The sequence below is a fragment of the Gopherus evgoodei genome, chromosome 2 (genome assembly GCF_007399415.2).
Source record: "Gopherus evgoodei ecotype Sinaloan lineage chromosome 2, rGopEvg1_v1.p, whole genome shotgun sequence".
Classification (NCBI taxonomy): Eukaryota; Metazoa; Chordata; order Testudines; family Testudinidae; genus Gopherus; species Gopherus evgoodei.
The window spans coordinates 210,358,381-210,621,938 of NC_044323.1; the positions used below are offsets into that span (position 1 = coordinate 210,358,381).

General features: G+C 43.4%; 1 protein-coding gene and 1 long non-coding RNA gene across 4 annotated transcripts; one reads left to right on the forward strand and one right to left on the reverse strand.

Moving 5' to 3' along the window:
• The first annotated feature begins 16,662 nt into the window (after positions 1-16,662).
• On the forward strand, positions 16,663-21,099 carry LOC115646699. The gene is made up of 3 exons (XR_003999105.1): positions 16,663-16,675; positions 18,623-18,629; positions 19,918-21,099. It is a non-coding gene; the product is annotated as an uncharacterized LOC115646699 (long non-coding RNA).
• Positions 21,100-21,980: 881 nt separating this feature from the next.
• Positions 21,981-218,426, reverse strand: SMCHD1 (structural maintenance of chromosomes flexible hinge domain containing 1). Of its 3 annotated transcripts, none has more exons than XM_030552849.1 (48): positions 217,075-218,422; positions 205,041-205,116; positions 197,750-197,911; positions 195,392-195,474; positions 195,167-195,297; positions 194,109-194,223; positions 193,831-193,950; positions 185,230-185,396; positions 173,366-173,459; positions 172,922-173,132; positions 171,532-171,652; positions 171,262-171,445; positions 168,297-168,494; positions 166,944-167,057; positions 154,290-154,396; positions 153,854-153,936; positions 153,555-153,668; positions 137,687-137,764; positions 137,479-137,598; positions 129,912-130,056; positions 129,604-129,700; positions 119,510-119,582; positions 113,968-114,107; positions 110,375-110,509; positions 102,822-103,049; positions 101,316-101,464; positions 97,505-97,593; positions 95,400-95,518; positions 93,293-93,460; positions 92,497-92,622; positions 87,326-87,405; positions 84,300-84,457; positions 71,771-71,886; positions 69,696-69,757; positions 65,008-65,095; positions 64,395-64,526; positions 59,344-59,493; positions 55,205-55,331; positions 54,906-55,025; positions 53,507-53,592; positions 52,343-52,465; positions 51,905-52,095; positions 50,948-51,057; positions 32,643-32,713; positions 31,685-31,856; positions 25,346-25,504; positions 23,566-23,684; positions 21,981-22,326 (listed from the first exon to the last, which is right to left on the reverse strand). In XM_030552849.1, exons 1-47 carry the CDS (start codon positions 217,252-217,254, stop codon positions 23,587-23,589), a joined length of 5,970 nt encoding a protein of 1,989 aa, XP_030408709.1. In that variant the 5' UTR covers positions 217,255-218,422; the 3' UTR covers positions 21,981-22,326; positions 23,566-23,586. The 3 variants fall into 3 exon arrangements, with proteins under 3 accessions (XP_030408709.1, XP_030408708.1, XP_030408710.1); XM_030552848.1 differs by having other exon boundaries at positions 59,341-59,493; positions 217,075-218,420; XM_030552850.1 differs by lacking the exons at positions 21,981-22,326; positions 23,566-23,684; positions 25,346-25,504; positions 31,685-31,856; positions 32,643-32,713 and adding an exon at positions 33,213-33,397 and having other exon boundaries at positions 59,341-59,493; positions 217,075-218,426.
• Between the last annotated feature and the right edge of the window lie 45,132 nt (positions 218,427-263,558).

Consider the following 263,558-nt stretch of genomic DNA (forward strand, 5'->3'; position numbering starts at 1 on the left):
ATTTAAATCAGACTCATTTTAGTCTAACTTATAATAGGAATCAACTTAAGCGAAACTGCAATAACCCCTCTTAAACTGAAATAAGAGTGTCAACAAAGAAGTTTGCTCCAGTTTAACCAAGTAGATTTAAAATTAAACTGATGCAACTTTCTTATGTAGACAACTCCCAAGACTGTAATGCTCAACAGCTTATTTGGTTCCTGAAAAAATAGTGTCAGCACATTAGTGGCTTTCCATTTATGTGTTTGTAAGGGTGTTTTTAATATTTTTGACAGTTTCTCGGCATTTTACACTCCAGATCAGTCTGGAACCTCTATTCAAAGGTAAATTTTCTCTTTGGTTCACTGGTGCATATTTTAAAAAGCTTGTAATGTTCTTACAGAAATGTGTGTTTAAAAGAAAACATAACAAAATACAATATTGAGAAAAACATGGTATTATGTAAAAACTCATTAGCAAAAACCTCTGATCTTGTACCTAACCACACTCAAAAATGGCAATGTTTATAATAGGGTTTATGGAAGGCAACTTATTTCTTTCTGACATAGCCAGCAGGATATAAAGCAATATATATTTGGAGTCCACAGTTCTTCTCTGGTTTCCACACCATAGTATCCTGTAGAACATACTGCTACTTTTTTCCTGTAAATGTATAATTTAAGTTATACTAGTTGTCACATTCAGAAATGAACATTTAAAAAAAAAAAAAGAACAGGAACAAACCAAGGAAAAAACTCCCGTCTCTAGTCTGCACTTTTAAATTGCTTCTTACAAATGTTATGTGCCTTTCTAGGAGTTACACTCAAAACTACAACTCATACCATACACTGCAGCTTTCTGCTGAACATAGCAGAATGACAGCTCAAGGGCATTCACCCACCTCAATCAGTGACACTCATGAGGCAGAAGATTAAGACAAACTGGGGGCTAAAAATATGTAATCCTCTAAAATCCATTGCGGTCCCCCAAACAGACGACTAATTCCAGACAGGCACACGCACCATTGGACAGAGTCTTCCGAGTAACCACTCTACCCTTCCTGTCCCAAAGAGGTTCTTATTACTTTATTATTCATTATCAACAATGAACAAGTATAGGGTCAGATTGCGATATGCTTACTTGTGTGTGAATCGTCCTTCTAAATTCAATGGGACTACCTATGTGAGAGTAAAACCATCATAATCTGACCCATGCAGAGGATTGCGCAATCCCTACCCCAAGGAGCTTACAGTCAAAATGAGACACAGTCAGCAAAATACACACAGATGCATACGTGTACTACATGAAATTCCAGCATTCAGGCTAGTGATCTAAGTTTGCTGTAAGCTGCACGGCCACGCAGCAGCCTATTAAGCACCACGCAGGCGCTCAGGGCTGCAGTAGGGAGAGATGCCTTACCATGAGCCCTGGACCTGTTGCAGCTGGAGGAAAAGCAACCCTCCCCAGCCCCAACCCAGCTGCAGCTGTGGGAGGGGCACCTGTCCCCCAAACCCAAGTGCTGTTGCAGGGAGAGAGAACTGGGGGGAGTCTTCTCTCCTTGCTGTAGCCACAGGGCAGCCTGCACCCCAAACCTCTCATCCCTGTCCCCACCCCAAAGCCCACACCCCTAGCTGGAGCCCTCACCCCCCTGCTCCAGCCCTGAGCCCCCCCTCCCACATTCCAAATCCCTCAACCCCATCCCACCCAGGGGCAGCTCCAGGCACAAGCATGCCAAGCACATGCTTGGGGAGGCAAGCCACAGGGGTTCTCTGCCAGTATCTGAGCCTCTAGCTATCATCTTTGGGAAATCATGGGAGACGGGGGAGATTCCAGAAGACTGGAAGGGGGCAAATATAGTGCCTATCTATAAAAAGGGAAATAAAAACAACCCAGGAAACTACAGACCAGTTAGTTTAACTTCTGTGCCAGGGAAGATAATGGAGCAGGTAATCAAAGAAATCATCTGCAAACACTTCGAAGGTGGTAAGGTGATAGGGAATAGCCAGCATGGATTTGTAAAGAACAAATCGTGTCAAACTAATCTGATAGCATTCTTTGATAGGATAACGAGCCTTGTGGATAAGGGAGAAGCGGTGGATGTGATATACCTAGACTTTAGTAAGGCATTTGATACAGTCTCGCATGATATTCTTATAGATAAGCTAGGAAAGTACAATTTAGATGGGGCTACTATAAGGTGAGTGCATAACTGGCTGGATAACCGTACTCAGAGAGTAGTTGTTAATGGCTCCCAATCCTGCTGGAAAGGTATAACAAGTGGGGTTCCGCAGGGGTCTGTTTTGGGACCGGTTCTGTTCAATATCTTCATCAACGATTTAGATGTTGGCATAGAAAGTACGCTTATTAAGTTTGCGGATGATACCAAACTGGGAGGGATTGCAACTGCTCTGGAGGACAGGGTCAAAATTCAAAATGATCTGGACAAATTGGAGAAATGGTCTGAGGTAAACAGGATGAAGTTCAATAAAGATAAATGCAAAGTGCTCCACTTAGGAAGGAACAATCAGTTTCACACATACAGAATGGGAAGAGACTGTCTAGGAAGGAGTATGGCAGAAAGAGATCTAGGGGTCATAGTGGATCACAAGCTTAATATGAGTCAACAGTGTGATACTGTTGCAAAAAAAGCAAACGTGATTCTGGGATGCATTAACAGGTGTGTTGTAAACAAGACACGAGAAGTCATTCTTCCGCTTTACTCTGCGCTGGTTAGGCCTCAACTGGAGTATTGTGTCCAGTTCTGGGCACCGCATTTCAAGAAAGATGTGGAGAAATTGGAGAGGGTCCAGAGAAGAGCAACAAGAATGATTAAAGGTCTTGAGAACATGACCTATGAAGGAAGGCTGAAGGAACTGGGTTTGTTTAGTTTGGAAAAGAGAAGACTCAGAGGGGACATGATAGCAGTTTTCAGGTATCTAAAAGGGTGTCATCAGGAGGAGGGAGAAAACTTGTTCATCTTAGCCTCCAGTGATAGAACAAGAAGCAATGGGCTTAAACTGCAGCAAGGGAGATTTAGGTTGGACATTAGGAAAAAGTTCCTAACTGTCAGGGTAGTTAAACACTGGAATAGATTGCCTAGGGAAGTTGTGGAATCTCCATCGCTGGAGATATTTAAGAGTAGGTTAGATAAATGTCTATCAGGGATGGTCTAGACAGTATTTGGTCCTGCCATGAGGGCAGGGGACTGGACTCGATGACCTCTCGAGGTCCCTTCCAGTCCTAGAGTCTATGAGTCTATGAGTTGCCGTGAGGGCGGCAGGCAGGTTGCCTTCGGTGGCATGCCTGCAGAGGGTCCATTGGTTCCGAGGCTTTGGCAGACCTCCCACAAGCGTGCTGCCGAATCCACAGGACCAGGGACCTCCCGCAGGCAAGCCGCCGAAGGCAGCCTGCCTGCTGTGCTTGGGGCAGCAGAATACCTAGAGCCACCCCTGACCCCGCCACATCACCTCCATACTGGTGCACATAACAAAATTCATTCTGCACATGGATGTAAAAAATTAGAGGGGACACTGCCAGTGATACTGATCTTTGATGATGCCTTACATTCAACTTTTGTCAGCTGATCATCACTGAAAAGCTTCATGGAGGTGGTAATTTTAAGAGTGGTTTGGATAAAGCTCAGGTGGAAGAGGAGGGTGTTCCAAATGTAAGGGGCATCATGAAAGTAGACCCAAAAATGAGAGTGGGAGAAAAATACAAAAGGGGAGTCATGGGATTGGGAACAAGGTATGGGGAAAAAATAGGTAATGAGAAGGGGAGCAGACAAAAGTGAGCAAAGCAATGTAGGAAGGGGCAGACTTGTGCATGGCCTTGAAACAAAGGATGAGAGGCTTGGAAATTGAATAGGAAAGCACAAGAAAGCCAATGAAGGGACTGAAATAGGAGAATGGCAAATTAGAAAGGTAGCAGGAGCAGAGGGTATAGATTTTAGCTGCAACAGTTTCATACAGACTTGAGGACCAGGAGGCAAGATGCAGGTGTCAGAAGCAAGAAGCTATAATAGTCGAGGACAGGAAGCAGGGTCTTCATCATGTGCAGGTACTTTGGAAAACTCTTACCCTTTATATATGCCAAAATACAACTATGAGAGAGGACAAAGGCTTTTATGTCACCATTTAGTTATCTGAATAACTGCATTGTAGCTGGGGCCTTGAAAATACTGGTTTCTGATGCGATTTTCCACTTATTCTTATTCCCTGGGCCCCCTCTAGGGGGCCCCTCTATTTAGAGGCTAACTGTTCAAAGACTGAAGGTTAAATACACATTACAATGGAAGAGTATATACAAAGAAATATTTCATAAGAGAAACTGAAACTAATAGAAAACCTGGAAAACCGAAGGTTTATATATATGTTTTGCACCTCTGCAATAAATTATGGTGCACATAGAAAATTTTCTCTAATCTCGTATTATTTTGTACTTGTACATGTTTACACTGGGCTGTATACAGATTCATATACAGAAGGGTCAATGGTGGCAAGAATTTATTTTAAAAGAGATGAATGCAAAGGCTGATATTTTTCAAAATAATATAAAAGGAGATAAGGCCAATATCCTCAAAGTTATTTAGGATTTCAATGAGAATGAGGTGCTTAAATACGTTTGAGGATCTGGACCTAAGTGCCCAAAATGAGCTGATATTCATTCCCTCTCATTTTTCTACTTTTAATAGGAAATATAGGGGGATTGGGGTGTCTACGTCTTTTAGGCTCATTTGAAAATGTCAAAGAAAATAAAAAAAGATATTCAACTGAATGAAATTGATTACAAGAGTGGTCCCCAACCTTTTCCATGTGGCAGACAATGAGCCACCAGTAACTGTGGCTGGCAGACAAACATCCGCCAAAATGCCTCTGAGAAGTGGCAACGTCAAGAGATGTTGCTGACGAAATGCCGCCGAAAATCAGCGGCATTTCAGCGGCGACGCCTCTTGGTGACGCCGCTTTTTGGTGGCATTTCAGCGGCGACACCTCTTGATGACGCTTCTTTTTGGCGGCATTTTGGTGGATGCTTGTCTGCCGGCCAGTATGTAGGTGCTATGGCACCCGTGGGCACCGCGTTGGGGACCCCTGTCTAAAAGTTGTTAAAAAAAGCCTCACGCCTAAAAAAGGGGGTTGGTTAGTTTGTTTTATATCATTTTGCTTTGCTTGTAACTGCTTCTAATAGCACTTTCCATTTTTAATCATACTAAGAAAAAACTAAAATTAGCACCTACTATACATATAAGGAAGAATTGTTTTTTGATTCAGTCAGGTACTTTATCTGGGAACTTATAGATGGATGTTCATGTGTTTTTGTGCAATACAGACTGTGTATGAAAGTTAAGAGCTGAAGAACTAGGCTGTGAATTGATCAAATGAATTTCCAAGATGAAAGTACAAACAACAATAGCTCCAATCCTGCATTGTGCAGAGTCCCACTGATATTAATGAGAATCTGCAGTAGCAGAACCCGATGCAGGATTGGGGTCTTTGTGTTTTACATTACATTAAGACATGAATTGATTTGGTACAACACAGCACATATTTAGGGAAAAGATGATGTACTGAGAACTGTTTTCCACATACAGTGGCCCTGTCTATCCTTTCTTTCCAACACTGAGAGAGAATGATGGGTTTTAGAGAGAGATATCTCCTAACCAGTCATCCCAAGACACTAAACTATCACCAGTAAATTGTCAGTCCTTTCTGGCAAGAAAGAACAGCCCAGGCTGCCACACTGCATATTAACGTTTCCTAGTGAAGTAAGCATCTATTTGTCAGTATTTATGTCAACAAGGTTTAGAACACTCAGCAGATTTCAGTACTGTCTATAAATTACCTACAATAGAACAACTTTTCAAACCCAGCCCAGTGATGAACTTCCTCGCTCCCACCTGAGACAGAGTTATTTCCTGATGCTATTTCCTTTCATTCTTCAGACACCTCTTGTTTTTCAAACATACTTCCTGGTGCCGATTGTACTGATGGTCATTTCAATCATGCACTAACCTCTGTCATCCTTATTTTGTCTTTTTATTGTGTAAAGGAAATATCCGTAGCCTATAAAAGATAGGTCATCTTATTGCTTTGGAATAGCAACAGCTGCAGGAATGATGAAAGAGGTCACTGTGTTAGAAGAGAACTTTCAAACAGCATAAACCACTGATACATATTTTGTACAGTGGACTGAAAATCATTTGATCAAATACCTTAACTAAGTTAACAGCATTATAGGATAGCATGTAGTAGTGCTGGAATGAATTCATTATTTTAGAGTTTATTCAAGAGTGTGAAGAGTTTATGGATGACTGCACCTATTCAGGAATGAACTCAGTCATGGATTCAGTTATTACTTTTTGGAATGTTGTATTTTCAATGTTTAAAATGTCTTATTTACACTACTATACTACTATGAATCACCTTTATAGCAGCATAATGGCATCTAGAAGATGTACCAGTATTAGAACTAGTTGGGAATTTTCCATTGGAATGAGTTTCCAATGGAAAATGCAGTTTCCGCAAAAATCAAAAATTTCCATGGGAAAATTTTGATTTGCAAAAAATAAAGACTTCCCATTAAGAAAATTGAAATGAAGTATAAAGACAATGAAGACTAAGTCTCTAATAAATTAATAAAGTCAGCATTCTCCATCCTGCTCCCATGTTAACTATGGCCCACTGCCTGTATGTATTATTCTTTAACTCCTTGTATGTTTTCTCAAGTTATTAGCCATTTGTTATTGTCTGCAATGTGTTAGAGAGAAAGGAGAGAGAGGTGTTTCCGACTCTAAGTTCAAATAATATAGCAACTCTGCCCTGGCCTTCAGCTCTTCCCAAAACCCATGGACATCTCTATGGGTAAGCCACAACTGGTCACTTTTAAGTGACTTGAAACTCTTCCTTCTCTCTGGCAGACAAAAGTGTGTAGTCTTGATAATTGCTTCCAAGGTCCTAAAAGCATTTTGGTACATTCAGAGTTGTACAAAAGAAAAAAATACATATATATTGTGGCCAAGACACTGAACGACCTTGAGAATGAACTAGAGAGCACACCAGGGGGAAGAATCCTACCTCAGACTATTCCTCAGCTATTACTAGAGCCTCAGGTCTTGCTCTATCATTTAGCAGTAAAAATGTTGAAAGGAATATTATCGTTTTAAAAGCTCAAGTTTGAGTGCAGGTTACTGAGACAGCTAAGTGACTCCAAATGACTCAGTTCTGCTTCCACTGAAATCAGTGGCAATCAGATCAAGTTCTAGGGTGACCAGATGTCCCGATTTTATAGGGACAGTCATGGTATTTGGGGCTTTTTCTTATATAGGCCCCTATTGCCCATTAACCCCCTGTTCCAATTTTTTACCTTTGCTATCTGGTCACTCTCTCCAGTCTATAGCTGTGCCCAAGATTTTCAGAAGTAGATGTCAAAAGTTAGGCCCCTAATTCCATATTTAGGAACCTAAATAAGTGGCCTGATTTTCAAAAGTGCAGGGCAACCAGCAACTCCCATTGAAGTCAAAGTGTGCACTTTGGCCCATGTGTATCACTTACTTTACAAAAACAAACAAATAAAACCCCCAACCTTTCATTCCCAGAGGACCATTCAAAATCTGATCCTCACATTACGTTATCTTCACTTTATGGATGAAGAGAGATTATTTCTGTAAAATGGAGAAAAGTTTACTGATAAGTTTTGTTCCTGAGGGTGGGATTCCCATGTATTAATACTAGCTCCTTCTGTTTCAGTGAGTTAATTTAGACAACATATACAAATCCAGTTGCTTTTAATAAAAATGTGGCTCTTGCTTGATGTTTATATTAGGGTGAGTAATGTCTCATGGTGCAGACAAGGTTTAAAATATTTTCCAAGTTTTGTAAGATGTGGATCTTGTCTTTAGGGACCTAATTTTTCCTAAGTGTGAGCCTGTTGCCTCTCAGTTCCTTCTCAATTGTGAAGCCGAATTCCACAGCAGAGAGGATGGAGGGTGGGAGGTGAAGCACCCATAGGGACAGAACATCTCAAAGAACTCAAATTACTGTACAACTCATTCATTTAAATAATTGCGCAGATTAACTAAGGGCAGAATATAACCTTTTGTGACAACTGTATGATAGAGTGCTTTAGACAGAAGACAAAATAGACAGACACGTTGACTATTTCTATTACAAGCACAAAAATTTACATTGTGTCCTAAAGGACATTTAAAGGGTATAAAAATAATTCAAATGCTTGAAGGATTATGGGAATTACATATCTATAGTACAATTTGTTGAAATTATTATTAAGGGGAATATGATAAAATGTACACATACTGTATTTACATATACTCACGTCTGAAGAGTGAAACACAAAATAGAAAGGAATAATTTTAGATGGTAAAAAAGGATAGGATTAAGAATAATGGGATGAAACTGAGTAAAACAAAAACACAGAAACAATATTAGGAAACTGTCCTAACAAATGTGAAATACTTCCCACTCTCAAAATGGTGAAAGCCCAGTTATTTGAGTTGTAAAACTAGACTGGACTTTTCCACAGAAAAGGACATGGGGATTTCTGCAGAAAAGGACCTGGGGATTACAGTGGATGAGAAGCTGGATATGAGTCAGCACTGTGCCCTCGTTGTCAAGAAGGCTAATGGCATATTTGGCTGTATTAGTAGTAGCATTGCCAGCAGATTGCGGGAAGAGATTATTCCCCTCTATTCGGCATTCATGAGACCACACCTGGAGTACTGCATCCAGTTTTGGTCTCCCCACTATAGAAGGGATGTGGTCAAATTGGAGAGCATCCAGCAGAGGGCAACGAAAATGATTAGAGGGCTGGAGACCATGATTTATGAGGAGAGACTGAGGGAACTGGGGTTATTTAGTCTGCAGAAGATAACAGTAAAGGGGGATTTGATAGCAGCCTTCAACTATTTGAAGGGGAGTTCCAAAGAGGATGGAGCTAGGCTGTTCTCATTGGTGGCAGATGACAGAACAAGTAGTAAGGTCTAGGTTGGATATTAGGAAACACTACTTCATTAGGAGGGTAGTGAAGCACTGGAATGGGTCACCTAGGGAGGTGGTGGAATATCCATCCTTACAGGTTTTTAAGGTCCAGATTGACTAAGCCCTGGCATGAGGTTTTAGGTAGAAAACTGGCAAATTTCCTGGTTAACATTATTTTCTGAGGAGATCTTTGTAAGGAAATGAGGATGGGGACTTCATATAATCATGTTCTTGTAAAAAGTGGTATTTGGTGGCTAGTAGTCACACAACAGGTAATACAGTTGAATATATTGCTTGATGCCCTCAATGAAACTGTCAGAAATGACTCATAGAGAGAGGGGCTGGTTGGATAGAAGTAGGGGCGGGAGGCCCCTATTTCTGTTGTCTGGCCTTTCTCCTGAAGAGCTATGGAGGCTTACAGAAACTGTGCTAATGGTACTGGAATAGTCTCTATGTTTGAGTGGTTTGAGATCTACTAAACCATCTTCTCGTTGCAGGCACAAAAATCCCCTATGGCAGCTCAGGAGTCCTTGAGCATGTGGAGAGAGGAGTTTAATGTTCACTGAAGAATATAGGTTCCTACAAAAACAAGAGGTCTTTCATCATGTTTTCAACTTCTCTTGGAAGGACCAGTGTAAAATTCTCTTCTCAGGACCACCACCATGGCCAGGTACCTGGAAGCTGTATCAATGACATCTAGAGGCACTTGCAGGGAGCTTTCGCAACCAACTTCTCCTTCAGTGATGACAGACTGAAACTGATCTGTCTGGTCTAATGGCAAGTGCTCGATAAAGTATGTAAAATTTGGAGTATGTGCTGAAATAATGTTTTGCCATCCAGACCTGGTAGTTGGCAATGTGCAACTGGAGAGCGGCTGATAAGTAGCCCTTCCTTCCCAGCAGGTCCAGCCATTCAGATTCCTTGTCAGATGGAGATGGCCTGGTGTCCAGATCCAGTTCCTCTCATTGGCCACATCAAGGGAATTAGGTAGGGTGGGTGAAAAACTCATAGACTCATAGACTCATAGACTCTAGGACTGGAAGGGACCTCGAGAGGTCATCGAGTCCAGTCCCCTGCCCTCATGGCAGGACCAAATACTGTCTAGACCATCCCTGATAGACATTTATCTAACCTACTCTTAAATATCTCCAGCGATGGAGATTCCACAACTTCCCTAGGCAATCTATTCCAGTGTTTAACTACCCTGACAGTTAGGAACTTTTTCCTAATTTCCAACCTAAATCTCCCTTGCTGCAGTTTAAGCCCATTGTTTCTTGTTCTATCATTAGAGGCTAAGGTGAACAAGTTTTCTCCCTCCTCCTGATGACACCCTTTTAGATACCTGAAAACTGCTATCAGGTCCCCTCTCAGTCTTCTCTTTTCCAAACTAAACAAACCCAATTCCTTCAGCCTTCCTTCATAGGTCATGTTCTCAAGACCTTTAATCATTCTTGTTGCTCTTCTCTGGACCCTCTCCAATTTCTCCACATCTTTCTTGAAATGCGGTGCCCAGAACTGGACACAATACTCCAGTTGAGGCCTAACCAGCGCAGAGTAAAGCGGAAGAATGACTTCTCGTGTCTTGTTTACAACACACCTGTTTATGCATCCCAGAATCACGTTTGCTTTTTTTGCAACAGTATCACACTGTTGACTCATATTAAGCTTGTGGTCCACTATGACCCCTAGATCTCTTTCTGCCATACTTCTTCCTAGACAGTCTCTTCCCATTCTGTATGTGTGAAACTGATTGTTCCTTCCTAAGTGGAGCACTTTGCATTTATCTTTATTGAACTTCATCCTGTTTACCTCAGACCATTTCTCCAACTTGTCCAGATCATTTTGAATTTTGACCCTGTCCTCCAAAGCAGTTGCAATCCCTCCCAGTTTGGTATCATCCGCAAACTTAATAAGCGTACTTTCTATGCCAACATCTAAATCGTTGATGAAGATATTGAACAGAACTGGCCCCAAAACAGACCTCTGCGGAACCCCACTTGTTATACCTTTCCAGCAGGATTGGGAGCCATTAACAACTACTCTCTGAGTACGGTTATCCAGCCAGTTATGCACCCACCTTATAGTAGCCCCATCTAAATTGTACTTTCCTAGCTTATCTATAAGAATATCATGCGAGACCGTATCAAATGCCTTACTAAAGTCTAGGTATATCACATCCACCGCTTCTCCCTTATCCACAAGGCTCGTTATCCTATCAAAGAACGCTATCAGATTGGTTTGACACGATTTGTTCTTTACAAATCCATGCTGGCTATTCCCTATTACCTTACCACCTTCCAAGTGTTTGCAGATGATGCCTTTGATTACCTGCTCCATTATCTTCCCTGGCACAGAAGTTAAACTAACAGGTCTGTAGTTACCTGGGTTGTTTTTATTTCCCTTTTTATAGATGGGCACTATATTTGCCCCCTTCCAGTCTTCTGGAATCTCCCCCGTCTCCCATGATTTCCCAAAGATAATAGCTAGAGGCTCAGATACCTCTTCTATTAACTCCTTGAGTATTCTAGGATGCATTCTCCATTCCTTTAGGTGAGATGTAATATTTCTTATCTGCTCACTTATACATTAGTGGAATTGTAGCAGGTGTTTGCCACAGGGTATGTGTGGGAGATAATAAAGCCTCACTGATGGGTAGGGGAACCTTTTCCTGGGACTTGATGTCCAGGATGTCCATCAAGGAATGTTCTGACTCTTGGACTTCCTCTAGTGAGATCTGAAGGCAGTCCAATAGCCCTTTCATGGGATCCTGGAAGATCTTAAAATCACCAATATAGAAGGGCTGTGGTGGCATTACTGCCTTGTCCAGAGATGAAGAGGACATCCCAGATGTAGGGTGAGAGCTCCTGGCCCTCAGACTCTTGCCCCTCCTGTGTAACATCCAGTACCAGAGAAGTGTATGGTACTGAAGTGTGCAGTACCATAGAACACTCTTTATGTGCCAGTGGTTGGCATGGTACCGAGTGCTACTGCTGTCTCTTAGCCACCTGATGGAGTTGGTCGCCATTTGGGCCTCCTGGGTCCCAGTAACCCCACCTGGGGGGAGGGGAGAGGAAGATAAGGGAAGTGATTCCAGTGATAATCAATGTATGGTAGGCTCCCTAGGATCCTCTTCATGACTGGGACTCACTGGGCTAGGGTAGTATAGTACTGGGATGGATCCCTGTCCTGAGATCTCTGAGTCTGAGGAACCTTAGCCTGAACTAAGGGCAGAGGTGAGATGGAGCTCTGATGTCCTAACTGTGATTCTCAAACTTTTGTACTGGTGACCCCTTTCACATAGCAAGCCTGAGTGCGACCCCCACCCCCATATAAATGAAAAGCACTTTTTAATATATTTAACATTGTTATAAATGCTGGAGGGAAAGCGGGGTTTGGGGTGGAGGCTTGTGACCCCCATGTAATAACCACCCACCCACACACACACACGAACAAGCAGCAGAAGGCGGCATCAGACGTGAGTGGAGCTAATTCCCAGAGAAGCCCAGAGGAGGTGTCCACTCCATGCAGACAGCAGAACTCTTTGTCTTCAGGTACAGGCAGTTAAGGAGGAACTGAGTGGTGGCAGGCTTGTGCCTCCCTATATGTCCTCATTCAAAGCATGAGGCACTGCTCTGTGTCGGTACAGGCCCGCAGACCTACTTTGTGCTCTTTCATCAAGAGTGCATGGCATGTGCAAAGCCTGCAGTGGAGCACCCAGAGGGACATATACTCAAAGAAGAACTTACCCTTTTGTTTCTAAAGCTGTAATTGTACTTGCATGTTTTGCAGAAAGTATTTATAATCCAGAACGCTGAACAGCTTTTTGCTTTGGCAGCTCAGAAAAAAAAAAGTATCCAAGATTTCTTTTCGGTTTTTACTTCCCATGAAGATGGCATGTTTTTAATTAGTGCTTTACATATTCAAAACACTTTACAGATTGCCATGTTTTTAAGCCTAGAAGTATTATCCTGGAAAGTATTCCATATACTCAACCATCTGACACCCTAAAAGGATGTACTGGCATGCCTTTCATAATTCTCTGGAACAATCGTCCTCGCAGACAAAGTTAGTCATGAAAGTCCCTGTTCTGTTAATGAACAAATCTTACCACACATGCGACACAAGGTCACTGCTATCTGTCTGCATGGAGGAAACTCCTCAAAAGAGAAGAAAACAGAGGACACTTGTTCCTGACAAATTCAGTTTGACTTTAATCATGTATATACCTGACCAAAAACATGTATTACAAAGTCCCTTTGTTTCCAGGCTATGCTAATTTTTCTAATCTGTTGTGATTAAAAGGTTCCAAAATTTTCAACATTCCCAACTGTTGCCTCTTATCAACTAAATTACAAGTGTGTCACCAATACAGAAAATATCAGCAAACTGGAAAAGCAGGGACTTAAACTGTAAAAAACCAAAGATTTTAATCACAGTTTGAGGCTCTAAATTTCATTTTTTGCCTCCCTGGGATGGATGGTGCGAGTTCTTCATGTACAAAATTCTAAAAAAGAATTAAAAATATAGTATAAGATAATTCCATTGCCAAAAATGTAACAAACCATTCAAGTTCTGTTCTTCCTCCAAGTTTTGCACAGACCATCTCAGGCATGCCCATAGTCGAGCCAAAAGTACAGCCCTTGGGAATATTTCTATATGGAACCCAGGAAAGTCCTCAGCCATTAGTATAAGAACTTCTTCTTAGTGGTTACTTGCAAATACGGTCAAAATACAGTACTCCTAACTTTGTTTTGCAGCACTTATGACATATATTAACATTCCAAGATAAAAAAAAGTAGTGCACAAGAATAGAAATTACTCCACTAACACTGGTGCTGCATGGACAAATAGCTGGTTACATGGTGCTGGCTCAGAGAGGCACAAAATAAACCTAAGAGGGATATGAAATGAAGATCAGAAGACAACAACATGACTGATTTTTTTCCAAAAAGGACAAAATATTTAGTATGCTCCTGAGAGTTAAAAATCAGGTCTTTCTTTATTATGTCTCCATATAAAGCAATTGCTGAAATTACAAGGATGTTATATGACCAAGAATGGGAGGGAAAGTGGTTCACAAAACAATCTCCAAGATGTGGTTTACTTTATTATTAAGTTTAAGAGTCCTGAGTATAGAGGATTTGCAACTTGCAATCATAAAGAATCTTGAACTAATGTATGTTTATGAATATAACAGCAGTTCTGTTGAGTTAGGATCCATACAGGAACCAATTGGAGGCAGCTTCAAACAAACTTGTAAGCATGCAAGGCTCTCTATATGAAATTCATGATTGCTTTACAATAATTCTGCCTTTGTATTGGTGAATGTGGACACCTTTCAGCTCAGTTTTCACTTAATTTCACATAAGGATGACAAACGGGGTATTACTTTAAGGGACTTGGCCAGCTTCTCTTTTTCTGCTAGTCTTTTCTATGTATCCTTGACTATCTAAAGTAGAGTGCCTACAGGGGTTCTCAAACTTCATTACATTGCAAACCCCTTTAGACAAGAAAAATTACTACATGACCCCAGGATGGGAGACCGAAGCCTGAGCCAGCCTGAGCCCCAGGTGTGTGGGGGCAAACATTTTGGCCTGAGGGCCACATCTAGGTATCGAAATTATAAGCCATGAATGCTTACGAAATTAACAATTCAGAGATATTCAAATAAATTCTATTTAATAAAGATACATTTTAGTGGAAATAAACATAAAACCTTACTTATTATTATAACTATACCATCATAACATATTACAATAATTAAACCAAGCTTACTCCTTTCCACGCCCTCACTGATTAATGTGAACAATGCAGCCTGTCACCCTTTTCTACAAAGGCATCAAAGTCTGGTGTCACTCTCATTATGGAAATTGCATGCATCATGAAAAAACTGGGCCCTTTCTCTAGCCTGGATTTGTTGGGCATCAATGCCCCTGACAATTTTGAGCCATGGCACTCTATCCCAGAACCTATGTGGACAGGCAGAAGTAAGGTGTAGTCACCTGTCGCTTTACGTTCCATCTTCCCCCCAAAAATGGTGTATTTGAAATGTTTTGACTGTTGTACTTTGAGTTCTGTTTGCACTATTGCATTCATGAAAAGTTTGTATATTGTAAGAAATGTTACCGAGGTGGGGTAGGGGGGCTTTATGGGGTATAGCATGGAGGGACTCTATAAGGGATGTTATTGAGGTGGGGGAGGTGAGCTCTACAGGGGTGGTACTGGGGACTTCTAGGGGCCCTGCTGGCAGTGACACTAAAGCTATAACCAGGTACCATCACAGGCAGAGGCATCCTAGCTGGGACGGGTGTGGGCTTATGAGAGGAGGCTGGCGTTTTGGGGATTGGGCACACTACTGAGTAAGGGGTGGGGTTCCGATCCTGAAAACAGCCTGGTAAAGTCTGAGGTGTTGGTCGTGCCTGTGCAGTGTGGCTCGGCATGTGAGAGTTGGGGGCTGGGGACTGCCAGGCGGAGCAGGGCAAGCCCACGACCCTGCTCCCTAGCTGGAGTTCGAGGGCCAGATTAAAGTCTGACGGGCCAGACGTAGGCCGTAGTCTGCCCGCCCCGCTGTACAGGGATTCCTGTTTTACAGGCTCATCGAATGACTTCCAGACTCTTAATTTAAGTACCAGGCCTTTCTTATCTTAATCACTCTACCTGTTTGAAAACTAAATACTGACTCCTTGTCCCAGGGGCACAAGCTGGGAACAGCATCTCTCCTCTGCAGAACTCTCATTCCACACTCAGGCTGTGTTGCAGTTAAAAGCTTTACCTTAGGCTAGGATGTGCATCACAAGCAGATCTACAACTCCACCCCCGCAAAAGGCATCCCGATAAGTGGCCTAACCTATCCCCATCGTTACCATGCTGCTACAACAGTTCCACTCCTTCAGCCTTTCTGTGTGCCCCCAGGACAGTTAACGAGTGAGTGAAGATAAGAATATTTCCATAAGCTTAAGGAAGTTCTTTCATAGCTGGTCTTCCTGTCACAACTACTGTACCATTAGCAGCTTGGCAGGCTCAGCTTCAGCATGGGAGGGTTCTTGCATATTCACAACACTCCTGCATGCTTTGTATTTGATGGCTTTGCCTCTAGTTCCTAGGCACTGTCTTCCATTGCACTTCCTCAAACTGTTCCATCTCATATGAATCTTTATGACAGAAGTCTGTTATTAGTGACCTTCACTGGGCTTCTGCCTCTCCATTCTCACCTCTTCCAAAAAACCTACTATCACATGGGCAGCAAGGGACTTCTCCAAGGAAGAGATGATCTTAAACACCTACTTACCAAACTATTGCATTCTTTCACATGGATTGCAGCAATAATTCCTACATTTTACTATATTCTTATAATGAAACTTCCTCCACAACCAGCCTTACTAGCTAAAAAGCTGCACCTCCCTGTAATTATTGATCAAGATAGTTATAAATATTACACAAAAAATATATTAAAAGAAAATCAGAGGTTGCAATGTTAAGCTCTCAAGTTAGAAAATGCCCTAATTAAGGTTGCCTGTGCAACCTTAATTTGTTCTCGTTGTGCATATGCAGAATGATATGGTCTTTAATTACATGATCACATACTTTTTCCCCACAGAACCCATCTCAAATGGACTGTATGTGAAATCAAATGTTATAAAACCAGGAGGTAATATGAAATTTAAAGGTTTCATTTCAATAATACAACTTTTTTTTAAAAGGAAGTTAAATCTAATTTAAAAAAAGATTTATACCTGAGAAAAGCAGCAGCTTTTAAAAATAAAAAATAAACCAGCCAATATTTTATTCTGCAACTTTTTGAACTAATAATCTCTTTCCAAAAGGGTTGGACCAGACCACTCATATAGTTAATGAACCACTCTTAAAAATTACAGAAGCAACAGACAACTGCTAGAGAGTGTCTTGGACTTTGCAGATGGAACAATATGAAAAAGAAAATGTTTTATAGCTGCTACATGAAAAAATAAAGGTGACTTCCACAGTCTGCAGCCAGGGAATATCGGGATAGAGTGCCAATGGACCCAAAGGTTCAGCAGCCTGTGCAGGCGGCGAGGCTGTGGATGCCATAGCCCTGGTGAAGTCTTGGACCAATGGAGAGCTTGGGATGAAAAGGCAGAGATCTTCCATTGGCATGGAACCAGTTTGTGCTGGCATCACCTTTATCAGTTCTGGAGTTAACGGTATGTGCTCTCTCAAACTCCTACGTAGTACTCGGGAGCAGTCAGAAAGGCCTACTCCACCCTGCATACTGGCAACAACTGAACTCTTTCTGGAGGAGGAAGAACAGTCTCCAGGGGACCTGGAGTGGTTTTGATTGGCCTTATGAGACCTTTCCTTCAGTGCACCTGATGGACAGCAGCTTCTTTACGTCTTAGGAGAGGTTCCTGTGCCAGAGCGTGAGCTGATACCACTGAGAACAACGGCAACCTCCAATCCTATGTCGGCCTTGGTGCTGACACAGGCCCCATGACCTGCTTGAGAAGTTGCTGTTCTAGGCAAAGGTCTCAAGCCACTTGAACCCATTTTGTGAACCATTTACAGATATAACACCACTCCTTGATGTGAGCCAACAACCGGGGTCTGTCAGCATTACACAAGCACATTTTGAGTGTGTTATTGTTGGGGATCACTCCCTCCCCCTACATGATGGACTATGTTTGAGCCCTGGTGATGGCATTACAGGAAAACACTTAACTCAGCTAACTAAAATGAATACTAAGGGTACTAACTATATACAACTAAAACAATGAAGTCAAAGGATGAGGAACTGTGAGGTTGAGAACCTCACAGAGCTCAGAGTCCAGCCACAGGGGGAAAGAAGGAACTGCAGGGAGGTTGATATGGCACTGCCTCATATAGCCAAGAGATTAGCTATGACCGCAAGGTGCAAGCGCTGCCTCCTACAGGTACTGCTAGGCAAAACTGTCCAGCTACAGAGTTAGGGTAAGGGTGGGTGCACAAAAATACTGCCCCCTTTGTGGGCACAAAGTAACATTTCTCAGCCCTTTTAGGAACAGATGCACCCATTGCTGGTGTATGCTACAACATGCTTGGGGGTTGCATAATGGCCTCATTCACTGGAAGAGCTACCTGACTGGGTCCAGTCAGCAGCAGGACATCCAAGAGCTTGTACTGTTCTGCTGTCATCCAGTGCAATAGTTCTTGATACTGCCTCTGGTAGTCAGGTAGGGTTGAAAAAGATAAGGAAATTGCCTCTTTGGATGAGAAAGATACATCTGTCCATACCACTGGATTGGCTCACTCTCTTCCTCCTCCATGTACTCCTGTAAAGCTGCCAGTCGCTGTTGTCTTGGAGGAGGAGGAGGAGATGACTCTCCTAGACTGCACAATTCCAGGGTGTCATAAGGATCCCATGGACCCCAATAGGGTCTATATGAATAGTTGAAGGCTGGTTGGTGGGAACCCCAAAGCACTGTTGACCAGAAATCTCTTGGAGGGTAACCCTACTTGGGCAGAGGAGAGGCAGTCAGTTTGCACCTCCCCTTATGCCCTCTGTCCTGAGCATAAGGAGCTACAGGGTGCAGGTATGGACCAACCAATGGACACTACTTGCAGGATTTTATGGTCTCAGCTGCATGGTGCACAAGGGCACATGTGTGTGGAATACACACAAGGACCACCACTTGAAGAAATAATGTAGGCTGCATTTATAAACTAGGAGACTTGTTTCCTAGAAAGCAGTGACTCTGAAAAGCAATTCTGTAGCTAAAAGGGCGAATGCAATGCTTGGATGGATAAACAAGGGAACATCATGTAGGAGTAGGGATGTTTTACTACTTCTGTTTATGGTATTAATAAGATCATTACTGGAATACTGCATCCAGTTCTGACATCTACACTTCAGAAAGGATCTTGAAAAACTGGAAAGGATTCAGAAAACATAAGAATGACTTGAGATTGGGAACACAAGCTTTATAGTGAGAAACTAAGGAAGTTCAATTTATTTGGTTTACCACAGAGAGGTTTATGAGGTATCTTGATCATGGTGTAACAAGTACTTACACGGGTAAAAAAATTTCTGATAGACAGCTTTTTAATTTAGCAGAAAAAGACATAAAATCAAATAGTTGGAGGCTGAAGCTAGACAAATTCAGACTACAAACATGGGACAAATTTTTAATAGGGAGAGTAACTAACCATTGGAACAACTTACCCACGGACATGGTAGATTCTCCATCACTTGGAGTCTAAGTCAAGACTGGATATATTTCTAAAAGATATGCTAAACATCAACAGAAGTTGTGGGCTTGATGTAGAAATTACTGGGTAACATTCTTTAGCCTAAATTACACAGGAGTTCACACTAGTTTATATTGTTTTCTTCTTGCCTCAAATAAAATAATCAGTATAGTGATTATCATTGCCATCTGGTGCCCCATTTCACACATATACTAAAAAGAAGCTAATGATATGTCCAAACTACAAGACTTGTCCAATTTTCTCTTTGGAATCTGGCTGCTCTTCTCCTCTCATAGGATATGCTTCTCTTAAGGGACTCAAACTATATAATTAGAAATGGTCCTGAACAAACCAAATATTTTACAGTTATATTGTTTCAGTTCAGTCTGTTTATTATCTACATGTGTAATTACATGAAAATTCAAACCTTTTTTATTAAATAGCTATTTAACTTCATAAGAAAACAATGTACAGTGCAATTTTTCCTAGTTCTAATAAATTATACATACTGTGTAAACACACAAAAAAGCAGTGTGAGAGCCCAAATGGACTGGTGTGCTTCAAGGTATGTATTTTAGGGGCTAGAATGAAATTTATATGGAAGCAGACATGCATTTTACCTTTAGCTCCTATTTTTCTGATAGCCATTAAATGTGAGGTGGCTCGTACTCTAACCATATCGAAGTACTTCTTATTATTACACTTGTAGTTAATTTTACAGTGCTGCAGTTACAGCACTGTAAAGCAGTGGAACAAACTGATGCCTGCAATAACTCCACAGATCAATGCGGATCATTAAGTTCTGTACTTAAGTCTTTTTTTTTTTTAAATTAGAAATGTCACTCACAAAATGTCCACCACTGACCAGCATTCTCCAAGGGTGCTGTTCCTGAAGTTGCTCATTTTGTTACCAACTTACCCCAGTTCAGCTAAGACAGAGAGCAAATGTTACTTTCCCGGATAGCGTTGCACAGTATGCTTCAGCCTAAAAAGCTATCTAACTTCCTTGTTGCTGAGTGAGAATAAACAAATGTCTCCAATGTTACAGTCTGAAGACTGCCACGGGTAATGAAGAAACCTGGGTTCTCAATATCAAGTTTGACTTCAGAAAGGGATTTGTTGAGGCTTGTGTAACCCACAGGACCCCATTCTTGATCCTTTCACTCCCTTCAACATCCTTTCTTTAGGTGATCTCAGTTGCTCACATAGCTTCACCTAAATCTTCATTATACAGTTACACTGACTCACAAATCTACCTTTCCACTCTTGACCTGTATCCTTCAGCCTGTCTCCAATTATTTAAACTCAGTTTGGCCAAAACTGAACTCCTGCCCCCTGCCTCCTGCCCAGTACTCCTCATTTTGTCATATATTGACCACATGACCGCCATCCATGTGACTCAACTGACGAACTTGGAGGTCATCTTTAACTCCTCCCCTTCCTACGCCTCACACATCCAAGGCATGGCCAAATCTTAATTCATTCTCCAAAACATTTTTAAGTTCTAGAGTTTTCAGTATAAAATTTTCAAGAGCAGCTAAGTGATATAGTGAAAGTCAGTAAGGCTTACACACTTTCAAAATGTTAACTTCTGTCTTCATATGTACAATTTTTCTCCAGGCATTCACCACATCCTATTTTGATTACTGTAACCTGTTCCTCTTGAGCCTCTGATACTCATTGTCCCCCACCAGTCCATAGGAAATTCAGCTGCTATGGTCTTCTTCCTGGCCTCTATGTTTTCCCTCATTCAATTACCTCTACTGGCTACTTTCCAACTATTCCAAATTCAAGCTCCTGGTTCTCATTTTCAAGCTCCTTCATATCTCTGGCTTGTCCTATTCAGTGGCTCGCTCAGTGGTTTGAGCATTGGCCTGCTAAACCCAGGGTTGTGAGTTCAATCCTTGAGGGGGCCATTTAGGGATCTAGGGCAAAATCAGTACTTGGTCCTGCTAGTGATGACCTTTCAAGGTCCCTTCCAGTTCTATGAAATAGGTATATCTCCATGTATCCTCACTCCTCAGCTGAAGCTACTAGACTCCATGCCCTGTTTGTGTGCTTCTCTTACAACTGTCTTTGTGCTTTCTTCCATGTCGTTTCTCATGCACTGGATCTCAACTCAGAATTTGTAAGGACACTACCTTATACAGCCTCCCATCTCTCTATCATCATGATGCGGAAAAGAAACTGGCTAACTAACAATGGCTACATAGACAGATAACTGGGAATAGCGGACAACCTGAAAAAATTCTTTGATTGTATATTTTATTTCTCTTCACCACCCACTGTCTATTGCTTATCATGTACTGTTTGCTTTCTGGAGCAGGAACTCTATTCCTATTTGCACAGAAAGCAAATAGAACATTATAGGGGCTGCAGTAAAGCAAATAATAATAGTTTATATCACTAAAATATCACAACAAAAAAAATGCCTGGCAATCACAAACAGCAATGTAATTTCCAGCTTTATGTATAGAAGATTCTTACAGGTACCGATGAAATCTCTCACTTTGTCAAGCCATATTATGGAAATACAGCCTTCTATCAATGTAAGTTCTAGGTCTAGTGGCTAAAGACAAACCTTGCCTCCTCTGTTGATATCATCTGAGGTACACAAATGCTTAATATCCACTCCTTAGACAGAACCTTAGACTTTGTTTGAAGTCAACTGCCTGAGGACTGCTTTGGTTGAATCTCAATGTACTGTTGCTCTATCCATATAATTTTTGCCTTAGAATTACGACTTCCTTCAACTACTTGACCAGGGCAATCTAGAATTACCTCTTATCCAAGACATATTAAGACACTTTCAAAATTAAAATCATATTTAATTACATTTACTGCAGCCTTAAATCACCACAATATATTGTATTTGCAGTGCTCTTTGTATTGCAGCAATTTTATTGCACAAATAAACAAGGGTATACTTTAAAGCTTTTCCACATTCAAGAAACTAAAAACTCTGGAAGCTTTTATAGAAATAAAAATTAACTTTACAAAAAATTAGAGCTTATTTACATTTTTCAATACACAATTACTTTCCACCAAATCTGATTGGTCTATGCCTTTCCCTTCCGTAAGGTCCCACTCAATTCTGCTATGGATGTTTGCACTGGCTGGTGCTTCTTCAAAGGACAGGCAATATTCTTCTGAACTAAAGAGAAAGTATGGTATTAGTGTCTATAAACCAATTATATAGTAGATGTAAAGGAGCTGATCCTCAGCTAATGTAAATTGTCCATCAATTTCAATGGAGCTATGGTAATTTACATTAGCTGGAGGTATGTCTCAAAATTTGTGGAGAAGAAATCACCCCCATTGTTTTGATGTATTGACTGTGACATCATGACTGAATAACATGCTGAGATGATCATAAGAGTAAAATATAATTACTAATATTGTAAATGGATTACTTTTATACTTATCACTGGGGTCTTGTAGTTATTTTGATAAGAATGGGGGTGGTAGCAGGGTGACATATTGTTTAGATCTCTCTATTAGCTAGCTGCTTAAATTTTGCATTTAGGTGATAATTAAGATGAGGAAAACAATAACCAACCAATGAAAACAGTAAAAACAGCAATGTGGCACAGTAATACAGTAAGATCATACTGTTACAGAATACAGCTATCAAAAATTTAAATGGTCTCAAAAATGTAACCATAATCTAGTATAAAATGAACATAACTTAATTCTAAGGAATATAATGGGAAATGGAAATGAACAAAAAGTAACTCTCTCTACCATCTTAAAACTGTACACTTACATCATTCTTGGAATGTTTTTGGCTTACAAAATATTCAGCACCCAATCTAAAAGAGATATATTCACTGGTAGAAAATTGAAAAGCAGGAAGCTTGATTCTTCTTTAGAAAAGAAGAAAGCACTGATCTTGATTTATGGGACAGATCTAGGTCCTCTCACAGGTTAACACTAATTCCACAGGAGAGGGAGATAAGTAAATCCCTCAGAGTCTGGAACTTGTTGATCTCAAAACTCAATGCAAAACATAAAAGGGGGCTCTTCTAACAGAACTGCAGAATTCTCTGGCAGTTGTGCTGGACATCTTTCAATGAGCAGTAAACTCAGTTGAAAAATTCAGCTTTTGCTTCAGTGGGTCAAAGAGGAGAAACTGGGTTGTGAGAAAGCAAAACACACATTTAATCAATAAGGAGTAACTCTTGCCATTTTCTTCATGGGTGCAGAGGCTCCCTTGGCAGTGGAAGTGGCATGGCTTCACTACAAAAAGGGAGTAGTAGGAGGAATATGGGGACCACTCAATGGTTATGCATATGTTTATCAATGTGGAGCTCTATGGGGGACCCTTGCATTGTAGTGCACAGGGACATGTGGAAGCAGGGTATTGACAAGACTGAACTCAGGATAGACATACCTATATATTTTTTTTTACTGTTTATCTTCTCATTCTTTTGGGAGGAGTGGGACTGTCAGACATATCAAGTGCTTCTAGCGGAAGTAATGATTCAGTGCCTTTTCCTGATGGGGTCATGCCTTTGAGAAGTACAAATAAAAATACATCAAAAACAGAAAGTTTTTTCATCCTGTTTATACAATAGTTCATAAAACAGTGGTGCAAATCATAAAAAATAAAGTTCAAAATGGTAAGTTTTGCCATTTAACACAAATAAGGTTGCTTCCTTAATGTTAAAATCTGGTTAAAGTAAAGGAAAAGAGACCAAAAATAATCACTTATAAACTTTACTTGTAGGTCTCAGAGAATAAATGCTTAGCTTCCATATTATTCATATATGTTATAGGAATGTTTGACATCAACTCGACATTTCTTACATTTGGAAAGTTTGTCTTTAGGGAATTATGGTTTGAAAAACAAACAAACAAAAGAGTCAAAAAATGTTTTGCCCTTGTGAGATGGGGTGCACTTGCCCCGCACTGGTACTGCAAGGGTTAACTCCACCCTTTGGGCTGAGGAAGCCATGCCCTCTAAGTCCTGCTGGCCATGCTCTGGCTGGAGACCAGGTATAAAAGGGAGCAGCTCAGCTCATTGAGGGCTGACCACTGAGGAGGGAGGAAGCACGCTGCGGGCTCCAGCCTGGGAACTGGTGAGGTCCCAGGCAGTAGAAGCCAGAGACACTGACACCCAGAAAAACAACCAAGCTCCTGTGGACACCCAAGGAGCGACACAGCTGCTCAGAGCCACATAGGCCAAGGAGCCCAAAGATCTTGGAGATGTCAGCACCGCTGCATGAGGGACAGAATAGCTCAGGGGGAATTAATCATTATGCCAGGTGGTGCCAGCATCTTTTGGACAGACCCCCCACTAACCCAATGGTGAGCACACGTGCCACTGCCAAAGCCCTGAGCTGGGAATCAGTGGAGCAGGGAGGGCCCGGGTCCCCTATCTGGTTGCCACCCACTCTTAGGTGGTGACCCACTCTCCTGACTGGCCACAAGGCCACACAGCCCTGCTGAAGAGGGCAGCCATACTGATTCCGTCCACTAGGCCATGCAGTCATATTGACTCCGGCCCTGCTGAAGAGGGCAGCCCTACTGACTCTGGCCATTGGGCCACACAGCCCGGAAGGAGAGGGTAGTTATATTGACTTTCGCCATTGGCCATGCTATCCCGAGACAAAGGAGAATTGCACATACTCAGCTGCGAGGAAATAACAACCCTCACCCTGCCCCAAAAAGGGGACAAAGCACGCTTTCCTGGTGACACCTTGCTAAGGAAACACCCTCAGTCCAACTATTTGCTGTGCAGTCATTTCAACAACCTGCTTTTCCTAACATTGGCAAACAAAAATAATAATAAAGTTATGTAATTCTTATTATTGAGATCATAATCTCCTGTTCGCAAGCCATTTTAGATCATAAAAATAAGATTTTCTTTCAAGGTGTCAGTTAAAGACACCTTGAAAGAAAATGTACTTCTGGAGCATGATGCATAACACTGCACTGTAAGTAGTTTTTATATTATTCTCCTTGAAAAACAATTAGAAACCATTATCAAAAACCTAAATCTCAATTTAAAGTAAAAACTCAGTTTCTGAAAGGACTTCATAACCTTGCCTTTGTTGTTTGGTTTCTCTAGTTTTCTGAAAATTAATACATGTGGAAGTATGCTGGTCCATTGCCTGTTCTCCCGCCTCTGAGACACAAATGAGTGTTAATAAAAAGTTAACATAACATACCCAGTTTCTCCTCTATTAGCTTGAGACTTTTCTCTTGTTCAGCAAGCTCCTGTTTTCTCTTTTGCATCTCTGGAGTATTAAGGGACTGTAATTGTAAATGAAGATCCTGATTAACACTATGCAGTTTGACCACAGCTGTACGGTATTGCTGAAGAAGATCTAACAGAAGAAAAAGAACAAAAGGGTAATAAATAATTAAACTCTCATTATGGGTATTATTTTAAACGGCCACTAATAAAAAAGACTGACAGACATAAACTCAATCAAGCTTTTAAAACAAAGTACACAACCTTTAACAGAATGAGTCAAACAATAAAAAGCCAAGAGAACAAGATTTAGGCCCAGGAACTTAAACAGAACAGGCAAGATAAACTTTCCTACAGACATACCAATTGAAATTTATTAAAAATTTTGGGATGTTTTTCTACATTTTCAAATATATTGATTTCAATTACAACACAGTATACAAAGTTGAAAGTGCTCACTTTATATTATTTTTATTAGAAATATTTGCACTGTAAAATGGCAAATTAAAAAATAGTATTTTTCAATTCATTTCATACAAATACTCTAGTGCACTCTCTTTATTGTGTATGTGCAACTTACACATGTAAATTTTTTGTTACACAACTGCATTCAAAAACAAAACAATGCAAAACTTCAGAGTCTGCAAGTCCACTCAGTCCTATTTCTTGTTCAGCCAATTGCTAAGACAAACAAATTTGCTTACATTTACGGGAGATAATGCTGCCCACGTCTTATTTACGTCACCTGAAAGTGAGAACAGGCATTTGCATGGCACTTTTGTAGCCGGCATTGGAACGTATTTACGTGTCAGTTATGTTAAACATTTGTATGCCCCTTCATGCTTCAGCCACCATTCCAGAGGACATGCTTCCATGCTGATGATGCTCGTTAAAAAAAAAGATGCATTAATCAAATTTGTGACTGAATTCCTTGGAGGAGAATTGTATGTTTCCCGCTCTGTTTTACCTGAATTCTGCCATACATTTCATGTTACAGCAGTCTCAAGATGATGACCCAGCACATGTTCGTTTTAAGAACGCTTTCACTGCAGATTTGACAAAAAGCAAAGAAGGTACCAATGTGAGATTTCTAAAGACAGCTGCAGCACTTGACTCAAGGTTTAAGAATCTGAAGTGTATTCCAAAATCTGAGAGGGATGAGGTGTGCAGCATGCTTTCAGAAGTTTTAAAAACAACAACACTCCAATGCAGAAACTACAGAACCCGAACCACCAAAAAGAAAATCAACCTTCCGCTGGTGGCAATTGACTCAGATGATGAAAATGAACATGCTTTGGTCCACACTGCTCTGGATAAATTACTGAGCAGAACCCATTATCAGCATGGATGAATATCCTCTGGATTGGTGGTTGAAGCATGAAGGGACATATGAATCTTTAGTGCATCTGGCCCATAAATATCGTGCGCCCGCTGGCTATAACAGTGTCATATGAATGCCCGTTCTCACTTTCAGGTGAAATTGTAAACAGGAAACGGGAAGCATAATCTCTTGAAAATATAAACTTGTTTGTCTTAATGATTGACTGAACAAGAAGTAGGATTAAGGGGACTTGTAGGCTCTAAAGATTTAGATTGTTTTATTTTTGAATGCAGTTATTTTTTGTACATAACTCTACATTTGTAAGCTCAACTTTCATGATAAAGAGATTGCACTACAGTACTTGTATTAAGTGAATTGAAAAATATTATTTCTTTTATTTTTACAGTGCAACTATTTACAATAAAAAATAAAAAGTGAGCACGGTACACCTTGTATTCTGTGTTGTAATTGAAAGCAATATATCTGAAAATGTAGAAAACATACAAAAGTATTTAAATAAATGGTATTCTATTATTATTTAACAATGCAATTAATCACAATAAATTTTTATAATTGCTTGACAGCCGTAGTTTAAAGCATCAGTCTACTCTGAAAAATGACTTGGAAAGATGGCACTTCTTTATCTAATAGATCCATTACTCTTGTGTATTCTGAGTCATATTTTACTGAAAATCAGTGTATCTACTCCATTATTATTTACTCCTTTAGAACTATGAAGCTGAAACTATTGAGGCTTGCTCTACATTTAAAAGTTGGCTGACACAGCTATGGCACTCAATGGTGTGAAAAAGTCACATCTCAGAACTGCAGCTATGCTGATTTAACCTTCGGCATAGACACAGCATCTGATCTAGAGGCATGAAGCAGAGCAAAGTGGTTGGAAAAAGTATGTACAAAGGTCCAGGTTGCAGCTCGGCAGATTTCAGTAACTGGAACATCTTTGAGTAATGCACAGAAGTAGATAGTGACGTTGTAGAATGAGCTATCAGTTTAGAAGGAAGAAGAATGTCAGCAAAATCATAACATGCAATAATATTCTGGCTGAGATCCATCTTGAAAGTCTCTGGGTAGAGACAGCAGATCTGTCTGCAACTGAAAAAAAAGTCTAGGATACTGTCTGAATGGTTTGGTTCTGTCCAGAGAGAAGGCTAATGTCCTTCTTACATCCAGGGTATGGAAAGCATCTTCTTGTCTAGCCTGATGTGATTTTGGGGGAAAAAACTGGAAGATGAATGGTCTGATTAACATGGAATTCAGAAGACACTTTAGGTAGAAACTTTGGATGAGGTTGTGATGATAGCTTTTATTTGAAAAACACTGTAAAAGTCGGGTTGGAGAACTGGGCACTCATATGCAAGATTTCTTGCACCTTGTTAGCAGCAGTTGCAAAGAGAACTATCTATGGAAATCCCCAAGGTAAGAATATGTTGCTGAGGACTCATGAGTCTAGCTCCCATTCATAATTTTGGGAAAAGTGCCTGCTGAGATCATCATTGGTCGTAGTATTTTGAAGACCTGGAAGAAGCTAACTATCTGGTTGGCTATGCATCAGTTCCAGACTTTTATCTTTGGCAGAGTGAATGGGAATGTGCCCTTCCCTGATGATTGATATAAAATATGCAGGACATGTGGTCTGTCATGATCTTGACTGATCTGGCTCTGAAGTAACTAAAAGCAAGCATTTTTGACTGCTCTCAACTCCAGAAGATTGATGTCGAAAAGCTGCTGTTGGGATAACAGTTTGCCCTGGATTGAGTGAGGCACTAGATGTGCCCTAACATCCCAAAAAGGAAGTATCCTCACAGTGGTAGGGGAATCATGAATAAACAGGACTCATGCACAGACCTCTGAAGGGTCTTTCCAATGATTGCAGAACCCAGCTGAGTACAGACACTTGTTTGTCCAGACTGTGCTTCTTCGGCATACAGATTGTCCTGTGCCATCCCTGAAGTAATCAAAGATATAACCTGGTGTTTTGGGTTACACAGATGCAAACTGCCATGTGCCCTGTGATGGGGTGGACTCCCCACACTAACTCTGTAAGAGCTGAATTAGGCCAGGTGGGCCCAATCAGCTTAATTAGGCTGCAGGCAGGGGAGATAAAAGCTGGAGGCAGATAATTAAGGACAGGCTCACATTTGCAGGAACAGGCAGGGCCTGTGTAAAGCCAGGTAGCTAGCTGCAGAGAGGGGGGCACTGCTTCTTCTGGGAAAGGCTGCAGGGAAGTAGGCCACAAAAAGGAAGCTGCAGACCCGGGAGTGAGCAGGGAAGCAGAGTCAGACAAGATGAGGGAAGCCAACACCGGAGAGAGAAAGAGAGCGCAAGCTGGCAGAGCTAATCCCCAGAACGGCCAGCATGAGGCACTGCTCACATTGAGCGGACCCCCGTGATGTGCCCCAATAGTTGAAGACAATGCCTTACTGAGGTTTGAAGGCTGAGCTGAATCTTTGAGATGAGATTCTTTAGGGCAGCGGTAGTCAATAGGCGGACCACAGGCCAATTTTAGATCGCCAGATGCTTTTGAATGGACAATGAAATCTTTTTATTTATTTATTATTGTTATTTTTATTAATATCTTCTCTGGAGTCTGGACCCTGACTATACCTCAACTAAGAAATTTGGACCTTGACAAAAAATAATGGACTACTCCTGCTTCAGGGTGAGAAACCTGTCTGTAGGTAGGTTAATTACTGCATGCAGAGAAGTAACTGCATGCCTGTTACTGCATGCAGAGAAGACCCTATGAAATCTATCTTTTGTACTAAAGGTTGTTGTTGAGTTTGGGTGAGTTTCTTGTGAGAGGGGTGAATTGCAACATGAAAACAGGTGTTTTGAAGGCCAAGGATTGCAAACCAATCCCTGGAATATAGGGAGGGAATCATAGTAACAAGGGTCACCATCATGAATATATGCCGTTTAACAGTTTTTCAGACATCTGAGATCTAATACTGGTCTCCATCCTTCATTTTGGAAAGGCGAGGGGGCAGAAAGTACTTGGAATAAAACCCCTTTCCCCTGTGCTGAGCTGGGACAGGTTCTATTGCTCCTAAATGTAGAGGAGACTACATCTCTTGTCTCAGCAACTGATTGTGAAAAGGGTCACTGAAGGGACAGGGAAGAGGGACAGGAGAGAGGGATGGATGGGAAATGGATGAGCCAACCGGATATGAAGACCTCCAAAATCCATTTGTTGGATGTTATGCTTTCCACCATGCAGTTCAAAAACATTTTACTCCCAATGGCATCTAGTCTTTAAATAACCACTCATCATTAAGTTTAGTGCTTTTGGTGGTTACAAGAACTGGGATACCTTGGGAGACTGCTTTTCTGACTACTGGTTAGCCAGTGTGGTGAGACAGAAATTTACTTTTGTTGCTGGTTGGGTATTTCTTACCTCAAAACTCGAGGTTATGTATATGTCTGCCCTATTTCCCAGCAGTTTGTCCTGAATTTGGTATTCTCAGCTGTAACCCACTGAGGCACAGTGACAGTGGCATAGTCGAGCAGAGTGAACTGCACTGCTTGTTGTTCTGAGTAAGATTTGCACTTCATACACTGGTGGAGATTTTAAGTGAAAGTTAAGCGTAGTGGGTCAAAGAGTCAAGAGATGAGATGGGTAAAGGACGTTACCTGCTTGTTATTTTCTGTTTGCATATTTCGGGCAAGGGAAGTAGGGTCAGAAAAGAAGGAAAATGAGTGTGCGTGAAACTTTCATGAAATTGGAGCTGTGCAGATTGCAGGCAGAAGAAAAAGAAAAGAAACATAAAAGATTTATGGAATTAAAATGGATGGAAATTGAGGCGCAGAGGCAAGCAGCTGCACACCAGAGAATTTTGGAACTTAAACAGATAAGAGTCTGACAAAGAAACTGAGACCCACAAATGGGGCTGGGAACTTAGCTTAAAACGAAGGGTTCCTGCCATATGGAGAGCCTATATAAGGTGGGGAGTGACATCATGATTTGTCTTCACTCCCCCATAACGCAACACCTGAAAGAAGCTCTGAAAGACAAAGGGCTTGGAATGGGGGAGGTGAACCCATGCTGCACAGCAATTACAGTCTGTGCCTTAAGAATCTGCAATCCTGCTTGTATCAATCAGGGTGAGAAACTGCTAATTCACATTCTATCTATCTAGTACATTAGGCTTCGTTTGCATTTTTATTTATTTGGTAATCTGGTAGCCTGCTTTGATCTGTTTGCTATCACTTATAATCACTTAAATCTATCTTTCTGTAGCTAATAAACTTGTTTTATGTTTTATTTTAATCAGTGCCTCTAAGTGACGTGTCTGGGAAAATCTCAGCTTGGTTAACTCAGGCTTGTTGTGCATATCTTTCCCACATTGACAGCAAAGTGAACTATACTAATGAGCTTGCATTGTACAGATCCTTGTGCAGTGCAAGATAGTATAATATTGGGTTTATACTCCAGCAAAGGTGAAAGGCTGGGGAGCTGGAAAATTGACTGTTGTCTTCTGTCTGTTCTTGAGTGGCTTAGGTAAAGCACTCAGGTAACTTGGTTGGGTGGGTGGTACCACTTGCTGTCATGTTAGATAACAACAGGGCCTGGAGAGGCTGGCTGAATCACCAGCAGAGCAGTGAGAGATAGACCAGCCCAGCTGAATGGTTAGGAGGCAAAGTGGTTCCCACAGCTCCCACACTGTACCCAGGCGCGGGAGTGATAACCCATCACAATGCTCTCTTATTAGCAACACCTATGAAACAAGAAACATTTCAAAAAAAATTTTTTTTTTGTTATTTCTCTTTTTCTTGAAGAAGCGCTATGACAGAGTTTAGAGGCCAAATTTTCAATTTGTAGTCATAAAAAAGTGACTGTACAGTAATACTTAAGAGACAACCTTACACCTAACAAAGTATCACTTCTTACCTTAGACAGATGTAACAAAAAAATATACAAGTAATATCACAGTAAATAATGTTTGGGGCATTATCTCTACTTTGTGAACTTACCGATCTGTCCAGAAAGAACACTGTAAAGTTTTGGCATTGGTGCTCCAAATACCATTCCTCTGAGTTTGTCCATTGGAGGAGCTTTATTTTGAAGGCCTCCAAACTTTCCATTGCTGCGAATTCTATCTCCTTCCCTCGTCAGTAATGTTGGGCAATGTGTGATTTTTACAACCTACATAGGTATAAAAATAAATCTCATAGGTAAAAAGTATGTAGGTATAGTAAATCCGTTAAAAGGAAAAGCTTAATCATCAATAGTGGTGGGCCAGTCGTGGTGGACCCCCCAGTTTTATAGCGACCTTTATTACATTATAATGCAGGTGGTTCTACACTGAAAAGTGATTCTGTAAAAATGGCATCATGTCTATTGCATCTCAAAATTACAGAGCAAACTTGCTCTATTTAAATGTATAGTTACATTTCCTTTAAAGTGCCAACCCTGCATACTCTGTCACTCGGAGAAACTTTGGAAGGTGAATTATGATCTGCCTGCTCACAGCCAGCTGACCCTTGAAAGGCCAGAGCACAGAGCTCACAGTCAGACTGGCATGTTCAGCATGCTCCCTCCACTGAGGAACCCCCACTCCAAGAGATTCTGAGCATTTCAGGGAGAGTCTAAGGACAGAAAGGACACCATCTGGCTAGCTCCATGGTATACAACAACACTCATATGGTAGTATTTTTTTTTTTATTAAAACAAAAACCCCAGACAATTTTGTCAACATTGATACTATAAACTGCATCCGTTGTAAAGTGCATTGGGATTTCTGAATGAAAAGCATTTTGGGACAGATCATTAGCTAATATATATTGTCATAGCTCCAGTTAAGCTGATGAAGCTATGAAAATTTACACAAGTTTAGGATCTGTCCCTGTACATTTATAAGTATACAAAATCTGTAACCCAACAGGATTTTCTTTAAGCAAATACACAAACACCTGAAGGTACAGTACATACCTCCTTTCTGTAATGATTGGCGGCATCCAAATTGTCAATAATGATGGTGTCACCTAAGAGCATCCCAAACACTGTAAACATAATGAATTTTCAAACGGTGAAACTTCTCAGCAATAAAATACTTTAAACATGTATTAGCCTACAGTAAATTAAATGTCCAAAATGATATTGACAACTCAAAACAGCTTAAAAGAAGCAGTACCAGTTCTTAATAGAAGCTTGCATAACTATTAACTGAGTTTTTAAAATGTATTTGCTATATTATAGCTAAGATGCTAAATCTATTGTAATTTAAATATAAAAGAGCTTTTTACAACGTAATTCTCTAGCAAAAAAGACAAAAAATTAACAATGATGAAACTCAGGGTGACATTTATGATGTAAGAAAACTCTGAATGTAAGTTGCAAGTTGTAGGTAGGAGGCATTTCAGCCCATCAGAATTTATTGTATTTTTATTTAATTGCAGTTTTTATTACACAAGATTTACTAAGATTTTAGGACTGCCTCTGTGTCTGGGACACAGATGGAGGTTACTCACCTTGTGCAGTAGCTGGAGTTCTTTGAGACATGTATCTCTATAAATGCACCAATATCCAACTCCTTCCCCTCTGCTTCAGGAGTTTCTTCTGTGTGAATTTGTAGTGGAAAGAACTCAGGCTGGTTTGCCTGTGTAGTCCTATACAGCCTTAATGTGGGGCATGAGGATGTACAGGGCACATGCGCGAGCCAAATGGGCAACTGCTACTGAAAATCTCTGATCAAAGACACATGTCTCAATTAGTCCAAGCTGTAGTCTTGAAAATTTCCACAATAGGAACATGTTTGAGTAACCCCACAGATGCAGAGAGAGGTCTTATGGAATGGACTAATACACTAGAACAGTGGTTCTCAACCTGCTGTCCAATGAGAACAGAGCTGCGGCCCATGAGACATCCTCAGGGCCATACAAGTATTATTGGATGTGTCCACATAACACATTGTGGGCTGCATCAATGGTAAACAGGTTGAGAACCACTGCCCTAGAAGGAGATGGTATATTGGCAGATTCATAGCTAGATATTATGCAACCAGAAATCCACCTGGAGAGTCTCTGGGTTGAAGTCATGGACCCTTCGGACCTATCACCAATTGCTACAAACAAACAGTCTGAAAGACTTCCTGAATGACTTGGTTTTATCCAGATAAAAGCGAACACCCTCTGATGTACAAGGTAGCCTCCAACCTGGACTGATATGGTTTCAGGAAAGACTGAAAGATGGATGAGGTGGTTTATGTGAAACTCAGATGGCACCTAATGTAAGAGCATAAGATGTAGCCATAACAAAATCTTGTCTGTGGGCGAAATAACAGTAAATGGGGGGGTCTGCCACTAAAGACACACCTTCTGGCAGAGGTGATAGCCACCAAAAAGGCCATCTTCATGAATAGGTTAAAGAAAGAACAGATAACAATTGGCTCAAAGGGAGGCCTCATAGGACATTTACGTACTAAGTTCAGATCCCAAACAGGAGCAGGTTCTTTAATCTGAGGGTCAAGATTCCTCGACCCCTTGATAAATTACTTTGTTGTGGGATGAGGAAACACCAAGAAATGCTCAACTGAGAAAGGAAAGGCCATTATAGCATTCAAGCAGACTCTGATGGAACACCGATATACACACATGTTCTCTGTATGTATATCTCCTGTCTGTGTGTTCCATTCTATGCATCCGAAGAAGTAAACTTTAGCCCATGAAAACTTATGTTGAAATAAATTTGTTAGTCTCTAAAGTGCCACAAGTACTCCTGTTCTTTTTGCGGATACAGACTAACACGGCTGCTACTCTGAAATCTGATAATGTCTTTTTCAATTTCAGGAGGTAGTCCAGAACAGCTGAGAGGGAAGAATGAGTGGATGAAAGATGCTGCTGGTCATACCAATGGTTTAATCTCTTCAATTTTTTATCATGTGGATTTTTTCCTACTATTCATCAACAGCACCTGTTGTACCTCTGCAGAACAGTAAGTCTTGAGGAAAAGAATTCCCAGGTTAGGGTGAAGAGTCTGACTGGCATCTTGAGAGAAGAGATAAGAAATGGAGAGAAGGCTGATTGCCCGCAAACAGCCAGGTGAATCAGGTAAGTATACCAGGTTGTGCTGGCCACGTTAGAACTATTAATATTAGAGGTATTGGGGGAAATGCATAAAGAAGTTTCCTCATCTATGGGATGAGGAAGGCATCTCCTAGTGAGTGGAGGCCCCACAATCCTCTTGAACAAAGCTATCTGAATTTCTTGTTGGCAAAAAGTTCCATCTCTGGAAACCTCCAGGTCAGAAAGACATGATTGAGAGCGCCACTCAATCACAGGAGAAGCATCTGATGCAAAGGAATAAAATGTTCTAACAGAGTGAAAACTAATGTAGAAAAGGCGGGTTGGGGAGCCATAGGCAAACTTCTCTAGTGTCTAGTGGCCTGAACCTTTATGATCCTACTACTTTGATTAAAAAGTCTGCTTTTTTTTTTCCAGTATAGTAACAACTGTGCTAATAGTGAACATTGTAATCAAGGTTGCAAAACTGTTGCCACTATAACCCCACTTGTTACTTTTTATTGAATTCACTGTTTGGGCTCAAATCTTAAATGCGTGGTGTCAACTTATGAGAATATGAGAATTTGAGGTCGGGGGGGAAGAGTTTGAGCAAAATCTTTTAAGCCATTTTTGAGTGTGTGTGTGGGGGAGATAATGAGCAGGACTTTCCATTGTTTAAAATGAAATGTGGCTGAATAACTCAGATGTTTGCATTTCCTAGCTTCAAGAGAATAGGCCCCTAATTAAAGCCTCTCTGCTCAGTCCGGGGGAAAAAAATTAAGAGCAAACACATTATTTGAAAATGTGGTGTTGTGTATGTTAGCAAATCTGTTAAACATAGTGTCAGTGCTTTGCCTGGGAGTTAACTGGACAGCTGAACTGCACAGACCCAATTACTTTGAATCAAGAAGTTGAGCCGAGGCGGTGAAGAGTGACGCAAAGAAAAGACGGTTACTCACCTTTGTAACTGTTGTTCTTCGAGATGTGTTGCTCACATCCATTCCAGTTAGGTGTGCGCGCCGCGCGTGCACGTTCGTCGGAAACTTTTTTACCCTAGCAACTCCAGTGGGCCGGCAGGTCGCCCCCTAGAGTGGCGCCGCCATGGCGCTCTATATATACCCCTGCCGGCCCGCCCGCTCCTCAGTTCCTTCTTGCCGGCTACTCCGACAGTGGGGAAGGAGGGCAGGTGTGGAATGGATGTGAGCAACACATCTCGAAGAACAACAGTTACAAAGGTGAGTAACCGTCTTTTCTTCTTCGAGTGATTGCTCACATCCATTCCAGTTAGGTGACTCCCAAGCCATACCTAGGCGGTGGGGTCGGAGTGAGAAGTCGCGGCCCGGAGCACTGCAGTTCCGAAGGCCGCATCCTCCCTCGACTGCTGGACCAGGGCGTAGTGGGAAGCAAAGGTGTGGACCGATGACCAGGTCGCTGCCCGACAGATTTCCTGGATGGGCACACGGGCTAGGAAAGCCAGCGACGACGCCTGCGCCCTGGTAGAATGCGCAGTCACACGGCCCGTAGGGACATGGGCCAAGTCATAACAAGTCCTGATACAGGACGTAACCCAAGAGGATATCCTCTGGGAGGAGATAGGAAGACCTTTCATACGATCTGCTACCGCCACGAAAAGTTGGGGGGATTTTCGGAAGGGCTTAGTCCTCTCTATGTAGAACGCGAGAGCCCTACGGACATCCAGCGAGTGGAGCTGCTGCTCCCTGCCTGAGGAGTGAGGTTTTGGGGAAAAAACCGGAAGGAAAATCTCTTGGTTGATATGAAAGGCTGAGACCACCTTGGGCAGAAAAGCAGGGTGTGGCCTCAGCTGCACCTTATCCTTGTGGAAGACCGTATATGGGGGGTCTACCACCAGAGCTCGGAGCTCCGACACCCGTCTAGCTGAGGTGATAGCCACTAGAAAGGCAGTTTTCCAAGAGAGGTAGAGCAGGGAGCAAGTAGCTAACGGCTCAAAGGGGGGTCCCATGAGCCGGGACAACACCAGGTTAAGATCCCAGGTTGGAGCAGGGGGACGGACGTTAGGGAATAAACGTTCCAGCCCTTTAAGGAATCTCGACACCGTCGGGTGAGAAAAAACGGAGCGACCGTCCGCACCCGGGTGAAAGGTGGAGATAGCTGCTAGGTGGACTCGCAACGACGATAAGGCCAGACCTTGCCCTTTGAGGGACAAAACGTAGTCTAAGATTTCGGAAACCGAAACCTCCATAGGGCGGAGATTTCTCTCTACGCACCAACAGGAGAAGCGCTTCCATTTCGCTGAATATGTGGCTCTCGTGGACGGTTTCCTGCTGCTCAAGAGCACCTCTCTCACAGGCGTAGAGCAGCGCAGCTCTGAACCAGTTAGCCACGCAGGAGCCACGCCGCTAGGTGCAGCGACTGCAGGTCTGGGTGACAGAGGGTCCCGTGGTCCTGGGTAATCAGGTCCGGATGAAGGGGCAGGGGAACTGGGTCGGCTATGGCCAAGTCCAGCAGCATGGTGTACCAGTGCTGCCTGGGCCACGCCGGGGCCACCATGATCACGAGAGCCCTGTCCCTGCGCACCTTCAGGAGGACCTTGTGGACCAGAGGGAACGGGGGAAATGCATAGTACAGGTGGGTCGACCACTGGATGAGGAAGGCATCCGCTATCGACCCCGGCTCCCTGCCCTGAAAGGAGCAGAATGCTTGGCACTTCCTGTTCCCCTTGGACGCGAAGAGGTCCACCCGGGGATAACCCCACCTCCGGAAAATGGAGAGAGCGACGTCCGGGCGAAGGGACCACTCGTGTGACAGGAAGGATCTGCTCAATCGATCTGCCAGAGTGCTCCGTACTCCAGGGAGGAAGGAAGCCTTGAGGTGAATGGAGTGGGCTACGCAAAAGTCCCAGAGACGTATTGCCTTGTGGCACAGGGAGGAGGACCTGGTGCCGCCCTGCTTGTTGATATAGTACATGGTCGTCGTGTTGTCCGTGAACACGGCGACACAACGACCCTGAAGCTGATGACAAAACGCTTGACAAGCAAGGCGGACCGCTCTCAACTCCCGTATGTTGATGTGGAGCCCCACCTCCTCCTGGGACCACAGGCCCTGTGTCCGCAGGGTCCCTAGGTGGGCCCCCTAGCCTAGATCTGAGGCATCCGTTGTCAGGGATACCGATGGCTGAGAGGGGTGAAAGGGAAGACCCGCACATAGTACGGACTGGTCCAACCACCAGCCGAGAGAATCTAAGACCTTCTGGGGGATTGTGACTAACATGTCTAAAGGTTGCCTTTGCGGCCTGTAACGACTGATAAGCCACAGCTGGAGAGGCCTCATGTGGAGCCGAGCGTAGCCGGTCACAAAAGTGCACGCCGCCATGTGGCCTAACAGGGTTAGACATGTCCTCACTGACGTCAATGGGGCTGACCGCAAACGTTGAACGATCGCCGCCATGGTCTGGAACCGTTGCAGAGGCAGCGAGGCCCTGCCCACAGTGGCATCCAAGACGGCCCCGATAAATTCCACCTTCTGCGTGGGCCTCAGAGTGGACTTGTCTGTGTTTATCAAGAGGCCCAGACTTGCAAATATGGCGGTGATCATGCGGACATGGCTGTTGACCTGCTGTTCCGACGTGCCCCGAATCAACCAGTCGTCCAGATAAGGGAACACGTGGACACGGTTGCGCCGAAGATGCGCCACGACAACTGCCATGCATTTTGTAAACACCCTCGGGGCCGTGGACAGGCCGAATGGGAGGACTGCAAACTGATAATGAAGAGCCCCCACAACGAAGCGGAGAAAGCGTCTGTGGCGCGGCCAAATGGCAATGTGGAAATACGTGTCCTGCATGTCGAGGGCGGCGTACCAGTCTCCCGGATCCAGGGATGGAATAATGGTCCCCAGGGATACCATGCGGAACTTCAGCTTCACGAGGTATTTGTTGAGTTCTCGCAGGTCGAGGATAGGCCTGAGGCCCCCCTTGGCCTTGGGGATCAGAAAGTAGCGGGAATAAAACCCCTTGCCTTTCTCGTTTTCCGGAACCGCCTCTATAGCTCCTTTGCTGAGGAGCGTCTGCACCTCCTGTCGAAGGAATTGCTCGTGAGAGGGGTCCCTGAAGAGGGACGAGGAAGGAGGGCGGGAAGGAGGAAACGAAACAAACTGCAGGCGGTATCCCGTCTGCACCAGGCTTAAGACCCAGCGGTCCGATGTTATTTGGGACCACGCCGGGAGGAAAAACGAAAGGCGGTTTGAAAACGGGGGGAAAGGATCCATAGGGGAAACTGTTACCGCGCCCTCGGGCGCACCTTCAAAATGAAGGCTTAGGACCAGGCGGGGGTTTTGAGGAGCCTTGGTTCTGCCCCCCTTGGTTCCCAGACTGCCTGCGCCTGCCGTTCCTGCCGCGGCGCCTGTAAAGGTCCTGCCGCTGGCGGAACTGGGAAAACGGCCTACGTTGTTGCTGTTGTTGCGACCTAAAGGGTCTACGCTGCGTCACGGGGGTGTGCATCCCGAGGGACCGCATGATGACCCTGTTGTCTTTTAGACTCTTGAGTCTGGGGTCTGTCTTATCGGAAAACAGGCCCTGGCCTTCGAAAGGAAGGTCCTGTATAGTGTGCTGGAGCTCCGGCGGAAGGCCGGAAACCTGCAGCCAGGAGATGCGACGCCTCGTAACTCCTGACGCGAGGGTGCGGGCAGCCGAGTCCGCAGCGTCCAAGGAGGCTTGTAAGGCCGTGCGTGCGACCTTCTTGCCTTCGTCCAAGATGGCCGTAAACTCTTGGCGAGCATCCTGTGGCAGCAGCTCCTTAAATTTGTCCACTGCCACCCAGGAGTTAAAGGCGTATCTGCTCAGCAGGGCCTGCTGGTTAGAGACCCTGAGCTGCAGCGCCCCAGCCGAATACACCTTACGGCCAAGGAGGTCCATCCGCCTGGCCTCTCTGGACTTGGGGGCCGGAGCCTCCTGGCCGTGACGCTCCCTATCGTTCACCGATTGCACTACCAGTGAACCGGGAGTCGGGTGAACATGTAGATATTCATAGCCCCTAGAAGGGGCCATGTACTTTCTCTCAACTCCTTTCGCTGTCGGAGGGATGGAGGCCGGGGACTGCCAGATAGTATTGGCATTGGCCTGGATGGTCCGTATGAAGGGCAGGGCGACCCTGGTGGGAGCATCAGAAGAGAGGATGGTGACGATTGGGTCCTCTATCTCCGAAACCTCCTCTGCCTGCAGACTCAGGTTTTGAGCCAGTCGCCTGAGGAGGTCCTGGTGCGCCCTGAGATCCAGCGGGGGGGGACTGTTGGAGGAGGTACCCGCCACCGCCTCATCCGGGGAGGAGGATGATGAGACCCCAGGCACGATAGTGTCCAACTGAGGGTCTTCCTCAGCCCTCGCCTCTGCCTCCGGAGCCACAGCGGAGTCCTGCTGTTTGGACCCTTCGTCCCCTTCCGGGGAGGGAGGGGGGCGAGACAAGGAGGCTTCAGGGGCCCTACGCTCCGCAGTCGCCGGTCTAGCAGTCTCCGGTGTGGATGGGACCACTATCTCAACCCCAGATCTCATGGGGGAGCTCGGCGGCACCGGACTCAACGGACCCGCCGGGCCCGGAGTCAACGGTGCTGACGGTGCCGGCGGCGCCGCGGCCGATGTCGAGGCCGGGCGCTCAAGCCGGGTCTGCCTGGCCGGAGTATCAGACTTCGACGGCCTAGGCTCTGATTCCGGTGCCGGAGAAGGTCGGTGCCGGGGAGTCTTCTCGGTGCCGGAGCGATCCAGTGCCGGTGCCGATACCACGGCCTGCGAAGTCGACGGGTCAAGTGCCGCCTCCATTAGGAGAGTTCGGAGCCTCTGATCCCTCTCCTTTTTTGTCCTCGGCTTAAAAGCCTTACAGATGCGGCACTTGTCAGATCTGTGCGATTCCCCGAGGCACTTCAGGCACGCTTCGTGGGGATCGCTGGTAGGCATGGGCTTCTTGCAGGCCGCACACTGCTTGAAGCCCGGCGAAACAGGCATGAGCCTGGCGCCGGGTGCCGGGAAGGGCTAAGCCCCCGGCAAAGAACTACTTAACAAGTATTTAACTAAACTATCTACTTAACAAACTAATTAACAACTATATGGAACTAGAGATAAACGATAGACAAGCGATAGAGAACTAGGAGAGCTAGGGACGTGGAGGACAGCTAAGCCGCGCTCCACAGTTCCAACGACCGACACGGCGGTAAGAAGGAACTGAGGAGCGGGCGGGCCGGCAGGGGTATATATAGAGCGCCATGGCGGCGCCACTCTAGGGGGCGACCTGCCGGCCCACTGGAGTTGCTAGGGTAAAAAAGTTTCCGACGAACGTGCACGCGCGGCGCGCACACCTAACTGGAATGGATGTGAGCAATCACTCGAAGAAGAACTGGTATTAGCTTTTCTCAGTTGCTTATAATTTTGCTAAACTTTTAACTATTTGGGTTGAAATTTCCATGCCATGTGTCCTCCCCCATGTTCTGAATATTTTTGGAAAATTTCAGCCAAGAATTTCAGTTATTTCTGAGAACTAGGGTAGGGAAAAAATGTTGTTTTGCCTGTGTTTAAAAAAAACCAATTGTCAGTTTCTTCTTTGACAAACTCTAGAGCCTCCACACTTTGCAGCAGGAATTTGAACTTTGGTAGTGGGATGTCCTTTGTCTCAAGGATGTGCTTTCTACAATCTCTGTGGGAATCTGTCCAATTTTGGCCAAGTTATAAAGCCTTTGAAAGATATAGTAATTTCTACATGTCGCTAAATTCCCCAAAGATCCCATCTGCTGTGGACATGCTGCAGCCTGAGGTTGAGCAGGACTTTCCCGGCAGCTGCAACTCAGACTGTTGTGGGCCCTGCATGGTCCAAGTTCAAGCACCTGAACTGAGACAGGCAGCCTTTTTTTCTCCCCTGTGTTGCTGGGCCCGGGCAGCATGGAGGAAGAAACCATCTGATTTACATGCAGAGTGGATAAGAGCCCAACCTTTAGTGGAGCATTGGATTGAGACAAGGAGACTGGGGGTGGTGGGGAGACTGGTGTGACAGAACTGGTAATTTGCTGCAATATTCTGGACAAACTTTACTGAATTAAGTTTATTGTGGGCCAGGGATTGTAAGTAATTACATGGGGGAAGGGGACCACATCCCTCCAGGAGCTAAGAACGGGGCGGATGACTAGGCAAATTCATTCAGATTGTAATACTCCAGAGAGCAACCAGCACCTGGAGAGGCTTGGATGTACTCATTCAAACTGGACTCTCCAGAGAACCAATAGACACGTCAAGAAATCCTCTCCTTAATAGCCTGAGTTTAAATGGGCCAAGGGACTATTTATCCAGCAAATGGATGGGACATTCTATCCGAGAGAAATGCCACTCCTTCGGGGGAAGGGTTGGAAGAACGTGAAGAAGAATGGATGCATGTTCTAAGCTAGCAGCTGTTATGAACTTGTGACTACAAAAAAAACCTCTTGATGGAGTTTGAAGAACAGATCACGTGTCAGAGATTTGTTGGAGTTGGGGTGATCTCAGATAAGCTTATTAGCATGTGTGTAGTGTTTTTAAATTGTTTTAATGTTTTTTCTGTAATGATTTCACTTGAAGATTAAATGTGCTTGCTTAGAAAGGGCTGTATGGTAATTTACAACTATGGGCAATTACACTGTTTATAGCCTCTGAGGAGAAAGCAAAGCAAGCCTGCTTAGACAGGGAATTCTCAGTGTAGGCAAGACAGTGCAGCCTGGAAAAAAAATAAACAATCAAGGGGGAGAGACGTGTCTCCACTCGAGGTGATGGCCAGGGAGCTGGAAGCATGAGTGGGTGCCCTTGGTGGACCATAGAGGGGGAATAAAGGTACAGCTACTCTGATCTGTCACAACTGAGTGCAATTGGGCAAATAGATTGGGACAAGAAACCATGGGGTAGTGGGAACTGAAGTTTGAGGAGCTTGAGGGAGATAGATTGGGACTGGGAGCCAATGGGGACTGCAAACATGGGTGGGATTGGGCAACTGGAGGCCAGGATTGGTGGGGAGAGACTGGAATGGTATGGGAAAAGGAGACTGGGACCAGAGAAGCTTGAGCAGTGGAGACTGGGAATGGAACTAGGACAAGAAGCCACAGAGGGGATGAGACAAGTCTGGGACAACAAAGTAGGAGGGAAGGAGGCAAGAGGGGTCACACTTGAGGGGAATGGGTAGAAGACTGTGCCCTCTAGAGAACACTCTCCTCAAGAGCCTGGAATGGAACACAATATTCCTGAGTCTCACCATTCCTCTATTAGTCTACTGTTAGAAAATTCCTGTGAAACTCACAAGCAAAGTGTCCCATTCCTCTCTCATGCTGATTCACGCAGAGGATAGCCTATAACTTCTATCAGTTACTCCAGGAATTCAGATGATAGAGGTATGTTTGATAGATCCAAAGGTTCCAGTCCTGCTGATGACCCATGTCGGTATCTGCATGATGCCACAAGATAACATGTATGTCTTCACCGAGAAGTCTGAAGGAATGCTTAACATAGTGAATGCTAATGGAAAGGGGCTAGGTTTAGAAGATAAAATAAAAAAAGAACTTAGAAAAGTTAGATGCCTGCAAGTCACCGGTGCCTGATGAAATGCATCCTAGAATACTCAAGGAGCTTATAGAGGAAGTATCTGAGCCTCCAGCTATTATCTTTGGAAAATCTTGGGAGCCAGGAGAGATTCCAGAAGACTGGAAAAGAGAAAATATAGTGCCTATCTATAAAAAAGGGAAATAAAAACAACACAGGAAACTATAGACCAGTTAGTTTAGCTTCTGTGTCAGGGAAGATAATGGAGCAAGTAATTAAGGAAATCATCTGCAAACACTTGGAAGGTGGTAAGGTAACAGGGAATAGCCAGCATGGATTTGTAAAGAACAAATCGTGTCAAACAAATATGATAGCTTTCTTTGATAGGATAATGAGTCTTGTGGATAAGAGAGAAGTGGTGGATGTGATATACCTAAAAGCAGCAAAGAGTCCTGTGGCACCTTATAGACTAACAGACGTTTTGGAGCATGAGCTTTCATGGGTGAATACCCACTTCGTCAGATGATGCATGCATCTGACGAAGTGGGTATTCACCCACGAAAGCTCATGCTCCAAAACGTCTGTTAGTTTATAAGGTGCCACAGGACTCTTTGCTGCTTTTACAGATCCAGACAAACACGGCTACCCCTCTGATACGTGATATACCTAGACTTTAGTAAGGCATTTGATACGGTCTCTCATGATATTCTTATCAATAAACTAGGTAAATACAACTTAAATGGGGCTACTATAAGGTGGGTGCATAACTGGCTGGATAACCATATTCAGAGTAGTTACTGATGGTTCCCAATCCTGCTGGAAAGGTATAACAAGTGGTGCTCTGCAGGGGTCTGCTTTGGGACTGGCTCTGTTCAATATCTTCATCAACGACTTAGATATTGGCATAGAAAGTATGCTTATTAAGTTTGCAGATGATACCAAACTGGGAGGGATTGCAGCTGCTTTGGAGGATAGGGTCATAATTCAAAATGATCTGGATAAATTGGAGAAATGGTCTGGTAAACAAGATGAAGTTTAACAAAGACCACTGTTAAATGCAAAGTGCTCCACTTAGGAAGGAATAATCAATTTCATACATGCAGAATGGGAAGAGACTGTCTAGGAAGGAGTACAGCAGAAAGGGATATAGGGGTTACAGTGGACCACAAGCTAAATATGAGTGTGATGCTGTTGCAAGAAAAGCAAACATGATTCTGGGATGTGTTGTGAGAAAGACACGAGGAGTCATTCTTCCGCTCTACTCTGCGCTGGTTAGGCCTCAGATGGAGTATTGTGCTCAGTTCTGGGCACCACATTTCAAGAAAGATGTGGAGAAGTTGGAGAGGGTCCAGAGAAAAGCAACAAGAATGATTAAAGGTCTTGAGAACATGACCTATGAAGGAAGGCTGAAAGAATTGAGTTTGTTTAGTTTGGAAAAGAGAAGACTGAGAGGGGACATGATAGCAGTATCTAAAAGGGTGTCTAAAAGGGTGTCATAAGGAGGAGGGAGAAAACTTGTTCAACTTAGCCTCTAAGGATAGAGCAAGAAGCAATGGGCTTAAACTGCAGCAAGGGTGATTTAGGTTGGACATTAGGAAAAAGTTCCTAACTGTCAGGGTGGTTAAACACTGGAATAAATTACCTAGGGAGGTTGTGGAATCGCCATCTTTGGAGATGTTTAAGAGTAGGTTAGATAAATGTCTATCCGAGATGGTCTAGACAGTATTTGGTCCTGCCATGAAGGCAGGGGACTGGACTCGATGACCTCTCGAGGTCCCTTCCAGTCCTAGAATCTATGAATCACGATATGGAAATATGCATGTTAATGGTTGAGGGTTGAAAACCAATCCCCAAGATTCAACTATAGAATTACAGCTGCGAGAGTCATCTTCTTGAACTTCTGTGCTTTCACAAAGCTGTTTAAGAGTCTAGAAAAGGTCTTCAACATACATTCTTTTTTGAGACCACAAAGTACTGGGAGTAAAACCCCTTCCCCCTACCCCCATTCCCATTCCGTGCAGGAATCCATTATATGGCTCCTGAATGTAGAAGGAAGTCAATCTCCTGTCTCAGCAAGTGCTCATAAAGAGGTCCCTGCAAAGGGACAGGGAAGAGGCTGGGAAGGGGAAAGATGCAAAATGGATGGAGTAAGCTGATCTAATGACCACCAGCACCCAACTGTCCGATGTAATCTTACTCTTGGGGGAATTCTGCACCAAAAATATAAAAATTCTGTGCATATTTTAAAATTCTGCAATATTCTGTTTGTCAAAATAGCACAATTTAATCACTCCAATTTCAATTATTCTGGTAATTTATTTCAAAATACCTGTCAGCAAGTATGTCTGTAACAATACAGACCAAAAAAACCCAAAAAACAACAAAACAAAAAAAAAGATTTAGGAAATTTTTTTTGACAAATAGATTCCATACTTGGCATATTAATACAGAACTTTGAGTAATAGTTAATTTAAACTATAATACCGAAATGTTTTTAGCACACTCCTCAGAAGCAGTGGAAAGGCTTGGTGGAATCAGGGGTAAGAGATGATCTGAATTGCTGGGCAGGAGCCTGGGAGTGAACTTGGAGGTTTGCTGTGTGTGGGGGAGGGAACAGGTTTTTATTTTGAGGGGGTGGAGGGGATTGTTAGAGAGCCCCCCCCATGCAGACCTCGGCAGACCCCTAGCCTCTCCCATTCAGTCAGGCACATCTGCCTCAGACCCATGTGCCCCTGCAGCCACACATCTGTCCCCATGTGGCCCTGAAGTCCTCCTCCTATTCAGTTCCTGGATCAATGCTGTCACTCCATTAGCTCCTGAGCCCTTGCCCCAGTCTGTCCCCTCCATTAGCCCTTCTGAACCCCAGTCTATGATTCCCCAGTAGCCCCGTGTGTCCTGCTCTGTCCATCCTGTGCCTCCTCACCTAGCCCTGCAGTGAGGAAAGCTGCCTCTTTGCCAGCTGGCTGCCTTATTTTTTGGCACCACAGCAATCCCTGGTGGGTGAAAAGTGTAACTGCAGCACCTCTCCAGCAGAAAATAGATTCTGCTGAGGAAAAAAAAAAATCTGTGAGGGATATGACTTCTCTGTGTGCACAGTGGTGCAGAATCCCCCACCCCCCGAGTATAATTTGCTCCCATGCCAGCTGGAAGTGGGAGAGGAGGTTCCTAAATGGAAGAAGATGGGTAAATGCAGCAGAAAGATCATAAATGGGGGTTGATTGGGACCCTTAACCAGTCTGTCAAAACTGATGCTTTGAAGATGAGGGTGGCTGTACAGTCGAAACAGATGTAGTGTGGCTCAGTGGGTGTTTGGAAACCAAGGAATTGTGTGGGATAGAATCTGATGCTATCTGAGATCTACTAAATCTATGTTTGTTTGCAGACCTGTAGATTCCAAGTGACTGAAACGTGGCCCTGGAATCCTTCAAGGTCTGTAATTATTCGTCAATTGTCTGCAAAGAGTTTGATTCCACCAAAAAGAAGGTCCTGAACAGTGTTCTGAAACTCCCAAGGGAATCTCGAGAGCTGCAGTCAAGATACCTGCTACATAATAGTAGCCATGGAGATGGAGTGTGCTGCCGCATCAGCCATATCTAAGGAGGCTAACAGCGAAGTCTGAGCTAATAGCGAAGTCTGAGCCAACAGCTGACCTTCGGCTATGATGTTCAATAAACGAAGTAAATTTTGAAAAATTGGTGTGATTGTACTTTGCCATGAGCACTTGGTAATTCACAATCCTAAATTGCAAGGGCACAGATTAATAGGTTTTACAGTGAAAAAGGTCCCTGTCATAGCTGTCTGCAGTATTCATTTACAGCTTCAACTGCCAAAAACTGGGTGCAGGATCTGAAAATAAAAATTTTGAGTCTTTTGCTGGGACAAAGTACTTTTTACCAAGTCTTTGGTGTGTGTGTGGGGCACCATTGCTGGGATCTGCCAGATGGTTTAGGCACAATATAGGAGGGCTTCATTTATAGGTAGAGCCACTTGTGCCCAGAAGGTGACATTTGCAGAATGTCCAAGATTTTATGTTGAGATTCCTCCTCTAGTTGGATCTGCAATGAGCCTGCAATCTGTTTCACCTGGTCCCGCAATTCTTTGAACTCATGGCCAGGGAAGGAGGAAGAGCCATCACAGCCTCATCTGGGGAAGATGAGGTCATGGTTGTGGGTGGAAAATGTTTCCTCTTGCAACTGAGAAGGCTAAAGTAGGGGGCTGCCTGTTCCAATAGTTCCTTTGAGAGAGACCAACACTGTTGATGGTAAGTGTCCCAAGGGTCCTCGGGGGGGCGATAAGGCACTGTAGGTGGCACCCATTGATGTTCACACTATGGAGGAGGAGTGGGAGTGTGCCATTCACATTAATAGTTCTTTTCCCTGTAAGTATCAGGGAGGGAGCCCTGTAGTGATAGGTAGGGGAATATTGGATACAGACATGGGAATCAGAAGAAAAATCCTGTACAATGTCCAGAGAGGAGCCCTACCTTGCTCCAAAACTGGTGGAAAATCCAGTGGCAGCAGACAGATTTGTAATTCTGGTGACCATGACAATCCTGGTACTGATAGGTGCTTGGGTACCCATTAAGAGGGGAGATACTGGCTCATCAGAGACATGCAGATCTTTGGAATACCTAAAGTCCTGTGGTACCAAGTGAGATAATGAAGACAGAAGAGGAACCTACTTTGATGAGTCCTTTGTAGAAGTGTGAGTACCAATGATACTAGATGCCTCAAAGAGTGTGAAGCCTGAGGCAATTTAACCTTCTGTGGTACTGAGGTCATGTGGTTAGGCACCAAAGGTTGCAAAAGAGGGTCCACTGGTACTGCTAGTAGCGGGCCTGTTTCTCCCTCCTGCTCTGATCATGCTTAGGTGGTACAAAAGACTGTTTAGGCCTCAAAGTACGTTTGGAACTGTAGTTCTCAGATGAACTCAGTGTCTTGGAGACCTATCAATACTGAAGGAGTCTGAAGTCTCAACAGTACCCAACAAAGGATGGAGGATTCAGAAAAAGCTAGTTTCAGCGGAGACAGATATTTTTGAAATAGACTGTCTATGAGGAGACCTGGAACTCCTTTTCTTAGAGGCATTTCCAGCATCTTTTGACGATTTCTCCTTCAAAGGTCTGGGTGAATGTGGTGCTGATACAGACAGGGCAATAAGCTCATCTGGGGGCTGATGGACACGATGGGCCCTCTGACCTGAATCAGAGGCATGATGAAGAGACCACTCCATCTTGAAAAGTTTTAGTCTGATCTGTCAACCTTTTTCTAGCCCTGCTCTTTAGGGCTACATAGAAGTTACACTTTTGAGGGATGTGCATGTCCCCCAGAGACTAATATAACAGGAATATCTGTCACTGAGCAGGATAGCGTTTGGGAAAGTGAGACAATGCTAGAAACCTGGTGATCCCAGCATACCCATGTAAAAGAGGAAAAGGGTCTCACTCCCTCCCCCCAAGAGGGTGGAGGTAGTAAGGGGAAAAATGAGGGAATAAAATAAAGACCCTCCAAATGAAAGAAATAAACTAAACAAAACACTAATAAGGGCTAAACTAAATTAGAAGGCAAGCTTAACAAACAACCAAGTGGGAAGGCTAAACCACTCCATCTCTGGCCCAGGTGCTTGAGAAAGACTGAGGACAATTGGCCCATGCAGCCCTATAAAACCTCTGTGTAGGCATGAGGATGCTTAGGGAGCATGCATGGGCTGAACAGGCATTGCTACTGAAAGTCTCCAATGGAAGAAAAATGCTGCATCTGAAGTGGAGCATCCATAAGGACGCTACTCAAAGATTACTTAGCTGGAAGTATACTTCTCCCACAACATTATCTCTTGAAATCTTCAGAAGAGAAGTAAGGTTACTGTATTTGCATTTAATTTAAGCATATCAACTGATTACAACGGCTGTGAAGACTCATACAAAGAACTCTTATTCCAGAAGTGTTCTCTCTATTCCTTCCATAATGTGTCCTTGTTTGGTTAATCCTCTGGATAGCAGGAAACATACATTACCACTAAAATCAAAGATCCATGGTGTCATAAACAGATAGTCAAGGGTTAATGTCCCTTTTACCTGTAAAGGGTTAAGAAGCTCCGTAAACCTGGCTGACACCCGACCAGAGGACCAATAGGGGGACAAGATACTTTCAAAACTTGGTGGAGGGAAGTCTTCGTTTGTGCTCTTTGTTTTGGGTGTTGTTCACTCTTGGGACTAAGAGGGACCAGACGTACATCCAGGTTCCCCAAATCTTTCTGAATCAGTCTTTCATGTGTCAAAATTGTAAGTAATAGCCAGGCAAGGCGGATTAGTCTTGTTTGTTTTCTCAACTTGTGAGTGTTCCTTTTTGCTGGAAGTATTTTTACCTCTGTTTGCTGTACCTTTGAATCTAAGGCTAGAGGGGGTTTCCTCTGGGCTATATGAATCTAAGTACCCTGTAAAGTATTTTCCATTCTGATTTTACAGAGATGATTTTTATCTTTTCTTTCTTTAATTAAAAGCTTTCTTTTTTAAGAACCTGATTGATTTTTCCTTAAGATCCAAGGGGATTGGGTCGGAACTCACCAGGGGTTGGCGGAGGAGGAAAGGAGGGAGGGATGGTTAATTCCTCCTTGTTTTAAGATCCAAGGAGTTTAAATCTGTGTTCACCAGGGAATTGGTGAAGCCTATCAAGGCAACCCAGGGAGGGGAAAGTCTATGGGGGGGACAGGGAGTACGCCAGACACTGAATTTCTGGCTGGTGGCAGTGTTACCAGATCTTAGCTAGCAACTAAACTTAGAAGTGTTCATGCAGGTCCCCACTTTTGTACTCTAAAGTCCAAAGTGGAGGGAAAAAACCTTGACACATGGACTTTTTTTCCAAGTCCATTCTCCTGAGAGGAAAGGACTATGCCACACAAGGTATTTTCTAAGTGTCAAACTTTGTTCAGTCTTCTGTTATATGTTTCAAGCATTGTGGTTTCTACTACTTCCCTTGGAAGACTGTTGGAAAATGTTTATTGTAATATTGAAACATCAGAAAATTATTGCCAAACCCTAAGCAATAGTCTATCATTTGAATGTTCATGAAAAGTAGAATCTGAGTGAAATGAAGGCAGATGCATAACTTTGGGAAAAGATTTGGAGGAAAACTGGTTTATGATTAATATTGGAGAGGAATGCTTCAACTCTGGTAATGTGAAAAAAAAATCAGATTATATTTAGTTTTGGATAGATCTTTAAAAGCTTAAGAAAGCCAGGGTTTGAAATAGTATATTGCTAGAAAAGGTATGATTATACATAATCCAGCTAGGATGTATCTTGGTCTGAGGTGATATGATACCCTACATAGTTTTGAAAAGACAAGGAACAGCAAACAGTGTACCACAGTACTTTGGAAAATATTTTTAAAAAACTTATATCAAGATTGACTCCAATTATTTTGAAACAAACTGGAGGTTATGAGATAATGCTAAAGTTTTTGTTTTAAAATTAAATATATGGAAGAGAAAGTAGGAGAATGGCAATCAAGAATGAAGAAAGGTAATAGTTGTCATTGTTAAAATCTTCTTGTCATTTGCAAATTAACATTACTGTCATTCTCTCTAACACAAGTTATGTGATTGCTTTGGTAAAAGGCAAATTTGTAAAGATTTTAATGGCGATCACTCACTATATGATTTGGTATGGTTTCTGTGTCTCCTCCATTTATAAGTTAAGATAATACTTCTTTAGTGACATTTACCTATCTGACAATGCTCTACATTCTCTGGAAATGTTAACAAATCTCTGGCAAATACAGGGTTTCCAATAGGTCTGAAGTGATTTCTTCCATTTCGTAAGTGAGGTAAAGTCCTGGTTTTAAAAAAAGAAAACAAATTACATTTCATTTTATTCTACCATGGTTTTTGACACATTAATCAGAAACATGAAACTATATTTGATCTACATATTAACACTTCAATACCAGGACTTGGAAGTTCCCAACGTTAATACATATCACCTGAGGAAAACCAAATTCCTAGTGATATATAATTGAACTGATCTGACTTCAAGAGTTACTTTTGAAAGTAACACTCCTATGTAGGCCAGATTTGATACACAGTTTAACTAACAGCTGAAAAACCATTTTTTTTGTTTTATCTGCCACCCACCCAAGATACTTAAGTACTAGTGTACTGAAATAGCAAATGCATATAATGTTATTTATTTAAATTGATTAGTTTAGATTACTTTTGGGGCATAGCTGAAACCTGAAATTCTACATTGCATCTTCTCCTTCCAGGAAATGGATCAGTATAGTAATTTGAATGACTACAGATGATTTCCGGGAACATGCTCATGATTTGAACGGAAAAAGCTAGGGTTTCAAAGTACGAAGTGATAGGTCCAAATATCTAAATCTATGTACCATAACATTATCCAATAATATTTTGTTAATTGTAAAGGAGTTATATACGGTCTCCTGTACTATAAAAGAAAAGCTTCTTCTAGAATATAGAAAGTAACAATACGAAGTTAAATTTATAAAACTGGGATATTACTTAAGATTTTAAGCTACATTCCTGCTAGTTAACATGATTGTGAAGACATTTTCTAATTAGAATTCTTTGCTAATATAAAGGTTAAACAAAATTAGAAAAAAAAATATAGTGAAGGAAAAGTTTTCCAGGAAAACAAAAGTACAATTTTTTTCCTTTACCTGTTCCAATCCGGGAGAGTCTTCTTGTAAACAGAATCAAGAGGCAAGACTTGCTGTCGACCCTGGGTTTCATCAAAGATACGACGAGCAGCAGCAGTAGTTAGGGTGACTACACAGTCCATATCACTAGCCATATGCCAAGAGATGACCTTCGCTGCTCTGTCATCCTCAATCTGTGCTAAATGTGCAATCTGTACAACAGAAGTAAAGAATACTTGTTGGAAACAAGATCACTTATGTTTTTCCTGCTAACCACAATCCCTCTTCAATTGAAGGCTCATTACAATAACCGTGCAATTTTGATGCGATGCTATTGGCATCCCTTTCTGGAGGCTGCTTTTCCAGAGGTTACCTAGAAACTTGTGTAGGAGCTTACCGACTGAACAGCTTGAAGTTCTTCACCATGGAATTGTTGTGAAAAGGACTAACAAAACTCACCTTCCCTAAAATATCCTGATTGTCTTTGGGATAGTTTGAAAGGGTACATGCTCTTCTTGGAGATTTCTTTACTCCTTCCTGCTCCAACATCTTTTGTTTTATGAGAGAATCAACACATTGCAACTGTAAATTAAAACTGAAAGTTAACAATTGTACATCATCTCATCTTGTAGAGAAAGATTTTACCTAGCTGGAAATCAAGTTTCTGCTGTGAAGCATACAACAATCTGGATCAGATTTAGTATGGCTCTGTTCTAATTGGTGTTAGAGGAAAACAAGAGGTGGCATCACAACTATAATCCTTTTGCTGAAAGAATTCAGGTGCCTATTTCATTTTCCATCTGTCAGACTGGTTAATTGCTTCATGAGGAAATGAAGGTGCCTGCCTTAAGCCAAGACAGAAGAGGAACTGAAGAAAGTGCAAGAGTCAGAGGGAAGGATTGTAGCTGGGCGGTGAGAACAAAAGGAAGGCTGCAATTAGGCTCTCCACCTAAAGGTTAAGATAACAGAGGGAAACCAACTGGCCAGACTGTTGAATGCATAGAAGAACAACTGATTTTACTGGTTCATGACAAAATAATATATATTATTTATAACCTTCATTTCTGTATTCAATTATTTCAATAATGAAATAAAAACTTTACCAATGCAAGATGTCTCAGATTCTTTAAAGAGTAACTCATCTTTCAGGGAAATTGATAATGGGAGATATTGCACTGAACCTCTAAATTACTAATTTTAATTTGGTGTTGGTCAGTAATGTGTGAAATGTATAATCATCTGTATAATATTATAAATAGCAATCCTCAAAACTGGCACTTCTACTGGTAGTCTTTGCCAAGAAGCAAGGACTACATATGGACAGATACGGCTAACTACTCACCTTCAGAAATGGTCCCTTCAAATAAGTATTCTGGCATACTGACAGAACAGTAAATGAAAGCGTGCTTTACATAAGGAATTAAGCACAGTTTTTGGCACTACTTCATATAAGGGACCCATTAAGTTTACACCTTAGAGTTTTGGTAGATAAGTACGTATGGATTACACATTTCATTTGATTCTTTGATATAACACAAGCTGAGATTTGGCTTTACTTGTACAGTGTTAAATATGCTGCTTGTTGTGAAATAAACAATTAAAAAGGAAATTAAAAAGCCATACTATGCTTGTCTGTGGAATATCAATTTGATGCTTTTTCAGTTCATTCTTCAGGTGAGATTGTTTTGTTTCAGCTTCCTGGACCTGACCTGAAACAATTTAATAATCAACACTTAGCATGGTAGGTAATGTTGGAATGGAAAATTTATTAGCCAATGAATTCTCTTCTAGGAGTATTCCTTCCCATTGTTAGAGAGATTTCCATTACAATTGCTTTCCAGTGTATACTGGATGCACCTCAGATTTAATCACAAGAGTCCTGGGCTTGGCCAGACTGCAAACAATTTCTCTTCAAATAAGTGCTTCCCAATTATATTGAAAACAAAGAAGTAAACCTAATAATTTTGTCTTATTTTCCATTCAATCTAACAAATCAAAACAAAAATGTTTTAAAAAACAGTGCATAGTGCACAGCTCGTGTCCAGATCTCCTATCTTAGACAGAAATGTCTGAAATCTGAGAATGCTCCTAAAAGTTCCTCTACCACAAGTATTAGAACCCAGCTTTGCATCAAGAGCCCATATTAGAACTATACCTATGGAATCTAACCCTGATCTTAGTACTGCAACGAGCAAATGTTTCTTATAATTTATCAATATTCTTCATTTATCTTATATTAGCAATTAACAATAAGAGAAAGAGTTCAAAATATGTGGCATATAAAACAAATGAAATATTTGAGTCAATAAGAAGGCTGATCCAAACAAAGTAAGTTTAAGAATAACCAAAATGTACAAGTATATTTTTGTTACTTTTATTTATCTCGCTCTTTCATATAAGTCTTCCCTACATATCTAACTGACGGCTTCTTAACTTAACCTCTTTTTATAAACAACTATGACTGCTGTAGGGACACACAAACATATACAACCAACAGAGATTCATACTTTTGGGTGTTATGGTCTCTAGGGTTAGCGGAGAAAAATTACATTATGAAACTTCAGATATCCACTTTTGAAGTGTTGTCTTTAAGTTAGGTCCCTAAATTTATATTTAGGGAACTAAAAGGCAGTCTGATTTCCAGCAAGCTGAGCACCCACAACTCTCATTGAAGAAATGAAAGTGCTCAGAAGCTGTGAGAATTAGGGCACTGACCTAAGTGCCCACCTTTAGGCACTCATGTTAGAAAACTCTGGCCTAAGGATTTTGCCTCACGTCAAGATAACTGCTAGACTTTTTATATGTACACAGAGTCAAATAACCAGATGCTTTTCTCCCAATGCAACAAACACTACGTTTTTCCAAAATAAACTGTCAAATTTGTTTCCTCATTTTTCAGTTTGAATTTATAATTTCTTTAATATCAAAATCATAATAGGAAAAAGCTAGTTTCCTTCCTGAGAAAACAGTTAAAACATTTTTTTTTTATTTTAAAGGTATATATGTAAATGACATGACTTACATTTCATTTCAGTAATAAGCTGCTCAGTGGTATCAAACATATTTCTGTATACAGCTATTGACTTAGATAGTTCATCTCTCTCTCTTGTAAGCGTTGCCATTCGCTGCTGTTTCTTAAAATCTAAATTATTTAAACACATCAACATTCCGTTAACAATACTAACAGAAGTATATATTAAAAATGTCACATAGCTTGATGTAGAGAAAAGATGCTCAAAACCAACATGGATATTTTTTGGGTCGAAATAAGAGTCAAACTTTAGGAATGAGAAGTATTTTGAAGCTACTTTTGAAACTCACCATTGTAAAACATAAATGATAGACGGTATGGTTCCAGAGGTTTTGCCAAAGTTGGTAAGTCTGCCTCAAATTCAAGAATATATTCAGTGCTATCTCTTCCAGGGCTATTTTCTGCCAGCACTAGATTCTGTAGAAACAAATATACACACGTAATATAAGATGCACAAATATAACACAACAAATACAATTTGACTTACGAATTTTTCCTAGTCAAATATCACATCGCTGACTAAGTACTATTTATAAAATATAGATAAAGTTTTAAATAGTTCTCAATAAATTTCAAAGTCAGTATCTGTTATCCTTAAGTAACAATATTTATAATTTCTTTTCTTAATAAAAATTTGAAAATTGAATATTCTATACCTTAAGTTTAAGGACTAAAATATCAGATTTACTTTATGAAAGAACTGTAGCTTTAACTACATGTTTTATCAGTAAGATCAAACAAACATTTAAAAAAATTATACCTTATACTCTCTCCCATAAATAAAATTTTCCTGGAAGCATTAGAGTGCATTTATATGATGTGAACACAATGCAAACACAATGGGAAACTAGGCCAAATATAGAAACCCAGGTAAGAAAAGTGCCTAACTCCCAATTAGGGTGACCAGATGTCCCGATTTTATAGGGACAGTCCTGATATTCGGGGATTTTTCTTATGTAGGTGCCTATTATCCCTCACCCCATCCCGATTTTTCACACTTTCTATCTGGTCACTCAGCCAATGCTGAGTTAAAGTTGCTGCTGTTACTATGGAAACAGACAGTAGGTCCCAAGTGAATGAACAAAGTTATGACAGATAGAGAAGTCATTTTATTATTAAAGGGCACTTTCTCTAAGATGAAAATTTACCCGCTTCCAAACACTATATTTTTAGACCTATTTCTCAATAATTTATTATTAAAACCTCATCTTTCCCTACAGTTTAATATAGCAAATACCACAACCATCAAAAATGATATAAAAGTAAAACTAGTATGGTAAACTTTAATAATGGCACATACATAGCATCTTTCCCAAGCTTTATACAAGTGATGATCACAATAAATCTAACGTTGAACTTCATTGTTAATGCTGAGAGATTTCTACATAACCAGACAAGAGATCCACTTTTTAAAGGTCACCAATACAAGAAGAAATAAAACAATACAACCTTTAGAGAAATTCAATGACTTTCAAAAAGATATTGCAACTACATATTTGGTCAGCAACTACTAAAAAATGAAAATTCTAGAAAGTCATAATTTAAGTTCTGTTACAGATGTTATGTCCAAATTGTTTCCCCATTCCCCTCATTTCTCCATGTTCACAAAACTCACAATACTGGTGAAAACCTATGTGGTTATCATTTTCACGATGCTAACTGGTACTTCCCCATACTTCTAGGCAAGATGGAATGCTGCCATAATTTAAGAATACTCCTGAATTTCTGATGCAAAACTATAGTTGAATAAAAAGTTAAAAGCTGTTTCACAACTAACAAACACCTCAATCCTGCAAACACTTAACGCGCATGAATAGACCCATTGAGTTCAATAGGTCTACTCCTGTATATTAAGTTATATGAAATCAAAAGGTTCTCAGCTACTGTAAATGGAAGCACTGGTGGTTATTAAGGCTATGTCTACATTGCCAACTAAAGGTATGATTATAGCATGGATAGGCATACCTGTGTTAGCTTTAATGGGTAACAACAATAGGACAGATGTGGCGGCATTGACTTCAACACAGGCTAGCAATTAGTGTACTAGCCCTCAAAAGTATGTCTACATTGCATTTCAGACCATGCCTACGGCTCAGGTAGACAGACTTGCTAGCAAACTAAAAACTGTAGTGTGGATGCTGCAGCACTTGCAGCAGCTTGGGCTAGCCACCCGAGCTTGGTCCCAGGAGTCAGATTGCTTAGCCTGAGTTGCCGCCAGTTCCACAACATCCATACTGTTATTTTTAGCCAAGCTAGCACAAGTCTGTGTATGGGCTGACAGGTAATCTCCCAGCTGTGGTGTAGACATGCCCTCAAGGGCTATTATTCTGATTGTAGCCTGTGCTGAAGTCCAATACAACACAAACTACTTTTTTGTAGTGTACACCATCCTGTTGTTATTACCTGTGCTAGCTACAACAACACTAACACAGGGTATGCCAGACCATGCTACAATCACATCTTCACCTGGCAATGCAGATATACCTTTAAACAACTCGACCTGCTACTGGAAGGAGAAGGAATACACGAGTCACTGAAGATGGTTACTACCAATGTACATTCTCACTCACTCAAGGGAGAGAGAGAGGGACAACAGGAGTTCCTGTCCAAAGCAGTAGGATCTTACCATGCCAGAATGAAAGAACAAGCAGGATAGCTGAAAACCAGGAAAAGATAACAGGGAAAGAAAGAAGGTTCACAGCATAAGCAGAGGGAGACTGTAACACTGTCAGCTACTGTTGAGGCAGAGGCAAGAAGAATGGACTTTGGCTGCCAAACTGGCTCCTTGAGGGCAGGTGGTAGTGGCTGGAGAGAGACATTTTATTATTTCTGCTTCCAGAAGCTAGTGTGAAGCACTATCCAGCACTTTCCTCGAGACTGGCTGTCATAAACAGATGGTTAATGTCTCTTTTACCTGTAAAGAGTTAAGAAGCTCAGTGAACCTGGCTGACACCTGACCAGAGGACCAATCGGGGGACAAGACACTTTCAAATCTTGGTGGAGGGAAGTCTTTGTTTGTGCTGTTTGTTTTGGTTCGTTGTTCGCTCTTGGGGCTAAGAGGGACCAGATGTACACCCAGGCTTTCCCAATCTTTCTGAATCAGTCTTGCATGTTTCAAAATTGTAAGTAATAGCCAGGCAAGGCGGATTAGTCTTATGTTTGTTTTCTTAACTTGTAAATGTGTCTTTTTGCTGGAAGTATTTTTACCTCTGTTTGCTGTAACTTTGAATCTAAGGCTAAGGGGAGGGGGGCCCCTCTAGTCTATATGAATCTGAGTACCCTGTAAAGCATTTTCCATCCTGATTTTACAGGGATAATTTTTACCTTTTCTTTCTTTAATTAAAAACTTTTTTTTTAAGAAAGTGATTGATTTTTCCTTGTTTTAAAATCCAAGGAATTGAGTCTGAACTCACTAGGGACTGGTGGGGGGAAAGGAGGGGGAATGGTTAATTCCTCCTTGTTTTAAGATCCAAGGAGTTTGGATTGGTGTGAAGCCTCTCAAGGCAACAAAGGGAGCGGAAAGTCTGGGGGGAGGGGGAAGAAGGGGGATGGTTAATTTCTCCTTGTTTTAAAGACCCAAGGGGTTTGGATTTTTGTTCCCCAGGGAAGGTTTTGGGGAAACAGAAAGTGTGCCAGACACTATAGTCTGGCTGGTGGCAGTGTTAACAGATCTAAGCTAGGAATTAAGCTTAGAAGGGTGCATGCAGGTCCCCCACATTTGTACTCTAAAGTTCAAAGTGGGGGAAAAAAACCTTAACACTAGCACTCCATGATATTAAATAATTTACCCCCTTCCCACTGAAAAGTTTTAAATAAACTGCTCAATATAAAAGAAAAACTATTATAGGACTAAGAGGATAATATACTTTTTGAGATGTCACGCACACATTCCATTTCCATGTTTCAAGAAGATCTCAATATGTTTAGCTTATCAAAAGAAGTCTGAGAGGTGAATTGATTAGAGTGTATTAGTAATCTTCATGAGGGGAAAATACCAGGTATAAAAGAGCTCTTATCTAGTGGAGAAAGACGTAACAAGAACTAACGGCTAGAAACTGAAACCAGACAAATTCAGATCAGAAATAAAGCACAAATTTTGAATAATGAGGATAACTGACCATTGGAACAAACTGCCAAGGCAAGTGGTGGATTCTTGATGTCTTCAAAAATCAAGAATGGATGCTTTACTAGACAACCTGCTTTAGCAAAGCAACTTACTGGGCTCAATACACAGATAACAGTGATATTTGATGGCTTCTGATATACAGGAAATCAGATTAGATAGTTTCATGGTCCCTTTTAGCCTTAAAAATCTATGATTCTATGAAAAAAACAAGGAATTCCATTAAAAAATTATTTAAAAATTATTGAAATGTCACCTACAAATAAAAATACATTTTTCATTGTGATTAAAACAAACACTTACAACGATTTCAGCAGATCCTCTGTTAAATGGAAACTCAATTGTTTTAACTTTCCCCTGAAAGACTGGGATCTCTGTATCTTCTTCACTGGAACTCTTAATTGCAGCTATTATCTTGCCAACCAAATCATATCCAGTACGGTTGTTGTATTCATCCTTAATAAAAAAGAACAAACAAAAATGAGTTTGTGTAGGTCATGAATAAGAATTGCACTGAATATTTAGGACAGAAAACTTCCCCCACCAAACTATTTGCTAACATGACCCCATTTGAATGAATTATTTCCTCCTGAGACCCCAGGCAGCATCTGAAGATACCATTTTGTAGAGCAAAATGGTATCCTCCATATAGCTTGACCACACGAGCAAGCATGAGTGAGATCACACTGAATGGAACAAAGTGGTGTCCTCCACACACTAGGGACTGCTACAACTCCATCCAATGATGGCGCAATCCAGTTTTGGAACCCTTGATTTAGGGTAAATGTTGTTATTCAAGGAGTCACCAGGTGGCGCGGTTACAGAACCTTTCAAACTCTTTCTTAGCATGTGAGGAAACATTCAGGCTTGGGAAGATAGAGTGTGGTGCTAATTTTTGTTATGTAAAGTTCTAGGTAAAAGCAGTGGCCCTTGGAGAGTAGAGCTGCAGCTCACAGGAGCACTAGCCAGAAGTTTCTATTCAGGCTTGACAGGATTTATCACCCCTAGTTCTGAAGACACCTTCATTGAACATTCCAGTAGAAAGCTTTCTGGGTCCACTTGGAGAAGGATCAACAGAGTATTTGTCAGGAATGTATCCCTCACCAAGGAAAAACAGGCACCCAGAATGCCCATCAAGTGAAACAGTAGCATCACAAAAGGGGCAAGTTTTAAATCCCAGGGAATTGTTTCAGCCATATTGTCGAGGGTTCTGGAATTGGGAGTATTCCCTAATGCATTATAAAGGTTTCCGGGTTTTTTTTGGCCAAGGAATGTAAACAAACTAGTAAATACACTATCTACACTTACTAGCTAACAAGAGATTGCATGGTGTGCAGAGTAAACAGATCCTGTGGGGGTTCTGTCTTGTTGCAATGGGCAGTAAGAAGGAACTGAGGGATGGTTGTTCTTCTCAGCCCTTTATGTCCTTGGGTTGGAGCCACTAGCACATCTACGGTGCAGAGGCAGCACCAGCAGATACTACTAGCTTAAAAGAATCTGATCACACATTTATGGTATACATGTGCACCAGAAGTGAAATATGTGGATAATCACTTGAAATAGTAGTAATGGTACTCAAATTTGTTTTGTAGAAGTTATCTACTGTCCAGAACGTAAAGCCAAAGTTAGCATCTGGCCACTAGACTGGTTGACACTGGTCTCACAACAAGGATCATGGAATCGCTGGGACACTTAAGCACTAATGTTATAGTTAGGAATATCTTCTTTAGTATGGATTGAATTTGCCATGGATGTGGGGATTGAATATTTTTAGGACATTACATCAGTTACTGGCACTCTAGCAAAGCATCTGGTTGATACTAGGGCCTTGAAAAGGCTTTGAAGTCCCTTCTAAGGATGGCTTCTATCTTCCTGTCTCTGGAAAAGACATCCCTCTTAACAGGAATTATCCATTATCCTCTGGTAAGGATGTCATCACTGAATCAACTCTGGAGATCACGAAGACAAATTTCTTCCATTCTAGGGCCTGCATAATCTCAAGATTTGCTAACTAAGTCACTTTCTATTTTCAGGAGTTCCCCACTCCTCCCTAATTACTTCTGAAGATTTTAGTTTTGGATGGGAGATATTTATTATTGGCTTTAGTCTGTGCATATGCTTTCTCTGACAGGATCTATAAGGTGGGTGCACAACTGGTTGAAAGACCATACTCAGAGTAGTAGGAGGACATATCTAGTGGGATGCCACATCTGATACCATTCAATATTTTTTATTAATGACTTGGATAATGGAGTGGAGAGCATGGTCACAAAATTTGTGGATGACACCAAGGCGGAAGGGATTGCGAGTACTTTGGATGATAGCATTAGAATTCAAAATGAGCTGAACATATTGGAAAATTGGTCTGAACTCAACAAGATGAAACTCAAAAAGACATGATAAAGTTTAGTGTGAAGGGTGCGGGGCAGGAGCTCCTAAGCCAGCCCTCTGTCATGTCAGTTCCATGGGAGGCAAATTGGAGCTGGTTAGAGAAACCAGCACCTGATTGGTGAATGGGAAACAGCTGACAGCCCAGGGCTACAAACAGGCCCAGAGGAAGGAACCCGGGGGAAGCCAGAGAGTGGAAGGAGAGTGGTAGCTCTGCCCTCCTGGGTGCAGAGGCTGAGAACCTTAAGGTTGAAATCCTCAAGCTGTATATGGTGAGGTGGTGGGATTGCAAGCTGTAAATAAACTGGACTGGTGATTGCTGAGCCCCAGGGTCTCTAAGAGGCTTTTGGAACAGAGCAGAGGCAGGAGCAAATGGGGCCCTGCTACACCCTGCTACATCTAGAAAACCTGACTTAGGTTAAAAACAAAACAAAAAACAACCTTGGCAGTTTTAGTCTTGAGAAAAGAATACTGAGAGGGAACCTGAAAAGGATCTTCTAATTTATGAAAGGCCTGTTATAAAGAGGTCAGTGATCAATTGTTTTTCATGTCCACTGAAGGTAGGACAAAAAGTAATGGGCTTAATCTGCAGAACAGGAGATTTAGGTTAGATATTAGGAAAAACTTTGTAACTATAACGATAGTTAAGCACCGGAATAGGCTTCCAAGGGAGGTTATGGATTGCCTGATATTGAAGGTTTTTAAGAACTGGTTAGGCAAAACACCTGTCAGGGATGGTCTGGGTTGCTTGGTCCTGCCTCAGTGCAGGGGGCTGGAATGGATGACCTATTGAGGTACCTTCCAGCCCTACTTTCTAATATTCTATCTTAACACAGTAGTCACCACTCTCAGAGTTTCATGAAAGTCTGAGTAAAGAACATCTGATTTTTCAGCTCAGTGTTGAAGTTCTTTTTGGATTTATGATCATCTTGATCCAGAGCTGAGAATTCCCCCTTTCTGAAAGAGGAACTAGAACTTATTGAAGGAGATGAAAATCTGTGGTGATTTCTGGCTTTTTTTCCTGATTTTATTTTTCAGTCTTATCGGTTCTCTTGTCCTTTTGCGGGGATGGAAGACATTTGGAGGGGTGGAGATGGTGGGGGAAGACAGGGAAGAGGACAATAGGGTGGTGACTGGTAATTCCCATAGGATTGACTTTTCTAGTCTGTTATTCCCTTTTGGATTTTTCCTGCAAGAGAGGAGGGAAGGAGGAGGAGGATGATACACTTATCACAATGTGACTTAATTGGAAAGGAAATGAAAGGGAACATCTTTAAAGGAGCTCTTTAGATTTTTCTTCAGAAGGAGTCAGAGTTGCCAAGTAACATGATTAACCCTCTTAAGAAGCTGGGATGGGACTCATGTTCTTCTTCCTTTAGAGTTGGACTTCATCTGCAGGTTCAGGGAGATTTCTAGACTTCCATCCTGTGAGTCCATGACTGGCAAGGACAGTCTGGTTTTTCAAGAGTTCCAACAAGGACTGATCCATCCTTTTTAAGATGTCTCCAAGTGTGTCTTAGCTGATGTGAGGAATGATAAGATGTTCAGGCTCAAATCTTTCCCCCAGAAGAACAAGGAGCAATCATGGAAGAGCTCACCTTCTGTGGCTCTTGTAATAACCTGGTGCTCTTTTGTCCTTTGAGGGGAAGATGATTTTCTTTTCTTTTTTAGAGGGAGAGGAGGAAAGAGGGGTTTGAGGACACCATCTAGAGCAGGTGGCTACTTTCAGAGTTACACTCTATACCAGAGTAACTTGTAAGACTAACAGTTTAAGGTGTGAGTTTCTCATCATCTTGTATATAAAGGCATAAAAGCAGAAGACTTATGTGGGATGGTGCCAAACTGGTGTGGTCATACTGAATGAATAGTGTGAGCATAAACTGACATGACTTAAACATGGCTGAAGGGCTACAGAGGATCCTGGGAGCAGGGTCCACTTCAAGCAGAGGCAGATTTGATAAAGGACTGGCAAAGTCTGCGTGTGTGACCGATATTGAACCTACTGGTCTGTAAATATGGGCCTATGCAAAAGTAACTATCGCATGTATAAAGTTCCAGCAGGGAGCACAGGTCGACCCGGTTATAGTTACCGTACATAGAGCCAGAGTGAATGATTGATGATTGAGTAAGGTAGGGTGAGCTTCATTCGGTACAACCTCCCCTAGCTTCTTCTAAAATTATTAATCAAATCCCCACTGGGCATGCTTTTAAGACGTGACTCCTTTGAGGAAAAGGAGTGTAAGAATCAAGCAAAGTAAATTACTGTGACTGGGATTCCTTAATTGATGCTTGAAGAAACAACGCTGTTAGGCAGAGTAGCCAAAACTCTGCTCCGTGGGCTCAAGTAGGACTGTGAACTAGAGGGGTCTCAAGGCAGCCAAGGCCTTGCCTCAAGGGAATCTGAGACAGACCAGAGGGCTGAGAAGAACAGACCTGGAGGGAAGAAGCCATCTATAAAATTGTTAACCGCCTTCTCTGTTTGCCAAGCAGGAACTGCATGAGGCTAGCACAAGGCCTGTTTGTGTATGTTTGTAAAAGAGAGACTTGTTCAGAGGAATGTATAGGTCTTAATGTCTAACAGAGGAGTTATGTGCTTGATATAACCCTTTACCGCTTGTGTAATTCCTTCCTGCTGTGTATTGAAGATGATTGCTGTGGACATTTTTCACTGGTCTGACAGTAATCTGCTCCAGTGGGAGCTAGTAAAGATGCATTTCAGGGGAAGCAGTGCCCCTGTTGTCAACAACCTTCAAATTCAAGTCCACAGAAATAGTAAAGGAAATAACAGCCTGTAATGTCATTTCTATGTTCATACATTTTGGGGGGGGAAAAAAACCAACCCCGTTTTTTTATTTTCTAATATAGACAGCAAGTTTTTTTATTCAACATTTTACAATTAAAGATACATCACATTTTTAATAAACTTTATTTATTGCTCCAACTACTGCTTTGCAGCAAAGTAACATTACCTTTATATGGAGGCATAAATCCTTGATCAGAGTCCGGCTGGCAACAGTTCGAACATTAGAAACTACAGGAGTAGCTGGTAGAGATTCTGGTAGCAACTGCACTGGATCATTAGCTACCACTTCAATTATAATCTTAAGAAAGTAAGAGGAACAACACAGTTAACTGAAATTTCATCTACAATATGTAGGCTGCCCAACAATACTAAAACAAATACAATGTATAAGCTAAAAATATGTTCTTAAAACTTAATCATCAACTCAAAGGGCCATAACAAGTTTTACTAGTTTATAAATTACACAGTGTAAAAAAAATGTTATATTTTAAAAGAAACAGTGAGGTATTTATGAAGACAGGAGAACAAAATGAAAAAAAGTCTATTCAGCAGATGTCTGCCTACTTAAAAGGCCAATAAAAACATGATTTGATAATCAACTGTTCAAGGTGTGTTATTACCAAAAATAAAGTTATGGATTTTGTAAATTAGCCAATTGTAATAGTAATTCAAATGTTTTTATTAAAATCAGTTATCTTTCATTTACTGTAAACAATTCACATACTTTATTTCCTACTATATATACACCTAACTATATATAATTCATCACAGAAGCAAACCTGTTCACTGCTGAGTATATTTGTCTTATCAATCGCAAAAGCAAACTGGATGCTGTAAGTTCCCACTCTCTCTGGAACCATTTTATCCCTAAGTTAATTAAAAAAAATAGTGATCTTAATGTTGACATTACAAATAAGGTCAGCAAATCATATCTTTATCTATTCCTGTTAACCACTTACTGAAAGTGATGGGGTATTTTACTTTCCATATGATTCCGTCCATTCTTTACCCAACTTTATGAACAAAACCTGTGATAACCTGTCTGAGGAAGAGTTTATGAAATTCCGCTCTTTTTATACAAGATGGAATGATGAATGCTACAAGGTACTTCTTCCTCCCACTCACATGAATAACGACACTGAATTTCCTGAGTTCTGTCAGCTTGTGTCACAACTATAATGTTAAACTACTTCATGGAAAGTTATCAGTTATATTTAATAATGGAATGGATGAGCATTTTTAAAATTGGTTTGGACTACGTTATTTACTTTCATTTGGATTAATTTCCTCTTTTTCTTCTGCCATTTTATAAGCAAAAAGCCCTACTTTCTTGCACAGGTTGCTTCATATATCAGCAGGGGATAGGGCTAGTAGCAATTCCAACTCAGAAGACAGCACACACTTGAGCCTGAAATATGTCTTGTGTCTCTTGAAATGCTTAGCAAATTTCAGGAGCTATCACACTGTAAACAAACAACAATAGCCTGCTGCTACTTAAAATGGCAACAGCAGTAGCAAGAAGATCAAGGAAGAGGGAATGGCAGTACAGAATCACAAAGGTCTGCCTGGGATGGCACAAGAATGTGCAACTCTTTACTCACTGCTGAGCCTCGCAGCTCAATCTAGCCCACAGAGATATTATCAAGTGACAAAGGCCAAGGCTAAATCTTACTCCTGCACACAGTTGTCACAATATGGATCTCTGGGATTAGCCTCTCCACTAGTTTACAGAATTGGTCTGTTTCCTCTCTGCAGTGAATCTGTGGGTAATCCAAGCTATTCAGCAATTTGTCAGCCTGATCACAACTCCTTCCTATTTAGATGAATTCTCTCAAAAGCATTGGAATAATATATAAGGAAACTTATATGTACAAAAAATCCTAACTTTCATTGAACATCTAATACGATTCTTTCAACTGCAACAGAAATTCAAATTCAATTATTAAATTTACAATTTATAAAGGTAGATGGTTTGGACTTGTGTACAGCTTAATCACAGAAAGAAGATAAACAAGAAATAAAAATGTCTTTTCTGCCTCATATCATCATCACTAGTCCGCAGTATGCAAAGAATGAGAAATATCAGAATCAAAATTGAGGGAAATTTAGAACAGGAATTTGGCCTAACAAGGGGCACCACTTACAGCACATGGAAGATTGTCTAGTGTGTTGCATTTCAAGAACATGGACGATGACACATTACTATTAACAAATCCGATCAGGAGATGCAAGCAGTCTCTACTCATGATTTGGACGTTGGTACAATAATCTACGATGCCCTCTTGAATTGATTGTACGCTTCCACTATGCAATGTTTTAGCTATATTGCTGATGCTTATTTGGATGCTGTCTCCTCTTCATTTCACAGGAACATAAATAAAATTTCCTGGAAAACTTAATTTCAAGTAGATTCTTAGTGATCTGCACATGTCTAAAATGTGCCACAAATGTTTTTTTATTATCAGAGGGGTAGCCATGTTAGTCTGGATCTGTAAAAAGCAACAAAGAGTCTTGTGGCACCCTAAAGACTAACAGATACCTGCCTCTGGAAATGTCCATTACATGTGTCTGACGAAGTGGGTATTCACCCACGAAAGCTTATGATCCAATACATCTGTTAGTCTATAAGGTGCCACAGGACTCTTTGTTGCTTTTTAATGTTTTTATTGTACCTTGGGGGTGGACAAAAGGATGGTAGGATTATTTCTTGAGATGTGTAGAAGAACAACATTATTTTGTTGAGAGAAGTCAACAGCACTATGAAGAACGGAAAAAGAAAATATTTGAGTGCAACATGGATGTACTGAGAGACATCTCCAGAACCTTTGTCCAATATTGACTCTTTCATGAGCAATTAAAATGAGTGAGACACTCTTTTGCCTTCCCTAGATGAACGTGCACAGAAGCACAGTTTGTGTCAATGTGGGGTTTGGTAGGATGGAAAATAATGAAGAGGAGGGCTGCTTAGTTCTCCCTCTGGAGCCTCTGCTCCTGAGGGGGGCAAATTCTCTTGACTATACAGTAACACCTCACTTAAAGTTGTCCCAGTGAACGTTGTTATATGTCGCTGATCTACTAAAGAACATGCTTGTTTAAAATTGCGCAATGCTCCCTTATAATGTCATTTGGCAGCCGCCTGCTTTGTCAACTGGTTGCAGAAAGAGCAGCCCGCTGGAGCTGGCTGGTGGAGGCTTGGAACCAGAGTGGACTGGTAGCCCCCAACCATCAGCTTCCTTAAGTTCCCTGTGTGGCAGCCACACAGCAGGCTATCAATTGCGGAGCAGCTCAGGTGTCCCTCCCCCAGCTGCCATGTGCTGCTCCTGCCCTCTGCCTTGGAGCTGCTCCCAGGAGCCTCCTGCTTGCTGTGCGGGGGCAGGGCGCAGAGAGAGAGAAGAGGGGTTCTAATGTCAGGGTGTGCCCCTCCACCAGCTCCTGTACCTTGTCTCCGGGTGGTGGAGGGGGAGATACAGAGCTCAGGACTGAGGGAGCTTGCTGGCAGCAGCTGCTGTCTCAATTTGCTAATGTACTTAAAAAGGCATCATTTAGCAATAAGGCATCCCCTGGGAAATATCCCACCCTCTGACTTCACCACCTCAACCAAACTTCACAATCATCATTGCTGTGTACAATATTATATTATTTGTTTAAAAGTGTGTGTGTGTGGGGGGGGGGGGTGTCTTTTGTCTGGCAAAAAAAAATTCCCTGGAACCTAACTCCCCCTGTTTACATTAACTCTTATAGGGAAATTGGATTTGCTTAACATTGTTCCGCTTAAACTAGCATTTTTCAGGAACATAACTACAATGTTAAGCAAGGAATTAGTATATTTGGTTTTGGTAGGAAGAAAAGAACTGCTTGGATCTGTAATCTGCCTTATAGTCTAATTCTGATACTTAGTAGTGTTTAGAAGCAAGATTTTAGAGTTTGGGTTTTTTTTTTTTTTGTTGTCAGCTACTACTTAATATTCTAAATTTAGATCCAGAATGTCAGAATAATTATTGACACCTTAGTGTCTGCTTTTGCCCTACACCTCAGTTACCGTAGAAGAATCTAAGGCCACAGATGTACATTTTCTTTATCAAAAGGCAAAAAAGTTATTCTAGTTAAAAAGATAAGTTTTTTTCAGATCACCACATTTGGCCATTCTGGCTCTTGCAAAGTATATCTGTATTGCTGTTGAAGAAGCTTTGAAATCCTTGTAAAAGTTACCCTCTGTCATTTTATCTATGGTATCTTTGGGAAAAGAGTCGTCTCTCCACAAACGAGTAACCATGTCTTCTGTTAGTGAGGCTACTGCTTCATCAACCTAGGGTATCTGAGTTAGGGAGACGTTTAGTTCCTGGTAGTTGTAAAACTTCTTCATAAACCCTCTTTGTTTTATCTGCAAGTTCTCATTCAGATCTTATGATAATCTCAAAGGAGAAAGACTTTGCCTTAGTGTTAGGTCCTTTTTCCTCCATGTTACCAGACTCTATATCAAGAATATTAAAGAACGGGGGAGTAAAGAACCTCTCTGAGAATCTGATTTTGGCTCGTCATGATCAGACACAGTTTCTTCAAGGGCAGAGCTGCAGGGAATGGGAGAGGCTGAACCACCATTTTTGGACTTACAATTTTTAGGCTTCTTAGCCTTTTGTTCTTTTCATTTCTTTGTGAACTACCACCACCGGAGTGATCATGCACACTTTGGATGTGCTCCCGTTAGCTGCATTTAGGTGGAAAGACGATTGTGTGGAAAGGTCATCCAAGTAGGGGCACTACGAAGGATCCCGTTAGTTGTGGGAAGAGCGCACTACAGGATCCTGGCACTCTGAGAGGATTCCTATTTGCTTCCCCACACTGCTTTGCACCTATTTAAGTTACTTTTGGAGCACTCCTGAGGTACCCACATTTTGCATGACACTTGCCCACTTGATAAAATCTGCTCCAGAGAAAGGGAGCACTTTCTGCTGCTGTCTGGTCCTGCCATTATAGGCAGGGCATCTGTGACACATAAGGAAAACATGTGGGCAAGCTGACAGGTTGCTAACTGTGGTTGTACTGCAGAAAAAGGAGATAGTCCAGTACTGTGAACTAATGGGTAACTTATGAGGCAGAAAACAGAGCATCTCTGAAACTGATTGGTGACAGAGCAGAAGGCATGAGTTAAAATTATCCTTTCCCTTCACCCCAAATAAATGGCAAATTATAGACAGGGAAGGTGGCCTCAAAATGAGGGATGCATTACTCCACAATCATCTCTAAATATGTTGACAAATTATATGTAAAATGTTCACACTGATCTCAAAAGAACAGAGTTTATTTTTTGTGAAGGAATTCATTCCATATGCATTATATCATGCCAATACATTAGAATATACCAGTTTCTCATCAATGATGTTGTCGAAATTAAAGCATTTCTCCAACAGCTATATTGTTAATGCTTACTGCATTCTGAACTCTAATTATAGAATGAGTCTGCTCAAACCTGAAGTAAAAGAAGCCTTCATCCTTGCCATCCTTGACTTTACTACAGCCAAGAGTTGTAACCTGAAAAGAACAGGATTTAAAAACGTAAATGTAATAGATACAATTTTTTAAAGCACTTCATATGTAACATGCTATCAAGTCTTACTAAACATTAGGAATGTAAAAGTTTAACCGGTTAACTGATAAGCTCGATCCTCATCAGTTACAGTTCCGCTGTCTCCCCACACACTCGAGGTTCCAGCTGCCGGCCTGTGGGGCTGGCACAGGGACGCTGGTGGCGGCGGAGATCCCTGGGCGCAGGGCTGGCAGCGGGGATCCCCCCTAGTTCTCCGGTAAAACGTTTAACCAATAGAATTTCAGTCAGTTACATGGGTAGGTTTTTTACATGCTGTTTACATCCCTACTAAACATCAGTTAAAAATTGTATGTTTGTTAAAAAATTTAAAAGCTGTTTCCATTAAAAAAGTTCTTTAAATTAAGAAAACTGAAATAGCAGTTTTCTGAAAGAACTTGTAATTTAGAAGCTATTTTGCTATTCTCAGTTGCTGTATAATAAAGATGAATGAACTAATCGATATGTGAACACAGCACTGTTCCTTAGTATGCCAAGGAAAATTACCAAAGAGTTGTACCTGTTCTGTTCAGCCTTCAGAAGAAAAATGTTTTGTACAAAGAGCCACAGCCTAAGAACAGCTAATGTTGCAATCAACCAAACAGAAGTTTAAATCATATGATGAAAAAAACTGCAATAAAATTTCTCTTACTGTAAATTGCTTCAGATTGATGGAGGAGCTCTGCTTACTGACACATGCACAAAGGCTGCTTGATGATCCCCCTCCTCCCCCCGCTCTTCCTTCCCCAGCTGGAAAGATTCCTGCTGAGGGGTGGTAGTCTAGTGGCATGGGCTGGGAGGCACTTTCAAAGTTTTTGTGAATAATACTGGAAAAGCTTAGGGTACAAATTCTTGCCCCAGTGAAGGCAAGGAAAGCTTTTCATTGACTAAAGTGGGGGCAGGATTTCACATCTAATACACATACATGAATTGTATAAAAAATCCCATATAAACAGGATGGAAGGAGGAAGTTCTGGATTGGTGGATGCCTTCAAGAGATGACCAATATATAGATTTGTCCAGCTTTCCAGCACATCTATGATAATCCAGACAACTCTGATGTATCATTTGTAGATAACAAACTAGAATGGAATCGCAGCTAAAAGCTGCAAACAAGTGTTATCTCTAGTAATGGTGTGGATACATGCTTTCTAAGTTTTAGTGCAACATGTCCTGCTTCTCTTTGCCCATAAGGTCAAAGATCTGATGGAGTGTGAACCTGTAATGCCAAAAGGCAAAATGTCTGTTTGGAGATTATTTATATAGTTATTTTAACTCAGTGACAAATATAGGCTTTGGAAATTAAATCTTCAAACAAAGAGCATCAGATTGGCAAAAGGTAATACTTCATAACTCTTCTGACATCCTTATGGAGTGCGAAGAGCCTCCTTTGGTTTTTAAGGTTTGGAGAATGGTGGCTTTTTACAGTAATATATTCATACTTCTTGTCTTAAGTACAGTAGAACCTGAAGTAAAACTTCAGTTATGTACACACTTAGTTCAAAACAGTAGCTTTCCTTACTATTTAGAAAATTAATAGCAGGATGCTGTAACAGTAGTCTCATATTACTATATTTCATTATTTTAAAAATACATATTGTAGTACACATACTATTACATTATCATATATTAAACAATTGTCAAAATACATAAAACGTAATTAGTAACAGGTCTCCCTTGAGTGTAAATTAGTGAGCTTCTGCTGAATAGCAACAACATTCCCAACGTTGAAGTATTGCAGTTTTACTAGACAGACAACTTAGTCTTGTTTAAAGTAATAGGGACAGCAACTGGCGTGGACATAATTTTACTGAATGTACAAGAAACTGAACACTTAATAGCTGCAATCCAGAAAAAGACATTTCTCTAAACAAAGCACACAGAATTCCCTTCTGTGGAAAATGTTGTCTGTGTCATATTCACAGGACCAACAGGTGTTATAACATTTTCCAATTACTCACATTAGCTGGTATTCTGTTTCCACTGCTTAGTCCTTCCCATATTTTCATAGAAACCCGGGCTGGATTAATATTTTTAATAATGTTGCTATCTTCAGAAATTACACTAACCATAAAATCTGCGTAAATAAATAAATTAAAATATTATTTTTCAAGACTCAGTTTTACATTCAGAAACTCATGTCTAACCTCTTCAAGAATAATACATGTAAAATATTACTGTCCTCCTTCATCTCCCCCACCACAATTTTTCCTAGTCAGACCACAAAATTGAGAATGAAAGTGTGTTAGGCCATGTTTAAATTGTGGCAGTGCAAACTAATTGCCCTTTAAAACAGAACACTGGAGAGAAAAAGTTTTATTTTAGAGAAACACAAAATGCTGTATTGGCATAATATATTTGTTAGGAGGCATCCAAGAATATTTCACAATTAATCTAAATACATATTTAAGAGCACTTTATGCTGTGCTACACAAACATGAGCTACAAAATAATAAGGACTAAATATTTTCCCATTGATCCAAATATCGGTATATATTGGAAGTATAGAACAGGTCATGCTGGTGGGAGAATGGCACTATACGTGAAAGAAAGCACAGAATCAAATGAAGTAAAAATCATAAATGAATCAAATTGTACCACAGAATCTCCATGGATAGAAATTCCATGCTCTAATAATAAGAATATAGCGGTAGGGATATATTACCAACCACCTGACCAGAATGGTGATAGTGACTGCGAAATAGTCAGGGAGATTAGAGAGGCTATTAAAATAAATAACTCAATAATAATAATGGGGGATTTCAATTATCCCCATATTGACTGGGTACATGTCACCTCAGGGCGGGATGCAGAGATTCTTGACACCTTAAAAATGATTGCTTCTTGGAGCAGCTGGTCCTGGAATCCACCAGAGGAGAGAGGCAATTCTTGATTTAGTCATAAGTGGAGCACAGGATCAGGTCCAAGAGGTGAATATAGCTGGACCGCTTGGTAATAGTGAACATAATATAATTCAGTTTAACATCCCTGTGGCGGGGAATACTCCACAGCAGCCCAACGCTGTACCATTTAATTTCAGAAAGGGGAACTACACAAAAATGAAGAAGTTAGTTAAACAGAAATTAAAGGGTACAGTGACAAAAGTGAAATCTCTGCAAGCTGCATGGAAACTTTTTAAAGATACCATAATAGAGGATCAACTTAAATGTATACCCCAAATTAAAAAACATAGTAAGAGAACAAAAAAGAGCCACTGTGGCTAAACAACAAAAGTAAAAGAAGCAGTGAAAGGCAAAAAGGCAACCCTTAAAAAGTGGAAGTTAACTTCTAGCAAGGAAAATAGAAAGGAGTATACACACTGGCAAATGAAGTGTACAAATACACTTAGGAAGGCCAAAAAAGAATTTGAGGAACAGTTAGCCAAAGACTCAAGAAGTAATAATAAATGTTGTTTTAAGCACATCAGAAGCAGGAAGCCAGCTAAACAACCAGTGGGGTCACTGGACGATCGAGATGCTAAAGGAGCACTCAAGGACAATAAGGTCATTGCGGAGAAACTAAATTAATTCTTTGTGTCAGTCTTCACGGCTGAGAATGTGAGGGAGATTCCCAAACCTGAGCCATTCTTTTTAGGTGAAAGATCTGAGGAACTGTCCCAGATTGAGGTATCATTAGAGGTGGTTTTGGAACAAATTGATAAATTGAACAGCAGTAAATCACCAGAACCAGATGGTATTCACTCAAGAGTTCTGAAGGAACTTAAATGTGAAATTGCAGAACTGTAGTCTGTAACCTATCATTTAACTCAGCTTCTGTACCAGATGACTCGAGGATAGCTAATGTTATGCCAATTTTTAAAAAGGGCTCCAGAGGTGATCCCAGCAATTACAGGCCTGTAAGCCTGACTTCAGTACTGGGTAAACTAGTTGAAACTATAATAAAGAATATTGTCAAACATATAGATGAACATCATTTGCTGAGGAAGAGTCAACATGGTTATAGCAAAGGGAAATCATGCCTCACCAATCTACTTAGAATAGAGGGTCAACAAGCATGTGGACCAAGAGAATTCAGTGGATATAATGTACTTAGATTTTCAGAAAACCTTTGACAAGGTCCCTCACCAAAGGCTCTAATACAAAATAAGCTGCCATGGAATAAGAGGGAAGGTGCTCTGATGGACTGATAACTGGTTAAAAGGTAGGAAAAAGGGTAGATATGAATGGTCAATTTTCAGAATGGAGAGAGGTAAATAGTGGTGTTCCCCAAGGGTCTGTTCTGGGACCAGTCCTATTCAACATATTCATAAATGATCTGGACAAAGGGGTAAACAGTGAGGTGGCAAAATTTGCAGATGATACAAAATTACTTAAGACAGTTAAGACCCAGTCAGACTGCGAAGAGCTACGAAAGGATCCCTCAAAACTGGGCAATAAAATGGCAGATGAAATTTAATGTTGAAAAATGCAAAGTAATGCACATTGGAAAGCATAATCCCAACTATACATATAAATTGATGGGGTCTGGATTAGCTGTTACCACTCAAGAAAGAGATCTTGAAGTCATTGTGGATAGTTCTCTGAAAACATCCACTCAATGTGCAGCGGCAGTCAAAAAGGTGAACAGAATGCTGGGAATAATTGAGAAAGAAATAGGTAATAGGACAGAAAACATCATGTTGCCTCTATCCATGGTACTCACATCTTGAATTCTGTGTGCAGATATGGTCAGCCCATCTCAAAAAAGATATATTGGAATTGGAAAAGGTTCAGAAAAGGGCAACAAAAATGATTAGGGATATGGAACGGGTTCTGTATGAGGAGAGATTAATAAGACTGGGACTTTTCAGCTTGAAAAAAGAGACGGTGAAGGGGAGATATGATTGAGGTCTATAAAATCATGACTGGTGTAAAAAAAGTAGATAAGGAAGTGTTGTTTACTATTTCTCATAACACAAGAACTAGGGGGTCACCAAATGAATTTAATAGGCAGCAGGTTTAAAACAAATAAAATGATCTAGTTCTTCACACAGCACACAGTCAACCTGTGGAACTCCTTGCCAGAGGATATTGTGAAGGCCAAGACCATAACAGGGTTCAAAAAGAGAACAAGATAAATTCATGGAGGATAGGTCCATCCATGCCTATTAGCCAGGATGGGCAGGAATGGTGTCCCTAGCCTCTGTTTGCCAGAAGCTGCGAATGAGCGATGGGGGATGGATCACTTGATGATTATCTCATTCCCTCTGGGACAACTGGCACTGGCCACTGTCGGAAGACAGGATATTGGGCTAGATGGACCTTTGGTCTGACCCAGTAGGGTCATTCTTATGTTCTTTGGACTGCCAGTGGCAGTAGGATTTGAACTATGGCAAGTGTATTGATACTTCAGCACAGTAATACAACTATAACTCTTTCAATCTGAATATCAAAGGATTTAAACATCATAAAATGCTGGAATATGGGGGCTTGAAAGCCTCTTTTTTCAATGGTTGACTACTAGTAGTCTAATAGCGAAAGGCTCTTTTGTTTAGTGTAAATAAAAAAGTGAACTGGCCTCTGCAAAAAACCTTTGGGAAACCAGAAATTGGAGAGGGGAGTGGGTTGCTCCACCACACCTATTTTTGGCATCAACTATCTGCTCAGTTCCCCCAGAAGGACCTGTAAATAGAATGTTCATAGATGAAACTTGCAGGTGTCACATGGCTAACAATTGCATATTTAATCATTAAAAACAACATTAGAGAAAACATTCAATTGCATATTTAATCATTAAAAACAACATTAGAGAAAACAGAATACTAAAACTTTCCAAAAAATACTAATCTTAAAATAAAAAACTATGTAACAAGACTTAAAGCCAAATGAGTATCAGTAAGTCTTTCTTACTAAGGGTGTCTATCCTTACCGAGGCTTGTTGGGCCTTGTTGCTTATGAATTCATTGGAAAAAACTGAAGTTTACTTATTCGTAACTGGAGTTCTTCAAGATGACTCTACTCTTAAGTGACACAAAGCAATGAGCCAACTGATGCAGACTAAAGGTGAAACCTCCTCTAAGCAGTGCCCCCACCCCTTCCTTCAGTGCTTCGGACATTGAGGGAAAAGCTATAAACGGGGGTGCTGAGAAACCAAGAAAACACTCTGAGAAAAAAAGAGAAGGTGGGTGGGAAGTATGATTATATGGCAGAGTTATCTTGAAGAACTTTGGTTACAGATAAGTAACCTTCATTTCCTTGAGTAGTTCTGCATATTATGGGTAGTTTGGCAGAGAGTGCAGTAAACTCAAGAGATCAGAACAGTCTAACAACATGAAAAACTGAAGCACAGCTCTACCAAATTGAGCATCCACTTTTGAAGCCAAATCAAAAGCATAACGTCCAGTAAACATATGGAGTGACTTTCAAATAGCAGTCCCATACATTTCCCAAATCAGAAAATTTTTAAGACAAGCAAAAGATGCTGTTACTGCTATGGCGCTAGTAGAAGGAGCTTTCACACCACAAGGCACAGAAGCTGCTGCTAACATGAAACATTTAAGGATACATTGTTTTACCCAGCTAGAAAGTTTTAGAAGATACATGATAATCCTAATGACTTTTTAGATTTTATTTTTATTGTTTTATATAAAATGTAAACACAAACACATAAATAAATGCACAAGATGGAAATAGAATCATAGGACTGGAAGGGACCTCGAGAGGTCAACTGGTCCAAGTCTCTGCACTTATGGCAGGACTAAGTATTATCTAGAACATTCCTGAAAGGTGTTTGTCTAACCTGCTCTTAAAAATTTCTAATGATGGAGATTCCACAACCTCCCTAGGCAATTTATAGCATATAAATAACAAAATTCAACGTTCATTATTCACAAAACCTGGAAACAAAACAGAAGCCCCTGAACCCACAGAGGTCACATAGGGCATCAAGTATTAAAGTGACTGATCAGATAAGTGAGAACATAACCTGTGAGTATCAGGGACTAATATATACTAAATAGAAGAAGTATGCAATAATTTCACGTGACCAGACAGCCTCATATTTTTTCCAAATGTTTCTATTAGTCAGCCATTTTTTCCCCACTAAAACTTTGTAGAGAGCTCAATAATCCAGTCTGTGTATGAGGAAAGAATTGCAGATTTCCAGTTTCTCAAAATCAGTTCTATTGGGGCCACTATATCCAGTTAACATTAAGAAATGGATTGCATTAACTAGCAGTTACTGCAATCCATTTCTTAACGTTAACTGGTAATACCAACTCATTCAGCACTCCTAACACACACAAATTTGGAGAAGGAAAGATAGTGACATTAAGTTCTTGAGAAAGTACTAAATGTGGCATTCCAGAACACATGCATTTTTTGACACATATTGAGGTAACAAGCCTTGTAGCAATGCCCCTCTGCTATGTACATCAGCCAAACTGGACAGTCTCTACGGAAAAGGATAAATGGACACAAATCAGATATTAGAAATGGCAATATACAAAAACCCGTAGGAGAACACTTCAACCTCCCTGGCCACACTATAGCAGACCTTAATGTGGCCATCCTGCAGCAAAAAAAAACTTCAGGACCAAACTTCAAAGAGAAACTGCTGAGCTTCAGTTCATCTGCAAATTTGACACCATCAGCTCAGGATTAAACAAAGACTGTGAATGGCTTGCCAACTACAGAAGCAGTTTCTCCTCCCTTGGTTTTCACACCTCAACTGCTAGAACAGGGCCTCATCCTCCCTGATTGAACTAACTTCATTATCTCTATCTTGTTTATACCCTTGTTATACCTGCCCCCGGAAATATCCACTACATGCATCTGATGAAGTGGGTATTCACCCACGAAAGCTCATGCTCCAAAACGTCTGTTAGTCTATAAGGTGCCACAGGATCCTCTGCTGCTTTTATAGATCCAGACTAACACGGCCACCCCTCTGATACTTGACAAATTCAAAGTACTCCATTTAGGAAGGAACAATCAATCAATTGCATACATACAAAATGGGAAATGACTGCCTAGGAAGGAGTACTGCGGAAAGGGATCTGGAGGGTCATAGTGGACCATAAGCTAAATATGAGTCAGTGTAACACTGTTGCAAAAAAAGCAAACATCTCTCTGGGTGTAGTAGCAGGAGTGTTGTAAGCAAGACAAGAGAAGGGATGGAGTATCCAACTTTGATTATCTCCAGCACCCATCTGTCTGTAGTGATGGATTGCCAGACTGGGTAGCAGGAACTTAAATGCTCTCTGAATGGCTGGGAGATGGTAGTTCCAGGGGTTGAAAGTTGTGGGGGTCTCGAGCCCTCAACCAACCTCTCAAACTTGCTGCCTGGCTAACAGTTGATGAGATATGGTAGATAGATGACAACCATCAAATCACCTTTGGGGCTGTTCTTTCCGGGCTTGTGGTTCGTATTGCCTGTGTATCTGTGCATATGGTGTGGACTAGAATCTCTGTGGGTTGTAATACCTTCCTTGTCTTCTCTTTGTACTGGAGTATAGATACACAGGGACTTCAGAGTAGCCTCGAGTCCTGGAGGGTGTGCAGAGACTCATCGGTTTTAGCTGCGAAGAGTTTGGACCCTTTGAAAGGCAGGTCCTTCACTGTTGCTTGCACTTCTTTGGGAAAGCCAGTGACTGTAGATCATGCTGCTATATCTTCAGAGTCTTGGACAGCGTGCAGTGCTGTCCTGGAGATCAGCTGGCCCTCAGAAATGACTGCACTGATTTACTTTTTTCTTCTCAGGGGAGAAATTAAATAAAATCTGATATTTTGCCATAATGTGTGTGGTTGTATTTTGCTAATAACGCTTCATAATTAGCAATTCTAAGGGGAAGCGTCACTGAGGAATAAGCTTTTCGGCCAAAAAAGTTGAGTCTCTTCTAGACTTTGTCATGTGGTGTGTTTTGGGGGTATGATTATCTGTCCCTTTCATTAACAGCATCCACTAACAGGGAGTTTGGTGTGGGATGTGAAAAAAGAAACTGTACCCTTTGCAGGGACATAATATTTCCTGTCGGACCTCTTGGAGGTTGGAACAATTGTTGCAGGGGTCTGCCAGATGTGTTTGACAGGTTCCATGATTGCATCATTCATGAGTTAAGCGATTTTGGATGATGCTGATGTTTGCAGGATGTCAACGAGCTTATGTTGTGAATCCTGCACTTCCTCCAGGGAGATGTTAAGGGAACCTGCAACTCTCCTATAGAAATCCTGGAAATGTCTAAAGTCGTCCCCCACATTGGGAGGAGGGGGCATTGTGCTGTCATCTGGGACAGAGGAAGAAAAATGGATTGTTGGTTTGACTTCCTGGTCAAAGATTTCTTCCTGTTAGCTTGTCATCTCTTCAGGGAGTTCAGATGGTCCTGGTACCGATGGCACAGGTGACTGCTGTGTACCCTCCCTGTTTGGGGTAGGAAGTTTGAGGTGATGTGGGGGATATGCCATCCATGGGGCCCAATACTGCCACCGTGGAGGGAAGGGCATAGGAACCATCCAAGGGTGCCTGTAACACTGATGTTCTTTGGCCCCTGTATAGTACCCTTGATGTGGTGGGGCCGTTTTGACCGTTTCATGGGTGGGAGAAGAGCAGTGAGAGGGGTGTGTCTCTCCCTCGTTCTCATCCTTATCATTGCTCGACAATGGGGGAGCAGATGGCAGTGGAGTGGTGGGGTGGCTCGGTACTGACAGTGCTGTAGTGATCTCAGTGCTAAGAATGGGACAGTCAGTTGTCAAGGATACCATAAGTCTCAGGGAAGCAAGAACTGTTGTGGTGTCAACTGCCTCGGTGCCGTTGATGTGGTAATGGTGGATACTGGCTGCTGTGGAGCTGTTGTAAGGGTGCACTTGTTAACTGTGCTACACTGACAGGAGGTAACAGCATAGGCTGCAGTTGTTTTGATGTGCCCGGTGCTGAGTGTTGGGATGGCTCCGCCAGTGCCGAGACATGGCGTTTCTGTTTCCCCTTGGTGCCTTCATTGGAGCTAGCTCTCTTGACATCTTTAGCTCTTATGGTACCGGAAGGTCCCACTATCTTGGCTGTGGTGCCTGTCGGTATCGACAAGGTCTCTCAGTTTGGGAGACACTGTTTCTCGATCGTTTCTCGAGCTGGTGAGGACAATGTACACTTCTTAACCAACTTTTTAGTAGGGTGATCGCATGAGTCTCAAAGAAGGGCCCCTTTCAGAGACTGCAGTTTGTGAACTGTGTCCTGGGGGTGTCTGTGCTTCTGGCTCAGATGCTGGGTGGAGACGTTTCTCTATAAGCAGCAGTTTAAGCTTCAAGTCCCTGGCTTTTGTGGTCCGGGCTGTCAGTTTGTGACAATGTGGACATTTTTGAGGCATGTGTACTTCGCCTAAGTGACGAATACACTGAGTGTCCATCTGAAAGCAGTATTTAAAGTCTGCAGGTGAGGCAGTGCTTAAAGCCTGGTGAGTTGGGCATGCCCCCGAGGGGAGTATTTCCCCTCCCCGATGGGGAAGGGAGATCTAAACACTACTCTGCCAGTTAAATGAAATGCCATCTTCTACTGAGGGAAAGAAAAACTTTTTTTTTTTAAATGAGAAGAAATGGGGAGAAAAACGGGGAAGACAAATTATCCATTCTACTAAGGGAAAAGGGGTAAATTACTAAGCTCTGAGGTGCTGCTGAATGCTCTGACTCAAGACAAAGGCAGTAGAGAAGGAACTGACGGAGGGGTTGGTCTCACAGTACTACTTAACCACCTGAGACAGTGCGAGACTGCGCACGTGCGACCCAATAAGGCACTGCTCCCACAAATCACCAATTACAAGTGCAAGGGCGATTAAACACCTAAAGTAGAGCACCCACAGGGAGAAGAAGGTCTCCTTCTGATGCTCTTAAGGACCTTCTGTCAAATGAAACCACTTTTCACTTTTAGCTTGCTCCATATATCTAACTCTGCCATTCTGGGGGAGGAGAGAGGAACTTGGTGATCCCTTTTCAGAAAAGATCTTCCACCATCCTCTCTTTTTAAAGAGTTTACAAATTTTGTCCCAGAGAAGAAAAAATGTAGAAAAACTGCTCGCTGCTGGCCCAAAGTTAAATTTTTGAAATCCAGGAAATGAAAATTAAGGGACAGCTGGCTGGAAGCCAAGTATCTGAAGGAGGATTATTTAGGATATGGCCTAGTGGAGAAGTCTGAGCTGCCGATGGTATAGAGACTGAGGTGCAATCTAAGTATCTGACTGGGAGGAAAGTAAGGGTCCAAAAATCTGAACTTAACTCTTGGAATAACTCTGGTAGAAGATGAAAACACTGCTATCTAGAAAGAACTGAAGAAAGGGAGGAGAATGAATCCAATAATTTTGCATGCTCACCCTGCAAATGGAAGCCACAGCAATGAAAAAGGGAAAACACGCCATAAATTCAAAGGCCTGGCTTGACATGAGTAACTGGACATTGCTGAGGCCTCATTTCTTGGGAAATAGGAGTAGGGAGGTAAGTAGATCAGCAGGCTAGAAACTGAATTCCTGAACTCACACCCTACATTTGAGCCTGATCAACTCAAGGGTAGTTTGACTGAATGCCAACAAAGAAACCTCAATGACATCTGACCTGAGTTCTTAGGATCCAAGTAAATAAGGGCTCAGAGGCTACTAGGTGAATAAGGTCTCTGAAGCTACCCCAACATACCCATAACATTCAAAAGCAATCAAAGGTTTTGGGAACATAACAGCCATTTTCCATTAGAACAGCATTAAATATCCCTTCCCTGGATTAGATTAGAGGTGTATATTTGGGGAAGTTAACTTTAAACACCTGTAGCAGGAACTGAAGGGCATGCTGGAGGGAATAGTTGCTTATATAAAGATGCATCTTTTTTTCATTCCCTCCAAGAGAAGCTATATTCAAGATCCCATAATATTTAACTGCAGTGGATGATTGGCTCCTGGAGAGGCAGTCAGCAATGTAGGGGGGAGGGGTCCTCCAACAGATTATCTTTCAGATATCAAGTCTATTCAATTTCCCAAGGCTGTTATTGCCAGGTATTTTGGATTAGAAAACTGGGTGGGGAAACAGGATAAAAAGAAGATGCAGCTTCAATTGGTGCAAGACACACATACTCATTACATCAGAAAAATCAGGACTTGGTGAAGCCATTACTGTGACAGTAAAATTATTTCCACCAGGCCCCGCCTGATTTTCCACCATCCTTGGTTAATCTGAGTAATAAAATGGAAACAGATTCCTAGTTTTTTCTTTCTAACAGTAGGACAATGAATCTGTCAAGGATTTTGAGAGTGAAGTTCCTGGAGACCAACACAGGGAGTTCGGTTGTCTTTTGTGGAGCAAACCAATCAATGGTTAGAGTTCCACACTATGACAAATTTCATTGAGCACCTGCAGGTGTATACTTGGAATATGGGAGTTTTGCTCAGGCAGTGGATTATAATATTCTTTGAATTTGAGGTAAATGACTGAAAAAAGCAATGTGGATTTTTCTACCCAAGTGTCAAGGGAAGGGATTTCAGACAAGAGCTTGGTCTGAGGCTATCTACCAGTTATACATATGCCACTGCAGTCAATTTGTCTAATACCGGCTTTTAGGCAAGAAGGATAAGGTGGATAATGTGGGACGCCAGCACATTGATACTGGACTTCCTCTAAATAGGAGTCAGATCTCCTGCTGTTATCTGGGTGAGCTCTACCAGCTTGTGACATTCATGGTGATGCAAGAAGAGGAGTGTCAGGACAAAACCTGAATCTCCTCCTGTCATAAACGGATAGTTAAGAGTTAATGGAACAGAAGTACTTCATATCTCTTTTGCCTGTAAAGGATTAACAAGTTCAGTGAGCCTGGCTGTCACCTGACCAGAGGACCAATCAGGGGACAGGATACTTCCAAATCTTGAGGGAGGGAAGTTTGTGTGTGTGCTGTTAGATTTTGGTGGTTGTTCACTTGGGGGGCTCAGACGGATCAGATGTGCAACCAGGTTTCTCTCCAATCTCTCCGATACAGGCTCTTATATGTCCAGAATAGTAAGTACTAGGTAGATAAAGCGAGTTAGGCTTATGTTTGTTTTCTTTATTTGCAAATGTGTATTTGGCTGGAAGGAGTTCAAATTTGTATTTTGCTGAAAGGATTTTAATTTGTACTTGTATACTTAGACTGAGAGGGTATTCCCAGTGTCTATAGCTGAAAGACCCTGTGACATATTCCATCTTAAATTTACAAAGATAATTTTTATTGTTTTTTCTTTCTTTAATTAAAAGCTTTTCTTGTTTAAGAACCTGATCATTTCTTTATTCTGGTGAGACCCCAGGGGACTAGGTCTGGATCCACCAGGGAATTGGTGGGGAGAAAGGAGGAAAGGGGGAGAAAAAGGTTAATTTTCTCTCTGTGTTAGGATTACTTTCTCTCTCAGGGAGAGTCTGGGAGGGGGAGAGAGAAGGATGGAGGAAGGTGGATATTCCTCTCTGTTTGAAGATTCAAGGAGTTTGAATCACAGTGATCTTCCAGGGTAACCCAGGGAGGGGAAGCCTGGGAAAGGCAACGGTGAGGGAAAGGGTTTACTTTCCTTGTGTTAAGATCAAGAGGGACTGGGTCTTGGGGGTCCCCGGGCAAGGTTTTGGGGAGACCGGAGTGTACCAGGCACTGGAATTCCTGGTTGGTGCCAGCGCTACAAGTACTAAGCTGGTAATTGAGCTTAGAGGAATTCATGCTGGTACCCCATCTTTTGGACGTTAAGGTTCAGAGTGGGGAATTATACCATGACACCTCCAAACCTAGGGGAGAAATGGTAGCAGAGATGGGATTCCCAGTCTATAGAGCAACATCTTCAGAAAAGAGAAAGAGCCAGTGACTGAGAAAAACACCTCGGAGTGGGCAAAAATGGAACTAGCCCACAAGACCAATTCTGTATACGTTGCAAAGAGGCCCACAAGTTGAAGGACTATTTAATTTAGATTATTTTTTTGGTAGAGGAAAAGAAAGTGGAGTAAGACCGAGAGGGGCATGATGACTAAGCCTTTGTCTATACTGACACTTTGTTGGCAAAACTTTTGTTGTTCAGGGGTGTTAAAAAACCACGTTTGTCGATAAGGGCGCTCTCTTGCCGACAAAGCCACTTCCGCTAAGGGAGTGGGGGTGGGGGGTTGGAACTTTTTTGTTGTCAGGAGAGCTCTCTCCTGCTGACAAACAGCAGCTACACTGTGCGCATTTTAGTGGCATAGCCATAGTCTAAAAATATCTTTTCTCCTCCAGGCTTTTAGCAGGCATCAGGCAAAAATTGGGCAAAAAAGGGCAAAACTGAAACTTCTGTCAATTATTTCACATATTTGCCTCCTGTTTCTCGATAGATGAAGCCAAAATGCTGATTGTAAAGGCTTTTGCCAGTCAGGTATAACGGAATATTAGCTAAAAGTGATGTATGAAAATACTGATCATCATTGAAATAAATCTCACAAATCACTTTTTACAGACGTCAAAAGCCATAATTTATTTGGCTGGCTGGTTTCCAAAATTACACCCCCCCCCCGGAAAACAAAAGCTAGTTTAAATACAGCTACTCACCAGGGAAGGTACTTCCTGCTGCAAAAGAAGCATTTTTGTCATACTTAACATTCAAACACACAGGTTTCTCAGGGTCAGGCAGGACATTGAACTTGATTATAGGGCAATCTAATGTGTTCCTGTTGTATGAGGCTTTAAGTTGTAACGTATGCTCTCCCCTGAAACATAAAGCAATCATATAACAAATTGTTATAATGCAATAATAGCAGTTTTTCAAAAAGCTGTTTAAATGGATTTTCATAAAGGTACTTGTGACTTATTTGGCTTTCCGAGCTTACAATATTCTCCTCCTCACGCTCACTTCTATCATTGAAATAAAAATTATAGTAAAGGCAAAAACCTAGTATTAATGCAAGGTTAGAAATATCACGAGTCAAGAAATGTCTAAAGTTTAAGATGTTCTCAAAACTAACCATGCACTAATAAGAGTTATTTGCATTTACTTTTGCTTTAATATTCCACCATTTTGACCAATTCTCAACCCCCTTTTCAGGATCTGACTTGTAGGACAGTTTAGATCATTAGGACTAGAAGGAGAGAGAGCTATTTAAAAGGTCACCTGAGAGAAATGTGTTCTAAACCATTCCCAGTCCTTGCTAGCCAAGGATCGAAGCTGAACACAGGTCACACACCCTAGCAACATACACTGAGACTATGAAGTTGTCATTAACTTCATAATATAGAAATGTGAGGGGTTTTTTTATTTACAACACTACATTTTTAACTATGGAGAAAGATTCGAACATTTTTCTTCAAACTGAAAAAAGATATTTTTGTTCAAAATATCTTAAGTTAAAAATGCAAAAATATTAACTGATATAAAAACTGTAAGCATCAAAACAGAAAAGTGTGCATTTACGATGTCATCCTCACATATTTTTGCATAACATGGAGCTGTTTTGGCTCTTTGGAAAAATTATTACAAACAGCTTAGTTACTGAGTACGACAATTATTGAATCGACAGATCTCCTCTGGGCCACCTGGCTGGCTTAGAAGTATTAAAAATTGTTATAGTTTATCTTGGGTTGAATGTTTCAAACCATGCTCCCTATGTCACCAAGACTGGACCTATAAAAGGGAACAAGTTGGCCTCAGTCCCTTAGTTTCTGTCTGCTTATATGGAATGCAGGAGTCTTTAAAGAAAAGAAAAACAAATTACAGCAACTAATTTGTGGTAGAAATATACGTGGAAAACTCTAGGCTACTTAACAGGACCTGTAACTATATTTCTCTTTCACTCCAATTCTCCTTAAAATTTCGACTCCAAGGCCTTCTCTAGACTGGGAAAAATGTATTTGTTTAAAAAAATATGTTAGCAAAAACATTTTAATGAATATTTTTAAACATCGCTTGATACACCTCTAAAAACTAATGTTATTGACTTTAACACGTTAGTTGGGTATGGTCAACCCCTAGGTAGTAATACATTTTGAAAGATGTTAAACCCCTATCTACACTAGGTGCTGCATGACGGTTAAAATGTGCATTTTTAGAGATTTTTTCCACATCTAAAAAAAATCCCATAAACAAAAGCAGCAGCTTCTCTTGGCAGACATATGGAGTAAGCTATTACATTCGGTAAAAGAAAAAAAATGGGGTTTATGAAATGACTTTTTCAAAGCTGAACAATTAGTCTAGCCTATGCACCCAAACAATAAGTTACTCCTAAGGGAATTCTGAGCCAAAAAATTAAAAATTCTGCACACTATATTTTAAAATTCTGCAAAATTCTGCATATTTATTTGTCAAAATAACACAATATAATCACACCAGTTTCAATTATTTTTGGTCATTTACTTCAAAATGTGTGTTAGCATGTCTGTAACAATACAGGCAACAAAGAAAAATTCAGGAAATGTTTGACAAATAGATTCATTAGTAGGCATATTAATACAATATTCTGAATAATAATTCATTTAAACTACAATATAGAATCATATTTCCCACACCTCTCAGAACCAGTGAAAAGGCTTAGGGGAGTCAGGGATAATGGAGGAGCTGAAGGAGAGGGAAGTAAACTGCTGGGAAGGAGATTGGGTGTGAACTTGGAGGGCTGGTGGGTCTTGGTGGGAAAAGTATGGAACAGATTTTTTGAGGAGATGGGGAGGGATTGTTAGGGAGCTTCCCCCATGCAGACCCTGGCTGACTTCCTAGCCTCTCCCATTCAGTCAGGCACATCTGCCAATGTCCCCATGTGTTCCTGCACCCCCATGTGTCTTTGCACCCCCTGTCCACGTGTCCCTCCACTCACACTCATACACCCACTCTCCTCCCCATGTCGCTGTCTCCCCACTCAACCACTCCCCGTCTATGTCTCTGTACCCCCTCCCCCATGTCTCTGTGCCCCCACTCAGCCACCCTCGGTCCCTATGTAGCTCTGCACCCCCTCCACCTCTGCCCATGTGGCCCTGCGTTTCCACTCCCATTCAGCCCCTGACCTAGACTGTCCTTCCCACTAGCCCTTATAAGCCCCTGTCTGACTCTCTCCCCCCCCTGCAAGCACCCCACACTGTCTCCCCATAAGCCCTGTCTCCTGACCTGGCCTGGCAGGCTCTTTCTTATCCCTAGCTGGCTGGGAGTTGCTGCTATGTTCTATTGCCACTGCGCCCTACAGTGGGCAAAAGGCAGAACTGCATAAGTTATTTTATACAGGGGACTGCTGTGTTCTATCACTACAGCACCCTTTGGTGGGCAAAAGGTGGAACTGCAGAAGTTATTTTCTGCTGGGAGCTGCTGCTGTTCTTGCACCTCAGTGCTCTCTGGTAGGCAAAAGGCATAACTGCAGCAACATTTCATCAGAAGCTTTTTTTCCTGTGCAAAAAATTAAAAATGTGTGCGGCTCATTAATTATGTACACATGCAGTAGTGTAGAATTCCCCTAGAACTAAATAAGTTAAGTGTTTGCACTTAGTTGCCAGGAAGTCATCTAGAGCTACTTTAGTAAACATGCAACTAACTAACTTAAAGGTATCTAATAAGAGTCTTTTCAGAAGTTAACTTTTGTCTACACATTTCCATTACTTACCTGGGTGCATGAATACTAATTATTCCCAGATTAGCCCTACCATTTTCATCTGTTTTATGTTGTTGGCTTGAAGGAATTATCTGTCAAGAGAGTTGAAGGTTGTCAAGACATTTTTTTCTTTTAATGAGACAGCAGTAGTGTCAAATCTTATATTACACCAAAAACAGATGTTTTCTCTTTTTCTATCATACTTTATTTCAACTCAATACCTTTCCTTGTATTCTGACAATTCAGCTCATTTTTATATTGTGCATCTCCTGACTCTTATGATTTAATGAAGATTTTAACAGCTTCTGGAATATTCTTGACCAGTTCTTAAGTAATTTTGTCTGACTAAGCAGATTTTGGTTTAATTAACCGGTTTATATATTTTACTATGGTTATATGTTTTGTTATATCCTGATGTCAATTTAGTTATTCTGTAGTATATGCTAACTGGGCTATATTTTAAGTTGCTTGCACCCTCTACAAACGGCCTCCCACTTCTCATTTGTATCTATCTAGATTTGTTTAGAGTTTGAGGGTGATTACAATACAAAACGTTACAGACATAACTGGTATATATGGCTATGAAATAAAGATATACTATGTACACATACTACTACAAATGCGCATGCCCAGTGGAATACACAAAGGGACCAGTGCTCAAAAAACCCGACAACTGCATACCACACCAATTCACTATTAACTGAGTGTAAGGACTGAGAACTTATTTGAAATTCTTGTTAGCAGCTTCTCCCTTCATTCAAAACAAATGGGTAATGCCTCTCACCTGTAGAATTTAGAGGTAGGCTAATGTTATTGCTGAGAAGTAGCAAGTAGTGATTCCCAGAAGTAGCATGGGAATGGATAAAGAATTTTAATCCACAAGGATAACAGGCAGAATAGAAGTTATCCCATATAAAGGGAAAAGCTTTGTAAATTAATGGAATTTGGAAACCAACCAAGTAGTACCTTTCTTCCAAAGATGCCTCTTCAGAGGAGAGAAACCTATTTTGTCAGTTTTTCTCATACGAGGTTCAGACACGTTCTTCTCACACGCCACAGAGAATCTTGTAGAAGAAGCCCTGATTCCCTCTGTGAATGGTTTCCCAAATGCCCATCGGAACAACTAGCGCAGCATTAATATCTAGCAACTTTGAAAACCTAAGGCCTTGACTGTTTGGATGGAAACGAAACAGGGTACATTTGCCACATGTACTTTGTAGGTTCAAGGTGTATCTTTAGATTTCTAGGGATGGCCATTTATGCTATGACCTCACAATGGAGTGCTAAGGATTGGAACAAAATGATGAAAGAACGATTTCCCAAGAATTGTGGAAAAAACATCATACTTTGGGCAGAAAGCTTTCTGAAGCTATGACAATATTTTCCCCAATAGCAGCAGTGTATATTTTGTATAGAGAGAACAAATAAAGAATGTCTTTCAGAGGCAATGGCAACTAAAAAGGCTAGCCATAGGCTTGTGTAATCTGCCATTTTGTTTAGTCTTGATACCTCAGACTCAGATAGAGAGTCCAATATGCCGGCATAAAGATCGGCACTAATGCTGGTACCCTATTTTATATGATGTTTAGGTGTAGGACTTCAACCAATCAGCCTGGGAAAACTCTAGAATAGCTGAGATCACAAGAATTTTGTGATTATTATTCCGGTAGTATCTAAAATCCAGTTCTCCTGAAGTGAAACAACAGGAACAGTGTCAATGTTCGTGTTGCGACTGGCTACGATAGCCGCTGAGACGAGGACCTTCGGCGTCACCTGCCTCGGTCCCATCGGTGTCCGCTCCTCAAGGCAGAGCAGTAGCTGGAGTCTCTGTCAGTCGAAACCCAACCAGACAACCTGGTGGGGGTTGATAGCGATCTGCGCGGACTACGCACGGGCTGGTTGTTGAGTGGCGAATGGAATCAGGAACAGTCCCTCGATCGTGACCGGTACCGAGTCAGGGGCAACTGCACAGATCCAAGCGGCGGCTTGCCTCTGACTGCAGGACCAACATTGGCGGTGCTCCTGATACCGGCATGGACATAACGTCCTGGGCCACTTGCAGGGCCTCTGGCATGAAGGGTATCCAGACATCCGGAGAAGCCTGCTCTGAATGGACCAGGCTACTCTGCTTGACCTGAGTTGGAGGCCCAGAGGCCGATGGGGACCAAGGACTGCCTAACATGGGTCTAGCCTCTTCCCCAGTCTTACTCCAGTGCTGTGGTGGAGAAGGCCTCTCCTTAGCCTTCTTGGCATGCCCTGCGAACGGGGAGCGGTGCCAACTGGTAGATGGTGCCGGGGGGTTGCAGTGCACCGACACCGTGGTACCCAGTGCCGACTTGGAGCGGCGCGCCAGAGTCGGGGTCAATGCTGACTCCATCAGGATGACCCGGAGCCTAATGTCTCTCTCTTGGTCCAAGGCTTGAACAACTTGCAAATCTTGCAGCGACTGCTGAGATGGGTTTCACCCAAACAGTGTAAACAGTCTGCGTGCAGATCACTCACTGGCATCGGTCGCCTACAAATGTTGCATGACTTAAAACCCAGGACATGGGGCATGCCCCGGCCCAGGCGCACTAACTAAACTAAACTAAAACTAATCAAACTACTAACTACAGGTACTATACACTGAATGAACAAGAGTTCTGGGGAAGAGCTGCATCAAAGCTGGAGCAGAGCAGTTCCAAAGCACCTTCACTGGTGGCAAGAAGGAACTGAGGGTGGGGAGAGCACGCGCCCCTAATACTGTGCCACGGAGGAGCCACTCCAGGGGCCACTAGGGGCACTCTCCTATGGGTACTGCTAGTGGGAAAAACTTCCAACACGGTGCACATGGCGAGCACACACACCTATTGTGGAATACACATGAGCAATCATTCAAAGAAGGTATTTTATTAATATCATCAATGAATTCCTTGCAAACCACTGGCTGCCTCTCTTTGGAAAGCCATGAAGATTTTTGGGTTTCTTTTGCTAGTGGTAACTGTAGGGTACTTCCACAGGCTATTTACAGGAGGGGTAATATGCTATTTGGACCATTCAGCCAAAACAGATACTGGGACCAATATCCTGATTGTGAGAATAGCCTGTAGATGGCCCCAGGAACCTGCAAATATGTCTGCCTCTTCCCAGGCTAGTTTAGACCCATGTAAAGTATTTGGGGAGAGATCTAGTACCACTCGGAGCTTTATTCCATTTGGAACACAGGCAGCAATTTCCCACTCCCCCCATAACCTCACAATGGTGCAGCTGCATGGGGAATGGAAATCTTATGTGGTTCTGGGCATAGACTGCCTGAAGTGCTCCTTAAGCTTTAATGTAGAGCTAGCCTATTGAGAAGGAGATGGGCAACCCTCTCCCTAACTGTGAATCCCTTTCCCTGGCAGAGTGAAGGTCCATGGACTGAAACCGAGACAAGCACAATTCCCCATTGCACTGCTGCTGAGACAGGGCTTCATAGGAATAACAGGCTTCTTTGCATGCCCAGACATGCTGCAGAACACAGAAGAGGCAGGTTGGGAAAGCAAAGGAAAAAAAAGTTTAAATCATAATTTGTACAGCACTTGCTCATTAACAATATGAATCACTTCCTTATGAAAGGGATGCTTGGCTTTTGTCTTTTTGACACTCAGAGCCTTTGGAGTTTGCAAGACTTAGCCCTGAGCAGGCGGTGAGCAGTTCTCCTCTTTGCGGGAATCCTCATGCTCCTGGTCAAGCTTCCCACGGTGGTGTCACAGTTTTGGGCAAGGGAGTAGAGGCCCCAGCATGCCATTCTGACTCAAAGCCCTAGGCCATGACAAAGCAAGGCCTGGTGGATTGTAGCAGCAGGGTATAGCTGTCCTTTGAGGCACCTGAAAAACTGCCTGTAGTATCTCTTGGACTTGGCTCGATGCTTGCAAAGCTTCTTTGCTGTGATAGCAGAGGGAGCCCACTGTTGTACCAAAGAAACCAGAGGTTACAGCCTCAATATTCTGGTGCTTCCTCAGTGAAGAAGAGAGGAGCTAGAGAGTTAAATGAAATCATCCAGCATGAAAATGAATAAAAATTAAAGTTAAACAACAAAATATTTAGGAGAAACTGAACCACCACATCTTCCCTGGTGAGTCTCTTACACAACTGCAACCCCTCCCCCCAAAGTTCTATAATGCTTATAACTTTTCAATACAAAATTATGCAGGATTAAAAATTTGGAAACCGCATAAACTGAACTAAGTATTAATAAACAGAAGAAATACTGTAGTGATTGCATCATTCATTTTCACATTTATTTCAGTATAAACCACCAATTTTAAATTTATCTAAAGCTGATGCAGAACCTCCAGTAAACTTGTTCTGCCCACAAAGGCAAAACATTTTGTGGCCTTGATAGAAGGGGGTAGTTTAACTCTGGAGCCTTCAGCACCAAATTCCACAGATGAGGAATTACCCATTTGTGACGAATGAGGAGAGCAACTGTGCAGCAGAAAAAGAACATCCCATCTGCAATTGTGAAGACTATTTTACAAATATATTTCCATAATATCCTAGTGGCAACAACAGCAATTGCTTACACACAGCTAAGCTGTCTCCTCCTCATTTCCACTTGATCTTCACTGCAAAGAGCCTTGATCTCAGCATTAGAAGAGGAAAACAAGATGGGAACCCAGAATTATGTAGCCTGCCAGCTTTTTGCAGACCATCAGACAGTTCTCGATGGGCTACAGTTTGGGAAATACTGAACAAGGTGATTATGTACCGAACTACTGACTCTGTTCTTTATTGTCATTTAGTAAGTTACTTAAGTACAAAACAGGAGACTAACTAAAAGTAACAATAAGAAGAAACGTAGGGAATATGGAGAAGGTACAGAGAAAGGCCCAGGGAGATAAACTTAAAAAAAAAGTTACAAATGAATAGCATAAATTATTAGTTTTATTACTATATTTAATTTTAGTTAACAAGAAAAAAGAATTGTGGAATCTGTGATGGAATTATTTTTTATTTATTGTATGTTACTACTGTAAAAGATTATTCTGCTCTTTTTAGCTGGCATATTCACATCTGTACTTTAAAATTCCGCAATATAGTTTTAAAAAGGAGAAACCAGATAGAGATGTAGGGCGATGATGCAGCTATGTCTTGGTAGATTATATTTATGAGCTTTGATATATAAAAGCTGCCAGGACATCTTCTAAGCTCTCATTTACCTTCAAGTTGCTAGCCTTTACAAGACTGATTTTGACATTTGGTTCAGGAGATGGATTCTCCCACTGATCGTAGAGCTGAACTATCAGAGGCTTCTGCAGTTCTCTGCCATTAATTACTGCAATAGGCTGAAAAAGATACAAATATATGTATGTTTTACTTTATTGTAAAGAGAATGTGTCAGACAATCATTACATGGGTGTGAGCAAGAACTACCCTCCTCCTCCCAACAAATCATGACCAAGGAACATGAGGCCATGACTTCCATCAGCTGCCTCCTAAACTAGGCTGCCTATGGCACAGCATGAAAGCCCCAGTGGAGGCAATGCATGGGGGAGCAGGTATGTTGGGTCACATGCACCTGAGATTGCTTGGTCACATGGTACAGCCGAGGCCTCTCCCTGCAGGGCAGCTGAGCTAACTGCTACACACAAAAATGACCAGATGGTCACAGTCTAGTTTAAAACACACAGGTATCCTGTAATGGGGTGTGGCAGGGCCACAAGATTTCCAGCAACGGGCCTCAGAGGATCTAGTATACCCTGTCACGTATTGATATAAAATAGGGGCACTGATGGAAGCTTGAATTGCTTCTGTCTATACTATACTGTCTTGTAGTGATAGTGAACTTTGATCTCCAGGGCTGTTACGTTGTAGAAACTTTCAGGAATACTGAATATACTATACTGAAAGAAAAACTCAACAGATTTAATCTTTGCTCCTTATACTTCAAAAACTCTGGAAATATAAAAACCTGGTATTAAACCCTTTGATCTGAACCAAAAGACGCTGACTCACCTCCTCTAAATCTGGCCAATCCATAAGGTGTAGTTTAACTGGAGGTCCTGAAGTCAAATTTACTCTGAGAAAATCAGAAAATTCACGCCAAGCAAAACACAATTCTTTGCTTCCAGGAGGACCTGGATAAAACCTAATACCTTTGACTGCCATGGTTTGTGTACTTTCCTATCAAGAAACAGAAGTGTAACATGTTTTTAGTAAAAGCAAAGCGAAATGTAATTTATTCTTTTGTCAAATTTAAAAATGTGACTTACTATTTATGTATATTGGATGCCAGTCTTTTTGTTGTACATTGTATAATAAATGAAAAGATTATATTGCAATGTTTGATCTGTTAAAATGTCAAGGTATTTTGGGATATGCACATAAAGTAACTGATCTTAAGATAATTCTAACTATTCTTAAGACAGCTATCTTCCTAGTAAATGGGGTTTTATCTAATTATTTTTATGCTATGATTCCTAAGGACAGGTCATACAGGAAAAGAACCATGCAAAACTGTCAAAAATGCATAAGCCCAGACACAATATATATTTGCTTGTCTTAGCATAATGACTCAACATGAAAAAACAAATGATAGTTTAATGCCAGTCAAAATAAATAATTCATTCAAATGAAGGAGCAGAATATTGAAAGGCTGTGTTAAAATCAAATACTAGCATACATTAAACTAAACTGCCCAAGTCAGAAAGCAAGACTAGCCACTTGTCTTTATCGCCCGAACCCATAAAAATGAAAAGCAGGTTGAGGATCTCAATTTATTCAAACATAACTACAGCAGAGCTATTGCATGCAATAATAAATGCTAAAAGCTCCTAAACCCAATTATTTAGGACCAACAAGTGGAACCACACCAAAAAAAGGGAATTCTGTAACACAACTGTATGGGACAGCGTAAAAAATCTCCTTCCCTTTATATTTGTTGTTGTTTGCCACTGAAAATTAAAGTAAGTTCTATTTGACAGAAATTCTGTGTAGCAGGATTTTGTATCTTTATGCGAGAAATTAAGAAAAAATACAATTCAAATCAATTGGAAAATAGCAAAATATTTTAAAGGAAAACAAGGAACATGAAAAATGATATTAAGAGTTGAAAAAGTCACAAAATGTGGTTAGTCCACCAATCAATGATTGAACACTGAAAGAAACTGCATTTACAATATATCTGCTAAAATTGTTTTAGACAACACGTCAGCTTGGAGAGAGAAAGATAGATTATTAACCAGGCAATGACAGATATATTTTACATCAACTTCAGGCAAAATGAAATGATAAAACAATTATCAGTTTATTGCTAAGAAACAAAATGGAACTTTTGTTTCAGATGTTAGTTTTCTGAGAAATTGGCTTAGAGAGACTCTTATATGCGTCACTGTACGTTTTAATATAATTATATATATGCATAATCACACAAGAGTCCATAATTATTTTATCAGAAACTAGAGTCCACATTTTGAAAAGCTAAAGCAAACATCTGCTTCTGTAACCTAAACCTAACAAAAATCACTCTTTGCTTTCTACACATCAATTTATACTTTTTTGAGGAAACTTGCTGGCTCTAGCAAATCCTTCTGCCATCTGGGTATTTCCAAGAAGATGGACTTTTAGAAGAATTTGGGGTAACGTTCTCCAGTCACACAGAGACAAGCTGAGACCTTGCAATTCCAGAAACTTAAGGGTGGCACAGGCATTGAAAAATACTTCTCTATTACATCTCTATTAGCAACTCAGTAATGCATCTAATTGTCTGTATCTAGCCATTATGTCTTCTAAGATACGGACTAAGAACAGGTCAAATGACAAAAAGTTTGAAGCATAACCTGAAAAATGAGATTTGTTGTACAGCTGCAGCAATGGCATGGAGATTTATCATCAGTAGTAAAAAATGAACTTAAGTTGCTGTATCCCTTAGTTGTAACAGGCACATGGGATACAGTTTAATAGATCTCTAAGATCACCCTACTCTTTTAACCTATCAAAGAGACTTTTTCCCAATTTTCATTAAATTTCTGCTGGGTGACAAATAGTTTTATTATAAATCAATTGCTACATGCTGGCAACAACACACTGTATGACATCTTAGAAAGTATTTCTGAGTACCTACCTGCCACGTAGTTTTCAAATTTGATTTATCCAGCCCATTCCCAGAAACTCCTAAGGAATTTATGCAAGAGGCTGAGAGGGTCTGAATCTGATTCCCATACTGGTCTGTAACCATCACATCTATTAAAAAGAAGAAAGCTTATTTTTCCAACAAAATTTGTAACTGCTCAATGTCCTCTTTAATAGACAAAGTATGAACATGCACAAAATCTATATACGTATATACTCGATCATAAGCTGGTTCATTTATAAGCCGACCCTACCAAGATGGTAGGGTCGGCTTATAAATGAACCATGAAAATTTTTTATGACCCATTCATAAGCTGACCCTATAATTCAGGGGTCAGCAAACTTTGGCTCCTGGGCCATCAGGATAAGCTGCTGGTGGGCTGAGATGGTTTGTTTACCTCGAGCATCCACAGGCATGGAGGTAAACCTACGTAAACAAAGTGTCCCGGCATGCCAGCTGCTTACCCTGACAGACCAGGACAGCAACTGGTGGGGAAATGGTTTTTGTTTTTGTTTTGTTTTTTTTGGGGGGGGCAGAAGCTGTGGGTAAGGGAGTAACCCCTGTGACCACCCCCACTACCCCACCCCTAGCCCAGGATCCCCACACTCTCCTCATACCATCCCTTCCCGCCTTATCTGGGGAGGGCCAGGGGAGGATGTCTCTGGTCTGTCTGGAGCTGCTTCGGCAGGATGGGCAGAGTGGCCACAGCCTGCTCCGGCAGGCCAGACCGGGCGGCGCAGCCACAGCAAGTTCCTATGGGCTGGCTGGGCGGCACGGCCGTAGCATGCTCCGGCAGGCCGGGCAGCACGGTCACAGCCTGCTCTAGGGGGCAGGACTGAGTGGCATGGCTGCAGCCTGCCAGCCCCGGAGCTGCAGCTGCTTCGGAGGCTGGGGGGGAGAGCAGTGTGGCCAGAAGAAGAGACTCTGGCCCCGCCTCTTCCCTTCTGGCTCTGCTGCCTCTTCTTGCTCCCTCTGTTGCGGGGAGGGGCTATGCCCAACCTCTCCCTCTCTATACCCGTTCATAAGCCGATCTCCTTTCCTTTTTCACTAAAAAAAATTGGCTTATGAATAAGTATATACAGTAAATAGGAAATAGTGAAAAATGCATTCATTTACTCTAGCCATACCTGACAAGACTCCTCCTTTCCCACTCACACACATTTACCTTTAGCAGTAGATCATTTCTTAACTTGACATAGAATTAAAAGAGAAGTCTTCTTAATATTGAAACTCATGTGAGAACACATTAAAGCACTGACATGAGCTGTCTTATGCTGATTTTTTTCTTGCCTCAAATGAAATAGGAGATTTATTTCAAGATACACTTTTATATCCCCACAAAATGTTCCTAATATTTTCAATTTCTAGAGGTTAGTTAAGTAGATATTATCTGATATTTTTCAGACCACGTTGAGGTCATTTACACATTCAACATACCTAAACTACTTGTATACTATAGGAAAAAACCCTCTTTATCAGCTGAAAAAAAACAACATATTATTTCACTGACATTTCTATCAATAAAATACCTCATAGCTGAACGTTAGTAGCATCATAGCCAATGGGAACTTAAGTCATCAATGTACGCATAATAAAGACATTGAAATATGGAGTAAAAGCTGTGAAAAACATCAAAATTGAGGAATACTGAAAAGGCTGATGGTCTCCTCAACATGCCTATTTCCATTCAAATTAGGAGCCTCAGCCTTAAAATAAATTAATATAGAGAAGACCAGATTTCTGAAATGAGGTCTGAAATAGTATTCAAATTAAGAGGTTTTAGATAGCATGACTTAAATAAAATCTTCTTGATGATCTGAGCTCCAGATGGAGGAATATCAAGTAGACCAGGAATTCAGATTTACAGGTGGGTTTTGTCTTCTAGAAGATATTTGTAACACTACCTTTTCACTTTGAGCTGTGATAAACTCTTCCATACTAGGATTTTAATTTTAAAATGTAGCTGCTTATTTTATATTGAACATACTACAGAGTTCCTGCCACATGCTGTCTGTACAGATAACAGGATAATACATTATGAGAGATAAGGAAATTTTTATATCCTACAATGAAGCATAGGACATGCAGGTACTCACCAATTTCACTTTGTAGCTCTTCACCCATCTGTAATGTATTTGGGCCTTTTAATTTGCATTTAATATGTTTAGGCTCATCAGGAAGTGGTCTAAATTGGCATACAAAATTGGCTTGTAGTTCTTCATTAAATCAATTACTTCAAACATATTTAACAAAAATAATTCATTTGCAGAGTTTCAAAATTATATCCTTGCAAATATTACAGACTCAAGTGCTTACATTTGATTTAGTAGTTGATAAACTTCTGAATTTTCACTTCAACCACAACCAGTGTGAGCACCGTATGCATGACAAAATACAATGATGTCAGGGAATCGGGTTAAAACTTGTTTTTCTACTAATCTGGCTACCAAATACTTAGCATAGATGAGATTGTTAATTGTGTTTTGTAACCAGGCTAAAGTCTAGCCTACTCTGCAATTTGGAACAGTATTTGCAACCAGATTAGGACAAAATAAATTGTACAAATGTCTGAATTAATTTTAAAACGTATGTCTAGTTGTAAAGTGCATTAGAATCTGGATAATGATAATATGCCATGATATACATACACAAAGATATCAAGATCTTATCTATAAAGAAAGGCACTTAGACCAGATTTTCCTTCAGCGCATTTTGGCTGAACCAATCTTGTTGGATTGAGGAACTTCTTTCTTCCTAATCTATAGTATGTATAATTGTACCACAAATAGTTAATGTGAGGATCTTTAAAATTATATTTTTCCTAAAAAAAATAAAATAAAAGTAAGTTGGTTTATTTACTGAATTGAGTTATTTTGTCTTCCACAGGTATAATGCCTGACTGTGAACAGCTGAAGAAATCAGCATTCAGGTTGTTCTAAAAGAGGCCATAAAATATTAATAACTAGCTTAAGCTATGTCTACTCTGTTTAGGACTGACCATTCTTCTCAGAGACACATAGCAGGTGAGAAAATATTTTTTATTGGACTGACTTCTGTTGGTGAAAGAGAGAGACTTTTAAGCTACACAGAACTTTTCCTCAGGTCTGGAAAAGGTACTCAGTGTCACAACTAAATACAAGGTTGAATAGATAGAATACATGCTAACTACTTATACTAAACTAAGGGACCATTCAAGGTTAAACCTATATTCAGCTGTGACACTCTAAGTCTATGTCTACACTACACAGCTTTTAGTGACATGGCTATGTCGCCACAGCCATACCACTAAAAGTCATGCAGTGTAGCTGCTGTTTTGCTGCAACAGATGCCAGTGTGAACAGTTCACACTGGCATCTGTCGCAGCAAAACTTTTGTCTTTCAGGATTTGGAGTTTTTTTTTTTAAACACCTCTGAAAGACAAAAGTTTTGTTGTTCAATTGCCAGTGCAGACACAAGTCTTAGTATCTTTCCCAGAGCCGAGGAATAGCTCTGGGTAGTTCGAAACTTGTCTCTCTAGTCTACAGAAGTTGGTCCAATGAAAGATATTACATCAGCCATCTCATCTCTCTAATATCCTGGGACCAACACTGCTACAAGAACATTGCATACAATCTTCTCAGGGCTATTAAGCCTTGTTCCCGAGCTAGTCCTAGGATTCATCTAGAGCAGGGGTTGGCAACCTTTCAGCCGAGTCTTCATGTATACACTCTAATTTAAGGCTTCGCATGCTGGTAATACATTTTAACGTTTTTTAGAAGGTCTCTCTATAAGTCTATAATATATAACCAAACTACTGTTACATGTAAAGTAAACAACGTTTTCAAAATGTTTCAGAAGCTTTATTTAAAATTAAATTAAAATACTGATCTTATTAGTTTAGTGTGATCCTTGCCCTTGATTTTCCTTGCTAAATTTTCCAATGTCTGGTGACATGTATTTGGATACTTTAAGCTGCACACAAGTTTGAGTCATCAGTTGTTAACTGGCTGGAATCCCAGATCAGCAGCTGAGGTGAGTGGAGCTGGCGGCTGGTAGGGCTGAGAAGGCCTGGAGGCCTGGACCCTGTCTGGCAGGGGGCCTCCGCTGGAACTCCAACCGGAAACAAGGCAAGTGGGGCTGCGGGGGACCCCGGCTGGCAAGGGGCCAGCAGCCGGAACCCCAGAACGGTGGCAGGCTGAGCAGGTCAGCCCAGTCAGCTCTGGGGTTTCGGCGGTGGCCTGAGCGTCTTCACCAGTCCTCGCTCTGGGGTTTCAGCTGCTGGCTCCTGCCAGCCAGTGTCTCAGCCCACTGCCAGCCTGGAGTTCCTTCACCCAGGCCAGCAGCGGGCGCTGAGTGGGACCGGCGGTGGGACCCCGGCTGGCAAGGGGCCAGCAGTGGGAACACCAAAGAGGCACTCAGCCCGCCTTGCTCTGGGGACTCAGCTGCTGGCTCCTGCCAGCTGGGGACTCAGCCCGCTGCCAGCCTAGGGAAAGGAACCCCAAGCTAGCAGCAGTTACTGAGTGGGACTGGCGGCGAGACCCCGGCTAGCAAGGGGCCAGCAGTGGGAATCTCAGAGCAGTGGCGGGCTGAGTGGCTCAGCCCGCTGCTGCTTGGGAGTTTCAGCTGCTGGCTCCTGCCAGCTGGGGTCTCAGCCCGCTGCCAGCCTGGGGGAAGGAACCCCAGGCCGGCGGCGGGTGCTGAGTGAGACTGGTGGTGGGACCCTGGCTGGCAAGGGGCCAGCAATGGGAACCCCAGAACGGCGACAGGCTGAATGGCTCAGCCCGCCCCATGTGCCATCAAAAATCAGCTTGTGTGCCACCTTTGGCACGCATGCCGTAGGTTGCCGACACCTGATCTAGAGGGAGACTGGGAATAAATTTGTGATATTAATGCTGCATTGGCACCAAACAAGTCTTTGGGCTCCAAACAGTCAGCGCATTTGGCACTATGTAAAGAGACAACCATGTCTAACCAAAAAAAACAAAAACAAAACCTCTCCAGATGCAAATATAAGTTTATTTTACAAATAACTGTGCTTGAATCAGCTTTCTAAACATAATTTGTTAAGAAGATTCCTATCAAGGAGAAGACAGAAGAATCACCTTCTCAGATAAGGAATAAACAATAAAGGTGATGGTCTTTAATGTTCTGTTTTGTTTCAGCAACAACAATTTGGTTTGTTTTTCAAGAATCTTTCTCCTGAAGAAGAATGGAGGCTACTATCTAATCAAAATATCTTCCATCTAGTCAAGTAATTTATTTTGCACTACCAAGGTGTGCCGAGTGTTTTACAAGCACTTAAGATGAAAATCCTGCTTCAACTTTGTACAGTCTTGTTGCTTCAGGGTTGGCTACCATTTTGTATTTTGTGGATCTTGAGAACGTCTGATTGCTGCAAACTTACTGTGCAAAGATATTTTGACTTTTAGTTAATATTTGTACACTGCTCTGAAGCCATGAAGTCCTGTAGATGCTGAAAGTCAGTTACATATTTAACAATCACTGTTTCAAATTGTAGGTACCTGTAACAATTTGCTCTGCACTGATGTGAATATTTCCCTTTTATTATTGCTGTAACCAATAGAGAGAGGCCAATGCTTTTCGACAATCCTGTAACACAGGCAACTGAAACCTACTAAAAATTTTCACCAACATCCTCCCTTTAAATAGATTTATATTCACAAGTGTTTGTCAAGCTATGTACAACCATACGTGGATGCTTTTCTTCACACACCATGTTCTTCTCGGCAATTGAAATTTTTTGCTTTAGGATAGCCTATTTAATTCTTAATGAGTATAATCTCTTTCATCAAATATTTTCATTTTTTTTCCTTTTATAGAAAAAACACTAATTGTTTTTTTAAAGAACAGTATTATAACCCCTTTACAAAGAGCATTATCAAAAAAATGTGTTTTAAAAGAACAGACCTGACTGTAAATGCACTCTCCAAAGATACATGGTCATCATGGAATGTAATTAGGCAATAACGCACATCTTTTACAGATGTTGGTACTTTGACATCAGGCAGTAGTCCCTGAATCATTTGATCTCTATTAATCCTGGGTGTCCAGTTAACCTAAAACCAAAATATTTATTAATTAGTCACTGGCTATACAGCATTCAGCCCTTCATCTGTACATATACATTATGGTTTTCAGGACTGGACTGTGTATGTAAAAATGTATATAGCTTTAGTAATCTTATTCATGAGAGCCTTGAGTTTTTCCAACATTAACCTATGTTACCTGAACAAATACAGAAGTCTACTTTGAAGAGAACTTACATTCAGCCTGACTGCCTAAAATGTCCTGTTGACAGAGTCCCAATGCTCTAGAACCTTATCAAGACAAAATCTGAATCAATTCAATGGAGTTCTGCCTTGGTATCAAGCCCTACATCTATATATAGGAGGAAGAACATAAGTCCTTCATGAAGTTACAGGTTTGACACAAATCTAACCAGGCTACCTAATGTTGGGAAAGCCCCCAAAGCCAAGAGTATAATTCTGGGGCAGGTATTTACAGGGATTAATATATTATACTGGAGAGTAGCACTGGAGGCTTGAAAATGCTAACCTACTTTTCATAATGCATATTACTGCAAAAGATGTTTTGAATAAACCAAAGGGCCTGTTTTGCAATTTTTACTCAGGCAAGATTCTTACTGAGTCTAAGCAGCCTTGAGGAACAAGAATGCCATACAAGCAAAATAATGTTACTTTTATCAATTAATAAAATGTGTTATGTAATTAAAATAATCTTAGTCTAAGACCTTTACTGTTGAGATAGTTTCTGGCATTAATGGTAACAGAATGTGATGCATATTAATTATGCAAGTCTTACTCAATTCAATAAAATCGTCAGTTAAGTGTCTTTACCCCCTATGGACATAGTTTTAACATTTTATTGGATTTTTTAAGAGATGAACAATCTTATTAACATTTCCATCTTTGTATAGTGCTTCAGATCTCCAAGGGGCATGTGAGGGTATGTTTATTCTACAATAAAATATCCAGGGCTGGCCTGTCAGTTAACTGGGGCTCGGGCTGTGGGGCTATAAAATTGCAGTGTAGACATTCAGGCTCGAGCTGGAGCCCAGACTCTGGGAGTGTGCGAGGAGGGAGAGTTCCAGAGCCAGGCTCCAGCCAAGCCCAAATGTCTACTCTTCAACTTTATGGTCCAGCAGTCCAAGTCTGCTGACATGAACCAGCCACAGGAGTTTTATTGCAGTATAGACATATCCTGAGACTATCAGTTGGAATGTTGCTCACGTACCTGATTAAAAAAAAAAAAAAAAAAAAAAAGACAGACAGAGAGAGAGAACAAACCCCTTGTAAATAAGACAGTACATTTTCTTCTTTAGGTATTGTATATTCTATCAATTGTGTTCCATTTACTTTGAATTTATGATAAAGTTTCTTCTAAAATACCTACCTTAATTTTTTCTGCTAGATCTGCAGTTATGATGATCTCTCTCTCTCCTTCATCATACATTTGAAAGATAAGGTTGTGCATGACATCCCCTGCAATCCAGTTAATTTCATCCTGGTGTTTGATTTGAATAGCCTTTTGTCCTTCTACACTAAAAATCTGTAGTCTTGCAACATGGCTACTGGGGAGCAGTTTAATAGTCTTTTCCACTGGTGGCACATCTTTACAACTCTATGCATGGCAAAAACATTGAATGTGACATAAATAAGACATTAAATATATACTTGTACATTTTGTGAGTGTTGGGTGTATTTGAGTTCTAATATCCACTGAGATAAAATGCAGTTACTCTAGGTTTCAACTGGCCTAGGTGTAACTGAGGTCAGAATCTGGCCTCTCAAAACTTCAATAAAAATGCAAATCTTAATTTCACATCTTGAAATATTAGTTATTTATAGAAATTTCCATGTTTGGAACCTCAAATCCAGTGTATTTTTTTAAAAAACAACAATTTTTAAAAATAATCTTACAGCTGTGTTGAGAGTATAACCACTCTTTGAAATAGGTCAGTTTGCCATTATACTATTCAACTATAACTTCTGCGGGGTTAAATACCAGTGGCAGTATTTTCAGAGGTGCTGAGTGCTGTAGCTCTCCTGGATGTCAGTGGGCGATATTAGGTTCTGTACCCCTGAAAATCAGACCTTAAGAATATATTAGTCAGTGATCTAAAGTATCACCATTAATCCAAATTACTACAGCTCCTAAGCTTTGGAGATGTAAATCTGCAATACCCCTTCTTAACTAAGTCTCTGAGGACACATAACCAGACTCCAAGTGCCTATACAAAGGACTAATCTGACCAATTCAGATCCAAGGATCCCTGGACATCCTTCCCAGGATACCTAGGATCTAGGGAAAGCAACCATGCAGGGATCCACCCAGGTCCAATGGCGTGGTCCCTATTAAGGCATAGGGAAAACACCTTTCATAACTGAAATTCTTTGAGATGCACAGTTCTTATCTGTATTGCACTGTAGGTACATGTGTACTTGACGCATCTGAGACTGAAGAATTCTAGTCAGTAATGTCCGTTGGTCTGCACCTGTGCTCTTGCTCTCCTTGTGCTCTATGCTGAGTATAAGGGGCAGTGTGGACCCAGGCCTCTCCAATTCCTCCTCTTACTCTGATTCAGAGAGGAGCCAAAGCAGCAGACAAGGAGAGCAGGTAGTGAGATAGAGATAAGGACAACATATCTCAAAAAAATGCAGTTATAAAGGTAACTGCCCCTTCTTCGTCGAGTGCTGTTCCTCATGTGTATTCCATCGTGGGTGACTCTCAAACAATACATAAACAGAAGGAGGGGATGAGAATCCAGGTGATATGGGTGCTTGTAGAACCACTGTCTCAAAGGATGCATCAATGGAGGAGGCTTGGACCAAGGTGTATTGCCGAAGAATGTGTGGCTGGAACTCCACATAGTTGCTTTGCAAATATCAAGCAGAGGTACTTCTAGAAGTGATGCTACCAAGGCTGCCTGTGCTCCCGCAAAGTGAGCCTGTAGCTCAGTGGGGGATGAAGGTTAAAATGTAGGATGCAGTCAGGGAGACACTGGGAGGAAACAGCTTGTCCTCAGGATAGACCTGCTATGGCAAGAAACAGCCTAGATGACTTTCTGATCTGTTTTCTTCTCTGTAGGTAAAATGCCAAAGCTCATCTCACGTTGAAAGAATGAAGTTTCTTCTCTATGCTGAAAGTATGGGGTTTTGGAAAGAAGAGAGGTAAGTGGATAGCCTGGTTTACGTGAACCTCCAAAACTACTTTAAGGGTGAATTTTGGATGTAGTCATAGTGAGACCCTATCTTTATGAAATACAGTGTAAAGTGTGACAGGTTTCAGAGTAGCAGCCGTGTTAGTCTGTATCTGGAAAAAGAACAGGAGTACTTGTGGCACCTTAGAGACTAACATTTATTTGAGCATAAGCTTTCATGGGCTACAGCCCACTTCATCGGATGCATAATATGGAACATATAAGAAGAGTATATATACACATACAGAGAAGATGCCATACCAGCTCTAAGATGCTAATTAATTAAGATGACCTGTTATCAGCAGGAAAAAAATTTTTGTAGTGATAATCAAGATGGTCAATTACAGACAGTTGACAAAAGGTGTAAGAATAGTTATCATAAGGAAATAGATTCAGGTAGTGTAATGACTCAGCCATTAAAGAGCGCCTGCCATTAGGGACTCCAGTTCGCCTACCCATCTGGCCAAGGTGATGGAAACGAGGAAAGCAACCTTCATAGTCACGTGATGCATCAGACAGCTAAACAGGGGTTTGAAAGGTGGCTTGGTAAGTGCTGAAAGTACTGAACTAAGGTCCGATTGAGCAGTTGGTCTTATTACCAGGGGGGAAGTTCTAATTAAGACCTTTAAGAACTTGATTGGGAGGTGACTCTGAGTAAAGATAGAGAAGCCATCCTTTGGAGGGTAACGTGCTGACTGCTGTCAGGTGAATCTCTATTTAGCTAAAGGAATGACCAGTTGTCAATTGTTATTGCCCTCAGTTGTGGGAAAATGGTGCTAGGCATCCACCAAAGTGGATCTCTGAGTTGGGTGGAGATGTCATGAACATTGGTTTGCAGCTCCTTAGTGTCCTGTCAAAAGTACCTTTTGGTTGGGGAGGTGGGATGGAGAGGCTGGGTAGCTGCAGAAGAGGTGTACTGGACAATGTATCTTCATTTCTGCACCCATTGCCATTTGCAAAGTAGCTCATAAATGCGCTTGTGAAAGAAAGGCTGTGACAAAGGCCTTGGCTTGCAAGGTTGCTTATGATACTTTCTTCCAGACTGGTGTGTATATATACACCCAGGAAGCAGAGGATTGCCCCGGAGTCTTTTAATGAATGCAAAGACTTGTCTGTCTTCTGGTGGAAAGGACTGATTTAACTAAAGGGCAAATCATTCATGGTGTTCTGTAACTACCTGGGGAACCCTGAAGAGTATAGCCAAGATTCCTGATGCATCACTCCATGATCATAAAGCAGTATCAGCAGCATCAACTGCATTTTGTAATCAGGTTCTTGCCACTAATATGCTCTTATCAAAAAGGCTGTGAAGTCAAGCCCTATTTTCCTGGAGTAACCTGTTTTTAGAGACCAGGAATTTAGAATAATTCAAAAAACCCATTTTGCCAGGAGGGCCTGGTAATTGGAAATTCTAAATTGGAAGCTGGTGGAAGTAAACATCTTTCTCCCAATAAGGTCCAAATGCTTGGCATCCTGAGCCACAGGGATGGCCCTTGGGTGTTTTTAGTCCTCTCCACCACTGCTTCGACAGCTAGGGACTTCAGGGCAGGGTGGGAGAACAAGAACTCCACTCCCTTAGCCAGGACAAAGTATCAATTTTTGCTGCTGTCTTAGGGCAAGAAGAATGGGTAGGTTGTATGTGCCACACAGATTTTGCTAGTTCCTGAATTGCCTCATTGACCAGGAGTGCTATTCATCTAGATCCTGTAAGCTGTAGAATGTCCAGGCACTTGTGTTGGAGTCCTGGATCTCCTCTAAGAGAATCTGAGGCTCTTCTGCTACTCTCCAAAGCAGCTCTTGGAACTGTTTGTGGTTGTCAAGAAGAAACTATGAGACTGCGAGGAAGATGAAGGATATGCTGTTACTGGTACCAGCAGATCTGGTTCATCATCTTCCTCCTGCATAGGCTCAGGAAGCTCTGGTTGACCTCTTGGAGGCAAGGAGGTGTAAAGATTTCTTTTTGGATCACATTGATTTTAGATGCTATGTGTATAGGCCCCATGGCCCCCAGTAACATCAGTATGAGGGATCAAAAGTATGTTGTGGCAGTCTCCAAGCTACTGGGAAAAATTGGTCCCCAGCAGCAGGTCCTTACTTATATAGATGAGATTGGTAGTAGGAGACTCTTGATTCCCTGTCTGAGCTGAACTCCCTTGGTGGAGGGGAGGATAGTTCCACTGGTACAGCTGACTCTCCTAATGATGAGAAGGTCAGGTCCAGTTCCATCTGAAGTGCCATCAGTACCCATGTCATGAAGCCATGAGCAGCTAATGGAATGGGCTTGTTTCTGGTGTTAGAATCTCTCTGGTGAGGGTCGATCCCTACAACCAGGGAGACTGTGGGTCTGGGAGAATGAAGATATCCTGTGCAGTGGAGGCTTAGAAGGCTGTGTCTTGTCACCTCGTACCACTGGAGTCAGTGTAAAGGGTCTCTTAGTAACTGGTGGTTCTTTAGGGGAATCTGACAGTAGCACCAATCAAGGAGACTTCAACCATGTAGTAACTGTCGGTACCAATGGTTCACAATCCTTCGGGTCCAGGTGCTTTGTCTTAGTTGGTACTGTGGTCAGTGTTGATGACATTCGGAGCGGTACTGAAGAAGTCTTGCTCCTATGTACCTTCTGATCATGGCCACAAGGCCTCAGAGAACTTAAGTCCTTGTGTCCTGTGTGAAAGGATTTGCCCAACCTGGATGGGGCCAGGAAGGGATCCCTACTCTTAGATCTAGAAAGGAATCTGTTTTTATGCTCATGAGAGAGTGCCTTTTACTCTTGTGAGATGGGCCAGACGAAGGATCCTTGGCTCTAGTCATTCCTGGTCCTGAGTCAGACATCAAGCTAGGAGGCGGACTCCTTGATGTCTTAGGCTGATGTACCTGGGATTCTCCCCAGCCTGGATCTGACAGGGGCTCCCTGGTGCATTCCATTAGATACTTCCAAAGCTGGAGTTTTCGAGCGTACTGTTTTGGCTGGGAAAGGAGTGGCATATACTGTAGTTAATAGAGATATGGGCTTATCCAATGCAATAGAGGCAGCGCTACTGAATGAAAAGAAGCAGAGGCAGTAGACGCAATTCTTAAAGCCTGGAAGCTTGGGGATAACTTAAGTCCTGCACTGGGGGATCAGATGATTCCCTGGAGTGAGGATTCTAACTAACTACTATCTACATTTCCAATGGACACTACTTGTTAGAATTCTCCGGTCTCAGGCACATGCGTATCCACAGTGGAATACACACAGGAACCAGAACTCAAAGAACATTTTCTTACTATGCAGTCTCTTGGAATCGCTGGCACTTTAACAGGCTTTTTTTAGCTTTTTCTGAACAACTGTTACATTTATTGGGTAGAATTGGTTTCAATAGGTCACTGTGTGGCTCCATTGACAGAGAAAACCATTCATTTTGGGATTTCAGGTCAGACTTTATGGCAATGTTCACTGTGCTCAAAAACACCTTCTTGAAATAGTATCTCTAGAATCACGTGCCTTCAGGATCCTTCATATCCTTTTTAAGAGATCTTTCAGGTACCACAAGCTTTAGCTATACATTCTTCCCAGATAGTATTAAAAAAAAAAAAAAGTCTTTTTCACAGCATCTGAAGTGAGGGAATACTGAAAATTAAGACATATACTGCTTAAATCCTATTTTCTTAGATGGATCCACCATCCTGGGTAAGGCCCATGGCAACCAAAAGTCACAATAAATTCAATGCAAGTTGGAAAGAAAAATTATACTGTACCAGACTAATGCCTATGCTAAACCGATCATTATAAGACTTTTAAAAGACTTCTAATTAGATCTAAACCAAGAAAATGGACACTCCAGCTGGTAGTCAAATATGGACTGATGGAAAGCAAAAGGAAGCAGATTGTTTATAACCTTTGGTCCATGTAATGTTCAGCTCAAAGAAACTTCAGAGGAAATCACTCTTCAGGAAGGTTCCTTGACCACACGGCTAGGCACTTTTGACTTACAGAGTGTGGTTCTATAGAGGCAACATCATGCGGAAAAACCTCAGTCATACTGCATTGGATGGGATATGGGAGCTACCACAATAATCCTTCTTAACTTCTTGTTGTAGAAATCAGAGCTGATGTGTACTTAAAGGTCACTATGAAGTTGGTATGATGAGAACATTTAATTGACTCCTCAGTGCAAGCAGTAGCACAGATAAGTGTTTAAGTATTAAAGAAAATTGAAATATTGCTTATTTACTATATTATAGTCATGCCATGAAAGTTACCAGCCTGAAAGCCACAAAAAGCAAATTTATTGGAAAATAAAGATTTGATTTGATTTTTTTAAGGGAAGGAGGAGTTTACAAGTTAACTAATCTCCTCAGATTTCAAGATAAAACCAATTAAAGTTCCTCACGTTTTCTTCAACTATTGGTTAAATATGATAATGGCTGTGGACAGAGACAAGTTTCTCTGAACTACAAAGAAACAACAACCTGTGCTGAGAGAAATCATTAAATGATTAGAATAAAGAATGGTTTCATATTAACAATAATAATGAAATACAAAGAAAATGAAATACAGAAAAACATCAAGATGATAGGAACAGAAGATGAAGAAAAAATCTTTTAACTAACACAAAAACAGAGTATACAACAAACTCCTTCACTACTGTCTTCTGCTTGTAAATGTTAATGGCTGCAGTTTTGACACATTTTGCAGCTGTCCATTCTATACATACAATTTGTGTTTATCTTGTGCTTTTTAGATAAGTATTCCAAGGCTCTTTAAACTAGTCACTATATACCATACCAAGGAAAAATTATTTTTAACTAATGCAATTTCTGCAATTCCTTCTTTTGCCTATTTTTTAAAGAAATAACTCCTTTCTAAAAGCATTAATGCATAGGTATAGCATAATACCCTGTCCCCAGCTCAGAGATGGGAATATGATGTTTGATCACACTAAAGGCAATGAAACTCAGCTCGGGAGGAACATACCAGCCTGGAAATCTCAAATCCCTTCTGCTTATCTCTGAAATAGGTGGAAGAGGGAGGGGGAGATTCTCTGCCTTCCACTGGCTGGCAGTGGTAGGGAGCAGGGAACAGATTGACTCTTGCACTTCCCATCTCCGTGATTTAAAGCGATCCTGGGCTTTTCGGGGCCATTTTCAGTTGCTTCATAGCTGCTCCACCCTTCCTCCCTTCCTCTACTGACAGTATATTGAGCTGCATTTCCACAATGGTGGGTCTAATCAATGGCCTATTTGGGGGATTAGGAAGGAAGTTTTCACCATTCTGCCAAACTGGCAGAAATCTGGTCTGTATTTTGCCTTCCCAGCAACATTGTGAAGGCAGTTAGACAAAAGGAGTTGAGATGGAATGTCTAACATTAGGAGACAGCATAGGACGTTTAGTTCATCACAACTTGCAGCTGGCGCCTAGTGTAGGTAGAGGCCAGAAGTGCCAGCTCCCAGAGGTAAATGAGACCTGGGATTTCACTGGTGGACCGTATGCCTGTAAGAAGAAAGGGAGACCTGAAGTCTTCTAAGACAGAGGTTCCCCTTAGTAGTCTCTAACCCCTTTGCATGGAGCAGAGGTGGGGAGAAAGAGCCCTCGAAGAGGGTCTAACACGAGTTACCGGTTAAAGGGCAGGAGTCCTGTAACTCTGTACTGGCCTCCTTTAACTGCATGGCACATAGCACCCTTCCCTATTGTGAAGTTCAAAAAGTTGCACTTAAATTCATCCCTACCTCTTTCATTCGCATGCATCTCCAGAACAATACTTACAGGTATTTCAATCCTTGCTTTGAGCATCTGGTCTTTCTTTATATTCTGTACATGCACAACTGGTCCAGTTAAAATATTTGTCCCAGCATTACTGCAATCCACAGCATACACAGGAAGATTTGGAGCACCTACAAACTATTTAAAATGCAAAATTACACTTAAATATAGTAGCATGTAAATAAGTTAAAATGTTAGTTATGCAACACCAAAGGTAAGCATGGCTCTTTACAGGTAAAATGAGAGGTCCACGCCTTCAAGAATCTTGAATCCAAAATCAGGCTTTTCACAGCAATGGAGAACAAATAGGAGAGGCCTAGGAGGATGAGGATTACAACTGTGACTGACATACATGTTTAATAATGTATATTTAATAATACATACAAGTACAGGTATTACGAAGGGGCATTAGTCCTTCCTTGGTTATAGAAAAAAGGTAGCTTAGTCTTAAATATTGGTTTTCAACAACCCCTCATATTATCCTAATAATTAAGGTCCAGTCTACACTGGAAAACTTTTGCCGATATAGCTACGGCAAACAGTTCCGTGTGTACATATCTTATACTGTCAGTGTAGCTTATAAGTATACTGCCAAAAAGCACTTTTATGCCAATTTAACTGTATATACTCTAGGGGTTTGCTGTTATATAAAAATGTCACTAGAAAACCAAACCAAACCAAACACCGCCAAACAAACAAAAATCTCCATACCTTTATCTGACATAGCTATACCAGCAGAAGTTTTTAGCTGTGGACCTGCCCTTAGGAGACGTGAATAATACACTATTTGTTTTTATACAGATTAGCCTGCATTTTCATCTTTAAGCTTATTTAAAATATTTTGCCTTAAATTATTTTTTTTCCGAACAATGATTCATACCACTCAAAAGTTAAGATTTGTTTAGATTTATGCCCTAGAATTGAGAGAACACCTATCACTCATTCATAAAATAAAAACGTTAAAGTTAAGTTTGTAACATGCATAAACAACACACACATGAAAATCTAAGTGCAAACATTCTTCTTAAACATTTTAAAGTTGCCTGCTGTGAGCTTATTTCTGAGAAATTTAAATACATTAAACAGCTTAGTGGAGTTAAAAAATATTAACTTATATATAGACTCAGACTTTAGGGTCAGAAGGGACCAATGTGATCATCTAGTCCGACCTCCTGCACAAAGCAGGCTACAGAACCCTACCCATCCACTTCTATAACACCCCCCTAACCTATGTCCGAGTTATTGAAGTCTTCAAATTGTGATTTGAAGACCTCAAGCTGCAGAGAATCCACCAGTAAGTGACCCATGCCCCATGCTGCAGAGGAAGGCGAAAAACCTCCAGGGCCTCTGCCAATCTGCCCTGGAGGAAAATTCCTTCCCAACCCAAATATGGCGATCAGCTAAACCCTGAGCATGTGGGCAAGACTCACCAGCCAGCACTCAGGAAAGAATTCTCTGCAGTAACTCAGATCCCATCCCATCCAACATCCCATCACCGACCACTGGGCATACCTATCTGCCGATAATCAAAGATCAGTTTCCAAAATTAAGCTATCCCATCATACCATCCCTTCCATAAATGTATCAAGCTTAGTCTTAAAGCCAGATATGTCTTTTGCCCCCAATACTCCCCTTGGAAGGCTGTTCAAGAACTTCACTCCTCTAATGATTAGAAACCTTCGTCTAATTTCAAGTCTAAACTTCCTAGTGTCCAGTTTGTACCCATTCGTTCTTGTGTCTACATTGGTACTAAGCTTAAATAATTCCTCTCCCTCCCTAATATTAATCCCTCTGATATATTTATAAAGAGCAAGCATATCCCCCCTCAGCCTTCTTTTGGCTAGACTAAACAAGCCAAGCTCTTTTGAGTCTCCTTTCATATGACAGGTTTTCCATTCCTCGGATCATCCTAGTAGCCCGTCTCTGAACCTGTTCCAGTTTGAATTCATCCTTCTTAAACATGGGAGACCAGAACTGCACACAGTATTCCAGGTGAGGTCTCACCAGTGCCTTATATAATGGTACTAACACCTCCTTATCTTTGCTGGAAATACCTCGCCTGATGCATCCTAAAACCGCATTAGCTTTTTTAACAGCCATATCACATTGGCGGCTCATAGTCATCCTGCGATCAACCAATACTCCAAGGTCCTTCTCCTCCTCTGTTGCTTCCAACTGATGCGTCCCCAATGTATATCTAAAATTATTATTAATCCCTAAGTGCATGACCTTGCACTTTTCACTATTAAATTTCATCCTATTACTATTACTCCAGTTTACAAGGTCATCCAGATCTTCCTGTATGATATCCCGGTCCTTCTTTGTGTTAGCAATACCCCCCAGCTTTGTGTCATCCGCAAACTTTATTAGCACATTCCCACTTTTTGTGCCAAGGTCAGTAATAAAAAGGTTAAATAAGATTGGTCCTGATCCTTGAGGAACTCCACTAGTAACCTCCTTCCAGCCTGACAGTTCACCCTTCAGTACGACCCGTTGTAGTCTCCCCTTTAACCAGTTCCTTATCCACCTTTCAATTTTCATATTGATCCTCATCTTTTCCAATTTAACTAATAATTCCCCATGTGGAACCGTGTCAAATGCCTTACTGAAATCAAGGTAAATTAGATCTACTGCATTTCCTTTGTCTAAATAATCTGTCACCTTCTCAAAGAAGGAGATCAGGTTGGTTTGGCACGATCTACCCTTAGTAAAACCATGTTGTAATTTGTCCCAATCACCATTGACCTCGATGCCCTTAACTACTTTCTCCTTCAGAATTTTTTCCAAGACCTTACATACTACAGATGTCAAACTAACAGGCCTCGGATCACTTTTTTACTCCCTTTCTTAAAGATAGGAACTACGTTAGCAATTCTCCAATCGTATTGTACAACCCCTGAGTTTACCGATTCATTAAAAATTCTCGCTAATGGGCTTGCAATGTCATGCGCCAGTTCCTTTAATATTCTTGGATGAAGATTGTCTGTGCCCTCCGATTTTGTCCCATTAAGTTGTTCAAGTTTGACTTCTACCTCAGGTGCGGTAATATCCTCATTCCCGTTTGTCATCCTTCCATTATCCCTAAGCTCCTCATTAGCCTTATTAAAGACTGAGGCAAAGTACTTCTGCAGTGGTTTGCTGACAGTTAAACAATCAATACTAAAAATAATTATTGTCATACAATATATTGGAAACAATAGTCTGTTATTTCTTATATTAAGAGTTCACTTGAGGCATTAGCTAATCCTAGACCAAATAAATGTAAGCAGGGGTCCTCGCTCTCTCTCTATACACGCATGCACACGCACACACACACTAGCATGATCTGAAGTATCTTGATACTGTAATTACATATCCTCATCCCAGTATCTCTTTAATCTCTAATGTGTCAGATTTTTGTACCTCTGACATTTAGTCAGGGACTATGTGGCAGAGGTGGCACTGAAGTTGCAATTACTATGAAATCTCAAGATGTCTGGAAAACTACCAGTATATTACATTTGGTTGACGGAACAAAATAGATCCTTTCTGCACTTTTTTATTAAAGTAAGTGCCATAACAGAAGTCTGTGCTAGTATACATAAAACGTAGGCTACCTTACAGTGAACTATCAGTTTTGGTTGTGCTGTTATATTTCCTGCTTCATCCAATACTTCAACCTGAAAGGGGAAAGATGTCCCATTTTCAATCTTTAGCATTTCAGAATCAGGTTTCACTTTCAATTGACGAGGAGGGCCTGTAAACATACACAATTTTAGAGTAAAGGTTACACTTCAGAATTTTATCTGACTTCGACTTCAAATTACGGTTGTTACGCAGAGAAACTGAACTGCCACGGTACCTTTGGTAACAAACAATTTAGCACAATTCATGCTCATGGTCTTTCCTCAGAAGAATACTAGTATTGAAATAAGCAGGGGGTTCTGTCCTTGCATGTGCTTGTTCACTAGTTTCCTGAATGTGCTTAAATAGACATCTAGCAATCACCAGATATATAGAACACATCTTTACAAGTCACCAGTACTATCAGTGTTGACCAGTAAACCACTAAAGATACTGAAACTGGACTTTCCCAAGAGATGCAAGGCAAACATATGAAATGTGCTATAGGATGTAGATAACCACAAAGAAATCTGATCATGCTAAAAGGCATTCTAAGCATGTAATCTACCACCTTTATAACTCATATACAAACATAAGGAAAAATTAAGAAAAAGAAAAAATGATGTGATGTGGAGGGCATAGTGAGAGTTCTCAAAATAAACTTTATAGCTTAAAAGGTAAAATAATTTTTATATGTTGTCAATCTTAATTCTAAAAATTAATGGGGAGTCCCTAAAGAAAACTAACTCACTAGCTTTAAGACCAGAGGCATATGTCAAAGTCCTTCGAGAATGAATAAAGACAAAATAAACTCTGGTCAATTTTCAGAAATATTTCGCAAAGAATCTCTGTTCTTGTCTATTAGTTATTTAAAACTTCTAATTTTTATCCTATGCAATAAAAACAACTACGGTGAATCACAGAGATTAATTAAAATTTAAAAAGGGAAAAGGAACTAAGTAATCAGTTATGATATCCCACCTGAGCTGGGAACCATACACTTACAACTCAAGTATCTAAAACTGATTTTTATCAGCAAATGAGGAAAGACCTATAAAGTGACAGCTATTTTGGAAGGGTGGGGTGGGGTAGGGCAGCGGAAGGTAGGGGGCAGGAAAAGAGACCATGACAACTTTTGAAGACTAAATTAAAATCTCTGCTAGTAAAAAGCTTTACACAAACAAAGTTTGCTGATCTATCCCTTACAGGAAGTTACTTTTGAAAACCAGAGTTAGAACAAGCTTTTGGGAGAATAAATGGTAGAATAACATCATCAGCAAGAACCTGTTAATAAGTTTGCCTATCTTGGCTGAATGCGACCCTAAAGATTAAAAATGTCAAATGAAAAGGATAGCCATTAAGAGACCAGATGCAGAGTTTTAATTAAGCCCTAAAGTGGCAATTAAGGATCTTCAGCACAGGATTGACATGACCTACAATTGTTCCCAGGCCCATGAAATAATCTTAGCAGAATTGCTCTTCTGTAGTTATTACGGTCTCCCTGCACATGGAGCATTGTAGTGGGGCGGACTGCCCCACTCCCTGAGAGTGTGGGCTGCAGCAGGCCAGGGCACCTGCACAGAAAGGGAGCCAGTCAAAGAAGGGCTTATTGGGAGCCAATCAGGGCCAGGCTCAGCCCTATAAGAAGGCTGCCCAGGAAGGGAGCAGGCAGTCTGTCCCAGGCCTTTGAGAGGGGAAGGTCAGTCTCAAAGGGTGGGAGACTAGCACCATGGACAGCGCAGTGCTGGCCAGGTTTGGGGAGGCTAGGGAGCTCTAGCCCAGAGGCTGCCAGGCTGCTGGCCCTGAAGGGAAGGGCCTAGCAGGTGCAAGGGGCCACAGGGGAAGCGGCCCAGGGAAGCAGACAGATGAGGGGAGAGAAGGACAGCGAGCCTGCCGCCAGAGGGTCCCTGGGCTGGGATCCAGAGTAGAGGGCGGGCCTGGGTCCCCCCTTGCAGTACACCCAGCCATTGGCTGTAGGGAGCGGCCCATTATAGACTATGACAAATCCCTGACAAGAGGGACTAGACTTACAGGGTGTGGTTGGACCTGGCGGCTGGTGTGTAGGACTGCTGATCACTGACCCTTGGAAGGGGATGCGGATGGACTAAGGGTTACTACTGGAGGGCAGCGTCCTCAAAGAGGATGCCACTAAGCAGGGAGCAACGTGGGTCCAGAGATGCCAACTGAGGGCAGAACAATGGATGGGACACCACCAGGAGGGGGCGCTCACCTGGACAGAGCTAATTCCCAGAGTCACCAGCAGGAGGTGCCAGGTGGGAGTCCCCAACCTGTTACAAGCACCAGTGTACTTTCAGCTTATTCTGGGTGGCCTGCTACATCATAAAATGCAAAGGGGAGGAACAGATGGAGAGAAGGAGATGAACAGACAGTTAGTTCTACTCAGGAACCCCCCCCCCCCTCCCCGAAACTTTAGTCCCCTATGAAAAGCAAAGAATGAAAAAGATTTTGCTCACTATTGCCCCCAAATTAGCTTTAAAAGATAGGATTGCACCGAATCAATTGCTCTGAAGTGTTACGGCACTGCCAAAGACACAGATTCCAGTGCAAAATATGTGACCATGCCCTGCAATTCTATGACAAATCTGAACTGCGTCTGGTATTTGCAGGAAGAAAGAGAATGTCCAAATATCTCTGACACAGGAGGAGGTGAAAATTCAGAAGTACCTCTTTAATTTTATCTAATCTGATCAAATTAGACTATTATACCCGTTCTCAGAAGGGAGCGTTTACATCTGTCTGCAGCCCAGAAAAAGGTAATGGAATACAAAAAATTACAGGTGGACCTGCTAGTCTAACTATAAGGAAGGCTACTGTAGAATAATTTCCCCAAAATGGCTTGGCACACCTGATGTTGGTCAAAAGCCAAGAGTAGTTAACCCATGACAGACCTGACACATCTCATACATTTTCCTAATCTGAAAAAGCCTGTGCAAAAAGGAGTAACTGCACCATCGGAACAAGGCACCATGTCAAATCTCTTACATACACTGTGTAAGTGGAACTGCTTGAGAAACTGGTATTTGCAATGTTGTTGTAGCCAGGTTGCTCCTAGGATATGACAAGGTAAAGAGAAGCTCTATGGAGCTCAGAAGTTTGTCTCTTTCACCAACAGGAGCTGGTCCAACAGAACAGTGTTACTTACTGTAACTGTTGTTCAAGATGTGATGCAGATGAGTATTCCATGCAGATGTGTGCGCACACAGGGCACCAGAGCCAGAGAACTTTCCCTAGCAGTACCTGTGGGGGTGGTACTCACGTCTTATGCCCTTTCCTAGTCGTATAAGGGTGGTGCCATCCTGACCCCTATCAGTTCTTTCGCACCGAACATCAGAGGAGATGGAGGATGGGTTGTGCAATACATGTCTGCTTCACATCTCAAAGAACAAAAGTTACAGTAAGTGACCATGTTTTCTTCTTGGAGTAGATACAGCCATGTATTCCATGCAGATGACTCTCAGGTAGTACCCACAGTAGCTGGGGCTCGGAGTCTGTTTGAACACAGACTGCAGGATTGTCTTCCCAAAGTTTGCGTACGAGCAGGATGCAGCAGAATGGCCCAGTGGTTTGTTAACATACATACACAGGGTCAAGTGGCAGCCTTGCAAATATCCAAAATGGGAACATCACTTAGAAACACAATTAATGTCATCTGGGCTCTCATAGAATGAGCTCTCTCTCTGCGGTGGAGGGGAGAGAGGGCACAGTCTGAGCTACAACTATATACAACAGGGTGGGCAAACTTTTTGGTCCAAAGGCCACACAGGGGAATAGAAATTGTACGGCAGGCCATAAATGCTCCGAAAATTGGGGATGGGGTGCAGGCTCTGGGGTGGGGCTGGGGATGACGAGTTTGGAGTGTACTCTGGACTGGGACCGAGGAGTTCGTTGGGTGGGAGGGGGATCAGGACTGGGGCAGGGATATGGAAATGGGTGCAGGTTCTGGCTGGGGGAGCGGGCTCTGGGGTGGGGCCAGGGATGAGGAGTTTGGGGTGCAGGAGGGTGCTCCAGGCTGAGATCAAGGGGTTTGGAGAGCAGGAGGGGGATCAGGACTGGGGCAGGGTTTTGGGGTGCAGAGAGTGGCTCAGGTGGTACAGGCTCTAAGCGACGCTCACTTCAAGTGGCTCCTGGAAGCAGTGACATGTCCCTTCTCAGGCTCCTATGTGGAGGTGCGGCCAGGCAGCTCTACACACTGCTTCATCTGCAGGCACCACCTCTGCAGCTCCCATTGGAGCATGTAGTAGCCAGAGTGGGGCCATGCCGCAGCTTCCAGGAGCTGCATGGTGCAGCCCCGACCCTGCACCCTGACTGAAGTGCTGGAGCTGGGCTGAGCCACGTGGTTCGGCCCCTGACCAGCACCCTGGCTGGAGCTGGGCTGAGCCACGTGGTTCGGCCCCTGACCAGCGCCCTGGCTGGAGCTGGGCCAAGACGTGTGGTCCAGCCCCTGACGCAGGGCCCCAGTTGGAGTGCCAGAGCAGGGACCTACTTAAAATAGCTCGCAGGCCAGAGTAGTTTGCCCACCCCTGATATACAAGAAAAGTCTCAGGTAACTGAGACAGAAAACATGAGGTGAAATAATACCACACAGAGCTCCAACTCCAGCCATGAGCAGTGTGAAGAAACTGATAGTGGCATCACCCTTGTACAGCAGGGGAGGGGAGAAGGCTATAAGACTCGAGTGCTGTCTCTATGTGTACTGCTAGACAAAGTTCTCTGGCTCTGGTATGGTGTGCGGATGCACACCTACATGGAATACACAACTCCATTGACTCAAAGAATAAAACAAATTACCTCACCCACATTGTCTGAGAAACTCTTAGCTGTTCATGGCAAAAAATTCCACTTACAGAGAGGATCTACATTTGTTCAGTTCCAGTGCATCCACAACATGACTTAGAAATCTGGTGGGGAGTACTGCTTACAGACTACTAAATGGCATAAGAGAGGAATGCATGATGCTAAAGTTGAGACACTATATCTATACACCCCCAGCCAAGATTTCACAGTTTGTGTCAGTAAGAAATTGAATGAACAACCCAGAATTTGTTCACAAAGTGACCCGTCTAAAAAGGGAACAAAGAAGATGGAGAGTAGTGGGCAACCAAAAGTTCCAGAGACGTAAGAGGAAATAATAAAAATGTTAAATAATTGTGCCTAGTTTAGAAAAAAAGTTTGATCAGAAAAAAAGGATTCAAAATAAAACAAAATGTATCTCAGACAAGCAGGTGATTTCCAACTGATAAGAGAACAGGTAGAGCTGGAATGCTGAGCAAATGTTTGCCATACAAAGGGGGATGGCATCATAAAGTTTGTTTTAAATTTCCAGTCTTCACTTGCTAGTAATACTATACAAAGCCCAGTACCTGGACTAACATATTATGGACAATAACAGACGATAAATTATGTAAATGTACATCTCATTGGGTATTGCATCTGCTTGGGTGGAAGCACACTATTACCAAAGAAAGTGTTAGAATATTTTTCAACATATCATCACAAATATTTCAAAATACTTACCAGGCAGTAATCTTATTTTCAAGATCTGTGAATCTTCTTTCAAACCAGGAAGAATAACCTTCAGATTGAAATTCTATTGAAAAGAACATTGTAAGGATTAACGCTGAACAAATGCAGATCGTAGATTTGTTTACACAAATTCTCATAACCTACAAAAACATTTTGGACTTTCATGCATATTTTTGTGAAATTCCAGAGGCTTACACAAATTTTCTGTATTAAGTTGCAAACTAGATTATCAGTTTTCTGATGTTATTGTCTCCAGAAATCTCTATTCTCGTTACTGAATATCAGTCAACATGAACCCAGACACTTTAAAACCAGTTAATATAACTTGTGTTTGCCTGCCTAGATGCATACATGAATGGACACAAAACAACAGCTTTTAAAAAATAATTAAAAAAAAATTTCGGGGGGGTGGGGTGGGGTGGGGTTAAAGAAGAGATATGCAGACCTTGTCTCCATTGCTCTCTATCTGCTTGAAACAAGACACCAAGAAGTAAGGGAGAGTGAATACCAGTCTGGACAGGTAATAAAAATGTAGGCAACTCTAGTTATATAATTATCTATAAGTGCTGATTTGAAGATATATCACTAAGCCCAGGCTCCCAGTTCAAGAACATCCATAAGCCCAAACTTCTAGGAATTAAATCCAACAGGGAGCACTGCAGTCCTTGGGTGCCTCATATTTTGTAGCTACTTGAAAATATTTATTGGTATACAAATTTGCAAGAGTATGTAATAAAATAGTTACAAAACAAACTGAGTAGACATAGTTGCAAGTGGTTGATTGCGCTGATTTTTCTTCCACCCCAGAGATGTCAAATCTGGACAAGTAAAGCTCCAAAATTGGCCCATGAAAATAAATGCAAACAATATTGCAAACGGCACAAAAAACAGATGACAGGTAAACACTCTGATCAAAGTCCTCACAAACTATGGTGATGGAGGCCATATAAATACCCAGATCGATCAATTATCTGCATTTGTGAAGGTGTAGATCTGGAATAAATTTTAATTTACACCAGCCTAGCAGCACATGTAATTCTGCAGAGGACAGAATTGATGATGTGCAGTGAAAGAATCAGGAGTCAACTCACTGAACACGTGGGATAAAAATATTTAAGAACAGTCTCATTCACTGCACTATTCTTTCTGCACAATGAATGAGTCCTGCAGAACATTTACGTGCTCTAAAGAAGGCAAACAAAAAAGGGGGCCAAGTTAAAGTTACAAGGCCAACTATAACTTTGGCATTTTTTAATTTGAGTCCTTCACTTTGCCTTAAAGGCTTTCTGGGTGTTATTAAATCTAGGTTTTTGTATGGAACGATGATGATGAATTGTGCTAAACATAGGAATTCTGTTATTTAAACTTGTAGCTGCAGGAAACCATATACCAGTCCATGGCAATAATATTTAGAGCAGACCTATTATGAGTAACAAGAAAGAAGTTCTAAAAAACTTATGTATAATGTTAGCATTCATTTATTCAGCATAAGAAGCAACTCGTATGGTTTTTAAACAAGTTCTCTTACAGATTTACTCATAGGAGTTTACACACTCACTAACACCACACTGACCAAATAAGAGAAACTTTACATAGCCCCAAATAATATTTTAAGTTCTGACCATATGAAATATAAATCAGTGCAAAGAAGTATTATATAATATTCCTCAGACTCTACAGCAGTTGTGGACAGCAGTATAAAAGCTGTCAACAATAACATGTATTCAATGGCAAAAAACAATGTTAATATAGAGTTATGATTAGTTGGTGGTATGTTGTTGTCCCCCTGCAGAACACCGAGTTGAGCAAAACTTAAAACTTCTGAAAACCAGAAAATGCACAAGTTAAGCTTGCCCATGCAACCTTGGCTCTATCCTCTTTCAACAATGCCCCAGTATGACCACTGACACACTTTTTACCCTGAAAACCCCACAGGTGATGAAACATACAAGCTCTTCACCTCTTTTACAACCTATTCACTCTCACCCACAGGACTAGATCTAACACTATTGTCATAAACAGATAGCTAAGGGTTAATGTCTCTTTCACCTGTAAAGGGTTAACAAACAGTGACCTGCAACACCTGACCAGAGGACCAATCAGGAGACAAGATACTTTCAAATCTCGTGTGGAGGGAAGCCTTTGTGTGTGTTTTTGGGTTTGGCGTTGTTCTCTCTGGGTCCTGGACGGGACTGGTGCTGCAACCAGGTTTCTGCCAATCTCCCTACTACAGTCTCTTATCTATTCAGAATAGTAAGTAAGTAAAAAGGCGGTCATAGTCTTTTAACTTGTTTTTCTTTATTTGCAGATGTGTACTTGCTGGAAGTAGCTTAAATTGTGTTTCTGCTGGAGAAAGCTTCTTTCTATTGTCTATAAGCTAAAAAACCCTGTATATTTACCATCTTGATTACAGAGACAGTTTTTATGTTTTTTCCTTCTTTATTAAAGTTTTCCTCTTTTTTTTAAGAATCTAATTGATTTTTTGTTTATCTTTTGTAAGACTCCAGGGAAAGGAGTCTGCACTCACCAGGGAATTGGTGGGAGAAAGGAAAGGGAGGAAGGAAGAAAAACCTGCTCTCTGCGTTTATCTCTGTCTCTCTCTCCGGGAGAGAGGGAAAGGAGGGGAGAAGGGTGGAATCCCTTTGTTTAGATTCACGAAGCTGGAATCTGTCTCTCTCTCCTAGAGTACCCAGGGCGGGGAGAATCTGGGAGGAGGAAAGGAGGGAGAAGGGAAATGGTTTTTTCCCCTCTGTTGTGAGACTCAAGGAATCTGGGTCTTAGGGGTCCCCAGGGAAGGTTTTGGGGGGACCAGAGGGTATCAGGCCCTGGAATTTCCTGATTGGTGGCAGTGCTACCGAATCTAAGATGGGAATTAAGCTTAGAGGACTTTATGCTAGTACCCATATCCTGGACGCTAAGGTCCAGATTTGGGAATTATGCTATGACAACTATTAAATGTGAAAGGAGGGTTGGGGTTCACTGGCAGAGTTGGAGGAGAGGAGGAGGTTGGGGTGCACTGCCAGAACAGGCCTCCCTCATCTCAGCCCAGAATCTCTCCTGCCCTCCTCTACTACTTATCCGCATTTATTCCCCTCCCAATAATCTCCATCTCCTCTCCCCTTATTCATCCACCTCTCTGCCTCCTAATACTTCTCTCCTTCCAGGAAGCATTCACATGTTTAATTTAACCCCCACTGCCAAAGACTGATTACATTACCCTCAAAATAAAATTGCCGCCCATGCCTCACAAACTGTAGCAACCTCCTGCCATTCAGGCCTGGTTTACACCTAAAACTTAGGTCAACGTAGCTAGATCACTCAGGGGTATGAAAAATTCACACCCAAGAGAAGTGGTAAAGCCAACGTAAGCCCCAATATAGACACCACTAGTCAACAGAAGAATTCTTCCACTGACCTAGTCACTGCTTCCTGAGGCGGTGGATTAATTTCAGCAATGGAAAATCCCTTCCATCACTGTAGCAAGTGTCTACGCTACAAGCACTACAGTTGCAGCTGTGCTGCTCTAGTGCTTATAATGTAGAAATAGCCTCTTTCAGAAATTCCTTTTGTTTTAGGTGGGGACTTGTGATTAATTTATTCTTAGTTATGTTAACTGAAGAACAAGGAATCTGAGGTATGATTCATCCAATCATTAGTACCTCTCAGTTAACAGTACAAGGCAGCAAAAGGAAATTTTCTTCTGACGGCTTGGAATTCAGAAACCTGTTGGGCAAATGATCTCAAATTTGGATCACTGATGCAAACTCAGACCCCCCCCAATGAAGCACTCCAAATTTCAAAACAATCCAATTAACCATTCCTATTTTAGACCATTTACAAGAGCCTACCTTTAGAGCATATAAAATGACAGGAATGGAAACCCTCCACCCATTTTTCTGTACTGGTATATGCATGGTGTACATTTTCTTAATTACCACTCTCATTTTGGGTCCTCCAAAGTTTAAGTAGGTGCCATGCACTATCTTAGGCAAAACTTGATGGCGTGAGACCATTTTGATAACCATCATATCAATAGTTTGATCTTAGCTTTTGGGGACGGGAGAAACTTGGAACTTTTTTTTTTTACAAAATGGCTATTCTCCCCCGTCCTCCCCCGGGTTTATATCTCTGGAATCCCATGCTCAAATGACTCCAAATCTGGGTCACTAACCCTACCCTGTACCTTTCTGAGGCTTACCAATTTTCAAAGATATTCAAATAAGCATGTCAATTTTAGTGTTCTTAGAAAAGTTGACCTTTAAACGGATGTCATGACACAACTTAACTATAACTGCGCTCCTTTGCCACTAGGAGAGTCACAGGAGGGGGTCACATAGAAAAGGGGGGCTGGAAGGGACCTCAAGAAGTCATCAAGTCCATCCCCCTGCACTGAGATAGAACCAAGTAAATCAAGACCATACCTGACAGGTGTTTGTCTAACATGACTTGAAAAACCCTGTAATGAAGAATATACCACAACCTCCCTTGGAAACCTATTCCAAAGCCTAACTAACCTTACAGTTAGTAAGTTTTTCTTAATATCTAACCTGTATCTCCCGTGCAAGATATTAAGTCCATTACTACTTTTTCCTACCTTCAGTGGACAGAGAACAATTTATCACCATCCTCTTTATAAGAGACTTTCATATATTTGAAGACTTATCAGGTGTCTGTTCAGTCGTCTTTTCTCAAGAATAAACACGCCCAGTTTTTTAATCTTTCCTCATGGGTCAGGTTTTCTAAACCTTTTATAAGTTTTTGTTCTCCTCTGGAATCTCTCCAATCTTTCCTAAAGTGTGGTGCCAAGGAGTGGATGTAGTATTCCATCTGAGGCCTCACCAGTACATTACAGAGCAGGAGAACTCTCTCCTGTGTCTTACTACCATGAATACACCTCACTGATATTAGCCTTTTTTGCAACACATAACATTGACACACATTCAATTTGCGATTGACTATATCCCCTAGATCCTTTCCAGCAGTACTACCTCCCAATTAGTTAGTCCCCATTTTGTATGTGTGCTTTTGATTTTTCCTTCCTAACGAAAATACTTTGTTCTTATCGTTTATTGAATTTTATCTTGTTGATTTCAGACTAATTCTCCAATTTCTTAAGGTCTTTCTCAATTCTAATTCTAATTCCAAAAAGCTTGCAAACCCTCCCAGCTTGGTGTCATCTGCAAACTAAACTAATAAACTTACTTAAAAAAAAAATATCACACCTACTGATATGTCATCCACTAGACCAGTAATCCCTGTCAAAGGAAATTAGGTTGGTTTGACATGATTTGTTCTTGACAAATCCATGCGGTCTATTCCTTATCGCTCTATTACCCTTTAGGTGCTTACAAATTAATTGTTTAATAATTTGTTCCACTGTCTTTTCAGATATTGAAGATAAGCTGACCGGCTAAATTCCCAGGTCCTCTTTGCTCCTCTTTTTCAAGATAGGTACTATATTTGCCCTTTTCCAGTCTTCTGGGACCTCACCCATCCTCCATTTTATGTCTTAGTTTTTCTGATTTTGTCCCTACCTTTTTGTGCTATTCTTCTGTACTGCTCCTTAGTAATTGATCCATGTTTCTACTTTTGTAGGACTCCTTTTTGATTTTCAGGTCATTAAAGACCTCTTGATGGAGCCTCTTACTATTCTTCCTATCTTTACTTCACATTGGGATAGTTTGCAGTTGTGCCTTTAATATGGTCTCCTTGAGAAACTGTCAGTTCTCCTGAACTTCTTTATCCTTTAGATTTTCTTCCTATAGAATCCTGCCTACCAGTTCTGAGTTTGTTAAAGTGTGCTTTTTTGAAGCCCATTGTGCTTATTTTGCTGCTCTCACCCTTCCTTTGCTTAGGATCATTAAATCTATCACTTCATGATCATGCTCACTCAATTGCCTTCCACTTTCAGATTCATAACCAATTCTTGCCTGTTCGTCAGAATCAAGTCTAAAATGGCTGTCCCTCTGGTTACTTCCTCTACTTTCTGAAAGAAAAATTTGTTCCCAACACATTTCAAGGATATTTTGTTTAGCCCTATTACTTTTCTACCAGATGCCTGGGCAGTTGAAGTCCCTCATTACTATTAGGTTGTGTGGTTTGGATATTTCTGATATTTGTTCTAGAAATGCCTCATCCATTTCTTTCTCCTGACTGGATGGTCTATATAGACACCCACCATGACATCTACCCCTATGTTTTCCTCTTTATCTTTGCCAGGAGAGTTTCAACCGCCCTGCCTCTCACCACCTTCTGAACCTCAGATGGACTTTCTATCATGCCTGGATCCTTCTCAGACCCCTCCCTCTCTCTTATCTTTTACCTATATTTTTTTCCTTTTGCCTTCAAGCATGCTCTTATATCTGCTTTAGTGTCTTGAAAATCTTCACTTATTCCTACCTGCCTTTTTATCTACCTTCAGCTCCCACCCACCCTCTTCTGTTTATTCAGAATCTTAGAATGTGCTGTCTTCTGCACTGATTCCTCTCCTCCAAGTGTCTCCTTGATCCCCTACAATCTGGCTTTGTCCCTCTCTCCATTCCACCAAAATCACTCTGAGCTATGTCACTAATTGCCTTCCAGCTAAACCAAAATATTGATTATTCTTCTTTATTGTTACCTGTCCGATGCCTGCTACACTGATCCACAATCTTCTTTCTACTGTTTTCCCATTACTATTATCTAGGCTTTTCCCCAACTTGCAGGCTCACTCCTTCAGCATTTCCTCATCCTCTCTCTCAACCCCACCTGTGTCTTTTCCTTGGTCTCCATTCTACAGAGAATGCGATCACTGGGAGAGTAACCATTGCAACAGTTCTCTCTCTACTCCCAACTTCTTCCTCTCCCATACAGTATCCTTTCTAGCTACCTCTCCGAAGTATCCTGATTGTTTTGCTATCACCTCAGACTATTTTAAAGAAAGTGAATAGTTTTCCTCCTAACCTTCTTTGCTTCCTGCCCCCACTTTTCTTTTTTAATCACCACTGTCAACTATACCATCCAATTTATCTCCTAGATTCATTACTGCAATGTAATCTTTTTGACTCTTCTGACTCCTTCTTTCCCCTCCATCCAGCCCTCTGTTAGGTACTGTCACCACTTCTGATATAACCATAACCATAAACATCCTTTGTTCATTCGCACAGCTTAAACTTGTGTCTATATTTTCTCATCTCTAGTTCTTATCTCCTCACAGTTTACCCAACCAGCCATTGCAAGGGTAATTTTCCTCTCCTGCAATGATTACATCACATTCCTGCACCCTGAGTTCCTTTAGTGAGTGGTCCCCAACCTTTTTGTGGCCAGTAGCACATTCATATTTTCAGAAGAGTGTGCTGGGCGCCAACAATTTTTCAAGGCTTATTTTGTATTCGTACATTAAATAATACAAAAACCATCATATTTAATATAATATATGAATCCAGGGAGAAGAGAGAAGCTGTGAGGACAGAGAACACCGGCACCTGCAGCCCCAGAGTTCTCTGTCCCCGGTAGGTGTGGGGCCGCAGCTTCTCTCTGGCTTACGCCACAGCCCCACACCAGCCAGAGACTGAGAACACTGGCACCCACAGCCTGCAGCCCCGGAGTTCTCTGTCCCCTGCAGGCACGGGGCCGCAGCTTGTCTCCCCTGCTGGGCACTAGGCGGGCCTCGCGCCTGCTGGGAACAGAGAACACCGTGCTCGCAGTCTGAGTTCTCTGTCCCCATCAGGTGCCAGGCTGCAGCTTCTCTCCCCTGCTGGGCACTAGGCGGGCGCACATAAATGCCCCCGTGGGCATGTTGGGGACCACTGCTTTAGTAGCTTCCCATTTTACAAGACTGAACAAGTTTCTTCAAGATCCTCCCTCGTCTTGCCACAATCTACATTTCTGCTGTTACTCTTCTTTACTCACTACTCCCTTCTCTCCCTAAACTCCTCCCAATTCTTTTTTCACTGGTATTCTCTTTTTGCTCATCTCTCACATACTCAGGTTTATACCTTCACACATGCAACCCCCTATGACTAGAACAACCCCCCCATTTTCAATGTCTAAGTATCTGCCCTCTCTCCTCCTTCCAAACGCCTCCCTCAGAACACATCTTTGAGCAATCATGAGTGCCTTCCTCCCACCCACGAAACCACATTAATGATACCCCAGCACCCTCACAGATTGCATTTACATTTAAGACAATCCAAGAAACATGTATGTTTGTTGTAATAGATGCTGTATCCAAGTCAATTAATCATAGAATCATAGGACTGGAAGGGACCTCGAGAGGTCATCTAGTCCGGTCCCCTGCACTCATAGCAGGACTAAGTATTAACTAGATTATCCCTGACAGGTGTTTGTCTAACCTGCTCTTAAAAATCTCCGATGATGGAGATTCCACAACCTCCTTAGGCAATTTATTCCAGTGCTTAACCACTCTGATAGTTAGGAAGTTTTTCCTAATGTCCAACCCTTGCTGCAATTTAAGCCCACTGCTTTTTGTCCTATCCTCAGAGGTTAAGAACAATTTTTCTCCTTCCTCCTTATAATAATCTTTTATGTACTTGAAAACTGTTATGTCCCTCTCAGTCTTCTCTTTTCCAGACTGAAAAGATCGAGTTTGTTTAATCTTCCCTCACAGGTCATGTTTCCTAGACACAATCATTTTTGTTGCTCTTCTCTGGACTTTCTCCAATTTTTTCACATCTTTCCTGAAATGTGGCACCCAGAACTGTACACAATACTCTAGCTGAGGCCTAATCAGCATGGAGTAGAGCAGAAGAATTATTTCTCATGTCTTGTTTATAACACTCCTGCCAATACATCCCAGAATGATGTTCACTTTTTTTGCAACAGTGTTACACTGACTCATATTTAGCTTGTGGTCCACTATGACCCTCCAGATCCCTTTCCGCAGTACTCCTTCTTAGGCAGTCATTTCCAATTTTGTATGTATGCAACTGACTGACTGTTCCTTCCTAAATGGAGTACTTTGAATTTGTCCTTATTGAATTTCATCCTATATACTTTAGATCATTTCTCCAGTTTGTCCAGATCATTTTGAATTATAATCCTATCCTCCAAATCACTTGCAACCCCTCCCAGGTTGGTATCATTCACAAATTTTATAACTGTACTCTCTATGCTATTATCTAAATCATTGTGGAAGATATAGAACAGAACCGGACCCAGAACTGTTCCCTGGCTGCAGGACCCTACTCGTAATGCCCTTCCAGCATGCCTGTGAACCACTAATAACTACTCTCTGGGAACGGTTTTCTAACCAGTTATGCATCCACCTTATAGTAACGCCCTCTAGATTGCATTTCCCTAGTTTGGTTATGAGAAGGTCATGCGAGACAGTATCCAAAGCTTTAGTAAAGTCAAGATATACCCTGTCTACCGCTTCCCCCCCTCCATCCACAAGGCATGTTACCCTGTCAAAGAAAGCTATTAGGTTGGTTTGACACGACTGGTTCTTAAGTAAAAGTCAGCATGGATTTGTCGTCATCTCCTTATTGTCGAGATTTGTGCAAATTGATTGCTTAATTATTTGCTCCATTATCTTTTCGGGTACAGAAGTTAAGATGACTGATCTGTAATTCCCCGATTTGTCCTTATTTCCCTTTTTTATAGTTGGGCACTATATTTGCCCTTTTCCAATCTTCTGGAATTGCTCCAGTCTTCTATGACTTTTCAAAGATAATCGCTAATGGCTCAGATATCTCCTCAGTCAGCTCCTTGAATATTCTGTGATAACATCACCCTTATTTTTTTACCCCCTTTAATCCTTACCCAGCGACTTTCAATAAGTCTGTCTCCTATTTCCATCTCAATCTCAGTATAAGTGTATACATTTCTAATAAGTAAGGCAACTCCTCCTTTTTTTCCCCTGCCTGTCCTTCCTGAGCAAGCTGTACCATTCTATACCAAGATTCCAGTCATGCGTATTATTCCACCAAGTCTCTGTGGTGCCAACTATGTCATAGTTGTATTTATTCCTGCTTATTCCCCATACTTAAGAACAGATAAAAGACAACGGAACACTAGAATGCATTTTGCATATAAAGCAGTGAGCAGTTTTAATATACTGCCCAAATTTAAATAACTCCGCCTACCTTGCCTAGGTAATTGTTTACGTGGCCTTTAGCAGTGACACCCTTAATGACGCAATTTGTTCCTCTATTTATTTCTTCATATTGTAAAGTCAAACCACTACAAAAAACAAATTAAAATTAATTTAAAGAAAAGCATTTTAATTCTCACCCAAAATATAATCAAGATGTAAGAACGCTTGGAAGCAATAGGAGGTGTCAGACAATTTTACATTAAAAATACCTAGTCCAACACCTTGTAAAATTAAAGAACAATAGTGTTTAAAAGAGTTACAAAAAACAGAGAATAAAAATTCCATATGTTTAATTACCTAGCTTCAAGAATTGGCTCAATATCAGATGCCAGCTGTGTGGGATGACCAAATTCATCCTGCAAGTCCAAAGGAATATTAAAAGGCACTCCAACTCGAAACGGAGGATCCAAAAGACTCACTGAAAATTTTTCTGGTTTCCCCTCTAAGAGAGAAAAAAGTTAATATAGATAATTTTATCTGTAACTACACATTATATTTCTTTTAACTAAAGCATCAATACAGACACCTAAGCTCCCACCCTAACAGGCAAATAGATGGGGAGGAAGGGTCCCATCCTAACAGGCTAGTAGACAAACTGAGATTTTTGGCAGCAGTGATAGATCAGAACCTCCCAGTCTCTCCTTCAGTCTATATGGATTTAGGAGTAATTGTTTAAAATGCAAACATATAGGTGTAAGAACGTATATAAAACATAGTGCTCTGAAGTTGCAGACATGAAAAGTCTCAACAAAATCCAACGGGACAGAGGACAGCTTTGTAAAATTACACAATTTACATATTCTTCTGATTTACATAAACAATTCAGTTTACATGCAAGAATAAACATTTTTGTTATCCAGTTGTTCCAAACTTGAGCCACTTAATGCATCCTGGTTTTTAAAATAAATTCTAAGCACACTCATCCCTTTTACCACGTTTTGAGAAAAATCACTTGAAAAAAAGTCAAAGCACTCAAAAATCACTGGTCACTTCTAAAAATCTTTGCCATGGACTCGACACAGGAGTACAAACAGAGAGCTCTGTAACTTGGAATGAAGTCTACTGGGGAGCTAGCTATTTTAAAATTGCTTTGTCCCGTCGAATTTTCAACAGGACCTTGGATAGAAGAGAAAATGGGAGAAAAGCATACAAGAGGTCCCTGTCCCATTACAGAATGAGGACTTCTCCCATGGAATGTTTTCCCAGGCCAGCCCTGGAGCAGTAATGAGGACATTCGGCCTCTCATCTGCACCCTGTACTGATAATAGTCCTGCCTGAAGATAAACAGTAGGAATCTCCTGTGTGATGGTCATACTGAGATGTGGAAGTAGGCATCTTGAGGTTGAGGGCCAAAAACTAATCTCCTGGCTCTACAGCTGGAATAATGGCTGCTAGCATGATCATCTAGAACTTGTGTGCCTTCACACATTTGTTTAATGCCCTTAGATCTAGAATGGACCTCCAACCTCCCTTCACCTTGGGGATCAGGAAATAACTGGAGTAAAATCCCTTGCCTCTGAGATGCACCAGGACTGGTTCTGTGGCCCCTAGGCATAACATACTGACTATTTCCTGGCATAGTAGATTCTTGTGACAAGGATCCCTGAAGAGAGATGAGGAAGGAGGGTGGAAATGGGGGCTGGACATGAACTGAAAGGTGTAACCCTTTGAAATAATCTCCAAGACTTATCTGTCAGAGGTAATATTCTCCCAACTGCTGTACAAGAGGGCCAGGCAACTTCTGAAGGGGTGTGTGTAGATGGCAGCTGATGCTGCAAGGTATAGTTGCTCGGGCTCTTGATCCATCAAAAGTACTTACAAGAGACTGGGAGGTAAAGAATTGAAGCTGACTGCTTCCATTTTTGAACACTGGACCTCTTATGCTCCAGCGCATAATAGAGCTGAGATGGTCAATACTGAGGAGGTCGTGACCTGTGCTGTATCTTCTCTTCTGTCCCGCTGAGCAGATTCTCAGGAACCCTTTAAGGTGTGGAGAGAAGAGTCCATCTTCTCCATGAAGAGCTTGGGCCCTTCAAACAGGGGATCTTCCATTGTCATCTGCAGCAATTTGGGCAACACCAGAAAGATGTATCTAAGAAGCCCACCTCATTACCACTGCCGTGGAGACTGAGCAAGTGGCTGTATTAAATGGTTAATTGAGACTATCTTGTGTGTGTGTGTTTCAACTTGGAACTTTGATCATATCAGTCAGTGACCAACTCACCAAGTAAAGAAAATGCAAAAACATGAGATCAGTAAACTTGGTTCAAAATGAACCTTTTGGATGGCATCACACTGAGAGCTCATGTGAGCGACTGAGAGGGAAAATGTCAACTGATCTTTGGTCTCTGTCTGTTTTGCAGTCCCTTCTATATTAATTAGAAAAAAATCAGTAATGGAACGCCCACAGGGCATATTTCAAGGAAATGTGACTCCTTTGAGAACTGAGGGTATAAATGCTAAGAACATCATTAGTTACTTAGTTAGCTCCTCAATTAATATCTGAAGAGATCCATGACGTTATAAGACAGAGGGTCTCAGGGTAGCCAAAACACTGCTATGAGAGACTTTTGTAGGACTTGATTACCCTGAGGCCCTCCAGTTCAAAAGACCCTGTTTCGGAGGACATTTGACAGACTAAGTAAAAAGAGAAGTCTCCATTTAGGATTGGTAGCTATACCTGCTCTGTTTGCCAATCAGGATACTGTGTATGGCCAACATAGTTACTGAAGGTTTATGCTTGCGGAATTGAGGCTTATTAGGAAGACGTATTATGTAACCTTTTACTGCTTGTGTAATTCTCTCTCTAATAAACTGCTGTGTATTGAGCAAATCTGAATCCGAATTTTCACTGGTACCAGTAACAATCTGCTCAGCTGTGGGGTATTAAAGGTCTGTTTCAACAGAGAGGTAGCTTCCCCTTCGAGCCTTTCCTCCTATTCTTCAAAAGTTTCCTCCTCTGGTTCAAGGGCTCAGGACAGTGAAGCTGTAGGAGACGATCTGGCAGACTCTCTCTGAGAGACACTGTATGCCACAAGATGTGGGATCTGTACATTGCCCAAGGATCCCAATATGGCCAATGGGGAGGGAAGGGCCTGGGTGGTGGGGGTGCCCAAGGAGGCTAGGTCCTCTGTACTGTGACAACAGGTCATGGTGAGAGGCCAAGGAAATGACATTCTTCTGCTCACTGTCAGAATCATCACTGGGTAAGAGTAGCACTGGGTATTGGTAATACATGGCCCTGAGCTGAGGGCAATTCTGACTGCCATGATCTATTCATTACCTGGGCCCTTGTACTGTGTGCTGATTGGGGTTCTTCTGCGACTGTGATGCCCTAGGGTACTGGAACTATTGCAGTACTATTGGCTCACTCGGTACTACAGGTGAGTGTCAGTGGTAAGTTGACAGTACCAACAGTTGTGCATGTGTGGAGCGCTCTATAGATGGGAGCTTTGCTGCCCCCAGTATCAATATTTTACTTGGTTCCGCTCATTGGGAGGTAGTGCAATGTTTGTCTTTCTCCTTAGGGGGCGGTATGGTGCCTCGGAGCCTGAGCTCCTGGCGTCGTTAAGCAGTGCAACTGAGCTCATACAGGTGACACCCTGATGCTTCTGAATACTATGCTTTGTAGCCGCCAACCTATTATTCTTTACAGTGCCCAGAAGTGTGCTAGGTACTTTGCTTTTCTGCAAAGGCAAGATCCCTGTCTCAGACAGTTTACTAACTCATTTTACATGTGATGTAGCAAGAAAATGACAAACCTAAAAAGGGATGAGGGAGAATAAAGATTACCCTATCTCTACATTGTTGAGCTGAGTACTTGCTGGAACTGCTTCTATTGTATCCAGACTTAAAAACAAAATCTACTTGATCTTTTCCAAGAAAATTCTAGTTTGGAAAACTGCTGGTGTTTTGACCCAACTTTGCTGTTTATCAGGAAGAATGCTAACATTGATTTCTTGGAATGTCACATATCGCTGCTCCCCAAAGAGGGCAGAGCTATGAATTTTTGTTCAGATACCAATCAAGTCTCCTGCCCACAGTTTTTAATGCATACACCATTTTTCACCACATGCTAAAATAGAGATAGCAGCATCTCCATCATTCAGGAAATCAGCAGCATAGACAATTAAGTTAAGCAACTTAAAATTTTCTTTTTTCTTGTACCTTGGGGATCCGCAGCAGATATGTTATGATACATCCTTTTTATGGAATACTGTCATTTTTCTTTTCGGGGGGGGGGGTTGTTAGGATATAGGTTTATTTCTAAAAGAATGGAAGATGTTCTAACACTTTATTTACAGCAAAACCCATTATAGGAAAACACTTTCTGTTGTTGGAGGATATCCTGAGGGATCTCATACAGGTTAGAAAGTTACTTGGGGAAGGGAATGTTCTTTGAATCCAGGGTTTTTTGCCTGCTGTAAGTTCTTTCTTTGCTCTGATGAATAGGAATAACTTTGTCCTGTATTTTCTTTAGGAAAAAGTGATTCTGTTTTTTCTTTGGACTTTGAGGGAGAGATTTTGGCAAACTTCAGACATACGCTTTAATAACTAATTTACACACACAATGCCAAAGATTTCTTGTGAATTCTCTTCTTCCTGAAAGGAAAATACTTTTGCCTTCCTAAAAGATACTACAGGAGAAGGAAGATGATCATACATAGTGGAGGTCAAACCAGATGATCTGGTGGTCCCTTCTAGACTTAAACTATGACTCAAAACCCTTCAGTCACTTGGTGTGCTTTGAAGGGCTATCATCATCTGGAGAGATTATGAGAGGCCCATGAAACAACAATTTTTTCTTGATCTCCTAGAAACAGAGATTGCCTAGGATTTCTATCTTTTCCCCCTTGAGGTAAAGTCATTTTTTAAGCCCAAAACATTTATATTTGTAGTATTCTGACATGGTTTTCTCTGGATTGTGAATTGCTGAAAAATGCAATAGCTAGGAAGGATGCTGGTAATACGTTGTGTCTTGGAACCTGAGAATATGAGCTGCAAAGCAGGAAAGAAAGACCCTACCACTTTCTAAGTAAGCACATTTTGCCCACTAGATGGGGACACCTTGCTTACTTACTGTAAGGTAGACCAGTAAACAAAAAAAAAAAAAAAAAAAAAAAAAAAGAGACAGGGCAGGTAAGGCCCAGTTACCACTAAAAATATCTCGGGTCATGGATTGGACTGTTTGGCTGACTATTGAAATCAGGCAGGGAGCCCATGCATCTGAGTTGAGGTCCCAACTGTAAATATTTAATCACAAATTAAAAGGAATTAAGAGGAAAGAACATTTTCATGTTCTTTCTGAAATCCTGTAATTAAGGTGCACAACAATACAATATAGAAAGTAGTATTAAACTCCTAGATTCCTTCGCATATAAAGAATACAAATAATACTATGCAGCAAATTAAAGCATCACTGTAGTCATTAAAGGCAACATGTTATGACAAGACATCAAGGTATGAGTAGTATATAGTTTTCCATACACATGTATAACTACTTAAGAAGGATAAATAAAGGCTGCTTAATGGCATGGTATTAAATTGCTTCAGAAAAAGGCTGCAAAACAATTTTCAAATAGTAGTTAAAAGTTCACAGCTTCATTTGACATCAAAAAAGAAAAATAAACTGGCAGGTTTGAAGTAGTTCCATTTCTATTATCCTCTCAATAAAAAGCCAGTAACATTGTGGCTGAAGTACATGATACAACCATAGCAGAGTGTGCATCTTAGATGTGCTCCACATTGTTACTAAAATCAGAATCAGTTCTCTTTGAAACACATGACCCACCATATACTGGTTTTAGATCAAATATAAACGTATCAGACTATATTGAAGGGACAAATAATGAATTACTTAACATCAAGTGTAGTGGAAAATCCTGTTTTCTTTCTGGTAGTTTGCTTTACTATATTCAAAGGTAACTGTATCTTCCAAATGGTTACACAAAGTTATCTATATACTGAATACGTACTGATGTATTTGATATTCTGTAAGATTTTTCTTGTAATACAACAGTAAAATTACAGATGAATGAGACTGTAAATATACACTGAAATATTTTAGGTTGTAAGAACTCATATTTGGATTTATTAGTCAATCTCTATATCATATATGCTTTGTATTGTAAAGTCAGCCAATTTTTCCAAGTTTTATAAAAGAGTAGGATTTGTCAGCAAAGTGAAATTATGAAAATTCCCAAATCTAATAGCGTGAGTACCTTAGGTTCAAATCTACTAAGGAGAAAAATTCTATTTTTACTGTTATAAATATTTTGGGGAAGTTCAGTTCAAGGGTAGCTTTTAGCTTCCATAAAAATCCTACTTTTTTTTGTAAGGCTGACTAAGACACAAAGCAACCATCTGATTTGTCATAGATGGTGGATTGCCAGGCATCAAACTCTTTTCTGCTAGATTCATGAAGAAACAGGCATGGTGAATCAGAGCATTACCACACCTAACTTTTAGACACCTAGAAAATCACTGGGATTCTCACAGCCTGAGTTTGGTATCTACGCTTCCTATATAATGAATGGGGAGAGAGAGGCACCTCAGAATGGGATTCACAAAGGTCAGCATGCTAGGCAGTTCCCCCTTAAACTAGCCAATGGGAGATGCCAAAGAGAGGGTGTATGTGAAGCCTTGCTCCTATCTCAGAGATAGGAGCCCACGTCTGAGCTCCAGAAAGGCACTTCCCTCTGCACAGGATTCTCAGATGCAGACCTTCTCTTGGCATTAGGTGCCTCTGGCACTGCGGCAAGAAGCTAGGGGGTATAGGAGGCACCACCCTCATAACTTTTAGCCCAGTGACTGGGTTACTTCCGTGGGATGTGGGAGACCCAGGTTCAAGTCCCCCCTCTATCTGAGAGGGAGAAGGGATTTGAACAGAGATCTGCCAACTCTCAGGTGAGTATCCTAGCCACTGTGCTATGAGATATTCTGATGTGGAGCTCCCTCAATCTCTTCTGTTGAAGCTGTTCCACTGTGAACAAATAATGAAAGTTACTGGGCTAGAGCTAGAGGAGGAGGGAAAGTGAGCAAGCATGAAAATGACTCTAAAGCTTGGTGTTTAGAGCACTCACTTGGGAGGTGGGAGACCCAGGATCCAGTCCCTCTGCACCGATTATTATTTATCCAAACTAGAACTTCAATCAGAGAGACTGAAGGAGCCCCCCACAGAAGAATAGCCCAGTGGCTAGGGTACTCACCTGAGAGGTGGAAGATCCCAGTTCAAATCTCTTTTCCTCTTCAGGTAGACGAGGAACTTGAACAAGAGATCTCTCACATCTCAGGTGAGTACCCTAACTACTGGGCTAAAAGTTATGAGGGAGGTCCTCCTCTCCACAGCCCGTTAGCATAAGCTCGCCTGCAAGGGCTTGATTCAGTAAGCAGGCTCTGATCATGGTTACTAGATCAGGCCTCACAGGCAAGTCGGATGGAAGAATGCCTATCTTCCCAATTTTGTGAATCACTCTGGGATCAGGCATCCAGATGCCTGGCGGAGGGCTGGAGTGCACATGTCAGAGGCAGAAACTTAGGTACCTAGGGAACTTTAACTGCAAAAATGTAGGTATTGAACAAATTTAGGGGTTTACAGGGTTCTGTGAATCCCAGTGGGGCCAGATTCTGGAATTCAGGTACCTCCAGTGGCAGTTAGGTGCCTAAGTTCCTTTGTGAATCTACACCTTGGCCTTCAAACACCACTTTGTCTTTGCTGAAGGTATCATCCCCTACACTTAACCAAAATTGAATTTATTTTGAAGCTGAACTCAGCACACATTTAAAATAGTGAGTCAAAAGTAAGAACTGAGCATTTCTGAAGGATCTAACTGAAGAAAATTGGAATAGTTTGAATTTTCCTTACCTACAATATTAAATTTAAACATTTTAGATGGCAGAGGCCTTCCTGCATAAGTGTCTGCATTACTTTCATTCAACACGACTTGTAGTTTCAATGTGTAGCTCCCAAGTTTGTGAATATTTTCTGGATAGGGTCAGATAAAAATAAAGTTAAAAAGAAAAATTTCCAAAATATAGATAAATTGAAGGCAATATTTTAAAGACAAACTCACCCATTTTTTTAAACCAGTAAGGCCATTTACCCCCATGTTGACTAATGTGAGAAATGATTTCCTTATTCCCAACAGGAGCTTGAACAGAAAAAGGGATCATTCAGCTACATAAATTTAATTTGGTATCACATTTATTTTCCTAGGAACCAATTAAACCTATTACAAATACCCAGACACCATATTTTTAAATTTAAAAAAAAGAGACGAGTTTGAATTCAATGAATCAACTTATCACATTGGTCGCAGGTAAACTTTACTAAAGAACCTAACTCTCTCACTGCCGAACTGTTGCCACTGGAAGCACACATTTGCTGTGGAAGCCCACTTTTATGTCCCTCTAGTTATGCTGTGCCCCACACGGAGGCACTTCTAGTCTACATACTCAGTAGTGCTTTATAAACAACTGTGCTTTATAAGCCACTTTCACTAGTGATTACTATTAAATAGATTAAAATAGGAGCAATTGGGTAGAAAAAAACTAAAACCAATTAAAAGACACAGTACAAAAATATTTATCCTCCCTTCTCCCATGTTGTCTCCTCTTATTCTATAGAATCTTGACCGCAGCAAAAGGGCACATCCAAAAAATAAATATATATTATATATATATATAATTTATTTTTAATTACTAAAGTCTTACATCTTCTAACTTAGTATCCAATACATACATACCAGTGTAAATTTTGGTCATGTATCACTCATTCACACTTTCATCTCAGGGGACTTGAATTTATTTTTATTCAAAAATCAAGGAATTTATGACTTGGTAAATACATAGTATAGATGTAGCAAAACTAAGCAATAAAAATCAAACAAAAAGAATTAATCAAGGTAGAAGCAGGGGAGGAGAAGGGCTCATGGGAAGAAATAAAACCATCTCATTACAACATGCCATTATTTCATTCATCCTGTCTGAAATTAGATAGCAATTTAATGTGGATATTTCAAATTCTTACACAGTACAATTATATTCTTTATTCACATGTTTTTGCACTAAACTACATGCATGTTTTGAAATGGCTGCCAAAGGTGGCTTTGCCCTAAGTTTTTATTTGTTCTTGTACACAATTTTTAAAACAGTGAGTTAAATAAATTTTACTAGTAATTAATCTTGGGAGATAATGTAGAAAGATAAAACTTTTTTTTTTTTTTTTGGTCAGTCACCAACACTGAGAAATGTTCTCAAATAAATTCAGAACATCCTGTTGAAAAGTATCACCAGCTATTGCTAGCCTAAATTTGATCATTTAGTTGTAGTGCAAGATTAACCCCTGAAAGAAAGCACTTTTGACAAATCACTTCACCTCTCTACATCTAGTTCCCCATCTGTACAATGTGACTAATAATACTGTGCAGATACACTATCTATCCTAGGCAAAGGAGAAGGTGATCCAGGGAGAGGCAATACATGCAGCTGCTGTAGCAAAAAGGAAGTCTGAATGGAAAAATGCTGGTCTCCAAAACCAGGACTGTGTTAAAAACCTCAAACTGGTAACATTTGTTCTATGATGGGAGACTGAAAAGTTTTGTGACTGATAATCTTCTTTTAGCAGCTTCTTTCCTCATTTGTAACAAATGGATAATGCCTCTCACCTGTGGAATTCAGATGTGGTACATAACTGTAGCTTGAACTCTGAAGCTAACCTCTGTTTCTACCCTCATCTTTCCCCTCAGACCACCAGAAGAGATTTTCCAAAAGCTACGTGAACTTTCCAATAAACTGTAATTAGCATTAAGACTTGAGAATATATTATCCAACCTTAAGGTAAATCTATATTTAAGTCTCTTTTAAGAGAAAAATTCCCAAGTTATTACAAATTGTATTCCAGGCAGATTTGAATGGCGAGAGATGCTAAAAACAAAGAAAATTATCAGATATGAAATTTCTCATTCTGCTGCACAACTTCTCTCCCCAGTCATAATAAATAGAAAGTAGTGAGCAGTGAATCACAAAAATAGGGAGAGAAGGATACAGCAGAATTTTAATTATCATTAGAGCAGAATAGGCAGAAATAAAAGCTCCCCTCTATACAGTAAAAGACGTATTGTTTGAGAAAATGATCTGAGAACTAACCCTGTAGCATCTTCCTTAGACAGGGTGCTTCTGCAGAGAAATGGAAATCTACTTGTTAAAATTCCTCAGATGAGTCTCAGATATTTTCTGTCCACAAAGCCACTACAGATCTTGTAGAAGGAACCTTGATTCCCTCTGAGAATATTTACCATAACAACTGATGCCAGATTTTAACATCTTGCCTTTGAGGCCCTGGTATTCTGGATGAATACAGCTACACCACGTCCAGACTAGGAATTAAAATCGATTTTAGATACGCAACTTCAGCTACGAGAATAACGTAGCTGAAGTCGAATTTCTAAAATCGAGGTACTCACCAGTCTGGACGGCGCCGCATCGATGTCCGCGGCTCTCAGTGTCGATTCCGGAACTCCGATATATATATCGATCCCCGAGCAATCGATTTTAACCCGCCGATGCTGCGGGTTAGTCTGGACGAGGGCCTAGTGTGTATACTCCATGTGCTTTTAACAGTCTCTAAAACTCTAGGGATGTTCACTTATGCCATAACTTTATTTTCCCAGAAAGAATGCTTGGAAAAATGTTTGGAAAAAAGCAATGGTAGATTTATTTTCTGAAGCAAAATGTTTCCAGCATTACAAGAATAGCCTTTTTCTCATGAGAACTGCAATGTGAATCTTCTACAAAGAGGTATTAACTCCTTGTGTTTTGGAAGTAATGTTTTTTCTAGTCTGGCCTTTCTGATTAATCTGGACATCTGAGGATACTTTATCAAGGAGTCCTATGTGCCTTCATAAAGAATACTACGAAGGCTAGTTCCCTTTGTTCTGTGATGCTTGGTTTCCAGATGTTTTGAACTGATAAAGAACATAATCCACTGTCAACCTAAATCAGACAGCCAACATCCAGATTATGAAATGGAGCGATATTAGATCTGGAGGTAGGACTCGTCCCTCCAATTACGTGATCACATTTTGGTGTACTGGGAGAGTGATCAGGTTCATGCTGATAGATTCATGAGGTTGGAATACCAAAACTCCCTGAGCTAGGCTGGAGATACCATCATCATCAGAGCGAAGTCCTGTCTGTCTTTTTTTTTTTTTTTTTTTTGAGGACTCTCATAGTATCAAAGGAATTGGAAGGTACAGTGGCACCCACAGCCTTACACACGTTACACATTTGTATATACCACTGGCAGGGGCACCAAGTCACCTGCATTGGGCCCTCCCATAGGCAATGGTAAAGAGCTGCAGCTTTAGCCACCCCACTTGCCCACTCAAGTTTGGCCCCTCGGCCCCTCCATCATTATGGAGCCTGACCAAAACAGAGTAGTACTGCACGCTGGTGCACAGCAGTCATGTCCTGACAGAGGTTGCAGGGCTAAACCCTGAAGGGCAGTGGGCCAGCCAGCACTACTCCTCCTCTCCACTGCTGTCCCGCATAGCCAGGACTGGTTCTCTCTCCAGAGCAGAATCTGCAGCTTTTGTTGTTCAGGTCAAATACAATAGGTCTAAATTTGAGTGCCCTCACCTGTGAAAGAATGGAGTTGTCACTCTGGACCTCAAAGCAGCACCCTGGAACCCCCATATTCACCACTGTCAAATATATATTTTGTACAAAGTATACCTTATGAGATAGCGTTTTTAAAAAGTCTTGATCTGTTGAACACTAATAACCTGTTGGATTGTATGTGCTATCATTATATGTGAGGTACTGCTGTATATATTACTGAAATATGTTGTGAGGTTGGGAACATCCACAACCAGCCTTTTAGGTACAACAATGGAGCAGCCAGACATGCTGATCACCCATTAAAGGGAATTCACTCTTCCAAAGGCTCAGAGAGAACATGTCGAAATGGACACTACTTGACCAATGGGGACTGCCTGATCTCCATGTCAAAAGATCTCCCCAGCAAGCTGGAAGAAACTCTAAAAGAGGGGAAGTGACATCATCACTCAGCCTTTTCTATGCCCTCGCCCCAATCCAACACCTGGAGGAACATCTGGAGGACAAAGACTTCGAACTAGGACAGGGTGGTCCCAGGCTACAAGGCAGTTCCAGGCGGCACATTGCTGTGACCTATTTATACCTCTGTCTGGGTGAGACTGCTTGATTCAAATCCTGTTTAGTTTGCAAAACTCAGACTGCATTTATTTTGATTTCTTAGGTAACCAATTTGATCTCTGCACTTGCTACTTATAATCACTTTATCTTTCTGTAGTTAATAATTTTGTTTTATATTTTACCTAAAACACTGTGTTTTGGTTGAAGTGCTGAGGAAATCTCAGCTCAGTTTACAAAGGCTAGTGCGTGTCCTCTTCTCACCAAGGGAGGGGCAGACTGGGTAATGAACTTACTGTCTTGTACTGGTCAGAAGCCTGGCCAGTGTCACAGTTTGGAGATGCGGGACTGGGGAGGGAATTAGCTATTGATGGTTCATGAGTGCCTGGGAGATCACTCATGTAACTCAGCTGGGTGAGTCCCTGCCCGTGGATGTCTGTGTAAGTGCCGTACATACCAGAGGTTTGTGGCTTGACACAGCATCGGTGTGAGAGGGATACCCCACACTGGTGGGACAAAGGGCTCAGTGGTCTTACAGTCTAGGTTGTACCCTGGGGACCCTGTCACAGAAGCTCTTGAATGACTATTCATGGTTATCCCAGTATTGACAACTGAGATGGTCTGTTAGTGTGTTTTGTAGACTGCGTAGATGAAGGTCCACTGGGGTAACACGGTTGCCGATGTACTCATTCCCAAAAGCAGATCACCTTTGGGCACAGCAGTAACAAGTGAGCGCCTCTCTGTTTCCTGATAAGTACATTGTCATGGAGTTGTCCATGAGCACCTATACTGTGGCACCTCAAAGTGCCAGGAAAAAGCTATGCATGACATCCAAATGGCTTTCAATTCCAGGATGTTTATGTGAAGATTGAACTCCTGATGGGACCACAGTCTTGGGTCTGAAGGTACTCCAGATAAGCTCCCAATCCTACCATGAATGTGTATCACTAGTACTATGTTGAAGAGATGTGAAAAGGGCTGCAAACATGTAGAGGATCCTTCCATCAATCTAATGAGGAAGAGAGCCTGGGGATTCGTGACCAACATATCTATGTGGTTTCTGCAGGGTAGCTACACGCATCTCAACCATCCTTGCATGGAGCACAGGTCAAGTCTGGCAATTTGCACCACACAGGTGCAGGAGGTCATGCAGCCCATGAGTTTTAGGCAGGTTCTGACTGGTGTGAGACTTGTGTGAGACTGAAGTTGCTTGACAAGATGCAGAAACGGGGGACATCTGTCTTGTGGCAGACAGGCTTTTGCTGTTTGGGAGTTCAATACTGCCCCTATAAACTCTATGCTGAGTAGGAGTGAGCATGGACTTTGCGTCATTGAATATGAGGCTTAGTACAGCAACAAGATCAAATCCAGAATTACTTGCACTGAGATTTTCACCGGGTGAGGCAAGCCAGCCACTGAGGTACACGTAACATGAATCTCTTGCCTTCTCAGGAATGCCGCTACAACTGTCATTTTATTTAAAGACCCATGGGGCTGTGGAGGTATGGTAATGAGATTTTCCTATAAGAAACCTGAGTTATTTCTTGTGGGCAGGGTGAACTATAAAACACCTACTTTCATACTGCAAGTCAAGAGTCACAAACCAATCGTGAGAATCTACAGTAGGAGTTGTGGATGATAGACTCATCTTGAACTTGAATTGATGGATGACTATGTCGAGCTGCTGGAGTTCTATGGTGGGGCATCAACCCCTTTTCTTCTTTGGGACCAGAAAATGAGAATTAAAATCCCCAGCCGTAGAATTCCACAGGCACTTCCTTCACTACTCTGAGTTCTCTGAAGGAATCCACTTACTGAAAAATATATCATAAAGAGGAGTCCCAAAAGGGGAGGAAGCAGTAGGAAGGGATTGGACCTGGATTGGAGTACCTTTTGTCCATAATCTTCAGGACCCAATGGTCTGAGATCCCTATCTCCTGAAACAAGATTAAATGTTTCCAAAAGGGGAGGAGGTGTAAGGGAGGGATATGAACCACTGGTTCTGCAAGGCTCTCAATCTCTGTCAAACCTGCTGCTGGGACATTGATAGACTGTGTGTGGTGGAGGAGGAAGGCACAGAGTGACTCTTCCTTAGGACCCTCTGCTTTTCCTCAAAGGTTCAGACTCTCTCAGCTGACTGCAGTAGTATGAGGACGCTTGCCTGTGACAGCTGAGATTTGAACTGTTTCCTTCTGGAAGCTGCAGAGTACACCTCCAGGCAGTGTAAACTCAACCTCAAATCCTTTAATGGGTGAAAGGCTTTGGTGATGTTGCTTGTAAAGAGGTTACTGCCCATGAAGAGGAGGTCCTCAATGGTTGTTTGAACCTCTTTCAGACTGCAGTTCTTAGGAATACTGGAGGCTCTGCACATTGTTACTGTTGTAGCTATACTATGGGATTGCTGCAAATGAGGTGTTGATAGCGGCTTGTAGTGAGGTCTCTGAGACCACCTGTCCCTCCTGCACAAGGGATTTATCCTCCTCTCTGTACGTCTGTGGAAGTCTCTCACTGAACTGGGGTGTACGTTCCCAATTCAGGAAATCATCTTTAGCCAGCAGCACTTGGTAATTTCTAATGCACATTTGTAGACTGGTTGAGGAATATGACTCTTGATCAAAGAGGTCCAACTTCTTAGAGTCCCTCTGAGAGGGTGTCACTTTAGATGGCCCCTGCCAGATCACCCTGTACCGTGAACCGCATGAATACCACAAAGAGAAACTGTGGTTGCAAAATCTCTGGCTCAGGAAAGTTAGCCAGTATTCTAAAGCATGGTGCGGAGGGACCCAGTGCTGCAGCTTTTACTACTGTGGCTTTCACAGCTGTCAACAGAATCTTGGTCTAACAATGATCTCTCTGTACTGGGGCTTTTAGTGTTGGTGTGGGAAGGTCTGAAGAGCTGTCCACACAGCTGGCTTCAGTTTCAATTACTTTGGTGTCAGCTGTTTCTCTGCCTGATGCTTTAACCCTCAGTTGCTGGGAGTCTGCTTCCAAAGTCTGTACTGAGGCCAAACAGTGACCAATGCCAAGCCATCAGCAGGATCTCATCTGGGCTTTGAACTACCTCCTAGGCTGGATCTGCTCAGGGCTGGACAGGGAGATTTATATCTCTGGTCACACAGAGTTCATTCAGTCTTCTCTTTCTTGAGCTGAAAACATGAGGAGGTTTGGACAACTTTGTGATGGAAGAATGGAACCTCTTCGATGCTAACTAGCTCTAGAGACGAGAGTGGACTGACATCTTATCAGGGTGCTCAGTGGTAGTCTGGTCCAGTGGAGCAGTTTTCTCAGTCTCGACGGCCAACAAAGCCCTAATGGATCCTTTTTGAAAAGGAGCAACATATAGAGCTGTCATAAACAGATAGCTAAGGGTTAATGTCTCTTTCACCTGAAAAAAAAGTAACCTGAAGCACCTGACCAGAGGACCAATAAGGAAACAGGATTTTTTCAACTCTGGGTGGAGTGAAGTTTGTGTCTGAGTTCTTTGTCTTCTGTCTGCCTGAATCTCTCTCAGCTATGAGAAGGATTTTTCTATTTCCTGCTTTCTAATCTTCTGTCTCCAAGTTATGAGTACAAAGTTGGTTTTTTGTTTTGTATTTACATGTCTATAGTTGCTGGAGTGCTTTGAATTGTATTCTTTTTGAATAAGGCTGTTTATTCAATATTCTTTTAAGCAATTGACCCTGTATTTGTCACCTTAATACAGAGAGACCATTTTTATGTATTTTTCTTTCTTTTTAAGACCTGTTGGAGTTTTTCTTTACTGGGTAACTCCAGGGAATTGAGTCTGTACTCACCAGGGAATTGGTGGGAGGAAGAAGTCAGGGGGAAACCTGGGTGTGTTAGATGTACTAGCCTGACTTTGCATTCCCTCTGGGTGAGGGGGGAAGAGAGATTGACTCTCGGTAATTCTGTTCTCCAGGCTGGGAACGGGGAGGGTGGAATCCCTCTGTTTAGATTCACAGAGTTTGCTTCTGTGTATCTCTCCAGGAACACCTGGAGGGGGGGAAGGGAAAAGGTTTATTTCCCTTTGTTGTGAGACTCAAGGGATTTGGATCTGGGGGTCCCCAGGGAAGGTTTTTTGGGGGGACCAGAGTGCCCCAAAACACTCTAATTTTTTGGGTGGTGGCAGCAGTACCAGGTCCAAGCTGGTAACTAAGCTTGGAGGTTTTCATGCTAACCCCCATATTTTGGACGCTAAGGTCCAAATCTGGGAATAGGTTATTGAAAAGAGCATATGCACTTCTTCTGGGTAGAAGAGACACATAGTGTCCATCACTGATAGAAATAACATATTCACAAGAGAGACAAGAGTTGAATCCAGGCCTTAAAATCTAGTGTCTGTGTGTACACATGTGTGCACATGTATGTGTGTACACGTCTGTTTTACACAATGCCACTGGGCTACAAGTAATAAAACTACATAGAAAGAGAAATCATAGAATGTACTAAGATAGACACTGCAGGTGTGTGTCATCCTGAAGTCATAAGCAATAAGAAAAAACTGGAGAACAGTTGTTGCAGCTGCCCCACCATTTATGCTACCGTACTATCTGCTACAGGGCACTGGAGGGTGTGCAGGCACGGCTCCAATGGACACTGCTACTCAAAAGATTCCAATCTCAAAGACACAGGGTGTTAAGTCTGAGGCTTTTTTTTTCCCCCAGTCACATTAGGACAGCAGCAGCCATAAGCCAAGAAGCAGAAAGTCACATCCCTCACATTCTATCTAATTTACATTAAAATAATGTAAGATTGGGCTGTTAAGAAGCAGATCCTGTCCTAATAGTACCCACCATCACCAGATAAAGAAACAGATCTTAAGATGTTAAAAGAAAACTTTGTTTGATAGCATTGTGTCTGGCAAAGAATCACCTATCAACAGCAGTGGCTGTGAAATCTCTACTTCTTTATAGTTTTGCCTTTATGGTCCCTACTTCTCTACTGTTTATGTCTGGTTCTTTGATTGTCTGTTGCATAACTAATTTTAAAGATTTAAATCAACTAAGGTGGTAGGGTATGATTGAGCAAAGAATTGTTTTGCAATATGTTAGGATTGGTCAAAGAATTTTTTTGTAATACTTTAGTAAAATGATTGGTTAATGTACAGCTAAGGAGGACTCAAGTTTCACTACATAAACTGGAGTCTAAAAGGAAGTTCTTTGGAACCAACTCCAGGACACAGCCCTAAGATCAGAGCTGCCAGACCTCAACACTTTTATATTATGCAGAAGCTGGAGTCCCTGGCATGATCCTGACTAGCTAGCAGGAAAAGTTCATCTGCCTTATTAGGAGTGGTGAGCATTGTATGCTTAGTGTGTGCATTCTGTTTTCGTGATTGTTAATAAACAGAGATTAAGGCTCTTACTGTGTAAGACTTTCACTGGTAAAGGCTCTCCAAACTCAGAGTGTAAGGTTACGCCCTGAGCCCACGGAAGGGTAAGGATGGATGCCTAAATTAACAGGTTTATGACCTGAGCACATGGAAGGGTAAAGGTGGGTCCCCTAGAATGTGGGGCTACACCTTGAGCCCTAGGAACAGGGTAAATGAGGGTGCTCCAAGAGTGTGCAGATAACACAGGGCACATACACATCAGAAATGGAATACATGTGGACAATCACTAGAAGAATCACCTGAAAGATGCCTGCCTGCTTTCCCAGGTTGGCTACCATCTATTTGAGTAACTCCACGGTACCATTTTGGGCTTTATTCATTAAGCCAGGAGCCATTTTGAACATGGGAAGAAAAGGGAAGCCAGCACCTCGTACTTTTGTGGAAGGGCCTGACTAAGTGAAAGCCAACCATGGATGGGAAAAATGATGACTGGTGAGAGAAACCATCTTGAATAAAGTCTGTTTCTTGCTAGATTAAGTTTCAGAATTCTAGACGTGTTTTCACTTTTATTTGCTTGTAAAACTTTCTATAATTTTAATCTCTTTTACTTAATATCACTTAACCTAGGTCCTATTGTTAATAAATTTGTTTTATTTTACTATAAAGCAACTCAGTGCTGTGTTTAAGGGGAAGGGTATATTTACCCCCACTTAAGTTAATAAGCTGTGATGTGGTTTTATCTTTATAAAAGAGCAACACTTCTTTCTCTGAGCTGCCCAGGAGAGGGCTGGAAACTTCAGGGCATATGATTTTGCAGAGTGCGCTGGGGTCATCTTGCTGATTATAACCAAGGTTGGTGCAAGCCACAGTGTGACTGGTTTGTTGCTGGCCAGCTGCTGGGGTCGGAGCTGCTGGATCAGGGTTGCAGCTATATACAGATGCTCAGGGTGTGACCTGAATGCTGATAGACTGGTTGTGAGCAACCCAGGTTCGCAGCTACAGAAGCAAAGCATTCTTAGGCATTTAGGGTTACAGGGCAGACAGTAACACAATCCCTCACTGGTCCAGAAGACCTCTCCTCCACCCTCTGAGCCCCAACTAGACCATGAAAAGTCTTATAGACAACAGCCTCCTTTACTACACAACTCTGATTCATCCTGTTCACTGAATGAGGCAATGGTTCTGTGGGAAAAACAATATGTGATCATGTGATGAAAGACTAGATCATCAAGCATACTCACAAGAAAGCCAAAATAATATTGTACAGACATTTCCTAATTTTTCAGTGCTTGATTTTGCAACCCTAATAATGTTCATTTAATGTAGTTTGTGTGTTATTTCGTAGGTTTAAAAAAAAAGCAAAATTGGAAAAACAACTAAATTCCAACACGTGGCATCACAAAGACAGCCAGGTGGGATATTAGCACAGTTGGAACCCATAGATTCACTGCACAGACCTCTGCTACTTGTGTTATTGAGAGCAGTACTAGGTAGTCATCTTGTATATGAACCAGCACTAGAGGAGGTAAGAGACAATTTTGCCAGTGGGTTTCAGACACATGTTAACAGCAGAAGAATTGAAAGACTCGGCACTTTGGGTTCAATTACAGGCCTTGGAAAGACCATGCTCTAGAGAGCACAGACTCTTCCATCCATTCTCCCCCAAACTTGGCTCCTTTCTGCGCCATATCCTCCCAACTGTCCCTGCCCCAGTCCTTCTCTACTCCATTCCCAGACTCCACTTCCCATTCCAGTTTCATTCTCCTTGCCCAGCCAGCCCCCGTTTCCCAGCTCCTCATCCAATTTCTCTCCCCTCACTCTGGCTTCCACTCATCCTCCTTTCCCTTGCCCAAGTTCCCCATGCCCAATGTCTCCCCATTCCAGTCTCCCTCACAGACTCCTCATCTAATCTCAGTGCATCAACACCGCCCACCCCCCAGTTCCTTGTCCCAGTGTCCCCCCAGTTCCTGATTCAATCTCAGTCTCTGTCCCACCCCACCCCGTTTCCCTTCAGAGTTCACACTCACAGTTCCGCTCTCCCAATCCCCTGCCAACCTCCAGTCCCAGTCTCCTGCATCTTCAGCCAGCTCTATTCCCCAATGCATTCGAATCAGGCAGCTTCCTCTTCCATGCTGATTGGGCACCAGCAGGGGGGTTTGCTGAGAACACAGCTTCCTTGCTCTTAGTTTCCATGTTCAGCCCACAGCACCCCTGGGCCCAGAGCCATAACTGCAAGGAAAGTTCTGCTCTGCCCCCTACAGCCCTGGGCTGGAGCATGCTTCAGGGAATGTAGCTGCAAAGCTCTAGTAAGCCTGAGTTTGAAAAATTTCTGTTTGCACAAAGGCTTATAACTTGGCCAAATTTGAGTGGATTTTCCTGGGAGCAGCAAAGTTACCACCTTGCCAAATTTCAAGTCCCTGCATAGCAGCACTAGTGCTTCTCAAAGAAAAAAGTTGCCAGATAATTTTTTTTAAACTGAGGCAAAATTTATTCTTCTCTAGCCTTGTTCTTAGAAATGTCTGAGCTGCATTTGCTGAAATTTTGTCAAAAATAAAAACAATTCAGCTTGAGGCAGATATCTAGTTTGGAAACTTTCAGTCCAAATAGTTAAAGTTTGGCAAATTTATAAGCAACTGAATCAGGGTCTTATACTGGGAAGTGTCATACAACCTTAACATGTGATGCTCCCAGCCCCTCATATATAATACCATTGCTCACACATTCTGTACCAGTCCCATCTTTATTACAGTGGGACAATCTCCCTTGCCAGCAATCCAACTCTTGATTATTGAAACTTAAGACTTACTCATTGCTATTACCGCCTAATTTTTGTTGCCAGTTTCTGTCTAAATTCATTGTCTGACTGTTCCCCAGGTTTCAGTGCTCCAAGACCTCTAGAGTCACTATGCTTCCTCAGCTCGTTGCTCCAAAACATTTTTTTTGTGCAGTTCTTTCTGGTACCTCAAAATCTTTGCCCAGTGCTTTAAAATACTTCTTGTGTCAGTGCCCCTCCTGCATGAATATCCCGGTGCTCTCTCCTCTGTGTTAGCACATTTTGCCTCAGCATACTGTCCCCCTCAGTGTGGAGCACACTTGTGCCTTGGCAAATACCACCTTGACGCTACTTCATTTCAGTGGACTACCCCTTGTCTGTGCTCTGAAGAAATTATTGAAGCATAAATTTAAGCTAAAACTAGAAAATGCAGGAATCAGTGCAGATGCTGCTTACAGAGCGCTGAATATACTACTCCTGGGAGAATTCTGCACCACTGGATACATGCAGAATTCATGTGCCACGCAGAATTATTTTTTCCTCAGCAGAAAATATGTTCTCCTGAGAAGTGCTGCAGTTACACCTTTCCCCACTAGGGGCTTCTGGGGAACGATAACAGAGAGCAGCCATTCCAGGTGGGAGCATCCTAGCTGTGGACAGGGATGAAAAGAGGCTGCATTCCTCACAGTACCCTGCCCGTGAGGCCAGGTCAGAAGGCATGGGATATGAGGGGACAGACAGTGTAGGGTACATGGGGCTGTTTGGGGGTAGGGGTGTCACAGACCAGGGTTCAGAAGGAAAGTTGGGGGGGGAGGCGGACTGGGGTGGGGGCTGAATGGGAGTGGGGGTGCAGGGACACATGTGGATGGGAGGGTGCAGGGACACATGGAGACAGGGGCAGATGTGCCTGACTGAATGAGGGAGGCTAGCATTAGCCAGGGTTTGCATGGGGGAGGCTCCCTAATAATCCCTCCTAAAAATACTTGTTCCATACTTCTCACCCCCACACCCACCAAACTCTAAATTCACACCTAGGCTCCTTCCCAGCAATTACTTCCCTCTCCCTGAGCTCCTTCATTACCTGTGACTCCCCCAAGCTTTTGCACTGCTTCTGAGGAGTGCAGAAAATGTGTGTCTGTATTACAATTTAAATGAATTCTTACTCCAAGTTCTGTATTAATATACCTAGTAATGAATCTATTTGCCAAAAAACATTTCCTGAATCTTTTTTGCCGTCTGTATTGTTACAGGCATACTTGCTGACAGCTATTTTGAAATACATTACCAAAATAATTGAGACTTGTGTGATTATATTGTGTTATGTTGACAAAATATGCAGAATTTTTAATTCTGAGGAGCAGAATTCCCCCAGGAGTCTCTAATAGAAAGGCCTAGAATGGAAGCAAGAAATGGAGGCCTTTCCCAACACTGTAAAAGTCCTCATAATTCCAGGCAGCATGGCTGAGAAAGAATATCAGGCCTAAGCTCTGGAGGTGTAGAGACGGACAGTGAGACTGGAAACCAACAAGCGCTCTGGAATTTGTCCTGTAATCATGGTCCTCTATGAGGAACATTCAGTATCTATACTTTGAGGCAAGCCTCTTGCCTCAGGGATCAATGGTAGTTGCAACACTTAGCCCAGGTGGGGCACTGTGTTACCAGACAATTTAGTTATTTATGCATGATTGTGAATGTGCAGAGAATTACAGAAAGTCTCCATCTTCATCCTGAAGCCACTGCAGCTCATCCCAGAACTCTAGGACAAGTCAGTCTGTGGTCAACGTCTGGACCCACAAGCGGTGCTCTGCCTGGTGCATTTAATCCACAGATACAGAATTCAATATATACAGAATATTCAGCTGGGGACAAGGTGCCTTAGTGGTGCTTGATGACCTTAGTGAAGTGATCTCACACTCACGACAATTTCACTGCAGCCATTTCAAATACTTAACAATGACCGCTTCAAAAGTTCCAGCAAGAATCTTTATTGCTGGACAAAGAGCTTAAGCTGAGTATTCATTGTGGATTCCGATATTTAAGAAAATGGTTTGGAAATGGTGCTAGTAACAAATAACTCATAGGAGCTTGATCTCTCCTCTCTCAGTTCTCTTGGCTTCCCAGAGATATTCCAGAAGACATTTAAAACAATGGTTCAGGAGCCAAATTAATAATCAACATTACCCAAGAGAGCCACAGTAGTATAAATTCCTTGTTTCATTTACTATAGTACTATATACTCATATTTAAACAGTATGAGAGGAGAGACATTTAGTGTGTATATATATCCCATAGTTCTTAGCACAGCTCCCAGAGGCCCTATATATATACAAACACACACACACACACACACACACACACACACACACACACACACACACACACAGAGAGAGAGAGAGCGCGCGCGAGAGAGAGAGAGAGAGAGAGAGAGAGAGAGAGAGAGCGAGCGCGCCTCTGGGAGCTGTGCTAAGAACTATGGGATACCTACCCAGACAGTAGCATATCTGCAGTTGTGTAAAACCGTATTAGTGGGGAATGAGGCCAAACCACAATTTTTAAACATGAAAAACTCTGTCTAGTGTGAATGTATTGTACTGGTGGTGTTTACACCTATGCAATCCCACCAGTTCAACTCTCTACTATAGGCAAGATTTGGTAACAAATTTTGCTCTTTTTACTATCCAATGAAATAACTTACAAATTTTGGTGCATCTTATCATACAACCAAGTTGGCAAAACTTGATTTTTATGGTTCCAGCTGTGGACAAATTTTCCAGGGCACATTTCTACAAGACATGGCGATATTAAATCCATGTGTCAGACATTTTTGTGTCTTGCATATACCATGTTCTTCATGCCCAGTAAAGAATGTCTTCCTAGATCATTACAGCAATTGTTCCTCACCAGAATGCTAAAGCAATTCATCGTATCACATGTATGCTCAAGAATGATTTACAGAGGCTGAAATTGTCATATCGTGTTACACTTTCAAACACACATTAATCAGATACCGTGTATTGCAAAATTTCATGGCATGTCCTTCAATGCACTACATCCTGCAAGAAAACTCTGGGGCCAGAGACCATCAGCCCCTAGCAAAATGGGACCCTAATCCTGATTGGGATCTCTAGATTTTTTTTTGCAAAACATTAAACAAATACACTTCTTAATCTTTTTGTATAAGTCGCTTCCAGTTTCTTCTGTTACTTATTCATTAAATGGATTTTAACTGTCATAAATCAATAGGGCATTATATAATAGATGAGTCCTGAAGTCCATGAGTGAACTATACCTACCTACCACATACCTACCTTATTAGTTACACATACAAAGAAGGTTAAAGGTAACATTTACTGCTCCTTACTATTCTCACACTCTAAGGCCATATGACCTGAAATCCATATCACGTCCACATAGATAATGGAGGATTTAAAGAGCCATACTTAAAATATCAGGGCATTAAATATTTGGCATAATGGCATCTGTCAGTTCCTTAAAATATATAGCTTACCTAGTTTTGGAGAATCATTGCGCAGTTCTGACAAGATTTCGTCCTTATCTTAAATTTATATTGGGGTATCAAATTCTAAACTAGCTATATATAGACAACATGCTTTATTAGTCTACAAAGAAATAATTTGTTAATCTTTCAAGGTTTTGTACTTACAGTGCAAAATAACCTTTAGTTCAACAAGGAGTTTCTTTGACCCTCCATGGCTTGTACCTGGAAGTTTTTGCATGGCCTCTCCTTTCTTATTCAAGATTTCAATTCTTAATGCTCCTGTATAAAAGGGTACCAAAAAGTGACTAATTTTTAAAACAAGCAATGTAAAAATTGTTTGTTCTTGTTCCCAAGATGTTTTCTTTTAAAGTTATAATGCAAAAAAAAAAACCCCAAACCACACGCAAAAACACAAAACACAAAAAGCCACATTAAATTAAAACAGTACCTGGAAAGAAACATACCTATTGGTGTACCAGCAAGCTTTATCTCATTTGGTAAGAGCTCATCTCCTTCAGGCCATGTTACTGACAATCTATCAGGAAGTCTAATAAAGAAACAAGATTGGTTTTTTTCTGTAAGTAAGAAACAGTACATTTAATTTTTAGCAGCATATAACTGAAGATTATACATAAGCACATTTAGAAAGCAGGGTTTTGAAAGTCACTCTCTCCATTTCTTATTTTCATGCCATGCTCAGAATTCAGAAATCTTTGTTTCCTACTACAGCAGCTGATGAGATTAGTAGTAGTAATGATTAGAGAGTAGTAGAGATTAGAGAGTAGTAATGAAGCTACATTCTACATATTAGTGATTTTAATGATTTTGGAAGAAATACAAAAACCTAGAGAGTAGGGTCTTAGCAAGTAAAAGCTCTTTATTACAAAAAAGAGATCTTACCTTGCCATTTCATCTTCAATGTATTTTTTAACAACTTTTTCAGACATTGCTCTGTCAAGTTTTGAGATTGGGATAATTTTTATTTCATCATACAATGCTTGAGGTTCCTGAATAAATTAAATTCAATTATCAGTATCTATGCTGTAACATGCAAAGAGTAGAATTATCACTTCATATAAAAGGATCAGCAAATTATATATAGATATAATGCAATATCCTAAATAAGACTATGTGGTGATCCTGTAGATGCTAGATTATGCTAAAAAAATCATCTGAGGGCAGTGATACCATACAGTTACTCACAACTATACAATAGTGTAATAATTGAAGTATACAATTTCTACTGTGATTGCCTGTTGCCTTTAGAACATCCATATGCTCGCAATGAACATGAGCATCTCAGCTTCTCAGGATTTCCTTCATATTAAAGTCTTTAACCCAACTGCATTTCAAACACTTAAGACAATTCTGCAGATTGCTAATTTATGTTTGCAATAGTACATGACAGGCTAACAAACCTCTCAATCTGCATTTACTTAGATCAGTGTATGACCCAAATTGCTCCCCATACACTAGGCACAGCTGTCCCCTGACTACGTAAAGGGGAGAGGGTTGGTCTATTATACATAAACTCACTCTATCCATGCTGGGGGGAAAAAAGCCACACAGGGAATTTATTGTAAAAGATAGCATGTTATTTACTATTATGTAACAGTTTTTTTTTAAGCTTCTCTCCTCACAATGGCGGTACGGAATTCTACTCCATATAACAATCAAATGATGAGGTAGAAACTCCACAAGGGGAATCTTGTGGGGTTCCACTGGCCTTTTGCATGCAGTGGCATCAACTGAGTGCTGGCTATTAACTTGTAATAAATAAAAAACACCCTTCAAGTTATCTGGTTTTATTTAAAAAAGTCTTCCTGTATATTTGTATTCAGCTTAACTACATATACACACTTTACACTTAAACTATAGCGCACAAACAGACTCAGTGCTAAAATACACATACACAAAACACAGACATTACAATCATGCTATGCTAGGGATGAGAATGGAATTTTTTTTACCCATTGCTAGCAGAACGGGAATTATCGAATAAGAAATTTTCCACTCTGCAGCCTAGTGTCTTCCAGAAGTCTGATGCTTATGGAAGCAACACTGAGCGAACAGGAGTAGGAAGGGATACAAAAGTGAACATAAGAAATAGGAAAAACACATACACCCCTTCTGAACTACTCAAATGGCCTGATTATGACTGGACCATTGCCTACAGTACTATTTTGCCAAAGGAGGTCTCTGCAGAGACTGAAAGTCCATCTTATAGCATCCAATCAAGGTGTTAGTCAATGATCAAGTAGCTGCTCTGCAGATCTCTGGGGTGGAAGGACAAGTCATTTGGCCAATGAGATTACCACAGATCTTACAGAATGCACCTTGATTCTTTTTGGAACAGATGCACCGAATGGCTTTTATGTCTCAGCAATGCATATAGTCAGATACATCTAGTAAAGGAGAGCCCAGATTCTCTAGGCCCTTGGCACCTCAGAATGAAAAGGAAAAGAGGAAGTTATTCACCTTTTGCAGTAACAAGGGTTCTTCGAGATGTGTCCCCTGGTGGGTGCTCCACTTTAGGTGTCGGTGCATCCCTATGCTGCAGTTTGGAGATTTTCAGTGTGCGTAGTAGTTGTCTCATGATGCTGTTGGCACCTCATGTAGCACGTGCATGACCTGACCTGTTCAGTTCCTGCTCCACCACAGAGCTCGAGGCATGAACTCCAAAATAGAGGGGAGGAGGGTGGTTAGCGGAGCACCCACAGGGGCATACATCTTAAAGAACCCTCATTACTGCACAAGGCGAGTAACTTCCTCTTCTTCTTTGAGTAGTGTCCCTATGGGTGCCCCACCGTGGACGGTAGGGGCTTCGGAGCTGTGTGTGTTGACACAGAGCACAGTAAGGCCTAATATAGTATCTGACCTACAGGGATTGGGTGATAGCATAGTGTTTTGCAAAAGTGTGCTCTGAGGCCCATGTGACAGGCCTGCATGTGTCTATCAGAGGGACATTGTTCAGGAAGTCTATAGATGCAGCCATGAAACACGAGGAGTGGGATCAGTTCCCTGGTAGGGGTTCATTGTTATGCAGTCGATAGAGATGGATACAGGTAGAGATCCATTTAGATAGTCTCTGGGTTGATACTGTACATCCCTTGGAGTGTTCTGTTATGGAAATAAATAGTCTTGGGGATTTCCAGAAGGGTTTGGTTCTGAGTAAAACGCTATGGCTCATCTGACATTGAGTGTATGTAGGATAGCCTCTTGTGAGTTCCCATGCAGTTTTGGGTAAAATGTGGAAAGGTATATGGGTTGGTTTGGATGGAAGGATTTTGCCCAATACTTTGGGCAAAAATTTTGGATGTGGTCTTAAAGTGATCCTGTTTTTAGAGAACACTTTGTAAGGGGCTCCGCCATCAGTGCCCTGATTTCGCTGACCTGTCTAGCTGATATAATCTCTACAAAAACCGTCACCTTCATAGACATATGAAGGAGGGAATAGGTCACTAAGGGCTGAAACGGTGCTTTGGTGAGGTACTGGAGTATGAAGTTCAAGTCCCATGCGGGTGTAGGTTGTTGGACTTCTGGGTACGTTTTGTATACCAGTAAGGAAGCATCTGTGATTGGGTGAGCAAAGACTTATGTTCCCTCCACCTTGTGGTGAAAGGCTGTAATGGCTGCTAGATGTACTTTAAGCTTATGGATAAGCCCGATTCCTTGACGTCCAGTATGTAGTCCAGTATGGCTGCAGAGGCGTCATGACTGGGTTTACCTGTTTTTGTTGGCACCATAGTGAGAATCTCTTCTGTTTTTGGAGGTAGGTATTGTGAGTGGCGGATCGCCTGCTATTTAATAATATGATTTACATGTTCTGAACAGGCTACTTTGTCACCTTGATTTGACGTGAAGTTTCTCCAGATTTGGGTGGAGAGTTCAGCCTCCATTCTGTGAGAGGAGATCCGTCTGCAGGGGAAGGGCTCGTGGAGAGCACACTGCTAGGCGCAACAAGTAAGGGAATCAAGTCTGTCTGGGCCACGTTGGAACAATCAGTATGATATGGGCCTTGTCGGTGCATATCTTGTGAATGATTTGCGAGATTAGAGGTATCAGTGGGAATGCATATATGAATGATGTGTCCCATAAGATGAAGAAGACATCCCCTAGTGACTTGGGTGCTAGTCCCACCCTGGAGCAGAAAAGTGGGCACTTGTGGTTTGTTGCTGACACAAACAGGTCTACAGATCGATAACCCCATTTTTGGAATATCGATTGGAGGACATTGTTGTGTATTTCCCATTCATGTTCCTTGGAGAAGTGTCTGCTGTCTTATTCTGATACCCCAGAGATAAGATGCCGAGATGGCTATGTTGTGGTGAATGTACCAGTTCCACAATTTCAGAGCCTTGGTGCAAAGTGAATGGGAGTGAGCTCCTCCTTGGCAATTGATCTAGAACATGCATGCTATGTTATTAGTCAATATGCAGATTGAGTCGTTCCATATAATCAGTAGGAAGTGCCTGACCATGTTGTATACCGCTCAGGGCTCCAGCAGATTGATGTGGAGCTGGAGTTTCCATCGGTGACCACTTGCCTTGTATGGAGTACTGGTCTAAGTGAGCGCCCCAGCCTATGAATGACATGTCGGTCATGATTATTAGTGATGGAGGATCTTGCTGGAAAGGAATACCCATGCAGATATTTTCTGGTTTCGTCCACCACTTGAGTGATGTAATGACATTTGAGGGTACTGTCACTCTTTTGTTTAGACTGTGTTTGCAGGGAGCGTACACAGTGCTCAGCCAGCCCTGTAAGCAACGCATATGCAGTCTTGTGTGTCTCGCCACAAATGTAGTGACTGCTATGTGACCTAATTGCTGTAGGCAGGTTCTGGTGGACATTTGAGGCTGCCAGTGACTGTCGAGATGAGGTTGGTTATTTTCATGAATCTGTGACTGGGCAACAGAGTCCTGGCCTGTGTGGAGCCAAGGTAGGCCCCGATGAATTCCAGTGATTGCAACCAGGGTCAGTGTAGTTTTCTGTATATTTATCTGCAACCCTAGTGTCTGGAAAAGCTTAATGGTTGTCTGCACCATATGTGTTCCTTCTTCCTAAATTGCGCCTTTCAGTAGACAATCATCTAAGTACGGGAAGATCATCACTCCTCTCCTTCGTAAGTGGGCCACCACTACAGCGAGGGTTTTTGAAAAGACTCAAGGGGCAGTGGAAAGGCCAAAAGGTAGTACTCTGTATTGGTAATGGTTGACCCTTACTGTGAATCTTAAAAATCGTCTGTGCGCTGGTTGTAAGGTAATATGAAATGAAGCATCTTGGAGGTCAAGGGATGAAAACCAGTCCCCCCTTGTCTAATGCTGGAATAATTGTGGCCAGTGTGACCATTTTGAATTGGTGATTCCACAAACATTTGTTAAGTTTCCAAAGATCTTAGATAGGCCTCCATCTGCCATTTTCCTTTTTGATAAGAAAATAATGGGAGTAAAAACCCTTCCGTTTGTATTGATTTGGAACTTGCTCCACAGCACCCTATTGTAGGAGATGGTTCACTTCTTGTTGTAAGAGGTGCTCACGAGAAGAATCCCTGAAGAGGGACAGGGATGGAGATAGGTAGGGGGTAAGACGAGGAAGAAGATAGCATAACCCGCCCTTATAACCACCAGTACCCATTGGTCCATTGTTATTCCTGCCCAAGCATGGTAAACAGGCACAGGTGATGGCCAAAAGGTGGGGTTGGAGTGTCTGGTAGCGCTGTATTGAAAGGGTCGTTCAGACCCTCAACCAGGACTTCAAAATTGTGGCTTGGTGGTAGATGGTTGTGAAGATGTGGATTGAGTTTGAGGAGCCCTCCATCTTTGCGAAGGTTTATTTCTGTTGTGGTCAAATTGCCATTGTTGTGGGCGGTGGGTGTGTCTGCCCTTTTGGTATGGTTGGTATTGACACTATTTGTTAAGAGGCATGTATATGCCTACAGTTCACAGGGTGGTCCTAGAGTCCTTCATAGAATGAAGATCATCATCTGTTTTTACAGAGAAGAGTTTCTCCTGGTCGAAGGCTAGATCATCTACACCTTGAGTTGGAGCTCTTTGGAGATTCTAGACGACTGCAACCACAAGGCTCTGCGCATTACAACTGCCATTGCCGTTGTTTTCGCCACAGTGTCCGCTACCTCCATCAAGATCTGTAAGGATGGCCTGGCAATTTGCTGTCCTTCCTTCAAGATAGCATTGAACTGGGGGATGTTTTTCCCCCAGTAAGGGCATCAAGAAATTCTTGCAGCTTACCATAATTGTCTTAGTTGTACTTGACTAAAAGGGCAAAATAATTGGCTACCCGGAATTGGAGTGTAGCTAATGAGTATACTTTTCTGCCTAATAGGTCTAATCGTTTATGTTCTTTATCCTGTGGAGTGGACTGGAATTGAGGTTGTTTGTTGCGATGATTAGCAGCTTCCACCACTAGAGAATTCGGTTGTTGATGAGAGAACAAAATGCCCATCCTTTTAGCTGGGATGAAGTACTTCCTATTAGCTCTTTTGCTAGTAGGTGCAATGGTTGCGGGGGTTGGGGGGTGTCTGCCAAATATCCTCTGCTGGTTCCATTAGGGCATTGTTTATTGGTAGTGCAATTTTGGATGTAGTGAATGTCTGTAAACTTTGCAGTAGCTTGTGCTGTTTTCCTTACACCTCTTCTAGGGGGATGTTTTGGATTTTTATGGAGTTCCTGAAATTGTTTCAAGTTGTCAACTGGCTTGGAGGCAGCGAAAAGACTGCCTTGTCAGGGGAGGACAATGAGTTGTGGGCTGGAGAAATGTCCGCATCAACCGAACCTTCTTCCTTCTCATCTCCTCCAGTACTTCTGACGTCTCCCTGCTTGGGAAAGGTGGAGAATGATTTCCCTTCCGGCTGGGATCGAGGGCTTACAGTAATGAGCCCAATATGCCACCCAGGGGTACCCTTGCATGAGAAAGGGCATTGTTGGACACATCCAGGGTTGCCCATACCACTGTTGCATCTTGCAAGGTTGGTGAGAGTGAAGAGTGTTGGGAGGAGAAGTGTCTCCCATATAATTCCTTCTCTTCATCACTGGAGATAGGATGGGGAGCAGGAGAAGTGGACAACAGCTCAGTTTTTTGGCCTGGAGATCCCTTGTTACCAAGCAAGGGTGACTGCAGCACCGAGACGACCACTAGGACCTTGTGCTGCGGAAACTGCTGCGTAGCCACTTATTTCTGTGGCAGTGGTGTGGCTGGTGCAGATGCAGTCAATGCCTTTGTCAAGATGGTTAATGCCGTTCTCAGCTTGTCATGTCAGTGCCTACGACTGAGTCGACGCCTGTGGGGGCAGCCTGTAGTACCACTCTGGGTGCCGACTCCTGCACTGGGGTGGTCAGTACTGTGAAGGAGGAGCCTCTCGACTCCATTCCGGAGCAGTGGGGCTCAGCAGATGTCCACAGAGGGATGGTGCCAGAGGTGCTTGGAGCCTCACAGGGGCTCACTCTACTCAAGCTCAGCACCAACGATGGTGACCTCACCGAGGACCTCTTCTTTCTTTGAGTGTCCCTTTTAGAGGAGTTCGCAGCTCGCTTCCTGGATGATTTGGAAGACTGAGCAATCCCATTACCAGAGATTTTGTTCAGGGAACCATCTGTTGATGTCTATTTTTGTCCCTGAGGAGGAAGCTGAAGGGACTTTCCATCAAAATCATCTTGAAGCGGGGATCTCTATCACGCCTTGCCCTGGCTTTAAGGTTGGAGAAACGGGCAATTTTTGAGGGATATGGGTCTCCCCCAAATAGACAAGTGGACATCTGAGAGGGGCATCGCCTCATGACAAAAGTCACATAGTTTAAACCCAGGCAAGCTGGGCATTGTGGATGTTAAAGTTTCCCAACGGGGAAAGAGTAGGAAAAATAAAAGAAAATACCTATACATTTAAAAAAAAAAACAACCAATAACTAAACAAACTAGACTTACTAAGCTACTGCTAATCTAACTTTCTAGAGAGAGAAAAACAAAGAGGCAGCACTACTACTGAGCTCCATCTGCAGCCAAGGACGGCTGAGAATGAACTGAACGAGTCAGGTTGTCCGCACGCTACATGAGGTGCCAATGACATCGCAAGATGACTATTGCTCATGCATGCCCTGACTGAGCACTGCTACTGAAAATCTCTGATCTTCAGCACAGGGATGCACCAACAGCCAAAGTGGAGCACTCGCAGGGACACTACTCGAAGAATACAGACCCATCTCCTTGTGGATTCCATATGCTTGACATAAGTCTTCAGTGATCTTTTGATATCTAGGGTGTGCCACGGCTTCTCATTTGACAGCTATGGTTCCATTCTCTAAAACTCCAGATCTGGTATGTAGTTTTAGATCCTCAGAGCATTCCCCATCCGCTCAGAATGGTGTCTGAGAAGCTGCAGGCCTGGAAGGCATATGGGGAAAACCCCTGTGGACATCCTCTGGAATTACAGCACCTGACTCGGAAACAACTTGGTCTTACATTCGCTACAAGGAATGGTCCCATACTCTCAGAAGAAAGGCCTGAAGACACCTGATAAACCTCACCCATGGAGAGACCCATATGTGCAAGACCAGAAGGCATAGTGGCTATGACACTGTGCTATGGTTGACCTCGTGCTTCCTCCAGCAGAAATATCAGATTGGATCTTCAGGAATCTGTCTAATGATGGGTATATTTTTCTCACTGAAGCATCTATGTCCACTCCCATGTGAATTATGGTTGTTGAGGGAATCAGTGAGCTTTTCCTGGCATTACTGAAAAGCCACATGCTTGGAGGCAATCCAGATTCTGGATTGTGGGACTGCATGCTGTGGCCTATGAGCCATGCTTTGCTGTGACTACAATCAGCTACATATGACTCTGGGTGCCAAGGGTGGATCAGAAAGAAGAGTCTGTCAAGCTAAGGATTTTGTTAATTTGAAGGAAAACTGATCTAGGTTTGCTCAGAAGCTTCTACTCCAGGTTCTTTCCTCCCATCCAGGGTAACAATCCTTTCTTGGATATCTTTGGTATTGGTAGCAACTAATGGATTGCTGTGCTGGATTTCAGAGAGAGGGCTGAAACTTCTCTGCAATCTCAACTAGTAATTTCTCTGTTTCCTCCAATAGCTTCTCACCTGTAAGCCTCCATGCATAAGATATCTATTTAGGATGAGTGATAACTATTCATGGGTGTAATATGACATCCTTGTAGTCACCATGTTAGAATCCACTGTTCATCACAAATCACATCAAGCGTTTGACCAAGACCAGGCTCGAGACATCTCACTCCAAGAAAGGATCATACCACTAGAAGATGAGCCGTTTGTTTACCATGAAACAAGCTTTCCCACTAAATATATGAAAAGCCTTTGGTTTTAATACTTACAGCTGAGGCTTTGAAATTATTGCACCATGATTCTTATGGTCTTGGAAGGAAGTCCCCTTCTGAAGGTGTGGCTTGTTTTTACACACACACACACACACACACACACACACACACACACACACACACACACACACACACACACACACACACACACACACACTTTAGTTTAATCAGGTGTCCTCATTTGGATCTTATGCCTTCAAAAGAGGCATTAACAGGAAAATATGTATTAACAATACTTGAAAGGAAAGATTTTTTTATTAAATATTAAGTTCCTTGCAGGCCACTGACTGGCATCCTGTCTTGGAAAAGTTCTGCAGGGTTTTTTTGTTTCTCTCTTTGTTTGTTTGTTTTGCTTGTGTGGTACTTCTTTCCCTGGCTATTTACAGGAGGGAGATAGTATAATTCATCTTGGTCAGGAGACCACACAACAGAAGCGGGCTACTGGTACACATAAAAGCAGCAGAGAGTCCTGTGGTTGCTGCTTTTACAGATCCAGACTAACATGGCTACCCCCGATACATGGTACACAAGTAAATTGTGAAAATGGCTTGTTAGCTGTCCCCAGGACCTGAAAGGCTGCCTGACTGCTCCTGCAAGCATGGTAGAAGCCACCTAGCACCACTTGGAGCTTTACTCAGGACATCAGGGCTCTTTTGAATATGGAAAGGGATTTCTTACTTACCCCTCTGTAATCCCATGAAGGTCCAAGCTTCATGGGGAGTGGAATTCTCAAGCACCTCTGTTCGGGTCACAGATTGCCTGAGATGCACAAGGCTCTATGTGGAGACAGCCTTGGGAGTGAGGGAGGGAAAAAGCGAGACCTTTTCCCAGGTAAAGAAAGAATTGGTAGCTGATGATCAGAAGGCACAATTCCCATTCGTGTTTTGCCTCAAATCTGAAGCCCTTTCCCTGGCAGAGTGAGGGTCTTTCGGTTGAAAGCCAGATAGGCACAATTTCAGTTAACCTGCTGCCTGACGCATAGCACTGGCTTCTCTGAATCCCCACACAAGCTGTAGGGTTGGGGACAGTGGTAACCATGGTACGGAGCACTGAGAGAGACCCTCTGAAGGAGATAATCGCCCACAAACACTGTCTCGGGGGAGAAGGCAAAGAAAGGGTTTAACTCCCGATTGCTTATTCACAGTAGTAATCACTGTCTTCTTAAAGACACACTTACTTTTGCCTTTTTGACTCAGAATCTCTGGTTTACACAGAACTTACTCCAGAGTATCATGAGGAAACCCTGATTCATGGTGCAAGGAAAGGGAGCTGTATAGGAGCTCGGCTTCTCTCCTCAGGGATTTAGGACCCACTTTAGGACTTGTGGGGGAACCAGTAGCCTGGAAGGGGTCTTATCTTTATGGTCCTTTGCTGCCTTAGGACTTAAGCCCTTGGTCAGCTAGTCAAAGTCCTCTTCATCATCAGCGCCTCTTCTTGCTCTGCTCGAACTTTCCTGGTTGGTTTTTCACAGTAAAGTAATGGATACTTTGAGGGGGTAGGAGACCCAATATGCCAGACAACTCAGAGCCCTGTGCCCTCAGAGAGAGAGGGTTGGCTGACTGCGGGCTGGGCATTTTTTACCTTCTGCCAAGACAGAGAAAGCTGCCTCAAACACCGAGTACATTTCAGATTTTGCTCAATACTTGCATGGCTGCTCTGCCACACCTGAAAGGGGGCAAAGAAGCTCAGCGGGGAGGCAACGCAACAGAGGCTCTGGGTGGCTGTGACCACAGAACTGCTCAAATCCCAGACCAAGAGGAGGTGAAAAGGCTTTAAAACAAATAAAAACAATTTAAATGCCCACAAAACAGCCCAAAATAAAAAATCCAAAAGAAAAGGAAGGGAGCAAAGTGAACCACCACTTGGCAGCTGTCACAAAAAGCAGAAGATCTGGCAGCAACCAGAAGAAGGGAGCATGGTTAGTACAGGCTGTGCTAAAGTTTTGAACTACCTCCAGAATCTTCAGACAGGAGGAGAATATATAGCCTATACATGTCAGAGCTGTGGGAGAGACTGCTAGCAGAAGGGAAATTATCAGCTAAGAATAGAGAATGGAAAATTTCTAACACAGCATGATTATAACATACATGTGTATTTGTGGTTGACACTGGGCAGCAGAATTTAAACCAGAGGTTGGCAACCTATGGCACGCGTGCCAAAGACGGCACGTGAGCCAATTTTTAATGGCTCGTTGGAGCCTGCTGGGACTCCAGCATGCCACTAAAAAATGCTGCCCAGCCCGGCCCGCTGTCCTCTGCCGTCCGCTCCCCCCGAAGGGGCAGAGAGCAGAAGCATAGCCAAGTGCACGAGGTGGCAAACGGCCCCACTCTCCCATCACGGAAAACCGCGGGGTCCACGCTCACGGGCTGGAGCGCAGCAAACTGAGAGCCCCTCCCCCGCCTTCTCCCTTCCCCTAGAGCCCTGCCGCTGTGCGCAGCACTCTGTGGGTTGGGGCTGCACGCTCCCGTGGGGCAGCGTTTGGCTCCACTGGGAGGCAGACACGCTTCCTGCTCAACCGGAGGTCTGCCGCCGCCACGTGCAGAGCTCTGAGGGGCGTGGCTGTGTGCTTCCGCAGAGCAGCGTGTCTAGCTTTGTGTGGAGCCTCATGGTAAGGGGTCCAGGGCTGAGGGGGGATTGGATAAGGGGTGGGGGCAGTCAGGGGACAGGGTGGGTTGGATGGGGGGGTGGGTGGCTAGGGGAGGGGTCTCTGGAGGGGGCACTCAGAGAGCAGAGGGGGTTGGATGGGGCATGGGAGTTCCAGGTCTGTCAGGGGGCGGGGGATGGATAGGGGTCAGGGCAGTCAGGGGACTGGGAGCAAGGAGAGTCCTGGAGGGGGGCAGTTAGGATGGGGGTCTCTGGAGGGAGTGGTCAGGAGACAAGGAGTTGTGGGGGTTGGATGAGTTGGGAGTTCTGGGAGTCCTGTCAGGAGCCTGGGGTGTGGAGAAGGGTTGGGACAGGCAGGGATGGGGGGGGGGGTTTGGATGCGTTGAGAGTTCTGGGGGTCCTGTCAGGGAGCAGGGAGCGGTTGGATGGGGCATGAGAGTCTCAGGGGTCTGGCTGGGGACAAGGGTGTGGATAAGGGTTGGGGCAGTCAGGGGATAGGTAAGGGATAGGGTCCAGTCCGAGGACAAGGAACACGGAGGCTTAGGTAGGGGATGGTGTCCTGGGGGACAGTTGGGGGCAGGGGTTTCAGGAGGGGGTAGTCAGGAGACAGGGAGCAGGCGGGTTGGGAGTTCTTGGGGGGGCAGTCACCCAGCCCTCTCCCATGAGCCCTGACAGCTCCCCACACACACACACTGCCCTCTACCCGCACACACCCCAGACCCCTGCTCTGAGCCCTGTACTTCCCTCATACACACCCAGCCCTCTGCTTTACTCCATTTCCCCCCAAACCCCAACAACTCTAACCCTGACTCTGGCATCCCCACACACACCCAGGCTCCCCTCTGCCCTGACAGCTTCACCCCCCCACATACCCAGCTCCCAGCCCTGACTCCAGCCCTCAGCCCTCTGGGTCCCGGCCGCTGGCCCCGCATGGCCTGCTGCTGGTCTGGGGTTCTGGCTGCTGGACCCTTGCCAGCCGGGGTCCCGGCCGCAGGCCTCACTCAGCCCGCTGCCGGCCTAGGTGAACAGAACCCCCGACCAGCAGCGGGCTGAGCGGGCCGGCAGTATAAGATCAACGTTTTAATTTCATTTTAAATGAAGCTTCTTAAACATTTTGGAAACTTTGTTTATTTTACAATACAACATTAGTTTAGTTATATATAGACTGAGACCTTCTAAAAAACATTAAAATGTATTACCGGCACACGAAACATTAAATTAGAGTGAATAAATGAAGACTCGGCACACCACTCCTGAAAGGTTGCTGACCCCTGATTTAAACACACAAAACACAGCAACTCTGCTAAGTGCCAACTGTGATAATGCACTGCCTAATCAAATTTAAATTAACTAGACCATTTCAATGAACACACCTCCATAATGTGAACTATGGAGATTTATAGTAAAACTCTGAACTGCTTTTTTTTTTTTTTTTAAGAGGCTTGTTAAACAATCTAGCATGACTGAATCTCAAGTTTTTAGATAGAAAAAAAAGTTTAAAAAATCTAATCTCAGGATCAAATAAAGAGTTTCAAAATGGAGTAAGTTTCAGAGGTTTGTACGATTTGCTTTATAGCTTACTTACCAGAGCAAGTTGAACCTCTCCTCCTGTAGCATACACATCACCATCATGATCTCCATACAGAAAAAATTTCAAGATACTTCCATAAAATATTGGAAGAGTTTTAATTGTTTTCACCTAAAAGAGAAAAGAGAGCTCAGTAATTATCATAAACCTTAACATGGATGAGTTCCTGACACATGTGGTTCAACAGAAGTTACACATTAAAAATGACATTTGTGCATCAGTCACCTTGCAATTATTCTGTTTGCATGTATAAATCAAATAACAAATCCTTCTGAAGTTAGACATTCCTTACCCAGGTTTTAGTTTGCAGCAGAGACGCTCTCCTTAAAACCCAAACTCCCTGCTTTAAATAACTGTGGCTTCTGTCATATTCAGCCAGGAACTTTCTCTCAGAGCTCCTCCCCAGATAAATCACAGGATGATACAGTCAGTCTATAGTTAAGGTTGTAATCAGGTTCCATTATAAGACTTATTTTATATACATCTTGTAACTCTGGCTAAAAGAAATGGTGTGGACTAAAAATGTCCAGGTTTATTCTAAAGCCTAATGGAGAATTTTTCTGTAATGCATGAAGTAAACTGTTCAAATTGAGTTATAGGATATTAAAAAAATTAATCTGATTTGAAATTAACATGTGTCCTAAACTAAGGCAGCTTGTTACTACCTTCACATTTTTCAAAGTTACGTTTATTTGAAATCTTGCACATGAACTACAACTGAAGAAAATGGGCTAATTTTATTCTTTTCTAATAATTTTGTTGTCTTATAACAAAAAACTCCTAGTTTCAGAAAAGAGATTGAGGACTTGTCTACACTGTGCCACAGTGTGGACCACGAGGTGTGAATTGATTCACATGGTTAACTGCCACTGCCGTGAACTAAAAGGTAGTTACATTACATTAGCGCAATCTCAAACAGGACTAGTTCAATGCACTCCAGCAAGGGCCACACAGCCAATGAGAGTGCAACATACGAATGTGCACTGAAAGTTACACACCTTCAATGAAGACAAGTTTGTTGTGATATTCACTTTACAAAGTAAACATAACTATATTTGTAACTTTTATGTAGGTTGCGAAGTTAAGGAGAAACAGGAACACTGAAGATTACTTCTAAATTCTGCAGGAGACAAAGAAGGAGCCAGGGAAGAACAGACAAACTTAATTCTGATATTTAACTTTTTAGAGCTTGATTTTGGATTCTTAACTTTCTTAATGTAATTTTTGTATAGAAAATTATCTGTTGATCTAACTAGTATCATACTTACCTTATATACTGTAAATATTCTACATAACGTATATCAATTTTTAACTTTAAACAGTGCCAACTTTATCAAGCAATTAACTTACCAACTGTCCAGTTCTGTACGTTTTCCCATCCCACTCTATTGCAGAATATGTAGCCCAAGGACTTTGCATTCTTTTGGAGGCCAAGTCAGTACGTGTACTTATTTCTTTAAATAGTGTGAATTTTATCTGTTTGTCATATTTCTCATGGCAGTCTTTGAGCCACAAAGCAAATTCTCTGTCAATTTTCATTCGCTGCTCCTGTGAAGAGTTTTAGTAGATGCATTACAAAATGTAAATCTGAGTTTCGTAAGTGCGAATAGCGACTTAAAGTGCATGATCAGAGGGGTAGCCGTGTTAGTCTGGATCTGTAAAAGCAGCAAAGAGTCCTATGGCACCTTACAGACTAACAGACGTATTGGAGCATGAGCTTTCGTGGGTGAATACCCACTTCGTCGGAAGACATGCACCCGAAAAAGTGGGTATTCACCCACGAAAGCTCATGCTCCAATACGTCTGTTAGTCTGTAAGGTGCCACAGGACTCTTTGCTGCTTTTAAAGTTAATGGTTGTTCTCAGTGATACTGTAGTCAAAAGTTAGTTTTTCAACACTCTTTAAAAATATCACAGTCTAAGTAAGACTTATCTTAAGCATTTACTGGGTTAAGATAACTCAATACATCAGTAAGTAAAGCTAATTTTCAAAATGTTGCTTACTACAAATAAGAGGTTATCTTCTCAAGGGAAAAAGTCTTTCCCTCACTGTATACCTAGTTATATCCATACAATAAAAACTAGGTTTAGCAGAAAACATAGTAATTATTTTTTTCTTCTTCAAAACAAAAAACTAGGGCTGCTAAGCTATTAAAAAAAATAGTCACAATTAATCACGCGATAAAAAATTAACTGCAATTAATCGCACGATTAATAGAATACCATTTATTTAAATATTTTGGATGTTTTTCTACATTTTAAAACATTGATTTCAATTACAACACAATACAGTGTAAGAAAATAGTATATTTCAGTTCACCTAATACAAATATCATAGTGCAATCGCTTTATCATGAAAGTTGAACTTACAAATGTAGAATTATGTACAAAAATAACTCCATTCAAAAATAAAACAAGTAAAACTTTGAGGCCTACAAGTCCAATCAGTCCTACTTCTTCTCAGCCAATCGCTCAGACAAATAAGTTTGTTTACATTTGCAGAAGATAATGCTGCCTGCTTCTTGTTTATGTCACCTGAATGTGAGAACAGGCATTTGCATGGCACTGTTGTAGCTGGCGTCGCAAGATATTTACATGCAAATATGCTGAAGATGCATATGTCCCTTCATGCTTCAACCACCATTCAGACATGCGTCCATGCTGATGATGGATTCTGCTTGATAAGGATCCAACGTAGTGCAGACCAATGCACGTTCATTTTCATCATCTGAGTCAGATGCCACCAACAGAAGACTGATTTTCTTTTTTGGTAGTTTGGGTTCTGTAGTTTCTGCATCACAGAGTTGCTCTTTTAAAACTTCTGAAAGCATGCTCCGCACCTCATCTCTCTCAGATTTTGGAAGGCACTTCAGATTCTTACACCTTGGGTCTGAGTGCTGTAGCTATCTTTAGAATGCCTGTTCTCACTTAGGAGGTGACATTGTAAATAAGAATTGGGCAGCACTATATCCCGTAAATGTAAACAAACTTGTTTCTCTTAGCGATTGGCTGAACAAGAAGTAGGACTGAGTGGACTTGTAGGCACTGAAGTTTTACATTGTTTTGTTATGGAGTGCAGTTATGTAACAAAAAAAAAATCTACATTTGTAAGTTGCACTTTTACAATAAAGAGATTGCATTACAGTACTTGTATTAGGTGAACTGAAAAATACTCTCTTTTGTTTGTCATTTTTACAGTGCAAATATTTGTACAGGTCTGTCGCAACTTAGGTGCATTTAACATGCGCGACTTCAGCTTTACGCTGAATGGCCCGGAGTCCGGGGGGTGTGTGGCCTCAAGTGGAAGAGGCGTGGCCTCAAGATTTAAAGGTCTTGGGGAACCAGCTGTTGCTGCGAGTCCCACGGCCTTTAAATCACCCAGGGGGCTCCCAGCTGCAAAGGCGGCTGGTAGCCCCTGGGGCAAACTAAAGGGCCCGAGGCTCCAGCCACCGTGGAGCTTCGGGTCCTTTAAATGCCAGCCCCAGCCCGGTTGCCAAAGCTGCGGGTGGAATTTAAAGGGTTCCTCCAGGCTCCCCACCGCAGCTGGAAACCCGGTGGAGCCCTTTAAATCCCACCCACAGCTCCGGCTGCCAAAGCTGCGGGCCAGCATTTAAAGGGCTCTTCCAGGCTCCCCGCAGTGGCGGGAAGCCTGGTGGAGCCCTTTAAATCTCACCCGCAGCTCCGGCGGTCAGGCCGGGGTGGCATTTAAAGGGCTCCTCTGGGCTCCCCACGGCAGCAGGAGCCCGGAGGAGCCCTTTAAATGCCACCCTGGCCCTGCCGTCGGAGCTGTGGGCAGGATTTAAAGGGCTCGGGGATATAATTTTCAGTATACACGGTTTTCGCTTTACAGGATAACCACAGAATGGAACCCCTACGTATGATAAGACTTGCCTGTATCAAAAAGAATATAAAATGAGCACTGTACACTTCGTATTCCGTGTTGTAATTGAAATCAATATATTTGAAAATGTAGAAAAACATCAAAAAATATTTAATAAATTGTAATTGATATTCTATTGTGTTTTTTTGAGTTAATCGCATGAGTTAACTGTGATTAATCGACAGCCCTAAAAAAAACCCCAAGGTTTGTGCTCATTTTTCAGTTTTAAAAAGGCTCAACTTTAAGGGCTATTAATACTGACATGGATTACTATTGCAAAGTTCTATGCAAGTTTCCACAGTGACATGTCACTGGAAACAGTGCAAAAATTTAGTAATATGGACAAATGAGCACTAAGAAGTGTGATGAGACTACTTAAATCATATTCATTGAATTTTGGCAAGCAGAAGTACAAATTAAAGATTAAAAGCATCACCTGTCCATTGAAGACCCTTGTAAAAAGAGTGTTTTTGTCTTTTAACTTCAGTTCCAGGTCCATGAAAGTAAGCTTGTTTGTGCTGACCTGAAACTTATCGTTGGTAAATAATGTGCCAGAAATTCGATTGTAGCATTCAATTGGTGCAAGTCCTCTCTTCTTGGGAGGAGCACACCAGTCAAAGCTTAAAACAAAAAGGTAAAATAATTAGAAACTTCATTTTTTTAAAAGCAGTAAAATGTTTAAATTGTAGACCTGGAAATTTCTTACTCTTCTACACTTGTGTATGGTATTAACCTTCCATTCCAAAAACATTCAAAAATAGGCCTTTTTCCCCTGGCCCCTTTTTCTACCACAAAGCAGTCATCATCGTCGTCATCATCTTTTAATCCTAGATTTAAAGGAACACCGGAGTTAACATAACAAAACAAGAGCCAAAACAAGAATATATTGCAACGTTTACCTTGTTTGTTAAATTAAACATACATTCTGTGTACGGTGAAACTATTTAGTAGGTGCATACCAAAGAGGGAAAAAATAATTACCAGTAATTCTGTTTATCATACGCCGTTTCTTTCCCCAGGTTAAAATTCCTATCTTACACTAAATGGCATCTACCAGGGAACAAAAGCATCCTTTTGTTGAATCAGATCTGCTTATCTTGAATATTCAAAACAATGATCTCCACCACAGACTCACACCTACGTTCAGACCCAGTTTCAGAGGCAATCATTTTAACACTAGAAACAAAATCTGATTTTGTATTTCTTACACTCTAGTTATTCCTACAGCTTCCAGCAGTACAGATATCCAGCCAACTGACAGCAAAGCTGTCATGTACAGCCTTCCTTAGTTGTACATCAGTTTAGCTCAAAAAAATCTACTTCTCACAGAAATGAGGCCTAAGGGAGCACAAATATTATGTATGCACACAACTTTCATAATTTAGTTCCAGGTTTCTCAAACAGAGGTCGCCGCTTGTGTAGGGAAAGCCCCTGGCGGGCCACACTGGTGTGTTTATCTGCCCCGTCCGCAGGTCCAGACGATCCTGGCTCCCACTGACTGCGGATTGCTGCTCCGGGCCAATGGGAACTGTGGGAAGCAGCGCGGGCCAAGGGACTTACTGGCTGCTGCTTTCAGCGGCTCCCATTGGCCCAGAGCAGCAATCCGCAGCCAGTGGGAACCGCGATCGTCCAGACCTGCGGATGGGTAAGGTAAACACACCAGCCCGGCCCGCCAGGGGCTTTCCCTACACAAGCAGCGACCCCTGTTTGAGAAACCCTGATTTAGTTCATTATATAGTTTACCCTAAAACTGAAATTGTAAAACTTAACTTGAAAAACACGACTAAATCTCAACTTGGTTTAAATTGCTCCCCCCTCATATGCTTTCACCACTCAGTTTCTAATTCATCTCAGTACAAAGAATTGTGAGATGGCTCAAGATGGAAATTTGCCATAAAAAATGGATGAAGAGTTTCTCAAAATTTGGAGATTAGTATTTGCTTCAGAAAGTATATTCTTGAGTCTTTTAAGCAGATTCTACAAATGAGGAGGACTGGAAATATGCATGCAGCATGTTGACAAAAATGTAGGATTACATATATAAAACTGTTCCCAAAGTTGTGAAATTTAAAACTAGTTAGATTTAACTGACTTACGTGATGGAAAGCATGGATCATCAGGATATGTTTCTTTATCATATAAGAAAGGATGGTAGCGGATGATGCCCTCCACTATACCTTCTCCTTCAACATGTGACTTAAACTCAAAGCTATCTGCCGCAGAATTTATATATAATGTCTGCATGTCATCTTTGATCTCTCTAAGGTTGACCATCCTAGGTACCTTTCCTTTTTCAAACATCAAAATCTAAAAGAAAAACAAAACAGGTATAATTTTTTCCGGTCATCAACAAACTACATCCAACACAAAATGTCACAACTGGTTAACTACATTTTTTAAAGTAATTATCATTAAATGTCTCAGTTTTCCATGAAATCATACACATCTTTCAAACATTGCAGTATTTCAGAGCAATTAACAGTAAATATAATTACAGCAATGTATTAATGACATATAATACGTTACCATATATATCCCACCTCAATATCAATGTTGTTGAAAGGTCCAGCTTCTTTCACTGTAGCATTAGTTTCATTTCCTTTTGGTCCATGGATATAGTAATGATAGATATGTCTGAAGTTCATTAAAAAAATATTTTTAACTAAACCAAATACACACACAGGAAAAACTAAAGCAATCTAAAGTGCAAAATTTACAAAGCCTAAATATATTCATAAGTGTTTTTATATTAAACAGGTGTGGGTTGTTTTTTTTTTTTAATTTAAATTTAACTAGTTCTTGGTATTGTTGGATACCCAAATTCAACAGCATTAAAACCACACGGTGAAATGACTAGGAACAGTGGCCAAGCTATGTTAGCTGTATTTAAAGGTACATTATTTTTCTTTCACTAAGTGAAAAGGCCAGGGTACTTAGATATCTAATCTCAGACTTATCAGAATAGGTGAAATACTTGCATTAGAGGAAAGATTTGGAAATATTTAGATACCTTTGCAAAGCAGTAAGTGACTATGGTGATATGTATTATTATGATGGCAGTTTCCAGGGCCGGCGCTTCCATTTAGGCGACCGCGCCAGGATTCGGGAGGGCGGCAATTCTGCGGCGGGGGATCCTTCGGCGCTCTGGGTCGTCGTCGGCAATTCTGCGGCAGGTCCTTCACTCGCTCCAGGACCCGCTGCCGAAGTGCCCCGAAGACCGGGAGCGCGGAAGGACCCACCACTCCCGCCGCAGAATTGCCGCCAACGACCGGGAGCGCAGAAGGACCCCCTTTTGGCCTATGGCGCCAAAAACTCTGGTGCCGCTCCTGACAGTTTCCTTTATAGAAAGGTACAACAATAAAACTACTGTAAAGCATTTTGAAATCTACAGATGAAAAATGGTGTATAAGAGCAAGGTATTTTTATTTATTCTGATGATCAGTTTTGTAATGGTGCCAAGTTATCTACACAATAATTAGAATGTCACAAATAATCCTTATGCTTTCTTTCATTTTACTACAGTATGAATAGCTAGGTGTGCATTAGAGAAATTATCCTTCTATAATTCTTGTTCTCTAAAGGTATATAACCCAGTTTTCAGAAGTCTTGAGAACCCACATGTGCTATATTGTATACTCTGAGTCCCAAATCCTGTGAACACTAACAACATATGTAAACTGTTTCGAGGACTTCAATATTTTAATTACCCAACCCTTTAGGCTTCAGCGGGGCTACCCATATACATGCCTAATTTAGCCACATGTGTACTCTCAATAAAGCCTACAAAGTTAGTTATTTATGGAAAATTACTGGAATATTTAAGTAAATGGGACTACTTGTGTGTATAAAATTGAACTCATATGCCTTGATTCTGCAATCTAGCAGATTTAGAAAGTTACAAAAAGATTTTTCCTTGTAACGTTCAATGAAAATTCATACACTGAGGGAGTTTGTAGATTTGACACATTTTAGACTTCTTCATAAGAGAGTGAAACTGGAGTATATATACCACCAGTTAAGTGTACAGTAACTCCCCACTTAATGTCCTTTCGCCTAATGTTTAGATCTTATGTCCCTGGTCCATTACAGAACATGCTCGTTTAAAGTTGTGCAATGCTCTGCTATAACGTCGTTTGGCCACGTGCTTTGTCCACAGCTGGAAGTTCCCCCATCAGCTCCCCTACGCTCCCCCAAGCACCTCCTGCCCACCAGCGGAACCTGCAGATAAGTGCCTTCCCCCTGCTCCCTCTGCCTGCAGCAAATCAGCTGGTTTGCAGCATTCAAGAAGCAGAAGGGAGGAGCGAGAACACAGCGTGCAGGTTCCCCCACCTTCCCCAGCTCCTGAATGCCGCAAACCAGCTGATTGCCATGGGCGGGGGGGGGGGAAAGCGAGGATGTGGCGTGTGGAGTAAAGGGGGAGGAGATGGGTGAGGGAGAAAATGTGGGTTAACTCTGAGGGCTTGGAGGAAGGGGTGGAGTGGCGGGCTGAGGGTTGAGCACCGTGCCCCTGGTGCTTGCACAGTAGAGGAAGTTGCAGTTGCTGCTGTGCAATGTGCTTCTCCTAGCCTACTTGCCTCCTGGCCTGCCGTGCCAGTGGGCTGTGCCTGGGTGGAGTAAGGTTGGGGCACGTCCCAATTGTAGCACTGTACGTACAGTATGTTTGTAAGCACACAGCATGTACACACTATCCCCCTCCTCCCACAATTCACTGTTGCTTTATGGCCCAACAGCCCTGCTCAGGAATAGGGCTCTACACCAAGTGCTTGCGAGGCCACCAGCTGCCTGCAAAGCAGCTGTGGGTGGTGCACAGCAGAGGCCCTGCCTTGCTGTTTTGCGATAGAATAAACAAATGTTTTAATCTGTTCCCCTTGCACCCCCTTTGCTGGAGGGAGGTAAGAACACAGGGGGAGGCAGCCCACCCAAAGCATGTTACAGGAATAGAGAGTTCCAGCGCCTGCTTCACTGTAGCAAGGGAGAGAAGCGGCGTAGAGATGCACAGAATCTGGCCCTGCTCCCACGAAAATCTGTGAAATCCACAGGAGCTTTGCCATTCACTTTAATGCCAGCTGCATCTCTCTGCCCCTATGTCATAAACAGATAGCTAAGGGTTAATGCCTTTTTCACCTGAAGCACCTGACCAGAGGACCAATCAGGAAACTGGATTTTTTTTCAACTCTGGGTGGAGGGAAGTTTGTGTCTGAGTCTTTGTCTGTCTGCCTGCTTTTCTCTCAGCTATGAGGAGTGATTTCTATTTCCTGCTCTCTAATCTTCTGTTTCCAAGTTGTGAGTACAGAAATCATGTATTTACATGTCTATAGTTGCTGGAGTGCTTTGAATTGTATTCTTTTTGAATAAGGCTGTTTATTCATATTTCTTTTAAGCAACTGACCCTGTATTTGTCACCTTAATACAGAGAGACCATTTGTATGTATTTTCTTTCTTTTATATAAAGCTTTCTTTTAAGACCTGTTGGAGTTTTCTTTAGTGGGGAACTTCAGGGAATTGGGTCTGCAGCTCACCAGGGAATTGGTGGGAGGAAGAAATCAGGGGGAGGTCTGTGTGGGCTAGATTTACTAGTCTGACTTTGCATTCCCTCTGGGTGAAGAGGAAAGTGCTTTTGTTTCCAGGATTGGAATTACAGAGGGTGGACTCCCTCTGTTTAGATTCACAGAGCTTGTGTCTGTGTATCTCTCCAGGATCACCTGGAGGGGGGAAGGGAAAAGATTTATTTCCCTTTGTTGTGAGACTCAAGGGTTTGGGTCTTGGGGTCCCCAGGGAAGGGTTTCGGGGGGACCAGAGTGCCCCAAAACACTCTAATTTTTTGGGCGGTGGCAGCAAGTACCAGGTCCAAGCTGGTAACTAAGCTTGGAGGTTTTCATACTAACCCCCATATTTTGGACGCTAAGGTCCAAATCTGGGACTAGAGTTATGACATGGTGTGCAGTGGTGAGATAGAATCCAGAAGCCAGTAAGAATATTATATTTTTCTTTTCTCTGCTAGGGGCTTTTTAGCAGAGAGAAACAGTTGGTTTTAAAAGGGAACCAGAGAGATTTTTTTTTCTGCTCTCTCTGGCAGTTGTGGCTTGCATATTAAGCAAGAAACCATTAAGCTGTGACAAAGGGTCTTTTTGTCACACAATAGCACTCCCATTAGGAGGCAAATACCAGCACTATATACATGTAAATAAAGTGGTTTTTCTGGTTTACTTAACATTGAAAAGATTAGCTAAAAGAAAAAAAAGGGAAAAGGCACTGTTGCTAGGCAGACCCCAGGAGGCAACAGAGTCTGCAGTTCAGAAGATAAACACCGGAGGGCAGCCCAACACAACAAAACAAGATGTCACAAAACCAGAGGCATTGCCGTACAGCTCGAAGCCATGGAAAAACAGATAGAACTGCTCAGAACACAGATGGCCAGAGATGAGGCAACTCACAAACAAGAGATGGAAAGGCTACAAAAACAAGAAGAAGCCAACAATGCAGCCCACCAACGAGAGTTGGAAAAACAGAGGGAGACCCACCGACAGGTCATGGAATTAGAAAAGGCTAAGCAAAACACAGCCAACCCTAACAACCCTGCACCAATGATTGTTCCACAGCACAGGAAATTTCCCACCTACAAGGCAGGTGATGACACGGAGGCCTTCTTGGAAAATTTTGAAAGAGCCTGTCTTGGGTACAGCATCCCTGAAGACCAGTACATGGTAGAATTGAGGCCACAGCTCAGTGGACCTTTAGCAAAGGTGGCAGCTGAAATGCCTAAGGGGAACATGAACGACTATAAACTTTTTCAAACCAAGGCCAGATATAGAATGGGGATAACCCTGGATCATGCCCGTCGGCGTTTCAGAACCAAAAGTGGAAACCAGATGTGTCATTTCCCAAACACGCCTACTACGTTGGGAAAAATTATGAGGCCTGGATATCAGGACACAATGTTAAAACCTTGGAAGAACTGCACCTCCTCATACAAATGGAGCAGTTCTTGGATGGTGTTCCTGAAGACATCACGGTACATACAAGATGGAAAACCCAAAGATCTTGCTGAGGCGGGGGAGATTGGAGCCAGATGGATGGAAGTGGCAGAAAGCAAGAAAGCTACGGTCAAGGGGAACGAATACCCCAGGGGGCACACTGACCATAAACTCTACAACCGAGGACAGCCAAAAACCCCACCTACAACCCAAGTAAACCCAGAGACACAGTATTCTTCCACCTCACCAGTCTCAAGTAACTCACCTCGGCCCAGTGACCCATCAGATGGAAGATGCTTTAAGTGTAATGAACTGGGACATATCAAGGCCAACTGTCCAAAGAACACCATGCAAGTGCAATTCATTACACCACCATCACACCAAAGATCCCCAGGCCCGGATGCCTCTCAAATACCCTTGGAGCGAAGGGAAAATTTGAGAGTGGGCGGAAAGAAGGTTACTGCGGAGAGAGACACAGCTATCCACCAATCCTTCGTAGACCCCAAATTCATCAACCCAAAGGCCCAAGTGACAATTTACCCCTTCATGTCACAAGCTGTAGACTTGCCTACAGCTGAACTGCCTGTCCAGTACAAAGGCTGGTCAGGAATGTGGACTTTTGCAGTCTATGACAATTATCCTATCCCCATGCTACTGGGGGAAGACTTGGCCAACCAGGTGAAGCGGGCCAAGAGAGTGGGAATGGTTACACGTAGCCAAACCAGACAAGCTTCCAGACCCATTCCTGTTCCTGAGCCGTCCACAGAGGCCCCATCTGTGTTACCAGAGACCCAGACAGAGGTAGTGGACCCGGATTCCATGCCTACCACTGAAACAGCTACAGCACCTCCAGTCCCAGGCCCGGAACTGGAACAGCAACCAGCACCAGCAATTGCAACCGCAGCTTGCAACTCAACGCCAGAGGGCGCCAGAGAGCCAGAACTGGCAGAAGCAACATACAGCCATACCCAAAAGGCTCAGCCAGAGCCTGAAATACCCTCAGGTGCACCAGCGGAGAGCGGTTCACCAGCAACGGAAACAACCCCATCACCTACATTGCTTCCACAGGGACCAAGCCCAAATCCACAGTCTGAGGAAGAACTGGTGACCCCAGCCTCAAGGGAACAGTTCCAGACTGAGCAGGAAGCAGATGACAGCCTTCAGAAAGCTTGGGCAGCGGCACAGAGCACCCCACCGCCTCTCAGCTCTTCTAATCGATCCCGGTTTGTTATAGACCAAGGACTTTTATACAAGGAGATGCTTTCTGGTGGACACCAGGAAGAATGGCAGCCGCAAAAACAGTTGGTGGTTTCAACTAAGTACCGGGGGAAGCTCTTAAGCTTAGCCCATGATCATCCCAGTGGCCATGCTGGGGTGAACAGAACCAAGGACCGGTTGGGGAAGTCCTTCCACTGGGAGGGGATGGGCAAGGACGTTGCTCAGTATGTCCGGTCTTGTAAGGCGTGCCAAAGAGTGGGAAAACCCCAAGACCAGGTCAAGGCCCCTCTCCAGCCACTCCCCATCATTGAGGTCCCATTTCAGCGAGTAGCTGTGGATATTCTGGGCCCTTTCCCAAAAAAGACGCCCAAAGGAAAGCAGTACGTACTGACTTTAGTGAACTTTGCTACCTGATGACCTGATGGACGGAAGCAGTAGCTCTAGGCAACACCAGGGCTAACACTGTGTGCCTGGCCCTAACAGACATCTTTGCCAGGGTAGGTTGGCCCTCCGACATCCTTACAGATTCAGGATCTAATTTCCTGGCAGAGACCATGGAAAAACTGTGGGAAACTCATGGGGTGAATCACTTGGTTGCCACCCCGTACCACCATCAAACCAATGGCCTGGTGGAAAGGTTTAATGGAACTTTGGGGGCCATGATACGTAAAATCGTCAACGAATACTCCAATAATTGGGACCTAGTGTTGCAGCAGTTGCTGTTTGCCTACAGGGCTGTACCACATCCCAGTTTAGGGTTTTCACCGTTTGAACTTGTGTATGGTCACGAGGTTAAGGGGCCATTACAGTTGTTGAAGCAGCAATGGGAGGGGTTTACGCCTTCTCCAGGAACTAACATTCTGGACTTTGTAAGCAACCTACAAAGCACCCTCCGACACTCCTTAGCCCTTGCTAAAGAGAACCTAAAGGATGCTCAGGAAGAGCAAAAGGCCTGGTATGACAGAGAACATTCCTTCAAGGTAGGAGACCAGGTTATGGTCTTGAAGGCGCAACAGGCCCATAAGATGGAAGCATCATGGGAAGGGCCATTCATGGTCCAAGAGCGCCTGGGAACTGTGAACTACCTCATAGCATTTCCCAATTCCTCACTAAAACCTAGAGTTTACCATGTTAATTCTCTCAAGCCTTTCTATTCCAGAGACTTACAGGTTTGTCAGTTTACAGTCCAGGGAGATGATGCTGAGTGGCCTGACGGTGTCTACTACGACGGAAAAAAAGACGGTGGCGTGGAAGAGGTGAACCTCTCAACCACCCTGGAACATCTGCAGCGGCGACAAATCAAGGAGCTGTGCACTAGCTTCGCCCCATTGTTCTCAGCCACCTCAGGACGGACTGAACGGGCATACCACTCCATTGACACAGGTAATGCTCACCCAATCAGAACCCCACCCTACCGGATGTCTCCTCATGCCCAAGCTGCTATAGAACGGGAGATCCAGAACATGCTACAGATGGGTATAATCCGCTCATCTACCAGTGCATGGGCATCTCCAGTGGTTCTGGTACCCAAACCAGATGGGGAAATACGCTTTTGCGTGGACTACCGTAAGCTAAATGCAGTAACTCGTCCGAACAACTATCCAATGCCACGCACCGATGAGCTATTGGAGAAGTTGGGACGTGCCCAGTTCATCTCTACAATAGACTTAACCAAGGGGTACTGGCAAGTACCGCTAGATGAACCTGCCAAGGAGAGGTCAGCATTCGTCACCCATGCGGGGGTGTATGAATTCAATGTCCTTCCTTTCGGCCTTTGAAATGCACCCGCCACCTTCCAGAGGCTGGTAGATGGTCTACTAGCAGGACTGGGAGATTTTGCAGTTGCCTACCTTGATGATGTGGCCATTTTTTCAGACTCCTGGCCCGAACACCTACTACACCTGGAAAAGGTCTTTGAGCGCATCAGGCAGGCCGGACTAACTGTTAAGGCCAAAAAGTGTCAAATAGGCCAAAACAGAGTGACTTACCTGGGGCACCAGGTGGGTCGAGGAACAATAAACCCCCTACAGGCCAAGGTGGATGCTATCCAAAAGTGGCCTGTCCCACGGTCCAAGAAGCAGGTCCAATACTTCTTAGGCTTGGCCGGATACTACAAGCGATTTGTACCACACTACAGCCAAATCGCTGCCCCACTGACCGACCTGACCAAAAAGACCCAGCCAAATGCAGTTAAGTGGACTGATGAGTGTCAAAAGGCCTTTACCCAACTTAAGGCAACGCTCATGTCTGACCCTGTACTCAGGGCCCCGGACTTTGACAAGCCATTCCTAGTAACCACAGATGCATCTGAGCGTGGTATAGGAGCAGTGCTCATGCAGGAAGCAACAGATCACAACTTCCATCCTGTCGTGTTTCTCAGCAAGAAACTGTCTGAGAGGGAAAGTCACTGGTCAGTCAGTGAAAAGGAATGCTATGCCATTGTGTACGCCCTGGAAAAGCTACGCCCATATGTTTGGGGACAGCGGTTCCAGCTACAAACTGACCATGCTGCACTAAAGTGGCTTCATACTGCCAAGGGGAACAACAAGAAACTTCTTCGTTGGAGTTTAGCTCTCCAAGATTTTGATTTTGAAATTCAGCACATCTCAGGAGCTTCTAACAAAGTAGCTGATGCACTCTCCCGTGAGAGTTTCCCAGAATCCAGTAGTTGAACAGTGTTCTTAAAATGTAGAGGTCTGTTAGTTATATACTTAGTGGTATATGTAAAGGTGCATGTGTTGTATTAATCTGTTTATTTTCAAGTTCTAGGAGGAAATCGCCACCAGTGAGCTTCCCCACTGTCTGCAATTTGGGGGGCATGTCATAAACAGATAGCTAAGGGTTAATGCCTCTTTCACCTGAAGCACCTGACCAGAGGACCAATCAGGAAACTGGATTTTTTTTCAACTCTGGGTGGAGGGAAGTTTGTGTCTGAGTCTTTGTCTGTCTGCCTGCTTTTCTCTCAGCTATGAGGAGTGACTTCTATTTCCTGCTCTCTAATCTTCTGTTTCCAAGTTGTGAGTACAGAAATCATGTATTTACATGTCTATAGTTGCTGGAGTGCTTTGAATTGTATCCTTTTTGAATAAGGTTGTTTATTCATATTTCTTTTAAGCAATTGACCCTGTATTTGTCACCTTAATACAGAGAGACCATTTGTATGTATTTTCTTTCTTTTATATAAAGCTTTCTTTTAAGACCTGTTGGAGTTTTCTTTAGTGGGGAACTTCAGGGAATTGGGTCTGCAGCTCACCAGGGAATTGGTGGGAGGAAGAAATCAGGGGGAGGTCTGTGTGGGCTAGATTTACTAGTCTGACTTTGCATTCCCTCTGGGTGAAGAGGAAAGTGCTTTTGTTTCCAGGATTGGAATTACAGAGGGTGGACTCCCTCTGTTTAGATTCACAGAGCTTGTGTCTGTGTATCTCTCCAGGAGCACTTGGAGGGGGGAAGGGAAAAGATTTATTTCCCTTTGTTGCGAGACTCAAGGGTTTGGGTCTTGGGGTCCCCAGGGAAGGGTTTCGGGGGGACCAGAGTGCCCCAAAACACTCTAATTTTTTGGGTGGTGGCAGCAAGTACCAGGTCCAAGCTGGTAACTAAGCTTGGAGGTTTTCATGCTAACCCCCATATTTTGGACGCTAAGGTCCAAATCGGGGACTAGAGTTATGACACCCTACATGCACACAGCAGACAGGGGCACAGCCCTGCAGCAAACATTATTTTCCTCCTCTTACTACATTGGCTGCAATGCTGCCTGGGTGCTGAGTGCATGGTTACAAGGGGAGATACAGCAGAGCCAGTTTTCCAGGGCACCCTAGAAGAGAGGCCTTTGGTCCTCCAGCAGGACTCCTGTGAAGTTAAGACCCTGCAAGAAAGTAAGAACCTCCATAACTAGTCCTAGCCTAGGGTTTCCAATAGGACAGCAGATTACCATGGAGAATGACATAGGTTTTCCAAATTCTTTCCCTTGCAATAGTTGATTGATGCTGCATGACTCCAACCACTCCAGCCTGAAGGGAATGAAGAGTAGCACATGCCTGCACATCCGGAGAATCATCACCCACAGCTTCATGAGTCATATACATCCAGCAAGTGATAGTGGAGTACCTAGCAGTAGCAGTACCACTAGCAGCAAGAAAACCAGGAAACCCATTAGTTTGGGTACTAAATTAGACATTTTAAAGCATTTTGATGCAGGTGAGCATGCAGTAGACATTGGCATCACTCTAGGTATTTCTTTGATCACTAAGAAAACAATTAGGAATAATGCCAAAAAGCTCAGGGCTAGTGCTCAGTGTGTAACACCGCTTAGTACTACTACAATAATTCGATCAAGTAGTAGTTTGCTGAAAACACAGAGCATCTTCTCTCACTGTGGATAGAGGACCAAAACCAGTGGAACATACCTCTAAGTTTGCTAGTGATACAAGCTAAGGCAAAAAGTTTGCATAACAATTTGAAGACAGACCAAGGTGAAAGATCACAGAGACTTTCATAGCAAGTCGGGGATGGTTCGATTGGTTCAAGAGGCGCTTCCACCTGCATAACTTCAAGATGTCCAGTGAGGCGGTTACTGCTGATGCTGCAGCAGCTAAAAGAATTCCCGGACTATCTCAAGAAAATAATTGAGGAAGGTGGCTATTCCCCTAAACAAGTCTTCAATGCTGATGAAATGGGCTTGTACTGAGAGAGAATGCCTAAGCGGACTTACATTTCCCAAGAGGAGATGACAGAGCCTGGATTTAAAGCAGCTAAAAATCGTCTAACCTTGCTTCTAGGTGGTAATGCTGCCGGAGACATGAAGATGAAACCACTGACAATGCACCAATCTGAAACATCATGCGCGCTCAAGAGATTTTCAAAGGAACACCTTCCGGTCATTTAGAGATCCAATATGAAGGTATGGATAACTGGAGCTATTTTTTCAGAATGGGTGACTCTCTATGCTGTCCCTGCATGGAAGGAATACTGTGCTAAGGAAAATCTTGATTTCAAGATTTTATTGCTTATTGACCTGTGTGAAAAAGTCAAAGTTGTCTTTCTGCCACCTAATAAGACATCACTCATCCAAACCATGGACCAAAGAGCCATCACTGCATTTAAGGAGCATTACTTACGCTGTACTTTTGACCAGCTCATCAGAGGCACCGATGGGGAAGGCAAACCTATGATTCGGCAATTTTGGCATGACAACAACATCCTGAAGTGCATCAATAACATTGGTGAGTCCTGGGCTGAAGTTACTCAGGCATGCATCAATGGTGTGTGGGGAAAGTTGTGGCCTGAACGTGTCAATGACTTAAAAGGATTTAAAGATGTTGTCCCCGCTATGAAGAAAGATATCCTCAGCTTGGCCAAGAAAGCAGGTTTTGATGAGGTGACAGAAGCCGACGTTTCACAACTTCTGCAATCACACGGAGAAGAGCTAACCAATGAAGATTTGATGCAAGAAGAGGTGACGAGAGCAATGTAAGAAGAGGGCCAAGAAGTAGAACCAATCCATCGAAATTTGACTGCCAAAGTCTTTTTGAAGCTTTCCAAATGATTGAAGCTGGCTTGCAAATCCTTAGTGATGACGATCCCAACAGGTCCAAAGTGATTAGCGGAGTTGGTCATCTAATGACTTGCCATAAAGAAATTTACCGGGGGGGACAGGAAGGGAAAGGAAAGCAAAATAACAATTTCTAGATGTGTTTTTTAGAGTTCAGAAAGTTCAGCAGGAACAGCAAGAGGAGCAGGTGGACAATCCATCCTCTTCCACTCTCTGACTCCATCATCTCAACCAAGCTTCATGCTCAGCAATGATGATTGTAGTATTAAATTGTTTCCTTAAAATTGTTTAAAACTTATACCTGTATTAAACTGCTTGTTTAAAATTGTTTTAAATGTATATAATGCCTTTTGTCTGACAAAAAAAAGACATTTTCCTGGAAACTAACCCCATCAGTCATATTAATTCGTATGGGGAAATTGGATTCACTTAACATCGTTTTGCTTAAAGTTGCATTTTTCAGGAACATAACTACAATATTAAGTGACAAGTTATGGTACTGAATTTCAAAGTCATTAGAATATTTATCATCAACATTATTAATAGTAAATCCAAACACAAATTACATCACTAAAAGTGTAACAACAGATTATAGTCTGACTTTGCATAAGAGGTTTTTTTTTAAATAAGAAAAATCTTTTACAAAAATTAAATGTTGACTCACGCCAATTGCCTTGTCCAAAGATTAAAATAGTTTTTCAAGTACTGCATGTGATCTGGTTGTACACCTGTAACGACAACCGCAGTGAAACTCTTCTTGTCCCTTTCTTCCATTATGAGACTGTGTAGAAATCGTTCATCATCACTGGTGATATGAGCAGAGTCAGATGGCTAGAAAAAGGGGCCAAAAATGAAACAAAGACAGGAATTGAACAGTATATTTTTCTAAGCCCCTCTATATCATTTCAAAGATGGGTGAAAAAAGTCCTACCAAGCATACGGAGGCAAAAATTGCAAGACACTCTTATAGCAGACATTACATGGCAGGCTAATCTTCTTTGTTTAAGAGCATCCTACTTAATTAACTGTCAGTATATGGTGCTCTCAATTCAGCAACCTTCAATCTATCAACACCTATGTAATTCTATACAAGAGTCTTACACTGCCACATCACTGTAGTAACTGGACATCTTCCAGTAATGCATTAAGCCAGTGGTTCTCAAACTTTTGCACTGGTGACCCTTTCACATAGCAAGCCTCTGAGTGCAACCTCCCCATATAAATTAAACACACTTTTAAATATATTTAACATTATAATAAATGCTGGAGGCAAAAAGTGTGGTTTGAGGTGGAGGCTGACAGCTCACAACTCTATAGGTAATAACCTTGCAACCTCCTGAGGGCTCTCAACTCCCAGTTTGAGAACCCTTGCATTAAGCTAAATGACTAACTTATGTTGTGTGGTTCATTCTCTCTCTCATTGTCTAGTGGGCAGAAATGTGTGTACTGTTTTGGTTTTGAGGCTTTCCTTTCTAAGCGTACATGCTGCTATGGGTTTAAATTAGAAAAGGTAAAGATCCAAAAAATGCACTTTGCACATGAGTGGGAGGTGGAGAGCCCTTAGTTCCTGCAGGAGTTTGTTCCACAGTCTCTGTCAGGCCTCACCACAATTCTTTCTCCTGCATAGATAATCTTCACTCTTTGATAGGAAGTTCCACTGTGCCTAAGAACAGAAGCAGTCCTTCATCCTGGATCCTTAGGCCATCTTTTAGATATGCTGGCCCAAGTCACTGGATACTGGATGCAGTATCTGACCCTAATGCTGTGACGCTGTGTCTGGGCAAGGGGAAAGGTGAACCGGAGGTTGGCTGGATATCTGGAGTAGATCAAAATTGTCTTGGCAGTATGGGGTCATCATCGCAACAGTAGCTTTGTCCTATCTTATGTTGGATATTCTTCCAGGGATCATGGTGATCCATTGGAAAGAACAGAGGAGATTTCAAAACTATCAGAGGAGGAAAGCATCTGGGAGAGATCCTAGGCTCATGCCTCTCCTAGAACTTTGCATTTAGCATTCTCTGTGATGGCAAATAGGTCTATGGTCTGGTTCCCCAACAGTCAGAATATTGGGTTGAGAATGGATTTCCACAACCACTGCTTATTGCTGATTATCACATCTGTTTCCGAAATTCATGAAATCTTTGTTAACCCCTGGAAAAGGCAGGGCCACTGGGGTCACTCCATGTTGGTGACACTAACCACAGAATTTGATGGCTTCCAGACAAGTGGGAACAATTGTGCACCTCCCTGTTTGCTGATATAGTGCATTGCCGACATTACACTACACTATAGAGTTCTGCAGACCAGCTAGGACCACTACACAGTCCAACTTGATGTCCCTCAGCTCTAAGATGTTCACATGTAACATTTAAGGAATATACTCCTTGCATTTGGAGATGATTCAGGTGGATGCCCTAACCTGTCCCTGATACCTCCACAGTAAATGTCATTGCTGGGAAGGGGGTCAAGGAGAACACCCCTTTTCTTGCATTCAAGGGGTCTAGCCATTAGGTGACTTCTCAAAAGACTTGAGATGGTACCGTGACCAATCTATTCATGTAGTGTTTGGTTGGGGTATGCACTGGCCTTGGCCAGTGCTGGAATGTCTGCAGTGTATGTGAGTAGATAGGAGAAAGGTTTGGCAAACTGTGTTACTTAGGTACATGTGTCCTAATAACCCCAGGCATGGGCAAGAGCATCATGCAGTGTCTTGTCAGTGACTGAAAGCAATTGAATAAGTCCTCTGATAGATATGCTTGGGCTGACTGAGTTGAGTAGGGTTCCTATTAATTCTACTCTCTGGAATTGTGAGAGAGATGATTTTTTGTAGTTAACCAGAAACTCTAACTAAGAGAACAGGGAGAGGACTTGATTTAGTGTTGTCCTGGTCTCACCTGGCACTTGCCTGTGATCAGCCAGTCACCCAGGTATGCATAGACGTGAAGTACACTACCCCTGCCAGGTGCTTGGGAAAATACTCTCAGTGCTATGGTGTGTCCAAAGGTTAGAACCTAGGTCCCACTATAAATCTAGAATACTTCCTGTGGTCCAGGTGGGGGGCAATGTCTAGTCTAGAACAGGATGAAGACATCTTTCTTCAGAATGAAGAAATACAGAGTATAGAAGCCTATTCCTCTTGGTATTCCTGAGACTAATCTTCTAAGGCTCCTAGACAGAGCAATGAGGCCAATTCTGTTTGCAAAAGAGTCCCTGAAAGAAGGCAGGGAAGGAGGTAGAAAACGGAACAGGATGATGATATCAAGCAGCTATGTGTCTGTAGTATTGCCTGTCCATGCTTGAAGGAATGAGGCAAGGTGCTTCTGAAGGAAGTACTCCGTTGACTTGGTGCAGTTCTTGACCACGTTGTCAAATTTGCTGGTACACAAATGGAGCTCTGTATTTAAGTAGAGTGGAGAAAAGTTTGCTTCCTCTGCTGTTTCTTGACACTTTTTAGACTGGTACTCAGACTATCTATAATAGGAAGACATGTACTGTCTTTCTTGATATTAAAATGGAGTGGGGTACACCAGAACTGTGCAGATTCCAAAATATTACAGAATTGCCTTGGAATTGTTAGTGAGTATAGAGCATTGTTTTCTCACTAAATACCTCTATTCATTCCTTCAAAGGCAGCAAAGAGTCCTGTGGCACCTTATAGACTAACAGACGTATTGGAGCATGAGCTTTCATGGGTGAATACCCACTTCATCGGATGCACCCACGAAAGCTCATGCTCCAATATGTCTGTTAGTCTGTAAGGTGCCACAGGACTCTTCGCTGCTTTTACAGATCCAGACTAACATGGCAACCCCTCTGATATATTCCTTCAAAGGGCAATCTTCAGTAGTGATTTGTAGTTTACAAGAGATGTCCCCAGCATCTCTTGTAAACAACAAAGGAGGTGACAAAGGCTGACAAAGGAGGTGCTGTCGTCATCATGAATAGGTCGGAATATGAACAAGAGGCTGCTAGGCAGCTCTCTAACTCCACATTCTACAGGCCATTACCCTCTGATCCCACGGATGATTACCAAAAGAAACTCACGATCTGCTCAAAAATCTCCCTGAGAAAGCACAGGTACAGATCTGTACAGACACATGCCTAGAACCCGGACCAGGTGTATTCTATTTGCTACCCAAGATCCATAAATATGGAAATCCTGGACGCCCCATCATCTCAAGCATTGGCACCTTAGTAGCAGGATTGTCTGGCTATGTGGACTCTCTCCTCAGGCCCTATGCTACCAGCACTCGCAGCTATCTTCGAGACACCACTGACTTCCTGAGGAAATACAATCCATCGGTTATCTGCCAGAAAACACCATCCTGGCCACTATGGATGTGGAAGCCCTCTACATCAACATTCCACAAAGATGGACTACAAGCCATCAGGAATAGTATCCCCGATAATATCACAGCTAACCTGGTGGCTGAACTTTGTGACTTTGTCTTCACCCACAACTATTTCACATTTGGGGACAATATATACCTTCAAGTCAGTGGCACTGCTATGGGTACCCGCATGGCCCCACAGTATGCCCACATCTTTACGGCTGACTTAGAACAACGCTTCCTTAGCTCTTGTTCCCTAACGCCCCTGCTCTACTTGAGCTACACTGATGACATCTTCATCATCTGGACTCATGGAAAAGAAGCCCTCGAGGAATTCCACCGTGATTTTATCAATTTCCATCCCACCATCAACCTCAGCCTAGACCAATCCACACAAGCCGTCCATTTCCTAGACACTACTGTGCTAATAAGCGATGGTCACATACACACCACCCTATACTGGAAACCCACTGACCGCTATACTTATCTACAGGTCTCCAGCTTCCATCCAAGACACATCACATGATCCACTGTCTACAGTCAAGCTCTAAGATACAACCGTATTTGCTCCAATCCCTCAGGCAGAGATAAACACCTACAAGATCTCTATCAAGCATTCTTAAAACTACAATACCCACCTGCTGAAGTGAAAAAACAGATTGACAGAGCCTGGAGAGTACCCAGAAGCCACCTACTACAGGACAGGCCCAACAAAGAAAACAACAGAACGCCACTAGCCATCACCTACAGCCCCCAACTAAAACCTCTCCAGCGCATCATCAAAGATCTACAACCTATCCTTAAAGATGATTCCTCACTCTCATAGATCTTGGAAGACAGGCCAGTCCTCGCTTACAGACAGTCTCCCAACCTGAAGCAAATACTCACCAGCAACCGCACACCATACAACATAACCACTAACCCAGGAACCTATCCTTGCAACAAAGCCCGATGCCAGCTCTGTCCACACATTCAAGTGACTCCATCATAGGACCTAATCACATCAGCCATGCCATCAGGGGCTCGTTCATCTGCACATCTACCAACATGATATATGCCATCATGTGCCAGCAATGCCCCTCTGCCATGTACATTGGCCAAACCGGACAGTCTCTACGCAAAAGAATAAATGGACACAAATCTGACATCAGGAATCATATCATTCAAAAACCAGTGGGAGAACACTTCAACCTCTCTAACCACTCAGTGACAGACTTTAAGGTGGCAATTCTGCAACAAAAAAAACTTCAAAAACAGACTCCAAAGAGAGACTGCTGAACTTGAATTAATATGCAAATTAGATACAATTAACTCAGGCCTAAACAGAGACTGGGAATGGTTGGGTCATTACACTAATTGAATCTATTTCCCTATGTTAAGTTCTCCTCACATCTTCTATGGGTCATTTTAATTATCACTTCAAAAGTGTTTTTTCTCCTGCTGTATAATAGCTCATCTCAATTGATTAGACTCTTCCTGTTGGTATGCATACTTCCACCTTTTCACGTTCTCTGTATGTATAAATATCTCCTGTCTGTGTGTTCTATTCTATGCATCTGAAGAAGTGAGCTGTAGCTCACAAAAGCTCATGCTGAAATGAATTTGTTAGTCTCTAAGGTGCCACAAGTACTCCTGTTCTTTTTGTCCCCAGCATAGTCACCACAGTGGCCATGGATCTAACTGTGTGATGTCATCTGCACCCAACAACATATTTGCCACCAATCATCCCTCTTTTACACTGTCCTCCAGAGACCCCCTAACCTCATGAGGGAGCTTGTTGATAAATAGCTTCACTTTGTCCCATATTAAAAAGTCATATTTGGCAAGGAGAACTTGCCAACTAGCCAGCTGTAGTGATGTACAGCAGTTGGTCTTTCTCCTGAACAGATTTAATCATTTGGAATCTTTGATTTCAGGAGCATTTTTGCCAAGATTTTTCTTAGATGGCCAAGACCATTAGAAGTCTGTGGTAGGATGCAAATAAAAGTATTCAACCCTGGAAGGTATAACCAGGCATCTTTTCTCAATATGCTCTGTTGGTGATGGTGCAGTGGCTGCTGTTAGCAACAGGGCTTGCAACAGGTCTAGTAATCCCTTATTTATGAGGAAGGCAATTCTGGCAGGACCTGCTGGTGATCAGATATCGAATAATTTGAGAGATTTTTTAGGTATTATCAAAGTTCCAATCTCCAGTGAGTCTGCAAATCATACCAGGAACTATTGGAATGTTTTGAAATCATCCGGCATTGTTATCTGTGCCAAGGCAATTGCTCTGTCACACAAAGAAGAAAGGTCTTTGAGGGGGCGGGAGTGGGAGAGGCAACACCAGTCACTGATAGGTTTGTGAGTCTAGGTCCCACTCCACCTAGTACTCTGTCATCTGTAGTCTTGCTAATGAGGCTATTGGAGGAGGAGATCTCCTCCAATGGAGGCGAGCGGCTCCTTAAGGCTTGGGAAGATAGATGCCAGAACAACAACAAAAAACACGGAGATATACCTCTCTCATAGAACTGGAACGGACCCCAAAAGGTCATCAAGTCCAGCCCCCTGCCTTCAATAGCAGGACCAAATACTGATGTTGCCCCATATCCCTAAGCAGCCCCCTCAAGGATTGAACTCACAACCCTGGGTTTAGCACGCCAATGCTCAAACCACTGAGCTATCCCTCCCCCCTAGAGTGGCATACTGTATGAATACACGGGTGGAACAGTAGGTTCTTCTGGCAGTACTGCTCAGGAACTGTATGGGGGAGGACTTCCTACTCGATATCAGCAAGGTGTGCCACTGTGATGGTGACAAGGAGTATAACTTCTTCAGAGATGGTGCTGGGGCTTTTGTCAGCATCAATGACAGTTCTGCAATCCATGATTGTTCCCTTGGTGCTGGGGTCAACATTGGCAGTGGGGCCTTTGGTACCAGGTGGGGTACTAATGGAGTCTGCTGCACAGCAGTATGCTCTTTTTCCACTCATCTGCGGAGCTGGACATGTTTTGGAGTGTTTATTCCCCAATGCTTTCCTGTCTCTCTGCATAAGAGGACACCAAACTCTCCTTTGAACTTCTGTGTTCCAGGGTGTCCTCTTTCAGTGGCCTTCTTTGATATCTTAGGCATTACCTTTGATGTGAATGGTCTTGATGATTCCAGTACTAGGGTCAGCGCCAGCATCAATGCCACTGTTAGTTTCTTACTCAGTGCAGACTTCTCCACTGACATCTTGGGCATCACTTACCTGCTCAGTCTACTGAAGGGTGCATGTTTGACCAGCAGGGGGAGGGGGAGTTGACCTTGGAGCTTCTGGGTTCTATGCTACACTCAGATTTTTCTAAGAGATGGAGCTTGTGTCTTGAATCCCAGCATTTTTAGGTACAATGGAGAATGAAAGGTAAACAAAGCCACTGCTTAGAATGTCTGATTCACCCAGGCATACACAGTACTTACTGCGTCTATCTTTAAACAAAATTAGCCTATCACAGGGTTCTGAATCTGCCATCCTGAGGTTCTTGTACAAGGGCTGTCAGTATGGGGAGGTGGTTTGGTGATGTACAGGGAAGTCAGGTCAAAAAATTTACATCTGGATAAGGATTATCCAAGTCCAAAATGTTGTAAGTAAGAGAATGATAGTTGATATTAAATGTCTCAGATGCTTAAGACAAAGACAGCTCATGCTAGAGTTCTCAACAAATAGACACAGCTAGGTAAGAGGGAACTGAGGAAGGGGGTCGCAGTCACCCTTCCCTTTATGGGAAGCACAAGGAGGCATATGGTACGTGCATGACCCCACCAGATACTACTAACAAGAGGAAGCTGGTCTCCCACACGTGCACGCCTACAGTGGGAGCCACACTGACACATACTCTAAGAACTTATTTTATTTCTTTTCCCCTTCTCCACTTCTGTCAAACACTCCACTCCCCACTCCTCCCCTCCCACCTCACAGTATTAGAACCCCAGGGTCACTCTAGACATCCAGGCCCTTAGCAAATCCTGTCAGTCCTTTGTCTCCAAAATGTATGTATACCTTCTTATCACTACAGCAAAAACTTTTGCTGATGCAGTCATTTTTTGCCTTCACTATTGCAACCTACTTCTCTCTAGTCTCCTACTTCAGCAGCTTCAAAAGGATCTTTCTAAAAATCAGTTCCTTCTCCTGCCACTCTAGCCATGTCAGTCTCCTCTTTAGATTTCTTTACTGGCTTCTCATCTTCCAAATCAAAATTCAAGCCCTTTATCATCGTCAAAGTGCTTCCAGCTGTGACCCTGCCTACATCTTTGGTCTCATTTTTTTCTTCCCACACTCCTTTTGAGCCTCTCTCCTTAGACTTTACTGTCTTTCCTCTCACTCGCATTTTTAATTCTTCTTCCAAAATGTCAGGAAAATGGAACAGGGCAGGACTGACCATTGAAATTCCTCTTTGGCTCTTTACATCCACAAGCTTTTCAATGATAAGTCATCAAGATTCAAAATGAACAACAAAAAAACTCCTGTGAACCTTTCACCTATAAATAATGTATATTTCATGTATAATATTTTGGTTTGGAAGGTACTCTCGTTCTCTAATTTAGACTATAAACTCTTGAAGCTGGGATATTTTCCTTTTATGTTTGGTACTAAGCCAGCACATTTGCAGTTATTATTATTAACAATGCCAAAGCATTTTTCTCCAGATAGTACCTCAAAGCAGCATAGTGACTCAGAAAAAGTGTCACTCACTGACTCAATCAATCCTTTGCGTTATAATACATATGGTAGAAGACCCACATGTGAGAAAACCTTACAATATACTGCCATTAAGTTCACTTTATTAACTTTTATACCCCATACACTAACTGTGTGCATGTGACATATGTATGCTTGGAGAACTGTTATAAGTATACCATACAAAACAAACTAGTTTTCCTAGGAAAGATGTTCACTTAAAAAAGCATTACTTTACCTTTCTGTTTCTAATATATCCACTATATATTGCTTCTTTGTTTTTCTCTTTCTTTTCAAAATCCTCTTTAGAAAGGAAAAGCTCATGGACATCATGAGAATCTGCAGGTTTGCTTATCATCTGTTAAGTATTAAAGAAAAATAAATTTAAAAATCACAGTTGGACACCAAAATGCATTATTAATAAGACAGTTCAGTGATGTGGTAACAGATGAATTACCTCAATGTCATTGTGTAAAGAAATGCTGATAATTAATATACTGAGATCATTCTACTTACTCTGGCAGACTGCCCAATGAAGAACACAGCTTGTTTGCCTCCAACACCAAAATATGAGATGTCACTATTTAAACTGCGAGGCACTGGAGGAGGGCGTACATATCCTGAATGATCACTAAAAACAAAACTGTCTTTAATACTTTTTTCAAAACACACATCACAAAACTGCTCAAGGATAAACATTTTTATTAAACACCTCCTGTAATCATCATCGTCCCTAAAGTTTTTCATTCAAAAATTTCTCATTCAAGACCTCAAATCCATGTTAAGAGCATACATTTAATGTTGCAACTAATACCCAGGTTGTAGTTTTATCAATCTCTAAAAAGAGAAAACAAAATTGATTATTAAACTGAAATCATGTAGGTCACAATGTATTCTGATTAACATGGTTGCCTAGCAAAACTGTTTATAGGTTTCCCTCCCACCTCTCCCCAATGAGCCATGTATACAATTTTTCTGCCCTTCCTGTGGCAGGGTAAGTCTCTGTTTGGTTTTTGGCATTTTAACTCTTATCTGAATTACTTTTATTCTTTTAACCATTTTGTTCGTACCCATAGGCACCCTACAAACTACAGAAGGAAAGTGACTTGGTTTGGTCATTTTCCTTCTGTATCAAGTTCTTTTTATAAAGACATAAGACACAATCTTAAAAACATTTCTCATAATTGCCAGATCTGTGTTAAAAACATTTGAGATACCATGATAACCATTATACAGAAACTTAAGATGACAGAATGGTAGAAGACGACATATTAATCCTAGCATAGCTTCCCCTTTCCCCATTGGCACTAAACCCTAATATAGCAGCATCTACCAGTAACACTTTCTACCATCTCCAGTTGTTTTGAGCACTCTACCCAGTCCTAGTGAACAATGACCTGACCTCAGTTTTTCATACCTTCATCACCTCTCAGCTGGGCTACAGCAATGCAATATACCCGACATGAACCTGATATTAGTAATTCTCTATTTTAAAAAATGTGCTCTGTAAAGATCTTCACAACTTGTCAGTTTTTCAGTTGTGTGATTAAAAACAACGTATAATGCTTTCTAACCTTTCAAAATCACCTTGTCTTGTAAACTTTGATAATCTATACACAGCCCAGTTGTTAAGCTGCTTAGAAGTCATCCCTCTTCCATTATCAATCACGGCAACGGCTGGTTTTCCTTGAGACTCATCAAATAACTGTTTGGAAAGAAAAACAAGGAGAACCAAAATATATACATGAAATCCTAAATTTGAATAGAGTATAAAATAGAGTATTCCTTTTGTATCGTACCAATTTTATCTGTATGCTTCGAATACCAGTATTTCGAGAAGTAGCTGACAAAGAATTGTCAATCAACTCAGCAAAGGCAAATGCTAAGGAAAAAGAAAAAATTGTTAGTAATTATTGATCTCTAAAAGTAGGAAAATACCCACATACTTGAACCAGTGTTCCCTGGGCATGACTCCCAGGTAAATGTTGGCAATATATGACTGACAATGAAAAATACTTGATCCACCATCACTTGTTTTAAGAGTCATTCATGTGTGTTTATTAGTGCTTGCTGAGCATGTTCAAGTCCCCTACAAGGCGAGTGGCTATTAGCTATGCTTGGGAACATAACTGAATTAAAGGGGTTCCCCACCCCACTCCCCAACACTGGAGACAAACCTGTTCCTCCTTGTTCATTGGTGAAACATATTCTGGATCAGTTATCACAAATCAGGAATGAATTTCTGGGACATCAAGTGTTTAACAGACTGCCTTTTATCTACAAAATTTGATGGGAGTCTGGATTCACTAAAAAAGGGATTGGGCACAGGTGGCAAAATTTACAGAAAAACTTATTTAAGTTAGTCAAGACCACAGAAGATGAAGAAAATTGCAGAGGGAGTTTAAAAATTTGGTGAATGGAAGTACAATAGCAGATTTGACAAATGCAAGGCAACACACACTGGAAGTAGTAATCAGAACTTCTCAGACAACTTTTAACATCTCAGTAAAAAAGAACAGGACATCATTGCTCAGTTAAAAAATTTGCTCATTGTGCAGCAACAATGAAAAAAGCAAAACATTAGAGTGCATAAACTGACGATGAGCAATAATAAAAATTAAAATGCCAAGATTTAGAACAATCTGTAATAAGATGTTACTTTCTGGTAATTCCACCTCAAAAGGAGATATCACAGAAGGAGGAGATGGTCAGATATGGGCAACAAGTGATAAGAAACATGAAAAAACCTCTATAATGAAGAGAGTTTGAAAAGATTAGGACAGCTCACCTTAAAGGAGATCTCTAAGACTGGATGAGATAATAGTATACAAAATAATGAATAGTTTAGAGAGAGCAGATCAGGCACGTCTATTCACCCTCTCTAATACAAAAACAGTGGGTACTCAATTAAATTGAAAGGCAACACATTTAAAACTGGTAAGAGGAAATACTTTCCCCACAGAACATACAATTAGTCTGTGAAATTCATTGCCACAACATATCATAGAGGAAAGGGGCTATGCAGTATTCAGTAGAAAGAACTGGACACACATAAAATAGTATAAATTAAAATAAATAGTCTTAGAAAGGGTTATAAACCCTCATTGCTTCAGGAAATAAACTAATTTGAAATGGGGATTAGGAAGAAACTTTCATCATGTGCGGGTTATTCCATAATTGCCTACTGCTGGGCTCTTGCACCTTCCTCTAAGGCACCTGGTACTGGCCACTGTTGGAAATATGAACAACTTGTCTAAACCAGTATGTCTTTTCCTATGTTCCTAAACACTCCAACTGCCACAATAATAATAATCAACAGACTAAACCAAAAACTGCAGAAGAAAATAGGAATATGGTAATCCAAAAGACTGTGAGTAATTGGTGTTTCCTGCTCGTGAAAAGAAATAGGGATAGTTGTGAGCCACATCTTATTATAATCCAGAATTCCATGCATGAAGTGATGTGCATATAGTTCTACGATTGTGATTTTTCTAGGCAGTTCTGAGCCTAGAAGGATATGCATACTAAATAAAGAGAACAAAAGTTTAGTAGTATTTAATTAAGTTGGTACACAAATTAATCTGTACCGTGAAATGCGGCAATGATCAGAAAAAATGACCAATGTACAAGTGGTACCTTCTTTAAAGAGTACATCAGCTTACTTTATTAACAAAGACAACTAGTTTCTATTTTTTAATCCTGTCAGCCCGGAAGAGCCAAAACACAGATAGGGACAGCAAACAGGCTTATAGTCAGACTCGTGTATCAATAAATGCAAAATACAAAATCTACTACAAGTACAGGCACTAGAAAGAAAGGCTGGGCTTTCATATCTCCGGTTGAGTTTGCAAAATTCTCAATGACAAAGTATTTTTGCTTGTAAAATAAGAAAAATTCTTCTGCAAGTAACGTGTGCAGTAAACTTGGAACTTCATGATACTATTTTTAGAATCACTTTCTAAACCAGAGTTTAAAAGTAAAGGTGAACTGAAAAAAATTGAAGGTTAAATGCTCCAACCAAAGTGACAAAAGGTAAAATACAAGTGAAATTATTAAAGACAAGAAATGCCTTGCTCATGAAGGTCCTTCTAAGGTAAATGATGATTAATAATACATGAAAAACAATTTTTAGATTATAAAAAAATCTGAATACTTACGCAAAGGATTTTGACCTTCACTAGCATAATATTCATACATGCCACTTTTGATAAGTGTGTCATAGTGTGGTAGAAAGTCAATTCGCTCCTTTGTTGCTGAAAGCAGTGTCTGATCAACTGACTGTAGCAAATACAAAGTAACCCCTTCTTGAACAATTTCATCTGCAATGGAGTTAAAATATTAAATACAACGGAAAAATCCCTCCAGATATTTCCTGCCCAAAATCTGGAAGATAGTTTTAACGTCTGATGCACCTCTTTTCTCTTTCCACTTTCTATGAAATGTTCCAAGGAGGAACAGAAACTTAATTCAAAACCTTTTCATATCCCCAAACTTAATAAAGTCAGTACTTCCAATTGAAGTACTAACGCACTGTCTTTGCCATTTCAAAGTTTAGACTTTTATTAGCCAAATGAAAAACATAACACCATAATGTACAGTGGAGAAGGCATTTTGTCATAGCCAAAATGGTTGAGATTTCCTTCCAGTTTTGCAGCAAAGTTTACATTTTGGTTAAACAGAAACAAAACAAAAGTTTGGCCAAAAACCAAAACCCCCCACAAACTTAGAAAATTAAGTAAACAAATGTATACAGTTATATTGGAAATACTTTTTCAACTTTATCTATAGTGTTCCTCATTTGCTAAGGTTATAATAAATCCACTACAAGAAAAAAGACGGTTACTCACCTTTGTAACTGTTGTTCTTCGAGATGTGTTGCTCATATCCATTCCAGTTAGGTGTACGCGCCGCGCGTGCACATTCGTCGGAAAACTTTTACCCTAGCAACTCAGTGGGCCGGCAGGTCGCCCCCTAGAGTGGCGCCACCATGGCGCTCCATATATACTCCTGCCGGCCCACCCGCTCCTCAGTTCCTTCTTGCCGGCTACTCCGACAGTGGGGAAGGAGGGCGGGTGTGGAATGGATATGAGCAACACATCTCGAAGAACAACAGTTACAAAGGTGAGTAACCGTCTTTTCTTCTTCGAGTGATTGCTCATATCCATTCCAGTTAGGTGAATCCCAAGCCTTACAAAGGCGGTGGGGTCGGAGTGAAATGTGGCAGAATAAAACTGCCGAGCCAGAGGCTACAGCCTCTCTTGACTGCTGAACCAGGGCATACTGCGAAGCAAAGGTAAGGACCGAGGACCAATGGAGCTTCGCGACAGGTCTCGTGGGTAGAAACACGAGCCAGCAAGGCGGCAGATGAAGCCTGAGCCCTGGTAGAATGCACGGTGATGTGGCTTGGGGAAATATGAGCCAAATCATAACAAGTGGGGATGTCCGCCATCACCCAAGATGAGATCCTCTGAGAGGAAAAACAAGCAAGCCCTCCCTTTGGCCCGCTACCAGGGCAGAGCTGGGGCACCTTAGGAAATGATTCTGTCAGCACAATATAATGCGAGCACTCCACAGATGTCCAAGGAGTGCAACGGTTATGCCCATTGCGTTGAGCTGTGGGTAACATGAAAGGCCAAAACACCTTAGGGAGGAAAGCCGGGTGCGGTCATAACTGCACCTTGTCTTTGTGGAACCTTCGTAAGAGCTCTGATCTCAGAGACCCGTCTGGCCAAGACTAGGTTGAGGTCCCAGGGCGGGGCTGGGCGGCGCACCCGAGGGTGCAAGCGCTCCAAGCCCTTGAGGGACCTCGAACCCATAGAGCGTGGGACACTGAACGTCCATCTTAGCCTGCTGGAAGGTAGGGATGGCCACTGAGAGTATCCTCAGCGATGATACCGCCAGATCCTGCCGCTGAAGGCCAGAGGCAGGCCAAATAGAGGGGATCGAGACCTCAGCAGGAGCAAGATCGAGCATACTGCAGCTGTAAAGGAAACGCTTCCACCTGGCTCGGTACGTTGACCAGGTGGAAGGCTGCCTGTCACCCCGACTCAGGTACGCAGGAGCCACCGTGAGGCGAAGAGGCTGCAGGTCCGAGTGACGAAGCCTGTCATTGCCCTGAGTGATGAGGTCTGGGCTGACAGGCCGAGCAACATGGTATGTCAGTGCTGCCTGGACCACTCTGGAGTGATCATGATGATGCACGCTCTGCCCCTGCGGAGTTTGAGCAGGACGTAACGAACCAGTGGGAACAGTGGGGAGGCATAATGCAGTTGGCCGTTCCACGGCATCAGGAATGCGTCCAAGATCAATTCCGAGGAGAGACCTTGGAAGGAGCAGAACACCTGGCATTTCCTGCCCTCGCGGTGAGCGAACAGGTCTGTGTGAGGAACCATCTCCACTTCCGGAAAGCGGGACGCCTCACATGGGGCAGAGTGATCACTCGTAAGACAGGAAAAACCTGCTGAGTCAAAGAGTTAAGACGTTCCGAACGCCTGGGAGAAAGGACGTCGCCAGCTCCATCGAGTGGGCCATGCAAAAGACCCGGAAATGGATGGCCTCCTGACAAAAAAGGGGGAAGGACTATGTCCCCCCTGAATACTTATGAAGCACCTGGCCATTGTGTCGGCTGTAAACACCGAGATACAACGGCCTCGCAGCTGCCGCTGGGACCCCTGGCATGCCAGGCGGACTACTCTCATTTTTGGGGCATTAATGAGGAATGCCAGCTCCCTAGAAGACCGAAGGCCTTAAGCTCGGAGGTGACCATGAGCACTCGAGCAGAGAGATGATGCGTCCGCCGTCAGGGGCAGTGAAGGCTGGGGCGGATGAAACCGCATCCCTGTCCACACCAAGGAGGGAGTGCCACCACTCTAGGGAGCCTAAGGCGTTCGAGGGAACGGTGACTACCATGACCACTGGCTCCCTGTCCAAGCGGTACGCCGAGGTGGGCCGGACTTGGAGAGGACGGAGGCGGAGCTTGGCGTGTTTGGTTACAAACTTGCGGGCAACCATGGACCCAGGAGACTGAGACAAGAACGAGCTGAGGTCGTTGGGAAGCCTTCAGACCTCAGATGATTGTTGCCATCGCCTAAAACCGCAGTTGTGATAAGCAGGCTCCGGCTAGGTAGGAGACCAAGAGAGCCCCTAGGAAGCCCAACCTCTGCGTGGGAACCAGAGTGGATTGCTCTATAGTAATCATCAGGCCTTGATCTGTGAATAAGACCGTGACGATGCCCACGGGCTGAGTGGTTTGTGTCTCAGAGTCTCCTCGGATAAGCGAATCGTCCCAATACGGAAAAACGCATATCCGACATAGCTACGGTAGGCGGCGACTATGGCCGTAAACCGGGAGTATTCACCGCTGGCTATAAAGCGGAGGCATCTCCCGTGCGGAGGGAAAATGGCATTGCGAAAGTACGCGTCCTTCCTATCCAGGGCGGCATAGTAGCCCCCAGGAGGCAAGGATGGAATAATGGTTCCCAGGGATACCATGCAGAACTTCAACCTTATCCCAAACCGGTTGAGTCCATGCAGGACCAGGGAGGTCTGAGACCCGTGTTCGAGTGGGGGACTAGGGCATAACGGGAGTAAAACCCCTAGCCCCTTTCGTCCGCTGAAGGGGGACAGGGTGTGGAGCAATTTAAAGGTGGTACCTATGCTCCATCGTGCGCAGGACCCAGCGATCTAAAAGTAACTGGGGCCATGCCAGGAGAAAGCGGGATCAGGATCCCGTCCTGCGACTGGTACACCGCCCTCCGGCGAACCTTGGAAGGTCCGTCTTTGGTCCCAGTGGTAATTGCGAGGGACCTTGACTTTGGCTTTTTAGGGGGCCTGACGTTTGTCTGCGACCACCTTGGCCTTGCCGTTTTCCAGAGTTCTGCCTCTGGCTAGGCACAGAGTATGGCGGCTGGGGCCATAAAGGCCTGCGTTTGGTCGCTGGCGTATACATGCTGAGACGCATTAGGACCCTATTGTCCAGCAGGCTTCGCAGTCTGGGGCTGTCTCTGCCGCGAAGATGCCTTTACCAACAAAGGGTAAATTCTTTCCCCCGTCCTCCAAGACGGCAGCGAACTCCAGGTCGGAGGTTCGAGGGAGAAACTCCTCCACCCAGGTGCTATAATTATCGCAGCTAAGCAAGGCTTGTTGCTTTGCTACCCAGAGGTGCAGGGCCCCTGCAGAGTACACCTTGCATTCGCCAAGGCTCTTTCTGCTTCGGGGCTGGCGCCCGCTGGCCATCATATCAGGATCGTGGTCCTGAGCATAAAATCTGCGCATATGGGCTGACACGGATGCGTGTCCGGATGGCCATGGAGGTACTAAAAGAAGGCACGGGCCGAGTCTCTGACTCACTCGGACCTTGCCCAACTCGGCACCGGGGACCGGCATCGGGAGGCGTATCGGTACCTGGAACGAGATCCAGACCCGCAACCAGAACGGTGTTGGGAGGTCGACCGAGATCTCGAGGCTCGGAGAAGAGCTACAGGAGTCAAGGTACCTGCCCCGGTGCCAGATGTCGGAACGGTGCCGATAGCGGGTCGGCGAACGGGATACCGACCGGTGCAGCGAGTGTGACGAGTACCGAGGAAAACAGCACCGGGACTGCCAGTGGTGTCCGGCGTGCCGACAGGACTTGGAGTGTCTGCGGGACCGTGATCATGAACGGTGCCGCTCTGCTGTACTGACAGGGGACAGTCCCTTGAAGAGACTGTATTACCCGTACCGGCGGTGCCCGGGTCAGGCAGCACTGACTCTGTCATGGCACTGAGAGCCCTCGCCGTTGGTAACATCTCCGGCGTGCAGGGAACAGCAGGCTCAACCACAGTGCGTACTGGGGAGCTGTCAGGCACCGGATTCGACGGCCCTCGTGGGGCCGGGATCCACGGTACCGAGGTCATCAGAGCTTCGGTAGGAGCCGGTGCCGGGCGAACCGAGTTAGATAAGTTGTCTGGCTGCGGTGCCGTCAGCACTGAAGCAGCGGGAGTAATACGCTCAACCACGGCGCGTGCCGGGGAGCCGTCGGGCACCGGATTCGATAGCCCTTGTGGGACTGGAATCGACGGTGCCGATGTTGTCGGTGCCTCAGAGGCTTCGGTTGGCATGGAAGCAGCCGGAGCAGGAGCTCAACCACGGCGCGTGCCGGGGAGCCGTCAGGCACCGGATTCTACGGCCCTTGCGGGACCGGGATCGACGGTGCCGACGTCATCGGTGCCGCAGCAGGTGTCGGTGCCAGGCGATCCGACTTAGACTAGCCCTCTGGCCGCGGTGCCGTTGGCACGGAAGCAGCCGGAGCATTAGCTCGACCACGGCGCGTGCCGGGGAGCCGTCAGGCACCGGATACTACGGCCCTCGCGGGACCGGGATCGACGGTGCCGACGTCATCGGTGCCGCAGCAGGTGTCGGTGCCGGGCGATCCGACGTAGACGAGCTCTCTGGCTGCGGTGCCGTTGGCACGGAAGCAGCAGGAGCAATACGCTCAACCACGGCGCGTGCCGGGGAGCCGTCAGGCACCGGATTCTACGGCCCTCGTGGGACCGGGATCGACGGTGCCGACGCCATCGGTGCCGCAGCAGGTGTCGGTGCCGGGCGATCCGACGTAGACGAGCCCTCTGGCTGCGGTGCCGCTGGCACGGAAGCAGCAGGAGCAATACGCTCAACCACGGCGCGTGCCGGGGAGCCGTCAGGCACCGGATTCTACGGCCCTTGTGGGACCGGGATCGACGGTGACGACGCCATCGGTGCCGTAGCAGGTGTCGGCGCCGGGCGATCCGACTTAGACGAGCTCCCTGGCTGCGGTGCCGCTGGCACGGAAGCAGCAGGAGCAATACGCTCAACCACGGCGCGTGCCGGGGAGCCGTCAGGCACCGGATTCTACGGCCCTCGTGGGACCGGGATCGACGGTGCCGACGTCGTCGGTGCCGGGCGAGCCATCTTAGACGAGCTGTCTAGCTGTGGTGCAGCTGGCACAGAAGCAGCAGGAGCAGTAAGCTCTACCACGGCGCGAGCCGGGGAGCTGCCAGGCACCGGATTCCATGGTCCTGGGGGACTGGAATCGACGGAGCCGAAGTCATCGGTGCCTCTGCAGGTGACGGTGCCGGATAATGCAACTTAGGCGAGCTCTCTGGCTGCGATGCAGGTGGCACGGAAGTAGCGGGAGCAGGGGGCTCAACCACGGCGCGTGCCGGGGAGCCGCCAGGCACCAGCAGGAATCGTAGACTCTCTCGACCTCGGAAGAAGGGAGCGGTGCCGAGTCGACATCGGTGCCGGCGACGGTCGGTGCCGAAAGGCCTTGGTGGTACCGGCGGGGTCCGGTGCCGAGGAGGCGCTTCTGCCCGCCGCTTGAACATCGCTCGGCGCCCAAGGTGGAGGGATAAGTGAAAGTCCCGCACCTTTTTGTTCTCGGCTTAAAAGCCTTGCAAATGGGGCACTATCTGTCAAGTGTGATTCCCTGAGGCACTTCAAATAGGAGTCATGTAGATCTCTCTTCGGCCGCGGCTTCTGGCAAGCCGGGCCCCTTTTAAAACCCGGTGAGCCATGCATGGCTCCGGCACTGGGCTCATGGAAGGGGCTACTTCCTGAACCCCGCTAACTAAACTAACCATGTTAGCAAAGAAAACACGTATAACCATACAAATATATATATAAAAGTGTTATAACTGCATAATTATATACGAGAAAACGAGTAGCTAGGGAAGTGGAGGTCAGCTAAGCCGCGCTCCACTGTTCCAACGACCGACACGGGCGGTAAGAAGGAACTGAGGAGCGGGTGGGCCGGCAGGAGTATATATGGAGCGCCATGGTGGCGCCACTCTAGGGGGCGACCTGCCGGCCCACTGAGTTGCTAGGGTAAAAGTTTTCCGACGAATGTGCACGCGCGGCGCGTACACCTAACTGGAATGGATATGAGCAATCACTCGAAGAAGAACAGAGTAGTTACAGTCACAATGAAAGGCTGATCTGTGTAATAGTTACAAAATGTTCTGTGTCACTGTCCAGGTATGCCAAACCCACTTTTTGCTCTAATTGCATAAGAAATTAAGCTTCACATAGAAAGAGATGCCATTTTGCAGACATTACTTGTCATGTAACTTAACCACTTTGTTAGTATTTCAGTGCCCCAATGGTTCCTGGAAGAGTTGGCATTATTTAGAATTGCAAAATAAAAATACTAACCTTAACCATACATTGCACATTATACTTGCACATGGAAGTACTTTATCTGATGACAGACAACTAAAATAGTTTCCATCATCAAAAACAGTGTGTATGAAATTTGTTCCAAGATGGATTTTCATAACAATTTTGTAAGGCATTATTATATAAAGAAGCTTTGCACTTCCATTTGTTCTTGTATATGTAGCATAGGAATATAGTTGATACATAGTTGATAGAGTTATGCACTAGACAGCTGTTTTGGAGTGAGATATATGGTAAATAATGTATTACACTTACTGAAGTTGTCATCTGTAACCTCTTTTCTATTGGTGGTTGTGATAACAAAGTTATCGTCAGAAGAAATGCAGAGTGCCTACAAAATCGTAAAAAAGTCAGTTATAAAAATCAACTGTTACATAAAGTGAAGATAAAAAAGGAAGGAAAAAGTAAAAAGGAATGGTCTCCTTTCCATTCATTTGGTCATCAATGAATAATGATCAATATGCAGTATTTTGCCCTTAACATTACTTTAGGAACTGACAGAATGCAATCCAATTCCAAGAGTTCTTTTTCACTTGCTGTTACATCTTTGCACAATGCTCTGATATGAGAAGTTTTCCTTACATGATTTAAGCACCATCAACTAGACAGCTGTGCAAGGCTTTGCGCAAGGAGACACTGTCTTGTAGGCAATCATCTTAGAGCCTGACACGTTAAATATGAACAACTGTAATTTAAACTGCATAGCTACAAATATTAATGATCATGAAATAACCTATGCCTAGTATCTGACTACAATATCCACACAAATGGAATAATACATCAGTTAGAATGGCATTTCTTTTACTTTTTCTAAAACAACATCTTCATTCAAAGTGGCCATTTGTTCTCACATTATAATAAATAAAATAAAAATCAGTTTTTTATAATACTCTAATTTTGAATATTGCAGTCAAGTCCCATCAAACTTTTCTCTTTTCCAAGTTTAACAATACATTTTTGGTATTATCATATGCCTGACATACCTCTGACAATCTTCATTACCTCTTAACTATATCAATCTCTGCTATAGCTTTCTTCAAAACTTGTACTTATTAGTTTAAACAAAATGTGTACTTTGATATGGTAACTTCTGTATTTTCTATACTTCTAATATATACAAACATCTTATTTGTCACTTCAAAATGATGCTGCACACCTAGTAAATATCTTAATTTAATTATTCTTTAGGATGCTGAACACTTCCCACAACCCACACAAGATCCTGTAAACTGAATATCCATTAGCATACAAGTTTAGCAAAATCAGATTAAACATGCACTACTTTATTATAGGGAAAGTGGATATCAATCCCCATATTTAGGTTGCCTAACCTTTTCTATTAGAACAGATTCTTTCCCTAAGAAGCTCCAACATCTCCATTGTTTGCAACAAGTTTGGAAGAGGCTACAAAAATGCATTTTCTTTGTCCCAAGAAACTCCCTTCAAGTTTGATATTTGTAAACTACTAAATGTCACCATTTCGCTTCTGTTGCTTACACTCCTGAGGAAAATCTTGCCAGTATGCCAAAATAACCAATATTCTAAAGAGCCAAATCAATGCCACTGACAAAGCAGCAGCAGCATCACAGCGAAGGAGAGCAACTGGGTGATGACAACAGCTGGAGCAGTAGAGCAGGTGCTACAAAATGACAAACTTTCATTTTAACAGACAGAAGATACTGATCTAAAAAAGATGTTTCAGTCAGTAAGGATTGGCAGGATCTAGAACCCAGGGTTGCAGGGTCCTGACAATCCACTGAGAAGCTGGGTTGAGTAGTATCCAAAAATTACTGGACGGTTAGGTACTGCAGGAAGTACCACCCAAAAACACCAGAACAACAGAACCTTGTGGCCGCCTGACTGGTCCACACCAATTATTTAAACCAGGAAGTTGGCTTAGTGAGCCCTCTCAGCAACAATGAATATTCGTGCTCACTATTGCTACAGACCTTGCCTTTCATCCAGTCTTGGACACCTGCCTTTGATCCCTGCCTCAGTTGGCTTACTAACTAGTCCTGTCTCCTGCCTTCAACTCCAGCTCATCTTGACCATAGTACTAGTCTCGACTTGGCAACCTGTCCCAACTCCTGAATTCAATCCCAGCCCAGCGAACACCACAGGGCCAGTTGCCTATGCCCCGGCCATTACAATAATAAACATCACAAGAGAAACATGTGTTAACAGCTTTGAAGGACAAGGTCATGATTTTATGAATTAAATTTGAGGAACAAGGAACAGCACAGAAGAAAGCATGAAAGTACTTGTAGGAATAACAGGAAAATGGACAATGAAGCTTGGCACTGATTGCAGAGCAGAAAGCGTGGTGGACAATGATAAAGTTGAGTGGAGATAAATTATGGAAGGCTTTCAAAGGACAAGCACATTTTATTTGATGCAATGGAAAAGGTGGAAGGACAGGGATGAGACAGTCAAATCAACTGGCCAAAACGATGATCTTAGCTGTAGCATTTTGGACAGATGTGAGGGGGGCAAGATGTATGGCAGGAGGACCAGAGAGAAGCTGCATTAAGCAAAGAGGAAGGGATAACAGACTGGCCAAGAATTTTGGCAATGTAAACAGAAAGCAAAGAATTATTATTTAACCTACTATAACTGTGATTCTTTGAGGTTTTGTAGTCACTGGATTTCATGGTTAAGGATACATGGGTCTCACGTGAACAAGCTCAGAATTTTTTGCATTGCAGTGTCCTCTGTGGCCACACATGCACCTTGTGCCTGCTCAAGCTCTCATGCAAAGCCATAAAGGGCAGAGCAGCTGCAACATTCCACCATTCCCTCACAATTTGAAGCCTGTGGTAGCTGGGAACTCCAAAAAAGCAGGAACAGAGGCCAGGTCATAGTAGCCACACTGACAACATTTTGAAGAATCAGTTACTGTAGATAGGCAACTGTTCTTGATTCTTCAAGTGTCAGTATAGATCTCTGTGTAGATGACTGGCAAGTAGTATCCTCTTAGGTGGTGGGAATGAGAAGTAGCAACTGCATCTGTTGAACCATTATGCATTATACTTAGCTGCCATAGCTGATGCCAAGTTTGAGAGAGCAGTACTACAATCACTGTTCAAGTCTCAGAAAAACACATATTGCTGATACAGGCCAAGAATATCACCTGAACTCTGGTGCAGTGAGCCTTGAAGTCTGGCAGGAGAGGTATACCAGAACTTATGCTACCCATTTTGATATCCTCTGTAAGGAAATAGCTTGACTTTAGAAAAAACAGCCATTGCTCTAAACAGACAGGTCAGTCTGATTGCTTTACTACATTGATTGAACTAAATTAAAGTCTAGTGCGTCTCTCCTTTTTCCTGATATAGAGTGTGGCTTTGGGCAGAACTTAAGACGACAGACAGGTTGAACAACTGATTTAGGTGAAAAATTCTCAGACCACCTTACAAATAAACAGGTGCAGTTGCAGTACCATCTTATTCCTATGGAATGTTCTATAGATGTGGTTCAGATAAGTGGCTGATGCTCACTGACTATTCCTGACTGAAGTAATAACCATTAGGAAGACTGTCTGGAGTGAGGTGGTGCAGGGAGCAATCTGACAGATGTTCAGATGGAGGCTTCACAAGTCTTAGATGAACCAGCCTGAGGTCCCAGGCAGGAGCTGGTTCTTGACTGGTGAGTGTGTAATAGTAACTTGAGAAACTTGGCATCTTGGGATGAGTAAACACCATCTGCCTATAGGTCGTTCTTGGTGAGCTAAAATCATGATAAGGTGGACTGTAATAGAGCTGAGCAAAAGGCCTACCTGTTTTAAGTGCAATAAGTGGTTGATGGTCTGCAGAAAAAGGTCCAGACCATGTGGGACTGCCAATATTGAGAAACTTTTCCTTTCAGACAAATACATTCTTCTGGTAGATGATTTCCTGCTGTGTTAGTATTTCCTAAACCTGTAACAAGAAGTCTTTGTCTGTAGTATTTCACCAAGTCAACAGCCACATCCTCAGCTGCGGTGACTTCAGCTCTGGATGGTGTATCTGGCCATGGTATTGTAAGATCAGGTCCAAGAAATCTGGGAGTTGGACTGGAGGCAAGATGGACATTTGTAATAGTCTGTCAGCCGAAATGGCCTTGCCCCGTATCAAACTATGATAATGATAATGGCTTTGTTTCCTTTGATTTTGGAAATGACCCTGGAGGTCAAGGGAATCGATGGAAAGGCATACAAGAGGCCTTTTTCCTGTAATAAGCTCTCATGAGAAGGAAGGTGTTTGGTAATGATCCTGGACTCGCCTCCTCTTTGGAATAAAAGTTCTAGCACTTGGAATTGACATTCGAGGTGAATAGCTCTATCATCAGGGTCCTCCAACACAGGAATATCATCTCTATGATGGACTTCCACAACAACCACTTGTGAGTGGTGACCAATTGTCTGATCAGGACTTCTGCCAGTTGTTGCTGACACCTGGGAGATAAAGAGCCATAATGTTATCAACTGTTGGTGGTATGTCCAGGGTCTAATAGCTTCCAGGCAGAAAGGATAGGAGTGTGTGCCTCTCTGCTTGTTTATACAGTGCATCACAAGGCATTATGCATCAAGATACGCAGTGGGGAACTTTTGCAGAACGTGTAGGAAGACTATGCAGGAGCATGTTCATATGGAACCCAATATCCTCTGGGGACTATGTCCCCGTATTTGAAGGTAGCCCAGGTAGACCTGCTAACCTGTATCAGACACATCCACGATTACAGTCTTGTTCAGAGAATGATACCTCTCTATGCATGTTTACAGGTTCTCTCTACCACCTACAGCTGCTCTAACTCTGGCTCAGACTGAAGTCTGGCAACTGGCACCATGTACCTGCATGCAGACATACGGCATAGGAGCCCCAGACACAAGCATACCATTGTAGGCATGTTTTCTTCTACCCCATGCACCAGTGTTTGCATAGACAGGAACCTGCTCTCACTGAACTAAAGTCAATCAGGGCTCCTATGAACTCTATGGTCTGTGGTGACCTGGAGAGCTAGAAGGATGAAGAAAAGTGTTACCGCCTTGAATCTGAGGTGGCATATATATTTGTTCATTCTCCTCAGCCCTAAGGTAGGTCAAAGACCTCCTTTTCTTCTTTGGAATAAGGAAGTATAGGCAGAAGACTCCACCCCTTTATTCTCACGTTCTCTTCTACTGATCCAAGACAAAGCAATTAGTCCACTTCTGTTTGTAACAGACTCCCATTAGAAGAGTCTATGAAAAGAGGATGGTAGTGAATGAAACTGTATAGGACAGACTTGGGCAATGGTAATCAATACCCATTTGTCAGGTGTGATAGCTGCCCAGGCCCGATAGAATGTAGCAGGTAGTTCCAGAAGATTGGTGTAGACTTCAGATTAGCTTAGTTGTGGCTCTCGACATTCCTGATAAACCTACTGCCTCAGGAGGGAGCTGGGATGGTCAAGGAGGCAGAAGAGGAGTGTCCCCTGAAGTACTAGGTTTCTTCTGTTGCTGATATTCAGTCTGTCAGTCCCAGAAGTAAGGTGTACTCAGGCTTTGTTTGGGTTGATATCTGTAAGGCTTTTTGTAGGATGACAGCAGATAAATCTTCAGAGAGTTTAATGTCGTCCTTGATGGATTCAAGAGACTTTAAGCCACCTCCATCAGAACCTGCACCACCTTACCCTTCAGGAGAGGTAAGAAAGCCTGGTAGGCTAGGCAAACTGCTTTGAGTTCCCTAATGTTTATTATGGAGGGCCAGATCATCCCACAACCAGCAGCCCTGCATACTGCAGGTCCAGGTGTGCTCGCCAGCCCACATCCGAAGAATCAGAGATCAGGGTCACTGACGGGGCCACAAAGAGAACTCCCTATAACACTGACCTAGAGTCCAATCACCAATCTAGGGATGACCAGATGTAATCCAGCACTTCGATTACCCAGTCTAGGTCCTGCCTGTTGAGAATGTAGATTGACACCAGCCACGCTTGCAGAGGCCAGAGATGGAGCCAAGCATGACCAACCACGTATGTACACGCAGCCATGTGGCTCAACAACTACAGTCAGGTGTGAGTCATGGTGAGTGGGTGGTTCTTTACATGGAAGATCAGGTCTGACATGGAGTCGAGGACTACTCCAATTAACTCTATCCATCGCACTGGCCTTAAGGTGGACTTTTTTGTTGCTTATCAACAGGCCCAGGTCACGGCAGGTGGCTATTATCAGATCGAGGCTCCTCTGCACTTGTTTCGGAGATCTGCCCTTGATGAGCCAATCATCAAGATATGGGAAGACCTGGACCCCTCCTTATCTCAGGTAAGGGGCCACTGGCACCAGACATTTTGAGCATACTCTTGGGACTGAGGAGAGGCTGAAAGGCAGCACCGTGAACTGGAAATGGTGTCCACCCATTATGAAACTGAGGAAATGTCTGTGACCTTGAAATATGGAAATACGCGTCCTTCAAGTTGAGGGCGGTGTACCAGTCTCCTGGATCTAGGAAGGGGGTGATGGAGGCCAGGGAGACGATGCAAAACTTCAACTTTGTGAGAGACTTGCTAAGGTGTCGTAAGACTAAAATAGGTCTGAGGCCCCTGTGACAGGTTGGGTCACAGAAGCCCCTTGGGATCTGCCACCTGATGTGCTGAGACTACCTCTAAGCCCGTTTTCCCAGGCAGCTTGGGACTCAGTGCCCTGCCTGGTTGTGACAGACATGCAAGCCTCATACAAACACAGACCCAGGTCTGAACCACATCCCCCACAAGCTGCAGACTTAACTGAAAATAGCTTAAGAAGTGCTCCCGTCCCCAGCACTCAGATACCCAGCTCCCAATGGGGTCCAAACCCCAAATAAATTTGTTTTACTCTGTATGTTTATACAGGGTAAACGCATTAATTGTTTGCCCTTTATAACACTGATAGAAAGATACGCACAGCAGTTTGTTCCTCCAGGAATTAATACTTGCTCTGGTTGCACACTGAACAGGGGCTCCTTGATAACTTCATTAGGGTCATTCTCTGATGGCAGAAGAGAGGGATCACAGCTTTACATCAACAAGAAGGAATAAGTCAGGATGGCACAGAGGAATATATTCCTAAGAGAAAAGTGGTGCTGGTACTGGATCGGATGTCTCTTCAATACTGCGAATATCTCCAGGGATGATACGGATACCTACAGCATACTTGAGACTGTTGCTCATCTTCATTGTGGACACTGGTTACAGGCTTGGTGTTAGGTCTCTCATTCTGCCTGTTTAGGGACTTAGTCCTCAGAGCTGTGTCTTGCATCTTCCATCTGAGAACATCCTTTGGTCTTGGAAACAAGTTTATGCCTAGAGTAGCTATGCAAGTCAACATCCTGTTTGAGTGGGCAAAGGTGCCAGCTTTGCTGCTTAAGTGGGGGAAACTTGTTTAAGAGCCAAGTCGTTGGCCCTGGTGCTAATGCACTCAATTCTGAGACTGTCAGCACTGAAGTCTTACACACTGGGGACTTCTCCAACATGTTGAGGAGGTTGGTGTTGATGCGATTGATGCCAACTCTGCCCATGTCCTTTTTACATTATTTTCATTGCCTTATCCCAGAGCAAGAAGAAAGACTAAGGGAGAACTAGCTGATGCTGGTATATCTGGCCTCACTCTGATCATAATAGTCAGCCCTCAGGGTCCAAAGTGACCTACATGGACTGCTTAAGTAGATATAGGTTGAGCTGCGTATCCCTGAACTTGCAGGTCCTGATGGAGAAGAGCCTGCACACAGAGTAGTCATCCAGAAGGCACTCTTTCCTAGGCAGAAGAGACATTGGCTGTGTCCACCCTTTATAAGGATCAAACATTCGTATGACAGGCAGGTTTTGAACCCTGGGGCATGGCAGTTGATGCTAAGAGCCTCGCCCTGCCATACATGGGGATGTACTAGATGACAGGGGAGTCAATCAACCTCGCTTTTTTTTTTTTTTTTTTTTAAAGAAACATGCTTTTACTCTAAAGTGTGAAAACAGAATTCTTCACCAAATGGGTTGAAAAGAACTGGTTTAAGGGATCTGAATTAGAGTACCGGACTAGACACTCGCTTGATTCCATCTTGCTGTCACAGTTGTTAAGAGGGACGTGAGGGAGGAGAATGGCCACTCAGCCTTTTATGCCCTCACATGGGAGGCACAGTACGCATAATGACCATGAAGAACACTACTATTCAGAAGAAATCCAATTTTGTGCACATGATCACCTACAGTGGGACCCACACTTGATACAAAGAGTGGATCTTCTGAACATTGATCATGACCAACATTAGAGCTAGTTGGAATATTTTTGACAAAATAAAGTATCAGAACATTTTGGTTTCAACTAAGACTTCATCAAAATGTCTTGGGTTTTTTTGGGTTGGGGAAGATAAAGAGACCATCACACTATAGCCTAGTGGCCTGAGACATGGGAAACTCAGTCTCAAGTCTCTGCTCTGCAAGAATCAGAGTGATCTAGTGTGAATAACTCTGCTTTGAATCAGGCAGGATTTGAACCTGCATCTCCCATGTACCAGACCACTCCCCTAACCACCATGCTACACATACATCAATCATTCAGGCATTCGGATATCTCTTCTCAAATTGAAATTTTCTGCACAATTCCATTTTCACAAAAAGTTGAAAGGGTTTTTCATTCCAAAGCAGAACATACACATATTTTTCAACCTCAAATGTTGCAGCAAAGCAGAACCGTCATCCTCCTGTTAGCCCTAACCAATACCATCACCAGTTCTCATCTTCTCCTTGTCTTTTGACTTCTCTCCTTTTGTTCAGGCACTGAAACCTGATGGCAACAGAACTTCTTGAGACAGGGCACCTCTGCCCAAGCCTCCTGATTGAGACAGAGGTGCAGGTATAGTTCCAGCACCTCTCCTTTAGAGGTTATGGGGTGCTTTTCTCTTTGGGGATGTCTATGTGAAATTACCCGTTCTACAGTAATCTTAATAAACCATCAACAAAAAAATATTAAAATAAGATAATGAAAAAATAAAAGAAATGGTTTGCTTAACGCATCTAAATTAATCCTTCTCATGACTGAATCTAAATAAGATGCAAGAAACTTCTCTTTTGTCCAGAGACCAACTCTTGCTCTCTGTTCTTTAGTTACTTAAGCCCCTCCCCTGATTTTCTTAACCAGTTATACAAAAACACTCCAGGATTAGGAGAATTATTCATCCTGCAGGAGACAGCACAATGAAGGATGATGACTAACAATAGCAAATAATGACCTTTCAAAGGATGAACAATCTTGCTCAGCCACCAACTTGCCTGGACTATACTCAGAGTATAGCTGACTATACTCAGATTCAGACAGGCCTCTTGCTTAACTTCTCCAAGCAATTATTTCTTTTATCAAGAAATGACTTATGACCAGGTTCCCAGACCTTCCATCACAGTTATGAAGGAAGAAGCAACAGGATTTGGATACTGCCTGGATTTATGGATCCAAAGAGAGGGCTTGTATCACACAAAATGCCCAGGAGATGATGACTACGCTTTCACACTGGTGGAGGGAGAGGAGTGCACTTGAGTAGACAATGAATTCAGTTTGAGATTTTATCATCAAAAGGTGAAACCAAGGACTTCCACAAGACATCTGAAAGACAGGCCAAAATTTGAAATTGGATGGAGTCAGACAGATTAGGATTAGAAAGTTAAATTTCATCTGGAGGATCCGCTTAGCTAGGTAAGCACTCAATGGCCTGATGTGAGATGCAAGAAAAATTGCCCCATCATCATTTCCTAGGAGAGATTTTTTTGCTGGTTTGGGCTGAACAGCACACCAATATTTGACAAACCTAGATGAGTCAGAACAGCTCTTAGTGTTCACAGACACATCAGGAACTGCACAAGTCAACTGAGATGGGGCAACATAGTAAACTTCCACTAATAAAGGGCTGCCAGCATCACAACAATGAACTTTGTGAAGATACGGGAGCAAATACAAAACCAAATGATAAGGTGGCATATTAAAAATGCATTTGAGACAGAGCAAGCCATAGATATTTTTGAAACAAAAGAAATACGTAGCTAGGCATTCCTTAGGTATCTGGAAGTGAAAATCTTTTGGTACTGCTGTGACAAACCAAATAGTCTAGATTTTGAATTTCTTGCAGACTGTAAAACCCTCCAAACTCATATCCTCAACTAACACTCTGGTCATCTCTGGTCCAACCCAAACAGCCAGTCACTCTCTGAACCTGACATTTTGATTAAATGTTGATAATAGAGCAGCGGTTTTCAAACTATAGGTTGCAAGCTAGTACTGGGTCACAGAATGTAAGGCACTGGGTCACGGTGCCTCTGGCCAGCACCACCAAACAGGCCATTAAAAGTCCCATCGCCTGTACAGCCCAGCTAAGGCAGGCTAGTCCATACCTGTTTTGACACCACGCTGTGCCTTGGAGGTTGGGGGGACGGGGTTCCCATTGGCCAGGAACCACCAGCAGTACAGCCTTCAGAGCCAAGCAGCCAGCCAGTAGCTGCCGCTCTCCACTGCGCCTTCAGAGCTGGGCGGCTGGAGAGCAGCAGCTGCTGGCCAGATGCCCAGCTCTGAAGGCAGTGCCATCACCAGCAGTAGCACAGAAGTAAGGCTGGCATGCTATTGCTACCCTTACTTCTGCACTGCTGCTGCTAGCAACACTGCCTTCAGAGCTGGGCACCCAGCCAGCAGCCACCACTCTGGCTGTCCAGTTCTGAAGGCAGTGCAGAAGCACAGGTAGCAATACCACCCTCCCCCCCCAAATAGGCTTGCAACCCCCTCTTTGGGTCAGGACCCCCAGTTTGAAAAACACTGTGAGGAATCACACTTCTTGTGGACTGGTCATAGCAAATTTTGCTGTTTATGCCATGACTGCCCACAAAAATGTGATTTCTCCTTAATTTAAGTAGACCTCTAGGTATAGAAAGCAGCAGCAAGATTTAAACACAACTAGGAAGTGCATGGCAAAACAGTGGGCAGAATCAAAGAAGCCAGATACCCAACTCCAAAAGTTTTTAAATTTTAGAAAGCTGCGTGACCAGTCATATTTCCACCCACTGCCATCTCTTCAACAGACAAGTTAATTCCACTGATTAGCCACAAGGCATTCTCTCAAATAAGTAATGCCTCCACCCATTTCCATTTCATATCTGGGCTTCTAGAGCAGTGCTCCCTAATTTTTTGCTGTCGTCCCCCTACCAGTAATGAAATCTGTCCATGCCCCAGCAGAAGTTGTCATCGGGAGCAGGGCAGAGCTGGGTGGCACCCCCATGGGGGCTGGCCCAGGCCCTGCCACATCCCCTGAACGTTCCTCCATGCCCTCCTAGGGGGTCTGGAGAGTTATATAACTCATGTTTCCTAAGATGCATAAGGACCTTCCCTTTTAGTCTTCTAGAATAAAGTTTTCCACTCCCAAACTCAAACTTCTGTCTTGCAAGAAAAAATGAAATGTGATTGTCACAAAAATATTTAACAGTGACACATTCAAAAATGTGGAAAAGACTTGAGGTAAAAGCCAGCAAGTACTTTTTCCTCAGGGGAAAAAAAAAACAACCAAACAGCTGCAGTCCTAATAATGGAGAACTTTTGTTTCCCAGTTACAAGGTTTCTTAATCCAACAAATTCTTCTCTCCCAAGAAATTAGCTGAGACTAAGCTTTAAACAAACCAACAAAACTCCTCTTTGTAAATTTTTTAAATGGCAGAGAAACATAACACCTGCATCTGATGAAGTGGGTTATATCCCACAAAAGCTTATACACGAATACGTTTGTTAGTCTCTAGGATGCCACAAGGACTCCTCCATGTTTTCACTGATAGACTAACACAGCTACCCCTCTGAAACGGGTAACACACACAGGTGCCCAATATGTAGCCGGCCTATGAGTTTCTTCTGTCCAGGAGGCTACAGCTCACAGTGGTGACCGGCAAGGATCCAGCCACCAGAGGCCAACAACAGAACACGGAAGGACACCAACGTGCCACCGCAGCCCCAGCGTGCCACGCGCACTGAGCACAGCGACCCGGTGCTCTTCAGCGCCTCGCCAGGCAGACAGCGGCAATCACCGCAGCCCCCGCTCCCGAGAAAGGACCGTAGCATCACGTGGGGCAAAGCGGCACGTGCCAGGCTCGGCGGCACCAGACCCCCAGACGGTGTCGCGCGCTAGAACGCTCAACGGCCGGTCGGTTGGGCAGGACCAGGAACTCCAAGCCCGCTGCCTCCAACCTCGCCCCGCCCCCTCGCGCCCGTGTCTCCTCCCTGCCCCCCAGTCACCCCGCACAGCTGTCGTAGCAGCCCTGTTCTGCCCGCCCGGGCCCCCGCTACCTGGCACACGGCGCTGCGGAAGCCGCGGTAGGTCTCCTCGCCGCAGCTCAGCACTTTCTCCTTGGGGTCCCCCTGCTCCCGGCGCCGGTCGAACAGGAACACGGTCCGGTCCCTGCTGCCGTGCGGCCCTGACAGACTCGGCCCAGGAGCCTTGGTGCTGCTTCCCGCCACCGCTGCCATGTTGAGAAAGCAGTAGAGACGGAAACTGCCCAGACGCCGTTGCCTGAGCCTGGCTTCTGGCGCGCGGGCTCCCTCGTCTGGCGCTGCTCTCCCAGCGAGCTGCAGCCTCCTCGAGGAAGGGGCGGGGCTGGGGAGCCCCAGAGAAGGGGCGGGGCCTGTCGAGTTAGGGGGAGGGGCCTGGAGATGGCACCTAGGCCGAGGAAGGGGGACACGGAAGTACAATAGCGGAAGGGGCAGGGCTGAGCGCGACGCCAAGACGAATCAGCCTGAGGGCGCAGTTAAGAGCTAGGGTGGGCTGAGGGTAGGGACAAGGCAGTTCCGTCTACCCCGGAAGTGAAGTTACTCGGGAAAGAATCATCCCGGGATGGACTAAAACCAAGGGCCGTACGTCACTTCCGTGCCAGGATGTACCATAGAGAGGGGAAATGATGTGGCCAGGGAAGCCTCGATTTTTCACCCGGGAATTCTGAGCGCTGCTGCTGCCCCCTCAGGCGGTGGGAGGAGACCGTCCGTGCAGGCGGCACCTGAATCACGTGTTCCTCTGCGCCCCTCCTAGCCGGGCTCGCCTCCGGACCATATCGAAGCTGCTGCGCTGGTAGGCGGAGAATCATTGCCACAGGGAGGTTGCTGTAAACTCTGGCTCTGCAGCCGCAGCCTGAGCCTCCACCTCCTGCCCCCGCCCGGAGCAGAGCCCGGAGCAGCCCCGGAGGGGCGGCTGCTCGGCCCCATGTTCGCGGCGGCCGCGGCTGTTCTTAGCCCTGGAATCGCCTTTTCTGCCGCGTGCCTCCAGCTATTCCCACCCAGCCGCTGCCGCTCAGTGGTATCGTTTCGGGACATCACCGCCAGACGCCCTCCGCAGGGCTCCGTTGCTAATTGAGCAGAGTGCAGGGTTCCACTCCTCCTGGAGATGATCAAAGATTCAGTTGCGCTCAACCCATCCTGGCCACACAAAGCTGGGGACCCGGCTCCGCCCTGTATCTGTTTCCCCTTCCAACCTGTAGTTCCAGAGAGTAGAGATTCTGCTCTGGATTTGCGTGCTTACGGAGAGAGTTGATTGACTCTGAAAATAACGTGAGGGTGGGGAGCAAAGGTGTTGTACTGAAGTGACACCCACAACGAGACACAATCTCAGATGTAGATCCCTAAAAATATTTAGTAAAAGATCAAACCGACAATAATTTGTAATCAGATTACATATATAATCATTATTAGATTTCAGGGTTAGCACACTAGTGAGATGAATGGAGCTAATCACTACCTCTGAGTTGCTATTTCATTTGCAAACTCAGAAAGACAATGCTCTATTGTCTCTGCACTGATAAAGCCTAGACATTATTTTTTAAATGTAAACAAATTCTGCAGAAACTCATTGGGCTGCTACAGGAGTGCTGATCTACCAGTTATACTGGTTCAATCTATCTATAACCACAGACTACTTAAATACAGATTGGTAAGGAAATCCACCCAAAACAAACAAAATCATGGAACTAACATGATGTGTGCTGCCATCAAATTGTTCACTCTGCTTGTGTGTTCTACCTAGAATGACTGATGTCCTAATTTTATAGGGACAGTCCTGATATTTGGGGCTTTGGTCTTATATAGGTGCCTATTACCCCTCACCCTCTGAACCAATTTTTCACAGCTTGCTGTCTAGTCATCCTAGTTCTACCCTATCCACCACCCTTTGGCTGGCTGGTCTATTTAGACAGTGTATGTGTTACATACAGCCTTGCTCCAGCTGATATAAGTGTCCTACTACATCAAGATAATAACTCCACTTCTGCTGGTGTAGTTAGGGCAACACAGTGTCTATGTACACACTGTGTTATTTATTTACATGGGCTGTTGGCTGTCTTTTTTGTCAATTTCACCACTCCATGCTGAAGGCTCCTGCTTCCAGCTGGGCTGGTCCCAGCATCCTGCTCCAAGGTGTGAACCCAGCTGCACCAAGGCTCACTGCTGAGAGCCCAGGTGGCTGTCTCACTCCTGTCAGGGAGCAGGGAGGCAAGATTCTCTGCAGCTGCCCTGCTGCTGTTGGAGAACTGAGAGCCTGAGGGATGTCATGCTCCCATCGGGGAGCAGGGAACGGAGAGTGGGGGCAGGCAGATAGTCTCTCAGTGGGGAGGAGTGGCAGCCAGTGGGGAGCTGCAAGTGGAGCTGAGAGCCTCTTAGGTCCCTGGAAGCACTGCTCATGAGGATGCATGCACTGGCTGAAGGAGGGTAGTATGGACATGTAAGCTGTAAGTCAACAATATTAACAGGTCAACTTAAACATTTTTAGTCCTCTAGACATGCCCCAATATGCAGTCATTCATTCTGTAGGTGTGGCCTGCATTCCTTGTTCCGAGAAGTATAACTTTGCATTTGGCTATATTAAAACATATTTTGTTTGAATTGGCCCAGTTTATGAAACAATCCAAATCATTCTGTGGGACATCATGTCCTGATCCTTGTTTATAACTTAGACAATCTTTGTGTCATCCACAAATTTTATCATCATTAATGAAAATGTTAACTAGCACTGGGCCTAGTACGATTTCCTGGAGAACCTCACTAGAAACACTCCCATTTGATGATGATTCCTCACTGATGACTACTAAGTAGAGGCCTAAAGTATCCAAGTTACAGAGAGGTTTAGGGGGAAGTGAGCCCCCTCACTACTTGTAGGGACTATCTTACTTCTCCTTTATGGCCTCCTTTTCACTACTGTTTAAATTAAAGCAAGCCACTTGACGTTCAGTCACTCCTCTTTCCCCCCACCCCAAACACACACACACACACATAATTTTTTCCCCATAATTCAAGAACTGCCAGGTTCACTAATCCTGTTCCCCTTAAATCAAATAGAGTTTTGACATGGATTTAAATGGGAGTGGGACTAGCCCCAAGTGAGTAAAGTCAAATGGGAAGAATTATACAAATCCAGTATAGAAAGTGGCTATGGAATCCTTAAAAAAAAAAGAAAAGAAAAGAAAAACCTCACTAACATAACATACAATAAACTACTATGAATATGATTTCTTATAACACTACTCCCCTGAGGAACTTACTGGTTTCTTTTTATACTTTTTCTCCATAAAGACTTTCTAATTGTTAAAAATTGGAATATTTGTGTCATTTTGATAATGCCACTTTATTCAATTTCCCCCTCTCTAAGAATAGAAAGAATATAACTCCAGAACAGCATTTAACTAAAATAGTTCAGGAGATATTTAAATTTAAATGTATTCTCAGCTCTCTTCAAAGTAGCAGTGAAACCAATTTAGATCAGCAAACAGTTCAAAGCTTCCTAGCCCACATACTTCCCACCCTCCACACACTTGAAGTGACAAAAATGCTCTATGGAAGGATTGCTGTTCATGACCTAGAGAAAGAAAATCATAATTGAAACATATTCATCCTTTCTGAAACTGCAGCCTATGTTTAATGCTCTTGCAGTGTTTGTGGTTAACTCAGGAAAGTTTGAACACACACAGAGTTTTGCACACGCTCCTGCTGTAATTATAGATCAGCCTACATGTTCTCGGTAGAACTGTCTGTTCTTTGTTCTTATATCCTGTCCTAAAGTATATGCATCTTCTCTCGCTCTGTCATGCTAGCTTTTGTCCCCAAATGTCTGTCAAACAAGTCAGGTATTTATGAGATTGTTGTTTGAATATGTAGATGGATAAATCATAGGGCTAACTGCAGATATCTCTGGGAGTTTTATCTTTTTGTCCATATTTGTTGCTGTTTCTTTAAACAGTCTCTGTTTTAGGAATAAATAATTTGTGCAGGAGCATTTTATACAAGGCCTGACCTAGAGTAATTGAAAAGGATTTTTATCTACTGACAAGCTCAGTTTTCTTGCAATTTGTAGACAACATACCTGTAGGTATCTATTGTGTCCTGAGATAGACTGGTAATATGATTCCCTTCCCACTTTTTTAGAATCGTGCAGTTACATGGAGATGAATAGGGTTGCAGTATCTGTAGTCTCAGGAGGAATACTGTGGGTTTGGAGAAGCAAAACTAGCATAACAGCTTCAAAAGAAAATAACTTTACCCATGAATCAGGCCCACAACTTTTGTGCCAAGCTACATTTCTCATAGATTTTAAGGCCAGAAGGGACTATCATGATCATCTAGTTTGACCTCTGTTACCTGGCAGTTCTGTGTTCTTGGGGAATCAGGGTGCAGTACCCAGCCTGTCTGACTCACAAAAACCCCCCCCCCCCCACCCGGCCTCTGTTTCAACCAAAACCAATCAGAAGAAAGACTTACAAAAAAGGAATGAAAAGGCAGTGAGAGACACACCCCTGGGACACGGGTGATAGGATTAAGGAAACTCCTCTAGCCTCATTTGCAACGAAGATGGGACAAGGAGGCATCTCTGTTATCATACAGAGATTCCAAAGCAAGACCCGCACTGAACCCTGGGACTAGAAAAGTAGGGAAGCACTGCATTATGGGGAATCTCTGCTGTTAATGAACCGACGCCTGCGCACACCCAGCTCAGCAGTTATCAGACCAATTCTAGTAATAACTCCTATATTGGTATCTAAAATACTGACGCTCTCTAATTGCATTGTGAGCTTCCTCCAAGGAACACTACCCATAGCCAGGAATGATCAGTTCCTATTGTCTAGCCTGAATAAAACAACTTTGGAATACTCCCTTGAGCCATCAGCTTACTCATAAACAAATCTAGTGTTCTCCCTTGAACCATTGTTGTTTCCCTACAAAAACCTCTACCCATGCTCAAGTAAGTGTTGTGATGCCTGAATCCAAAATATGCATCAGTTCCACTGGAACTTCATCTTCTCCTGACTGATTGTGCTGGGGGGCTCTGCCTGTGTCCAGCACTCCAGAGCCTCAGCTACCACCATCATCTGGGACCCCCAATCTATTAAAGCTTCACAGAGTGGTGAGAACTCAGCTCTCTCTCGCTCGCTTTCTCAGTATAGCCTTCTGACGCTGACTTGTATGATCAGTTACAGTTTTCTAATCTGACTTTTATAATCAAATTTAAGTAGATTTAATATTATAACTGTTTTGTTTGTTTGGCTCCCTTATAGTTATTACCTGGTAATAAATAACTTCCCTGGTTAAACTGGTTACTTCTCCCCGTCCCCACTCCCCCATGGCTTCCTCATTCGCTCTGCAGCAACACTCCCATACCTAACCTAAAAATTCCTTGCAGCGCCCCAAAATCCTGTGGGGTATGCTCATCAAGTGGGTTACTCCCAGAACAATTGTAACGTGAAAGTGGGGATGGGGATGTGCTAAACCAAGGACATATGGGGTTGGCAGCTTGGAAGTGCTGCTCGACCCAGTCTGCTGAGTCCAGGGGCATTTAAGGGGGGCAGATTGAAAGTGCTGCTTGATTCAGCCTGCTCAGATATACTCTATTCCGGTGTGATGCCCATGGCATATGAGGTTGACAGCTTGGAGGTGCTGTTCAGTGCAGCCTGCTGAATCCAAGGGCCTCTGAGGGTGACAGCTTGGAAATGCTGCTTGACCCAGCCTACTGAGTTCAGGGACATATAAGGGGTCAGCTTGAGAGTGCTTATTAACCCAGTCCTCTCAGACATGCTCTGTTAATTTGTGTATGTATGCGTCTGATTCTGGGGCTGGAAGAACCCAGCCCTGGTCCTGTAGGATAGCTCCATTGGGAGGGAACTTGCAACAGGGAGAAGTAGAGCTCCATATGAGAACACAAGTGACACAAGCAGTACGTTGATAGAATAAATACACACACCCTCCGCCCCCCTACACACACCCTCCGCCCAAAGAGTAACCTAATAAATGAGCATAACGCAAAGTAATGGGCAAATCGGGTAACACCACCTGCATGTTGCAGTCCACAGAACCTCACCCACCCACTCCTGTAGTAGTTCTATAACCTCGGGCTGAGTCACTGAAGTCCTCAAATCTTGATTTAAATACTTTAAATACAGAGACTCCACCATTTATGCTAGTTTAAACCAGAAAGTCATCCGTGCCCCGTGCTGTAGAGGAAGGCAAAACAAAAAAAACAGTGGTCTCTACCTATCTCATTTGGGGGAAAATGCCTTCCTGACCCCAAATATGGCAATCAGTTAGACCCTGAGCATGTGAGCAAGACCCACCAGTCAGACACTTGGGAAAGAATTCTCTGTAGTAACTCAGAGCCCTCCCCATCTGATGTCCCATCTCTGGCTGCTGGTGCTATTTGCTAATAGCAGTCATGGAAGGGTCGTATGCCATTGTAGACAATTTCATCATACCATTCCCTCCATAAACTTATCAAGCTCAGTTTTAAAACAATTTAAGTTTTGTGCCCCCACTATTCTCCTTGGAAGGCCATTCCAGAATTTCACTTCTATGATGGTTAGAAACTTATATCTAATTTCAAGCCTAAGCTTATCGATGGCCACGTTATATCCATTTGCTCTCATGCCAACACTGGCCCTTAATTTAAATAACTTGTCACCCTCCCTGGTGTTTGTCCCTCTGATGTATTTATAGAGAGCAATCAGATCTCCTCTCATTCTTTGTTTGGTGGCTAAACAAGCCAAGGTCCTTAAGCCTCCTCTTGTAAGGTAGGGTCACCATTCCTCTGATCATTCTTCTCTGCACTTGTTCCAGTTTGAATTAATCTTTCTTAAACATGGAAGACCAGACTTGCACACAGTATTCCAAATAAGGTCTCATGAGAGCCTTGTATAATGGAAATAACACTTCCCTGTCTCTACTGGCAAAACCTCACCTGATGCATCTGAGGACTGTAGTAACCCTTTTCATGGCTGCATCACATTCATGTATCATAGTCATCCTGTGTTGATTAGTACATCAGAGTCTTTTTCCTCCTTTATTGCTTCCAACTGATACATCCCCAGCTCATAGCAACAGTTCTTCTTGTTATTTCCTAAGTACATGACCTTGCACTTTGCACTATTATATTTCATTCTATTTCTATTACTGCAATTTTCAAGGACATCCAAATTTTCTTGTATGATAGTCTAGTCTTCCATATTGGCCCTTTTTTCCAACTTTGTGTCATCTGCAAAACATTTTAGTACACACTCACTTTTTGTGCCAAAGTCATTAGTGAAAATGTTAAATAAAATTGGTGCCTAGGCCAATCCTTGAGAACCTCCCTCCAGCCTGACAGTTCACCTTTCATTGTGACCTGTTGCAGTGTGCCCTTTACCCAGTTCCTTCCCTTTTTGATTCTTGTGTTAATCCCCATCTTTTCCAATTCAACTAATAATTTCCCTTGTGAAACTGTATCAAATGCTTTACTGAAATCCAGGTAGATTAGATCTACTGCATTTCCTTTGTCTAGAAATTGGTTGTCTTCTCAAAGAAAGAAATCAAGTTGATCTGGCATGATCTATCTTTTGTAAAACCATGTTGTATTTTGTTCCTATTACCGTTTACCTCAATGTTCTTAACTACTCTGTGTCTGTTACAGCTATCCCCCTATTCCATTTGTTTCTTACAGCTGTCCCCATACTCCATTTTGTTTTTGTTCTCCTCCTGTGGCCGCCCTTCCTGGCTGTTAAGTTGTTTACCAGGGCCACTGCCCTTCTCAAAGGGAGGGCCCCTTAAGTTGTTTACCAAGAGCCATTGCCCTTCTCAAAGGGATGGCCACTTGTGCTGCGTGCTAAGTGGGACCACTGCCCTGTTCAAAGGGTTAGTCCTGTTATCACCTTGTTGAACCTGGGCTTGGTGTAGGGCAGGCAATGTCCAGAGCTGCAAGACCTATTGTGTTTTTAAGATCCTGGGCATGAGTCATAGGCCTCATGTGCTTTTGAGTCACCTATTGCACAGCACTCTGCCCAGGCATGTCTCTGTGCTCCCCTGCAGTTTTTCCCTGTGCCTCCTCCCCTGTGACAGAGGGAGCCTATCGGGATCACTGGCGGGAAACTGCCTAAGTTTGCCTTTAAAAACAGACATTTTTGAAACAAACATCAGAAATGTTCCTGCATTACTGCCTGGTCTGATCAGCCAGGGGCTTTGGGGGGTTCTTTCTCCGCTATCATTTTATTTTTGAGCGTACCCCCGGTTTTAAAAAAAAAAAACCACGAAGAACAAATTGCTGCCTGAGAGATCTCCTGATTATCAAGACCGTACCGAGCCCTCCTTGCTTCTTCTGATGTTACTGCTGCTTCTGCCTTTGCTGCTGCCTTGGGGACTGGTAAGAATCCCTCTGTAAAACTTTCCATACTTTTATTTTATTACTTTAGCCACTGGCTCTGTTTCCCTAGCACACAGACTCAAGCTAAACCTTGGTCTGTGTCTTAAAACCTCTCTTAAACTCCGTGCACTTTGCTGCTAAAAATAAGCTTGTGCCAGCTGCTAAGCTCTGCTCCCTGCTTTCAGCTGTATCCACTGCTGCAGCCACCATCCCTTGGCTTCCTTGGGGGCTGCCTTGGGAGCTGTGTCCTGGGCACATACCACTCTGCCCTCTGTGACTTCCCCATAGCATAAGGTGCACCGTAGGTTTTGCTTTTTAGTTTAGTAAGTCATAGTTTGCTAAGATTGTAGAGCTTGTAAGTTTCCCCTGCCTTGTTATAGTTTGCTGTTTTGTTGCTCTGTATAGTTGCTTGTTATAGTTTGCTTAGAATTGTGATATTTGTTGTTTTGCCTAGTCGTTGATTAAGATAGATTTTAAAAAAACATTGCCTGGTTGTATTCTGTACCTGTTTTATTACTTTGTATAAGCTGCTTGTAATTTATATAAGTTTAATTAAGTTAGAAGATAGATAAGGTTTTTACTGCTTGAATTCGTCTTCCCGCTGTCCCAATCTCTCCCTGAACTTTCCCATGTCTGTTTTTCCACCGCTCCAATCTCCCCCTCTGTGTACTTCTCCGTGTCTCCCTGTGGTAACCCCTTGCTGCTCCCGCCCCCCCTCCCGTAACTTCCCAAACTCTTTGCCGCTTCTTTCCCTTTTTTTTTGGGTGTCCCTCTAGCCCTTCTTTACACCTCTCTGCTGCCTCTCCCTGTACCCCCTGTGTTCGTGCCCCTGCTCCTCCACTGCCCCTCCCCTACCGAAGATCACCATCACACTGCTCCGTTTGTCTTCACCCCGCTGCTCCGCAACTTCCCTGAAGTGCTCTCCGCTGCTGCAACCTGCTTCTTCCCTCAGCCGTCTCCCCCATTCTCCACATGCCTTCCCATCGCTTACACGTTCAGCGCCCTCCCCTCTTGCTGCTCCCAGACTCCCCTTAAGTGCGCTCCAGCTGCTCTGGTCTCCCGTACCTCCAGCCCGCAGGTTCCTGAAGACTGCTGCTCTGGGCTTCACCCCACAGGGCTTCAGAGTCTCTCGCTGCTTGCAGCTGCACTCTCCTCTCGTTAGTTACCACTGATCACTCACTCCCCTCCCCCCTCCCGCTTCTTGACCCAGCTTTTAGGTACACTCTTGCTATCACAGCCTCACAAATTGTCAGTAATTTTCTACATTGCATAATTTTACTTATCACCCATATTATATTATTGCACTGTGACTCACATTTTACTTGTGGTTATAACACCCCATTAGTTGCCTCCATTTTTCTAATATACTTTGTATACCATTTTTATATAGAAGCTACCATTTTATTTGGATTCCACACTGTATCTAGAGTTGTTCCTATATAAAGTTGAGTTGCTTATTGACTGTACTGTATCCCATTGTGCTGAACCCCACTTACTGTACCCCACTGTTAAAACTCCCTACACTGTTCAGTAAGAAGCCCCCTTATCATTGTCTATTGTAAACACCTTATACACCCCATCCCATCGCATTGCATTGCTAAATTCCCACCACTTCCTTTTTCCTTTAATAAAGAAATTAATTGGCACCCCACCTGTGTGGTAATTGCTCCCCAAGATCCCATATACCTGCAGGCAGGGACACTCTGTCTTTCAAAAAATTTTCTGAGATCTTGCATACTGTTGAGGTCAAATTGTCACGCCTGTAGTTTTAAACTATTATAGTAGTTTTGTAATATATAGATGTAGAGAGAGAGTCTTAGTTACAACTGGCATTTCTGCACGTAGTATAGCAGGCAGACATCCAGCTGAAAAGCAATCTTTGTGACATTTTCTATATGAGAGCCCAAGTCTCATACCAGATTTGTACTTGGTAGAACATTAAGCCTATTTAATACGTTAATTAAAAAAAATATAATGTTGATGCAAAATGTAACAAATATTAAAGCTTTTCTTCTGATTCTTAAACCAATATTATAAAATATTATAAAAAGGTTGGAAACTGCTTTAAGAGGAGATTTTTAAAGGCCCAAAGGGGAATTGGCAGCCAATTCCCATAGATTGAATTTCCCTTAAAAATCTTAACAATTTAGGCCCTGATCCTTTACCACTGATGTCAATGGGAATTTTATCATTGAATTCAGTGGCAGCAAAATTGAGTTTAAAGTTTCTTGTACTAGATTCCTGTATTGCTAGTGGCACGAATATGACATGGTATCATAGCTCTAGCACTATGCTAAAAAATGCCAACTTTAATCCTTTTTTCATTTATCCTTTACCTGATCCTCACTCAGAGGTTGGTTGGTTAGGTGGTGTCACCTAGTAATCAGGGCTAAAGTCCATAACCTGCAGGAGGGTTGTTGGAAGAGGAGCACAGGCCTTCCCATTCCTCCACGCTCCAACCCAGGGCTTTCTGAGGGCTATCAGAGATCTGACAGCCAAGGCTGCTTAATGCTGCCCTCGTGGGCCACTTCCTATCATCCTCCCCTCCCCCGTGCAATTGTCCCAAAGTTACCATCCCAGTTAAGGCCAGGTGTAGGGTGCCTGCTCACTACAAGGAACCTTCTGGTGGCAGCATGCAGTGTGGTAGCTCTCTTTCTCAGGTGGCAACTGCCTCCTCCCATGGGATGCCCACCCTCCTGGACCAGCTCAATCCAAGGGTTTTCCCCTGCTGGGATAGTCCAAACAAAAAAGAAAGGGGATTACCAACATTCATAGTTCATATGAGGGGGAGAGCTGTCCTCTCCAGCTGTCTCTGTGGCAGGTCCTCCCTTCCCTCAGGAAGGGACCTTTGGACAGTTGTCTTCCCTCCACTCTCTTCTGCTGGAGCTGGCAGGTAACAGCTCTGCTTTCTTCCCTAATCTGCCATTAAATGAGCTGTTCCCCTGCCTTTAAACTCTTCTTTCAGTTGGAGCATTTGCTACAGGTGGAGCAGGGTGGGGCTGGCTAGGTCCAGAGTAATTTCTTAACCCCTTGTTGCCTAGTGTGGGGTTTGTACACCCCATCACAATCCCTTAAGAATAAATTGTGATGTACTTATCTTTAAAATATTCTTTATTGGGTGGATTAACATGGCTACAGTAAACTCCGTTTAGAAGTTTATCTGTTCCTACCCAATTCCCAAACTAGTTATTAAACATTATTGAGATAATATCATTTTAGTGCCATCATGGCAATGTATTCTCCACTGGCATTCATTCATCATATCATTTATCCAGGTGAATTTAGGGCAAAATTCTGGGACTGGTCAGGCAGCATTCAATGTTTCTCAGTCAAATGTGCTCAAACGGAGTAAAGTCAAGCCCGCTCCTCTGTGATGGCAGAGTGCCCCTTAGCAGCAGAATCAGTGTGGTTGTATTAATTGGAGTTGTGGATGGACGGGACTGTAAGGATTTATGCTGGCGGTACATACCTCCCTCTTCAGTATGCAAACTCCTTGCTCAATTAGGGCAAACTGCAAAGAATGGGGCAGACAATCCCCAAAACTGGTGGTTTCACCAAGCCAGCAACAAAACAGCTTTTACAATACCTTACTGGTTACCCAGAAGCCAACAACACAATAGGCAATCATCCTAGCTTTCAAGTAACCTCCTATTTCCTAAGCACCACTGGTAATTAGCTACATGGATTAACGTAAGGTAATTACTCATCTTCAGCTATTTACAGGTAGTTTACTGCAAACTTCAAAAAGAAATTAAGTTTCAGGGGAATAGTCTGTATCGGTAAAAACAATGAGGAGTCCTTGTGGCACCTTAGAGACTAACACATTTATTTGGGCATAAGCTTTCATGGGATATAACCCACTTCATCAGATGCATGGAGTGGAAAATACAATAAGCAGGAATAAATATAAAGCACATGAAAAGATGGGAGTTTTCTTGCCAAGTGAGGGGTCAGTGCTAGCGAGGCCAATTCAATTACGGTGGATGTGGCCCATTCTCAACAGTTGACAAAAAGGGGTGAATAGCAACAGAGGGAAAATTATTTTTTGTAGTGACTCAAACACTCCTAGTCTTTATTCAGGCCTAATTTCATGATGTCGAGTTTGCAAATTAATTCCAGTTCTGCAGTTTCTCATTGAGGTCTGTTTTTGAAGTTTTACTGTTGAAGAATGGCGACTTTTAAGTCTGTTATTGAGTGTCCAGGGAGATTGAAGTGTTCTTGTACTGGATTTTGAATGTTACAATTCTTGATGTCTGATTTGTGTCCATTTATTCTTTTGCGTAGAGACTGTCCGGTTTGGCCAATGTACATGGCAGAGAGGCATTGCTGGCACATGATGGCATATATCACATTGGTAGATGTGCAGAAATTAAGACAGTGATATTACTACATTCACAGTTCATCTAAATGTTAACATCTCCTTTTGATCTCTGAATTAACAGAATACAATGATAGACAGGAACCATTTGGTCACACAAAAAACACAAACGTTGTCTACTAATATGTCTCTATGGGTTGAATCTGGGTCAGTTAGCCTGCTAGTTGTGTAAACCTTTCTGGCTCTGTGTCACAATCATCTTCATCTGAAAAGAGGAGGAAAGCAAAGAAAACTGTTAGTCTTTCTCCCCATTTTTATATGCCTCCTCCTAAGACTCCTACAAGTTTTCCAGATAGATCTTTTTCACCTATTGTCTCTCTTCACTATTTGGGTCGATTGCTGTCTCCAGTGAGGTTCAAGCAGATCCGAGATCAGATCCCCAGTTAGAGGAAGAATTAAGGGACTTGATTCATGCCTCTTCAGCCCAGATTCCCACACTACTTTGCTCCCCTCCTATGGGCATGTTCCTAGGATCCCAATTACTGGAGGGACTGGCAGTACTGGACCACAGAGCCTCATTGTGTTCCACCACAGGACTTGTCCTACGAGGTGATGTTTCATTTGGTAAGGCTCTAGTGGCTGAGCAATCTTCAGATCTGTGTGCAACTCACGCAGTTGTGCCTGATAAACTTTTGGAAGAGGAGGATGAAGAGAGAGCTCATTTTTTTTTGTACAAGAGAAGATGGATTTGTCACCACATGAACATGTGAGTCTGGCTTTTGCATCTTCCCCTTCTGAGGTTGCTTTGCAGTTTCACAACCTGGTGGATCACATGGCATCCACACTAAACTTACCTTCTGTATCTGTGGAACAATTGTCCCATCCAGTATCTGACATTCTTGGGGCTACTTCCAGGAATAGGGTGTCTTTGTAATACTGGAGTCTGCTAAGACTGTTTGGGAGACAACTGCTTCCTGTTAGTCTATTTGGAAAAAGCAAAGAAATAGTACCAGATACCTCATGAGGGGTTTTCTTATTTTCATATTCTCCCATGCCTACTTCCCTGGTGGTGGCTGATGCCATTAATAGGCTTAGGTCCAGCCAAGTTAATTCAATTCCTGCTGCCAGAGAGAGGAAGAAGTATGATGCCCTTGGAAGAAAGGGTTTCTCTTCCTCTTCTCTCAGTATTAGGGTGGCTAATTACCAGATAATGATGGCCCGTTACCAATTCCATTTATGGGAAAAGATGGCTGTGTTTGTCCAGGATTTGCCAGATGATAAAAGAAGGCTGGCAGATACTATTTTGACTGAGGACCAAAATGTGATGAAGCATGTTCTCAGAGCTTCATTTGATGTTTCAAATTCTTCAACCAGAGCACTGGGATCCACAGTTACCATAAGAAGACATACTTGTCTTAATTCTTCGGTAGCTGTGAATACTAGGATTACAATATATGATCTCCCTTTGAAGGGGATGCTGTTTTCAGCAATGGGACAGATGAACTATTAGAATAATTGAAAGAAACCAGATCAATTTCTAAATAACTGGATCTTTATCCCTCGATCAGAAGGTGACCTTCTACTCCTCCTTTTTCCTGTCAGAGACAGTTTTACTCTCAGTTATCTATGAATTTTTCTTCAAATCAGAAACTTCAGCAACATCAGCAGCAAACTATATCTTCATGTCAGAGCCAGTACAAAAAGGTCTTTCAGACTCAGACCCAAGACAAAACAAACTTGTCCCTCCCCCTCATTTTCATATTTGATGTGAGTGTCATGGGCTAATCAGCAAGGATCTGAGCATCCCTTTATTTGGAGACAGGCTAGCCCATTTCATTAGCAGTTGGAGGCTTATTACATCAGACAAGTGAGTTATAGAAATGATAGAGAAGGGCTCTGCCATTTAGTTCAAAAAATTATCTTCTTTCAATTCCCCCTACCCTTTTCTTTTCAGGGAATCTTCTCATGACACTTTTCTACTCTTGGAAGTATGGAAGTTGCTCCTGATAGAAGCTGTGAAGAAGGTTCTCAAACATCTGCGGGGTCAGGGGATTTATTTAAAATACTTCCTGAAAAAAGATAGGGGCTTCCGTCTAATTTTACATTTAAAAAAATTAAACAGATACATTTAGAAGTTCTGGTTTTATATGTAAACCACAGCCTCCATAATTCTCTTGCTTACAACTATGAATTAGTTTGCAATTCTCAGTTTAAAGGATGCATATTTTCATGTTTCTGTCTGGCAGAGTCATTGAAAATACCTTCATTTTGTAGTAGTATAATTTTGGACAATTATTTGCAGAAGGCTGCCACACATGAGGATCAGTTACTTCTAATCCATTTTACATCCTCCTTCCTTTTGGATCTGGGTCTGCTTCTGAAAGTCAAAAAAGTGAATTTCTGCCCAATCGAAGGGCGCCAGAATGGGTAGGCCAGAGGGTCATGGCCCCATCACTTTTTACCTGGCATAAGGGTGAGCGATGGGGGGATCTTTGGGGGAAAAGATGGCATGGGAGCAGGGCCTTAGGGGGAAAAAGAGGCATGGGGGCGAGGCTTCAGAGAAAGAGGCAATGCAAGGGAAGGAGCTCAAGGAGAAGGGGCAGCATGGGGGCAGGGCCTTGGGGGAAAGGGGTATTGGGGGGTGGGGCCATGGTTCAGGTGCTGGTGGCCCCTTCACTTTTAGGGAGCTTCCGCTGCTCCCAGCCCAACCCAGACAATTCTTTTCATAGGCTATATATTGGACTCAATAACAGAAAAGGCTTTTTTCCCAGAGAACAGGTTTCTGAAAATAAAGCAATCTGTTTTGGACATTTGCACCTGTCAAACCTGGATATTGATCATCTTCTATACCCGCAGCCAAAGCCAGGTATGGAGGAGGAGAAAAGGAAAGAGCCTGGCTCAGTTCAAGGCAGACTGGGAAAGGGGCAGGAGCAAACCGCCTTTCTAAATGAGGGGAAGGATCACTAACCTACTCACCAAGGCAGCCACCTGAAAGGAAGCACCATCTCCTCACCAGCTATGGGAGGCTCTGGAGAAGTCAACAGAGACAACTGAGTAGGCGAAGTTCAGAGACATTGTGAGGCTCGGACTCCCCAACCTGTGGCTCCCCAACCAAAGGAGCCTGGGATCATGACGAGGCACTGCTCAAGAGCCATAAGCAGGATCCTATGGGAAGTAGACTGCCCAACTAAGTGGACTAGAAGGGCTGTGCACCAAACCAAACAAACTCATAGGAAGTAACCAGGACCATCCAGCGTAAAAGGTGCTCGCTGGTGGAATCTCTCAGGAAACATGTGGGAGAGCTACAGGAGGAGGTGGCTAGGCTGAGGAGCATCTGTGTCCATGAGGAATTCCTCGAGAATATTCATATGAAAACATCTAAGGCTGAGGAAGCTATCCAGCTACAGAGGACTGCTGTCACACCGAGGGAGGAGGATATGGCTCTGTCACAGGGAGGACACTGGCTGCTGGTTACTTCTGGCAGCAGGCAGTGTTCCATCCCTACTCCCAACACACCCACCACGGTGATGGAAAACCGATATACTGCCCTGGCAATGAGGAATCACCCCCAAAGGTGGAGGAGGAGGAGCCATGTACCCCCAAGGTTGGGAGGATCGCAGCCACTACTCCCAGGAGGAAAAGTAGGGTAGTGATGTTTGTTGACTCTCTTCTGAGGGAGACGGAGGCACCCATCTGTCGCCCTGACATGGCATCCTGGGAGGTATGCTGCCTGCCAAGGGCCCATATCCGATACGTTACAGAAGGATTCTTGAGAATCATCCGGCTGACTACTACCCCATGCTACTCATCCATGTGGGCACTAATGATACTGCAAGGGAGTTCAGAGAGCAGGTGATGTTCTCTTTGATCCTTCCTGTCAAGGGTAGGGGCCCAGGCAGAGACAGATGCATCCTGGAGGTGAATGCCTGGCTATGAAGATGGTGTCACCAGCAGGGCTTCGGCTTCCTTAACCCCGGGATGCTGTTCCAGGAAGAAGGACTGCTAAGCAGAAATGAGGTCCACCTATCAAGGAAGGAGAAGAGCATATTTGGACACCGACTAGCTAACCTACTGAGAAGGGCTTTAAACTAGTTATGAAGTGGCAGGTGACCAAAGCCCATAGGTAAGTCAAAAACATGGAGACCTGGGAGAAGGTTTGGAATCTGGGGGGAGCATGGACTGTTATAGCAGGGATAAAAGAGAGACAAGACAGAACTGGAGGGTGGGAAATCAAATCAGTATCTTAAATGTCTGTATGCTAATGCAAGAAATATGGGGAATAAGCAGGAAGAACTCAAAATGCTGGTAAATAACACAACTATGATGTAGTTGGCATCACAGAGACTTGGTGGGATAATACACATGACTGGAATATTGGTATAAAGGGTACAGCTTTCTCAGGAAGGACAGGCAGGGAAAAAAAGGAGGAGGTATTGCCTCATATATTAGAAATGTATACACTTGGACTGAGGTTGAGATGGAAATAGGAGACAGACTTTTTGGAAGTCTCTGGGTTAGGATAAAAGGGGTAAAAAAACAAGGGTGATGTCTTGGTAGGGGTCTACTACAGACTACCTCACCAGGAAAAAAATGTGGATGAGGCTTTTTTAAAACAAGTTAAAAATTACTTAGACAGGTTAGATATTTTCAAGTCACCAGGACGTGATGAAATGCATCCTAGAATACTCAAGGAGCTAACTGATGAATGATCTGAGCCATTAGTGATTGTCTTTGAAAACTCATGTAAGATGGGAAAGATTCCAGAAGACTGGAAAAGGGAAAATATAGTATCAATCTATTAAAAAGGGGAAATAAGGACCACCTGGGGAATTATAGATCAGTCAGCTTAACTTCTGTACCTGGAAAGATAATGGAGCAAATAATTAAGCAATCAGTTTGCAAACATGTAGATGATAATAAGGTGATGACAAATCCATGCTGACTTTTACTTAAGAACAAATCGTGTCAAACCAATCTAATAGCTTTCTTTGACAGGGTAACAAGCCTTGTGGATAGGGAGGAAGTGGTATATGTGGTATATCTTGACTTTAGTAAAGCTTTGGATACTGTCTTGCATGACCTTCTCATAACCAAACTAGGGAAATGCAGTCTAGATGGTGCTACTATAAGGTGGGTGCATAACTGGTTAGAAAACCGTTCCCAGAGAGTAGTTATTAGTGGTTCACTGTCATGCTGGGAGGGCATTACAAGTGGGGTCCCACAGCCAGGGATCAGTTCTGGGTCTGGTTCTGTTCTCTATCTTGATCAATGATTTAGATAATGGCATAGAGAGTTCAATTGTAAAGTTTGCAGACGATACCAAAATGGGAGGGGTTGCAGGTGATTTGGAGGATAGGATTATAATTCAAAATGATCTGGACAAGCTGGAGAAATGATCTGAAGTATAGAGGATGAAATTCAATAAGGACAAATGCAAAGTACTCCATTTAGAAAGGAACAATCAATTGCACACATACAAAATGGGAAAAGACTGCCTACGAAGGAGTACTGTGGAAAGGGATCTGAGGGTCATAGTGGACCATAAGCTAAATATGAATCAACAGTGTAACACTGTTGCAAAAAAAGCAAACATCATTCTGGGATGTATTAGCAGAAGTGTTGTAAATAAGACATGAGAAGTAATTTTTCTTCTTCGAGTGATTGCTCACATCCATTCCAGTTAGGTGTGCGCGCCGTGCATGCACGTTCGTCGGAAACTTTTTACCCTAGCAACTCCAGCGGGCCAGCAGGTCGCCCCCTGGAGTGGCGCTGCCATGGCGCCCAATATATATCCCTGCCGGCCCGCCCGCTCCTCAGTTCCTTCTTGCCGGTGACTCCGACAGTGGGGAAGGAGGGCGGGTGTGGAATGGATGTGAGCAACACATCTCGAAGAACAACAGTTACAAAGGTGAGTAACCGTCTTTTCTTCTTTGAGTGATTGCTCACATCCATTCCAGTTAGGTGAATCCCAAGCCATACCTAGGCGGTGGGGTCGGAGTGAGAAGTAGCGGCATGGAGCACTGCAGATCCGAAGGCCGCGTCCTCTCTGGACTGCTGGACCAGGGCGTAGTGGGAAGCAAAGGTGTGGACCGATGACCAGGTCGCTGCCCGACAGATTTCCTGGATGGGCACACGGGCGAGGAAAGCCAGCGACGACGCCTGCGCCCTGGTAGAATGCGCAGTCACACGGCCCGTAGGGATATGGGCCAAGTCATAACAGGTCCTGATGCAGGACGTTACCCAAGAGGATAACCTCTGGGAGGAGATAGGAAGCCCTTTCATGCGGTCCGCTACTGCTACGAAAGGCTGGGGGGATTTGCGGAAGGGCTTGGTCCTCTCCACGTAGAACGCGAGAGCCCTACGGACATCAAGCGAGTGGAGCTGCTGCTCCCTGCCTGAGGAGTGAGGTTTCGGGAAAAAAAACGGGAGGAATATCTCTTGGTTGACGTGGAAGGCCGAGACCACCTTGGGGAGAAAGGCAGGGTGTGGTCTCAGCTGCACCTTGTCCTTGTGGAAGACCGTATATGGGGGGTCCACCACAAGAGCCCGGAGTTCCGACACCCGTCTAGCTGAGGTGATAGCTACTAGAAAGGCAGTCTTCCAAGAGAGGTAAAGCAGGGAGCAAGTAGCTAACGGCTCAAAGGGGGGCCCCATGAGCCGGGACAACACCAGGTTAAGATCCCAGGTTGGAGCAGGGGGACGGACGTTAGGGAATAAACGTTCCAGCCCCTTAAGGAATCTAGACACCGTTGGGTGAGAATAAATGGAGCGACCATCCGCACCCGGGTGAAAGGTGGAGATAGCTGCTAGGTGGACTCGCAATGACGATATGGCCAGACCTTGCCCTTTGAGGGACCAAATGTAGTCTAAGATGTCGGTTACCGAAACTTCCATAGGGCGGAGATTTCTCTCCACGCACCAACAGGAGAAGCGCTTCCACTTGGCCGAATATGTCGCTCTTGTGGACGGTTTCCTGCTGCTCAAGGGCACCTCCCTCACCGGCGTGGAGCAGCGCAGCTCAGAGCCAGTCAGCCACGCAGGAGCCACGCCGCTAGGTGCAGCGACTGCAGGTCTGGGTGACAGAGGGTCCCGTGTTCCTGGGTAATCAGGTCCGGATGAAGGGGCAGGGGAACTGGGTCGGCTACGGACAGGTCCAGCAGCATGGTGTACCAGTGCTGCCTGGGCCATGCCGGGGCCACCATGATCACGTGAGCCCTGTCCCTGCGCACCTTCAGCAGGACCCTGTGGACCAGAGGGAATGGGGGAAACGCATAGTACAGGTGGGTCGACCACTGGATGAGGAAGGCATCCGCTATCGACCCGGGCTCCCTGCCCTGAAAGGAGCAGAACGCTTGGCACTTCCTGTTCCCCTTGGACGCGAAGAGGTCCACCGGGGGATAACCCCACCTCCGGAAAATGGAGAGGGCGACGTCCGGGCGAAGGGACCACTCGTGTGACAGGAAGGATCTGCTCAATCGATCCGCCAGCGTGTTCCGTACTCCGGGGAGGAAGGAAGCCCTGAGGTGAATGGAGTGGGCTACGCAAAAGTCCCAGAGTCGTATCGCCTCGTGGCACAGGGAGGAGGATCTGGTGCCGCCCTGCTTGTTGATATAGTACATGGTCGTCGTGTTGTCGGTGAACACGGCGACACAGTGACCCTGAAGCTGATGACAGAACGTTTGACAAGCAAGGCGGACCGCTCTCAACTCCCGCATGTTGATGTGTAGCCCCACCTCCTCCTGGGACCACAGGCCCTGCATCCTCAGGGTCCCTAGGTGGGCCCCCCAGCCTAGATCTGAGGCATCCGTTGTTAGGGACACCGAGGGCTGAGGGGGGTGGAAAGGGAGACCCGCACATAACACGGACTGGTCTAGCCACCAGCCGAGAGAATCTAATACCCTCTGGGGGATTGTGACTAACATGTCTAGCGGCTGCCTTCTCGGCCTGTAATGATTGATGAGCCACAACTGGAGGGGCCTCATGCGGAGCCGCGCGTAATCGGTCACAAAGGTGCAAGCCGCCATGTGGCCTAACAGGGTTAGACATGTCCGCACTGACGTCAATGGGGCTGTCCGCAAACGTTGAACGATCGCTGACATGGTCTGGAATCGCTGCAGAGGCAGCAAGGCCCTGCCTACAGTGGCGTCCAGTACGGCCCCGATGAATTCCACCCTCTGTGTGGGAATCAGGGTGGACTTGTCTGCGTTTACCAAGAGGCCCAGACTTGCGAACATGCCGGTGATCATGCGGACATGGCTGTAGACTTGTTGTTCCGACGTGCCCCGAATCAACCAATCGTCCAGATAAGGAAACACATGGACACGATTGCGCCGAAGATGCGCCACAACAACTGCCATGCATTTTGTAAACACTCTCGGGGCCGTGGACAGGCCAAATGGGAGGACTGCAAATTGATAATGAAGAGGCCCCACAACGAAGCGGAGGAAACGTCTGTGGCGTGGCCAAATGGCAATGTGAAAATACGCGTCCTGCATGTCGAGGGCGGCGTACCAGTCTCCCGGATCCAGGGATGGGATAATGGTCCCCAGGGATACCATGCGGAACTTCAACTTCACGAGGTATTTGTTGAGCTCTCGCAGGTCGAGGATAGGCCTGAGGCCTCCCTTGGCCTTGGGGATCAGAAAGTAGCGGGAATAAAACCCCTTGCCTTTCTCGTTTTCCGGAACCGCCTCTATAGCTCCTTTGCTGAGGAGCGTCTGCACCTCCTGCCGAAGGAATTGCTCGTGAGAGGGGTCCCTGAAGAGGGACGAGGAAGGGGGGCGGGAAGGAGGAAATGAAACAAACTGCAGGCGGTATCCCGTCTGCACCGTGCTTAAGACCCAGCGGTCCGATGTTATTTGGGACCACGAAGGGAAGAAAAACGAAAGGCGGTTGGAAAACGGGGGGGAAGGATCCATTAGGGAAACTGTTACTGCGCCCTCGGGCACACCTTCAAAATGAAGGCTTAGGTCCAGGCGGGGGCTTAGAGGAGCCTTGGTTCTGCCCCCCTTGGTTCCCCGAATGCCTGCGCCTTCCATTCCTGCCGTGGCGCCTGTTAAGATCCTGCCGCTGGCGGAACTGGGAATACAGCCTGCGCTGTTGTTGCTGTGGCCGGAAGGGTCTACGCTGCGTCACGGGAGTGTGCATCCCGAGGGACCGCATAATGACTCGGTTATCTTTCAGACTCTTGAGTCTGGGGCCTGTCTTTTCAGAGAACAAGCCCTGGCCTTCGAAAGGAAGGTCCTGTATAGTATGCTGGAGCTCCGGCGGAAGGCCGGAAACCTGCAGCCAGGAGATGCGACGCATCGTTACTCCCGACGCGAGGGTACGGGCAGCCGAGTCTGCAGCGTCCAAAGAGGCTTGCAAGGACGTGCGTGCGACCTTCTTGCCTTCATCCAAGATGGCCGCAAACTCTTGGCGAGCATCTTGTGGCAGCAGCTCCTTAAATTTGTCTGCTGCCACCCAGGAATTGAAGGCGTATCTGCTCAGCAGGGCTTGCTGGTTGGAGACCCTGAGCTGCAGCGCCCCAGCCGAGTACACCTTACGGCCGAGGAGGTCCATCCGCCTGGCTTCTCTGAATTTGGGGGCTGGAGCCTCCTGGCCATGACGCTCCTTATCGTTCACTGATTGAACCACCAGGGAACACGGAGTCGGGTGCACATGGAGATATTCGTAGCCCCTAGAAGGGGCCATGTACTTCCTCTCGACGCCCTTTGCAGTAGGAGGAATGGAGGCCGGAGACTGCCAGATGGTGTTGGCGTTGGCCTGGATGGTTCGTATGAAGGGCAGGGCGACCCTGGTGGGAGCGTCAGATGAGAGGATGGTGACAATTGGATCCTCTATCTCCGAGACCTCCTCGGCTTGCAGACTCAGATTTTGAGCTAATCGCCTGAGGAGGTCTTGGTGCGCCCTGAGATCCAGCGGGGGGGGGGCTGTTGGAGGAGGTACCAGCCACCGCTTCATCCGGGGAGGAGGATGAGGAGACCCCAGGCAAGAGAGTGTCTAACTGTGGGTCTTCCTCAGCCCTCGCCTCTGCCTCAGGAGCCAAAGCGGAGTCTTGTTGCTTGGACCCTTCCTCCCCATCCGGGGAGGGAGGGGGGCGAGACAACGAGGCTTCAGGAGCCCTACGCTCCGCAGTCGCCGGCCTAGCAGGGAGCTGTTGGGGGCCCTGGGCCTGATGGTATGCCCAGGGTGTCCAGAATCCCCATTGTTGCGGGCCTCGGTCCTGCTGCGGTGGATCACTGAACAGCACCGCCTGCCGGTCGGTGCCCAGCGCATACCCGCTGTCCGTTTGTGAGGATACGGACGGCTGTCTAGAGGGCCAAGGTGGGACCGACCCTGGATGGTAAGGGGCTGCGCGGGTCGGCACGGAGGATCGTCTCGTGCCGGGGACCGGTGCCGGGAGTCATATCGGTGCCAAGATCGGGATCTGGACCGGGTTCTGTCACGGTGCCGGGATCCGGATCGGTACCGGGCGCCGCTTTGGTGCCGGGATCGGGACCTGCCACCAGCTCGGTGCCGGGAGGTCGACCGGGACCGGGACCTGCCACCAGCTCGGTGCCGGGAGGTCGACCGGTGTGGCGAGTAACGTCGGGACCTGCTCCTGGAATCGCGGTGCCGGTATCGGCGGCTGGAGCCTGACCGCGATCGTCTTGATGTCGACCGGCGCCGCGAGTGCGACCGGTACCGCTGAGGAGAGCGGTGCCGGGACTGCGAGCGGCGGCGGGATCTGGAGCGACCATGACGTCGGGACCTGGATCGTGAACGAGAGTCCCGAGACGGTGCCGACATCATGGGCTTGCCTCTGGACACGACCCGCACCGGAGGTGGCAGCCGAGTGGGCTCAGTCAGGGCTATGAGGTCCCGAGCCGAGGCGAAGGTCTCCGGTGTGGATGGGACCACCATCTCAACCCCAGATCTCATGGGGGAGCTCGGCGGCACCGGACTCGACGGACCCGCCAGGCCCGGAGTCGACGGTGCCGGCGGCGCCACGGCCGATGTCGAGGCCTGGCGCTCTAGCCGGGTCTGCCTGGCCGGAGTAGCGGACTTCGACGGCCTTGGCTCTGTCTCCGGTGCCGGAGAAGGTCGGTGCCGGGGAGTCTTCTCTGTGCCGGTGCGATCCGGTGCCGGCGCCGAGATCACGGCCTGCGAAGCCGTCGGGTCAAGTGCCGCCTCCATAAGGAGAGTTCGGAGTCTTTGATCCCTCTCCTTCTTTGTCCTTGGCTTAAAAGCCTTGCAGATGCGGCACTTGTCGGATCTGTGCGATTCCCCCAGGCACTTCAGGCACGCTTCGTGGGGATCGCTGGTAGGCATGGGCTTCTTGCAGGCCGCACACTGCTTGAAGCCCGGCGAAACAGGCATGAGCCTGGCGCCGGGTGCCGGGAAGGGCTAAGCCCCCGGCGAAGAACTATTTACAAACTACTTAACTTAACTACTACTTAACAATCTAATTAACAACTACAATAGTACTAGAGATAAACGATAGATAACTAGGAGAGCTAGGGACGTGGAGGACAGCTATGCCACGCTCCACAGTTCCAACGACCGACACGGCGGTAAGAAGGAACTGAGGATGTGAGGATGTGAGCAACACATCTCGAAGAACAACAGTTACAAAGGTGAGTAACCGTCTTTTCCTCTCTACTCCACGCTGATTAGGCCTCAACTGAAGTATTGCATCCAATTCTGGGTGCCACGTTTCAGGAAAGATGTGCACAAATTGGAGAGAGTCCAGAGAAGAGCAACAAAAATGATTAAAGGTCTAGAAAACATGACCTATGAGGGAAGATTGAAAAGATTGAGTTTGTTTAGTCTGGAAAAGAGAAGACTGAGAGGGGACAGGGGACATGATAACCATTTTTCAAGTACATAAAAGGATGTTACAAGGAGGAGGGAGAAAAATTGTTCTCTTTAATCTCTGAGGATAGGACAAGAAGCAATGGGCTTAAATTGCAGCAAGGAAGGTTTAGGTTGTACATTAGGATAAACTTCCTAACTGTCTGAGTGGTTAAGCACTGGAATAAATTGTCTAGGGAGGTTGTGGAATCTCCATCATTGGAGATTTTTAAGAGCAGGTTAGACAAACACCTGTCAGGAATGGTTTAGATAATACTTAGTCCTGCTATGAGAGCAGGGGACTGGGTTAGATGACCTCTCGAGGTCCCTTCCAGTTCTATGATTCCCTGCTGGGAGGGCTGCCCCTGTTCTCAGGGGTTGACAAACACAGGGCTTTGGGCTGGGACCCAGTGGAGCTGGAGGGCCCAGGACCCCTTACCAGTCCCCCAGGCTTAAAGACTGAGACACTGTAACCAAGAAGGGAACCATGTGTTCTAACTAGGTCATTGGCCCTCAAGACTCCCATTACAGTTTTAGTGATGAATGTGAGCAGATGCCCAGTCACTGGATAAGGGAACTGAAGATGGGAGGGAACCTCAAACAGCCAGCACCCAAACCTCATCCACTAAATGGAAATGGAGCAGCTATTAAAATGGATGACTGAACCAACACTCCCCCCAGCAGCAACAGCAACAATTGCTACAGCAGATGGCTAACCACCAGCATCAGTTGATCCATGAGCTAGTGGCTCAGCTACAACAATTGATCCAGCAGGTGCTTGCAATCCTATAGCCACCTGCTCCAGCAGAGCCAGTGAACCCTACTCCAGCTGTGACTGCCACCCTGATTAGGCTTATCAAGATTGGGCCCTATATCCACACCAAGGAGGACCAACAGACCGGGGAAATCCAGAGTCAGCTTCTGGTACCTCAACCCTACTGGAGGGAGGTGATGCAGCTTTCCCATGCCATACCCTTCTTAGAACACCTCAGAAAGGAGAATACATTAGTCTAGATTCTTGCCCTTTTTGTTTTTGGCTGGGGTATACAAAGACGTTCAGGATTTCTGTGATTTATTCCCAGAGTGTTATCTTACAGCTCACTAGCCAACAGAGAGAGCTCCTTTGGTCCCGCTCCCGTTGGTTGGCATGCCCTTCAAGAGGATTGGAATGGACATTGTCGGTCCCCTGGAAAAGAGCGCTGCAGGCTAGTGGTTCATTTTAGTGATCGTAGACTACGCAACCAGATAGGCTGAAGCAGTACCCTTAAACAATGAATGCCAAAGCAGTGGCTGCTAAACTCATGAAAATCTTTGCTCGTGTCAGGATGCCCTGGGAGATCTAAACAGATCAGAGAATGAACTTCATGTTCCAGATGATCAAATAATTGTGCCATTTGCTGAAATTCAAGGCTCTCAGGACATCTGTTCACCATCCCCAAACAGATGGCCTGGTGGGATGGTTTAACAGAACACTGAAGATGATGCTCAAAAAGTTTATCCTCATGGATGTTCAACACTGGGACCAGTTACTCCCTCCTCTTCTGTTCAGCATGCAAGAAGTCCTGCAGTCTTCCACTGGTTTGCTGCCATTTGCGCTGTATATGGAAGCAACCGTGAGGAATCTTAGATCTCTTTTGAGAGATGTGGGAGGACCAAACCTCTCAGGCCTATAATACATAGTTCAATATGTCTTGAAGAGAAGCTTGACCCCCTTGGCTTGTTTGCCGGAAAAAACCTCCTACAGGCCCAGAGCACATAGGAAGCAGCTTATAATAAAAAGGCTTACCTCTGAGAGTTCCAATCCACTGATTGGGTTCTCTTGTTACTAGCCAGCTCCGAATCAAAACTCCCAGCCTACTGGCAAAGGCTCTATGAAGTGGTGCGGTGAGTGGAACAGGTGAATTACGAAATCCAACAGCTGGACAAGTGGAAGGTACTGCAAATATACCATGTGAATCTTTTAAAATTGTGGAAGAAGACCGAGAAAGCCTACTAATAGCTAATAGCTCCCTATCTCTTCCCCTCCTCCCCCGCCGAACGTGAGTTAGGCCTGCAGTTTGCTGAGGCCTCAGAGCTGGGCTGGTAAAAATTGGAAATAACCTACACCTAGACCAGATGACATGGACTCGACAGGTGATTGCTGCCTTCTTCTCTGTATTTTCTACCCAACTTGGATGGACCCATTTAATAACACACAACATCCAGATGGAACTGGGCTTAAAGTCAGAGAAAATCCTCGACTTCTTCCCCAGAAGTTGCAGGAAACCGTGAAGCGAGAACTCCAATCAATGATTAAACTAGGAGTAATCAAAGAATCATACAGTGACTGGAGAAGCCCTTAAGTGTTGGTCCCCAAGCCTGATGGGACCATCCATTCAGTTTTGCATGAATTTCTGAAAGGTCAGTGTGATCTCAAAATGTGATGTGTACTTGCATGGATGAACTGCTCAACCAGCTGGAGAAAGCAGAGTACATCACCACTCTGGATCTGACAAAGACATATTGGCAGCTCTCCCTCACATCAGAGTCCATAGAAAAGACATCTTTTTCCACTCCCTTTGGGCTCTTTCAATTCTGGACAATGCCGTTCAAGTTGCGTGGAGCCCTGGGCACATTCCAGTGGCCAATGGATTGGATCCTCCAACTCCATAGCCAGTATACTGCCATGTACGTAGATGACATCATAGTCTACAGTTGAAACTGGCAGGACCACCTAAAACGTGATGGCCATGCTACGATCCCTTCATGAGGTCAGTCTGATTGCAAATCCTGCTAAATGTCACCTGGGCAAGGATGAAACAACCTACCTCGGATACACTTTAGGAAAAGGCACAGTGCGACCTTGGTTAATAATAAAGAGTGCCCCAGAACACTATAATTTTTTGGGTGGTGGCAGCTTATCAAATCTAAGCTGGTAATTAAGCTTAGAGGAATTCATGCTGGTACCCCGTTTTTTGGACTCTAAGGTTCAGATGGGGAATTATACCATGACAGGCCACCCCAGCTTGCAGCTGCCTACCCAAAGGACCATGGTGAGCCATGAGAAAGACCCTACAAGCAGCAGGCTGCCCAACTAAGTGAATTAGAGGGTCCTGCCCCAAACTGAACAACGGCAGGAAGTAGCCCAGAGCAGTAAATTTAGACTACCTGTTGGGAGGGCTGTCCCTGTTCAGGGTTTGACAAACACAGGGCTCAGTGGAGAGGGAGAATCTGAGCCTTAAAGACAACCAAGTAGGGGTCTGGGAGCCACATGATCTAACCACTAGACTGTCTGGCCCTCCAGGCCACCCATTACACATTCATAGTTTTTGAAAAGGCACAGATTTTTAAACATTCCTCTACAATAAACCTTGACATTTTTTTAGCTTCAGCTATATTAAAGATGAGTCTTTCAGTCTCCTGTAGCATAATCTTTGCTACTCAACAGTTGTTTAGACTGGTTTTCCTAAATGTGAAACAGAGCAATTCCACTTTCACCATCATTATTTATTTGAGAACCTCTTTCAAGAGGCTTCAGAATAAATATGCTAGGAGGGAAAGAAAAATTATACAGCAACCTGCAACTCAGCCATTTTTATTTGCATTAAAATTAGGCCCTCATTATTCACTTTGTCCTCAAGCCTGTTTAAAGAGTTACTGTAATTGCCAGGTATTTCATTTTGCAGCATGATTTATAATTCTGTTATATTTAAATATAAATTGGATACTTATTTTAAATCCTCATGGAAAGAGGACACCAAAAGAAAAATAAAAAGTTAAGATAGCATCAAAATAACAGATTTTTGTTATATAGATGTTAGACCTTAAAAGAAGTTACTCACCTTGTGTACTGACGATGGTTCTTCAAGATGTGTGTCCCTATGGGTGTTCCACTCTGGGTGTTCCACTCGAGGTGTATCTGCGTCCATGCGCTGCTGATTGGAGAACTTCAGTAGTAGTGTCTGTTGGGCCCACACATGTGGTGTCTCTCCTTGTGCTGTGTCACATGCGTGGGCTAATGGTCCTCAGTTCATTTTCTACCACAGAATCATAAGCGAGAACTCCAGAGTTGAGGGGAGGAGGGAGGATAATGGAGCACCCATAGGGACACACATCTCAAAGAACCATTGTTACTACACAAGGTGAATAACTTCTTCTTTGAGTAGTGTCCCTATGGCTGCTTCACTGTAGGTGACTCCCAAGCAGTACCCCGCTTGGAGGGCTGGGACTTTGGAGTTGAGTTAGTCATAGATGATAGTACTGTGGAGCCAAAGATGGCATCAGAAGCTGCATCCCCAGTGATCACATAATGTACTGCAAAGTTTTGGACTGATGCCCATGTCGTCACTCCGCATATCTCTAAGATGGGAAAATCCTTAAAGAAGGCGACAGATAAGGAATCTCATGGAATGTGTACAGATCGAATCTGGAGAGGTCATGTTATGAATTTGGTAGCTATATGAGACCCACTTGGAGAGTTTTTGAACTGGTATCTCTGAGCCATCATATCTCTCCACCATAGAGAGGAATAGTCTAGGGGACTTCCTGAAGGCTTTTGTCCTATTGAGGTAGAATGCAAGGTGTGTAGCATGTAGGGTGTGTAGTATGGCCTCCCTATTGTCTCAGTGAGGTTTGGGGTAGAAGACAGGAACGTGAATTAAGTGATTCATATGAAACGAGGAGGTCCCTTTAGGGATGAACCTTGGATGCGGCCTGAGTGTAACCTTATCTGGGAAGAATATGTGTATGGGGGTTGTGTCATCAGAGCTGCTATTTCCCCAACTTTTCTACCTAAGGTAACTTCAATCAGAAAAACCCTTTTCATTGATAGATATGCTAGCGAACGGGTGGCAATAGCTTCAAAGGGGGGCCTGGTCAGTCTTTTCAGCACTAGGTGTAGGTTGCATGAGGGGGTAAGGAAGCTGAGGTTGAGGGAAAATGTTTGTTACTCCCTTAAGGAACCTTTTAGTGGTTGAGTATGAAAGTACTGAGTACCCCTCTGTGGGTTGGTGAAATGCTATGATAACTGCCAGGTGGACCCTGAGATTGCTCAGGGATAACCCCAATCTTTTAAGGATTAGGGGATATTCCAGAATATGTGGAAGAGTTGCTAACACTGGAGAGATTTATTGGGGCATGCACTAAATCTAGAACCTGGACCATTTCTGCAGGTAAGTGCATCATGTGGAGGATTTTCTACTATGTTGTAGAACCTCTTGCACTTCCTTTGAGTATGAGCTTTCTAGGTGGTGGAACCATGTAGGAGCCATGCTTTGAGGCAGAGGACCCCCAATTTGGGATGTATGATATGGTATGCCCTTTGTCCTAAGAGAGAAGGTACACGGTGGCCAGAAGGGAGATTGGTGGGTACATCATGAACTGCATCAGGTAACGGTACAAGGTCTGTCCCGGCCACACGGGAGCAATTAAAATTGCATAAGCTCCATCCATCTTTATATTTATAAAGACCTTCAGCAAAGAGGAAATGGAGGGAAAGCATAAAGAAGGTCCTTTTCCCACAGGAGGAGGAGCGGAAAAGTGGCAATCTGTGGATGGTATTCCCCACCATATGAACAAGTCGTGACATACTTGTGGTCATGTGGGAATTTGAGACTGAGCTTGTCTGCTCTTGAGTTTTGCATGCCTGGGAGGTAAGCCACGGACAAGGTGATGTTGTGAGAGATGCACCAGTTCCATAGTTTCATTGCCTCCATGCATAGGGAGGACGATCTGGCTCCTGACTGATGGTTGGTATAATACATGCAGGTTATGTTGTCTCTTAGAGTTTTCGTACATGATCCTGTTATCAGCGGGAGGAAAAGGGCACAGGCATTCCTGACCGCTCTCAACTTGAGGAGATTGATGTGCAGAGATATCTCCACAGGTGACCATTTGCTTTGTGTTGTGAGACTGTTTAAATGTGTGTCCCATCCTATGGGATGCGTTTGTGGTAAGGAGCGACGAAGGTGGAACCTGTAAGAAGGAGATGCATTGACTGGGTTCTTCCACCAGTCCAGGGAGTTCTTGATCCTGGTGGGCAGTAACAGGGGTATATCCAGATTGTCTCTGTTCGGTCTGTAAACCGAGCTAAACCACAACTGTAGGCATCACATGTGGAGTCTGGCATGTGGAATCACTGCCATTCTTGCTGCCATATGCCCCAGGAGGAAGATTCCCGCTGGCACTTTAGGGCTCCATTGAACTGTGTAAGTTAAACCAGGGATAGAAACTAGTCCTGAAGTAGGAAGGCTTTGGCCTGTACCATATCTAGATTGGCCCCTGTGAGTTCCCAGGAGAACTCTGTAGGCCCAGTTCCATGAACAAGCATATTGTGGCTTCAGTGGTTCAACAAGCCCCCTAAAGTGATCGGGCTCTGAGGAGACAATCATCTAGGTAAGAGTAGATCATTATCTCCTGTGATCATCGATGGGCGGCCCCACTGAGAGAAATTTGGAAAATGCTCTCAGGACCAATGGAAGAATGAAGGGGAGGACTCTGTATTGACAGTGTTGTGTCCCAGAGTGAACCTGAGAGAAGTTCTGTGAACTGGTAGTATTGAAATGTGCAAGTCGGCATCCTGTAGGTCGAGGGCCAAAAACCAGTCTCCCTGTTCCAATGATGGAATGATTGTTGACAAGATGACCATCTTGAACTTCTGAGCTTTGACAAACTTGTTGAGAGTTCTGAGGTCCAGAATGGATCTCCACCTTCCCTTTTTTTGCATATGAGGAAGTAACATGAGTAGGACCCATTGCCTCGTAGATGTTGAGGTACTGTTTCTATGGCTCCTAACTGCAGAAGGCAATTTATTTGCTGCTTTAGTAGACTTTTGTGAGAAGGGTACCTGAAGAGGGACAGGGAAGGGTGTTTTGGAGGGGATAGGGAGGGCGAAGTGGATGGAGTAACCAGATCTGATGATCTCTGAGACCCATCTGTCCGTTATGCTCTCCCAGGCACTGTGAAATGCTGCCAAAGGGTGGCCAAATAGGTGCATGGGCACTGGTAGTAGTGGAGAGAGGTCCTGCAGCACCTTGACCTGCTCGTTAAAAGTGGTGTTTAGGGCCAGGTGGTTGGGTCAAGAATTGGGAGCTGGAAGGCTTCCATTTTGCAAATTTCCCCTTTTTCCTTTGAGGCTCCTAGTGCCGTTGTGACGGGAATTGGGATGAATAAGTCCTTTGTTGGTACCGAAGGCCGAACATCTCTTTTGCCCTGTGTGTAGATTCCCAGTGACACTGAGAGTGGCCCTGGCATCCTTCAAGGAGTGGAAAGAGGCATCGGTCTTTTTGGCGAAGAGCTTTACCCCCTCAGAGAGGAGGTCCTCCACTGTGATCTGCACCTCCTTCGAGAAGTGAAGCCATGACACCTGTCTCATCACCACAGCTGTAGAGATGGTCCTGGCAGTGGCAGCTGTGTTGGCAGCATCAAGGGCTGAATCCACATCTGCCTGTGATAGGATTTCTTTCTTCTTTCTCTGAAGCCTCTGGTGGGCCACTGTTGGAAACAAAATATTAGACTACATGAACCAGAGCTCTGATTCAGTATGGCAATTCTATGTCCCTACAGTTGTCTTGTAACCACTTTCAGGAAAAACTGGGTTGTGTGAAGAACCCCCTTATCCTACAATGAAGGGTGAATCAGCCATAAGTGCCTGCAATTCAGTCATCAGATTCAAGTGATAGCAATCAGAAATGCTGTTTTAATGCACAGATTAAATAAAGAACAGTCTGGCAATGGTTCAGAGTGTCAATTTATGTTGTGAAAACCAAATTAAGGTCTCATGTAGGAAGTGATTGTCTTTTTTGGGAATATGTGTGGTCTAAACCTTTCATATTAGGATGAGGCAGGATAAATTACCCTTGAATGAGTGGGTGACAAGTGGATGTATCTGACAAATAACGTTGGTGGTAGATATAGAATGCATGAAATTCATGTAATGACAAATATCTACATATAAGTATTGTTTGATTAGCTCTTATGAAATGTATTTGTTTCATTTATGGTGAGTTCTGTAAGTTCATCCGTATACAAGAGTGTCCGCTTCCATGCTCTAACTATGGGGAGTCTCAATTCAGATACAGAATCTGACCTCATTGTTGAGACAAAAGTTTGTCTACTCTATGACAATTCAGAGCAGCAACTCTTCTCTCAGACCAGGAAGATATGAATACCATCACTGACGAGCTGGGGCTACCAAAATTCCTTGACCCTTGTCCTGTCTTTTTCTTTCTCTAAAATTAAGATCCCAGTGGAACCAGAGAGAATGCATATAAAAGTGTTATCTATGGCACCCCGTACAATCTGGTAGGGGATCCTCCATACGGCAATTTGTGTTCTTGCCTGCCCTGATACAATACAGAGAGGCATTTGGTATTATGTTCTTCTGCAAACATCTATTTTCAGATGGCTTATTTCTGAAGGGTGAGGTTCACCAACATCTCCTTCACAGACTACTTATGTTGATCCTAAGGCTTGTGACTGAGATAATCTGCTAACATATTTTTCTTTCCTGCTAGGGCTAGGTGAAAAAGAAATGGGAAAACAGTATGATGGAAGCCCTCTTCCAGAAAGACCTTCCTAACAGAATGAATGGGACTTGATACACTCTTGTAATTCAATTAGGAATTGAAGCTACATGGTCTTTGTGAGCTTGAACTACTCAGTGTTGCATCTTTGGCAGAAAAGTCATTAGTATGACATATTATCTTTAAATTCAGGACATTGGTATGTATTCTTGATTCCCTGACATGTTCTTAAATCTCAGATCTGGCAAACATGATCTCTACTGTTGCAGAGGTATTTGTGCATATCGTAACTTTAGATACCAAAAGAAGGAGGAATGGAATGCTGTACTGAGGCATTATGACTGAGGCATTGTCCACCACAGAAATGAGTCCAATATCTCTGGAAGCGTGGTCATCTTTTTAAATAATGTTGCCATTTGCTTTCATTGTGCATTCATTTAAATTCAACAAGATTCTCATTTGTAATCCTGGTATGAGATGTCACCTGAGTGCTTGAGGTAATTAAAATATAAGAATGGCCATAATGGATCAGACCAATAGTCCATCTGGCCCAATATCCTGTCTTCTGACATTGGCCAATCCACATGCTTCAAAGGGGATGAACAGAGCAGGGCGATCATCAAGTGATCCATCCCCTGTCATCCAGTGCCAGCATCTGGCAGTCAGAGGCTTAGGACACCCAGAGCATGGGATTGCATCTCTGACCATCTTGGTTAATAGTAATTGATGGACCTATCCTCCACGAACTTATCTAACTCTTTTTTGAACCCTGTTATAATTTTGGCCTTCACAACATCCACTGGCAATGAGTTCTACAAATTGACTGTGTGTTGTGTGAAGTATGGGGACGCCTGGAGCCCCAACAGTTGTAAAAACGTTCTCATTTGGAGCTATTAGATTCTTGATGAGAGCAGCTGTGAAAGGCAATCTTGGTTGGTATTTATGTACTACCGTAATAAACAGGATTAATAATCTGGAATGTTGTGACACCTCTTCTTTAGGCCAGGAAGGCTTTTCATTGGAAACATTTAATACTACTCCTAAAAAGCACTAGATAGTGATTCTTCAGTCTAACAAGTTTTGTTTAAAGTATAGCTAGATTGTGAAAGAAATGCTATGTTGTTAGTTGTGCTGTAGTTCTTTTTAGAGGGTGAATGTATTTCCATTAAAGTTGGTTTTGCACCTGAATCCATCTCTCTGACTAGTGTAATTTCTTAGTTGAACATATGTACCCATTTTGTATCAAAGCAAAAAACAACAACAAACAAACAAAAACAAACGATTATCAGGTATCAGTTTCCGAGTTCCACTGAGGTGGAATTTTTAGTTCATCTGCAGCCCCAGTTCTCAGATAACTGACAATTCATTTTCAGAGATAAGCTTAAGCCTTGAGATATTTGAATATAAGTGTAGATCAGGTGTTCTGATTCCTTAGATGGGCTGTCACTGCAGCTAGGAATTTTGTGGCTATCTAGTGCTGTTGCTAGTCCACAAGGAAGGCTCTTTTATTGGTAAGTGTTCCTGGTCTACACGCAAGTGAAGATGTTTCTGATGACACTGTCTGATTGAGATGTGTAAACAGATCTCTCTCAGATCAAGACCTTTAAACCAGTCATGAGAGGGCAAAGAAGGGATGATAGATGTTAATCTCATCAAACAAAATTTCTTGAGATAGATATTCCCTAAAGAGTGCAGGACAAGGTAGGAGGATGGGAAGGTAAAGGGGAAATAGAATATTTGACAAGTGAAGTTCTCAGATGCGGGATTGAAGTTGCTGTCTGGAGGGCAGTGAAGCAAAGGCTGAGTGGCTAATTAACTGTTTCTCCTTTAAGGACAGAATTCCTGAAGGCTGTTCAGTTGGGACAAGAAACAGCCTAATTATTTTTTCACAGGACTGAAAAAGATCCATTAAAACAGAAGTGCTTCTTGTGTCTTCTGGAGCTAAGCTACATCAGGCCTAGGAAGCAGATTTGGTCTCCTTAATTTTGCCTACTGTTTCTGACTAAGTTAGTCTTTGAAGGACAACTCTGTAACATGGGAGACAAAAAACTTAGTTTGGAGAAAGTTATTAGTGGTGTAAGTGCATATTATCATCAGGATTTAAAAAATAACTTAAAAAACTACCACCAACTGTTGAATGTGCGGAGTTAAAGTTGCACTTTTCAAACAAGGCTCACACTCAGTTATCAACCATAACCTTAATTCTACCCCAGTAAAGTCAACAGAAGACAAATCTGAGTTGTAGACATGTTTAGAAGAATTTCACTGCACAAAATGATCATCAGCAAATACAAGTAGAATTGTTACTGTTAGTTTCCATAGACAATTATGGTGTGTGTTATTACACAGCCGTTTCCATACTCAAATTCAACAAAATTACTCCTAAGAAAGAAGATACTGATGTATTCATGATTGAATATTTAGAGAACCAGTATTTACTTTTTTTCAACATGAGTATCAAGGGAACAGAATTTCAACTTGGATATTTACATGCTACTTACATAAAACTCTCACTGTAGCTTCAAATTCAACTATTCATCACTTCCCCTTAAAAACAAATAAAACTGGTGGTGTGTTTCTGGCAAAGAATTGCTACCACATTTTCAGTGTGGAGGAGCCTGCAGTCAGTTGTAGGTGAAGTGATCTTACTTTTGGAATCCTTCAAAAGGAAAAGTGCTATATAAATATTTTTTGAACATGTATAAAATAAAAAAGGAAGATGAAATAATTTCCAAAGTGTTTTCTCATGATCACTTCATATCAACCAGCAAGAACTGGTTGATCATGTAGCAGAAATAAAGCACATTATAAAGAGACAGAAATCACATTCATATCAACCAAAAGAATCTGGGTATCACTGTATAATATAGCCCATAGTTGAGAACAATTAATTGGCATAAAATCTTCTCTGAATAAAAAGGTGTTAAAGCACTCTTAAATTAATAAAATAACATCATTAGATGAAATCAGTTTCATCTGCCCTATCAGAAAAAAACATTCACAAGATTGTGCCCAATGTAACTAGTATTCATCTGGTTTTTTTCAAAATATTTAAAATCATTAAGATTTTTCACCACCGGTTACAAAGCAATATACATCAACAGCCAATATCCAGGAAGAGAATAGCATGCCATCATGACCTATAGCATTGCTGAGTCTCTTTGGCTGGTACATAAGCAGAGATATTACGGTGCTGTTCTTTTCAGCAGGTCTGGTACCCCAGTGACACTGCACACAGCTGTAGAGCAGAATCTTATTAAAAGATGAGCGGCCTTTTTTGTTGCTTTTCTTTGCGTTACATTTTTTTGCTGCTTTAGCCTGGTAATATATGTCTAATATAGAATAGTTACCTGTTCTGTAACTGCTGTTCTTTGAAATGAGTGGCTCATGTCTGTTCCACACTAGGTGTGCGTGCTTGCCAAGTGCACGGGTGCCGGAAGTTTTTCCCTCAGCAGTACCAGTAGGGGGAGTGCTGCTGCGACCCCTGGAGCGGCGCTGCTATGGTGCGCTATAAGGGGAGCCACGCACTCACCCCACCCTCAGTTCCTTCTTGCCATACCAACTCCGACAGTGGGCAGGGGCGGCTCCAGACCCCAGCACTCCCAGCACGTGCTTGGGGCGGCAAGCTGCAGGGAGCACTCTGCCAGCACCACCAGGGCAGCAGGCAAGCTGTCTCCAGCGGCTTGCCTGCAGAGAGTCCGCTGGTCCCACGGCTTCGGTGGACCTCCTGAAGCCACAGGACCAGCGGACCCTCCACAGGCAAACCGCCGGAGGCAGCCTGCCTGCTGTGCTTGGGGTGGCAAAATCCCTAGAGCCACCCCTGACAGTGGGAAAGGAAGGCGGGATGTGGAATAGACATGAGCAACACATCTCGAAGAATGCCAGTTACAGAACAGGTAACTGTCCTTTCTTCTTCAAGTGCTTGCTCATGCGTATTCCACAGTAGGTGATTACAAGCTACGTATGATGGAGGTGGGTAGGAGTTTATTAATCCTTTGGCTGGAGCACAGCCCTACTGAAAACAGCGTCATCCCTGGCGTGGGAGATGAGTGTATAGTATGACGTGAACGTGTGTACTGAGGACCAGATAGCGGCCCCACAGATGTCCTGGATAGGGACATGAGCAACAAAGGCAGCCAACAAGGCCTGAGCCCTTGTCGAGTGAGCCCTTACGATAGGTGGTGTGGGAACCCCTGCTAGGCTGTAGCATGTCTGGATGCATGACATGATCCCCTGAGACAGTCTCTGGGGGGAGATCGGTTGGCCCATCATGCGCTCTGCTGAGGCAACAAAGAGTTGCGAACACCTTCGTAATGGCGTAGTCCAATCCAGATAAAAGGCCAGAGCCCTGCGCATGTTGAGCATATGGAGGCGGTGCCCTCGTTAGAGGTATGTGGCTTAGGGCAGAGGACAGGTAGGAAGATGTCCTAGTTCATGTAAAAGGCGGAGACCACCTTGGGGAGGAATGCAGGGTGTGGGCGGAGCTGAACCTTGTTTTTGTGAAAGACTGTATAAGGTGGGGGTCGCAGGTCAGGGCCCTAAGCTCTGAGACCCGCTGGGTTGACATGATGGCCACAAGGAAGGCTATTTGCCAGGAAAGGTGAGACCACGAGCACTTGGCCAGGGGTTTGAACGGGGCCCCCGTGAGGCGGGACAGCACCAAGTTTAGCTCCCACTGAGGGACAGGCGTTCTGGCATAAGGGAAGAACCAGTCTACCCCTTCGAGGAAACACCTGGTGATGGAATGGGAGAAAACCGAGCAACCCTGAACCAGCGAATGGAAGGGGCCAGGCCTTCCGTTCGAAGGGAAAGGAGGTACTCAAGGATAAGCTGGAGCAGGGCAGACATTGGGGAAACACCTCACTCGCCCACTCACCTGTAGAACCTGGACCATTTTGCCAGGTAGGTTCGGCGTGTGGATGGCTTCCTACTTTCGAGGAGGACACGCCTGACCCCCTCCGCATTTAGCCATTGATCAACCAGGCTGTCAGACGGAGAGCGTCCAGATTGGGGTGGAGGAGGCGGCCTTGGTTCTGGGAGAGGAGGTCGTGGGGGACCAGCAACAGACGGGAAGGGGCAACGAGTAAGCCTAGGAGGGTCCCATACCAATGCTGCCAGGACCAAGCTGGGGCGATTAGGAAGACACATGCTTTGTCCATTTTTACTTTCTCCAGGACCTTGGCAATGAGGGGAAATGGGGGAAAAGCATAAAAAAGTTGGTCCGACCATGAGAGGAGGAAGGTGTCAGAGATCGTATTCCTCCCCACTCCCCCCTAGAACAGAACCAGTGGCAACGGTGGTTTTGCCTGGTCACAAACAGGTCTATTTGGGGGGAGCCCCATGCTCGGAAGAGCTGGTGAGTGACTTCTGAGTGGAGCAACCACTCGTGGTGGGAGGAGAAAACCCTGCTAAGGTGATCGGCCTGTGTGTTGTTGAAGCCTGGCAGGTGGAAGGCCTTCAGGGAGATGTCGTGGGCTATACAAAACTCCCAGAGGTTGAGGGCTTCCAGGCAGAGGGCCGAAGACCACGTCCCGCCTTGCCTGTTGATGTAAAACATCACGATGGTGTTGTCCATGAGTACTCTGACCACCTTGCCATGTAGCTGTGAGCTGAACGCCACGCAGGTTAATCGTATTGCCCTGAGCTTCCTGACTTTTATGTGAAGGGACAGCTCCTTGGCGGACCACATCCCTTGGGTCTGAGAGTTCCCTAAGTGGGCTCCTCAGCCCAGGTCTGATGTGTCGGACACTAAGTCTAGTGACAGGGTGGAGACCTGGAAGGGAATTCCCTGGAGCATATTATCCGGGCAGGACCACCATTGAAGCGTGGTGATCACCCGTGCCGGTACTGAAAGGACCTTGTCTATTTTATCATGGGCCTGGGAGAACTCTGAGGCCAGCCAGAGTTGGAGGGGCCTCATCAAAAGCCTGACGTGGTTGACCACATGCATGCACGCCGCCATGTGGTCCAGGACCTGTAGGCATGCCCTGGCCATGGTAACGGGGAACTTCGTAACCAAGGCTATAAGCCTCTTCGGGGTCAGGAACCTGTCCATGGGAAGGGAGGCTGTGGCCTTGGAGGCATCCAGGACAGTGCCTATGAATTCTATGCGCTGCACCAGGACCAATGTCAACTTGGCCTTGTTTACTAGGAGGTCCAGTTTGACGCACGTGGCCAAGAGCAGGTCCACATGAATATGAAACTGGAATCGGGAGGTGCCTTTGAGCAGCCAATGGTCAAGGTAGAGGAATATTTGTACCCCTTGACATCTGAAGTAGGTCAGCACTACTGCCATATACTTTGTGAATATCCTGGGTGCGGTGGACAGATCAAGAGAAGGACCACAAACTGGTAGTGGTCCTGTCCCACCAGGAAATGGAGGAAGTGTCTGTGCCCCTCGAATATGTGGATATGAAAGCAAGTGTCCTGGAGGTCCAGGGCCGCATAGCAATTACCAGGGTCCCGGGAGGGTATGATACATGCCAGGGAGACCATGCGGAACCGGCATTTTGCCACGAACTGATTGAGGCCTTGCAGATTCAGGATGGGTCTGAGTCCCCGTCGCCTTGGGGATCAGGAAGTAGCAGGAGTAGAACCCTTTACCCCGGAATTCCCATGGAACCTCTTCTACGGCTTCCAAGCTGAGGAGCTGACCCACTTCCTGCTGCAGCAGGGGTAGACGCGACGGGTCCCCCCTGCCAACTGAGGGAGGAGAGAGGGAGGGCAGGGGTGAGACAAACTGTAGTGTATAATCCTGGGAAATGGTGCTGAGGACTCATAAGTCCAATGTTATTAAGGACCATTGCAGAAGGAATGCAGATAAGTGGTTGCTGAAACCCAACTTTATTGGTGGGAGAGTCCTTTCGGGGGTAACTGGGGTACCCTCCCACAACCTGTCAAAACCGCCTCTTGCCATGCTGCTTGCCCCTGCAGGGCCCAGGCTGCGAGGCAGAGCGGGACTGCCTTTGAGGTTGCCTTTTCTGAGTTTTGGACCTCTTGTAGGCGGGCTCATATTTAGGCTGAGGAGAAGGAATGGGGGTTGCGACTTGGGCTTTTCCTTGGGCAGAATGTAGAGCCCTAGGGTTTGAAGGGTGGTATGTGAGTCCTTCTTGCTGTGGAGCATCATATCCATTTGTTCCGTGAACAGGTCCTTGCCATCAAAGGGAAGATCCTGCATCACAGACTGTGCCTCTGCGGAGAGCCCGGACCGGAGTAGCCACAATGCCCTGCGCCTGGACATGGCTGAGGCCATGGACCGAGCAGCCGTGTCAGCTGCATCTGCCGCCACCTGCAGAGCAGCTTTTGTGGCAGCGGCCCTCCTCCACCAGCACCTTAAAATCCTTCCTTTCACTTTCTGGAAGGGAAGGTTCGAATTTTGGCAGTGATCTCAAGTTAAACTCATAACGACTGAGGAAGGTCTGGTGGTTGGCCACCCTGAGCTGGAAGCTGGCGGACGAATAAAGCTTCCTGCCAAATGAGTCCAGCCTTTTGGAATCTTTATTTTTGGGTGCAGGACCTGGTTGGCCTTGTCTCTCCCTGTGGTTCACGGACTCTACCACTAGGGAGTTGGGGGCCAGGTAGGTATAGAAATATTAGTGCCCCTTTGTGGACACGAAGTATTTGCACTCCGCCAGTTTCGATATCGGGGAAAGAGAGACTGGTGTTTGCCAGAGGGCATTAGAGATATTGGCCACCCTTCATGGACCAGGAGGCCCACTCTGCCCAGTGCCGAGGATGAGAGTACATCAAACAGCGAGTCCGAGGGTCCCTCCATCTCCTCAGTTTGGAGGTGGAGACTGGACGGTACTTGCGTTAACAGCTTCTGATGGGCCCTGAAGTCCTCCTGCAGTACAGGGGGAGGCGGGGCTGTGATCTTGTCCTCCGGCGTGGGGGAGGGGGGTTATACTGGGTTCTGCACGCCGGCCAGTGCTGCAGGATCCGCCCTTTGGTTGGACTCCTCTTCGGTGCCGAGGATCCGTGACCCGCTGATGCGTCCCTTGGAGGTCTGGACAGTGTGGCTGACGGAGCCTCCGATGCTCCCGCTATCGACCGAGGGAATGGCTGGATGTGCACAGGGGGCCAAGGGGTCCACTGGCACCACTGGCCCTGCCATGGGTCCCTGCCATTGGCCGTGGTGCGGCGCCAGCAGCACCAGCTGGTTGGGTTGGCCCAGCTTGGTGATAGGGTGCTGCATGCGGGACAAGATTGGGGTTGCCAAAGACCTGTCGGTGCCGTGCAAACGGTAGGCATGGTAGTGCCAAGCACGACATCTGCCACAGTATCCGGACTCCGACATCGAGGAACTCCTGCCAGGAATCGCGAGCTCAGTGCCTTGATGCGCCAGAGTCAGAGCGTGACCGGTGATGGTGGCCGTGTCGGGAGCGGCTCCTGTAGCTTCCCCTAGAGTGGGAGTATCTGTGGCGTCGGTGCCTGTCCTGCTGATACCCTGTACTCGGCATGGAGCAGTGCCTGGAGCTCTGCTCTGATGGCACCTTACCAGACAGCCTGGAGGGTGATGAGAGCGGAGGCTGTGCCCTAACAGGACACTGGGTGATGAACGAGCTCGAGAACAGTCCTCTGACCGGGATCTGCGTCGGGTCAGCATCGGCTGCCAAGATCCCAGCGGCGGCTTGCCTCTAGTCCAGGTTCCGGGTACCGGCAGTGCCCCGGGCACCTGCAGGGTCATAATCTCTTTGGCTACCTGCAGGGCCTCTGGTGTTGAAGTCATGCAGACTTCAGCCAGAGAGGTCTGAGTCGACGCAACCGGGCTGGCTCCACTTGACCTGAATTGGAGCTCTAGAGCCTGGGGGGAACCAGGGCTGCCCGACGTGAGTCTAGCCTCTCCTTGTGCCTTCTCTCGATGCTTCTGAGACAACAAAGCCTTCCTCTGCTTTTTCGATGGGGAGTGGTTCCAGCCACCGGAAGGTGCCGGGGGGTCGCTGCGCGCTGATGCCAAAGTGCCCAGTGCCGATTCCGCTCAGTGCACCAGGGTAGGAGCCAGTGCCGATTCCATGAGAAGGGCCCAAAGTCTAATGTCTCTCTCTTTTTTTGTCCTGGGTTTGAAAGACCTGCAGATTTTACAGCGGTTGCTGATATAGGATTCGCCCAGGCAGTGGAGACGGTGTGCGCGTCACTTTTGGGCATTGAACACCTACAAGACTCACCCGATTTAAACCCTGGGGCCCGGGGCATACCCCAGCCTGAACTCTAACTAGCTAAACTAGAACTTTTAACAGACTAACTGAAACAGGTACTACTGAACAAGATGAGATTTGGGATGAGCTGCAGCAAAGCTGGAGCATGTTGTTCCGATGCACCTTCACTGGCGGCAAGAGGGAACTGAGGCTGGGGGGAGCGCATGGCTCCCCATACAGCGTACCATAGCGGCACCACTCCAGGGGTCGCAGCAGCGCTCCCCCTACAGGTACTGCTGAGGGAAAAACTTCTGGCATTGGTGCACATGGCGAGCATGCACACCTAGTGTGGAATAGACAAGAACAAGCACTCGAAGTAGTAAAGTGTTCACTCATAGTATTGTTCTGTGTATTCAGCTGAAGGAAGACAAGATGTTTATTTTAATTTTTTTTAATACAGATTCAGGATGGCTGCTGAATATAGCTGTTCAATGCTTTAGATAATCATGAGTTGTTAAATGGATTATCCTAAATCGCTATTAACACTGTGTTCTGTTTTGAATTGAGTAAATGGAATGAGTTAATGGTCTAACCAGCAATTTAGACTACCTAGACTAGTTTCCCAACTACAGCATATGGGCAATGTGTGATCCTGGGAGAGGTAAGTTGATCACATAGGTGAAATCTTGATTCAAATGAAATCAATGGGAGTGTTATCATTAATCAATGGTTAAGGATTTCATCCAATGTTGGCTCTTCTTGTTTCCAGCTGCTAAACTGCATTACAATACAGATAAATGTACACTTTCCAATTTTACTTTTCCAAGTAATTGTTGTAAATGGCCAAGAGATGTTACATGATTGTGAACCACAAAACTGTCATTTTAAAAAGTTTGGGAAACACTCATCTACCTAGAACCACTATATTCCAGCAGTTTGGATTTGGCCCTTCTTCCCTCCAAGGGAGACAAAGGGAGAATGATGAAATTTACTAGCTATGAATCCTTTAGATAGGGCCTTAAAACATTGCTGTCTGGATGTTCGATATCCCAATGGTGCTTTTTTAAAAAAAGTTTCTGCTTATTCACCTACCCTTATATCACCCCTACTAATTTTTGTGGTTTTACAAACCATATTTTTAAAAATATTTTTAATTTGTAAGATACATTATGTAGATAGGAAGTAAAAATCTATGTTTAATGTCAATTCTTAAAAAAGAGGTGATAGTTCACCTGCAGAAAGAATGCACATAGAAAATAATGGCTATAATACATACATGGTATAATTTTAAATTTTGGCCCATAAAGGGAGACGGTCAACATGAAACTTACTCCACTCATAAAAGGTGGACCAGATTTCAGTCTAGTCCCTAAGACTCCCTGCTGGGTTTTCGGCCACACAAACGGGGAAATGACTGACAATATAGGGGAAAGAATGAAATTGTAAACTGCTGTCAAACGCACAAAGTAAATTGAAAAAAAAAACATTTTATCAGTTCAGTAACCTGAGGCATTACTTGTAACTATATTAGGTTAAACACTTTCAGAATGAAGTGTGATTAAAGTTAGATGGACCTCTAATGCTTCAACTATAACAAGAGGTCATGAAACCTAATGAGAGAGATTATCAAAAGCATGTAAGAGTTTTAGGCACACAAGTCCTATTTAAGGTCAATTGGATGTGTGCACCTAAATCCCTTAGATGCTTTTAAAAATCCCCCCTAAAGTTTAAGGAAGGTTAGTTTATACTTTCGTGGATTGTTAGTATTATTTTTTCTGTCTTAAACATCTTAAGAAATCTATCAATTTTTCGAAAATATTTTTACATTCAAAATGTGCATTTCCTAGAGACACACCTCCAAAGCACAAGTTAAGGAATGCATTTAATTTTTGTTGAAAGAGGCACCCCTTATCTACCAGAAAGTTTCTCCAGCCACACTCTGGTGTTATGTACCTTCTTTATGTGGTTTATCCCACCCTTCTTATGATAAAGTCATTTAGGAAAACTAGGTATTTAACATTTTATTCAATATAAAATACCCCAAAAATCTATGTCACTTCTAAGCAATCACATTCTGTATAACAGATATATCCATGATAGACCAGTATACTATATCCAAACAGAAGCCAAAGAACCCATTACAAATTACTACCTACAGATAACTAGGAGCAGATACATTTGTTTCCAACTAAGATAATGTACTTAAGTAGCAAAATAGATTCAAAAGTAGTAATGTTCTGTTGTTTTTGGTACAGCAGTTTCAGAGCAACATTCCATTTCAAGGACTGTTTCTTCTCTGGAATAACAGAAAAATTCCCTATTAGATTACAGACTCATGTTGGGGAAAGAGGCCTCATTCCATGAGCAAGATTTTCAGAAACTAATTGTGAGTGCTTCAGTTTTTGAGTGCCCAACTGCAGACATCTTAAAGAAGCCTGGTTTTCAGAAAAAAATGAGGAGCACCCACATTCCAAAAACAGTCTGGAGTTTGGCTAGAAGGATTAGCTAAATTGCAACCTGTTTTACTAACTTCAGCTGTAATAATTTATTACTTTGTGGCATGGGTGTACATAGCACATTATAGAGGGCAAAATCTACTGGTGTAGAAGTGAGTGAAGCTCCATTAACTTAAAATATATAAATAAAATTTACATGCTGGTGATCTAGCCTCTAAATCATAGCTGATCAAATAATTTGTTGCAAATAATATTAATTTCAAATGTGGACATTTTCCCATTATTCAAGCAGCTTTAATATTTTGAGCAGGAAATTTACAGAATACTTGAGAGCAAGACATTCTGGCCTCAATTCTCCAACTCCTCAACCTTACCCATGTGAATAGTCCCACTGAAATGAGATTTACTCATGTAATCTTATTCAGATTTTATTTACTTATAATCAGTAGACAACACCTAAGAGTAAGATTGCAAGTTGTGCCTTAAATTAGACAAACACTTAGTGACAAGTTGGTTAGGGATGCAGGGGAGGACAGACACGTAAGCAGCCCTTGGGAGAGCTTTTTAAAAATCTAATAATAGTAGGTCATATGACGAGCTTTGGTCTGTACATTTGTTTCTTACTTCCTTATAATTAGAGTAGGAGTATATGGCTCTGGAGAGCATGTAAGTCATAGAAAATGGACCAAAATAAATGCATTCTGAGAAGAAGAAAATTTGTCTGGGCCAAAGGAAGACGGAGGCTGTTCAAGGAAAAGAGGACAACTTAAAAAGGGCACGTGAGAGAGCGGGGAACAGAGAGCCTTGAGTAGGAGGAGAAATGGGACTATGATCTACTTGTAAACTTTTATAACAGTCTGCATGGTCAGGATAAATTATTGGAGTGAAGTGGGAGAATGGATAATTAGGAATTAAATATTTAAAACTACCATCCCTATGACTATGTTTCAAGCAGAATACCCATTTGTGAGCCAGAAGATCTCATACATACCACATTAATTCCAGGCTATTTTCTATAATCTGAAAGCACAATATAAGCCATATATAAGATATTAAAGAGACATCCCGCTCAGAGCTGTGCATAATCTTTGTTGAGCTCAGGTTTTGTTTTATTGTGTGAGTTTGTGCTTCAAACACTTTACCTAGCGGCAGCTAGATCTACACATTGGACTCTGTTTTGTGATCTGCCTTCTCGAGACTTGATGAAAGCATAAGCAGCAACTCTAAAACACAGTGGGGTAATTAGTTTTTATGAGAGATACCTATTAGCGTGAATGATATTTTGTTATTAATCACAATACGCAGTTGATAACATAAAAAAATCCGAACAGTGACTGAAGTATTTCTGTTAGCTAGCTAGGAGATACTGTGGTACATTTAATTACTAAGAGCAATAAATGTTGATTTTAAAAAAAGTCAATGTCCACTGTACAAAGTAGGAAACAAAAAAGAGAAACAAGATTGGATTAAAAAGATAGCTACCCATGTTCTCCTGTTTATTAGGCTTGAGTCTCTCTTATAGACACTAATTTTAACCCCTCTAAGGAAGACAGGATGAAGAGGTGCTAAAGTACGGTATAATGAGAGCCTTTGCTTAACTATCCAATAGCTTTATTTAAAAATAATAGTATATCCAACACTAGCTTCCACGTTGCCAGAGATGATAACGTGCCTTGCCTACATCTGTCTCTGGTGCAGACATATCTGGGTAGCAAGATAAGGCTGTTTTCTGGGAACATGGAGCACTGAAAGGGACACAACTTGACTTTTTAATAGACTAAGCTCACTTTTTCTATACTATTAAAAAAGGTTCTATATTGTCCTCATTTTCTCCCCAAAAAAATTTCTTTAAAAATTAAGGGTTTTTCTACTCTGGTTTATGCTGAGAATGGT

Coding starts and splice junctions, on each gene's coding strand:
- SMCHD1 (XM_030552848.1), bottom strand. CDS start 217,254: ATGGCAGCGGTGGCGGGAAGCAGCACCAAGGCTCCTGGGCCGAGTCTG. Junction 205,117..217,074: donor TCCGCAGCGCCGTGTGCCAG/GTAGCGGGGGCC, acceptor ACGATTTTGTAG/GCACTCTGCATTTCTTCTGA. Junction 195,475..197,749: donor TGAAGGTCAAAATCCTTTGC/GTAAGTATTCAG, acceptor CTTTTTCCTTAG/CATTTGCCTTTGCTGAGTTG.